General features: G+C 39.0%; 5 protein-coding genes across 21 annotated transcripts; 4 read left to right on the top strand and 1 right to left on the bottom strand.

Moving 5' to 3' along the window:
* The first annotated feature begins 31,673 nt into the window (after positions 1–31,673).
* On the top strand, positions 31,674–64,686 carry TUT7 (terminal uridylyl transferase 7). 4 transcript variants are annotated; one of them, XM_064735743.1, is made up of 29 exons: positions 31,674–31,735; positions 34,248–34,774; positions 38,843–39,018; positions 39,558–39,674; positions 40,402–40,579; positions 41,056–41,144; positions 42,067–42,118; positions 43,710–43,779; positions 44,632–44,758; positions 45,473–45,592; positions 47,545–47,676; positions 48,423–48,603; positions 48,950–50,094; positions 50,220–50,370; positions 51,058–51,144; positions 51,961–52,061; positions 52,574–52,631; positions 53,341–53,444; positions 54,463–54,552; positions 54,641–54,754; positions 54,863–54,940; positions 55,328–55,505; positions 56,039–56,086; positions 56,198–56,289; positions 56,764–56,879; positions 59,598–59,917; positions 61,672–61,748; positions 61,920–61,983; positions 63,679–64,686. In XM_064735743.1, the coding sequence occupies exons 2-29, from the start codon at positions 34,279–34,281 to the stop codon at positions 63,744–63,746; spliced, it is 4,629 nt and encodes a 1,542-aa protein (XP_064591813.1). In that variant the 5' UTR covers positions 31,674–31,735; positions 34,248–34,278; the 3' UTR covers positions 63,747–64,686. The 4 variants fall into 4 exon arrangements, with proteins under 4 accessions (XP_064591813.1, XP_064591811.1, XP_064591809.1 ...); XM_064735741.1 differs by having other exon boundaries at positions 59,580–59,917; XM_064735739.1 differs by lacking the exon at positions 63,679–64,686 and having other exon boundaries at positions 59,580–59,917; positions 61,920–63,597.
* Positions 64,687–68,152: 3,466 nt separating this feature from the next.
* Positions 68,153–75,128, top strand: ISCA1 (iron-sulfur cluster assembly 1). The gene is made up of 4 exons (XM_064736543.1): positions 68,153–68,304; positions 70,343–70,396; positions 72,109–72,214; positions 72,678–75,128. Exons 1-4 carry the CDS (start codon positions 68,224–68,226, stop codon positions 72,824–72,826), a joined length of 390 nt encoding a protein of 129 aa, XP_064592613.1. The 5' UTR covers positions 68,153–68,223; the 3' UTR covers positions 72,827–75,128.
* An 18,020-nt stretch (positions 75,129–93,148) lies between these two features.
* Positions 93,149–127,725, top strand: GOLM1 (golgi membrane protein 1). 5 transcript variants are annotated; one of them, XM_064735073.1, is made up of 11 exons: positions 93,159–93,270; positions 93,563–93,620; positions 99,585–99,758; positions 102,285–102,464; positions 111,797–111,851; positions 112,837–112,939; positions 117,892–118,018; positions 123,023–123,152; positions 124,339–124,626; positions 125,726–125,839; positions 126,166–127,725. In XM_064735073.1, the coding sequence occupies exons 3-11, from the start codon at positions 99,630–99,632 to the stop codon at positions 126,228–126,230; spliced, it is 1,191 nt and encodes a 396-aa protein (XP_064591143.1). In that variant the 5' UTR covers positions 93,159–93,270; positions 93,563–93,620; positions 99,585–99,629; the 3' UTR covers positions 126,231–127,725. The 5 variants fall into 5 exon arrangements, with proteins under 5 accessions (XP_064591142.1, XP_064591143.1, XP_064591144.1 ...); XM_064735072.1 differs by lacking the exon at positions 93,563–93,620 and having other exon boundaries at positions 93,149–93,270; XM_064735074.1 differs by lacking the exon at positions 93,563–93,620 and having other exon boundaries at positions 99,637–99,758.
* Positions 127,726–127,814: 89 nt separating this feature from the next.
* Positions 127,815–155,906, bottom strand: NAA35 (N-alpha-acetyltransferase 35, NatC auxiliary subunit). Of its 2 annotated transcripts, none has more exons than XM_064735070.1 (23): positions 155,787–155,906; positions 154,229–154,372; positions 150,895–150,928; positions 149,446–149,560; positions 148,267–148,341; positions 146,947–147,114; positions 146,046–146,112; positions 145,301–145,344; positions 144,669–144,719; positions 143,868–143,951; positions 142,933–143,047; positions 142,270–142,448; positions 141,144–141,203; positions 139,819–139,925; positions 139,519–139,585; positions 138,177–138,275; positions 136,753–136,931; positions 134,996–135,132; positions 133,940–134,007; positions 133,560–133,700; positions 131,870–131,992; positions 130,698–130,778; positions 127,815–130,207 (listed from the first exon to the last, which is right to left on the bottom strand). In XM_064735070.1, the coding sequence occupies exons 2-23, from the start codon at positions 154,350–154,352 to the stop codon at positions 130,148–130,150; spliced, it is 2,178 nt and encodes a 725-aa protein (XP_064591140.1). In that variant the 5' UTR covers positions 154,353–154,372; positions 155,787–155,906; the 3' UTR covers positions 127,815–130,147. The 2 variants fall into 2 exon arrangements, with proteins under 2 accessions (XP_064591140.1, XP_064591138.1); XM_064735068.1 differs by having other exon boundaries at positions 155,614–155,835.
* An 8,378-nt stretch (positions 155,907–164,284) lies between these two features.
* On the top strand, positions 164,285–229,364 carry AGTPBP1 (ATP/GTP binding carboxypeptidase 1). 9 transcript variants are annotated; one of them, XR_010443007.1, is made up of 28 exons: positions 164,285–164,405; positions 172,723–172,853; positions 173,891–173,961; positions 181,109–181,239; positions 181,765–181,832; positions 182,258–182,321; positions 182,681–182,827; positions 183,084–183,215; positions 185,066–185,159; positions 186,780–186,817; positions 188,337–188,545; positions 188,952–189,129; positions 190,547–190,644; positions 191,663–191,779; positions 192,380–193,092; positions 196,526–196,609; positions 196,864–196,950; positions 197,037–197,185; positions 198,639–198,726; positions 199,428–199,572; positions 202,284–202,437; positions 203,198–203,378; positions 204,745–204,874; positions 205,233–205,364; positions 207,030–207,206; positions 212,374–212,534; positions 223,640–223,741; positions 224,242–225,968. XR_010443007.1 is itself a non-coding variant. In XM_064735137.1 (27 exons), the coding sequence occupies exons 3-27, from the start codon at positions 173,930–173,932 to the stop codon at positions 225,998–226,000; spliced, it is 3,684 nt and encodes a 1,227-aa protein (XP_064591207.1). In that variant the 5' UTR covers positions 164,285–164,405; positions 172,723–172,853; positions 173,891–173,929; the 3' UTR covers positions 226,001–229,364. The 9 variants fall into 9 exon arrangements, 7 of the variants coding, with proteins under 7 accessions (XP_064591207.1, XP_064591211.1, XP_064591212.1 ...); XR_010443008.1 differs by lacking the exons at positions 223,640–223,741; positions 224,242–225,968 and adding an exon at positions 210,663–210,961 and having other exon boundaries at positions 212,374–212,510; XM_064735137.1 differs by lacking the exon at positions 223,640–223,741 and having other exon boundaries at positions 225,826–229,364.
* Positions 229,365–288,358: the final 58,994 nt, after the last annotated feature.

The following is a 288,358-nucleotide window of genomic DNA, read 5'->3' as shown; positions in this document are numbered from 1 at the left end:
AAAAAAACAATTCCTCCTTCCTTATAAATGATGCAGCAAGAGGTATGCTGGACATGATTCAAATTGAATGAGATCACAGAAAAACTTGAAATTAGAATAGTACTTCTTGTTCTTAAAAACAAAAATTCCCCATGTGGATGTTAACTATGGTCCCAAGAAATGAGCCAAAAATTAATCTCCAGATGTCACAGCAGTACATTGCATAACTTGGTCCACACCAAATATCCAGAGCCAGAGCCACAGCCCTTCTGAGGTCCCCTTCACTATGCTCCAGAGGAATTTAAGCTGATATTCAAGGGGACCTTTCCTGCACAAAAATAAAGCAGATAAAGCAGTGCATACTTTTCCATCACCTGCTTGTCTTAAAGGAGTTCTTGGGTTGAGACCAGATGCAGAGCAGCCAGGGATGAGACATATCCTGGGAAAGACACTCTTCTAGAGGACACAGAACAGAGAGGACAGGAAAAGACCCTGTGAGAGCAAAGGATTTGTGTAAACTCCTGTCCAGGTGATGGGTTAGTGGGGGTATAAGTGCAACCTTGCCTTCCCCTCTGGCCTTAGTAGAAGGCTGAACCAGATCATGCTGGTATATACTCAGTACAGTAACTTATGTACTTCAACATTCTCCAAACTAATGCTCAGGCTGTTTGAAGGACATATTCTGGTTTTTGTCAGTAACATGAACGGAGATAAGGAAAAATAAAGAATGCACAGCCAGGGGAAAGATCCAATAATAACTTATGACTTAAAAATCAAATCCACCCAAGCTCATACCAACATCGTTTTTAGCATGTCAGTGGAGCAGACACAGAGATTTCAGTGGTTATATGTGGTACTCATCATATTGCCTCACTTTATTGCTTCAAAGGCATGTGAACCTCTTCTTGCTACAGAGATAAGCAAACCCTGGATGGCATTACCCAGAGTGATGGGAAAGGAATGACTTAGTGGCTAACCTTACCACAAAACCAAAAGCCTGTGGTACAGAGCAAACAATTTCTGAAGTTAGGGCCAGTCAGTCTGATAGCTGGTGGACAAGCAACTCTTAAGATGCAATCCCAACCTCAGAATAACCCTCACCTACACCCTTTAAAGTTCATAAACTCCTGCAGCTAGAGAGCTGCAGTAAGCAATGCCTCAGTAGCAGGTGTGTGCTTCCTGCCACCTAGAGGAATCCCAGAAGGTTCCTGACGCTGGAAAATTCACGGTGCTGGAATTTCTTCCCCCCAAAGGGCACCTCAGCAGCTGGTAAAAAGAGCGGCCACTTCTGCCACTGCCAGCCTCAGACTCCCAGGGGACTGTGGACTGCTGAGCAGAAGCTTTCCAGGCACAAAAGAATTTCTGTGACCTCAACAGCAGTGCCAGGAAATAGACTCTAATCCCCGGCAATTAAGTTTACAAGAAATACACAACCCATGGGGAGATGTTTAAGTGCGGCCAGCAAGTTTTGTGTGCAGACTGGTTATTGCTCCACCCTGCCCCAGTTCCCCAGAGATTTACAATGCAAAAAGAGCTATATACCTTCTAAATCTGGACACCAGTTTGAATGTACCTGCCATTTTTTTGTGCCTCACAAGACTAAACTGGCTGTTCACAAAATATAAGAAAAGCAGAAATGTTTTCACAAGGAACCTAGGCAGGTTTCTGGGAAGAAACCCCAGCTCATGGTTCATGTTTAGCAGGAGTGATACAAAAAGCTAGGTAGAGGAGCTGGGGTGTAGATTTCCCATTAGTTAATAGGCCTATTAGCTTGAGGGCCTCTGCAGTATTTTTCTGACATGCATCCAGACCTGCATGTAAATCTGCCCTGGTGGAAGACATGTCAGGGCCTCCTCCCTCCTAGTTAGATGGTGATGACAAAAGGATTTAAAACCATCTATCACTGCTTGCAGAAAGCAGAACTTCCACAGAAAGGGTGTGCTCATCTGCAATTACAATGGCCAGCTGTAATTCATTGCTGCATGTAGTTAAAATGTCAGCTGAGACTTGGCATGTCAAGTTCAGGAGTGTTTCAAATGGGACAACCAGGTACACCTGGCAGTGATGCTGCAAGCCAGAGTGGGAAATGAGTGGTGTTCAGCTGTGTGGGTTGTGACAGGACACAACCACAGGCCTGAAACAGTGAGGGAACTCAGTAATGCAACGGGGGTCTGGAGCTAGAGCTATGCAGGCATGGAGACTGGGCACGAGGATTTAGGAAAGCCAGAGATCTAGTGGGGAGGGGGCTGGGCTAGGATTGAGATAAAACAGAGGGCAATGGAAGAAGACTCAGGAAAACTCAGCAAAAAATTAACTCATAGAGCCTTTGCTCATCTCACTGGCCACTCCAGCTCCAGAAGACTGGGGAATTGCAGCTCTGCTGCTGAACTTCCTTTGCTGGCAAACCTGCTGGAGAGAGGGTGAGCAGTGTGAAGCCAGGGGGAAACTCACAGCTGTGAGAGGGAGGGCATGCTTTCTTCAAACACCAAATTCCCCATATCTTCTTGTCCCGTCATTTCTCTTCTCTCTGCTAGATTCATCTTACTTCAGCATGGGCTCCACAAGGGAGAAAAATCTGCAACTGCCATCAGTTACTTAATTGAAAAAACTGGTAGTGGTTTTCAAGCACTTAGAGACATAAGCTTTTTACCTAGAAAAAGCTTTTCAGTTTCATTACTGAGTGCCATGTTATAACTGCCCCAAAAGTCTGCAAAGGAGAGCATCTGAGTTCTCAACACCCAAAGTACAATTCAAGTTCTGAAGCAGAAGGTGCAGCTAATTCTGAATTAGTCTTAAATAACATAGAGAAACTATTTCACCGAGATAAGGACTCAGGCCACACCAAGCAGCAGCTGTTACATTTAGGTTCTACACCCAGGAAAGGAATTGGAAAGAAGCAATATTTGATAATGAGGAGACTTCACTAAAACTCAAGGCTAGTTACAAAAGACTGATAACTTACAGGGAGTAAAACCCTGAAAAGTAGTTTAGATGTGAAAGATGACTACTGAGACTCAGAAAATGTATGTACAACCAGGAAAGGAAACCAGACAGGAAAAGGTCTTCCAGCATAATGAAAGCAGTAGGGCTCTTTGAAGAGAAGAGAAAGTCTTCATTATTTAAAAATTTGATACAGATGAAGTCAACAAACAAGAATATAAATTAGAGGAGGAACTATGAAAGAAAATGGCAAACAGCATAAAGCCTTAAAAGAAACACTAGCAGATCAATTAGGTGTACCGGACTCAGCAAACCCATGAAAGAAATGAGCGATGTCTGATACCTATTCATGAGATGTGCAACTTCTTGCAATAATCTTTACTGCTTCGATAATGTCAATAAAATATCTACTAAGTCGGAGGTGTCAGAATGAAAAATGGAATGAAATTTGCCATCTGAACAGTTCTAGATGACATACATCAGAGGTTTATAACAGCAATCAGGAATAAAAGTAATGAAAAAAGTAAGACAAGATAACAAAAACAACAGTTACAGTCCTGGAGGTTGAAGACTATATAATATATCTGTATTTAGGCCATAAATAATAAAATATGCTTATCCTAGCCTTAACCACTTGCATTATATCACTGCTAACACAGCTAGCAATAGTTTGCTTCTTTTTGTATGCATTTAGAAGTCTGAATCTAGATTCCTTCTCGATGTAAGGATGATCTTGATTTATGAGAATGATGTGATGACTTTACAGAGGTAAGAAGAACCTTCCTCAGGTTGAATTTTCCTAGAGCCCATCATCCTCTTTGGGACACTGATGGAGACCCAACTTTTGAGTTCCCTTTTCTTTCTACTGGAAAGAAATGCATTCCACCTTAAAATTGCCAGAGAGAGAAAACTTGTAAAAAAGTGTCTTCTATAGATTAGGATTCCATTACTTTTGTATTAAGTTTTTTTTCTCTCCTCTCACCATTCATTTTTTCTTTAACTCTTAGTCCTTTATTACTTACTTGGTGGTTTATTGTCAATTTTTTTACCATATTGTCTCCACTTCCCTCTTTTGCCTTTCTTTCTCTCCCCTGACAGCCTCTTTCCATAACTAAGAAATATCTTTCTTTGCAAAGTCTGGTACAGTACTGAATAGACAACTGATGAAACATCCCACTCTTACTGTTTGTCCCTGGACTGTTGAGGTGCTCCAGCATGACCATCACTTGGGTAGTAATCTGTGGCATCATACTCCACCCTTCCATTCTCTCTGCTGCACAATGCTTCCCAGGACAATATTCCAAGCAGAGTTCTCAGACTTCCAATCCCCACATCTTACCCAGATTGCCAACATGTTTTCTTGTCAGCTAAACTATTACATGTCCATCTAGCATTGCAATCTCCCTACTGACTCCATCTCTCAAGTCTTCCATGAAGCCACATGTGTAGCCTAATTCTGCTGTCAGTAGGGCTCATTCAAAACAAACCCCTTGGACTCCTAAGTGGTTTGGAGCCAACTTTTGTTTATGCTACAGCTCAGTGTAAGCCAGAAGCAGTATGATTTTGTGCAAACAGTAATGCAGTTGTGCAGATACAAGCTGTGCTAATGTGCTTATCTGTGTGGGCCTCGCACATCCCGTGGGAAACTCAGCTGGGCAGCAGCCAGCAATGGCAGCAGCAACTGGATGCAGGCAGGGACGCAGCAGTGGGAGGGGGCTGATGTGCTTCTCCCTCTGCCTTGACTTTCAATGCAACCAGTTAGGGGACCCTAGGCACAATTTAATCCTTCCAGTATACACGAGGGCTTGCTCTCTCTTTCCCTGCAGTCATGTTTCTGAGGAGTTATCCTTCTCTGGTAGCAGGCATTGAAACCCGCGACTTGGTTCTGCAGGCTTTAGGGGAATATGTCATCACACCCACATAAAATCCCAAAATGTCAGAGGAACAAAAGGACACAAACAGCAAGAGCATTCTCATGCCTCCATTCCAAGCATGCAGTTCTCATTCACAGCTTTGGATCTGAAAGCTCCCTGGCAAGCATCCTTTTTACATTTTACACCCACAGATTATGGGTGTGGGCGTGTGTGTCTTACTGCAAATACCCAGTGAGAGCCCATTTTTTTGTATGAGAGAAGCCTTCTGAACTAATATTTTGGAAGCCATCATGTGATGTTAGCCAAACGCTAACATTATTCTATTTTGCCCACATACTGCTGGAAGCCAGAAAATGAGGCAGTTGCCAGCTGCTGCTGTAAGTTTGCCAGGTTGGCACTACAGCACTTGCAGCCTGCCATCAGCTCCAACCAGCTCACAGGTAGCAACAGGCACATAATTCACATTTATGTCTCAAGAACAAATTGAGCTCAGCAGTTGTGAGGCTTTCAGCAAAATTTCCATACAGTCTTTTGTTTATTTGCTGAACTAGAAAAACACTTGAAGAAAGAGCATCAACTTAGGATGAAATGTGTACGCATTTCAGGATGAAAGGTTCTTATTAAAGCTGAAAAATCACTAAGTGGGATGACCTCCCTTTTTACCAAATAAAATTTATATATATGTTTCTCTTCTGCTTTTAGTCTAGCCAGGTGTTTTGGGCTGTCAAGATTACATGGGATTTAGTACCCTTGAGACAGCCATATTTCCAAATTGAGCAATTTACTTGGAGCACCTAGAGATTACAGCTTTTTTTTTTTATTCTTACCAAAAAAATGTTTGAATAACAAATAAACAAAGCCATTTCCCCACTATTGCTGATGCACGTGGCTCACCTGGTATTTGCATTTCTGACATGATTCTATTGTTGTGCCTCTTCTGGGCAGGATATTTTCAAAAATTAGACAACAGGAAGCAATCTAGCGAGGTTTCTCCCAAGAGCTCAAAGACTGGAACACAGCTTTTTAATGACTTTGAAACGAGAATTTCTAGATATCAATCATGCTGACAGTTCTTTCTGCCAGAGAGTTTTAATAGTCCATAAGGTTCCAATTTGTCTTTTTTTTTTTATCCTTCTTTAAAAAACAAACTTAGTCATTTTGGAAATAGTTGTGGGCAGTACTGAAAAACATTTCCAAGAGAACATCTTACCTAAGAAAACCAACCAAAAATGTGAACAGAAGGAGAAATCATTTCAGTCTTTAGTTCCTTAATAGCACATTTTGGAAAGCAAAAAAGCATAAGCCCCAAACTGCTGTCACTACCGAAAGGGGTAAGAAACAGCTGAACAGCATATTTTGAGAGAGAATTTTCTGCACACTTTTACAGCCATGGGCCAAGCTCTGAGCAGACACAGTCAACCAGAGCCTTCATTTCTATAAATCAGCCCAGCTGCAAGCAAATCACCAGAAGAGTCCCATGGCACACAAGAAGAGTTCTGGAGCCTCAGTATTTCATTAACATGTATTTCAAGTGTGAGATTATTGTGTGCTCTGAAATCTGAAGGACAGGGAGGAGTATTTGGGGAAATGACAGAAGGAAGGAGTGATTGTAAAATAGAATAGCAACATCTTCCAAATTCTCAGATTCAACTGTCTTTCATTCAGATTAGACTTCCACCTCTTGTGTCTGTCCCATGCAACTGCAGTGAAGGTTAACTCTTGATGCTCCTTCCTTAGAAACCTTCTGGGGCCACCTGACTGCCTCTGCTGACTGCCTCAGCTAGCTGTTCCCTACAGCACTGTCCTGTAGTAACAGCAACATAAATCTGCTGACTTTCAAAGAACCACTTCAGCTTTACACAGCCCTATGGTGGTAGGGAGGGAGAGATTCAATGAGTGGTTTATTTTATTTAAATTCACCCTTTTCTGCACTGAGACAGTGCTCCAGGATAAAGCATCTTCAAACATCAAGTTTTTCTTCATGCATCCCTTCTCTTCATGAAGAGATGCACAGGACATGCAGGTTAGAAGCAGGGAGGAAACAAAAGAAACGTCCTCCAAAAGGAAATAGCCCCAGACACATGCACACAGACCTAAACTTGAGGACTGTGCTTCTCTCCTGCACACTGCAGCCAGCAGCTGAAGAAGCACAGTGGCCTTCCAGATTTGCTCCCAGCAATTTAAAAATAAAGATGAAACCTAGCAACTTTATTTATTCTTTTAAGTGCCGAAAACTGTCTTCCTTTAGCAAAATCAGTTCTTAAGCCATTTTTACATTTTCATTTAGATATTGATCTATCCTATTCTCAAGACCTTGGAAAGATTTCTCTTGGCTTGACTAAGGGTTAGATCATGCCTTTAAAAATGCATCAGTGAGAAAAAATTCAGGGGAAAAGAAAGCAGAGACAGACAGGAAGTAATTTCACATTTTGTTGAGTTTTGAATTTAAGAAAAAAAATTATCTTCAAGAGCAGACAGCTTTCCAGCAGATTGCCTTTTCAAAGAGGGCTTGGCACAAGCTTGGAGAAGGGAGCACAGGGGGATGGCATCACAATACTGATGCCAAAGGCCCTACATAAGGTGGTGCTGCATTTCAAAATCCTTCTCCAGATGACAGGACACCAAAGAACACTCCTGTATTCCTTGTTTGGGCAGCTATTGGTAAAAACAGCATATATTGTGACTGGACAGTCATTCACAGAGTTATGGAATCACAGAACCATCTAGACTGGAAAATACCCTTAAGATCATTGAGTCCAACTGTAAATCTAACACTGCCAAGTGCGCACTAAACCATATCCCTAAGTGCCATATCTACAGGTTTTAAATACCTGCAGGGATGGCGAATCAATCACTTCCCTGTTCCAATGCTCAATCACCCTTTCAGTGAAGAACTTTTCCCTAATATCTGATATAAACCTCCACTGGCACAACTTGAAGCTATAATATAGATATATATAATTTCAATTCTCAGTGACAACTAAAAACTGGTAATGATAAAGGGCTGGAAGATGGTGTTCACCTGTTTACACTATTCCTACACCACTCATGCTTAGTAGGGCACATTCTCCATTGATAACAAATCAACAGAAGTTTGAGGAGGACTTGCTTTCTTTTCCACTGCAAGCAAAACATATGACTTTGTGTGCCTTTAATCCCACACCTTAGAGCAATGGGATACTCTGGAGCAAGTTAGCTGCTTGAGCTTCTCATTTTCTGGACAGTGGTGTAAAGGCAGCATGAGCTTTTAGATGGATGTGAATACCACATGCAGCCTTGACAAAAGAAACATGACAAGCAGTCATATGGACACCAGACTCAGAGAAGCTATAGTAATTCAGAGTTTACAAAACTATTTCCATTTACAGGATGAACAAAAGGCCTGAGTGTCTTTGTGTGATTTGCTGGTTAAATAATACCTGTTAAGTACCTGTTTGCTAGAGTAAGTAGCCAGTGTGATCCTCAAAAACCAGAAGTGCCCTAGTTCTAAAAATCTGAAAACTAACCACATTTACACTATTTTTAGTACAAGAAATGCCATTGTGTCTAAATCCACTTAACTACCTAAGTAATATTCTTGAACTTGAAAATCTAATTCATTTTACACTTAAATAGGTAGATGCAGTGAAAAATTCAGACATAGAAGCAGACATGGCATTTGTAGCTAATTAAGGAAAACTGGATTGAGCCCAGATGTGGATTATGCAAAGTGATTACTGGTGTTCTTTAGAAGCTGATAATTTTGAAAGCATTTCCTTGTGTTTGTTCACTTTTTCCAGTAAACCAAGATAAAAAAGATTCTGAAGGGAGGAAAATAGGTTTCTACAAAGTAAAACTGTCAGTGGCAATTATTTCCATCATTTCAAATTGACATGTATGGTAGTTAACAATTGGGTCACAGCCATTCTTTCAATCAAAACTTGTTGTTTAGCTGTAATCCAAAGAAAGAACTGCATATAGCTTTCAAAAACGGAGTGACATTAAATGTGGAAGTCCACACAATAATTACCACTGGAAATGTCTGTGAAATAGTAATATTTCTTTTGTGTTGGGAAAAAACAGGCAAGATAATAAGCACTAATTGTTAATGCTTAGAATGTACTATGTTTAATTCCAAAAGGTGTTGAGTGAAGACGTTTGTCAAGTAAGAAGCCAGTCAACCTGAGGAAAAGAGACAGAAACAGAATTCCTAAAAGAAAGAGTGCCAGTGCCAGGACCTTTGATACAGCATTAAGAAATAGAAAAAATGTGTTGCACAAATAAGCAGCAAAATACTTGTAAATCTCCTTTTGAAAGAGAATTTATTATAATATTTTCTCATGGCTCATCAAATTTCCATAAGAATATTGGGGTGGAAACTGCAAAAAAAAAATTTAAATAATTTGGAAATCAATTCATGCTGATTTTTCCCATGTGCTTCATTTTACAAAGCTGAGAAGTGGTTTGGCAGTATCCATAGTAGCTTCTGCTTTCTTTTTCTCCCTGTTTTTAAGGTCTACTGATCTTATTGTTAAATACTAGCAATTTGGCATAAATGAGCCTTAGAATTGAGTAAGAAAGTTTCCAAAGATAAAAACTGCCATTCTGCAATGCAATCATTACAAATTAACATGATTTTTAAAACCTTCTCGGTTTTTGCAATCATTGGTTGAATTACTATCCTCTATTTGTTGTAGTTATGTTGACAAATATTGCAGCATAAGTATGAAATATATTTTGATTACAAAATAAATGGAATTTTCCATTTCCATTCTGCCATGGTGAACTAAATTGGACTCTCTTATATTTTCTGCTTATGTTCCTAAAGACATGTAAGATGATTATTGTCCTATAAACAGAAGGGGTTTTAATGCTGCTCAATTTTCTCAGGCTACTGTCCCTAGTAGCAGAAAATAATTTGCAATTCTCATTCCCACCAGTCACCTCCATCCTGCTAAAGCCCCAGGACACCCGTGCAGCACTTTGCTCACATTGTATCTGAGACTCTGATAAAGGATGGCATACCCAGATGTGCACCTGGCTCATGCCATGTATAGAACCAACCCCATGGGCCTGGGCAGCGTGAAGACAAGCAAGACAAGGGAGCAGACTTCCATGAGCCAGTAGATGCTCCTTCACTTCCCACTGCAGTGGGAAAAGCAGCCTCTGAGTTTGCAGCCAAGCAAACAGGTTAGAAGCAGATGCAGACAGTCTGTGAGTGCAGTGCAGCAAAAACTCACTAGTCATCTCAATATCCCAAAGCTCAACTGCTGCCTTCTTCTTGGAGGAACTACAGAAAAAGATGGTTTTAAAGAAAACAAGTCTGTTTGGGGAGTGTTTCCCACAAGTTCTTTCTGAACAAGAGAAGAGCATCATGACAAAAACCACAAAGGCACTTGTTTGCCCCTTAGGGAAGTGATGAAAACCCAGTCATCTGGGGGATTTTCAGCTAGTTCTGGACAAGATGAATGTAAGGGCAACTGGGTCTTGGGGAAGCAGGTTGGTGGATGACAGTGCCTACTTCCTTTGGTATTCTTATTAAGAGGAACAACCACAGGCATGAATTATGAAAAATTGCACACTGTGGACATTTGTTAAGATTCAGAGAGGAACTATAGTGTATTAAAAGACTTGTTAGGGAAAGGGACTTTATCATGTTATATAAAGCCAAAACACAGACATCTGGGGAAAAAAAAAAGAAGTAGTGACAGAGTAATAAATAATTATCTCACACAGGATTGACCTGTGCTTAATGAAAGTGAGTGTGGATGGAAGAACTGGAGCTTTAACGAGCCATATTTCATTTGTGAGCATAACTATTGTCCTCACAGTGCTGGATCCACAGAACTGCACATATAAATTACCATTAGGGAAAACAGGAAAACTATACTCTATACTAATTAGTCTGATATAGAGCTCTTTCGTAATTCACAGACATATGCTGTTTTTCCATGTACTCATAAACCATCTGCTCTGTTCTTTGCTTACATTTTGGCCTCAGCACAAAACAGCTTTTATTTTCACAGTTAAATATTCCCATACAAAGCAATATATGTGGGAGAATGGTAGCTGTGTACAATATCTGTTTATGAGATCAAGAAATAAACTTGTCTGTATAGATAATATTGCATTTTAATCATATTATTAAAACATTGACTATAACTTTCCTAGCCTATTTTCACTTCTCGCAGGGACAGCAACTTAAAAGTGATAGCAGGAGAGAAAGCTAAAGGTAAGGTTTTAACATTATTTAACATGATTTTAAAGTCTTACAGTTTCAATAATTTACAGTAGTATTAGTATCAGATAAAGACATTTCTAGGAATGCACAAGAAAAAATTCTGCCCTGATATCTATCCTTGCAATACCAGAATTTAGCTCATAACTTTTACCTTGATAACATCTTAGAGACTGAGGCTGCAGCGTCAACTATTGATTCATTCCTACACAGAGCTCTTTAAAAAGTGCACAGTTTCATCATAAGTGCCAAGTATTTCTTCACAGTCTTTCATTTGCTTAGTCAGAGAGATTTCTGTAAGTAAAATAAAGACGTGGTTTTGATGTGGATGCAGTGATATCCACATAAATCCTACAAAATGCAGTGTAGTGATGAACACAGTCTCAAAGTATTTAGGGTCCCTTAATCTTTATTCTGGGAGTACATGAGAAGGCACAGCAAAGTGTCCTTTGAGGGGTCTGCACGATATCTCCAGGATCTCCTGCCCTGGATGTGAGCCACATGACTTTCTCACAACCATTCCTGACTACAGTTCACTACCTCAGAGACCCACCTATACTGTGTTTCCTTCCTCAGCCCCAAAGCCCCTGACAGTGCCCTTGCCCCACTCCCCCCACTGAGACCTCTTGTCCCCTCCACTTATGTCCCATCCACAGCAAGTCCCCCTTGAAGCATCAGTGAGATCAGGCCTCAAGACTTCTACCGAGAACTTGCCAAATGCCAAATTTCAGATGGTTTCAACTCAAAACCAGGAATCTGACCAGATTTTCTTGAAAACGGGCCCAGTTTCATTTAAAACGTGTTACAGACTTCAACAAACAGAGTCTGGGTTTTGACTTTCTTGTGAAACTTGAAACCACATGTGTTCTGCATGGTTTAAGTTTTTGTTGTGAATATCTTACACAGCTCTATGGGAATAGCCTTTTCTTGTGGGCTTTTAGCATTTCCTATCCCAGCCAGAACCATAAAAAGCAAAGGCTGGAAAATATGAAAACTTCAATTATGTGGAAAAAAAGGGGACTTAACTTTTTAAACCTCAGACAGTGTTTGTGTTCATTTAGAGTGGAGAGTGAAGTTTTGAATTAATTCATGTTTTATTTTAGCTGTTAGCCTTAATTAGGTACATTCAGGGGAAATCACTTCCCCTCTAATATAAAATCATGGAGCCTGTGACACATGGAAATTATAAACACTTTGAGTGACTTGGGAGATGGGTGTTGGTTTTGCAGCAGTCAAAGAGCAAATATTTACAGTACATTATGCTTCACTTCTAAATTATTATCTTCCCCTTTGGAATAATCAATTTGCCAAAGACAGATTTCTACTAATGTTAGTGCCTTCTTCATCTATTTTGTTGCAGACAATTATTTTTTCCACATTTATATATTAAAATTTCTTGCCCTAGTTCTCTGCAGAGTAAAATGAAAACTAAGGAAATTCTTAATTTGTCATCTCTTTTGTCCCTGATTCACACCATGGCTTCTGACAAGCTGTTCCACTTCTGTGAGTCTGTTTTTCTTTTTTCACAATAAAAACACAAATACTTAATTTCTCAACAGAGATAATAATTCATCTCCATAATAGGATCTTAAAATAAAAATTTATATGTAATGTTAATTAGTGGTATCATAATTACTTATTCCAAAAGCCCAAATAAGTGGTTACTTTACAGATTACTTAAATTAATGCTAAAATATCCCCATCTTTGGTCTCATAGGGTTCACTTATGGGAAGTTGTATACAAGAAAAGTAATACTATGACATAAAGGAGAAGAAATAATTACATATGCCATTTTTATTCCCCTGATATAACTTCTGCAGAGCATGATGTGCTATTAGGTTTTGCAATAAAAGTGCAGCAACCTGGCTTTGCGCTTACAATAGCTAAAACCATCTGCGTACGTGTAAAACCTTTGCTGGCAGGTTTCCATGTGCGGTTCATGCATTCCTTCGCCTATGCAATTTGAAGCTGTCAAAAACTAATTAAATAATTATGTGGTTGTTACTGCAGCTGTGTGTATTCTTCATTACGTTATAAGGCTGTGGTTTGAGGCACTCTCCTGCTCTAGGTTTCAAAATATTAGTAATGGAAGGTGTGTTGTCACTGCATGTTCAGCTGCTGCCAGAAAAAGCAGAGAGGGAAGGGAACAGCCTTTCATGTCAGTCTATCATTACACTTCATACTGTATGTTCCCTTCATACAGCACAGAGGCGAAAATAGAAATTGACTTCTTGCAGCCCCTTCTTGTTGGTCAGAATTTGGCATGGCCTGTCCTGAGTAGAAGACAGAGAAAAGCCATTGCAGTTCTTCCACAGGGGGGTGGGTGCATATCTGTAGCCTGTATGTTGTTCTGTAGTGCCCCTCCGCCTAGCAAGGTGATCTGGAGGCTGACAGCAGAAGGAGAAGAGAGAGGTTGTGGAGAAGAGGAGAAGAGCACTTCATCGCCTCCTTGGCCAAGAAGGACACTGCTGTCAGTCATGCTCTTGACTCACTCCCAGACCCCAAGGAAAACATTCCATTGGCCCAACTGCCCTAACAGTAAATCATGGATAACTTTGTATTACCTCCTCCAAGAACACAGCAGAGCTTGTTAATGACAGTGATTCAACTTGATCTGACTGAGGGTGCTACCTAGATGCAACATGGTATAACAATATTCTGCCATTGTCAATGATGCCAGATTACCATATCACCACTCAATAGCAGTAAATTTTTAGTTGAAGAATAAAGAGCTGTCACTGCAATAAAATAATCACCAGTCATTCCCGCACCTTCTGTCGGAAATTATTCTTGAACACATGGCTACTATTTACATTGAAAAGAACAGGGTACATGAGTACTGAGAGCCAGCCCTGCCTCATGTCTCCTGCCCACAGGGAGAAAGAGGAGGGTAGCAGTCCCAGTGAAGAAGGGATCAAATCTCTTCACAGAGGAAGACATTTCTCAAGACTGCTTGATGAGTCCACTGAGGCAGCTAAATCCAGGTAACACTGCTCTTTTCAGACCAAACCAGCCCATATCAAAGATGTTTTCCACTGCTACAAAAGATATGCCCTGTTTGCACATGCATTGTATCATTTACATTCATCTTTTGGAGCAACAGTGGGTTACTGCAGCAGCAAAGCTGCAGCAGTAAAATATGATAAATTGGAGACATTTTGCAGCAAAGCAGGATGCCTCAAAGTTATCATATTTTTGGAGCTACTTTACTTTTGCTAAGTTTTTCCTCTAATTTATGGAAAGGTCTCATCATCTGCAGTTGTTTGCTTGGCTGAATGTTCAAAATACTAATAAAGGGAAAATCCAGAGGCTAATTTTCTTAGTATTATACCTGCAGTATAATGCATGAGTGAAGATCCCTTCCTTCTAACGTCTTCAGACGATTTATCACTATCAATGCAGATGCTACACTGCCTTCCCCAGTGCACTTGGCAGCCATGACAAAGTGGCTTAAAATCATCTATCTCTAGCAGCCTTTTTTCTAGAGCCTTTCTCAGACTTTCCTTCAGAAAGCTTATAGGTGAGCCATAGTAAAATTCCTGAAAGCTAAAATTAAAAGAAAATAAGCTACTTTTTCTGAAAACCAAGCTTGAAGCTAGTGACCCTTCCAGTTTTCAAGGGATACCAAGCAGCAGTGCATGTCTTTGGGTCCCTCTTGTGGTCTGGCAGCAACTAGCTGCCATCATCAGCATACCTTTGCATGATCCCAAACACACAGACACACATGCTCCCAGAAACATGGCCAGATCCAGCACAGATAAAGAAAGGGAAAAGGTGCCAGTAACCTGTGGTCCATGTCTATTCGTTATCATTACCAAAACTATTGAAATTCCAGGGAAATATATGTACTACAGAGCTACTCCATTTTTTGTTGAAGCCTTCTTGATTAATAAATAATAATAATTATTATTTATGAACCTATTGTAGATTACAACACAACATGCATAAAGGGTATCAGGATATGACTGTGTTTCAGATAACTTCCAGATGTACATCCAAGATAGTATATTTGAGATTTTGAATAGATGTACACTCAAGATTTTGTGCATTCAAGATTTGTACATGGTATATTTCTATATTCAAGATTTTGTAGGCACTCTTCTTCTGAAGCATAGCCTTTGGATTTAGACAAAGAAAAGTCTGTTTGGGGCAAAATAAATTTAGTTTTGGGGACATCTTTTCAATTATTAAAATAAGAAAAATAAACTTACCCACCTTTTGGAGCTCCAGTATGTTGGTAGGATAACAACCTCAAAACCAGCTTCAACATCTAGGCTATAGCTTGAAATCACAAACTTGGGAAAGACAAGAGAAAGATGGAGTGAGAAAATTTTCTTTAAAATGCGTGGCCCTGGCCAAAGCAGCAACCCCTTTTTGGTACCTGGCTCTATCCAAGCACTAAGAGGCAACCAAGCACCAAGAAGGGCAAATAACATCAAGTCCTGGGGATAAGATGCTCCAAAGGAGCTTCAGTAGCGTTGGCTCCTCCCTTCACCTGCTCTTGCTACTACTGCAGTTACTCAGAAGGCATAAAAGGGTCACAGAGACATAAAGCAGCATCTGGGCAAAGAAACCAGTGCAACATCTGAAGTCATAAAGCACAGCAGCATGCAGGATCAAAGGAAAGTATGCTTATGAAGGAGGCTAATCCCAGACAAAAGGCTGCTTGTTGCACCCTTGTTTTCTTCATCATCCAGCTGCCTGCTCTGGCCATACCAGTGTTCAACCTTGCTAACTAATGGGAAATGTGACAACGTCACTTCCTTTTTACTGCCCAAATCCCCGTCACCTCAGGGCCTCAGAGGTCTCCCACACCCCCCAGATATAAGTGCGCAGTTTTGCCCACATTCCTAAAAAAAAATATATATATATATGATATGCCACTCTTCCGTCCTCGCCTCTGAACAGCTCCCCAGAACTGCCAGACACTCCTCTGAGCCTCCTTCTCCTAACTCCCACTGACCCCTCCCAAATTTCTTCACCTACCTGCACCATCATACCCACCATCAGGTCTAACACTACCACAAAACCACACTTGTCTGCCCACAAAGAGTTATCTTGCTTTCATCCCCAGGGAAGTAAAATTCAATTTTGCCTATGTCACACAGAAGCCTTTAACTACTCAGTGTTTATTTGTAATGTTGGCTCACTGTTACTTGCCGCAAAGGAAACTTTAAAGAAAAAAACTATTTTCTCCAGACTAAGGGCAAATGTACTAGTACATATATCAAACATCCATCAGTGTAGTGTGGAACAACTTGCATCTCCAATTTTGCCAACCAAACTCCCTACACACTTTCTTGGGAACTATAAACAGCAATATACATCAATATGTTCAGACAAAACCTCATTGTTTCTTTGCAAATAATCCTCTAATCCACATATCTAGTGACCCAACATTAGAAAGACAATCTTAAAGCTTTTGGCTTAAGACTGTCCACTTTCCTAGCTTCCCCATTTCAGAAATATTTACATCTTCTTACATTCCTCATGTACTCAAGGGACTTCTTAAACTTGCCTAAATACAAATAACCTGATGCATGTGAAAAGATAATAGAATATATTTCTAACACTGGGCAGTCTGTAACATTGGATAATGCATATTTTGAAAGGAATAAAAACAAAAAAGCAGAATTAGTCTTTTATGTATTATTGTTGTCCTGCTTCCTTTTAGAGCAAAGGCACACCTTTCTCACATAAAGATAATGTGCCTCCACTGATTGGAAAACCACACCATAATAATGCCAACAATTCCTTAAATGCCAGAATTATGTAGTCAAGGCTGACTGGAACTAAACCTGAACTTCCTTATGTCCACTGCCCTCTTAAGAATACATATGCTTGGAAGAGGAAACTAGTCCAAAAATGTTACCTTGTTTCTCTTTATTCCTTGACATAATGCTTGTCAAGAGAGTGGATCTCATAAGTGAAGTGAAGACTGGCAAACACCTTGGCCACAGACACCACAAAGTGATTGAGTTTAAAATCTCTGTTGACAGGACGAAGAGTGCCAGCAAACCCTCAGCTCTGGACATGAGGAGAACAGACTTCAGGCTGCTCAGGCAATTAGTCATCAGGTCCCAGGGGAAAATGTTTTTGAAGTGTTGACATCCATCAGTACTGGGCACTTAAACATTGCCTCTTTCAAGAGCCATTCCCAACAGTCACCGGTCAAGCTGGAGAGGCAGAAAACCAGCTTGGCTAAACAAGAACATTCTCTTGGAAATAAGGCAAAAAAGGAAGGTGTATGCCCAGTGGAAGCAAGGTCAAGTAACATAGGAAGAACAGAGAGGTGCTGCTTGCCACTGCAGGGAGAAAATTCATGCGGCCAAAACTCAGCTGGAGTTGCAGCTGCCAAAACTGTGGGGAACAGTAGAAAGACTTTTTTTCAAACATATTAGTGGCAATAGGCAGTATGAAATAGCATCATCCCATTGCAGGATGAGGATGGTCACCTCACAAACAGGGGCATGGACAATGCAGGGATATGTAATGCATTCTTTGCCTCCTGTCTTCAACACAGATGGACTGTTCTGGCTAAGGTTTCTCAGGGAATTTCTTCCCATTTGTTGCCAGAGAAATGGTGACACACTACTGAAATGGTTCTGTGGAGGGAAGGAATGGGGGTTTGGCAGTTCTCAGCTGGGGGTAGGCAGTCTTTGCCCAGCTTGGTGAGGAGACGGTTGTGGTTCTGGGTGCTCGACTGCTCCTGCTCAGGGGCTCGGTGCTGCTGCAGAATTCTCTTCGCTGCCTGTCCATGAGCCCGCTGCTTACAGGAGCTGCTGGCTGTCTGGGACCTGCCATTCCTAGGAGACGCTCACCATCTGTGTGAGTGTTTCAGGGGAAGATTGGGCCCTCCCTTTCCTCTCTCTGTCCAAAGAGAGGGTCCCTGCTGTTGGTTGACTGGAACGTCAGCAGCTGCCTTTGCTAGGATACTCACACTGTACACATGGAAATTACTGTTACTAATTTGTTGTTGTTGCTTGCTCTGTCTTCTTACATACATATATATTTTCTAGTAAAGAACTATTGTTCCTTTTCCCATATTTTTATCTCAAAGCTTCATAATTTTGAAATTATAATAATAATTTGGAGGGAGGGGATCATCTTTCCATTCCAAGAAGGTTCCTGCCATAGACCAAGGAGGGTCTCAGTGCTCTGAGATGGAGGACCATAACTGCAGGAATGATGAACTCCCAGTCAACTGTGAAATTGTGCATGATGTCCTGCTCCAGTTGTATCCCTACAAATCTATGGGGCCTGTTGAAATTCATTCAAGAGTCCTCAAAGAGCTGGCTCATGCAATTACAAAATCTCTCTGAATGATTTTTGAGTGGTCTTGGGAAACCAGAGAAGTCCCAAATGATCGCAAGCTGGAGAACACTGACCTGATTTTCAGGAAGGGCAAGGACGACCCAGGAAACAACGGGCCTGTCAGTCTCACTCCAGTGCCTGGTAAAGTTATGGAGAAGCTTATTCTGGGGCTACTGAAAAACACCTGAAAGACAACGCAGTTATCAGTCACAGCCAGCACAGCTCATGAGAAGGAAGTCCTGCTTATCAACCTGGTTTCCTTTCATGCCTAGGTAACCCACCCAGCTGACCAAGGGAAGCCAGTGAAGTTTTTGATACTGTCTCTCACAGGATGCTTCTGGACCTACTGTGCAGCCACAGCTGGATAAACACATCATGGGGTGGTTGAGCAGCTGGGTCACGGGTCAGGCACAAAGGGTGACAGTGAATGGGGTGACATCAGACTGGGGACCTGTCACTACTGGGGTTCCACAGGGTCCCATCCTCGGCCCTCTGCCCTTCAACATCTTCATAAATGGCCTGGACACGGAACTGGAAGGGATACTGAGCAAGTTTGCAGATGATACAAAACTGGGAGGAGCTGCTGACTCCCTCCAGGGCAGGGAGAGGCCCTGCAGAGAGACCCCCACAAACTGGGGGTCTGGACAATCACCAGCCATATGAAGCTCAACAGGGGAAAGTGCTGGATTCTGCATCTGGGATGGGGCAACCCTGGATGTATGGACAGACTGGGAATGAGGTGCTGTAAGCAGGGCCATGGAAAGGGACCTGGGGGTCCTGGCAAGTTGAACATGAGTCAGCAGTGCCCTGGCAGCCAGGAGGGCCAACCCTGTCCTGGGGGGCATCAGGCACAGCATCACAGCTGGGCAAGGGAGGGGATTGTCCTGCCCTGCTCTGAGCTGGGGCAGCCTCACCTCCAGTGTTGGGAAGAGTTCTGGGCAACAGCAAACTATTAGAGTATCCAAACATGGTGAAAGGCCTTGAAAGGTAGCCAAGGCCACTTGATCTGTTTGGCCTGGAGGAGACTGAGGACAGGCCTCACTGCAGTTACAATTCCTCAGGAAGGAAAGAGGAGGGGCAGGATCTAATCTCTCCTCTGTGTTGATCAGTGACAGGACCCATGAGAGTGGCCTGAAACTGTATCTGGGGAGGTTTAGGTTGGATATTAGAAAAAAAGTTCTTCACCCAGAATGAAGGGTGGTTGGGTGCTGGAACAGGATCCCCAGAGAAGTGGTCAGAGCACTAGCCTGATGGAGTTCAAGAAGCATTCAGAAAATGTAATCAGGCACATGGTGTGACTTGGGGATGGTGCTGTGCAGGGCCGGTAGCTGGACTTGATGATTCTTATGGGACTCTTCCAATTCAGCTTATTCTGTAATTCTGTGGACTTGTGACCTCCAAAACAGGCTTTCTTCAATTTTCTTAGCTATGTCCTCTTGCCCAATCTGAAATCTTTTTGGGGAAGAGTTGGGGGACTTTGCATATTTACATTAGATTTTCAGGCATCCAACAGCCTCAGCAGAAAGCAGTGCTGGTTCACACCAGACACTACTGAAAATCCTCCACATTCCACTCAGGCACAAGAACAGCATCCACCCTTCAAGAAATGTGCAGCAAAAATCCCATCTTTCCCTGTTTATCCAGATTGGCCAGAGACAGAAGCTACAGCTGCAGGGGCACAGGGAGTGTGCTGTCCCACCACAGAGGCTGAGTGCAATGGGACAAAGCACAAGTCCTTCTGTGATCCCACAGGCACCACTTCCAACACAGCTCTCTTCATATGTATCTGCACTGTGCAGCTACACGAAATGCTAAAGATACTGTCCAGAACCGAGTAATTTTCTAGGTCTTATCCTACTGTGCAACTGTTATTGTCAGTGCTTCAAAAGAGACTTTTGGAGGTAAAACATGGGAAACTTTTCCCCAGAAAGAACAATATTACAAAGTCATATTCTCTCTCATCTGCATGTAGCTTTTCACTTTTAACAACTCATATTACAAAATCACAACTATAACTAGTTTACCATAATACTTAAGCAAACATTTTCAGTTTAAATACATAAAGATAACACATGGGTCTAAAGATAACACATAGGCAGCCTGATTTTAGAGAAACTAAGGACCATCACTGAATCCCAGAAGTACTGAATTGAAGGAAGATCAATATTTCTGACTACACAGAGTGCACAACTTGGAGTTTTACTGCCCAGTTGTTACTGGCAAGCAACTTGAGAAAATCTTGGTGTAAAAGGGACTTTGGCCCATGCTGTTTGCTGAATTATGGCTGTTTTCTATTTTTAAAGTCAATAGAAACATATCTGTTCTAAAGAACTGAGTATCTGACTCCTCATGTTTACACATTCATATATATACACATATATGTAAGTACATGTACTTAGGCTATATTTACTGAAAGCATTTAATTCTTTTTACAAAGCAATGCTTCCTATAAACAGTAAATTAGAGAAACCAATACTATCTACACAACAAGAAATTTGCACAGTAAGCAATTTGTCATGTTCTGTACCTAAAATTTATTATAATATTCAAAAAATCCATCAACCTGGGAACTAAAAAACATGTGGGGGTCGTAAAACTATCCAATTAATAAAAGACTTACAATGTTTTTAGCTAACTGAGGAACTGGGATTTTGGTTGATGGAAAGGATTATTGCTTAATATTTTCCGTAACGTCAGCAACCTTGTCAAAATCCCCTGGTTGCTCTGAGAGTAGGAGACATCTGTTTTACAGGGTGAGCACATATCCTGGAATGTCTGCCATCAGGCAGCATCACAAAGAAGATACATTATACCTTCACATGTTGAGCATGGTTTACACTTCACAGTGGCATGGAAAAATCCCATAGTCAGCTTATTCCAGCAGAAGCTTTGCTGTAGACACAGTCTTACAAAGTCTCCATGCCAGCACCCTTTAACTTATTTGGTGAAAAATTGCAGGCTGTATCAGCATGCAAACCATTTTGCCTTTTCACTGCACCACAGGTTTGACATGTAACTTCTATCAGGATGATTTGCCTGTGTAGCTGTCTGTCCTGCTCCAGCTTGAAGGTTGTGATCAGTGGTGCAGTCCAGTTGAAGGTTATTTTCTGGTGGCGAGCCCCATGGTTTCATACTGGAGCCCCTACTGTTTGATATTGTCATGAATGGTACACAGTGTGCCCACACCAAGTCTGCAGACAGTACAAAACTGTGAGGAAAGGCCAATATGCGAGAATGTCCTGGACAGCCCTGGAGAAAGTGGGTCACAGGAACCTCATGAAGTTCAACAAACAAAATGCAAAGTCTTAACCCTGGGGAGAAACAACATCAGGGGCAGGTAAATGCTGGGTTCTGAACTGGCTGAAAACCAGCTCTGCAGAGAAGGACTGATGGTCTTATGCACACCAAATTTACTACGAACCAAACATTTGAAGAAAAACATGTCACCAGCTTCTGGAAAGAACATTACATGCAGGCTGAGGGATGTGATCCTTTCCCTCTACTCAGGCTTCATGAGTTAAATAGAGGTTTGGCCCAGTTCTGGGCTCCTCAAATCAAAAAGAAGCATGGTCAGATTGAAGCCAGTCCTACAGAGGGACATAGAGATGATGAAGGGACTTCGGCATCTTTCATACACAAAGAGGGTGAGAGAGCTGGCCTCTTCATCTGTGGAAGACTCAAGGGTATTTCATCAGTGTACATATGTACACAATGTGATAGTGCAGAGATGACAGAGCCAGGCTCTACTCAGTGATGTCCCCGAGAGGACAAGGACATGAGGACAAATCAAAATACTGATTTCCATCTGAAAGTATTTTTTACTGTGAAGACAGTTAAAGTCTGATAGAACTGCCCAGAGAGGCCACAGCATCTCAATCCTTTGAGATACTCAAAATCCAACTGGATGTGTTCCTCTGTAACTTGCTCCATGTTACTCTGCTTGACAGAGATTTATAGACTAGGGAATCTCAAGATGTCCCCTCCAAATTCAGCCCTTCTGCAATTCTGCAACAGTAGTATTGACAAACCTTTGGAACTACACTGAAGTTTACATATCCATGTTACTGGACAGACATGTATTCTAACTCTATCTATATGAACAGAAGGTATTACCCTTTCAATTTATGAGATTTTTCATCAGGACTTTTATTTCTCAAATTCTTAATTTTATAACAGATATAGGCATGTTTTTTTTCTGAGGGAAGTGACTCACTTCTGAGGAAAAGATCAGATATAGAGGTCTTCTAGAGCTTTTTAAGAACATGATAGTTAGCTAAATATGTTTCATCCGCCTCTCATACAGTCTCTGTACTTCAGAGTAAAGAAATTATTCAGGTTAAACATCATTAGAATAAGAAACTCTTTCACAGAATGGTAAACTATTCTAATATATTCTGACCTCTGACACAGAGGTCTTGGAAGTGGTACATGCTAGCTGTAATCTAGCGATCCAGAGGAATGGCAGAAATCTCAGCCTGGGAGGGCAGGCAAAGCAGAGATTGCACAGAAATTGCAGCAAAAGGCTCTACTTACTGGACCAGTCTGAAGCTTGTGCTCCCATTTCCCCCTGATCATGCATTGTCCTTATCCAGACCAGCTAAGTTTGTAACCATGTTTTATTATTTTAACCATGTTTTATTGTACTTTTATTTCACTGCAAAAGCATGTCTTTACATCACATATTCATGGATGGTTTGAGCTGTAATTTTTCAGCAATGTTTTTGAATCTGCTGCCATCTAGTGAGCAGATATCAATTTGAAATGTGTGGGCTTTGCAGACAGCAGTGGTTTTAACTTCAAGAACATGCAGGATTTTGTTCTGCTCTCCCTTCATATTAAGGTGTAGCTTGACCAACCTGATCTCCTTCTATGAAGAGGTGATGCACTTAGGATGAGGGAAGAGCTGTGGCTATCTATGCACCTTAATAAAGACTTTAACACCATTTCCCAAGGCATTCTGGCTGATGTCTTAGGTAAGTGTACTGTTCACTGCATTAAAAACTGGCTGGGCCCATAGGGTGTTTGTGAGAAGAGTCATATCCAGCTGTCATCCTGTCACTACTGGGCTCCGCAAAGCTCAGGGTCAGGGTCAGTCCTATTTAATGTCTTTGTCAATTATTTGGATGAGGAGATTAGATGCAGCCTCAGTCATTTCCCAGATGACACCAAGCTGGGTAGGACTGCTGACCTGCTGAAGGGCTGGAAGGCTCTACAGAAGAATGTGAACAGGCTGGATCATGGGCTCAGGTAAACTGTATGAGGTTCAAATAGTGTAAACTACCAGGTCCTTGCCCTTGGGTCACAACAACCCTTTTCACTGCTACAAGCTTGGGGCAGAAAGGCCGGAAAGCTGCCTCGTGGAAAAGAATCTGGGGCTCCTGGTCAACAGCTGGCTAAACACAGGCCAGCCGACACCCAGGTGGCCAAGAAGGCCAATGGCAACATGGCTTGCATCAGAAATGTTGTGGCCAACAAGGCCAAGGCAGTGATTGTCCCTCTGTACTGACACTGGTGGTGCTGCACCTCGAGTACTGTGTTCACTTCTGGGCCCCTCACTGCAAGAAAGATATTGAGGTGCTGGAACTTGTCCAGAGAAGGGCAAAGGAGCTGGTGAAGGGTCCTAGCACAAGTCCTATGAGGACTTGAGCAGCTGAGGGAACTGGAGGTCTTTAGCCTGGAGAAAAGGAGGGTCAGAGTAGATCTTATGGCTCTCTACAGCTGTCTGAAAGGAGTATGCAGCCAGATAAAGGTTGGTCTCCTTTCCCAGGTAATAATGGGATAAGACAAGAGGAAATGGACTCAAGTTGCACCAGGAGAGGTTTAGATTGGATAGCAGGAAAAATTGCTTCACTGAAAGGGCAGTCAAGCATTGGAATGGGCTGCCCAGGGAAGTGGCGGAGTGACCATCCCCAGAAGAATCTAAAACACATGTAGATGCAACATTATTTAGTCGTGAACACGGTGGTATGGGTTAACAATTAGACTTGATGATCTGAAAGGTCTTTTCCAAATACAAGGATTCTAAGATTCATTTCTTGTTAAAGGGAGAAGGTACCAGCCTACTCACACCACCACACACAGTGTGCAACCCTGTAGTTCTTCCTGCATGATAAAGAGAGACAACATGTAGAAGTGGGACACTAAACCTACTTGGAGACTAGGGGTACTGGAAGGAAAAGCAACAGACAGAATGCATTCACCCAGAACAATTACTGTATCTCTGTCTGTTGAGCCAAGTAGAAGGGTTGACTGTACTTTTGACCGTGATTAAGGGACTTCCATTTTGCAGTTCCAAAAATCAAGCAATAAAGACCCCAACCAGGAATAGAGGGGCCTTGTCTTCAGCCAGGCAGAGGACTGGTTTTACTGGACTGTATGCATTCGATGGCCTGTAACATCAGCCCCACAGGAGTCTAAAGATCTATTGGACACTGGTGCACAGTATACACCAAAACCACCAGTTACAAAGAGGCAGAATCTGTCTCTGCATTTGGAGTAATGCAAGTATCCTGAGAGCTGTCCATGTTGGAGGCTGAGGTAACCCTATCTTACAAGCACCAATAGCGACCAGCCCAGAGATCCATGCGTCCTTGCCATAGAATACCTCAGGAGAGAGTATTTCAAGGACCCAAAAAGGTACCAGTGACCTTTTGGTATAGCTGCCATGAGTACAGAGAGGATTAAACAGCTGTCTAGTTTGCCTGGTCATTCAGATGATCTTTCTGTTGTGGGGTTGCTGCAGGTAAGAGAACAGCAGGTGTTAGGACAATGCATCAGCTGCATACTGAACCAACAGAGACTCTGCAGTTCCCATACATAACCCAATCCAGTGACTGGAGAGTCAAGCAATCATCAGTAAGACTCATTCACCTTTTAACAAGTCCCTCTAAGTCAGAGCAAAAATGTAACAGAAAGTAGAGGCTAACAGTGGTCTGCCACGTCTTGAATGATGTCACACTGCCACTGTATCAGACATACTAGATTTCCAATGGGAACTGGGGGGCAAAGGCACCCAAATGGTATGTGAACACTGATATCACTAATCCCTTTTTCTTGATCCTTTTGACAGCAGAGTGCAGGCCATAGTTTGTTTTCACATGGAGGGTTATCCAATACATTTGGAATCAACTGCTCCAAGGGTAGATACACAGGCCTACCAGTTGACGCAGAGAGATCCAGCCTGGACTCAAACAAAGTGAGACTCCTGAAGACTTGCAATATATTAGTGACATTATTATGTGGCGCAACACAGACAAGGAAAAGTATGAGAAGGGGAGAACATTATTGCCAATTCTCTTGAAAGTGGGTTTTGCCATGAAACAAGGTACGGTCAATGTACTTGCACAGAAAATCCAGTTTGCAGGAATGAAATGGCAAGATAGGCATAATCATGTCTCAGTGGATGTGATCAATAAAATAACAGCTATGTTTTCACCAACTAACAAAAAAGAAACACAAGCTCATGGGTGTTGGAGGTTTCTGGAGAATGCATATTCTAGGTTACAGTCTGATTGCAGGCCCTCTCTATCATATGACCCATAAGAAAAACAACTTTGAATGGGGTCCTGAGCAGCAGTAAGCCTTTGAACAAATCCAGTAGGAGACAGTTCATGCATTAGCACTTAGGCCAGTCTCCAGGGATATAGAGGATGTGAAAGCCAACTCCAGCTGAAAAAGAAATACTAGCAGTCTGTAAAGCAATTTGAGCCACCAGTTAATAAGGAAGCACAGTTCCTTCTGGTGCAATTTTGATTGCCCATGCTCTTCTGAATGTTCAAAAGGAGACTTTCCTCTACATGCAATTGATGTGACATGACTAAGTGGATCACACTGATAATCCAATGAGTTCACATGGGAAGCCTTAACCAGCCAGGAATCCTGGAAGTGATCATGGAGTGCACAGAGGGACAAAATTTTGGAGAGTCACTAGAGGAGGTGGCCCATGCTTAAGAGACCCCATTGTGTAAGAAGTTATCAGAAAATTAACCAATATGCCTTGTTTACAGACAGATCCTGTCATGTTATAGGAAAATATTAAAGGTAGAAAGCTGCTGTGCTATATATTAAGTTGAAGGAACTGCTGATGGACAAGGTAAACTGAGTCAGTCTGCAGAAGAGAAAGCACTCCAGCTGCCTTTAGACACTGCTGAAAGAGAAAAATGACCAGTATTTTATCTCTGCTCTGACTCATGGATTGTGGCAAATGCCCCAGGGGTGGCTATAGCAATGAAAGCAGAGCAGGTGGCAGAGCAGAATTAAACCCATCTGGGCTGTTGAATTTCAGTGAGTTATTGCTGCTCATGTGGTGAACCTGGTTGTAAAAGCACATCACATAAGGGTTTACCTAGCAAAGAGTCTGCCACTGAAGAATATCAAAACAATGAGCAGGCGGACCAAGCTGCTAAAATGAAAGTGACTCAGATGTATCTGGACTGTGAATATAAGGGTGAACTATGACATATATCTGATATGATATATCAAAACATATACAAAGAGAAGAAACATACAAATGGGCCAGGATCAAGGCATGGATTTGATCACAAATGCCATTGCAGAGGCTACCCATGAATGCAAAGAATGTGCCACAATTAAACAAGCCAGGAGCTAAACCTGTTTGATATTGAAGATGATGGCTGAAATACCAATACAGGGACAACTATCAGACTACCATGAACTAGCCATGGAAAGCACCATCTGCTTACAGCGATGGAAGTGACTATTGAATGGTTAGAAACATACCCTGTGATCCATGCCACTGCCGGGATTATTTTTTTGGGCCTTAAAGAGCAACTTTGGTGGTAACTGAAATAATTCTATCAGAAAACAGGACTCATTCCAGAAGCAAACTTGTAGCCTGGTCAAGGGGCACGACATCAACCAGATGATCACACTCCCACTTATGCACCAGCCTCCAGGAAAACTGAATGGCTGTTAAAAACTACAGTGAGAGTAACAGGTGCTGGGACATTGGGCTGGTATGAAAGTAAACCAGTGGGAGAAATTAAGACCACCCAATTACCTTAACAGACATTTCAGGTCAAGGTTACAATTTCATAGAAAGATTACAATAATGCAATAATACACATTAGAACTGGCTTAGATCCATAAAGTCAGACTACAGCCCGGAATCCTGTTGGCCTGTGGTCGCAGTCCTATCAAGTGGTGACTGCAGTCCTGTTCAAGTGATGGTTGCAATCAAAAGTGGTGGTCCTCCTCTGGATCTACCCAGGGGTCGTGGGGGTCCCCAAACACCAGAATTATACATAGTCAGGTTCAGATGGGAATGCTCAGTACCTCCCCCAGGGCAGGCAGTTTCACAATGGAATGATGTAATACTTTGAGTCATTGCAGCTGCCTGTTCTGCTAGTGCCATTGAGTCCATTATGGGCCATTGGCAGATATGACCCCTTCAGGATCGGTTGGACTGAGCTGGTGTTTCCCCAGAAGGAGTTAGTGCTGCAGAGTCATTTGTGAAGAAAAAGCAACACTTCCCCTTCTCAGAGGGTTTGGCTCTTCTCCCTTATCTCATTTAACACCCAGCTTGTAGCCTGAGGTGTCAGCTGGGCAACTGCTGGGCATCTACTGGGCATCTACTACAAACCCATCATTAACAGTTTGTCAGAAATGGTGTAGAGGGCACACCCCAGTGCTAAACTGGAATTCTTCTCCAGTAATCAGGACATAGCATTGTGAAATACTTTTAGCAGAAGCCACTTGGCTAGTTAACATTAGAGCATCTGCCACTTGACCAGCTGAATCAAGGTCTCTGTGCACTGTAGAAGAAGAAAGATCCAACCAGTACGTATGAGAAACTGACTAAAAGAAACAGTTATTCCTTCTTCAGGAAAGGGTAAATCTATTCATGGGATGGTTTTGGTTGGACTTGGTAAACGCAGTAAGATGGGCAAGTGCAATGTGCACCTCAAGGTGATTTAATCCTTAATCCTGAGTGAAAATAATTCACTATTTGAGTTGTAAGATGGCAGTGTTACTCAACACTGTATATCACCACTGCTATGGCTGCAACCTATTGAAGGTATTATAGCAAAAACCTCTTGCTGCTAGCAAAGCTAGAGACAAGAGCAGGAATTCATTGTCTTGTTAAAATTTACAGCCTAGTCCAAAGGGACCAGGGCTGGAGAATGGATGGATGTACTTTTAAATAATTGTAAAATGTGACTTGAGCTGGTTGTTACAGAAAGCCCTACAGCAGAAACTACTCCAAGGATGATGAAAGAATGAATACAATGAAGGATGAACATCATAAGAAGCAGTTGACAGGAAAAGATGTGTGGTAATGTCTTTGCAAACAATTTGATGGCTGAGGATATGGTTGTTATGTCTTTGAAATAGGTCTCAATGTTTCTACCAACCTCAAGCAGCGGGTTTGTTTCATAACCTAGAGAGACTGACTCTTGAGTTTTAGGATAATAGATAAATGGGTCCACACTAAGTGTACTGCAGAACCTAGAAAACTTAAAATTTTGAATTTCGGAGGAAAATCACAGGTTCGAGGGGGGAATATGTGGTAAGTGGTTCAGGAAACCTGTACCTTTGTAGTTCTTCAGCCAATGGGGATAGGAAGAGGGCAACATGCAGCTGGGAATCTAGGACAAAAGGAGGCTTCATCCTCTAAAACCTCTAGAGAGAAACCTGATGGGGGTATGCCCCAGTGGGCCCTTTCCCTTTATAAAATAAAGTTGCAGGACTCTTCTCTCTCCTTTGCGGACACTGGCTTTCCATGGTGTGATTTTCCACACACAGTGTGAGTGCAGCAGTGACCTGACCAGAGCTGCCTTCAGTGCCAAATGACTCCAGGCAACACACTACTTCTCCCATCCCGAGTGACCACCATAACAGATGGAGCACAAAGTCAAACAACAAATAAACACAGTGAGCATTTTGCTCATAATTATGGACATTTCACAAACATTTTAAGGGGAAGCAGGTATTTGATAAGGTGGGATCTTAACATGACATAAATTATATGGAATAACTAGTGGAGAATGTTCTAGTTTGGCCTGGGGTAGAGCTAGATTTCTTCATGGTAGCTGGTATGGGAACAATGTTTTGGATGTATGTTGGGAAAAGTTTTGGTAATACAGAGTTTTAGTTACTTTTAGTTACTGCTGAGTAACACTTAGCATCAAGGCCTTTTCTGCTTCTCATACTACCCCACCAGCAAGTAATCTGGAGACGCACAAGAAAAAGGACACTGTATTTGGCCAAGTTCTTTTGCGGTGTAAATGGCTATATCCACTGTCTTCCAGAAAAATCTCATCATAAAGTATCAGACAGGTTTTCTGATTTATCTGCACGTGACACAGTCTATCACTGATGAAGACAAAAAACAACATTGTCGTCATCAGTCTATCACTGATGAAGACAAAGAGCAACACTTCCAACATTCCTTCTAGCAGCTTAGTAGCTTTTCAACATGGAGAGTGTTCCAACACCAAAATGCTGAGGTGACAAGGCAAGTATGGGGCGAGGCTCCAAGAGCTGTCTGAGTCACAGTCAAAACAGGAGTCTACCTCTGCTTCCTACCAACTCTGTGCCTGGGCAATCCCATCCACATTAGCACAAGTATGGCAAAAGTGTAATCCCAAACTGGCCCAGTTTGTCTCTCAAAGTCACATTAAAATGCAATCCTTTATTCCTTGGTGAACAAGCTTTCATAAAGGAAAACAGTATCTTTTCTATAACACCAAAATGAAACAAAACCTATTTAAAGGATATATAAAATATTTGCTTTCTCAAACTGTAGAACAAAATGTCTGCAGCAGATTCAAGACCAGTACTCAGAAAATTCCAGAGACTACATTTCTTAAAAAAAATAAAATTGTGATGCCCAATTCTGTGTTTGTTCTTTAAGCTCAGTCTTGTAATTTATATGCATCTGGCTGGTCTTACTTTATTTAGTGAGTTGTACTCTTTTACTATTCGTTTATTTCTCTCTCTAATTACTGATTAATTCAGAAAGAGCTGCTAGTTATCTTTCTTGTTTCAGTATATTTGTATTCCACATGCTAAGTTTACTTTTTTAAACAAAAACTGACTAATTGCATCTTCATGATACCTATTTAGGAAAAAAAATCTCAGTGGATCAAAATTTAGGCTTTCCAAAAAAGCAGCATATGTGTTTAGGACACATGACACTTTCAGCCCGTTACCTCTTATTTTTGTCTGACCATAGAAAATGCTAGTATTTGAGTATACAATAATCCATCTAATTGAAATTTAAACTTTAATCACTGACTTTTATAAAAATCATAGGAATTTTAGCTTCATAAAAATCACAGAAACTTTAGACAGTCTTGCATGGCTGCATTAGGCAGAAGCTTTCATCAGACCAAAGACTGTTTGACCCACCATAGCCACTATGACATTAAGCTGAGCCTGACATATGCTGAGCTATGAAATAGGCTGAGTCTGCAGCCACTCAACAATTTTATGGAAGAAGGAGGCAAGACAGGGTTCAGAAACATTTTCATGTTTGGTATCCTAGCCACACCTGCTTACAGCAATTGTTTTGGTAAGATATGCTATCTTTCCATGCCAGGCCCTTTCCAGAAATATGAATGCAAAAGCATGGTAGAAAAAGACCCTTCTCAACAAGCCAGTAAATTAGGCAGTAAATTAAACTTCTTTTCTGGGAGATAACTGCATTGTACATTATTCACCTCTTCAATGACCAAGAAGATCAATGGCTTCCTAGCCTCTATCAGCAATGGTGTGGCCAGCAGGACCAGGGCATTGATTGTCTCCCTGTACTCCACACTGGTGAGGCAGCTCCTCAAATCTTGTGCTCATATTTGAGCTCCTCACTGCAAGGGCATTGCGGTGCTGGAGCCTGTCCAGAGAAGGGCCATGCAGCTGTGCAGGCCTGAGGCAGCAGGGTCTGGGGTCCTGCACCACTCCAGGCTGAGAGAGCTGCGGGTGTTTAGCCTGGAGCAGGCTCAAGGGAGACCTCTTTGCAGTCTACAGCTGCCTGAAGGGAGGGTGCAGCCAGGTGGGGTCGGCCTCTTTTCACAACATCAAGTGCCAGGACAAGAGGGCAGAGCCTCGAGCTGAGGTAGGGGAGGCTCAAGTTGTACACCAGGAGTAATTTCTTCACAGAAAGGGTGATTACAGCGACAACGGCCTGCGCAGGGAGCTGGTGGAGTCACCTTGACAGAGGTTTAAGGAAAGGCCTGACGGAACACGTCGGCGCTGGGCCAGGCACGCCCTCCAGGCCCGCCAGGCCGCCTCCACAGCCGCGCGCGGCCCCGCCCCGCCCCGCCGGGCACGGAGGGCGGGCCCGCCCTGCCGGAAGCCTCGCGCGAATCGGGCGCGCCGGGGGAGCAGTGCCGCTTCCGTCGCGCCACAATGGCGAGCTCTGGGCGGCGGGCGGCTCGGCGGTAGCGGGCGGTGAGTGCCCTTCTCTTGGCGGCTGGCGGCGGGCCGAGGCCTTTCCCGGCGGCGGGCGGTGTCCACCGGCGGCCTGTGCCCCTCGCTCGCCCCTTTTCCTCCCTCTCTCCCTCCCTACATCTCTGGGTCCCCTCGTGCCTCGCCCTGCCGCGGCCCCTCTGCTCGCCGGCTGTGTCCGGCCGAGGCGGCAGGTTTGGGTTATGCTGCGCCGCAGAACCTCCACCGGCGTCGGGGCTCGACAGGAGGGGGCTGGGGACCCTCGTTAACCTGTGGGAGGCGGAGGAGGAGCGAGCCGGGAGCTGCAGCGTGGCGGCAAGGGAGCCCTGGCCCGTCTGCCGTAGTGGGTTCCCTGCGCCGGTATCCCAGCCCCTGCGCCCGGGTCCTGCCGGCAGCCTGGGCGGTGCTGCAAGCCCCGCTGGCAGCCGTGTCCTGCCCGTCTGCGACGCCGCTGGCCCCCAGGGCAGCCCCCTGCCCACGCCAGGCTCGCACCTCCAGTCGTGGTCAGGGAGCTGGAGGCGAACGTAAACTTTGACTTCTCCATTTCCTTCCCGTGCAGGGACCTGTCGCCATCCAGCCTGGCGGCAGGGTGTGGGCGTTGCTGCTGGGGATGACTCTAAAACAGGCTGGGTTTAGGTCACTCAGGTTTGAAATTCAGGTTTGACAGCGTTTCTTGCCTGAAATGGGAAGCAAGTGCACTTCGTGCATTTGAAACTTTTCTTTCCGCTTTTAGCTGGAACAGCTGCATTTCCAGAGATGGACATAACTGGATAAAATACTGTTCTTTAGTGTGGGATCTCAGCACCTCAGGACTGAGGTGCCGAGTCACCGAGACCACCACTGGGGGGCTCGGGAGTCCTGGAATGTTGCCAGAAGTGTCTGGTGGCTGGACTTTGATCCTACACAGGAGACGACACCTGTATGAGGATAGGAGGATTTCACTGGAGTGAATGGTGAAGGGATAAGTTAATTAGAGAGTGAAACACAGGGTTTAGGATTTCTGTACAGGGGGGTTTAGAAAAGTAAGATGGAGGAATTGGGGCGTGTCCTGTCCTTCTTCTTCTTCTTCTTCTCCTCCATCTTCTGTGGTGATGGTGGCACTTTGGGATTGGTCATTACTAAAAGTGCACTGGTTAATAAGGGTAAAAGGGATTGGGGAAAAATGATAAATATTGTGTACGTAACTTTGAGTATAAAGATAGGTGACCGCCCGGAGGGCGGGGGAGTGTGCTCATGGCTGGCTGCTGAGCAGACCTCTGTCGGGCCGAGAGAAAATCTTTTAGATAAACAATTAATAAACACCGAGACCGAGAAAAGAACTGAAGCCTCTTCTCGTCCTTTGAAACGCGGGCTGCCCCAAGGCCACCCCGGGCCTTTCCAGGCCATCCAAACAGCCGAAAATCGGACACTTTAGGACAGGAATCCTGTTCGTTTTGTTGCTTGTGTGGGACCAAAAAACTACCTTCATTTTAAGAGGGTCATAAACACTAAAAGCCTCAGATCTGTAAAATGCAGACACGGAGATTCTTAAAAGTGCCTTTGTGGCCTGTAGAACTTTAAAAAAATTAAAATGTGAAAAATCAGGTACCCTACTCCCATATTAATGGCAACAGAAGGACATTTTGTGATATTTAGGTTCTTGCAAATGCTCTTTACAGTTTTATCTGCATCCTTGAAAATATACGTGTGTTTTGAGAAAGAGAAAATCTGGTTTTTTTGGTTGTATTTGTCTATATTTAAATCATAAAATACTTAGTGTTGAGAAGACCACTGCCGCTTAACATGTTTTACATCGTCTCTTCCTGTAGTTCCCTTTTCACAGTCCACATGGTTTATTTGACAGCATTGGAGTTAGAGCTCTGGAGGAGTGTTTTGCATTAAGAAAATGGAGGTAACCAAAGCAAGGGGGATGGATGTGCAAGCAGTTCAGTGGTCTAGATGTTTTAGACAATGCTAAAATAATGTGAAATAGGAGTGCTTAATACTGAGTGATGGTCTGCCTAAAATGTGCAGGAGAGCACATTGTTTCTAAGTCACTGTATCGTCTTGCCTCATAGCTAGATTGCAACTTAACTTTGCATCTCTCTGTCCTCCGATGATCACGATTTTCATTCTTAACAAGGTGAACAGTGTCTACTGTAGGCAAAGAGGAATATTCTGATACATAGGATGGCCTTTGGGACATCCTTCCCTCCTTTTTTGCCTCCTTCAGCCGTTCGTCCAAAGCTTTCCTGTGTTAAGCTGGGGCTGATGTAGACTCTTAAAATTTTCTATCTGTCCTAAAGACCCTAGGTCCTGGAAAAGTCATAGGCCGTCTCTGCATTTTACAAGCCACCCAAAGGTGTTAAGACATACTGAGAGAAGAGACCTAGCTGAGTTTTCTTTTGTGTGGAGTGCCTTTTCTTGCCTTGGTTTAATCCAGGGCTTAGATTGTTGAGATTTCCATAGCAGTTAATACACAGTGTTCATTCATTGATTGATTTTAAAATACAGCTTTTAACTTTTTGATTTCTAGGTCGGAATCAATGAATTGAACAGCAATAACCATGGGAGATGCTGCAAAACCTTGCTTTGCCAAACAAAATAAGGAACAAGAAATTTTGCATCCAGAAGAATTAAAAGAAAGTCTCTTACAGATAGACTACCAAGTTATGGATGAATATGGAAGTGGCTGTAGCAATAAAATAGATAGCAGCCTGCAAAAGAAAAAGGGAACTCCAGGTCGTTATGGAAGCAGTCCCAGGCGAGGGCCACGAAGTCTTTTGAGTAGCCCAAATTCACTTAAAAACACAGCTTACTGTCAAGGGTCAAAGTTAAATGATATCCAAAGAGACCACATGAAGAAGTGGGTATCTGATGATCACCATGGTACTTCTGACACCTGGAGAGAGTACCGTTCTGCTGCCTGGATTCCTGGGCATGGCAGGACAAGAAAGGACTCTTTTCACGAGGTTGAAGGTTCTGGACACAGAAATGTAAGACGACAACTGCAGGAAGATTTAATGAGCAAAGACGTGCCAGACATGCAGAAAGGAAATTCTGGTAATCACATGTTTCTTTGTTTTGCATAGCTATCCAGTAACATAGCTTACTACATGTGTTACTGAAAAGTAAACTTTCAAGATTCACTATTAAAGCGAAAAAGTAGTTTTCTTCTGTCATGTATTGCAAACTATTGACTGCTTTGTACTTCTAGCACTTCAGACAAATTATTACAGCAAATAATATAGAACTTGTTTTATAGATTGTGTTGTCTTTATAGTTTAGCCTGTGAGTGATAGGAGTAAGTAGATTGAAGCATCTGTGTAATGTCCCTGTTTGTTGTTTTTCCCATACAATCTGATGGATCTGTCAAGGCTGGTGAGAGATCTTTCAAGTAAGCTGATAACAGGGTCAGATTTTTGGAGCCACCGATGAGGTCTTTAACAATGTGTTGAAGATTGAAAGCAATGCTGTGTCAGTATTGTGAGAACTCAGTACAGCAATAACATGAGTCTAGTTCTTCAATTATATTTAACTTCCCTGTGAGCAGTTGGTACTAATACTCAGAGTACAAACCCAAAGCATTGAAATGTCAGGAACGACAGCCTAAGGGAGGGTGAAGTGATTGAAACAATAGTATTTTCATTGAATGCAAGTAAAGCAGGAAAAGGAAATTTAAAAGAATATAGAGAATATAACTTGTGTGTGATGCTGCTAGCATGGAATGCCAGTTGACAAGAAAACTGTCTTATTTTATTTAAGAGTGGGAGCCAAAGACAATAGTGATCAGACCCTGTGCTGGAAAGAAGAGCTCTGGTTGGTTGACACTAGGAAGTCCAGCAATTAAATGTCCTTTCCTGTGATACTAGCTGTCACTAAAAAGAAACTGCAAACAGGTGTGCCCAGTGTCTCATTGTTAGAAGTAAGTTTCACACAGCTCAACCTCACTTCTCTCATGAGGAGAGAGCAGGATGTTTTCACAAATTTTTTCTTCAGTTAAAGTTTTCTTTAGTTTCTTCTTTTACTGGATGTAATGGACTTTTTTCTGTGAAACTTCAGGAACTCACTGAAATAGATTTTTGGAGCCACTGGCAATTATACTTGAAAACTTAAGAGAAGTGAGCTACTGATTACAGGAATGGGCATGTGTCTCTTAAAAGAGGAATTAAAATAATTGGTGTGCAGTTTAAATCTTGGGGGGTCAGTTTTGGAACAAATAATATACTGTAAGCATTTGAAAGGTAACAAAGATAAGAAGTAGTAAGTATGCATTTTTTACTAGAGGTATGTCAAGCCCTAATTTATTTATTTAAAATAGGCATCAGTCCCCTGTGGACATGGGAAAGGCAGTTGGTAGGTATTGCTTGTACTAGTACTGTACTACTTTGGATACTCTTATGTGACAATTCTGTAAGTAAACTAGTGGAAAATTATCTGGATTAAATTAATGTAAGAGACTTGCAGAGCTAATTAGGTAACTATACTCAGAAACTACTAAAGATTTTGTCTGTTAAAGAAAGTAGTGAATGAACATCTAGTGAGTGAGGATTCTATTCCATTCAATGTTTGTTATACTACTGCAATGATGAATGAAGACAGTAGACCTATTAATTGTGTGCTCTGAAAATTGAATATGCTGTGGAGCTGGTAGGAATGGAATGCAGGAAAGCAGGAAGGTCAATTAAAATAACTTTGCACAGTTGGAGAAATGACCTACATATAGGATGAAATACAAAGGATATGTAAATGCCATTGTTTAAGGAGGAATATTAGCTGTGCAAATAAAGGAGGAAAAGTTACCATAAAGTAATATTTTTTTTTGGAGAAGGATCTGAAATGATATGAATCAGAAGATAATAATGAGTAGTCATTATCATGGGGTTGTGAGGCATGAAAAAAGGCTCACAGTCTTAAGTACCCCTTTTTCTGAGTAGTCCTCCATCTAGTTTTGGCACCCCACTTGTATGAATAAAATGGAAGCTGTGTAAAGAAAAGCAAGAAGGTTATCAAGTTATGTAGGAAACAGAAGCTATTCAAACTGTAAAGAATGCCCAATATTTCTGCAAAATGAAGAGGGTAGGGAGGCATAGTAGCAATCGTCTGTGTAGGAAGCTGTATAAAGCTGATGTAGTAAACTATATTGTTTCTTTCCAGTAGATGGGACACAAAACAATGGGCCTAAAATTGAGCAAGAAAGATTCAGATAAGGAATAAAGGTCAAGTTTCTAAAGGTAAAGCTAGGGAGGTTCTGGAGAGGTTGTCTGGACAGCTCATGGAAAAGATACTTGAAGGCCTTTAAGAACAGATTAGCTGAGCATTGCTCAGATTTGACAGAGTTCATTTCATCCTGCTGTGAAGCACAGGCATAGCATAGCTCACCTCTTGAGGTCCCTTCAGAAGTTCTGTGTCAAGTAGCAAAATTACTAAAAATGTTTCTTCTAGCATTTACTTGAAATATTTTGTGCAGTTGTCCTTTTCATTGCCTTCATGTCTTTTTTTATTGTAGCTCATAAGGAAGTTTACCAAATCTCTGAGACACTGATCTTTAGTACTTTATTTAATCATTAGCCTGTAATTAGATTGTCACTGTTGTACCTACCAAATATTAGAAGTATTTATTTAGTTTGTAAATTTTTTAAAGTAATTTGTTGACTAGTGAAATAATTGATAAGTAGGTAGTTGTCACAGGCTTTTCTGTGAAAACATTGATATGCCTCCAGGTTCTATTCACACTGATTAGTTACAAATTGCAGTGAAACAGATGTGGCACATCTTAGGAATTTGAGCAGAAATGTTGATGCAGAAATGTAGGATGTGGGGAAGGTTCAGAAGTTCAGACTTCTATTTCTGCTCCCTGGAGATTGCTTCTACACCCTATTAGGCCTAAATTCTCTTTATTGCTACTTAAACTTGTGCTGCTGCTGAAAGAAAGAAATTATATTACCATCTTTGCCCTGATACTGTTTACACCACTAATACATGCATGCTGCATAGTGAACTGAATCAAATAACTGGTCACAAATACACAACTCTGTTGCTACCCTTTTGCCAATCAGAGACAAAAATTGTGATCATGAGAAAGAAATTTTTTAAGGTATTTGGAAGAGGAATTTATCTGGGTTTTTTGTGTTTTTTTTTTGCTTTTTTTAATTACTACAAATTAAACCCTCATGCTATGATAAAAGTTTGGGAAGAAGGGAACTTTAGAAATCCCAGGCATTGGGATGCCCTGTATAGCTGTACAGTTGAAAGGCAAGGTGTGAAAATCTGATGTGTATATTTATTCCCGAGATGATTTTTACAGGTGTTGGCTTTGGGCCAATAGCAGCTTCTACTTCAAAAATTTGCTTAAAAGTAGAAGTGGTATTTAGGTTAATTTGTTCCAGACCTTTTGCTGTAAACACAACAGGCTTTTAAGCCTTATTATTATGATAATGATGACAGTTTTACATCTTTATTAAAGCAATGTGCGCATACTTAGCAAGTCCATTCTTTAGTCTCTGTAGCCAGCAGTGGTGCTTACTTTTTTCCACTTGTTCATTTAATATTGTGAAGGTAGTACTGATCCATATACTGGTTTAGCTGAAAGGCAAATTACATTATCATTGGTAATAATTCTTTGTTAATAAATTGTCATACATGAGCTAAACCACAACAGTGCCATACTAGAGTGCTGCTAGGTCTTACAAATCATTCAGATTGGACTACACTTTTTAATTCTGTCATACTTGTAGTCTAGTTTATTTGTCTGCCAAAGCCTAGCCAGGAATCCCAAAATCTTTGGACATATTCTATATTTTCCGTGTAATGACATACAGGTGTATCTGTTGCATTTAGTCCTATCCTTTTTTTTTTGCCAGTTTTAGCAGATGTGTCTAAATAAGGGAAGTTTCTTCAGTGGAACAAATAAATCGATTTATTTGTCGTTTGGGACAAAGGTCCTATAGATTGTGATACTAATATACACTTATCATTATCCAACTTGTACAGGACAAATTGTGAAACCAAATGAGGTAGGTGAATTGTGCTTTATTTGACTCTCAAGTTAGGAATTAAGAAAAAAAAAATTAAATGCTGTGTGGCAGTTTGCAGTTATTTGACGTGTTTGCTCTCATAATTCTTTATAAGAAATGAAGAAGCTTAGAAAACCAAGAAGACTGAGAAGAACTAGAAAAAATGAGTGCGATCATGATGAAGTGGAAGATCAAGTCATAGATGAATCTGTGCTGTCAGCAAAAGAACTTCTGGGACTGCAGCAAGCTGAAGAACGCTTGAAACGAGACTACATTTATAGACTGAAGAAGGTGCTGCTCTCTTGGACAGATAGACCTCTCCTATTTTTTTGTACTTTTGTGTATTCTAGATGGTACACTTTGAGCAATATCTGTGGTTGTAGCTAGAAAGTTTAGCTACAGAATTTAAGTAACGATATTGCTGTTAATGAATGGTAGAAAGAGGAGGGTTTTTCTTTTGGGTTTTTTTGCTATAACATTGATAACAGTTCAAGCTCAAAAAAATGGCTGCTCCTTTAGTTCTTGAAATGACATCACATCTTAATTAAATTGCTGGAGTCGTTGTTTCTTGATTAATATATTCTTCCATGGGCATTGAGTATTTTCTCCTGTAAAAGATAAGATGTTGGATGTCATTGACATGATATCATTCTTCTGACATTATATTTGATGCGCAAACTTTCTGATGGCAAATAAGAAGTGAAGAAAGCTAAAGTGAGTGAGTATACATTTCAGAGTTAATCCATTGAACTTAGCAAGAGTACTTAATGAAGTGAAAATAATACTTTTATGTATATTTTAAGGGTGTTTTTTTACTGTCTTTATTTCAGCAACCTCGAAGCTACCCATCAGCAAAATATACCTGCAAGTTGTGTGATGTTCTGATTGAGTCAGTGGCTTTTGCTCATAAGCATATTAAAGAAAAAAGACACAAGAAAAGCTTGAAGGTGAGTTTAGCACAAGAAAAAAGTATAAACTGTAGTTTAATGAAACCTTCCTTGCATCATTAAAAATTGTGAAACTGCACTACTTTTAAAACCATTCCACATTCAGTTTTTACTTTGTTTCAATCTTTTTAAAATCTGTTGTATAGTGATACTAATGAAAACAATAAGCTTGGGACCTGGACTTTGCAATGAGCAGTAGGAATAAGCAAATACAGTTGGTATGGAAGAATTAGAAGTTATAACCTATATGTCAGAATTAATATTTCAGTTCACAAATGCTGCAAAAATGAAGCGCCTGTGGAATATTACAGATTTGTTTATATGTAAAGGAAATAGGTTTGTTTTGAGCATAAGCTTCAAAATAACTTTCAGCATAACATCAATTTTACCTTTTTTTTTTAAACATCTTCTCCTTTTTCTGCTTGAAGTGGACAAAAATATGTGTTATGCAGATTTTCTGTTTCTTCCTCTTTAGCTCCCACCTTTTCACACTTCATAGGTGATGAAAGAATTGGTGGGTTTTTTTTAAATGTGCCAAGTACATGTATATATATATCTCTGAACGTTACTGAAGTCTCCTGGAGTATCAGATTCTTTATTGCTTCCAATTATCACATTACCTGGAAAATTCGTGGTGGTAGTATTACATGGGATGAGTTGCTGGCAATCATTTTAGTATGTAAAACAACTCATGAAACTCATTAAAACATTGGTCTTATCTTGAAAGGAAAAGCAAGAAGAAGAACTGCTGACTGCTCTTCCTCCTCCGACACCTTCCCAGATACAAGCTATCGGTGTTGCTATTGAAAATGTTGTGCAGGAGTTTGGCTTAAGTAATGAAGATCTAAAAGAAAGGCTTAACATTAAAACAATGATGGAAAACTTGCTGCGTCAAAAATTGCCAGGTATTATTTGCAATATGCCAACTTATTAAAAACAAGATAACAACAAAAACTGAACAGGAAGGAAATCAACCAAAAAAAAATCCCCAACAGCTTATGAAATGAAAAGTGAATTAAAAACCTTGGCTCTGTAAATTCTAAAACAGCATGTTTAGTTACTAGTCAGTTGAACAACTTGATGTAGCAATAGAAATCTGTTCCAGAATTAAATTACAATGGTCTTCATGGCCCAAACAGGCCTGTAGTAAAAAGTGAAGACAAAAAGGATGTGGGAAGGATTTGACCTTCATGATAAGCCTTTACTAACAACAGCACTGGAGGCAGGATTTAGTAACAGTTCAGGGCTGCTGAAGACCTTTTTTCTTTTCCTGTGCTTACCAAAACCAGGTGTAGGTTTAAGATCTGTTAGCAGTGCTGTAAGTAGCTACAGACTTAGAGTTAGGCATAGTGTAAATGAAGTATAATTCTTTTTGTTGCAGAGTGTTCATTAAGATTGTATGGCTCCTCCTATAGCAGATTTGGCTTCAAAACTTCAGACTTAAACATAGATACCCAGTTTCCTGCCAATGTAAGTAAGGCCATTTTATTAAGTATGTGTTAGTGGTTTTGAATGTGGTTTTTTGGTGTTTTGCATCTTCATGTAGACTATATTGTAAATATATTTTTATAGTGTGGTAGTAACACTTTTTATAAAAGCCCCTTGGGTAAGATAGAGGCAGTCTGGTCTTAAAATAACATTCTTCATAGAGCAGTAGTCATCAGGCAGTGTTATACATCTTTGTGTTTTGTTGAAACTTCTTCTGAAAACACCTAAAACATCTGTACTCTAGCAGTCCTCTGAGACAGATATTCTCTAACAGCTGGAAAAAATAACACTTCTGTGATCTTGTTTCAGTACTGATCCTGGTTTTGTATTGATATATTCACATATGCACATTTTGACTGCTAGGTCATATCTGAGCCATGAAACCTCATGATTATTTGTATGTAGAGTAATTTAATGTTTTTATTTGTCATGTTAATTTTTTTATGTGTCTTTGTGCTTGAACATTGAAAAGGAATTAAGGACATGATTCCATACTTAAAACTTACTCCTTCTGTAGTTGATTTGGCAGTCACATTGTTAGAATTTAACATTTCCTTTAGGAAACCAAGAATGACCTAAGTTCATAAAGTGCATAGAATTCTAAAAAGCCATAATTCCAGTCTTTAACATGATGTAAGTCCACTGTGTCAGAATTCAGTCATATTTAAGCACACTGAAACAATAATTCTGTTGGTAGGGGTTTTCTTACCATAACCAAATCTCTGATAGAGGTAAAAATAACTTCAGGAACAACTTCCTTCAAAGCAAGCAGAGCTCCTGTTCCTTTTGATACAACTTAATAATAGTGAAGTACATGTAGAGGTGGTTTTAAATTTGAGCTGTAGAAAATCACTTTCTTGACAGGTGGTTGATACAAAACCAGCTTTATTCCTTTTATTGACAGATGACTCAACCAGATGTTCTCTTACTTGTGCAAGAAAGTCTCCAGAACAGTGGTAAGAAAAAATTGCTGCTTTCTCAATTTCATTAGGCTATTCCTGTTTAGTATTGTTGAATTTCACCTCTGCTGAACAGGTATATCACATGCTATTCGTTTTTTAGAAAGATATGAGACTGAATAATACTGCAGAAAAGAATACATTATGAAAACTACAAGGGCTGAAGTCATCTTATTTTTGGTGATGTGAGACATTTCTAGGGAGGCTTTCTTCTACATTATGAGTGAAGATGTCATTACACATGAGGTAGACTCTGGTGCCCACCTGCTCTATTAGCCATGCCTAGTACAGTAAGCAGCCAAAGTTCTTTAACATACGTAACAGAAACCCAGTAATGTACTTTCACATTGTGGTCTCTTTTCCTGTAATTACCTGCACGTGTCTGTCAGTGCACATGATGGCCTTGATGACATACCAGGCACATGGTTTTTTTTCAGATAGCTTTGTGCATTAATACAAGGAAGTAAAGTTTAAGATCCTTTAAGAAACTGCACTAACTCAAACCAATTCAAGCATATGCAGACAAGGAAAAAAAATAAAATATTGGGCAGGGGGGAAGAAAACTGTATTCTTTTTAAATGCAGATTGCAAAAAGTAGCTTCACTGTTTTCTTGCCTTGCTTTAGGCCCACATGATTCAAAATATGTCTCTTTACTGATCCAGATTTTCGCAGTGGCATCCCCACCATCATTGTATGTGCATTTTATTATCTGGACCATTAAGGTCTTTGACAATGGGGTTATTTTAAAATTTGATTAGAGGAAGAAGACCCAGATCTCATAAGAAATTAGGATCACCATTGTATCACAAAAGCAACTAATATTTGCATTAACATGTTGTGTAGAGTCTTCTCTCTGAATGAGAAGATACAAGAATAGGGTATTAAGTGTTTGACGTACCTCAGTTGCAAAAGCAAGATAATTTTCAGTGAAATTAGGTGTCCAATTGGCTAAGTAATACCACAAAAATATTGTCACTTCAGAATTTTTGAGTAAAGTATCTAAAATTGTTTGACAGTTTCCTCCCCTCCTGGCCCAGTGAAACCCTAGTTTATCAAAAAATAAGTCTAGTTTGGATCAAATCAGCATCACTAAGAGAAGGGACTAGGGGGGCTGACAGATGAATGATATAAAGAATAAGGAAAAAAAGAGAAAAAGCATAGCAAAAGGATATCATGTAGGAAAGCCCATCTATATTTATGTAAAAGATTGTCAGATAACCAGGGGAAAATGTTACTTTCCATATAGAAGAGATGTAACACTGGGGTTTTTTTCATTTTTCACACTAATATTGTTCCATAGTTGTTGTAGGTCTCTCTACATGCCTCAATTACTGAAGCCAGCTCTTAACCAAAATATACCTCTTTAATTTTACCTACTGTATATATATGAATTTTGAAAAGTATTTTCCTAACAGTCTTTCACGTATAGACCATATTCTTCTTATCCCATGTACTTTATTTTTCTCAATATTAGTCATTATATTAGAAGCTGAAATTCTGCCTGTACTCCTCTAGTTGCATCCAGTTCAACATATTTTTATCACATCATGCTTAATGTGGCTTCTTCTTTTTCTTTTTCCCATTTAGAATCTTTTACGGAAGTTGATGCAGATTTCCATGCTAGAGTACCAGTGGTGGTGTGCAGAGAAAAGCAAAGGTCTCGGTTGTCACTTTGTGTGTTCTAATAGTATATAGCAATGTAAATTATATTACCACCTGATAAATGACGTTTCTGTACTAAATTATTACAGTTCCATGGATCTTGAAACACAAACTAACACTCATGGGCAAGTCATTCCTAGCCTAGAATAAGAGGGTAAGGGTTGTTCTGTCCTCAGCTGTGTATTTCCCAACCCCTTCAACCATTATGGCTTCCAGCATGTACCCTTACCCTTCCATTTGGGATTATTGCTTAAGCAGAAACTTTCCTTTCTTATAGGTAGAGTAGATACCATATTCAATTATAGATTCCTGTAAGAATAGGAACAGTTTGCTTAGCTTCGCTTGTATTTTGAGAAAAGTGAAAAATATTTTATTTTGCCCATTTGATGAATGTCAATTAAGATTCATGAAACATTCTATAAACAGCTACTAATAAAAATATTACCAGTTATTTGGTACTACCTTGATTTTTCAGTGTTTAAAAATATTTTATGTTGTGTGAAAACAGCATAGAAACTGTTTGATGGTGGGTGTGGTGTGGGAAGACATTTTTGTTTCATGAAGGAAATGAGTACTGTAACTTTTTCAATTCCGTAAATTAATATTAGAAAAATACTTAAATTTGAGTTGTATCTTAAAACACTTGTACAGAAAATTATAATAATATATTCTCAACCTAATTATAAATCTAATTAGTATTGCATGCTGCTTTTCATGCAGAGATGCTGTCTTTGAGAGGCTGTCAAGTCTTTCCCTACAGCCTTCTGCTACACTGTTCTGTGAGGTGTTTTCTGTCCTATGGGTGTTACAAAACCTTAAAGATCTTTCATTTCTTTTTGGATTTTAGTGGCCTTATTTGTAAAGTGAGTGCAGGGAATGAGAATGCTTGTCTGACAACAAACCATTTGGCTACACTTGGAAAGTTGGAACCTACTATCATACCTTTAGTGATTGCCTTCAGGTACTGGGCAAAGGTGAGAGTCATTTGTACTCCCTTATCTGTGAATAAATATTGAATTAACTTTGATATTGTGCCTCTAGTTATGGTTTAGAAAATGGTTGTTGAAACAGCCCTTGGAAAACAGTTAAAATAAGGACATAAGTTTTTATAAATCAATAATAGTATAATTTATAAAATGTACATTTTTGTGTGATAATGTTCCACTAAATTTCAAAAATGGAATTTTAAGTTTCATTCAGTGGAATGCAGACTGTAAGTATCCTGCTCTGTTACCAAACTAGTCAGAGGAATGTATATGAGATGGAATTGCTAGTTTCTCATAAACTTAATCCATCATGAAAAAAATGAAAAACTGTTTGTCTCTATTGTAGATGAAAACAACCTTGGGAATTAACATAACTTTTGAAATTTATGTGTCTGCAATTAAAATATCAAAAATTGAAGTGCTACTGTATCTATGCAGAAGGAGCTGTCATTTTTTGCTAATGTGGTCTATGTTGTCTGTTTTGCCAATCTGTGTCCTATGGCTCTTAGACCGAAAATGTTATGGTAGCATGGTGTACCATAACTGCAGTAAATATGCAGTCCTTAAGAAAAAAATCCATTGGTAAGAGCTCAAAGATATCTGAGTTTCTGTAGTATTCAATGTGACTTCTGAACAGTAATTAAAACAATATTTTTCATAGTATCACTTGAAGCTTTAATGTCTGTACAATTTTTTTTACAGTTATGCTGTGTTGATCGTCCTGAAGAGGGAGGCTTGTCACCTTATGTGTTCGCTTTAATGGTTATTTTCTTTCTACAACAGAGGAAAGAGCCCTTTCTGCCAGTCTATTTGGGATCATGGGTATGTGTGTTAATACACTGAATAGTGTAAATGAGAGGATCAGTTGCCTATGGTGGTATATTATCTGTCAGTTCTGTGCTCCTCTGAGCAAGCCATAAGCAAGCCATTTCTGCAGGTTTTAAGAATGTGAATTCATGTGTGAATTCATCATCTTTCAATGACTACACTTAACTTTATTATGCCTGACTGTAAGTTTGCATTTCACAATCCTAGTCACTGGATTAAGTGCTCTGTTGCCCCTTCTGTGAATAAGGGGAGGTGGGCATTGAATAACGCATTTTACAACAATTTACTTCCTCATCTTTTTCAGCCTTTTCTCCAGACTGTTGAGAACCCAGTCCACATAGCTACATCCCAAAACAATATCTTGGAATTTGCCATCTAATTCTCCAAAAATTAGACCATGGTTGGGGAACACACTGGTGCACTGATATCATCAGAAGGGATCACATTACGAGTTTACAGCATGTATTTCTTTGGTTTAGAAATCAAAATACATCTTGATGTCAAGAGTTGTATTATGGATGCCAATAATGAATCCAATTCTGGATTCTGGATTGACATCCGTAATACAACTCCAATAAATAAATTCTAATAAGTGAATTCCAATTCAATTATATTCATTGCACCCATTTTTATACTTACAGTCTCTTGTTATGTTCAGCACACATGTTCCATTTCCTGTAACTAATTACAAGAACCTTTCAGTTGGCAATTATATCTACTACGTTCCTGACTCATTCAAAAGCACGTGCACTTTCTGAACTGGATGAACTGTTTTATATGGCCATATAATTATAAGATACATATTTATTCTTGTCTAATGTGCAAAGAAATGGTTACATGACAAAGAATTTTCTGGCCAATCAGTTCCAGTGTTTGGTCACCCACACAGTACATGGACACAAGTTCTTCCTCATACTCAGGTGGAACATCTTGCATCAGTTTCTGCCCTTGCCTCTTGTCCTCCTGCTCAGCACCACCTGGATCCATCCTCTTGACACCCTTCCTTCCCTCAGACATTGATGAGGTTCTCTCTCAGTTACCTCTTCTCAAGGCTGAACGAGCCCAGTTTCCTCAGCCTTTCCTAAGTGAGGGGCTCCATTCATTTAATTATCTTTGTAGCCCTTTGCTGGACCCACTCCAGGAGCTCCATGTCTCTCTTGTCCTGAGGAGCCCAGAACTGGACACAGCACTCCAGATGTGCCTCACCAGGGCTGGGTAGAGGGGCAGGATCACCCCCCTCACTCTCCTGGCACTGCTTTTCCCAATGCACCCCAGGGCACCATTGCCCTTCCTGGCCACCAGGACACACTGCTGGCTCATGGACAGCTTGCTGTCTACCTGGACCTTCAGGTCCTTCTCCACAGAGCTGCTTTCCAGTAATTCAGCTCCCAGCCTGTGCTGGTGCCTGGGGTTATTCCTCCCAAGGTGCAGGACCCTGCTTTTGCTTTGGTTGGATTTCAGACAGTTCTTCTTTGCCCATTTCTCCATCCTGTCAAGGCTGCACTCTGCGGTATTGGCTGCTGCTCCCAGCTTTGTGTGGTCATGACCTGCTGAGGATGCTTCTGTCTCTTTGTTTCAGTCACTGCTGAACAAATTAAACAACACTGAGCCCAGTGTTGACTTTTGTAGGACGCCCCTAATGACAAGCCCCTGTTTAGACCCCATACCACTAATTACAACCCTCTGGGATCTGCCATTCATCCAGATGCCATTCATCGCCTCACTGTCTGTATTTCCTGAGTTGTGGACACCAGCACACCCTTCCAAGAACACTGAGCTCTTGGGAGTTTTTTTGTAGAGAAGTATTAGGACAAGAGAGGAAGAGGTTGGGGCATATTCTAGATGTGGAGCAGCTGTTTTTAAACTTCGGTCTACTGCAGTGTGGGGACTAAAATTTAAAGTTCACATGATGTTTAGCTCTGTGTTTCCTTTTTTGTTTCCTCTAGATTGGAGGATTCTCACTAAACAAATTAACTAATTTTCATCTGAGAGAAGTCAAGAATGATGCTGTGGTTTGGGAGCATAACCCCACTGATGAATCTGATTTGCCACAAGAAACTTCCCCTAGAAGGGGCAAGGTCTGAACTTTTAAATTTGTTTCTGTAGTAGTCTAGCAGACACTGCTGTTCTCAGAAAAGAACAACCCTCTATTTCAGTTTTGTGCTTATGTTTCAAAACCATGAGCTGAATTAAGAGATTGAGCATCTGCTTGCTTCAAGGTCTGTTGTGCTGAGCTCTTGGTGCTAAGGAGCTGGCAGGAAAATAGATATAATTTCAAACTCTTTGATAGGACCTTGAATTTTAATCTATTCGGGAGAATCTAGTTTACAGAGTTGGAGCAGTTTTATCTTGGAATTAGATTAAGCATATGAAAAATATTTTGTCTTTGCTTTGAACTGTTTTTACAAATTATTCCTCTTATAATAACTTTGTAAGAAACAGTATCACGATGTGATTGCATGTTGTGAGAGTTAAAAATTCAGCCTAGACTTGGCTGAAAAATAGGCTGTATAATCCATTCTGTCCTGTGACATGAGATATGCTTCTTTCTTTGAAATCTATGAATTATGGCATAAACATTAAAGATGCAATTTTTATTAATCACTGATGCTACTCTTTACCATTGCTGCACTCTTCCATTTTGAAGCTTTATACTGTGTCTTCCAATTTTTTAATTGCAGTTTTTATTTCAATTGCAGGAGTCAAGAACCAATGATAAATTCTCTCACAGTAGATTGCAGATGACATAAAGGAAGCATAGCAGTGAAACAGTTAAACACCTGTGTACTAAATATTATTTAAAGTTTTCTTCTGTAATTGACAGGTTCCCTTAGTGTTTGATGTAGGTCAGCAGTGTTCAGCACCTGTTGGTCAGCTGTGGCTTGAACTGCTTCGTTTCTATGCTTTGGAGTTCAATATGGCTGATTTGGTTATTAGCATTCGACTCAAGGAACCAGTGTCTCGTGAATTAAAGGACTGGCCTAAAAAGCGCATTGCTGTGGAAGGTATGTAAATATCTCTCAACAAACTTCAAAGAACTGTAACTTTAATTTTTATAAGGTGCTGACTTGGCTGTTAATGTTGAGTGTTACAACTTAGAAATTTTTAATATTGGACTGGTTAGAATATTTTTTTAAAGCATCTATTTGATATTTTTATTGAGTATTATTTTAAACATTATCAGAAATAATTAAGTGAACTAAAAGATTGTTTTCAGCACAATTTGTAGGTCTTGTGTCTCTACACAATGTTTAAGAGTTACTAGCAATTCAGACTGTGTAAGGATGTAAGTGTATTCTTCTTTTAAGAAATTAACTCTTTCACTGGTGGCTCACTTCTTTTTTTTACTAGACCCATATTCAGTCAAAAGGAATGTGGCAAGAACTTTGAACAGCCAACTAGTGTATGCTTATGTTCTTCACTGTCTGAGAGCAACTTACAAGTATTTTGCCTTGCCTCACAAAAAAAGTGCAAAATGGAGCAAAATACCCTCTTCAAATGCAGATGAAGAGAAATCTCAAATGCTGGACTATGGAAAAGATGCTATAAAGCATGAAGATTCTGACTTGCAAAACTTGGTTGGTAGAACAAACACAGTCATAATAGAAGATAGCCTAACAGAGGATACACCTATTCCCAGGGAACATAAAATTGGTCCTTCAAAACTGTGTGATGGCTCAGAAAGTTTCACAGAAGAAGAATTGGCTGATGATATAAGTCATCTGGGAATTACCCATGAAGACTCAGACTGCATAATTGAGGAAGTTATTTCTGGAGATAATGAGGATTTTAAGCCTAGTTGTGAAGAGACAGAGAGTGAAAATGAAGATGAAGAGGAGGAAGAGGAAGAACATGAACAACAAAAAAGACAATGGCATACTATTTTGGCTGCTGAGCAGAGAATTGATGAAGACAGTGACAGTGGAGAACTCCCTGTTATGTTGAATGAGCATGAAGTAGAGACATGTAGGATTTCAGACTTACAAGGTTTTCAACACACTGCACTTACAGAGAGTGATGAATTTGGCTTGGAGTGCAGTGGTATAACAGATGATAAGATCGACATTGATGAGTATAGTAGCACTGAAGGTACTGATGAGTTGGATGAATCCCCACAAAAATTCCTATGTTCAGCACAGGGTCAGATATCCCAAATGATTAACTCAGATGATGCAGAGGAAGAAGAGGAAGCACAAACTCTTCTAAACCAGAGAGAATGCAGTGCTACCATTAGAGCTGGAGCTGAACTAGATAACACATATACTGGATCTGGAGATGATGATGCAGTGTCAGAGGAAGAAGATGATTTTTCCATCCCCAGTAACTATGAAAAAAAACAATTCAAAGAAAGTGTAGGTGCACATCTGAGGAACAATTTGAGTCAAGAATATCATACTGAGAAGGGAAGCCATTCTGAAGAGACCACAGCAGTAGAGCAGTGCTTAGAATCTGAACTTTTTTATGAATTCAGTAAACAAGCATTTACAAAGGGCAAGGTAAGCAAGCTGTATCAGAGCATAAACATATTGCTTGTGTTCTGTTAGAAGTTATATGAAAGTGTTGCTCCAATTTATTAAAGTACCATAGTTTTTAAAACTAATTTTGCTTCTTGTTCATGCAGTCTCCTACAGTAGTATGTAGCTTGTGCAAACGGGAAGGTCATTTAAAGAATGATTGTCCAGAAGACTTCAAGAAAATTGAGCTTGACCCACTGCCACCACTGCCACCCAAGTTTTCAGTTATTCTAAATCAAGTTTGTGTCCAGTGTTACCGTAAGTTTTTTCCTTTGAATATTGTGCCATAGAAAAAGAATAAAAAAAAACGTAATGCCCACAGACTAGTAGTGTTATAAGGTGACAGTGTATTTCCTACATTGCCTCCAACTCTTAGATACAATTCTACAATTTGGCTTAATGGTAATGGCTCCTAAAGAGCTGCTGAGTAGTTTTTACCTAGAGAACGAGAAAGTGTTTAGATTTTTCTTCCAACTGGTTGGTAGATTATTCATACAGGAAAATACATTTTCTGAGAATCTAATTTTGGGTGGAGTTTTTAACTGATGCTTTTGTATTTGTCTGATTTGAATTATGTTGACTGTTCCTTAACTTATAGTTTTCATAAAAAAAAGACTTCAGTATTCTAGAAAAAATTGTGAAAAAATATAGTTTTGTAACATTTCTCCACTTTTGTTCTTTTCAGAGTGACCCAACTTTCCTCCTTTCTCTCTCGCCATTTCTGACCAGACAAAATGCATTATTTGTCTAATTAATGTTTTTCTTTGAGCAGGTATTTCTCTTCTACTTCATCCTTGCTTTCTTTCCTTCACATGTGAATTTTCTCTTTCTCTTTCCCTTCCCCTGCCCCACTGTAAACCCCTCTCTATTTTCACTTGAATCTTTGCACTTCGTGAAAAGTAGTTGCCTAAATTGTTGTCTTTTTTTGTTCTTCTTTTTTTAAAGGTGATTTTGCTCCAAATATAGTAGAAGATCATGCTCGAGAGTATATAAGACAAAGCTTGGAAATGTTCATTAGACAACATTTCCCAGGTAATTAGGCCATTTTATCTTTGTATTTATATTTTTAAATGTTCATACTTGAGTGTTTTCCAAGAAAACATAATTTCAGTACAACAAACACTTTAGTTTTGAATATTTAACCCATATTGTTGCTTAGCATTGGAATGCTTCATTACATTAATTTTTGTTCTAAGTCTTTTCAGGCTTTTTTAAATTTGAATTTTTTTCATTTATTCATATATAGCACACATTACTAGGAAGGAACAACAGCAAGTTAAGGAAGAAACAATCAAAGCAGAAGTGGAATAGTTTTACATTTGTTATTTTAACTATTAATCAGACTTATTTTTGTGACTGCTCTTACAAATAATAAGGTTATTTTAGTACTTCCTACTGAAACTTACTGGCCTTGGAATATTTTAAAATATAGCCACAAGATCTGGCCTATTCACAGAACCGAGGCATTTGATTTGTTTTTCCTTTGTTTTTTTCTGGAGTTCTTACCTGTAACACCTGGACTTCAGTTCATGGTCCATTAAAATTCAAAATTTTTTTTTTTTGGCTGGAGCCAGGTATATTCCATTCCCTGAGAATCTCTGTACAAAACATTTTTCAGTCAGATGTCAGCTTGAACCTACATATTATTGAATCAATAATAGTAGAGATTCTTTTCTTATAAGCAAAGTTAATCAGAAAGTTTTCATGTACTACAGAAATACAATGTTTTCTCGCCTGTATTAGAATACACGCAGTGGTTTGCAGCTACGTACAATTTGAGATTCTGTGTTAGATATAATTTGATAATTTTTGTTGATATATGGCTGTGATACAACCCATGCCTTACAGGAACCAAGCTGGATTTGTTTGGCTCCTCAAAAAATGGCTTTGGCTTCAAACAAAGTGATCTTGATATCTGTATGACAATAGATGGTCTGGAAACTGCTGAGGTAGGTTCTGATTTTGGTTTGTGGTTAAATAAATGCAGAATTTTCTTATATTGTGTATTTAGCAAACAAATTCATTATTTTATAAAAGGTTTTAATATTAGAAGGAAATACTAAGGTACCACTGAGGCAGATTATTTTGGGGGTGTTTACTGTTGCCCTAAGGATGAGTGTAAGAATGAAGTAGCTAGTTTTCTCCCAAAATTCTGCATTTCTAGCTTTATTTGTGCAGATAAGTAACATTCTTGATTGCCTGAACTACTGGAATGGGAAACAACAGAAGAGCATATCAGTCTCCTTTCATGCTGAATATCAGCTTTTGAAAAGTTTCCATTATTACATTATCAGCTGTTGATTTTACATATGCCATTTTGAAATGATTTCTTGTATTCGCATAATTCTGTATAACATGAAACATTTGATTATACAGCTTTAAACTTAAGGGCTCATAATAAAAGGTTGCCTGAAATACTTGCAGCAGATGCAGCTTTCAGCTTTTTTTCTTAATGTCTTAGGGACTCGATTGCATCAGAATCATTGAAGATTTAGCAAAAGTTCTCAAGAAACAGTCAGGTAATTTTCTGGAAAATTAAAATAAGTTATTATGGTTTTGTTACTTCATTTGCTGTAGTGACAGGGTTCTGGGGCACTGTGGGTGAAAATCATTAAGATACAAATAACATAAAAGAGTTTGTTAGTAAGAGTGAGGTTGAATATTGTGAACATTTGGATTTACTTTTGTTTGTATATATAGGTATTCAAGGTTATTATGTATTGGACCACATCTGATCTGGACAGATAGTATGTTTATAACTTACATGCATAAAAATAATGATTTAAAACTTGAGGCTTCAGTTTAATAATTATGTACTTGTCTGTGAAGTTGATAGTAAAAGATATTCTGATACAAGTCTGCAGTGTGAATCTTGGTTTTTTTCTACAAGAAATCATGAATTTTATAGTGCTTGTTTTGGTGTATCTCCAATGAGTTGAAATGAACTATCATTTATGTCTTAAGCTTATTTCTCTATAAACAAATTAGACACTCTTATTTAGACTGCTATTTATTTTTTGAGGGGGCTAAACATAAATTTATATAAACTATGTTTATCAGATTGATGATATTTGATAAATTTCTGAAATCAGTGTTTAAATGTAACTGAAATACAAATTTGGTGTCAACTAAGATTTTATTTTGTAGCCTTTTGGCTACAGTTGGAAGTTAAGTGATACTGTGTAGGACTGCATTGTAGCCATTCAGTAATAACACATTTCATCCTAGGTTTAAGAAATGTCTTGCCTATAACAACTGCTAAAGTCCCAATTGTCAAATTTTTCCATGTCAGAAGTGGTCTTGAAGTAGACATCAGTTTATATAATACTCTGGTAAGGTTACCTCCTTTTTTATTTTATGTTGTGTAACAAAAAACTGAGAATCTGTTTCTTGAGACTGAAGTGATTGTTTGATTGAGTTTCAAAAAGCAGCTGTTTCCAATTACCTGTTGCAGTTTGATGTTTCAAAGAAACCTTTTTGGTTTTGTTTGTTTGACTATGAGTGAGTCATCTGCACAGTTGTCGTTTCAGAGTTGTCCTTCTTGAGAAAATCAATTAATTTTTCAGTAACAGTAAGAAACAGTGGTTTAAGTATTTTAAGTCTTTCTCAAATGAGAGTCAAAATAAACTAACTTAACATTTTTTAGACTCTTCTTGGCATCATGGCTCTTGGTTAGCCTTGAGAACTGAAAGAGTGATTTTGAATCCAGCTTGCCTCAACGGTAACATATTAGAAAGTAAAAAAAAAAAAAAACAAAACCAAACCACAAACAAAACCAATCCATGTGTTCTTGGCCAAACTTTTTAAAAACAGATTTAGTTTATTTCAATGTCTCTAATTTTCAAAACCCTGTTCCATGAAACAGCAAAAGAAAGGTAAGTCGTAGAGACAATTTGTAGGCTTTCTGATCGTTTTTTATGAGCTCAGAGGGAGTCTTGAGGAGGACAACCACTAAGTGTGAAAGTGTTCTCCTTGAAGTTATGCTTTCATATGTGTCCGTTGGTAGCTCTCACACATCTGGACTGAAATCTCTGGGTTCAAGTAGTTACCTTCTACCAAGTATTTTGAAACTGTAGTAGGAGATTAATGCTTCTTGTTTTGAAGTCTTATTCTGTGAATGCTACTTTGTACCACTTCCATACAGATCAAGGAAGTTGGTAGGCTTTTAAGAGAACGGGTGATAACCTCATTGTTGAGTGCTTCCTTTCTCAATATATATTCCTACACAGGGCTTCACATATGTATTAGTTGATGATGCACCTTAGAGTTTTTCTTTTCCATGTTTTCAGCTTATTTTCTTCATAACTTCAGAGCTTCTTTATTTTCTACATGACTTCCTTATTTTTGTAGGCCTTGCATAATACCAGACTTCTGTCATCATACGCAGCTATTGATCCTAGAGTAAAATACCTGTGTTACACAATGAAAGTCTTTACAAAGGTAAGTATGTTTCAGGCATTCTAGAAGCAGTAGTTCCTTCAGCAGGGATGATCACCATGAAAGATACAAATCCCAATTCTTTTTCTAGATATGTGACATTGGAGATGCATCTCGAGGTAGCCTGTCATCTTACGCATATACTCTTATGGTGCTTTATTTCCTTCAACAGAGAAATCCACCAGTCATCCCTGTTCTTCAAGAGGTACAGTATATTGTAAAGAAATTAGTAACTGGACATAGTATTGATCAGAAGAATGTCAGTGCTGAATGTGAAAGGCTCTTCTAATGAATTTTAATACTACTCTTTCAGATCTACAAAGAACCAAAAAAGCCTGAAATTTTGGTTGATGGCTGGAATGTATATTTCTTTGATAAGCTAGAGGAGTTGGTGAGTAAATCAGGCTAATTGGAAATGTTGTCTGTATCTTGGCAAATGAATAGAAATTCCTTTTAAAGACAGTCTTCCCTAGGATAGAGTTTGAATATTGTGGTTTAACCCAAGCTGGCAATTAAGCACCACACAGCCGCTCTCCCATTCCCCCAGACCCCTCCCTGGTGGGAAAGCTAATTAAAAGAGAAAAAAAGTAAAATTTGTGGGTTGGAATAAAAGCACATTATTAATTGAAACAAAATAAAATAATAGTCCTCATACTCTTAATTGTTACAATGATGTTAATAATAACAGTAGTAGTAGTAGTAATAGTGGTAGTAATTAAAAGAGAGGGAGTGGACTACTCAGTACTTACTGAATGTAACAATATTTTTGTCATTTTAGTCTGTTGTTTGGCCAGACTATGGGAAAAACACTGAATCTGCTGGGCAACTGTGGCTGGGACTTCTCCGATTCTACACAGAAGAATTTGATTTCAAAGAGCATGTCATCTGCATCAGGAGAAAAAATCTGCTTACAACTTTCAAGAAGCAGTGGACCTCCAAATATATTGTAATTGAAGGTAAAACCATATAAAATACAGGAATATACAGAACTTCTTTAACGTGAAAATTCTGCTTTTTTGACAAGGCTTATTTATTTTTCTATTACTAGATTATAAATTTTTTAATGCCCATGTTTTGAAAGCATCTCAAAATTGCCACTGAGTTTCAGTAGTGCTAAGCATTACTCTCAAGGGGTTTTTGGCTACTGAAAAGAAGTTGCAAACAAGCTTCACACTTTTCATTATTAAGTAAATGGTGGAAAAATAGATTCAACAAAATCTTTTGGCAAAGAAATTAGGTGTAATTCAATTGAGATGTTCTCAAAAATACTAGGTTTAGCTGAGCCCATATTTACTTAAATGATTCAACTCTGTATGATTACTGTTTATTATCGCTGCTTATTATCACTATGCTCTCTGACAGAGAAAATGCAGTTAGATATTTCAGAAATAATCTGTAACCTGTTTTGTGGCCCATTTCATTTTCATGCAAAGAATTTCTACTCCTTTGTCTGCACATTGAGGAATGCCTATCATGTTATTTTCTACAGATCCCTTTGATTTGAACCACAATCTTGGAGCTGGATTGTCAAGAAAAAGTAAGTCTTCTGTTAACAATTTCAAAGTGAAGATCTTGTCTTCAATATTATTTTTCATTCCAGTTTGATATTTAAATGATTATTTTGGTTTGGGTTTTTTTTCTTCCACAGTGACAAATTTTATAATGAAGGCTTTTATCAATGGCAGAAGGGTATTTGGTACCCCTATAAAAATATTTCCTAAAGAATACCCGTCAAAAATGGTGAGTTACTTCTACGAGGAGTATGTGTGAGCTCTTTGGCATATAACTTAGCGTTTGCAGGACTACGGCTACATCACTGTAAACTTTTTCTCTTAAATTTCCACACTACTCTAAATATCATGGGAGTTACCGCTGAGTACTGTTTTGATGTTACTTGCATGTAAAATATTTTGGTATGCAGAATACTAGTCAAGTCAGAGTTTCATTGTACAGATTTATGTATTTTAATCCAAATGAAAACCACCTTAGCATTTCTTAAAACTGTGGTTTTATAACAGTGTGCAGACCTGGTGGTGAGTAGGCTGCCTGTCAAAGAGATCAGTGGCCAGCTAATTCATTAGATCTTTCAGGGTTCAGCTACAGACCCCAAGAGTATTCCTTTCTGTAACTCTTACTGCTGTTTTAACACTTTTGTATCTGTCTTGGTTTCCTGGTGTTTGGATTTTCATTTTAAATATATGATTTCTTCCACAGGATTACTTTTTTGATCCTGAGGTTCTAACAGAAGGAGAATTGGCACCAAATGATAGATGCTGCAGAACTTGTGGTAAAATTGGCCATTTCATGAAAGATTGTCCCATGAGAAGCAAGTGAGTATAGTATTGGCATCTGTGTGTAACTTTTTTCCTTAGGTTTGTTTAGGAAAGATTAGGATAGTAATGCTAAAAAAACGTGTACCTGCTGCAGATTATTTCATAACCTGAATTAAGATGTATCAGTACCTTTTTTGGCAGTAGTGGATAATGTTGTTGCAGAACTGTTAAAGTATCAATACTGACTCTCCATTTTGTTATATAGGAAAGGAGCAGTCACAGAGAATCTAAATATTCCATAGAGCTGAGTAACTGTGTGCTGTGAAAAGTATTCTGTATTTTTATTTATTTAATATTTTTATTTATTTAATAGCTTCTACTACCTGAATTTTGCTGCTCCTAGCAAGGCATGATTTTGTCAAATTCACAGAGTCATGCAATTCCTATCAAAAGCAAGGCAAGAATGTCACAGCATTACTTTTCATAAGCACACATGTATAAGAACAATGTCCTGCTTTGCATCCAGGAGAATACTTCCTGTCCCTGAGTAGCCAAGTCCAATATTCAACTTCTCTCTTCTGGCAACAGATGAATGGCTACGTGGCCTTTGCAGTTCTTCCTCTTATGAAATGCCTAAACCTAAAACTCATCCTTTAATTTTTATTTTAGTTTATTTTATTTATTTATTTTAGTTTATTTTAGTTACTAGAAAGCTCTTTAAAGATTTCATGTCTAAAAAACAGTGAAATCTTAAAAACCTTTATGCTCACTTTTAAGGTGGATGGAAAAATCTAACCATTGTTTAGAATCTATGTATGTTTAAAGCTGTCATTAGAAATCATTTGCACTTTCCTGTAACTAAGTTTAAAAAAAAAGCTACTAACATCATGTTGGTTGAAGCAGCTGTTCCACCACACATTAAAGACTTGTGAATTACATTGTTGATGATGTTAATTTTGCAGTTTACTCAGCTTTAGCAATTGCAAGCATAGCAGCTGATGATAGTTTGAAATTAAAGAATGCTGAAGGTGGTGTGAAAGTCTTCTCAACATCCAGACTGCTGTCTTGGATCTGTGGATTTTTAATCTTGCATTCTGAAGTGAAACGCCAGTTCATTGCACATACTCAGCTACATTCTATACAACATTAGAGGAAAAGTAAATGGGATTGTGCATCTAAGAACAGAAATACCCTGTGAGGTAAAACCACTGATACATTTGAATCCTCAGTTCAGCCATTTATTGCAAAAGGGAGTGCTGTCTATGAAAGGAAAACTAGTTGTTTTCTGTAGTCTCTTCTGATGCATTCCCTCAGCATCTGGAGTTGCTGTATAAGAGATGTTAGAGTACATACCTGCCCTGCTCTGCTAATGCTCATTTGTGGATTGGACTTGTTTGTGATTTTGTCCTTTTAGTTTTGGTTGTTTTTTTTTTTTCTGAGCCTGATTCTCTTGGTGTCCTTAGCAGTCTTCTATGGCAACCAGTTCTCTAAGTGCTCTGACTGATCTGTAAAACAGTGCTTTCCTGTATCTGTTTAAAGCTAATCTTAATAATCCAAGAACTTGCTGAGTGTGCATTTAAATCCATTTGCCTGTGTCCCTAACAAAGATGTTAAATAATATTGGTCACAATACAGACCCCTGAAGAACACCAATCATCACTAGTGTTGACACAGACATCAAGAGATTGACCACAATGCTTGAAGTGAAACTATCCAGCCAATAACATATCCACTGAGTCGTCCACCTATCAAATCCATCTTTCCATTTTATAGACAAGGATTTTGTGTAAGACAGTGTCAAATGCTTTGCAGAAGTCCAGGTACATGTTATCAGTCACTTTCTTTACCCACCATTTCTGTAACCCTTATTTATATAAAGCTACCAGATTTGTGAGGCATAATTTGCTCTTAGCAAAGGCATGTTGACTGTCACCAATTGTGTCTCTGTTTTCCATGTACCCTAGCATAGTTTACTGGAGGATCTGCTCCATGATCCTACCAGGCAGAGATGAGAACGACCAACCTATAGCTCCCCAGGCCTTCCTTTTATGCCTTTTTTTAAGAAAAAAGATGCTCACCTTGAAGCTCGTGCCATTCTTTTGCCTTTCATTCAGTTTTGTGAAGTATTTTCCAAGTTTCTGGCCATTAGCAATACATCCAACTTGCCAAAGGAGCCTGGTATCACCCTGAGATTTGGAGATTTCACTCCTGTCTCCTTTTCTAGTCATGTATGACCTTGTTAGATGAAACAAGTCTGATAGTAGTAGTGTTTCCTCACTACTGGACCTTCAGGTCACATAGAATGTTAGAAGCTTCTCTCAACTGAAGAGACATTTAGAGTAAGTATGCAGTTTCAGAAGGAAAGAACTGAGTTCTGGTTGAGTCATACAAATAGAAAAACCCCAGAACTGTAGCCCTATATTTTTGTATTATTTTCTTTAGCATTTTGCTTGGTGTTTCTTCTCTTCCATTGCATGCAACTTGAGCAGACAGATTTTTCACTTGTTTTTATATTTTTTGAGTTACCATTATTAGTATTTAGGACTGTATTATCATCTAATTGTAAATTTAAATTATTAAATATATGTAACATCATGAGTGATGAAGAGCAGCACTGTTTGGTGGAAGAGTCAAAGTATGGCAATTCACTTTATTGGTCCCACTGAAGAATTATTTTGTCTAAGGACAGCATGTGCGTTTTCTGTTTGGTTTTTTTATTGAGTCTGTGTGTGAATGTAAGGAGTTTGAACTCTGCAGCACTTTCTGCTCCTGCAGACTAAGACGGTGTCGTGATTATGAAGGTACACAAAGGTATGGAGAAATCAAGGAGAAAAAAAGCAAAGAGGACAAAGAAATGCAGAATAAACCAACAGAAAAGGAGAACTTAATCAAGGAGGGAAAGTTGCACCTATGTACACCTCAGAAGAGAAAACTAGCAAGGGTAATAGTGGAAACTGGGAGAGAGAAGACTCCCAGGCAATCAGCAGAGAAATGGAAGCGCCCGGAAGACAGAGACATAAGAGAAAAACGTTGTTTTATCTGTGGAAGAGAGGGTCATATTAAAAAGGAATGCCCACAATATAAAGGAGTTGCAGGTATGAAACTGATAAAGCTGAGTAGTTTAAATAGTGCTAAAGGGGTCTTTTTGTATTTTTAACATGGGTGACTAACCGATAAGGTTTTTGCATCATGTAAATGTGGGGGGTTTTTTAATGTAGTCACATTTAGCTATTTTTCCTTCATCCTCACCTTCCTTTCAGAAATGTGCTGTATCCTGGGAAATTTGGCATGGTCTCTCTTAGCAGATAAGATAGTTGTAATAAAAATGGTACGAGTATCAAATATGTTGAAATTGCTTTCATTGTTATCACAATATATGAGTATGCCAACATTTCAAATTACTGGAAGCTTCTCTTCCAGTTCATCATAATTGCAACAGAAGCTAGTGTTATAGCTCTTCACATTACCTAAACCAGAATGATTCTATACAACCCTGAAGTCAATATGAAAAGTGTACAGATTTGCTCAGATTGAGTTTTGTGAATAAAATGAAATAATGTTTTTGATTCAGCAGTTGAAGGGATACAGAAGTTCATCTTATAGAGCCTGACTGACAGAACTGGATGAAACACTGCTAAGCAAAAGTATATAATCATCTAAGTCATCTTTCAAATATGATTGATCACTCATCATTTGTGTTGTGAAGGAATACCTTTCTAAGATAAAACTGAGACTTAAGACAGTAGGTGGTATTTGTGATTAGCTTCTAAAGAAGCAGAGTATCACTGTTTCCCTGTAGGTAAACCTGGGTGCACTTAAGTTCAGGCTGGAAAAAAATTGTTTTCTAAATTAGTCATAACTTGACCTCTTAAAGGAACAGATTGGAGTCTTTTATATAAACATATTTTTCAAACCAGCTTTTTTCTACTTCCAGAAATATCTTGTCTGCCTTAGATCAGGAAACTCTTCATAGTCAGATGCATTTAGTGGAAGAGAACATAGGATTGTGTTAAAATACTGGAAGGGTGAGGAAAATGGTGCAAGTATATTCAAAATTGTCAATATATTTAGAAGTATTCTTACTTTGATAGACTACTAGAAGTACTGGAGGGACAGAAGAGCTGATTAAAAATTGAAACCATGTTTCATTCAGCTTCTGACCTTTTGAAGGTTTATGTCAAGTCTAAATTTAACTTTTGAGTTTGTTCATCTTTGACCTTGTCTCACTAAACTTCTCTTCCAGCCATTCTGTTTGCTGTGATACTGAGTCTCTTAAGGTAGAGGGGAATATGCCTGACTGTTTCACAGTCAATCATATTTAGCATTCATCACAGGAGAAATATTATTAGGCTGTACAGTATATATGTCTAAAATAGTACATTCTGCAATAGGTGTTTTTATCTATGATTTGTATTTTGGGAATCAATATGTTTCAATTTGAAAGAATTGCTGTAGGTTGGGCTTTGTCTTTTATTGCTTGCTTAGTGCCTCAAGAGTTCTTCCTAGCTGAATAAAGTACTACAAACAAATAGATTCACTCTTTGCATTGCTGCATTTTGTGAGACTATGGACACTTCGCTTACCACCTTACCTTCATTCATTCTAAGTTCCCCGTCTTCTGCTGATTCAGGAGGAGGATACGAAGATTAATTTATTGTAGGTTCCTAGCTTAAATGTATGTCTCCACATCATGTGAGTTTTCCATGTTATAAAGTTGAAGAAAATAACAATGTCCCACGGTCTACATTTTCTGATTCTAGATAGAAAATATTTTGGTGGTTTTCTGTTTTATGATAAGTGTAATGGAAACTAGTTTCCAATTAGCAACTCCTTCTTATGATTTTTTCAGATGGCTCAAAGTCAGAAGTGTTGTGCGGGTCCCCTTCTTTCCCCACTGCTGTCAAACATGCTGGTAGATTAAATCAGGTAAACAACACCAAGTGCCACTTTGGTTTCATCTTTTACTTTTTATATGTTTTAAAGCCTATATAAAGTAATTAAGAGAAGCTTTACCTAAGCTTTCAAGGAGAAACTTCTATGTTGTGAAATCAAATACTTCAGTTTTGTTGGTTTATTGATACATGTATGTTTTTATAGGGAGTGCTTATGCATGAAGAAAAAAAGAAACAAAAAGGAAAAGTATTTTTGAGTCCCCAGTCAGGTTTGTATATCTTCATTTCAATTCAGAACCTATGTGTAAAGGCCTGGCCAGCAGGGTTGGGAGGGGATTCTGCCGCTCTGCTCTGCTGAGAGCCCACCTGGAACCTGCATCCAGCTCTGGGCTCCCAGCACAGGAAGGACATGGAACTGTTGGAGCCAGTTCAGAAGAGAGTCACCAAGATGATTAGAGGGATGGAGCACTTCTGTGAAGAGGCTGAGAGGGTTGGGGTTGTTCAGCCTAGGGAAAAGAAGGCTTCAAGGAAAGGCTATTGTGGCCTTTCAGTTATAAAAAGGGGCCTTTAAGAAAGGTGGGAAGAAACTTTTTAGCGGGGGATAGTAAGGGGTAATGTTTTAAAACAGAAAGAGGGTCAATTTACATTAGTCTAAAGACAAAAGTTTTTTACAACAAGGATGGTGAAACACAGGCACAGATTGCTCAGAGAGGTGGTGAATGCTTCACCCCTGAAAACATCCAAGGTCAGGTTGCATGGGGCTCTGAGCAACTTGATGTAGTTGAAGACAGCCCTGCCCACAGTGGGAGAGTTGGACTAAATGACCTTGAACCCAAATCATTCTGTAATTGTATGGTTCTTCATCAGTCGTCATAGAAACTCGAGCTAATTTGCTGAACACAGTGACAGCTTGAACAGGCTGAAGCCACCTAATTTTTTAATCTGGAGAAGTGTACAAATTTTGAGTTTTGTATTTGAAGCAAAACTTGGGCATAACAATTCTGTGCCTTTATATCACTGACTCTGGTGGATTTAGTTTGCAGCAGAGTATGGTGGAGTTGTATCAATCTCTCCTGTTTCAGCTTACATGGGGTAGATTTTCTGATTTTTCAGAGACAAAACTTGGAATGCTTTCCTGTGAGGATTTCTTGCAGTAATTGTCTAGAATTATACATGATAAACTAACTTAGAGATTATCAAACCACATCCTTGGTTGCTAAAATGCAAACAAGTTAAAAATTACATTTAGAAGTAGCAGTGAGATTGTATTATAAAGGTCTTTATGTACTCCTTCTGAATCAGAAATGTTTTGCTTTAAATGCGTGATTAACAATGTAGCTTCCTCACTGCAATTTCACATACTTATTAGCAAGTACAATGAAGATTTTAAGAACGGCTGCTTTTGTTTTAATTACAATTTCTAGTACAACTCTGCAAACCTTCAGCACCATGCATATGTATTATATACACTAATCTCTCTGCAGCTGGAGGGGGACCTAATTAGTTTTCTGAAGTTTGTGAAGACTTGACTGCAATTAAGTATCTCAAATTAAATTATCAGTTTTGTTGGGAAGACACATTTTTTTGTCTTTGCTGGAAGGTGTTTTCAAATTTAGTTTGGGGATTTTGTAACCCAAAGTGGTTTGTCATTAGGTGTTTAGTTCAAGAAAATGCTAGTTATCAATTTTGTATCTGATTGTTTCCTACTGCCCTTTATCAGGTAAGAATCTTAAGATGAACTGTGTTTCCTTTCATTGTAGTTTGACTTGACAGTAATTTTCTCCGGTCTTTTTGTTTCAGTTCATTTATGTCTTTCTGGGTTTTTTGTGGGGTTTTTTGTTTGGTTGGTTGGTTGGTTGGTTGGTTTTTTGTTTGTTTGTTTGTTTTGGTTTTGTTTGGCTTTGTTTTTTAAAAACCAACAAATAATACCTTTAAAGCATTGTGGTTTTTTTCTCCCAATTTAGGCAGCCTTTCCAATAAATACATGACTCAGGGAAAAGCCTCACAGAAGAGGACCCAGCAAGAATCATGAGGGATATTAAGCACTGATAAATTGCAACACAGGCCCATCATTCACTTAAAAGAAATGTCTTTAGCTAAAGCCTCTGAATTCACAGGACAGCAGCATAGACAACCTTCAGCTTAAGTTCAATGAAATATGGGTGTTTTCTTTTAGATTGCTAGTACAAGCAACTGTGGACAGACCCCTACTCTTTATAATAGATTGTTTTACCATTTTAATAGAAAGCCATGATGTTTTGTATTTGTTTACTAGGTAATGCATTTAGAAAAGGACAAGTACTAAAAATGAACTGTTTTCAGGGTTTTGTTGTTCCACCTGACCATTTAAACTGCACTAAAACTATGTGCTAGCCAAATAAATTATATTTTCTTCAAAAATGAATCTTTTGAAGGAGCAAATGATATTTATTAATGTTGATTGTTTACTGAATCCTTGTGTAAGTGTTTGAGATGTTTGTAGACTGCTATATTCTTGTTTATTTCTCCAGAGAACTAAAAAGATAGACACTAGTCATCATATGTTAAACAATCTCTGGACAAGCAGTGCCACTGAGATTTTTGTGGGGTTGTTTTCTGTTCTGTGATTTATGGGAGTTTATTTGCTGCTGTGCTTGTGTTCAAGAAAGAAAGAAAGATTAGGTAACAGGTCAGTCCTGTTTTGTTGCTGCTAAGAATCTTTTTCAAGGCCTTGGGGATACAGACAAAAATGCTTTAAGAAATAGAGGTATTATATTTGGCAACTGGGGAAAAATACATGTCCATTTTCATAGAATATGAAGAGGATCCTTGTACCAGTCAAGAATTTACATTCATTAGTAGTACGAACTTGAGTTTTACTTGAAATCCTTCCAGAGGTGGTAACGCACCATTTTACCTTGTTCAAAAGAGAGAAATAGTTATGTGTTAAAATTGAAACCACTGTTAATTTATGAATCTGAAATAAATTTTAAACAAAAGTGAAAATCAGACTTAAGTTTCTCTTTTTTTTCCTGAGTTTGTAGTTTTCAATATTCCTGACATGCAGAAATGTAGAATTAATGTTAATTTACTATAATTATCTGGATTTAGAACCATCATGTTCAATTTTTTTTCCCTACCTATTTTTATGGAAGCTGAAAGCTAGAATTGCCAAAGGGCTCTTAGGGAAATACTATCCTGTGTCTTGTTCTGGTTTTCACCCATCTGAAGCCAGCTATCCATGAACTACCAGATGTGTTGCTTTCATAAATAATTTCTTCTGTGTTCTTTCCTAAACACATTTTCAAGCCTATTACCTTTGTGCTTTATTTAGTTTTAACAGAGTTACATCCAATTTTGCTAGTGGAATTGAAGTGTATAAACTTTTCTGAACCAGGTGCATACTCTGTCATTCTTAATGATATGGAGGGACAGGCAGTTGTTTATTTATGCTGCCTTTTTTATTGGAAAAAAGTGCTGTCATCATATTTCACAGGAATTTCAAATGCTTTCGGTGAAAAAAAAAGCTTTTTTTTCAAAAGCTGGGATACGTTTTATGCTGTGAACAGTAGGTTATCAGTGCTGAGAAATTTAGAAATATGAAGGCTTTTCAGGTTTGCAACACAGTTAAATGTCTTAAACAGGTAACTCAATGTCATTTAGCTGTTTAACTACGAGATCACACACATACATTTTCCCTAATGTAATTGTTCTGATGAGGTTTGTTTCGTAGCCATATTTAAAACTGCTTCCCCATCTGTTAAAATTTTACTTAAAGCTTCCGGGGCTTGAAATAGCTGCTTAGAATGGGAGTTTTCTAGCATGGAAAGTTGTTGACTTTTTCTTCCATACTGATAACTTAACAATATTTCTTGAAATCTAACTTGAAATAGTTAGATTTTAAAACTGATTTTTGCATTTATCCTGTCTCGAAGAAGGCAATTTTTCTAGCCCTTGTTCAGTGTTCCATGTGGACATATATTCAGCAGGCAGGGGACTAAGAATTGATGATTGGAGGCATCCTGAGGAAAGTTGTGCCTGCATGGTCGAGTGCAAATGATGAAGGAGGTATTAACTGCATTTGTACATGAGCTTCCCCCCCTCAAGTGTACTGACTTCAGCTTTCAGCCCAGTAGAGCATTAAACCCCCCTTGCTGCTAAGTAGGAGTAGTTTAGTTGAGATGCATTCTCAAGGTGCATGAATTACGTGTGAAAAGACACACTCTTTGTAACTAAAGAAAATACAACTTTTTTATACACCTGCTATCTTTATATTTGAAGTAGTACTACTGTGCCTCAGTAAAGAGCATAATTATGTATGTAAAAAACACCTAACACATCTGACTTACTACCAAGCTCTTCAGAACTACTAAGGCCAGAATCAGGGAAGTAAGTGAGGTGGTGAAACTCAAATGTGTTTCTTATGCTTGGACTTCATTAAGAGGGATTTAAAGTATCATCTAGCATATTTAAGGATGCTGGAATGTGGAAATGAAAAATGTGTACTTGTTTACCTTCTGGCATAGCCATCATTCAACTTAAAGTAATGGCATGAGTCTCCGTGTACCAAGGCTGTTGGGGTTTCTTCAGCGTGAAGTTGCTGTAGCCACCGGGAGTTGGGGAATGGCAGCTCAGTTCATCCAGCAGCTTTCACGCTCTCCTCCCACACTGCCTTTGCACCAGGCAGGGATCAAGAAGGGCCCTTAGCACTGCATGGCTATCCCCTTCACTTGGCCCCAGACTGGCATGAACCCAGAGGAAAGGGCAGGATCCTGCTCAGCAGGAGGGCAAACACAATGCATTGTCTGTGAAGGTTCCAGGTCCTCTGCACTTCGCTCAGGGATTTGTCCAAACTGAATTACTCTACACATGCATTTTGCCCTCTGAGCCAAAGCTTCCTATTGAATAGCCATATGCATTATTTTAAAATGCTTGCCAGTGTGGCAGTCAATAAATATTCACATTCTGTGCCTGTATTTTGTAGGTGGGAAACTATGCACTCATGGGCCTCCATTGTTCTCTGGTGTGGGAAAATGTCTGGGGGTAAAACGGTATGGAAATTGTAGAGGGAAATAGGATTGCTGCTCCCTGGGTGGAATGTTGCCAGCACACCTGACTTCCCACTCACTGTACATGCTAAAGGTGGGTGGAGTAGAGTACACTCTAGCCAGGCTCTTGCAGAGGCTTGAACTTAGTGGTCCTTTCTGGCTGATAAGCTGCACAGCAGCTGAAAACCAAGGGAGATAAAGGAAGGTGTCCTGATGATGAATCAGCAGCTGTGGTGGAATCACTCTCCTTGGGCTGACACATTATGTATTCTGAGATAGCCACCCCCAACATACAACCACTCCTCACAGGGTAAGCTATATGACTACAGCCATTCAAGCTCCATCTAAACATAAGCAAATAGTACAAAAGTGAATTCAGAAGGGTGAGAACTTAGGAAGGACTCCATTGTAACTTCTGAAGTCGTTTGACAGGCTCAACCTGTCTTTGCCCCTGTGGGGACAACTATGGGGTACGAACAGTGTTCTGTGAACGGTAAATTATTGTCTTGAGCTGACTTTTGTTAGGGATTAGAGGTTTTTAGTACAGTGCTTTGAATTAAAATATTGCACTGAATATATTTTTGCGGTCAGCTACCGTCACCAGCAATCCTTGAACCTTAAAATGTCAGAATTCAAGGTTACATCCAAAGCAGCAGGACCAGGGAGGGGATTCTGTCTCTCCTGCTTGCCTCTTGTGCGTGCATCCAGCTCTGGGGCCTCCAACTTAAGAAGGATATGAAATTGTTCAAGTGTGTGGCCTTCACTGATAAGAGGACTGCAGCCACCTCCCTTATGAAGACGGGCTCAGAAGGTCGGGGCTGTTCAGCTTGAAGAAGAGAAAGTTAAGTGAAGACCTCATGGCAACCTTCTCTTATCTGCAGGGGGCCTACAGGGAAACTGGAGACTTCGTCAGGAACTGTAGTGACAAGACAAGAGGGTGATTTAAAGGAGGTATTAGAAGACATTTGTCACTGTGAGGCAGGTGAGGCACTGGTTATGGATTGCCTAGGGAAGTTCTGCATAAGGCCTTGACCAGCCTAGTCTAGTGGACAGGGTCGCTGCCCACGGCAAAAGGGTTGGGACTAGATGATCTTTAAGCTCTATTCCAACCCCCTAGCACTCCAAATTAATAAAGATTGTTATTCCGTAACCTGTTAACTTGGACTTTCAACGGCGCTGACAGACTAATCAATCATTAAAGGCTTTCAGGAAAAACCTCCCCTTTCCACGTGACATTGGCCGGCTGTTTTGCCGCGGCCTCCGCCAGGGCGGCTGAAGGGCAGGGCGTCCCGGCTGTCTTTGCCGCTTATCTGGGCGCGCAGCCCCGCCGCCTGCTCTGCCCCGCCCTCGCGGAGCCGCGGCCGCGGCGGGACCGGGCGCCTCTCCGGAGGCGGAGCCGCCGCCGCCCGTCCCCGCCCGCGGCCCGTGCGCGGTGGCGTCACAGCGTGCGGGCGGCGCTGCCCTGGCCGAGGGCGCCGGGCCATGGCCTCGTCCGTGGTGCGCGCCACGGTGCGCGCCGTCAGCAAGCGCAGGATCCAGGCGACCCGCGCCGCCCTCACGCTGGTCAGTGCCGCGGGCGGGCAGCGGGCGGGACGCGGGCACCGCGGCACCTCGCGGGTGCGGGAGCTGCGCCACGGGCAGTGAGGCGGCCCCTGGCAACTGCGGGGCGGGCGCAAGGACGGGGACGGGCCGGCGTCGGTAGTCCCAGCAGGGCGGCTGCGACACGGGCGGGCTGCAGCGGGCTCCTCTTCCCCCTGGCGAACTGAGAGGCGGGCGGTGGCTCCTGCTCCGCGGCGGTCCCGCTGAGAGCAGGCCCCACGCTCCGCCGCTCCGTCTGCGGAACCGCGGGGCCTGGTCGCATAGACACTCCAAAAAAAGTATTTGATGAAATTTTTTGGAAAAGGGTAATGCGTTGGTTACCGAGGCTGACGCGTAGGATCTTTCCAAGAAGGTTGTACATCCTGTTGTTAATAGTAAAGTGCGTGCATTCCGTACTAGCGGCCGTGCTGGAGAGGCCAAACTTGAAAACATGGTGTTTGGTCGTAGGTTGGACTCGGTGATCTCAGAGATCTTTAACAACCTCTGATTCTGAGAGCACTGCAGAGGAAAGTACAGCCATGTCTCCGCAGGAACAGGGGCAGATCGAGTGCACAGAGCTCAGTCGTTTGTCAGAGCGCGTAATTCCTGTTCAGTAGTGGGTCTCTAACAACAAGAGTGGTAGTGGTAATTAGAAAGGATTTTCTGCTGCAAGTCTACTTGAAGTTTGCTTTATGTGTTTAATTCGGCTCGTGGTAAGACCTTCACATTACTAATGCTTTTCTTAGTGTCTTAGAAACTTGTGGGAATGTAATGGAAATTTCGACGTTTGCATTTAGTTCTTGCATTTCTGCATCAACTAGATCTGCATGAATGATGAATTTTATCTGCTGATAAGTCAGAGGTCGCCTTAAGGTTAATGGGGAGAGAGATGTAGGCTATAAGCCCTCTATATCTAACTGATTTTTATCTGTAATGGATATGTGACAAAAGTTTTACAAGAAAGAGTTACTTGAATGAATTATGATAGTGATCTTGGAGGAAAAAGTTGCAAAGAAACAACATGGATATTGACAGGCTTGAGAGGTGGACAAACTTCATAAAGTTCAGCGAAGTGAAATGCAAGGCAATCCCAGGCGCACCAACAGGTTGGGTGGAGAATGGATTGAGAGCAGCCATATCAAGAAGGACCTGGGTGTGATGGTTGATAAGAGGCTGGACATGACCCAGCAATGAGCACTTGTAATCCAGAGAGCCAAACATGTCCTGGGCTGCATCCAGAGCAGCGTGGGCAGCAGGGCAGGGAGGGGATTCTGCCCCTCTGCTCTGCTCTGGGAGAGCCCACCTGGAACCTGCATCCAGCTCTGGGCTCCCAGCACAAGGAGGACATGGAGCAAGTCCACAGGAGGCCACAAAGGTGGTAAGAGGACTGCAGCCACCTCGTTTATGAAGACAGGTTGAGAAGGTTGGGGCTGTTCTCCTTGAAGAAGAGAGGGTTGTCTGGAGACCTCACAGCAACCTTCCAGTATCTGCGGGAGGCCTACAGAGAAGCTGCAGAGGGACTTCTCATCCGGAACTGCAGTGATAGGACAAGAGGGAGATTTAAATGAGGTATTAGGAATAGCGAGGTGTGACACTGGAATGGGTTGCCCAGGGAAGTTCTGGATGTGTTCAAGCCCAGTTTGGGCTTGAACTAACCTGGCCTATGTCCAAGGCTTGACCAACCTGGCATACTGTCCCTGCTATGGCAGGGGTGTTGGAACTAGATTATCTTTAAGGTTCTCTTCCAACCCAAGCCACTCTGATATTCTAACAACCAAAACGCCCACTGTTTATTCTAACAACCAAAACCCCCACTGTTAAGGATTAAGGATTGAATTTTTGAGGTATCTGTTTGCTGGCAGTGCGGGTGAGAAGAGGTTGTGTGCATTAGGTTGAGGAGACATCTGTTTTGCAGCAGTGTGTGTCTTACAGGCATCAGCTTTAATACATGCAAGCACTCATTGCAAATATACAAATAAGCAACCAAAAAAATCAAATTTATATGTATTCTTTTGTGTTTCAGACCCCTTCTGCTGTCCAGAAGATAAAAGAGCTTCTGAAAGATAAACCTGACCATGTAAGTGTAGATAGAGTCAGTTTGTAGAGTATGCTAAGGTATTAGTACAGCTCGTGATTGCAAAGCATTTCTGGCTAACTTAGAAGTTTGAACTGAACACTGAGGTATTTGTTAGAGATGTTGACATATTTTTTTGGTTAGGAATGCATAAGCTTATTTGTATATCCAGCTTTGTTTTGTTATAAAATGAAATGCAGGAAACAACTGACTGTAAAAACTGTACTTCACTGTATGGTTACTGTTGAGATTAATGAAGTTGGAAAAACTTTAAGCTTCAGATGTTTTTGAGCTACATTTTAATGAAACCCTTTAGTATGACATAGTAATGATTTCTGATAGGGAGAGAGCTCTTCAGCTGTTATTATTTAAGTTCTTGTAGGAATTCTCATTGTGAAATATGCAGTAATAAAGTAATATTCATATGCATTGGAGAATATCGAATTCTTAGGAAACTTGCCAGACAATGTGTTTTTTTAAGTAACCAGTGTTTCACCAAGTGATGAGTTTGTCATCTTTTCTTCTTGAGGGAAAGACACACATAGGCTTCTTTTATAATCATTGTAAAAACAAGCATTAGGGTTTTTTTACAGTAAGTATTGTTCCAAGAAGAATATTTCTTTTATTAACCAAGGCCATTGTTTGTTTTGCTTCCTGCATATCTGTAACTAGACTTATTTGTTCTAATGTTTTAAACCATCCTAAGGAAGCCCTGGGCCTACACTTTATATGGTCATTCGTTTCCTGGCTTTAAGTGGTGTCTGTGTTTTCCAACCCATTCTTTGTAGCAGTTCCTGTAGAGAAAGGTATTTCGTCTGACAGGATCGGATGCAGTTTGTCTTGAGAGCCCATTTAATGAAAAGTGTTACATTTTGATACATTTTTATCACAACATATGACATAGAGAGTGAAGTTTGGCTCTTCAGTTAGGAAGCGCTGGTGCGTAGGTGATGTGGATACTTCTTAAAGATTCTTGCACACAAATAGTTTTCTACTTTGTTAAAACTTCTTGATTTTCTCTTTACATGAATGCTCTTCTTGTCTGCCTTGTTGAATGCTGTGAATGTTAGAAACATTGGCTAAGATGGCTTTTAAGGCCAGTTTAACCAATACACATATACATACGTTGATTTAGGGAGGGGTTTGCTTCTTGGCAATAGAGGTAATAAAAAACCAATGCATGTTTTTCAGAACTTTGGTTTAAAGTAAGTTTTCTGACAGTGTCAAAATAAGGGCAGTTACTAGATTATCACAGAGCAAGAGTTCTGTGATAATCTAGTAACTGCCCTTATTTTGGCCTCACAGCTTCATAATTATGTTACTGTCATACGACCTGAATTACCATCTCAGTAAACTGTAATTTGAAGTCACAAAATACGTGTCTTTGAAATTTGACTGCCTTTTTGGGACTGTCTTTTTGGTTCCTATATGACTGCCTATGGTTCATTACTTCAAAACTTGAGCATGCTGGAGGGCATGATCCACTCCAGCAAGGATCAGATGGGTTTTTTACCTTGGCAGTCAAATTTATAAAAGAAAAAAGAAAAAGTTGCCTCTTAGCTGTTTACAGTAATTCACTTTTGCATTTAGGCAGTAGAGAAAAATAAATGTCAGCACTTCATTGTTCTGCATACTTTTTACCTTGATGTTCTGAATAGGTTTTAAAAAGGAAGTCATGTATGTGGTGGTGTTTTTTGTTGTTTCTTTTTATTTAGGTAGGTGTGAAAGTAGGTGTTCGTACAAGGGGATGCAATGGACTTTCTTACACATTAGAATATACAAAATCAAAAGGAGACTCTGATGAAGAAGTAGTTCAAGATGGTGAGTTTCTGGTGCAGCAGCACAAGATTCTGTTGGGGAGGGCATAAAATCTGGTGATTTTGAGAGAAGAAATCTATATTGTCAAAGTTTTGTATCTTCCTGGATTTACAGACTTTAAGAAGGGTATGGAATGGGTTACTGTCTGCTATGCATGGGAATTGTGTACTCAGGCTGAGATTTGTTGCCATGTTCTACAGCTTATTTCCCTCAGCATCATTTTTTATCCCCTGTCAAAAAGCAGATATTCGTGTGCACACATAAGTAACAGTTCCAGACTTCTGCCAGATTTCTATTGGTAGAAAGAAAATAGTGATTGAAGTGCCCCACATTAGGCCAGGGAGACCAAGTTGTACTAGTAGTCTTTATACTTAGCTTCCTCTTTTTTTATTACTGGTCAAAAGTGAATTTCAAAGTGAATGATGGTTTTGCTGTATGTAATTTCTGGTTTTCTGTTCTTTTCAAGGGGTTAGAGTGTTTATTGAAAAGAAGGCACAGCTGACACTTCTAGGAACTGAAATGGACTATGTAGAAGACAAACTGTCCAGTGAATTTGTCTTCAATAACCCAAACATCAAAGGAACATGTGGCTGTGGAGAAAGCTTTAACATCTGAAATCTCAGGATTACTTCTTTGACTTTCAGCAGCCCAAAACACTTACTATTATGACTTTCAGATGCAAATGCATTTACTTCAGGTTTGTAGGCTGCGTAAAGTGGGGATACTATTAAGAAAAATAAAGTTACATATTCAAAAATATAAGCTGTGTGTTAAATTCCACCCTGATGTAGTTACACTGTAATTTCTGATGAATTGGGATCTAAAAGGTAAGAATAGTGAGTGCTGCAGTAACATCTCTGTACTTCCACTTGCCAAGGAAATAAAATTTCACTGTTCTTTTCCTCTGTCATTTTCTTTGCTAATCCTACTCGTACTTCCCCATTCAAAACCCATTTGAAAGAATACATTGTGTTCTGCTTTGATTTGGGGAAAACAAACAAACCAATGGACAAAAAATCATCACCATTTCTGTGTGAGTATTTATAAAGATTTATATATACAAGCACACAGTCCTTGCTTATCTTGTACTTTTCCAATGCTTTCGTCTTTTTACAAGTGCATTTTCTGGTGGTTTGTTTTCCCTTAAATTCAGGGAAATAAAAATGTTGTTCATGTATTAATATAGTGAATAAGCTATGGTAGCTCCTGTTGTAGAAATGCTTGGAAGAGGGCTAGCCTAATTTTAATTATTTTCCTTTCTTTTCTGAAGGCATAGTCCTGCTGTACTTGGTCATTTTCAAAGCATGAAGTATCTGGGTACTGGAGGGCTAAAAAGCGATACGCAGGCCTTGTTCTTCACATTTCAGTTTTTTATCTTGCTTCAATTAATTTGCAAAGGTGGTAAAACTGCTTCCACATTCTTATTCCCCATGTTCGCAGAATGTGCTGTGTTTGCACCAAAATCTATGAAAACTTATTGAGAGACAAATCTCAGATTTCTCATTACTTTTTTTTTCTGTAATCATGCATGCTACTAATTTAGAGTTTGAACTCTTTTTCATAACTCTTAAGTAGTAGATTTTATTCACCAAAGTTTGTGGTCCCCTGTGTTTAACTCCTGTCTTGGATTAAACTCGATAACAGGAGAAAAATCATTTTTAATGATAAAAACCCCTTGGTATTTCATATTACTTTTAAATTAATCTAGGCAGTAATTAAAATACTGTAAGAGGCCATTTTTTCTTTGGAATTTACTTAATCATAATTTTGGTTTTGTAAACAAGTGTCTTTCAAGCTCATACAATCTGCAGCAGTTCTTCACTGGTGCTGATACAGAAGTGTATAAGTCTCTCCAGACCTTCCCAACCTGGTATGAGAGAGAAACTGTTCCACCCTTTTATCTCCTCATTGTCCAGAGATGACATTGTGCAGCTCAGGTGCTCACTTGTGCAGAATAGAAGGTAACATGTCTGCTTGAGCAACAGATTTGAACAGCTGGTGAAAATAAAAAAGAGGGGACAGCAGGAGTCTTGTAGGTGTTGAGATGGGAATGATCTGAGAGCATTAAGGCTGTGTGTTGAAAATCCAGAGATCATCTTGATGTGGACAGTTGTACACCACATATCTGCACCAACTGCTGTAGATGTAGCATTGCACCTACGTTTTGGTTCTTCCCTCTACACCTTTTCCCAGAGCAAGGGAAGAATAAAAATGAAAAAATGAAAAATTACGCTTCATCTGCTTTATGTAGTGCACAGGAACAGAAGATCAGAATTACTTACAGTCTAATAGTAAATACTTGAATTTTAGTTGAATATCACCTTTTGATGTAAAGACACTATTTCCTTCAACAGTCAACTGTTGCACACAGTTACTCCATATAGTGATTCAGGAATTAGTGGTCATACACTGGTGAAGTGCTTCTGTAGTGATGTAACTCTTTCACTCTTGCCAAACAAAAACATGGAGTTCATGTGACATAGTTGCATTACATCTAAAACTCCAAGCTAAGGGCATTTCTTCAGATTGCATTTCTCTGCTTCTTGCTAGAGATAAGACTTTGAATGTGGTAACACTGATGGTTGCTAAGAGTGCTGGTACTTACTCATTTAACTTGTTTTGGGGTGGAGAGCATTGGTTTGAGGTTTATTTTAGACCTGTGGCATGTATAGTAATCCTTTTTGTGTATTTGTGTATGCCTTGAATGAAAGTTTGCACTTTTGTACTCCCGTGAAGCAATCATCTTAAGTTGTCACCTCACTAAGACAACTAATGCACAATATGTTAAACTGCTAAAGTGCTATTTACAGTTGCATACAAACTGTATGGTTTTGTTGATTGGTCCATTATAATTTTGTGCAACAATGTATGTGGAGTCCTCAATTACAATAAATATAGCCTGTTGGTAACCATGAAATATTCCTATCTTGAATGATTTTTTAAAGGAATAAAGCACTGGGGGAGAGAACATGCTTGTATGCTGGGGTTACAAAGTAGACACAATGCTACTGTTACCTGACTTAGTATTTCCCCAAAATATTAAACATTTCCAGATATTAACAGCATTGAAATGACATAGAAATATATGGCAAAAAAATTAGTTAACTGTGTACACAAGATATTTATGCATCTGGGAGAGTGCACTGTTAATGCACAGCCTTCTATTAAAATTCATTACACACTATTCTCATGGTAAAAATTCTAGCAGACAAGATGAATATATCTTGAAGGCTTTCACATAGCAAAAATGTTTATGGTATGATTCAGTGTAGGATAATGATTTTGATTGAAGTAACTGCTGACATAAAAGGTTTTTGGAACTGACTAGGCGTTTCCAGGATAAGAGTCAAAGGGTATTCTTCACTGTTGCACTTCAGTGCTGTATCATGGCACTCATATTCTATAGCGTACTATGTCCGTGACACGTTTGGGGCTTTCTCTTAGATACAGTCTTTGCAGCCCTAAAGGTTCCTTTTGCTGTTAGATGAAGATTCTGAACAATAGAAGGTGAAGTAATTAATTCTGGAAAAATGTCAGAGGTCATTGATACAATTGCATATTCATGATTCTAGAGAGAGTGAGAGAGGAAATCCTTCATAAAGTCAGGAGCCTTTCTGTTGGGAGTTCTCTAAGAACTTGTGAAAAACCACTTGCTTGCTCAACCAGGTTGATATCCCTGTTCAACCAAGTTTTATACCTCTTTTTGAAAGGCTCAGGAAGAATTTGTTTAGGAAAAAAATTAGTAGCTCAATATGCAAGTCAACTGGACATGAGGTGATGGAACAAAATTAAAAGGACCTACAAAATAAAGATTCAGGGACTTACTTTTGCATGCAAAAGAAACTTTTTTTTAAACGTAATTCCTATATGCTCTATGTTGCTTCTATTGTTTTTGTTTATTTTTTTTATAATTGTAATTATTATTAGCCCTGTTTCTTTAAATCAGCACCTTCATTGGTGGAAAAAATCTCCACCTATACCACTTTGTGCTTAACACTGGCTGCCTGGCTGTTCATGACACAATTTTTTTATGATGCTAAAATTTTTCAGTTTCTTCTTGCAGAAGAATTCCATAATTGTCTGATATGTCAGAATGTGCACCTCAGTCTTCAACCCAAAATAACCCTCAAAAGAGTGCTTAAATTTTAAAATAAAATCATACTTTGAAATTACTTTTTCTGATGACCCATACAACTTTTTGTCTGTGAAGTAATCTGCCAGCCACTGAGCAGTTTGGGCTGCTGTGCACATTACTGCCACTTTTAACACCTAAGAGATGTCCTGCTTCAACATGGGGAGGAAAATGTACATACTTAGTGCAATTCCGCATGCATTTGGGCTTGAACAGCATTTGAATAGCAAAATTTGTATGCAATATCTGGCGTTTTTCTTAGAGAGAGGTACAGCAAGGGAAGGTTAACCACTCAGTTTTACCAGGGTCTTTATTCTCCCCTTTTATGCTCCCTTTCAGTGGGCTGTGCCTCAGCCTGCCCGTGCCTTAGCCAGCAGCTGTGCACCCCGAGCTTCTCGCACGAGAACCCAGGAGCCCCAGACCCTATCTGTTTAGGGACAGGGTGGAATTCCAAGGGCCAGTTCATGGGAATAGATATCTACTGACACTGGGTGGCAGCAAGTTTCCAGTCCACATGTTTCAAAAGGCAAATCGCCTCTTTCCTCATGTCCATGTTCCAAGTTTCCTATTAGATTTCCCAAATACCAGAGTACTTCTGCCTATACAGGTGGAAAGCATTGCTCAGCTCAGCTGTTTGTCTTTCTTGCATTTTGTTCTGTGTGTTATGTCTGTTCCTGACACCTGGTAAATGACCATAGAAATCCAAATTGTCAAACCATTTCCAAGATGGAAAGAAAGCAGAGCAGCTTTCTGACCAACTTTAAGCTTTTGAAGCATTGGGTTTTTTCACCATTCATGCTCATTTTCACAACTTCCTACTAAGAGATAGGTTGGCATTTGGCTGACTTAGGTTCTGGACATAAACTCAGCAGAGATATACACACTGTTAAAGCTTCCTAAAGCTCACTTTCTTCTTCTTAGTGATCTGTTTTACACATGTACACAGTGTTCCGGCAAACTACATTTTTTAATTACTTTTGGGCCATTTTATTAACCAAGGCATAATGCAGATTTTTTTTTCACTGAGAAGTTGACATCTGCAGTCTACTACAAATATTTTAGGATATGCGTATTACATATGTGTTCAAAGGAAATGTACTCATCATTATTGTGGACTGTTTGGGAACATGGTTGTCTCTCTCTTCTGTGATTTACTTTCATACTCAGCCTGTGATTATTTTTTGTTTAGATTTTACAGGTTTTTTTGCAAAGATGATTTGTTTGTGTTGTATGATGATCAATTGCTACCGAACTGCAAATTTATCAAAACTGCTGGTCTTCAAAAAATTAAAGCAACAGAAAAATTGTTGGAGTTATCCAAGTTATATATTTTTACAGTCCTGCACCATCAATGTGAAGATTTTCCAATATGCTTTTCAAGAATTGTCATCATCCCTCACAAATACTAAAAATCAGCAGCAAGGTACCCATGTTTTCTGGAGCAAGCACACATCTTTTCTTTATGCTACGTTGTTAGCAGTAAGATCTAAGAACTGCAGTGCTACAGCATGTAACAAACACAGCTTGCTTTCTAATGAGCCTGTTATTAGCAACTGCTCACAAATAGATGCTGAAGAGCAAAATGCTGAATCAATAAGAGCAGGAATAAGAATCCCACACAGTTCCATATCTGAAGATGTCAGTCAGTTCTCTTAAAGTAAAAAGTACCTGTTGCTGGAGGACACAGAGAGGTTGGTCTGTGAGCCATTGAAAAAACTTACACTTCCTTAGGTGTTACTGCCAGTTTATTTGATCCAAGACAAGTATTTCAGGGTGAGAGAGGGGAAGAAAATGTTGTGCAAAATAAAACACTTTAGGAAAGAGAAAAGGCTCCAGTCAACATTCAAGATTTCATTCATGTCTGCATTACACAATCCTGATGGTGAGCAGTCTGTACTGATAATTATTTATGGATGTTTCAGAGTACTACAAATCAAATTATTCAGGAAGCACAGAAGGAAAATTCTGAAGGAAAAGAAGGAAAAGTCTGAATTTGAAAAGTCAGCTAGGATATAGGAATTCAGACATTAGACTCTGAAGCAATTTGTCAGTAATAGAAGCATGAATTTCTGGGATATGAAAAGATATTTGTCAAAGCAGAGGTAGGCAAACAATCTGCTACATTTTTTTACACAAAACAAGATTTTTTTCTACAAAATCATGACAAATATTAAAAACATATGCAACCCCTATAGGCATTTGGGAGCACTTTCAGATACGCATGCATACAGGTAATTGATTCCTACAAAAAGAGCTTGTGAGTTGCTCCTATTGTTGAATTCAGTGGGAAACTTGTAGTGGATTTTGGTGGAACCTGGGTTAACCTACACAATTTTCTCCTCTTAAAATCATGACGTAGTACACCTATTGTGAAATGTATTAACAGGCTGGTTTTTATTAATCTGCTATAGCTAATGGCTTGCATATACTGTGACCATTTTGTGCAAAGAGGTTACCATACCAGTGCATCTTTAGTTCTACTTGGACAACAAAGGGAGCCAAAGCAATACTTTCCATATATCTTCCCTCCTCTCCACCTTCAGTACAAAGTACTTCAGGGTTGCATATGAATTTTTCATCTATTACCCTCTCTCTGTGTGTGTATGCCTGTGTGCATGCATGTCTAAGCAAAACACCGTAGCTCTGAGTGGCCTTCCTGCATAGCTTGGGAAAAACTAACTAATTGTTTTAGCTCTTGGCTTCTCAAATATAGTATCAAATCCTCAAGGAATGATTTGATGGAGGCTGTTGCAATACGTTTGGGTAGGAGAGCCATCACTTGAAGAGTGCCATAGCATCCACTTCCTTACATCTCCCAGGGAGCTGACAACTGTTCATGCAGCTGGTTTTGGTTGGTTCTCACACTGTCTCGGCCTAGATGTTCCTTAGAGGCCAACAGCAACAAAATCAGTATCTAGATGAAAAAGTAGGCTTTAATATGGACTGAAGTAAGATCTGCTTTTTGCTTCAAATAACAGATGCAACATAGGCAGCATCACTTCAAATCTGTCTTGGACCTGCTAGCAACACACTCTTGTAGCTAGCAACACACTCTTGTAGAAGCGTGCAGTTGTCAAGCGCTGACATCTAGCCATTGGCTTTGTGGCTGAGGCTGGAAAGATGAGTGCCAGGCAGTGATCATGTATTAATTATTTTACATCATGGCTTTATAATCAGTAAAAATCACTCCATTCACCCCAGTGAAAGCAGAAGTAGGATTGCTTTTTCTTTTGTTCTGCTTTGGTTTCTTTTTCTTTGTTTTTTTTCCTTCTAAGAAATAACAATAACAAACAAGGTAGGTACTTATCAAGTGTAGGTATCTCACTGAAAGTGTTGGGTCCTGAGCACTGGTTTAAATTTCAACATACAGAGGTCAATGTTCTGCCTTCTTACAATGTACTCCCACTTATAATTGGGAAAATGTTGTATTATATGTATGTGTTAAAATAATACTTTTTTTGCCCATGTCACAAATACCTATGTGATTTTCCACAGTCTGAGAAGATTCAATAATTTTTTCTGTTTATCCTTTATATCCTTTTCTGCATCATGAATTTAAATGGAAAATACTGCACTTCAGCAGAGAAAGCAAATAAAGCTGAAGTGCTATAGGCAATTTATAAAGTTACCATTATTTTAAATTATGCTTCAGACTGTAGTAGTAGCTGGAAATTGAGTGGGAAGCATGACCTTCTCATGCTGTACAAACACAGCAGAATAATATGACTCTCTCAAGTGTTTTAGTGTTCCTCAATGCGGAGCAGCTGGAAGGAAACATAAGCCTTCAGAAAAACAATATGCTTATATTTCTTTGTCTCTGCTGGAACATAGTATAAATAAACTGTCGTATGCATTTTTCTGTTCAATGTAATTCCTAGTCTAGAGAGAGTATCTCAGTTCACTGCTGTCTGAGACATCCCTGGGTCAGATGTGGTCCTGAGAGTAGGCGTGTTCTACAGAAAACATCCCACTTAACAGGTTGTGCCCTGCCCAGACTAAGGAATTCAAGTCTGCCCTTCCTCTTCTCTCATCCTTTCATTTCTCTCTTTTTACTTTTTTTCTATTCAGCTCTCTCCACATATTTATTGTCTTCTACCCTCTTTACAGACAATATCTTAGTATTTTTTTGATCACTTTTCCTCTCAGTCTGCTCTTATTGGTCATGAAGAAGAAGGCCTAGCATTCAATGCCCAGGGAACAGTCCTTTTCTCTTTTTTCAGGAAATACATATCCCAGTTGTATTCCTCCTTCTCTTCAATTCTCCTTTAACTCATCAGACTCTCCTGTTTTATGACATAATTCTCTCAGTCCTGATTACAAAGGAGGTCTCTCTGCCTGATCCACAATATATCTCCAAATGTTAGCAACATCTTTGGATTTCCTGGTTGCCACGGCTAACCAATTTGTACAGAAGTGTTGCCTCAGCAGAGCCTCTCTTCTTGCTACAGACCCAGAAACAACTTCAGGCTACTGGGAAGTTGATCCATTGCTGGGAGCTTCCTGGTAAAGAGCTTCCTGTGCTCTTTAACTCTCTACACCATTCAAATTATTCCCTGGAGACACATATGGAGACTGTTCAGCACAGTGATGAAAACAGTTATTTCAGCAAGCATGGTCCTGGCTGGTGTTTATGGAGATACCTGAGAAAAAAATGCTGAGCTGCCTTAGCTGCCGTCACTAGCTGTTCACGCAGAAATCCCACTGGGTAGAGCTGTGTAGGAACTTCTCCAGAGAATCACTATAAAAGTATAAAGCATTCTCCTCAGATGCATAAGTGGTGTGGTGCAAAGCAGAGTGAAAACCTCACCTGGTTCTACTTTGCTCAACTTTAACATTGTCCCCACACAGAGGCTGGCAGCTAGGTGGTGAAGTGTTGCTTTGTAATATTTTTAGTTTAGGTTTTTTCTTTTTAATGATCAGACCTTTCATTCAAAGATAATGAAAGCCCCCAGGCTTCAGTGAACTTTTGGATTACAACCATGAAGTGTGGAATGGATTCCTTCTGACCTAGGAAAGACAATTATTCAGTGAGTATTCTGGCTATTTTCTGATAATGTCTGTTCCTGCTTTAGAATTATAGTTTGTAAGGACACACAGCTTGATTTCCCAGATATGTGTCCTCCCCAGACATGAGAAGGAGCTTCCTGCAAAAAAATACATGTACAAAAGAGGTCTAGCTCCAAGACAATTATATACATTTGCTGTAGAAAATACTTATTTTAAAGAAGGAGGTGTTTTATTCCTGCCCAAAGGAAAGGCTGTGCCTTAGCTTCTGCAGACTCATGTCTCTCCCTGATATTGGTGTAATACTGGAGAGTACTTCCCTTGCAAAGTGATCTAGTGAATCATAAAGCAAAAAACCTCTGATTCCTTCTGTACATAAAGCCACACTCAAAACATGAATCTTACATCTCTTTGTATGGGTCCATACTGCTGGACTAAAATATGTAACACAAATGACAGCTTTTGTAGATCCTTGAGCAAGTGTTTAATTCTGAAGTGCTTTATTCTACACAGGGTGCTGGAGCTGGCTGAATGCACTCTGCCTCCTCACTGCAGAGGAAACCTTTCTGTCTATTGTGAGGCTGAATTCTGCTGTGCAGCAAGATGATTAAAGATGGTATCTTAAACCTCTCTTCTCTGCTCCCTCTCCTCCCCCAACTAGCTCCAGTTGGGTTTTCTTTAGCTGTCTGATATTTCAGACTCACAAGGGTGGATTCTCGTGAAACAAATAGAATCTATAAAAAAAAGGTGTGTGGGGGAAGTGGCTTCTGTCCTTTTATGGCTGCCACTATCTGTAATCCAACAATGCAGTTGCACCAGTATTATCTGCTTTGTGATCAGTACTGTAACAGCTTGAGTTGCTAGAAATGGCTGGGTTTCAGCGGGTTGTTTTTTCTCTCATCTGAAGCACAGCTTCACTGTGCAATTACCATGGAGTGAACAGACCAGTCTCTTGTGTGAATTATTTATAAAACATAAAGAAACAGGGGCATTTCTTACATTGGAAAGAAATGGTCCATCCCCATCAGGGGTTTATAATCCTCACTGATGTCTTTCTTTATCGTTATGTTTTAAGAGTAAGGTGCAGCAATGGTGTGATGCAGCTGGAGTTTCACTCTGCACAGAGCAGAGCAATGGAGCCAGTGAAGGGTCTGGAGCAAAAGTCTGATGAGGAGCAGGTGAGGAAACTGTGCTTGTTTAGCCTGGAAAAAAATTCTCAGGGATGACTTTATGACTTTGTACAGCCACCTCTAAGGAGGATGTAGCCAAGTGGGGATTGGCCTCTTCTTCCAAGCAGCAAGTGGCAGGACATGAGGAAATAGCCTCAAACTGCACTAGGCAAGGTTCAGGCTGAACATCAGGAGGAATTTATTCATAAATGAGATTGCTATGCATTGGAATTGCCTGCTCAGAGAGTTGGTGGGGTCACTGTCCCTGGAGATGTACAAGAAATGCCTGGACATGGCACTTAGTGCCATGGTCTAGTTGACAAGGTGCTGATCAGTCAAAAGTTGGGTGTGATGATCTCAGAGGCTTTTTGCAGCTTAAAAGATTCTGTGATTCTGTGATTCTGTGATTTTTATGCAGTAGAATAATTATTTGCCTAGTACAGATTTGCTGCAATGTCTATCAGTTACTGTATTCAACAATTTATCCTAACATATAACACATTTCTACTGTTTGTTAGTTTGTGTGCCTGGTTCTAAGGTAAGGTTTGGCTGTGGCAGTGCCTGACAGTGTTCCCATACATTCATGCATGGATTTAGAAATCTGAGTGGATGGTTCACTGGCAATCCCCAAGCTCTTGAAAACAGACACTTGGTGACTGAAGCTGTGATCGTGAAAAGGGCAGAGTAAGAGAAAGTTTCAAAAATTTTTACAAGGTAATATAATTTTGTTGTTGTTGTTACTGGTTTTGTTGTTGTTATTTTTATTTTCCCACTGTGCAAGTCAACATTTCTGTCCATTTCTTTTAAGCTTGTAAATTTGGATTTTCTATGATGTGGTTTGATGTTTCTGTTGTGTCATATGTTTGGTGCACATACACACACTGGACAACTACCAGTTTAAAAGGATTAGAGCCATTTTAAGGAACAAATACATGCATGGAAGTTCAAATATAGACACTGCTATCCCAAAGTCACATAGATGAAGTAACACAGCTGGGAATAACATTCAAGAGCTATTAACTTTAGTCTCTTTATTTGTGCCTTGTAAATAAATCATGCATAGTCTCAAAGAAAATACAAATTTTCCTTCTCTTGTATTTTTGATTCTGAAGTCCCTGTGCACTGCCAAAGTAGTACGAGCAGAACTATATGTCGAATTCACAGTTGTAAATTCTATGTAATGCAGTTGCAAGACCTTGACTGTGGTTTCCCAAGGCACTGTAGATAACAGACTGGGAGGGTGCAGCCTGTGGAAAAAAACGTGAAGAAAAAGTCAAGAGTTGGAGATGTGGCATAAACCACAGCAGATACACTGAGATGTGACAAAGAACAACTGCTTGGCAAGTGCTTCAAATTGCATCATGGGGTTTATTTAGAGGGGACTGACTAAATTTGAATCAAGACATCTCAAGACAGTCTGGATTTTCCTTCCCATGACAAATGGCAACCTCTCAGAGAGCAGACACAGAAAAATGTTACAGATCATTCTTGGAAATCCCTGTTTTCTCTTAAGTTTTGGAGATTTTTTTTCCTGACAAGATGGACTTTTTATAACAGAAGATTGTGAAAATTTCCTTCTTTCTGTGATAGCAGTGTAATATCGGCAGAATGAATAGCACACAGATCATTCTCAGTAGAAAGGCTGCAGGCTTGGAGTACTGCTGAGCAGCCATTGTGGAGAGAGGACGGGAAAGTGAGAACCTGTTCATGCTCTCCCTTTTTCCCAGAGTATATTGGAACAGGCAAAGTTCTGTTGGCAGCAACAACTTGGGAAATGGTTCTCAAGTCTGTAATTGCTTGTACATGCAGCTGATACCAGGGTATTAAAAATCAAATTCACACAATTTGGGAAGAGAAACAATCAAGGCAATTAGTTCCTGCTTACTGTTCCTCAGGCAGCAAAAGAAACAGTCTGTACTGAGCTATGCTCCAGTGGGTTGTCACAGTCTTAGCTGAAGTATATTATTCCAAACACATTATTTTTAGACCCTTCAAGTCTATAAAGGCCTATGGATGTTGTCTCAGAGCCAAGTCTGACTGCACTTCTAAAAGTGGTATCCACAAAGAGCTATTCAGGGTAGCGCAGTGGGTGACGTGCGGATCTGATGCAGCTCTAGTCTATTTTGGGCCAGCTGTGCTTTTCTGTGCTGCAGAGCTGCTAGCTCATGAAAGGTGCTTGTTTATTGCTGGACCTAAGGCAGTCCACGGCAGTGCAGAGGACTGTGAATTTACTTCAGGAATTATCCTTGGCATGCCATAAACAGGCAAAAGGTTACAGATTCTGTACACATAGTTATGTTTCAAAAGTTGCACAGACTACTTTTCCAAGATACAGTAGCAGGATTGCATCACTGTGCCAAGGGTGATAAATTTATCACTGCTGTTCCAAATAGCCTTTTGCTGTCTGTTTCCTATACAAATTCAATAGTGGGATTAGCACTGCTAGCATTACACTTTCCACTACTTCTACTGTCTCTATAATTAGTCCCCATGAAATAATTTAATTTTCTAGAAACATGATGGAACATAATACTAAACAGTACCTCTTCTCAAGGAAAACTGCAGCCACTGGTGAAGAAGACAGGTGCAGATACCTGTTAATTTCTGTCATCACAAGGAAGGTAGTAGAAGCAGGAGCAAGGGATTATCTATAATAAGTTTACATCTTCCCAGCTGTCAGAAAACAACAAAGCAATCCAGACAGAACATTATTTAATGTAGAGTCTTTGATGAGGTCTTGTCATGGTGGATGCATACTTGCCCAACAGCTCTACTGGCTGCCTCTGGAGTATCAAGGGAGGAGGTACAAAAAAGGCATCCAAAAAAGCATAAGGACCAAAAAAGAACTCGAAGACAGTAATTTTGCAACAATTTCTCTTTATATATAGAACCCCAAATGGTTGTTTTCACATGTTTTAAAAAGCAAAGGATCCAAAACCATATCCCATGGTTCTGACACAAAGTATTTTAGAGGCCTGAGACACTTGGAAAATGAAGTAGCATTAACATCCTTTGTGTAGAGATGACAGTGATGTTGCGAGCTCTCCAAAAGCTATCATCCACTTTCCTATCAATATCTCAATTTTTGAATCAGAGGGTACTACAAACAAAATAGCAGTAATTTTGTGGTGTTGATGGCATAGACTGGAGTGGGGTTGTCTTGTTTGTTTTGGTTTTTGCTTATTGGTTTGGTTTTAATGCTTTGGTTTGCTGTGTGGTTTTTTTGTTCACATCTGGTGGTGATAACCCCTGCAGATGTAAGTTTTGGCACTTCACTCAGAAACAAAGGGCAAAGGAAGCTCCCAAAAGGCCTCATGCAGTCTGCCTTATACATACACTCAGCTTTGGAAAGACTTGTTTCCTAAACGTTAGGTTGTCTTCATGTCTAGGGGGATTAGAACCACAGATGTACCATGCAGTCCCTGTAACTGTGTAAATCAAACTACCCTTTTTGATTAGGAGGTCAGTATTTATTTTTCTATGAGAAAGGGTAAATTCTTATATTTGTCTAGAACAGTCTAGAGCCTAGGGTCTCACTGCTGCTTTGCTGAACAGATGGTATTAGCATAGAGTTATGTTTGAAGATCCTGAAGAGATTTTTTTCGCTGCACATTATTCACTTCTACAATCTCTATGCAGAAGCGGTTAGGCAGTTAGTAAGCACTGGAGTTCTTCTTGACTTTAGACTGAGGACAAAATTTGACAATTCAACAACCAGTTGTCTGAAGACTACTGTCAATCATTCTGCTGAATTTTGCAATCATTTTTGTCTCACTTGTCAGAAAGAACATTAAGGGTGTGTTCTGTTAACAGTAGCAAATTAACCATGAAGGATATGACTAAATGGTGGGTTTTATGTAAAAAATTTTCAGTGGTTGCTCAAAATTTTATTCGTATTTTTATAGATCAGCTTGTTGAGCTCAAATGTTTAAACATGTACATGAGTTTTCTCTTTCAAGAAATCCAATATAATTGAGAACATCTGACAGACATCTACACTACGTGTTTGCTACCATCTGGTGGCCATCTCCACACTCTGTATTTTTATTTGCTAATTATTTTTGTCTCTTCAGGTAACAGTAGTGCAAAATTTGTTTTTAATGTGCCTGTTGTACAGTAATATTTGTAGGTTTGCAGAAGGAAATGACTGTCACAGAGGCTGTGTCTAAGCTGAAACTTCAGGATTTCTTGTGGTACCGTATTTTTGGGTGCAAAAGGTGCAAATGCTGTTGATGTGATGTATTTCAAAGGTGATGTATTCTTATTCCTGCTGTTACGTTGGAAGTATAGAAACATTTGTTCAACTTCAGTGGCATCCTGTACATACCATCTTTGAACTGCTGACAAAAGGATATTTGACACAGGTAGCCAGGGAGTTAATGTTGGGAGCAGTCTCAGCCCAAGAGCGAACAATTAGCTAGCAGCCCTAGTGGAAATACTTTTCTTTGTCGTGGTACTAAGTCACTGGTAAGGCTGTCACTCTCTACTACCTCCCTGTTGTGATCCGTAAGGTGACAGATCTGTTTCACACACAGACTCTTGCGCCTCTCAGGCACCAGTCCCAGAAATACAGCATTACCTTCACATAAACAAATACCACTGTATGAAACCTATGTTTGAGCCTCTGTAAATTAAACAGAATATACTTCTCCTTTTGTCTTACTGTGCTGAATTTATAGGTAGATTGCCTTGCTGGATACTTCTCAATTTCCCGCCTACATTTCCCAAGTAGTTCTAGCAATTCCCCCATAACCTTTATAATTGTTTTCCTTTTTGTCCTGTACCTGCATATGTAGCAGGTGTTGTGTACAATGTAATGCAGAATTCATGTAAAGAGGTGCAAATCAGCCTGTGCTTTATAGACACCTGCAATGCTGCATTCCCCCTCTCCCCTATTCCAGGCTGTACTGCAGTCTAAGAAATGTGCAGTAGGCCTCAGCCTTAGAAACAGCACCTGGGCTTAGCTCTTCCTGAGCTTACCAGAAACATGGTCTGCTCCCAGGAACTGTTGTCTAAGGAGCTCCTTTTTTCCTTGTGAATAACCTTGGAAAGTATTTTTTTTTGCCTCAATGGCACAACGTTCCTGTTTTCACACATTCAAAGAAAGAGCTGATCCAAACTGTGGCCAGGATAAAACATTATGACTAAAGCCTACTGTCTTGAGAACCTATAAACAGCAGTCCAAACGAAACCGTTTGAGCTCTTCTGGATCTCAGTGGGCTGTGACCAGCAGCCTTCCTCTGAGGGGGAAGCCTTTCTAAAACAGCGAACTCTCAAGTTTGCTATACTTGGAGGATTGCCAAACAGCAACAAGTCTTGGTCTGATGTCCCCACTCCTTGAGGCCTGATCCTTCATCTGTAAGGAAATGCAAAAGCATCTGAAGTGAGTTTTTCACTGATCTCCAAGGGGAATTTTTCACAGGTACCTTGCTTGCACTGACTCTTTGTTGCTTGCATGTGCGCATGCGCAACATCTGAGAGAAATGCTGCTTTCTTAGATGTTTAAGTACCCTGTAAGTTAGGCCTGTAAGTAAGCTTGTGACTTAAGACTTAACTTTACTTAAACGCTGCTAAGTGTTGCTCTTTTGCTAAATTGCTAAGTACAACTTTGAAGTTATAAATTAGGTTAAATGCCACTAAGACCTATTCTTCTGTTAGATTATTAAAGTTACATTATAAATTAAGTTTAAAGTATCATTTAAGTTAGGTATAATTTAAGTTGTGGTTCCAACAACCTTAAATTATTAAGTTTAAGGTATAAGTTAAGTTAAATTACTATTAAGTTTGAGTGCTGTTAAGGTTTTTGGTTGTGTTCCTTTTTATCCTTGCCCTCACTGTCCTTTGTCACACATATCTTTTCTAAACATATCCACACACCCACCCCCACACACACCCACACAACCACCTCCTGGCCATATACATATCCTTAGAGAATTCTCCATCATGTCTCTTTTGATTTTGGATTTTGTATGGTTTTGTTGTTCTTTGCTGTGCCCTAACTGTCCTGTAAGTAGTTGAGTGAATCTTGCCAATGAGCTTTGTAGTGATGTCATTTAATATTAAATCTGGCTTTTGATGATACCCTCACCAATGATTTTTTAAGTGATCTCAAACATTTGTTCGTAACAACATCAGAGCCCTGTATCAAGGAGCTAGAATACTGTGCGCCACTGGAGCTAGAATACAGTCACACACAGTCTATCATTACATTACTATATCCTCTTATGTAACGTGAACTCTGGCACTAAGAAGTGGAAAAAATGATCCTTATATGTTTTATCTTCCTATAAGCTAAGTGAGGCAAGTTAGCCAAAACTGCATTCAGTTACCATGTCAATTAACACTGCCCTTTGCTGCAAAATTGCGGTTTTGTATCACTGACAGTTTTTCTAGAAAATACCACTGTTTCCTGGGTAGACATTCAAGACTCAGAGAGAATGTTTTCAACTTGAAACTCTGTTTTATGTATTGGACTAGCCATGTGCTATCCCTAATAAGTTAAGCCTTTCAGTGCTCTCATTAGGTAAAAACAGCATTATTGTTCTGATTCACTGAAGAACAGAGAAGACTGATTTGCTCTGTAATTGCACAGCGGAGGTCAGGCTACATCCTTCACTTTATGAATTCCAGTCAAATAGTCCTAAATTTTACAAATACCCACCCATGCTATAGGAAAACCAGGTTCAGCCTGTAACCCATGCATGGGACTGTACTCATATACACAAGGCTATATAGCAAATGCTTGCAAAACTGGCATCCTTCATTGCATATGCAACCGATATCATAGAAGGCTGTCCATCAATATAGCAACTAGAGAAAATAATGTGCTCCATTCCTCTTACTGGCTTACACATATGGAATTATGCGTAAGCCAGTAAGAGGAATTATTTACAATTTTGAAAGAGAAAAGGTTGACTTAATTCTGACTCCACAGACATCCAAGGTGAACCACCAAGAGTGAATACAGCCATTGCTTGCAGGTAATACTTTTCCCAAGAAAATGGCATCAACCAATACGGAAGATTAACATCAACCAATAAACCTCCTAAAGCAACATTTAGAGGCATCTCATGAATGAAAAGCCTGTTTCCCAGGATAGGAAAAGTTAGCTGCCAAAATACCAAAGACACAGAGAAGAAAAAGAAGGAAAAGAAGCCAAGCAGTGAAGCTGACAGGTCATCTGGTAAAGATCCAGCTTTCCAAGTCAACATGTTCTTTTCTAAGGTGGCATTTTATTGCTCTTACAGTAGATGTTGATTTTGTCCTGGCAAGACTAGCCTGCCTAACTGTAATTCCTACAGCTTGTCAGGATTTTTCATTAAGCTCTTTGTTTGCATATCAGAGCACATTGGGCATTTTCTCTGAATGAGGCAGTGTAATTAAGCAAGAGAACTGACACTGAGGCAACTTGTGCAGACCTGAAGAAGCCAGAAAAGTGTTGCCATTTGCACAAGTTAAGCCCAGGGGCACCATTCAGAATTGCTCAGAGAAAGCACACAGAATCTGTGACAAGAAAAGAAAACCCCTTATCATTGTCTGGGCTTCAGTAAAGCATGACTGCAGTAAGATTCCATTTGATAGCTTTTTATTCAGTGTTTCAGCCTGCACTCATTTTACTTCAAGATTTTTTTGATATATATTTTCAAGGCCAAATGACATCACTAAAGTGCACATCCTGAAAAATGTAGGCCATAATTTGACAATCAGTATGTGGGTGGCCTATAAGGTTTTTTTGATAATAGGTCAGACCTTGGATGTGCCCAGAAGTCACCACACACTAAAAATGGACATGCACCCATGTTGTGCAGAGGAAGAGAAATCCCGTATATTACTTTTTGTCTGCTATTGAGAAAGTTGTGGCAGATGTGATCTTTCAGATCCTGTAATATGCTCAGTACCTCTGGAGAATGTAACATGGATTTCAGATGTCCACCTTTGAAAACAGAAGACAGCAGTAGAGGACATCATCCATCTTTCAGCTGCTGTCTTCAGCATCCCAGCCCTCTTTGGTTTTGGCGTTTAGCTCTGACTTAGTGAAATTTGAAAAATAAACAAAACAAAAAATCTCCACTGTCATTCTTTTATGATAATTCAAAGGCGGGATCCTCAAACTCTACAATGCATGACATTGCATGGATAAAGTAGGTCAACAGTAGACAAAGATGTCTGGCAATTTAAGTTAGTGCTATGTAGAAAAAAGAGAATGTGTTAAACATTGAACTCCATTTTCACTATAGGAAGTTAGACTCCTGTTTCTTGGGATCTTTAGAAGTAATAGTATAGTAAAACACTTGATTTTACTCTCACCAACACATGACTAATGTCTTTCTTGAATAGTTTGAATTTTAGTTTGTCTGCTATCTGAAAATGATTTTCTGAAATTAATTTTTACATGGGTGTCCAGAGGGTAATCTCACAACTGAAGAAGGCAGAAGTAGAGGCATAGTGCAGATCAATGTCTGGCTTCATCTCTGGTGCCATCAATAAGGCTTTGGCTTTTTTAGCAATGGATTGAACATTAATGACTGTAGCCTGTTAGGGAGAGATGGGATCCACTTGTCTAAAAAGAGAAAGAAAATCTTTGGCAGCAGACTGGTCAGTTTGGTGAGATAAGCTTTACCCTGAATGGCTTGTGGGGTCCAAAGTGGCAATGCTTATGGCTTTACTTCTTCCTGGAGAGTGGGCCATGCCAACCAGTGCTACCTTGGCCTCCTCTCAAATGAGAATCATAAGGCTATTCAGATCAAGGGTGTGTATTGTTATGGGGAATCCTGTTACACCTCTCCTAGGGACCCTAGGTGCTAGATTACCTCCCTGATGTGCCTGTACACAAATGCAGAGAGTGTGGGGAATATGCAAGAACTAGAAATCTCTGGGCATGTGTGGCAGCAGCTCTCTGGACACAGTTTGGGTTGAACTGGATGATATCCAGAGCTCTCACAATTCCGTGGTTCTGTGAACTGTTTTAACAATTATATTCTACCAGAACGATGTCAGTAGTTATGAGGGAAAAGAAGTAGTATTGGATTTTCTAGTTAGATATGCTTTTCAGTGAAAGAGTAAGAAAAATTTGATTTGTTTATCTTATCATTTGGCAAAAGAAAAAAAAAAAAAGGCAGCATGTTATTAAATAAAATATAGTTCAAGGTAATCTATTTTTTCCACAAACTTTTGAGAGTTGCCCCTTCTCTTTCAGATATAAACAACTCAGGAGATACACCTCCAGAAGACTTCGGCTAATTGCTTTACTTCTAGACTTTTCAGGGGCAGCAGTACATCGCTTCTAGTACTGGTCCCAAGAGACCACGCTAAGACCCTTAATTTTTCTTCAGGGTAACATATGTAGATGTGCCCTTGTGTTATTGTTAGTTCTTTGTTAAAATGCATGGCTACTTATTTTTTAAGATAATGATGCCTTTTTTATTAATATTTCAGATCGCACTTGGAAATCAATTAATTCCCTAACTAGTGGGATGTGATCCATTGTGTACTTGTAAGAAAATTTTCCAGTTTTGGTCTAGACAAAGCTATTGTATGAGTTGTTTTAAAAAATAAATATATAATATACATTGAGCAACTTTTAAACAGTCTTCAAAGACGGGAAGAAAACCTCATATTTGGCATTATGTTTTGATACGTAGAAGGTTGCTTTTGTTAAGTTTGTGGTCTTTCTTCAAGTAGAAATTGACATATATACATATATATATATATATATATATATATATATATATATATATATAAAATTTTGCTTTTTCCAGCACCTACAATTGCTGCTTCACTAGATTTTTTATACTGCTTAGATTCTGCTTTTTAAACTTCCACTTGCAAAAGCTAAAATGCAGAAGCAACATGCAGATTGGGTTGAAAAAGTTGTGGCTGCAAAAAAGAAGATTGTGTGGATGTCATAGCAGCCTTCCAGTACCTGAAAGAGGCCTACAGGGAAGCTGGAGAGGGTCTCCTCATTAGAAACTGCATTGATGTGACAAGGGGAATGGCTTCAAACCGAAAGAATGGAAATTTAGAAAGGAAATCCTCACAAATCATCAAATTATGAAAGAAATTATTTACTGTGAGAGTGGTGAGTAACTGGAACAGGTTGCCCAAAGAAGTTGTGGATGCGTCACTCCTGTCAGTGTTCAAGGCTAGTTTGGAACATGGCTTTGTGCATCCTGATCTAGTGGAAGAGGTTCTAGGCCCATGGTCTAGAACTAGATAGTCTTTAAGGCTCCTTCCAAGCTAAACAATTCTATGATTCTACCTAGATGGTGGAAACTCCAGCTGAGTTAATGGCAACCATGTAATAAACAGACTGAATAACTTTTCTTCTTTTAAAATGAATAAAATACTAGCATCATCCATTTGGCTGTCAAAAATAGATATTGAAACAGCCTTCCTGAGTTTTCTGCCGCTCCACCTCTGATTTCGGACACTCAGCTTCGCCTACGTGCCGCTTTCCAGAACTGAAGCTCCTGTGGTCAAGAGAGGAAATCTGTAACTCAGCAGAAGCGCTGGTGAAGGAATGAGCGGCTCGGGCGGAGGGCGCAGGGTGGCACAGGCCGGGACAGACATTCAGCTCAGGGCAGTTCTCGGCCGAAGACGCCAGCGGGACTGCGAGGGGCGGGATTGGCCCTGCGCCCCGCCCTGCCGGCCTCCTGCCGCCGCTCTTCTTTGCCGCGGGCGGCGGGGGTAACGAGAGGCGACGGAGTGGCTTTCGCTGTTCTGCTTGGCGGGGCCGCAGCTGGCGGCACAGCGAGGTGAGGCCGCCGGGCGGGGTGCGAGGCGCCGGGCCGTGGCTGTGCCGGCTGTGCCCCGCCGGGCTCGGCTCGGCTCGTCTCGGCCGGCGGCGGTGGGGGACCAGCGGTGGCCCCCGCGCGGGGCGTGTTTCGCGGGCGGCCGTGAGGGCGGTGAGGGGCGGCTCTGCGCGGGCTCCGTGCCGCGGGCACTCGCCGTTCGCCGCCGGCAGTGCTCACAGAGGTACCGGGCCGGCGTGGCAGGGCTTAACTGGCGTGCTTGCCGGACACTGATAGCGTTTCCTTGTTTCTTCAGCCAGCCTTCCCTCTGAAGGGTCTTGAGCCGGAAACATCTTTGAATATTCGCCGCGGAGGTAGAAATAATAGTATTCGAAATCAACGCAGGTGTGAGATACCTCCTCCGGGCTACCTTGCCCGGAAAGGGTCGGATTAGTTTTGTCCCCTGGTATGTCGCAGCCGGGCTGGTGACCTGAGATTGCTGACCATCCTCCTGTTCCTTCCGAGCTAGCCCTGCTCTCCCTCCCCGCTGGCAGGGCTGCGGAGGCCTTACCGCTGCTCAGGGACTTGGAAAAGTTCGTGCCTCCAGAGGCCTTCCCGCCTCTGCTTGGAAAAGTGTTACCCCTACCTCTTCAGAAATTTTGGTTCGGATATTGGGTACACAGTGGGCGCTGTGTTTATCCCCTACACGCAGGAGGTTTGAGTTGTTTTACTTCATAGGACTCCCTTATCAGCATGAAGATAGGAGTTGATCAGGTTTTTAGAAAATCTTGCTCTTGAATTGACTTTTTTTTGAATGGCCTTTCATCTTACATCTTGACAGCACTTTGCTTCTGAAGAACCATTTATATAGTTGATTTTTTTTTTTTTCACTCCTAGTGGGAGGTCTCTATGTTTTGCAGTTAAACCATATGTGTAGTTTTGTAGTGGTGGGGAAATGGTAGCAATTTACTGAGTTTTCAATCAAAAATCTAAACTTACTGTAACTCTGTTTCATAATCTCCATTTAAGATATGTGAGTGTCCTGTTAATTGTGATGTTAAAAAGCTGGTTCATGTTGTATGGGAAATATACCAGCAACAAAATATATACATAAAAATAAGTGGGTGGTCTGACTAACTCTTGAGATAGTTCAGGTATATAAGTTTGCTTGTTTAATTTTGTTTTCATACACATTATTTTCAGTGGTAATACTGCTATCAAAAACTTCACCTGGCCAACATGTCCAGGTATTCTAGAACATTTTATCAAGTTGTTTTTAGTTAGCCAACTTCTGTCATTGGGATAGATACCTACTTTAAACCTCTAGCTTCTGTTTTGCCGCATACCTGTTTGGGAATTCTCTTTTATCAGATAAAGGGCATTGAGGGTATTTGGCTGTTAGCTTCTTGTAAAGCAGTCATTTGAATGAGGAGAGATTTCTTGAGCTGAAATATGATTAGTGAACAAGTGGTAACAATGACCCTATCCTTGGACAGATAGTGTATTTTTAGGGTTTTCATAGTTTTCTAATCTGTTACTTCTATTTTAGAATGCTTTAGAAAAGGAAGACCTGACACCTGAATTGACTATCAAATAAATGGTTATTCCTGAGCAGGATGAGAGTGAGTTGCTGAATGTGTTGTGGTGAAAATGCCATTCCCTTCTTGTAAAGAGTGTAGCTTGATAATTTTGGTGAACAGTGACTCTGTGACATTCATCCAAGGTGTAGAAGTTTGAGTAGCGGCTGTCGCTGAATGACTCAGTGTTTTTTTCTTTTCTTTTTTTCCTGCAGTTTGTAAATCCCTGTGAAAGGCATATAGGAAGTTTGTGGTCAGCCGGCTTGAGTTCAGTGCCCAAACTTTAAATCTCCAATGGAAAAATATTTGTTTGATTTTTTTTTTAACTTGCAAATTTGAAAGGAAGAACGTCTCAGACAGTGTTGCTGCGGAGGATGATAAGAAATCTGCATGCTCTGTTTTGTGACCGTGTACAGTTCCTTGAGTCCTGTGTACAGGGTGTCTGTGCAACTTTGAAAGCATAAAGGTTGCTGCTGGCTATAGCTGGTTCTCACCATGGGGCTGTGAATAGTGGTACTTGTAAGTAAGATCCTGCTGTGAGTAAGAACAAGCTGGATTTATCTTTCAAAGATAATCACTACTGTGTATTAACCATTTATAAGATGAAAACTGAAAGGTTTTGACTCACTTTTTTCTGCACTCCATTTCTGCCCACTCAAAAAAATGGTCACCTTTATTTTTGGAAGACCCGGCACACAAATGTTTGCTCTCTGATTCACTCTTTTAAGAATTACTTATTTTTCCAGTTTCATTTATTTATTTTTAAAATAAAATTCAAGTTCTAATACCTTTTAGTCTGATTTAGTTGTATCTGGGTATACCTAACTAACTTGTCAATGGAAGATGTTTTGATTAAATTGTTTGGTTAATACACTGTGCTTTAATTCAGGCAGTCAGACATAGGAATTTCATGATAATAGTGGAAAAAAACCACAGTGATTTCTTCAGAAGCTCACTGGGAAGTTGGAAAAGAGTTTGCAATAGGTGGGGAAAGCAGCACTGTCTGAGGGGCTCCCTTGGTATGGAAGAAGTTTCCCCATTCTGGTCCAGTCTGGTTGGGATGGGATTGTGTGACCTCTATGCTGTGCATTAGCCCTTAGGTCCTTGTTGGGACTTTTTCTTTTTTTCTCTTTTTTTGTCTCTTGTCTCTGGTTTTTGCAGGGGCTTCAGTAAGGCTGTGTCCTTACTCAGAGTTGCAAGTACTCAGACCTCCAAGAAGCTGTGCCTTCAATTTTCGGTGGCTGCTTTGGCTGTGGTCTGTCCTTAGATGCTGCTCTGGCTTATACTGGCTTTGTACCACGCAGTGGCTGGATGGTGGAGGAGGTGGTTGGTAGGCAGGTGTGCTGGTGGTGGGTAAGGGAACATTTTTCCTACACTGTCTGCTGTGTTTCTATTGAATTTTTCACCTGTTCTGGTTGTTTCTGCTTGGTGGGTCTTAAGGAAGTACCCAGAGCTGAACCCTGGTGAGTAGAGAGACTTGGCTTTCCTTCTGGGAGTCTGAAATGCACCATTTTGTTTTGTCTTTAGAACTAGTGTATTCGTCTTGAGGCTTGGTTGGCAATGTTGCTGCTTATCTATAGTAAAAGATTGCTGGATACCAGATATCCTACTTCAGCTGAGTACCATAAAAAGAAAGAATTGCTTACTGTGGGAAGTAAAAGTATGCTGTGTGTTAATTTGCTTGAATATCTCAGTCTAAAACATCTCCTCAATGAAGTACCACTAGATTGGAAAAGCAGAAGGATGGAATCTTCTGTTCAGAAGTCAGGAATTTTACGAATATGCTTGTTTTTACATCTGCCACGGACATTGTTGGATTTCGTCTTCAGTAAAATTGCTTTCTTACCCATAAGATCAGAAACTTATTTGAAATCCAACTCAAATAACTGTGCCAGACCAGATGTTTCCTGGAAAACAGCATGTGCAAACAGGTTTTCATGTAGATGTGCTTATTGAGCTGATTTGCTTATCTCTCTTCCAAAATATGTGAGTATGTGTACCCATGGCAGAAAGTTAAACAATTTTTATTTTTTAAACTAACAAGAGAGGGGGAATATTGATATTGCAACTGAGGTAAAGTTTTGGGTCTCCAGTATGTGAACAGAAGAGCCTTCTGTGTCTTTCATGCCTTTCTTCTTTGTTTTGCTTTTCCTTCTGTTCAGTATAAAAATATATTCCTAATTAATTTAAATTATTTATGGGTAAACAACACTGCTGTTTTCTAGAAAGAGCAATGTACTGAAGTCAAACATGCTTTAGTGAAACCAGCACTTATTTGCCTGTTTGTTTTTAACGGGTGGAAGCAGCAGAAAAACAGATGCTGCCAGATTTGTCTACTGTTTAGGTGTATTGGCATTTTTTAGCATGGTTTTGTGCCTGTGCTTTAAGCTGCATGGAGAACTCATCATTCTTTCCTTGAATAATATGGTTGCTTTACCTCTGAAAATTTTTGAACTAAACAGCTAGTCCCATATATTTATCTAGTAGATAACTACAGTGCAAGCTGTTACTGCTGATAATGTGAACTGTTTTCTCTATTTCTGACAGCTATGAGGAAAATACCAGTTATTTTATTCAAGTCACACTTAGAATGAATCACTGCATCTTGGCAGTGCTCTTTGTAGTTTTTCCATGTGTCAGGTGTACCTACTATTACAGCAGACAACAAGATACAGATGACTTCATAATGGGTTCTGACAGACCTTTTTTGAAATACAGTATTGTATTCTGGTATGCAAAAGTAAATAGATTCTCTTGTTCTTTGCTGAGATGGCAGTGCTAACTCCATCGTGCCCTTTGTGCTCTCGTTTTTGCTGCTCTGGAGATTGGGGGTTCTTGGTTTTCAGGGGTCATGTGTATGACATGGTGGCTCTGTACTTCTCAGGTGCTTCTTTTAGGATGACACGGTAGGATAATAGTCTGTGCAAGATGTGTGTGTTTCTGCAATTCATAGCTTTCTACTGGAAATTTGTGCATGTCTCTGTGTGTGTTTTAATCTACTGCGTGTTAATTTTTTGCATTACAAGAAAAAAAAATCCAAACAACATGGTTCCTTTCCTTGCCTTTGCTTCTTAGTGTTGACCCTGCTTATCTGTATGTGGCCCTGTGGGTGTCCTCTGGAGCTGTGCTGCATGTGTCCCTTTGTGCCTTAGCTGAGTTTTCCTTTAGGCAAGAAACTCAAGTCTCAGGTGTTAGACTTCTTTGGACTGTTTTGTGGTGTGCGTGGGTGTTTATGAAGAGGCAACATTTTAATGAAGCTGCATTTTACTCTTATGTGCTCTGTATGTTCCACCCTCAAATTCAAATTAGGAAACTTTTCAAATGAACACACAGATTGGAAACCTTTGTGAATCTGACAGTATTATGCACTGTCTGCTGAGAAATGAGAAGTTATAATCTATCTTGACTGCAGAGAGGGAATTTTGCAGAGAATGCATGTGGACACTGAGGTATAGGTGAGCTGCTGAAGGACTTAAGTGCTGGATGTACAATAGAATTTGCATTTCTGGGACCTGTGAAATGCTGGCATCATATTCTTCCCCTGTACTTAGAGTGTATGTTCACATGTAAATCCTTTGAGAGTTGCTACCATTTATTAATTTCTAAAACATTGCCACTTGTGTGTTGCAGTAGTAGGGAAGAGGTTGCTTTGCTTAAAAATATGTACCTTGAGAGCTTGTACTATATATTACTAGTAAATGTATACTAGTAATTTTGGATTTAACTAGTGTCTTATGATGCATATATATTTGCTGACTGCCTGGTCTTCTGTGCTTATTTTTTCTGTCTTTTCACTGCTGGAGTGCAGAAAGAAAAAAAGTTAATCTCAGTTTACAAGGAAGCAATCTTCTACAAACTGCAGCCAAGATTCCTTGGAGTTTAAGGATTAATGAAGCTAGGTGCCATTAGGCTTATTAAGACCAGATATCACCACACCATAAAATCAATGTGGCTTATTTCAAAGAGAATTGCAGCTACCCTTTGCCCCTGCCTATCTTTTAAGATGGTCTGTTTCACAGAAATAACACAAATCTCAATAACAACCAGTAGTATCCCTGGTACTGCTAATTCATGATTTATTTTCTGTAGGAGCAGAGGAAGCAGCTGGGCATCAAAATGGAGAACACTTAATGCCATGTAACATTGAAATCAGTGGAGTGTCTGCTCATATTTATAATAATTGTTATTTTTAGGTTCTCCTTTAAATAATTTGGTTCAGTCTTATTTACGTATTTATTTACAGGCTCAGGAATAAGAAGTTAGAATAGTAGTGCCAGATGGAATAAGTTGAAATAGTCCAATTTTAGAAAGCAAATTACTCTTCAAAGCGAATTACTCTTCAAACAGCAAGACTAAATTAATTTTCTGAGTAAATTAGGTAAAAAGCAATCTGTTGTCGACCCCAGTGTTGTCTGCATGGATTTTTGGGTAGATGTATGATAAAAAAATGGCTGGTTCTGTTTATTGCAGATTTGCATTATATTGTTAGGAGCATTCAAGACATCTCCCTCAAGAGCGTGTGAGGCTTTGTGTACAAGCTAATAGTGTATATGCTAAGATGACCTTTCTTTGTCTTTCAGATGCAAATATCTAGACAGGTCAACACTAGTACATTTACCTTCCTTGCTGGGTGTAAGCCTATCAGCTGACAGCTGTTGCATTACTGTTTGCAGTCAGCTGATGGGCTGTATTATACATTATTGTATGTATAAAATAGCTGTAGTTTGGGATGCAGTACAATATGCCCTTTTTAATTTGCAGGTTTCCCTACTGACTGTGATTCTTCAGATTTGTTCATTTCTTCAAATGGTAGGACTAGGAAACAGCTGTCGTGGGATGAAGTCTCCACCACTCCTCGTGGCTGCGCTCGTGGCGTGCATAATTGTTTTGGGTTTCAATTACTGGGTTGCAAGTTCTCGCAGCATGGATCTGCAGGTAATGTTCCTTTTGATCCGCATGTCACTTTGTACTTCTGCAAGTAGTAAACATAGTTCACGAGAAGGATGATTCTCCTTCATGTGGCAAGCCAGGATCTTCAGCTTGTTGTAGGAACTTCCACAAATTTTATAGTCATTGCTTATCAGTAGTGGGGAAGTGGGACGAATGCCTATTTGTACCTGAGAGGAACCCAAAACTTGAACACACCTGCATGTGTGATACTTGTTACTTCTGCTCTCACAAAATGTTCAGCTGTCTTGTGCTGTTTCACATTAAAGATGTGATAAATGCCATCCTCTTTTGTTCCCTCCCAAGCACCCTCAACTTCCGTGCCATCGTGGCAGTACACAAAGCAGAAAAGACCTTGGCTTTTGCAAGCCCTGCTCAGCAGTAACAAAAACATCTTTATGTTATCAACCCTGTGTTCATCACAAATCTAAAACAGAGCCCTATACCAGTCACTGTGAAGAAAATTAACTCTATCCCAGTCAAAACTAGCACACTGATATTCCTAGATTTGTCTTTGTACATGACCAATAGCATTGTATGCATACTGTACAAGGAAATCTGGCTTGTTCAGAAACGAAGTCTGAATTTGTGTTTCTTGGTGACCTTTCTGAAGAAGAACATACAAGTCACATGTAATAATTACCTTGCCTGATGATAACTATATTTTTCTGATGATAACTGTATTTTTTGTGGCTGTTGAGCTTAGGTTTTAATCCTTTCTGGACCATTTGTTCTGGACCATTTGATATAGGATATGTGAGTCAAATTTCTGATTTGTGACAGTCTCTGCAGGACAGTTACATTTTTCCCCCCTTTTTTTTCTTTTTTTTTCCTTTTCTGTTGTTACTGTTTTTAACAAGCTGACCTAAAAACTAGCAACATGTTGATTAAACGTGGCTCATGAAAGCTCCTTCCCAGTTTATCCAGTGAATTTGCATGGTCTTTGTAACTGAGCCAAATGTTAGTACTGAGTGGAAAGCTGAGTACTGTCAACAGAAGGAGTTGAACTCCTGTTTCTTTCACCTCAGAACTGGCAGTATTCAAACAAGGGCACTTGTGTCTGGCCATGTGGTTAAGGGTGTGTCTTATGACTTCTGAGACCCTGGTCATCCCTTGCTTTCCCCTCAGTCAGTGGCCTCAGGATGGTGGCTACCAGTGGGTAGTAACTGTGTCAGTACTACTGAAGTGTTGCTGCACAGCCATGAAGCAGCTGATAGAGAGAAAAATATGCCACAGATTCATCTTGGTCTTCATAACCTAGAGACACAAGGTCCTCAGATACTACTACAGGTACACTGTACCATCTTACACATTTCTGCTAAAGTTAGCCTGAAAATTACTTCAATTTGGCATGGTCACACAGTCTGAATGGAATAAAAGCATAGCTGAACATGGATGGAGCTTCTGAAGCTCTCTCTAGATCCATTTGTTTGTTGGCAGGATTTTGCAGGTGTTATGACTGAAATGGAAGGAGTGTTTTTCCTTGCTATTCCAGCTAAACTGCAAGTAATTTTCCTTTTTTTTTTTCCTCTGACTCCTCTCTCTTTTCTTTATTTCTGTGGCAGAGAGGCAGGGTAGATGGGACATGACATACTGCATACGTGGTGTAAGGAGATTTGGAACATTTTCTTGGAGTCTTGGAACATGTGCAGTTTTTATTATATTTAATTTTTAGTCCACCTGGAATCACCAGGTCTTTTTTCATTCTGTTGATATCCCCAGCCCCCGGCATGTTTTTGTATTCCTAGTTGCTGTGAAGAACAGTTTCAACCCAAAATGTTTAGAAACAACGTCCTGCAAGACTAAATTGGTACTTAAAAACAAGAGGGGCGGAGGGAGGAGGAAAGAATGTGAAAACATGAGGCTTAATTCCTTAGCTTATGTCTCTTACAGGATGTGATGGTGTTGAATTTTATTCTGACTGTAGATGTTCTTTAAGCAGTCAAGAGGAATGATGATTTTCTGTTTATGAATGAATGGATTTTTCTCATATATGTCTTTGTATAATAGCTATATGTGAATTGTTCATGTAAAAGTTGGGCAGTGTTGTCCTCCCTCTACTCAGTTCTAGCTCTTCCAGGGAATCAGATTGGTTTGAGAGCTGAGTTTCCACACTGAGTTAGTTTGGGGTCAACGCTGAGAAGTGTAAAGCTGTCACAATTGTATGGGCTAAATTTAAAAAATTGTTTGACCTTGACTTCAGAAAGACTGTAGTTTCTAATCTTTCTTATGTTTATGTTTTGGGGTTTTTTTTATGCTCAAGTACTGAGCTTTTAATTTTTCTCATCTTTAACAGAAATTTTAGAGTCTTTACAAAATATGCACTCCTGTTAATTTATGTAAAACTACGGAAGAGTGTGTGTGTGTATGACTAGTATCCCTGGCTGACACAGGACTTTTGTGATATCTGCATTGTTAGCGCTGTAAAATTTGCTATTCCTTGAATATATTGGACAAGATTCCGGCAAGGGAGAAGCATTTTTTGATTGCTTTGGCTAATCTGCTCTTCCTCAGGGTCGCGTCATGGATCTGGAAGGCAAAGTCCGCAGGGCAGCAGCAGAAAGGGGTGCTGTGGAACAAAAAAAGAATGAATTCCAAGGGGAGCTAGAGAAGCAGCGACAGCAGATTGACAAAATCCAGTCCTTGCACAGCTTTCAGATGGAAAATGCGAACAGAGCACATCAGGAAGAGAAGGTAGGGCTTTTCCTAGCCATGGTTTTCTGTGAGACTGTAGTTTACCAAGACACACACTGCAGTGGGAAGTGGTGCTCACGTGTTGCAGTTTACAGACAATGCTGGTGTGGCAAAACATTTTATATTGTACGATATTGAGAAAATGACCTTGAATGGACATTTTAGCATTTGTTGTATAATTTTGAAATACTAAAAAGTGCAAGTAACAGCAGTTCTGAATAAAACTCTTATCCTCTCTATAAATTGTTACCGTACGTGGATTGTCCCTTCACTTTCTTTCCTGTACAGTAATGTTTTAAAAATTAGGAAAAAGAGGGAGATGGACTAAGAGATATATTCCCAAATATATTTGTAAGCATAAATGGTTGACATTTATTTCTAAATGCTTTACAAATTTTGTGTCATCTTGGCTTTCTGCCTCAAAAACTTAATGGTATTGGGAAGATATGAGAAGGTGAGACTTTCACGGCAGTGCTCCTGACAGTTCAGCTTCACCAGGGGAATGGTGTTCTTTTGTGAAGAATGTGAACAAATCCATTTAAATAGCAGTGTGTGTGATTCCTGCTGTGTAGTATTTTGCAAACTGGTTTGCTGCATATTTTGCTTGTGTTGCAGATACCACTTTGATTGCAGTTGCTAGTCAGCAATATCCATTTTCTCCCTATTCACAGAAGCATTTAGTTGAGAGTATTCAATTGCTTCTCTCATAGAGTCTAGTGGCTGAAGTTTATAGATCAGCTTTCCAGGACTATTACCTTCAGAAGGCTGAACAGTCACATCTTGTGATGATGATAGGTACTCTTCAGGTAGCAGGTTCACTGTAAGGGAATGGTTTGTTCCTCAAAATGTGTTGCCTGAGAAAAATATAACCAGATTAATCTTTGAAGAACTTAGAGGAACAAAAATTGATTAAAAATGGAAGGTAAAATGGGTGCATCAGTGTCATACATCATTAGTTTATTTTGAAATAATCTTTACTCCAAGTCTTCCAGGAAATAATAAACCAGTTCTTTTTACCTATTTTGAGACAAACCTGTATCCTTGATAATTTCTCTCTTCTCCCTATGTTCAGTCCTTGCATATACTTTTAAAAAGATGAGGTATAGTTTGTCTATTTATTTTTTTCAATGTGTGCATTTTTCAAAAAGATGTCTCAGAATATTCGGACAGTATTCAAGTAAGTAATCAAATCTTGTCACTTCTGCCTCCTGTTATTGGGTGTTGCTCCTGAATGCTGTGGCATTTTCTTGCTTTCTGCTTCAGTCCTACAGGGAGTGAAAACACATGCACGAGTGGAAAAAATAAAATTCAAAGGTAAGAAAAGGGCAAATGTAATGGAGTATTATGCTTCCTTTCTATAGGCAGGTATTGCCAGAGCTGCTAAAAGACACTGAAAGGGCTGGCCAGAGAATTTTCAGCACTGGCTAGCAAAGAGGGGCAGGTGCTGAGAGATGGTGACAGGACCTCATCTAGGAGTTTTAAGAAAGTTTAGTGAATGAAATGTTGCTTCTGCCAAACATGATGTGCCATCTTTTTGCTTCAGATTTCTGGCATCAGATGAGTGTTAGGTGACAGCACGCAATCCACTTTCCTTTGGTGTTTTTGAGCCTAGTGGGCCTACTGGAACTGTTCATAAAATGTGGCCTCCATGCCAAGAGAAGTAGTAGCAGGTGTTTTGCAGAACTAGAACTGCTGTTGGACATGGGGTGGAATGTGGTGTCTGGGGAAGAGTCAATGTGGCTTCTGGAAAAGAAAGTCTTTCTTCTGAGTTATCTTGGAGTTTTCTCTTGAAAGAGCTGGTGATAAAGGCGAGGAAGAGAAGTGAACACGTTCACACCTGGAGTTGAAGTGGCTTGTAGAGATATTATGCAGCCGTGTGGTCAGACAGCGGTATTGCAAGGGTGAATGACAAGGCAAAAGTTACAAAGCAGCTTAGAATTACACTGGCTTGATTGTTGTACTGTGGAGTTTTGAAGTGCTGTGAACTGCATAGAGAGGGGAGCAAAGGTCACCAAATCTGTGCAGTAGTTTCTCTACAGGAATCCAGAGTGTGATTTACAGGCTGGACAAGGGTCAGCAGAGGAGAATCATCACAGTCATCTTCAGGATTCGAAATGGTACAGAAAATATTTGTGGCTGGAGAGGAAAGGCAGGGTTGTCCTGCATTCACTGATGTGCCTCAAATGCCATGATCAAGTTGTAGTTCAGACTGAGCAGAAGGTAGTGCTCTTCATGCAATAGGTGGTGAAGCTGCAAGTGTGTGGCATCCATAATACCCAGTTACAGTGGGTCTGTGTAGGTTAATGAGCAACTGGATGGCCTTGGACAAACACCTAACCCACTTCCAAGGTGTTTGCTCTATCTCCATGTGTTCCTCAGACAGGCAGCTGCTGCTTGGAAAATACTGTGCTTTATGGCTGCCTTGGAACTCATTTGGCTTTTCAATGTTAGAGGCGGGATGCTGAAAAAGGTAGATTTTGGGGCCAATGTAGTTGAAATTCCTGTGTCCTAAATTCTTTTCCCTCTATCTCCCTAAAATACAGTTGTTCAGTCTATAAAGCTTGCTTAGAAACCCCAGGAAGTTATACCCTAGGGAAGTGGTCCATTGGACTAATTTCCTGACTTCTGCATTCTGTGACTGGAGAATTCTGTCTCACTCAGGAGCCTCAAGTGGTAGGGTGAGCAGGTATGTGCCTGTGCACCATTTTGTATCAAATTCAAAATTTGCTTTTCTTGTCACACACAGCAAATATCCTGTGGATATGCTGTTTGTTTTCCAACTCTAGTTTAAGAGTAGGGAGAGCTGTTTTGCTGGAAAGCTGTGCATTTGTCAAAAGAAGACATCAGCCAGGTTGCTATGGATTCATCCTCTGTAATTCAGGAATGCCTCAGATAGGGTGGCAGGGAAGATAGGGAAACCTTAATTCTGCTCACTAATAACCTTTATTGGAAGAAGCTGTCTAGGATCAGAGGTTATTTTTACAGAGGGATATGGAATATAAGAAAAGTCAGCATCTGAGTGATTTTTTGTTTGTGTGTATCTCTGTCCATGTATATATGTATTTTGTATGCTCATATCTTGAGTGTATAAGATAGGAAGGTATATACAGGATATAAGCATATATCCTTGTATTTTGGCTCCATAGATTCCAGTGGAATCTAGGATTCCTGGGAGGCAAGTAATGAATTCACCCTTTCTGATTGTGGGAAGCTTTCTCCTTGAACTGAACATTTACTCTGTGAGGATTAGTGGCCAGTATTTACCTAGTCAGGAAGAATGAATGCAAATCTAAATCCTGAGACTCTCAACCCACTTTACAAGCATTTTACAGACTATAGCTAACTAGAGATCTTCGAGTCGTAAATAAGAGTTTGCATAGTTCTTGCTGTTCTTAAAGAAAAATAAAATGCTTTCAGCAGTTCTGTAGGAATGACTGGTCCCTCTCAAACCTTCTACTTTTTGAGGAAGAAATTACATTTTTTGTCTATAGAGGAAACTCACATATGAGAGACACTAACACAATTTGGACTTCTAACCAAGTGCAAGCCACAAGTAACATTTGAGACACATCATAACTGCAGTTCATCTCTGCTCATTGTGATAAAACACAGAATAATTACAGTACTGATTTACTTTCATACCAAACCAAAACACCAGTAAGATGTTTTGCTCAGTTAAAGTCATTGTCACTAGCAGTGCAGTAATCACTTTGAGTTAAATCTGCCTTCTTTTGTAGTAGAACTGTCTCTGTGCTGCTTGAAGGATGAGGGCATAGAAGGTTGGTAGTCTGAGCCTGTTACACTGTAATATGGAGTATTATGCTTGTGTGGGCTCACCATTCACTGGGGCAGTGTAGTTCTGGCAAATTACTGTTGTAGTTATTTTCTTAGGTGTGAGTGTGTATGAAACACTACTGCCCCCAGTCTATTTTTAAAAACCCTGCTTGAATTTTTAAGGATTAGTGTAGATTTAGGAAATGGCTTCTGCTATTCCATGCAGAAGTAGAGTGATGAGACCAGGTAGTCTTACTTGAACACTCAATAACAACAGTTCAGGAGTGCAAAAAGGCTGTTTCTAATCTGTATATTCTATGTGGTTGTTATTCAGGACTTGCAGCTTCTGGGATTTACAGAGCCACAGAAGTCTCTTTGAGGAGCATAACAGGGCAACAATGTGTTTAATATCTGTGAAGTGCATGAGTATGATTTTGCAGTTGGTAGTTTTCTTTGGATTTACATAAATCTTCTCCTACCCAAATCTTGTTTTACTAAGAAGGGCCAAGATTTGTATGTTCTATGTAAAGCATGTCACTGTCCTCTTGCTCAGTATCTTTTAACACTGGCCACAGCTGCTCTCTGGTCCCCTCCCTCTGGGAAAATTTCAATTCCTAGCAGTCTTCTGACAAAAAGTACCTATTGGTATGCACGGAGTCGATTCCACTCAGAAGGAATTACAGTAGTCTGTAGGAGAGAGTAGAAAGGTACCTTTTCCTTTTCACTGAAGCCTATATATATTTTGGGTGTTGATTTTTTTTTTTTTCCAACCCAAACAGTGCTGCATGTTCTAGTTTTGGAAAAGTTTTGAGGTAGGAAAGCACTGCCTCATGTCCCATATTTGCTGCAGCACAATATTACTAAATTTTCAAGGGAAGTCAGTATGCTTCCTCATAACTGGTACGCAGAAGTCTAGAAGATCACCTCTGTTCAAAATATATCTTCACGTGATGGAAGGAAAAAAAAAGGGTGGTCTGAGGCTAGCTAAACCAGAGAGGGGGAATTTAGTGCATATGTAGTTTGAAGTTAACTATTGGAATGTTGCTACCTCTTCACAGCTAAATAATTGGACAAAAGTCAGAAGGTGCATTAGATATACCTGTGGAAGTTTCATGTTAATATTCTCATATCATATGATTTTGTTTTGCTTACATTGCCTACTATTTGGGTTTTTGTTAAATGTAAAATGAGGGGAAGTGAATAAAGTGAAGTGAAAGTCCTGTAGTTTCATAAGGCTTTTTTTTCTCCAATCTACTTGCTGTTGCCCACTACCTGTAATAGTAATTTTGTATTCGTGTGTGTCAAATACCCACCCTCTTGTGCTTAAACATTAGGAAACTAACTTTGCAATTTTGGTGGTTTTGAAGGCAGAACTGCAACATGTCATGGTGTGCATGTCCTTGTGTCCTCTGCGACTAAACAGAACCTAGATTGTTTTTATCACAGGCTGTGATGCAAGGTTGAGTCTCAGATTTTTGGCAGAACTACTGTGTAGAAACAGAGGTGGTTTTTTGGGTTTGGGTTTTGCTGGGTGCGTGGGTTGTTCATTTGTTTGGGGTTCTTTTGTTGATTGGGTGGGGTTTTTTATGTTTATTGAGGAAAAGTGGAATTTCTGAATGGAATTCTGTTTATTGGGACATAGGTTCCAATGAACAATATCTCCTCCATTTTGAGCTTGAAGTTTGTTCTAAGGCTTACTTAATTGATGTGCCTCCACTGAAGTATAAGTGAGTGTACAACACAATGATGAACTTTAAAGAGAAATGTTTCCTTAAAACCATATTTATCAACTTTTTCCCCATACATTAATACATAGTTTGGCTGTTAGTCTCTTGGCCTGGAACCAAAAAGACTTTTTGTGGTAAATTCTCATGTTTTAACACCAGCTGGCAAGTAAATATCATGCAGACTTCCTCACTCTCCACATCTCCCTCTAGATTTTTGAAGAAAACTTTGTTGAGATAAGAACAGTTTGATAACTGAGAGGAGTAAAACCCAGCAGAAGCAAGATATACCCAATCCAGTTGCTCAGTGCATGCTGTCCACTGGTGCTGCCCAACTTGTCCCCCAGCAGCTATCAATGCCTCCTGGCCAGCTCCCGCACTCTGTCCCTATATTCTGTGGTAAGTAATGTCCCTTTGGCCAGTTTGGGACGCCTGACAGAGCTTCCTCCTGGTTTCTTGTACACCTGCTGGCTGGCAGGGCATGGGAAACAGGCAAATCCTTGCCTGAGTGCAAGCACTACTGAACAGTAACTAAAACGTGATTGTGTTGCCAGCATTATTCTCATGTTAATGCCAGGGTAGTGTGGGGAGTTGTGGGAGCATGCAAGACAGAGCCGCTCTTTCTCTGTGCTGGAAGGACTTAAATCAGTTTGAGTTAATCATGTAATAAGTGCTCTCCTTTTCCCTGGTTAATTATAAATGTCTGTTTCTGCGTGTATAAATTTTACCTTCCCATCCTGCTTTATTCACAGTTGGTTTTGTTCCTACCAGTTGAGTTACTGATTCTGTGGCTTATCTTTTTCTCCTTTGTGCTATATTTGTGTATGCAGAGCCCCTTTTTTCTTAAGTTTTAGTATTTATGCTTATCAAACTATTTCCTTTCTTTTTTCTGTTGCAATTATGCTTTTATATACATGCTAATTATGCTTTTACATCCACCACATACAGTCAGTGTTAGAAAGGACACATGTCAGTTCAATGTGCTTGGGTAAGCTTGGTTCTTGATAGTAGCAAATGCTGGAGGAGTTACTGTAGTAATACCTCCAATGAATATGTGTATGGAGAATACTGTTCCGCATTATTCAGATCAAATGCATTTGCATAGTCCAAAGTATGTGCTCAAAAAAACCCCTTCAAATAATTTATCTCAAAGCTTCCTCATGCATATTTCTGCATTATGCTCGATTATTTTTAAACAGTAGCTTTAGCTTTGTGTCTCTTAACTGGAATAATACTTATGTAGGCATGATCTGTGGTGAATAATAAACAATTCAGCTGCTATTATTAAAAAATTTGCTGTACAGCTGGAGCAGTTTGTTTCCCACACTACTGGTGGAAGTGTGACTTTTGAGTTTTGATGTTTGAAGCGCTGCTGTCCACAGCATTGTCTTCAATCAAAAGATTTGGTTTTTTCCTCTTTGGTAGTCATAAAGACTTCTGTGCAAACATGTTTATGAGTAGAATAAGCTGGAGCTATATTATAGGTTTACTGTATCACAGAATATCAGATTTTGGTGTGGTAATAGGGGAATTTTTCCAAAGCTGGGTTTTTTGCTCTTGGAGATTATAGCTATTGTTTTCTGGGCTAAATGAAGTTTAAAATGTGATTTTCTTTCTAGAACTGAGTATTGGTATGTGTCTGCTGAGTACTTCCCAGCAGTTTTCATTCTTGACCAGCATAAAACCCCAAAAGTAAATAATGTTTGCTTAATTTACAGCCACAAAGTGAAAATTAGTTAACACTTGAATGATAGGAAGAAGAATGGAAAACCTGATGTTATTGACTTAGTGTGATTGGAAGGTGGCAGTTGCAGTGCTGTGCTGTAAATTATTAAACAGTGTTTCCTGCTCAAGTTAAACAGCTAACTAGGATTTAACAGGTTTTTGCCTGGACTGTTGCCCACATTTTCAAGGAGATAGATGTGGCATTGCCAAAAGGAAGTTTTATATGCAATCCATAGAGACCAAGGCAGACGTGTTTTTTTCCCTGCTGTGATTCAAAGAGACTTTTTTTTAATGTGGAAAGTAATTCTTCTTACTTCAGCTAATCACAGTTATTATTGTCCTAATGTTCAAAACATGTTACACTTGTATGTTTACTGTCACATAAGTGATCCTGGCATTTAGGAGTTTGATTTTTAAGGACCCCCCCATTCGGTCCCACTCGTCCCTCCCCTTTCCCCCCAATAAATAGAACCAAAACCAACAAAGCCCCACAAAAAACTCTTAAGAATATACAATTACAAGTTGCTCTATCATGCTGATTTTTCTAGTCCACTGATAGTTTCTGATAGTGGACAATGCTGTATTATCCTGAAGGTAGCAATCCTGGAACAACCTGACTACATTGTCCACACAATAGCAAAACTAGGAATTTCCAGTGAAACATTAATTTCCTTTTCCTAATAAACCAGTGAAAAAGAGTGAATTTCTTATTTACCTATCCTATGAGAAAGGAGAGGGAGAGATAAACGATCCTACATACAAGTTGTTACTGTTTTTTGAATTTCTTTTTGCTACAGCATGACCTTTTTTTCTTGAGGTTTCATGGTGGTGTTCACAAAACAGCTGTACCTGTTGTAATGGTGTAGAATACTTAGCAACTAATACTAATGGTGTAGAAATACTTAGCAACAGCTGAATGACCACCTCTGTGAAGTGTGACTCTTTAAAGGGTCATTCGAAGACAAATCTACTGCCCTGCTGGGTCCTGTTCCACTCAGATTTATTGAACGCTGCACTCATGCAATCAGCTGGCTCTTATTACTGTAGCCTTGGGAAGAAAGGCACCAACAATGCTGTCAGTGTTTCAGGGTGACTTGGGCAGACAGAGTGGATGCTGCAACTTCTTTTTGGGTGTGGACATACACACACAGCAATACTAGAGCAGAAACTTTGGGAAACAGAGGAGTTGATTTTCTGGGACCATTGAAGAACCCTGAGGGTTTCCCAGGACAAGGATAGTAGGGAAACTGACAATGAAGCCTGAGAAATGCCTTCCTAAGGCTGTACTGGATTGTTTCTGAAGAGTCAGTGGTTCTCTTTTTTGTATTCTTAAGCACTCTTGTGCACCAGACTTGCTAAATTATGCATATGAATCTGAGTTATCCTGGCATCTGCCTCACAGGAATAATTTCACTTAGCTGTGACTTGATTCAGTTTTCATGTGTTTTGGGGAATGTGTGTATATGAAATGGTAGATGGAGATTGATGAAAGAATAGACAAAACATGTTCCTATGTTGACTGCCTCTTCAGAATGAAAGGGCGAACGAAGTGAAGGAGTGGAGGAAGGCCACTCCAACATGAAAGCAGTTGAGAAGAAAGGTAGAAAAGGAATACAATGCAAGGGTTTCGCATTGTTTTCATGGAGTTGTTTTATGCTGAATGATGAATGCTTTCATAGCTTATCTTTGCATGCCTGAATACATATGTATTGATTCCTGAGTGAGAGGGTAATTGATTGTGAGCTGTGATGTTGTGTTCTTCCTTCAAGAGGTAAATAAAGTCTGACTGTGACTCCAGTAATGAGATGAAATTAGAATAAAGTGACAAGCAATTTTAGTATCTATAAATTCCTTTAAATTTTTCCTCTTTTCATTTGTGTGGTGATATCTTCCCTCACTCCCCTATACTGGAAAATCTGGGTTAAAGTGAATGTTGTTTGCAGTAGGAGATCTCTAAAGCAGCTAAAAGGTTTTGTTCAACTGTGACACTGTCAAAACTGTTGCGCACAAAAAGAAGATCTTGTTACAAGTGCTTTGATAGGTGTTGTTTATAATGGTAATACAGGTCCTTTGCAATTAAAACACTGGAGATTTTTCTGCTTCTTTCAGGCAGTGCTGATGAGTAACATCACAGTAAATGATCGGCTGATTCAGAGTCTACGAGGTATGTTGTGGTACCCCTGTGACTCTCTCATACTGATTTTTAGGCTCCCTGTTTTTAAGACTTGGATTTTTCTGTGGTCTTATGAGAATGGTGCCTTTCTTCAAGTCATGGGGGTGGTACAGAAGCTGCTATGACTTAGATATTTCATCTGCAAGGTTCCAGTTAAGTGTCAGTCTAATCTGCCACAGTAGTAGGAGGATTTGTCTATGTAGTGCTTGATGTAGTACTCCTGACTCTTATGATAGAACATAAATAGAACTAAGTTACATCATTTTTTTCTTCATTTTACCTGGCAACATATTCTTGCATTCTTCCCTGAGATGTGGGGTTATGCATTTTAGCACCAGAGGAATTCACAAATCCTATGTTAAATTTAAAAAGTCAGTCTAATTAATTTCTAATCATGGTAGTGTTTCAAAATTGTTGTTAGCAATGTATTCTGGGGGTACTTGGGAATGAATCCTATGAAGTATGTATGTTGTGGTGTTGTCTTCTGATGCTGTCTCACAGAGGTTTCTATCAGGAAGAAAACACTAAATCATAGATGCCTCTGTTGCTATGGAACATGGGTATACATTATATATTATTTAGGGAAGCATTGCAAGCTTGATAAATGTGAATGCTGTTTTATATTGTGCTGTGATTATGATTTCACAAATGTAAAGGTTTTCCAGACTGCAACTTAGCAGGGTTTGCATATCTGCAAATACATAGTTCTGTGTATTCCTTAAGAGGAAAAGTAGGTAAAAATATGTATTATACTGTTTTGCCAATATATTATGCTGAAAGGTTATTCTTACCAGATCCCATGCACCCTTGCTGAATAAATTCAACAATTATCTATGCATTTGTTTATGAAAAGCAGTTTGCATGACAGATGAATAAATTTAGCATTGTTATTGCAAATTTGTTTCTTGATGTTTCTGGTTTAGAATCTATATGTATATGTGTATCTTAATGTGTATTTTAATCCTGCTTTGACCAGAACACTTGAAAGAGTTGCAGACGGAATATGGAAAGCTACAGCTGGATGTTTACTGGTTTCAGAAGAACCAAACTAACCTTCAGAGGAAGTTCTCATATGATCTGTATGTATGTTCTTTAGGAAATTTTGGCTTCCCAAATTGTAGGTGACTTGGTTATAACCCAGAGTATTCCTGTGTTAGCTATAGCTCTGTTAGTAAATACATGTTTTTAAAGAGACAAGTAACATCTGACTCATCTAAAATTGCTCACTGTTGATCTTGGAGAATAGCATTAACTTTCCACAGTTTTTCTTCTCTATGCCCAGAAACTTCTTTATATTCCTTCTATTGCATGAGGATAAAGGTAGCAATATTATCACTTAAGAATTGTGTGGGAAAATTGAAACAGCAAGAAGTTAAACTGTGAAGAAGTTTGAATTGAGGTAGGGGAATACCTGATGAGAAGCTGTACCTTATTGAACTGACAGAGGTCTTGGGAATTTCTGGTACCATCAAACTCATGTATTCTGCTTTACATGACTTACCTAGTCATGGCTTTTTCTTAATATTTCGCACTGAATTTTAAAGCATGGATAACTGAAAGTTACTTATACTTATACTAAACACACATTTCTGGTATTTCTAGGAATTTCTCCTCAGTTCTTTCTGCTCAGTAATATTCTTGTTTCTTCTACCTGCCTTCACAATCTGTAATATCTTCCCCCTTGTGCATAGATATAAAAAAGCATTAGAATTTACTGTTTGTATGTTCTCATAATGATGTTCCATCAAGAATGTAATTGTTGTAGTGATAGGTATTTTTTCAGCAGCCATTATTTAGCCAGGTTTGTAGGAATTATAACTGAAAGTGGAACATGACACTCAAATAACTTGAATTCTGCAGGCTACACTTGAAGTAAATATTTTCTTATTTTTATTTTTCCCTCCACCTTAGAATTGCAGATTAATGCTAGTGCTTCTGTGATACTTACTGATTACCAGTTGGTTGTCACCTTTTTTTGGATTATTACTCATGCAATAAAGATTACCTGGATGGATTACATTAGGGGAGAATTTAAGACTTCTAACAGAAAAGGAGAAGGAAGTCAGAAACTTCAGTTTGTACCTGCCTTTCAATAAGCTGTGTGTTAAGGGGCCTCTCCCCTGTTTGTTGTGTACCCTGGTTGTTAAGCACTGTCTGTTGGCTGTTTAGCTAAATGACAGACCTGAGACCCATGGGCCTCTGTTAATTGTTCTGTGCTAGTCACTGAGTCTGTTTTCCAGTGTTGTCTTCTAAGTCTGAGATCAGCAGGAGCTAATAGATCTGTATATAGCACAAATATCTCTATCTGCTGGACAGTCATGCTCCACGTGAGAGGTGCACCTGTTAAGCACTGGATTGATATACACGTACAGGGAAGTGCTGCGCAGCAAATGTCTGGGTTAGGAAAACTTGGAGGTTTATTACCCATATCTGGTGAAGTGTTTACAAGCACGGCTGTGTTGAGGAAATCACTGACAGAGCACCCCTTGCTTGTGGTAGTGTACCATAAAGAATCCCTCTTTGTTTAACAGAGGAAGTTTGTATTCAGACAGCATGGCTCCAAGGTGTGGTCTGGCTCAAGGTGAAGAGCTAAGCATGATACAGTGGTAAAAATGGGTTTGCTTTTATGAGGGTAAGTATAGAGACAAGTGTGATAAATCAGCCATGTGATAGTTGAACAAAGACTCAGCTAGCTGGTCTGCTTCTGGTTGGTCTTGAGGCAGGTGCACCATTCCCTGCAGAGCCTCCATGGGAGTCTGTAAAGGCAGTTATCTCAGCCAAGGAGCAATGCTGTCTTCACTAGCTTTGCTGCAAAATACTTAAATGTTCATTTTCTGTTTCTAGACTTTTTTCCTAAGAGTACAAGTGAGGAAAACAAACTTTGGACTCAAACTTTCATAAAATAATTTATAGCTTCAGTATGTGCAGTATTCACACGATTCTAGGAGGAGCATGTAATTTTAAAACATTGCTTGTTGTTTACCTTTAGGGAGGATGTTGCAGTGTTAATATTTCTCCGCTAAACTAATTTACACAACTAACTTTACATTGTTTAGGTAATTGCAGAAATGGATACGTGGTGGTGCTTGGCTACATATGTTCCTCTTTGCTACATGCTCGCTTAATACTGTCACTTTAAAACAAACAGCCTTTTCCCAAAGTGATTGTGGGCTTAGAAAAATAAGAATTATTGGAATGACTCCAAATGTTATTTTTAATCTGTCTTCCTTCCTCCCCTCCCAATTAGGAATAAACTGCTGTGTTGCCTCTCTGTTCATCTGCCTTGCCAGGAAGGGGCATTAGACCTGATTATGTGCTTCTTTGTTTTACCTGGATTTGCATGGATGAAGGTTTTGCACCTTAGCAGGTAGCAAGTACAAGCAAGTACCGTAGCAAGTACACTGTGCCCAGTGCAAAAATAGAGGGACCATATTATTTGTATAAAAATAATGAAAATGTTATAAAAAGATGACAGAAGCCAAATGTCTTTTTCAAGTGGCACATTGTAAATTACTCTTCTTAAACATTCAGTTACTGTTCTGTAGAAGACAGTGGTAAAAGCAGTTGTGCATATGGAATGCATAAAAACAAAAATCTATGAACTTAGAAGGGAAAAAAAAACCTTTTGTCTTTTTGTACTGGAGTATTGAAGTTTCATCTTAGCGTTTTTGGAACAAGCTTAGTGTTTTCCATGCAGAAGTCAGCAGGAGCTATCTTGCCTTAGTGGTGTTGTGTGCAAAAGGAGTGTGCATTCCTCAGCAGTCAGCTTAACAATGTACCCTTGGTGTGCACTGTGCCCAATGCTGTCTGGTCATGGTTAGAGCTTCTACAGCAAAGGCTCACTGGTGCACTGACCCTTCTCTCCTGCAGCAGCCAGAGTGAAACAAAAGCCTCTGGACTCATTTTTCGAAATTGTTATTGAATACATTCCAGTATTCAAATGCATTTTTGTTCCTAAAGAGCTTTGTTTGTTGCATAACTGCATGGATGAACTAAGGCTATCCCTGTACACTAGAAGCTGTTGTAAGCATGAGTAGAGTATTCAAGTCTCATTTAAAAGAAGAGAATTCTGTTACAGATAATAAGCTTAAAATGGTGAGGGTTTGTCACAGATGTTAACTGAGCTTTATTTTCATGTGCATTGTGGGATCAAAGTGCAAGCTTTCTCAAATACTCTGACATCAGGTTGTCTATGTACTGCATCTTTTTCAAACTTGCAAATTGTTACACAATTAATATGTTCTTTTATTTCTTAGAAAATAGTGAATGTGAGTATAACTCAAGCCTACTCTGTTTTACTGTCTTTGATGTTCACCAGTTTAAAGCATGGCTTATTTGGTGACTCTTCCATGTATTAGCACTGTCAAATCAGACGTTAGAATAATGTCTGGTCTACAGGAAGTCATAATAAAGGTAGTAAGTCAGTTAGCATATCTGTCTGCTACTGTTCTTCCTTTCTAGGTGTGAACTACAGAAGGGATTTTTTGCCTTTGAAAGGCAGGGCTGGAGAAGGGTGAAAGTGCAATAAAAATGAGTAATTTGTTGTGATAAAGTGCACGTAGCCTGGAAACTCCTTTGGATTACACAGTAGTTTATTTTCAGCTTGAGAAACTGCAGCATGCCTCTCTGAAGCAGCTGCTGTTGTGCGGAGGATATTGAGAATATTAGACCAGTGTTAGAATAACACTAGTCAGAGCCAGAATAAGGAGAAATTCACCCCCCTTCTTAGTCTTAGTGATGGGGATAAGAAACTTGCAGTATGTTGACCATGCTGTTGTGTAAAGGTTGCTGGAAAAGATTTCAAATGCAGAAAGATATGTTTGCAAGGTCTGTAGCTGATTGTATATATAAAAACTGGAAGTTATGTTTGAGTGGAAAAACAGAGGAGAGAGAGAAAGGAGAAAAGGTTTAAAAATCCCATAAAACTTCTTTGTTGCTCGATTAGCATGGAAAAGAAAACGTGGTCCCCAGCCAAGAGCCTGCTCTTCCTTGGGCAGGCTCTCCAGGGCAGTGGATACTGAAGTTGATGTATTTTCCCCTTGTGTGACACATTTGTTATTGGGATCCACTCAACTGCTGTTCCTGTTCACAGTGGGGTCAGAGCATACTTGGGTTCACATGATTACTAGTTTCTAAGGCTTCTGTGTGTGTTATGGGATAATGCTTGTCTTGGTTTGTTATTCACTAGGTCTTTGTCTACCTTTGATATAAACTGAAAGCTATAAAATGGCTAATGAAAAGAGTGGGAGAAAAAGGATGATCTTGCCCTGACTGCAGCCTCTTGCCCTGACTGCAGCCACTTGCCTTGAGAAACAGATTGACAAAACTCCTGAGCTTTGCACAGAATCCCCAGCACATACACAGAAGGGGAGAGCACTGCCCTGGCATTTTAGGAAAAGCACTGCTGCAAGCAGCAGACCTTAGCTAGGAGTTAGGGAGCTGTGAGGGAAAGGCAGGCTGCATGGATGCAGATAGAAGACTGCTGTCACAAAGGTTGAGATCCTGATGGTGCTTTGTAACTATTAAAAGTTTGTTAAAAGATACACAGCGCTTGCATCTTTAGAATATATTCCTTCTGGAATTTACAGTAGCTGCTAGTGAACTCCATGTCTGTAACATATGTTTTGTTACAACTTGCAGTGCTGCACTTTGCTGAAATACTGAGGAGGTGTGTTCAGTTTGCTAACACTTGATTACATCTGTTTTCTATTTCAGCTGGTACTTTTCTGTTTTGTCTTTCTGGCTAAAATCAAAATATGAATTTCTGTAATCATACTAGAAATGCTTCAAGGATCAAAATTGATTTTAACTTACCTGGACTTGACTGGTTAGCAAACACACAATGGAAAAATCATGTAGCTTGTTGAGCTGGTCAGACAAAATAGTTTAAATTTTGTAGTAGAATTAAGGCAATAATAAACGTAAAGAAAAACATAAATATATGAAGGAAAAAAAAATTAGTTAATTTTACAAAATTACCCTATAGAAGAGTCTGGATGAAACTTAATCATCTTGTTCATGGTTTTTTCAGCTCACAGTGCATCAACCAGATGAAAGAATTAAAAGAACAATGTGAAGAAAGGATAGATGAACTTAGAAAAAAGAATAGTGATGTACCACAAATCAAAGAAAACAAAGACGTCGCAGAAGATAGCCAGGTATGGTTTGGATAATTTCTTGAAAATACTTTTTTTAAAATTCTTAACTGATTATTCACCTTTCTGCTATCTCCTATTAGCATTTCTCCATCTCATTAAATTTTTCACTTCTTCAGCATTTGTTGAATGTTTCTGATCTGTGGGAAATGGGGTGATTTCAAATTCAGAACAAAGAGATGTCCTGCAGGAGATTCCAAATCACCGTGTCTCTGAGATGGGCAGAATTTGAGAGGTGATGCCAGAAGTGGTGTGGGTTCCATTAAGGAATATTTACACAATTGAACTTTAGTTAATAATACCTTTTGACTTTGTTGAAGTACTTAGTTGCTTTGTGTGTTAAGGATGAGGATAAGCTGTGAATCACTTCAGAGAAGCAGCAAACCCTGAATATTGTAGTCCAAAGATCATGAGCTATGAATCTTCACAGAAGTCCTTTATGTCAGCATTTTACTATAGGAATAAAGGGATAATCAAATATCTTAGCTGTTTGATGTCAGATATTCTGAGCCAAAGAATCACAAATTCATTGCTGAACTTATTGAAAGCTCACTACTGTGGGGCAGGCTTGGCAATTAGGTTGGCTGCGTGTTAGCTGGCTTTTTCTCCTGGGGTGCAGAGGGTGGCAGAAAATCCTGAGAAAAGGTAATTTCAGTTCATTCTGTTGTCATGACATATGATTTATTCATGCTTCTTCATTGATATGGGATTTGGTCAGGGATAGGATTGATTAAGCTTGATACGGATGGCCCTGGAAAGAGGCAGTCAAGCTCTTGGGTGGGAAAGCACCCAGTTTATTTCTGTACCAAAATAGCCCTTTCTTCAGGATTACTGAAGAAACAGAGGTTTTAGAAGTTAGACTTTTCACACGTGACTGCAGTAGGGCCTTTCACTCTGCCTGAGTAGCCTACTCTCATTACAAAGGCAGTGGAGGTTTAGTGGAATATACCCTTTTTTCTTTGGCTAGGAGAAGGCTAAATTTGATGGCTTCAGAAGTGAAAAGGGTAAGGCAGTGAGGAATGAATCTTGGTTTTACAAAGAGGTGAAAAAGCATGTGAGAAGACAGTTAAAACATCTGCCCAGAGATTCCCATAGGTAATGGTTTCCGTATGTGTCCAGTCCTTTATGTAAAATGGGGGAGACAGAACTACTGAAGTGTTGTACTGAAGTGACCTTTTATTCTGGGAACCTGCGCTATGTGAAAGCTGCAACATGAAAGAAGCATTACAAACAGGAAGTGCTATCCAGTTTTACCTTCAAATAAAAGTTACACAGCTCTTGGAAATAGTTTTTATAAACAGTATCAAATAAGTAGATAAAAAATAAATAATAAATACATCTTTGTAAGTAAATAGAACTTGCATAATTTGGAGATGATATAGTTAGTTTGTCAAATATATCTTGTTTAAGAAAGTTTACCTAGGGAAGACCCTAATAAAGAGGTGGTCAACGTAATTTTTAGTGTGGCTTTGCAATAGGTTTTAATTACAATTACCTGCACTAGATTCCTTTGCTTTGTTTGTTTCTGTATATGTGTTTGCATTTTTGGGATTTTTTTACCATTTCCAGTTTGCATGATAAATTATCTGAGAAGGAACTTGAGGAATTTTACTGAAGCCCCTCTGCAGGACAATTTCAGTCTCCTGCACAAAAGTGGATAGTTGGAGGCAATTTTTACTCAAAGCAGATTATGTGTGAGGCAGAGCAGGTTATCTCTTATCCTTTTTATATATAAAATGGGTTGGTCTCAAAAGAGCTAATGCCTAAATAATTTCTGTCTGTTTGTGTTCCCTAGTATGTGGCTGTGTTTCTTTGGCCAAGCTGTAACTTTCTCAGTTTTTTGCTTGCCCAAGAATATCAACCTTTTGCTTTCATAAAAGCATACTTATAGTTTGTGCAAGATGACCCTGACAAATCTATGTATGTTTCTGCCCAGTGTTTTAAGCTGGAGTAATTCCTATTTTTAAGGTGTATGTGCTTATGTAATAGAAGGTCTGTCTTAAGACAGAAAAAAAATGGAGTGTTGGTTGGTTAATAACTCAACAGCTTTACTTAGAGCTCTGTAATTTGAAGAATGATGTATATTTCTTGGCTGAAGAAAATACAACATCTTCAATTACTATCTTTTTATCCAACTACTTAAAAAATCAGCATATGCCTTTTGAATCTATTTGACATTAAGAATTACTTAGCTAGAAATTTAAGGTAAGTAAAGGGATTTTGCATGTGTAATTAAGAGGTAACTTCTTGCTATTAAGTCCAGGCTCAGTATTTTTGCAGAATAATTCATGCCCAACAAAAAGCGAAAGATAGTCTTATGCTCATTTTCTGATGACTTCCACTACAGAGAGTGATCTTAAGGAGCTGAATTATTTATAGAATAGAACCATGTTTAAATACAGCATTTTTATTTTACTGATTCAAGGAAGATGGAGTTCTTCTGAATGTCTTTATTGCAGTAACCAAATATTCTGCAGTACCATTTGCTTATCACACATCGGTAAGTGTTAATGCTAGATTAGTTGCTGATACTGGGCTTCATGGTGTTGACACAAAAAGATCTTGTTCTGCCTGGCTTTGATGGAAATTAAATGCTTTTCAAAACAACCAAGTAGTCATGCTGCAACTCTGGCTTCTTGGTGACTTAGCTACTTCTTTCTGTGTTCATTTTTCCAAGTGACTGAATGAACATTTGACAACATAGTGTTTTATTGCCCTTGTTTTACTGCCCTCCTTGGATAAATGGGAAGCTATGCTCTTGACAGTACCAATGACAATTGGTAACAGAAAACAATTCTGTCAGCTGTGAGACTTCCTATACCATAAGACTGCCCATTCATTTGTATGGTACCTGACATGAAGGTTTGTGTCTCTGAATGTGCATATGCTTGTTCTTTCTCTGCATGTTTGGCTTTTTTTTTAAATGAAACAAAACCAAAAGTGCAACAAAAAAAGCCCCACAGAACAAATGAATTTGTAACACTCTGGGTTTTTTTCACCAAACTGGTATAAGGTATAGAGCAAAATGGGCTCCATGTATATTTCATGTTCAATGTCCAATGTTTGCATGAATTGAATTGACATAGTCCTCTGCCAGTTATAGAATCATAACATGATTAAGGTCAGAACAGACCTGTAAGATACTCTAAGTCCAACCATTAACCAAGCAATGCTGTGTTCACCACTCAGCTATGTTTCCAAGTGCCAAACTTTTGTGGCACACCTTCGGAAAACTTCCAGGAATGGCAATTCCTCTGCTTGGACAACCTGTTCCAAAACCTGACCACACTTTTAATGAAGAAAATTTTCCTAATATCCAATCTAAAACTCTTCTGTTGCAACCTGGGGCCATTTCCCACTGTCCTTCTCTTGTTACCTGGAAGAAGCTGATCCCTACCTTGATACAACTACCTCCTTTGGGGTGGTTCTGGAGAGCAGTGATGGTAATGCAGTGAGTTGATGATGACTGGGAAAGCATTCTGGTTTCCAATGACAGTGGAAGCAGACCTTTATTTGGAGTTAATAACTGTAGCTTCTTTGTCCCATAGAAGTCCCTGATGCAGGGCTGCCAGGCAGGCAACCCCATATCTGAGCTTATGTTTTTGTTTTCTTTTTCTGTCTTTTTCCTTTCAAGTCTTTCTCTTTGCTTGTTCTCATAAAGTCATCTACAAACAGCTCAGCTCAGCTCCTTCCCCACTGGCCCTGGCTTTATACCCTCATTTAGTGTTTTTGAGATGACAGTGGGGAAAGATTAACACCAGATATCAGGGCAAGCAGGGTCTTGACTGCTTTAGCAAAGACCATGAAGACAGGAGCCTGAGTGCTACAAGGGGTACCGTATGAACCATGGGACTACGTTAGGGGAATTGTAGCCATCCCATCTTTTTAAATCTCTTCTACCTCCATTCAGCTCCAGAAACATGCTGTAGCTGGAGAATCACCATTCTCTACAGGCAGCTTTAGATTCCTGTCCTAGAGTATGGGTGTTCTTAATTTCACCTGTGTGAAAGCCCCTGGGTACATCCCTCAGTTCACTGACCATCTTTCATTTTCACCTGAAATTAATCGTGAATCGTAAGTTGAGTCCTGTGTCTCTCAAGAGGTATAGTACAAACCTACATCCCCAAATGTTTAATTAATGTAGTCTAGGAGTAATTTATTAATTTATGGTGGCATGGCATTCCTGAGCTCCCTGTTCCCCCTGCTATAGATGAGGGAAAGGGCTAGCACCAAATGCAGGACTGCCAGCCATTAGATCCAGAGATGGGGAGGAGATGGAAAGGGGTCTCAGGCAGGCAAACCTGCCAGCTCTGTCATGCAGGACCATGTGAGGGAGCCAGTGCTAGTGTAAGTAAAAATCATACATAAAATTTTAATTGCCCAGTGGGAGGATCTTCAAGATGGTGTACATCTTAGGCTGGATATCTGAGTGGGTCAGATGTTTACAGCAGTCTAGCACCAGAATTTAGTACATTCTTAAGCAAGCTCCATCATGTTAAACAGGTATTATTTTCTAGTTGGTTAATTTACACTTTTCTTAATCCTGCATTTAATATAGTTACAGACCGGTTCTATACAAGCATTACTCAGCTGAAGTTTAATGATGACCAAATTCAGTTTTCTTGCCCTGTAGACTGTTAATAGTAAATTGCATCTGTTTATTTGCTCTGCTGACCCTGACACAGTAGCAGAACAACAGTGGATAAATAACGTGGTGTTACTGTTCAGCAACACTCTGAGAATAATGAAGGGCAGTAATCTCATCATTAGCTGCAGTTAAATAAGGTATGTTAAAACTCTCCTGATGTGCTATGCTGTTACATAGAAACGCTACTGCATAGACAGAGTTGTACACTACATCTATTACCAATAAAAATTTCAGTCCAAATATTTCCAAGTGTGTTGGGATTTTTTTCCCATGCAAAATTCTTACCTAAATTCTACTTCCCTTTCAAATCCATGTGCAGTTATATAGACCAGTGCTTATCTGCTGTATTCACTTTACAGGCTGATACTCAACTGCCAGCCTTGAAGCAAGCAGGGTTCAAGCAAGATGACTTGGAACAGCAGAAAACCAATGGGAATATTCCTAAAGCAGTACCTACAGTAAGAAAGACAGACCTGATGCAGGTTAAAGGTGAGATGGAAAGCCTTGTCTCACTAACAACTGTTGTTGAGAACAGTTCTTTTTCAACTGAACATTTAGGAATGTTTTTGTATACCAGGTAAGGGTGAAAAAAGTGACACCAACAGTCTGAACATCAGGTTTCCAGCTGATGGAAAACCTGCTTGGATTTGTTGGTTCCGTTTTGTTGTAGTATGGCATGTTGCACATAACAGAAAATAGAAATATTTACAATTCTGGAGTCATCTTCCTAATTTAATATGGAGAAAATACCCAACTTTTGGAAGGAAAAATTTTAAAACATACTTAAAATTTGCTTTCTTAGTAAGTTTGACATATTCAACCTGGTACCCCTCCTCCCTGTGGAATAGTTGAAGGTTAGGCTTACAAAAAACACACATCCATACTTCCCTGTGTTGTCATTGAGCAAAATGCAAGTGAGAGAAATGATACACATGGGTTTAGGTTAGTTAGCCTAATGGTTCCTTTTGGCCTAAACTTCTGATAATATTTATATGAATGGATGCATCCCTGTGCATCTGTTTTGCATTGTAGTGTGTGTGATAGAAATTAAATTCTTAAATTTAATTACTTTTACATGCTATCTTAAATTACAATCTTGTGAGCATGCAACTCTCGTTTTAGAGGGCTAGCAGCTGAAGACAGTGTCTACATATAGCTTAGTTGAGAAATCTAATTGTTTTTTTAAATTAAAAATGCAGATACATGAGAAAAGATATATGTTAGTGTCAACTATAAATTATAGCATTCCTGCACTTAAACAAGAACAGGCTTGGATACTTGCAAATCTGCCTGTGATGCATTGTCTTGAGCTACTTTTGAACACCAAATCAATTTTATTGTTGGTAATAAGATGTAACACAGAGAAACGTAATGCTTATATACCACAATTTCTATTTAAACTGCTCTGTTTCACTTGCCCAATTTATTAACCACACATACCAAAATTTTAAGGATACAGAAGCATTAATCTGTTGACAGTAAATGAAATTGCCTTATTTAGCTGTTCCCAGTTAGGAACTGGGAACAATAAGTTGTCTTTCTCTTATCTGGTACTGGTGTGATTGGAAGATACTCTTTCACAGGAAAACCAATAATTTAGTGAGAAATACAAAGCATTCTTGCCACTCTGGAAGGCATTAGTTTTTAAACTCAGAATCATTTTTGTTGTTTTCAGAAAGAACAGACAGCCTAACTGACATGAGAAAACAGGAGCCTAAGGCAGAAGAGGAGCAGCTTTCTAATCAGTTGGAAAAACCTCAAGAGTTGCTCAAGGCTGCTGCGGGTCACAAGGAGATGCTTCCTGTGTCAGAGAAGGAACCAAAAGCACCTGAGAACGAGAAACATGTAGCTGGGCAAGATATGTCAGAGCCAGCTGCAGAGCAGACTGCCAGTGAGGAAGTTGAGCGGGAACAGTTCCTAAGTTATGATGATAAGCAGGATGACTTGCTCCCTGGAAAGGCTGGTTTGTAGCATGTCATGTATTGTTAAAAACAGTAACAAAATGAAAAATAAAGAAATTAAAGTGTGGAGTAGGACATAATTTCTACAACAGTGGTGGAAGCTGGCCAGACTTAGTACAAGTTTTCTTAAAGGTCAGTGTGGTGTGGAAGGTGTCAATACCAAGCAGTCACCTACAGTCCATGCATTAAGGATGCAGGCTTCTGATTGTGCAAAACAAAGCTGCCAGGCTGAGTTCCTCTGCATCACCATAACAGCCCTACTGTCTCTCCAGGGGCTCTACAAAGTGTTTAGGGAAATTCACCCCAAAACTTTTTGGTATTGGGGCTTTAAAAGAATATGATGCATCTGAAAAGAATAAGATATTAATCATCCAAAGCACTGATGAGTAGAGCACTTACACGTGGATGTTTTGCAGTTAGTCTTTTTACAATGTCAGTGTGTGAATACTAGCTATTCCTATTTCAAAATAAGCTACCATGAGTAAAACTGGTAACTCAGACTTCAGGTATCTGAAATTGACTGTTGTGAGTCTTCAAAAACATGGATGTTTCAGTTTATATCTGAGTCCTCTATCTAAAGAAATCTGATGGTCAGTAAATGTTGCTTGAGAGGAGTTAATGACTGGGTGAAGAAAATCTTCTGGGAGAAAAAAGTACTTTTGTGACAATTTGCCACATCATATAACACGTTACGCTTTAGTTATAGCATTCCGCTTGCTGGACAAGCACAAACAAGATTTGTTTGCCTTTCAGCAATTACTTCAGGTTTTGCCCTTCCTTAGGCTTTCATTTAATACATTCTTAAATTGTGTAATTTTTCTTTATATAAAATGATATAAAATAATCTTTATGTTCATCAGAGGACTAGCTGATTTTGCTATGCTTTGCAAATCCCAAAAGATTGTCTTTAATCAGCTTCTTTTGACAGGATTTACAGCCAAAGTTGCTCTGAAAATTAACACTTCAAAGAAAAAATAATATAAAAACCTACTCAGAACAGCAATTCCTTCAGCAGCAATGTAATTCTGTGGAAGATGTTTACAGTCACTCTTCTTGTGTGCAGATGGTATAGCGTAAAATGACTTAATTTTAATCTTCCAGACAAACAGGAACGTGAAGAAGTGAACCAGGACAAGGATGTCGATTACAATTTAGATGTAAATGAAGCTGAATCAGAAACTGACAAGCAAGCAGCACTTGCTGGGATTGAAAATGGTAAAAAAGAAAAAAAAACAGTTTTAATATAAGTATCACATGCTTAAAATCTTAAGATCATATTTTGCATGGTATCCTGCAGCAAGCTATATCTGGCTAACTTGTTTTTTGAACTTTCCCTCATGTTTATAGTGTCACCTGTTTTCTGTTTAGCACCACTAAACCTGCTCATTAATGGGGGTGTGGTATCTGTAACTTTACCGTACTACATAGTATTTAGCAGTCCTTACAAAATTTCTTGTTGTTTTCTAGATAGAACTTTCTATATGAAGAACTTCTGCCTGTAAAAGAGATTTCTGTACCTTTTCTTTTTTTTTCCCCATTAGTTCAAAACCATGAAGATATGAAGAACCACTTACCTGACAATGGTGAAGGGCTGCAGAAGTTGTGAACAAAGGAAGTTCATGATACAACTGAGTCACCTCTTCACCTAAATGCAGCCATGATCCAAGCAAAGTGATCTTAGAAGGTTTTGATTATCTTCTAAAGACTTGACTAAGGGCCCAAACAAAGTAGTATTTTCTTGTGAAGTTTTAGTCTTGTTGCAGTGAGGAAAAGAGGTATATCTCTGGAGGCTTGTTTCAAAGGAGTTTGGCCTCTGCAATGACTTTCTCCTTCCTATCAATTATAAAATTGCAATCAGGTAGCAATAAAGTTTGTAACTTTGAAGTTGGCTACCTTATATGGTCCTACTGCGGTAAGCGTATGTGTGGATTAGTGGTAGATGATGAGCAGTCCTCTGCCAAGGATGGATCTCTCTGCTGATAAAGCACAACTGTAGTCCTCAGATACTATGCAGAATCATATATGTACCTAGGCCTCTAAATAAAATTCCTAGAGTACAGTGTCGAGATGTGTTCTTAGCTTCAAAGTTAAAAAAAACCCAAAAAGGATTCTGACAATAGAAGCTTCTTGCAAAGAGATTAGCCAGGAAGATTTTTCTGAAAGCTTTGTTTGATTCCACACAGTCAGTACTACAATTTAGTTTGGTTACCACTACTGGGCACAAGTTTAGCGTAAAAATTCAAACTCACAATCTTCATGACAGAAGCCCTCTGAATTGTGTACTGCAACTACCCTTTATTCCACCCGGCCGCTTTCTTTTGTGAAAATAGAGGAATGCAAATGCTTGCCTTGTACAACAACAGCAATCTCATCTGTTCAACATGACTAATCTTCTCTGCTGGACTTCTGACAGAGGTAACCAGACTATGCCTTCAGAAGACAAGGCAGCCTTCCAGAGGTGAGGCTTTAGTTGTTATGAAGTTGTACATTAATTACAATGTATCATCTTGTTAATGTTCCGCAGTCTTTTCTGTTAAATGTAAACTAAAATGTAAACTAAAAACTATTTTACTATTTTACATCCTTAACTGCAGTCCAACAACCATGTATAGGCAGCTGGTTTGAAGAAATTTTTATATTTGTGTCTGCTCCCAAGACTGACACCTGTGTTTGGAGCATTGCTTTTGAGTATTAACCAACCTCTATCAAGACAGCACAGCTGCCAGACAGCTGTGACTAACTTGCCAACCAGCATTCCATTTAAGAAAACATAAATTTGTCTTTGCCGTCCGTTAAAGCACTTCACTTTGTAACTCCCTTTTGTGGTGTGTCGTTCTTCAGTGTACTAGTATATCCTGTACCTTAAGATAAGGCTGGCTCTTTTGTGTATGAAGAGAGTATTAGTTGTCATCAAGTGAAGGTCAGAGTTAAGTCAAAAGATGCCTGTTAAGCCTAAACACAGAAACAGTTTAACAGTTTTTCACAATTTAAGTAAGACCTAACTGGTCTGGGCTACAATCAACACAGCAGGGAAAACATGCTTGTAAATGGGAGAAGAGGAATGAGCATCTGTTCTGACAAGTATTGGGAAGCTCTGGTTACTGGGATATTTTTTGCAAATAACGACATGTTTGAACATCAAAGTGTTTACCAATTTTCCTAGGATTTAATCTGTAAACAATTATGCAGCTGAGATTTAAGTTGATCAGGAATTTAATATTGACTGTTAAAAAGCATATATTCTAACAGTAAAAAATAGACAGTGAAACACTAAAATCAAGTTGTATAAATAGCTTTACCAGTACCAAGTTAAAAATTCCAAAGAATCAAACACTTAAGGGTAATTAATATATTGCCAGAGGATTATTTTAAAACTAATTGTTTTGTCTATGCTTCTGTACATTTTTGAGCTTCTCCTGTCCTCCATATTTATGGAAGACAACAACTGGATGTTGTCCTTCATAAATATGACCACCTCTGTACAAAGCACACTTGTAAACCTCTGAGGGCAAAGGGTCCGACAACATGCATAAGAGCAGCATTCAAAATCAAGGACTACAGTTTTTTTACAATGACTTCAAGTGCTTCAATCTAACTTGGGTGGTAGATTTCTAGTAGGCAAGAGGCCTGTATGTCTACTGTACAGAACTTTAGAATTAAAAGACCTGCAGCTGAACAAGAGATTAATTTTGAACTGTGGTGTACATAGTGTTGTCTCTTACTGAAGTTTTTAGTTCTACTTTTCTCTAAGCATCTTGGTGTTTTATTAGCACTTTGGTTTGGTTTTCTTTACTTTACAATTACACTTGATCCATTTAGGTAAGCATTTAAAAGTAATCTTTTCTGGTGTACTGGTGTTATTTTGTACAATTCATCTAGTTCTAATTGTAATTAGAAGGGGAAATATTATTATTGCTATTTTCTTGGTTCCACAAATCACATGTAATTTGCTTTCTCTTTTACTCTGGAGAAATAACAAAGGCTGTCCTTGAGCTACTGTCATGTAGTTCAGAATCTTTAAGATGGGGAAGATTTTGTGACTGTTTACAAGAAGCCAGATGAATGTTCTGTGCCATTTTACCTCTGCATATTCCAGGTTTTTTATTCCTTTGGCAGCTATATGGAAGCATTCAAGTGTATTAATCACGACGATAAGTAAACATGTAATGTGATATGCCATCTCTTTAGCAGAGAATTTGGAAAAAAACATGTCTTCAGGACAGTACTTCTACTTATTTCAGGAAGCTGCAAATTGCTGGAAGACAAGTGGATGTTCCACTTCAGAGGTTACTCACTGTTTTCAAGCTCTAGTTCTGCAGTGCTGCTGCTCAGGGGATGAAGCTGAAGTGATATTAATCCACAGTAAAATCAAGTTATAGGATTAACACCAAAAAATGTTTTGTATGGTCAATGTGGAGTTACGAGCTCATCCCTACAGTGGATGTCACTGTACACCAAAATGAAGATATGTCGTGTCCAACAGAGGATTTGCTTGTATGGCCTAAGTATGACTTGGCCAGGGCCTGGTCCGCTTTTTGAACATTTTTTCCTTGCCTGTAGCAAAGGAAAAACATATTTTCCTTGGTTGCATTTTTGCTACAACACAACAGCTTACCTCTGTTATTTCACATCTGAAAGCTTGGAAGGCATAACTATTCCAGGAAGGCAGGGATAGGTTTGGGGCTTCTCCTGTTTTGGAAATCTACCTGAAAATTACTACAGAAGACAATAGGATGGAGCAGCCCCATTGCAGTCAAAATGGCGAATAAAGATCATGCAAATGTAGCAATCCCTTGTTTGCACCAGCAAATACTAGGATTGTAACAAAGTTGCAGAGTTGGTAAAATAGAGTCTTCAGTGTCTGGTGCTATTGCTAGTGACTACTGGAGTATCTGCTGTGCAGATTCTTCAGCACTTGGAGAACAAAGACGAAAAATTCCAGCTGGGAATCACTCACTCAATTACTCAATGACTAATTTTCCTCTGCTCTTGTTCTCTATAAAGATCATTTTAGCTTGGAGAACATGGTGAAAAAAAAACTCCAACATTTCTCTACTTTCAAAGTGAGCAATTCTGATACAATTACACAAAAATACAGGAACTCAAAATTTCTCCAAGTGACTGCAAATGCAGAATTGCAGTAGCTTAGCTGTGCGCACCAGACAAGAGGCTCTATTGCATGATTTTTATTCAGTTCCTAATACACCACTTTGTCAGAACTCAGTAATCAAAAATATTTATGATCAAAATCTGTAATAATATCAACTAAGATACAATGTTCTTTAATACTACACTTGATTAAAGTCAGCTTCACGCATACAATCCAATAAAATTTATACAAACCACTTTAAAACAGCAGTTGTCATTCAAATCACAAAAAGGCAGCGGTACAGTATTCCACATGACATATTTTTATCCTGGACGTCCCTCGTAGTCCGAGTGCAGCACTAGTTATCCCCCCTCCTAGAGCTGGTATCTGCTACGCAGGTATTCTTCAGGTATTCTAAAAAAATGCCTTTTACTTCAAACAAGCTTCACAACTGGAAAGTATTTGTGAGGAGAGAAGTCGAATTCTGGAGGAACCTATAAAGAAAAGATTTAAGATTAGACATTAGAACAGCAGTACTACTGCACTTATTATGAGAACAACCTACAGACAGAAAAAAAAATTTAAGAGCAACAGATTGAAAAAACATAGTCTTTGTGGCAGCCCACATTCCCATCACTTTGTTCATACAAGCTGCTGTTATGCTTGTTTGTTCCCACTATGGAAGAATACTCATAGTCTGTGTTGGCCAACATGTTTTTCCCTTTTTTTTTTCTGAAAACATTTACAGGTTAGAATTTTCCATACTTGCTTAACTACAACGAACTATTTCCAGGGGAAAAATAAATTACTTTCCCTGTTCTTAGAGTAAATACAGCTTGAATGTGCTCATTTGGCTCTTGAAAGATCTGTGCTGGCTTTACATAGAATTAGATGAACCGTGCATGTTGGGAAATCTTCAGATCATTGAATCCAACCTTAATGTATGTGAACATTTTATGTTCAATTGAGCTGGAATTTCCTTACCTTAGAGTCTTTCTTGTGGCCTCCTGCCAGCAGCTTCATGACCACAATATTTGGTTTTGCGACTTTTAGAATTCGATTGACCTAAACATAAAACAGAAAGAAGTCTTCAAGGCAAAACATTTGACCTCACAATTATTTCAAAGATAATACTGTAATGCTGATATTCTATTACCAATACAGGAGTTCTCCTACAGGATCAGTTTAACAGAGATCAGACTGTTTTGGATTTGTTTTTAAATACAACAGCTGAATTAATTAAATTTAATGAAGGGTGCATCTATTTTAATACTCACTTTTTAAAAAATTCAACAGGCCACAGAAACCACAGCTTTAACAAGTCTTGAACAAAAACATGGGAACTATGGCAAGTTCTGTGGCGTTCACACAAATAAAGGTATAGATAGACTCTAGGCATCTTATCCTCAACATTGCAACACAATGGAAAAAGGAACTCATGTTATAAAACTGGTGGCTTTTTGCATGGAAGTGCTCTGAGTGTGCTCAAAGCTGCCTTTGAACTATCTTGGCCTCAGTTAGCTGATGTGTGAGTACCACCATGATCCAGAGAGGAGACAGTCCTAAATTCTAAGGAGGACCCAATCCTGTAAGTATTCTTAAATCTGCTTAGATTTGACAGAAAAAGCATCCTCCTTGCTCCAAAATACAGTCACAGACACTTAAGGTTTTAGGCTATGGACAAAAAGGGAGAAATTCCTACACATGTTTACAGCTCAGTGCTGAGAAAAATGCTCCAAGGAACAAGTGCCAAAACAAAGACCAATACTCTTTTCATCCTAATGGCATCCAAACCTGTCTTCCCCACCTCTCAGGAGTCCACCTGAATTACTAGATGCCAACTAAGTGGGACAGGCATGATATCACTGTCTGATTATAAGTGCTGTGCTTTTAGAAGGGGGCTAGAAGGCAGCATGCAAGGAAATAAGCTGCTATCCAGCATCTCAGGTCCTCAGCAGAGAGAGCTTTTTTTACCACAAGCAAACTTTCTGCTAACTGCTGTACTGACACAGACCACGGTCTACCCCTTAATCAAAGCACTCAACTTTGCTCACCATTTCGATGAAGTACATTTTGGATCTCAAGGAGATCCAGCTGAAAAAAACCACTTTCTCTATTTTGAGCAAATACTTGTTTTCCTAGTATTGCAGTCTTACCTCATTGTCTGGATTTGGAATATTCTCAAGAATCATTTTAGCTTGCTGGTAGTGCTTGCTAGCTGCCATGTAGAGATCTGATGACTGAGGAGGTGGGCTATACTTATTTAAATCAGACATTTCCTAGTGTGTTACAGAAATACATAAATACATGTTAAAATATATAAAATTCAAATTTAAAATTGCCAGGAGATTGCTTCTATCACATTACTGTATTCAAGAGAAGAGTTATGTCAACTAAATACTATTTTAAAAATCAAAACTGAAAATGGCAAAATCCAAGAAACAACACAGTGGTCAACTATTACAGTGCCACAAAACATAATGAATTTCTCACAATCTTTATAAAACAGTCTCTCTTGAACAAGTTGACATTCATTTGCTTTAATAGTGGCACACAACAGGGTATGATATTACAGGAAAAAAGTAGATTAAAAAAGTATATTGTTTACTCAAAGCTATAGCAAGTCAGATGCTGAAACTGTACAAAACTTCATTTTATATAATTTTGATTCTTCAATTTTTTTTTGTTCTTGATTACAGATTTAAAAAAACCTTTAATGACAAGACCACGATAACCGCTTAATTTCCACTACAACAGTTCGTAACCTTAAACTGGGGAGAGTAACTGGAATAGAAAATAGCACTGTTTCAGTACAGACTAACCTCAAAAATGAGACTAATAACCAGCTGGGTGAGCAGCAAACACCTAGTTCAATATAAGCCGACAAGGTGGTCTTACTACAAATCAGACAAGCCTCATATGGGATTATACAAGCAGGAGTATGGTCAGCATATCAAAGAACGTTATCATCCTGAACTCAGTATTTGTGTTCTGTTATCTGAAATACTGCATCCAGGGCTGGATCAACTCAGTTCAAGAAAGATGTTGAGATGTGGAGATAGTTGGGGGCCTAGAGCATATAAGCCACAAGGAGACGTCAGTGGACCTGGACTTTTTCAGTTTAATAGGAAGGATGCTAATGGGTAATTTTAATAGCAGCCAACGACTACTTGAAAGACAGTTATAAAGCTGTCAGAAGATAAAGATTCCTTGTTCATAATGGTAAACAGCATAACATGAGAGGCCACAGATTGTGGCTTGGTAATTCACGTTGGGCATTACGCAAAAAAAAGGACTAGTGGAGCCCTCAATCAGTTATCCTGTGACTTAAAGGACCAGAAAAAAGTAACTGGATCAGGTTTAACCAAAGAGGTTGGAAAATCTCCAACCTTGACTTTTTTCAGATTTGGCTAGACAAAGACACAGGTAATGTGATTTATAATGCTACTGCAAGAAGGAGACTGGACAAGACAAGTCTCCACTGGTCCCTTCTATTCAAGATTAACTTACTTATTTTTCCATTTGCTTGCTGCACTAATAAAAACATGCTGCTATTATTAACTGCAGCCGAAAAGTCTTTCAATAGACTTCCAAGAGATTTGGTTTTCATGCAACTCAACAGAACCATCTAAAACTGCCATATCAGACCGATGCTAAATGTCTAAGTTTATAAAGACTTCAATGCAATACATCTTTCACAAAACTAAAGCTAGGAAGTCCTTGCCATTGTGACATAGCTTCAATGTGAACTCTGAGGTTCTTTTTATCATGACAGTGATATTTAAAGCAGGTGAGTAAATTACTTCTATAAAAGCATGGGCAGCATCATGTTTGAAGATTACTCACTTTAAATTGCAAGTAGTGCACTGGAGGTGGTGTTATAACACTGTTGAATGGAGCAAATCTGTGCTCATATCGAACTTGCTCACTATCCAGTTCAAACTTAGGTTTTCTTACTTTGCCATCCATGTCAAAGGCAATCATTGTCTAAACGAAAAAGATAAATATAGTGAAAATATTAGCTTTATGTCATACTTTGCTGTGAGAAAGATCAAAATTATGATGTAGGTATAACTGGAAGGATAGAAAAACTGTAGAGAATTCAGAATAGAAAATTATAAATTTGAACTTAATTTCCATTACCGCTACAAAAAAAGAAGGCATGCAGTGGATGCAGGATCCCTATTACAAAAAAATTTGAAACAAATAGAACACAAATGAGTTACCTTGTACATCCCAGCACACATATTTTGGTATGCTTGACTCATGGTTATCTCTCTGCTGAGAGGGCGAACTGCAAATTTTACATAAAAATACATTTTCTTACTTCAGTGTAAGTACATATATTAATTTCAGATAGAGGAGTTCTTCCAAATTTCTACAAAGTCATTTAACTCTTAAATATATTTTAAAATAACTGAAGTACACAAAGCCTAGACATGCATTTCTGCTTCCCTGACTCCTGCTTACATAAAAAACCTCAGGACACCCCTACCAGTCACATGAACACAATTCTACTCTCAATGGAATAAAAACTGATCAGTGGTATTCCCATGACATTATAAAACACTGAACAGCAGCCTCAAACTTACAGTCTGTATGCAAGAGGCCTAGTTCAGGGATCTTTTTGACTTCTATAAGGATAAAAAGTGCTTAACTTCTAAGTAGTTAAAGCACTTTTTATCCTTATAATCCTGAGAGCATTCTTTTAAGTTTCCCTTTAGTTTCCAGTGTTTAATTAGTGCCAAACTGCCCAACACTTGGCATCTCAAGTACATTAGTAATTTTCTGAACTTTGAGAGACAAGGGAAATTAATTGATATGATCCTGAGCAATATCCAATTAATTGTTTGTTCCCCTTGAAAAGGTGGCAAGGAAAAACAGAAACTCACCATTGTATAATTAAGAAACGTGCTTTAAGACCTTTAAAGCCAAATAAAAATTACAGAAATATGCTGAAAGTCTAGTGTTTGAACCTAGTTACAGTCACTAAAAGCATAATTCTGCAGGAATTATAAACTCTGAGAAGGTCCAACAGATAACACAACTGATGAAACTATATACAGTGAATATAAATGAGTTTGTGTTTTTCTGAAAGATCTATCTGAAAGTAAAAAACAAACTAAATAAATAGGAAACGTTTTAAAAGTTTTACATTCAGCCTTCATAAACATGAGGATATTTTTCCTACTCATTTCAGTGTTCCCTGTTTAAATTTTGAATTTTAATTCTACATAGCTGCATGAAAGGGAAAGAGGTATTAGCACTCTACACCTAGGTACCTTTCTTCTTTTTCTTTGTTTTCTTACTACTGCGGCCTTTCTGTTGTTCCTCCATTATCCTCTCCTCTGCCATCTGAGAGCTGTCGGCGCGGCTCAGCGTTGACATCAGCCAGGCATAGAGGAACTCGGAGAGGTACCTGCACAGAGGCCACACACAGGAGCGGTTACGGCTGCAGCGCACTGCACACTCGAGCCGCGCGCGTCCCGCCAACTACCAAGGGGCTTGCTCCAAGAGGTGAAGGACATGTCCTAGCAAAGGACAGTTCCTATGGGCCATGAAAACTCTTTGTTTTGCACGGCTGGAATCAATATATTGGTCTACGTTCATGTTTTGGTTCAGATTCAACCACTAACAGCTCAAGGTATGCAAGCTTCTTACACATTTACTAAGTGAAGTCTAAGCTTCTTACATCAAAACTCCTGTAAGACCAACTTTTTCTAGAACTCTTCCCCCACCAAATCAAGTGGGTTTTTTAAAAGATACTATGTTAATACTTTTCCTACCTTTTTTCTGACTTGTTATTCTGAGAAACAATGTAACTACTGACTTTTTCAAGTATTAAAAAGTTATGGATTATTACATAAAGGGGCCAAGCCCACAGACCCACAACATCTATATGCAGTTCTTTCAGAGTTAGAGACAACTTTAGGAACATTTTTTTAGAAAGTGGAAGCAAGTCCAATAAATATCTTACTTGATTTCAAATCAAAAGGAATAGTAGTAGTATGTAGTAATATGTAGTAGTATGTAATAAAATGTAGTAATAGTTATTAAAATGTTGTAATCAGAAAAAAATTACTGAGAAATTTGAGTTTCATTTGCACATTACCTCTCAGAAACTGCTTCTCTTTTTTTCTCCTCAAATAAGAAAGCAGTTGACATGACAATTCGAACTAAGAGTGGTTTTATTAAATTTGTAGAGGGAAATAAGGGCAGACAGAAAATACTGTCTCACACAAAAGTTATTACTTATTGAGTTACTAATTGAAAAAGATTGCCATCTTCTGGTGACTTCTGAAATATTATTTTTTTCACTTAATAGTTAATCCACTGTTGAAACAACATAGAAAGGCAATACATTGAAGTTTGTGTCATTTGCACTCTTTTAATCTTTCAGTAAGAAGGCTATGGCTTACATAGGAATCTCTTGGTAGGTTAAAAAAAATTAAAATTCTCTTTTAAGACAAGCCATTAACTATAAAAATAATTAATGTGAATGGAAGTGGAAAAATAAAAGTATTCTGTTTCCAGATTATGTGATCATTTTCACTAAAGGTGGAGGATATCTCTTCAAATATACCTCAGATAAGAAGTTAATTTTACCTAGTCAACTTTCAGATAACAGTTATGACTTAAAACTTCACAGAACTTTTCCAGAATACCAGAGATCAATAAGACTAGTGATCCTGGTACTACAAAGTTAGAAAATAATAAAGGAAATTGCTTTTCTCCTGCATACCTCTTGTCTACCAAAATTAGCACACATTTCATTCATTGTCAATAAAAGACCCTCTGCCAAAAAGCTAAACAGAGAATTACAATTTCAGGAAAAAAGGTACGCTATTTAGTAAGTTTAAAAAGCTAGAGATCAAAAGATTTTTTTCTTTCCTTGTAATATTATAAATAGGTAAACCAAACACAGTGTTGATCAAACTTGAGATCATAAAATCATATTGGAAGTCCCTCCTTCAAATATTATAGCTCTCTGGAAGCATCCCTCCCTCTTCAAAGAGCTGTCAATAAAGCATCTTCTTACCAATAGATGTAGTAATATTCATGCATACTGTAAAGTTCTAACTCAAAGCCACTGAGAAGATACTGTATCATAATACGAAGGTTGTGGTATAGGACCCAGGTGCCCAAGCAAGCCAGATGTTGCCTTTGTGGTTCCTGCTTCAGTAACATACTATGAAGCGCTGCATCTACTTTCTCGGCCTGTTGAAAAGAAACCAAAGGACCTCAAAGTAATAGAGGAGGAAAAATATTTGACTGAAACAGCAGAAATAAAAAAAGCCAGAAAGCAAATCTTAACAAATTGGGTTGGTAAATTTATGCTCCAGATTAAAAGATGGAAACAAGTCTAGAACTGTCAGAAAACTGTAAAGATACTCACCTAAGTAAATTCTGCTGCACAGAACAAAAATATTCTACACAGTATTATAGGAAGAACATTAGATACATAAAATTTGTACTTTTTAAATGTATTTGTATGTAGATCATTAGCAGTCACATGACCACAAACTCAGAACCCATTACATGCTAGTGTTCATTGTTCTATATTGGCAAGAATTACTTTATTTTAAAAAAAAACCTAGCTGTACTGAAAAAATAAATTTATAAGCTTTATATGCAAGAAACACACTATGTTCCACCAGAGTAACTAAAATATTGCCAAGACCAATTTTGTCTTAAGAAGCAAGTTGTATGGAAGACAAAGTCTCTCACTGTTGGAATATTGTCATTAAGCCTAAACAGAACAATCCATATAACCTGCTACAAAATGAAAAAAACAGTGCCTCAGCTACAATACTGCAACAAACTCAAACCATCTTGAAGAAAGCTGGAGCACACAAAATCTCCCTCCAAGTTCCTCAATTGTTCTCCTTGCCATATTGGGAAATATTATTACATGGCTCTCACTGCTGAGGAAACCCAACTTCCAGCAAGCAAGAATGTATTTTTTCTTCTCATCTCTCCCCATTCTTGAGAGATGTCCAAAAATCAGTCAGAACACATATTTTTAAGAGTTATTTTTTAAGTGTATTTTTATTAATTATAAAATTTTGCAGTTTCCATCTTACGTAGGTACAGGGCTGAGTTTTCAAAGGTGTCTAGTAAGCACACCTTGTGTATCTCCCCCTGGTTACATCTTGCAGACTGATAATCACAAGCAGGATAGAGACTAAAAGCTGTGCAGTTACCATTAAATTACATCGCAACAGGTCATTCTGAAGTCTACTTATTGGACAAAGTTAATCTTAAAAAATGTATGTTTTTGTTCAACACATCTAGCATAAAGTTTTTGGATGCATCCTAAAAATTTCTTGTTAAATGTGCTAAATTTTAGGAGTCCTTGTCTTAAGGATTTTCCATCATTCATTTAGAAGTTAGTACCATGCTTCACTCTGGCATTAATATACCTGGACAGAAACTTTGCTGGCCTGCTGCCTAGGACATTACCTCATCTTGTAGTGTGGCAAATTCCTCAAGGATGTGACCTAGTTTATCTCTCTGACGAGCTCTGTTGTGTCCATGGATTTGAATCAGACTACAGAATGGCTGAAAGAAGCAAAGTGTAATTTTAAATTACCAATACAACTTTGAAACTACAGGAGAAGTACTATGATGTCTATTTAGGCACCTGGTTTATACATCTATATTAGGAAGTGGGTCCCTTACTACTCCCTACAAAGTGCAAGTTAGCAGGAAAGCAAACTCTATGGAGTGATGCAAGAGCCAAATTCTCTGCACACAAGCTGATGTGAAATTAAGTCAGCATCCTTTAGGAAGTCACCAGAGTAAAATGCTTAGGGCTAAAGCAGTATTTCTTATACCTAAATCCATGTGCCCAGGTGGCTAAGGTGGCCAATGGCATCCTGGCCTGTATCAGAAACACTGTATCCAGCAGGACCAGGGCAGTGGTTGTCCCTCTGAACTCAGTACTGGTGGGTGAGGCCTTGTCTCAAACCTCATTTATTTCCGGGGCTCTCACAACAAGAGAGACCTTAAGGGAGCATGTCCACAGAAGAGCAATGGAGGTGTGAAGGGTCTGTGTCAAAAGTCATGTGAGGAGTGGCTGAGGGAGCTAGGGGTGTTTTTATTTTACCCTGCAGAAAAGGTGGCTCAGGGGAGGCCTTATCACTCTCTACAACCACCTGGAAGGAGGGTGCAGCCAAGTGAGGCTAATCTCTTCTGTCAAGCAACAGGACAAGAGGAAATGGCCTCAAGTTGTGCCAGGGGAGGTTTTACTGAATATTAAGAAAAATTTCTTCACAATGAAATTTGTCAAGCATTGGAACCAGCTTCTCAGGAAAGTGGTTGAGTCACCATCTCTGGAAATATTTAAAGGATGTGTAGTCGTGGCACTTAGGGGTATGGTTTAGTGATGGACTTAGCAGTGCTGGTTTTGGACTCAATGAGCTTGGAGATATTTTCCAACCTAAATAATTCTGATTTTGTTAAGATTTTCATCATGCCACATTCAACGACAGAATCCTAAAAAACTGAAAAGAATATTAAAATAATTTTGTTTTTATTGATACGCATTTGTGACATGAAACTACTCTATAAAGATGTAGTAGATGCAGATTTCTTATAAATGCTAAATAAAAATCTGGAAGCAGAAGAAAACCAGCAATAATTACACCAGATTTTTAAAAGGCATTACCAATTTAAGATGGCCAACTTCTTCAATTTTGCCTTCATGTCAGGTGTGTAAAATAATTTGTCTCGTTTTCAAATTTATGTACATCTGCCAAGTTCTCACATACAGATACATGTTATAATTAGAAAGAACACTTACCCGAACACAATGTGTGACAAAGGAATCAATGTAGTCTTTTGCCTGGTGGTTATTATAAAGACAACACCTAAAAAGGAAATACCCATGTACATACATATTTTTTATAAATGCCACAATTTATAAAAATCTATGTAGCACAAAACAAAAAAAAAACGAGTGCAGCAACAGCAACTGAGTCCTTCATACATAATCACTATGTACAAAATGTATGGTTTTTGTACAACTGTCATTGCTCTTGTAACAGAAATACTTTTTCATCTGACATGTAAACACATACAAGTACACTCAAGATCCACTTACTTTGGAGAAAGTACTGGAGGACTGACGAAAGATCTTAAGGCATCCTTTACCATGTCTTGCATGAGATGAGTGCCAAACACCTTCTTGTTATCTACTAGGAAAGTTGTCTAAAAGTAAAGATGTGTTTTTAGAAACATGTTTTAACATAAAAGTAATGCTCTAGAATTACTAATAGAAAGCTCTGGCAGTACCTTTTTTATATAGTAAAATTGTAAGATTACCTAAAGAATTAAAATGGCTCAACTAGGTCCAAGGTTAAAGACTCAGAAATATTGAGACCTGACACTTCTTTGGTATTCCCAGGACACCAAATGCAGCTCTATTACTTGCACAATAGAGCGCTTGCAAAATCGTTCAATTTCTTGGATGATACAGCAGACATTTCTGAAAATTAGCATAAAATATGTGCCTTCTCTGGACAAAGATAAGGATATATTTCCAGAGTACTGTTGATGTTTTTCAATCCCTCTGGATGCTACTATTTACATCAGTCATGTCTGATACTCATTTAACTTCCCTCCATGAGTGCTATGTCCCCTTCTTACATGGTTCTTCAGCAGCTGAAGAAAAAACTCTGCTGTCAGGCACCCACAGGGATTACACAAACACATGTAGTGGAAGGCGAGAACACACGTGCTAGGAACACATTTCACTTGCCCACATTTATAGTCCATTGGCTCTACACATGGTTTAACAGGGATCAAATGTATAGAAATTCTGGCATCTAGGGGCATCCTATTATTCTGCATCAACCATCAGTTTTACTGTTGTAGCAACAGAAGCAGTCTGTACATTAAGTTCTGTCCAAACAGGGATATGAATACAAATACCAGCCCCAAAATGAAAAAGCACATGAAGAGCAGCATAAAAATATGTGTACAGGCACAGCTTTATGGTGGAGAAAAAAAATATTAAATGCTTTCTGTTTTAATTAGCATGCACTAAAATGATCAAAGCAACAGTGTTTAAAAATTATTTTAGAAATTAGATCAAAACATGAACCTATATATATAGAATCACAGAGTGGTTGGCAGTGGAATGGACACTAAAGATGATCTAGTTCAAACTCCCAGCCATAGGCAGGGACAGCTTCCTGGCCTTGAATGCTTGTGGAGCATCCACAACTTCTCTGGGCAGCCTCTTCCAATGCCTCATCATCCTCATAGCAAAGCATTTCTTCCATAATACTTAATACTTAAATATCACCAGAACATTATTTACCACTTAACTATTATTAACTTACATGCAAATTATTGAAATATTAAAGAAAATGAATCTATAATGAATACAGAAGTATTTTAATAGTAGACATAATTAGGACTTGCCTGTAACAGGGATCTTGAAAGAACACACGGTGATTGCTCACTAAACTCACAGAAAAAGTCCTAACATATATGTAGGAAAAGAAAAAAACACAAATCAGGTTAACATGCCAATTTATATATGTATAAATATACACCAAATCATTTTTACACACACACACACACACACGCACGCGCGCATCTTTCCTAAACAAATATATACAGCTGGGTAAATACACCTACATTTTGTCTAAAGGCATACACAAACAGCATAGCTTACACAGCTTGTAAGAAACAGACCATGAATAGCTTGAACAGAACAATATATATTATGAAGATTTTCTGCAATTACTCGTTTCCTAACAAAAAGTGTTCTGAATTTTCAAATGCTACAACTAGAAAGACGATAGTACAGCAAAAAAAAAGTACTGTGTGATTAAGATAATGATGTAACTATACTAGGTATTGAACAAAACTGAGAATTTATTTTAAAAAATTGATTGAAATCCAGGCAAGGTTTAACTGGTACCAGGCACTTCATGCAAACACTCCTTTCATTAATTAGCAGGAAATAAGAAGATGAGAGGTTTGCTGTAACTGTATCTCTTTTATCAGTCAGTGAATGAATGGATACCAAAAAATATTTCAAGCATTTAAGTGTCTTCCAATACATGTAGGCAGTAACTAAGAGTAACATCAGTTATTAAAGAAAGAATATAAGCAGGTGCTTAACTTTATGCCTATTTAGTGCTCTCTTGTGTTATAGGCACATGTGCAGAATACTGATTAATGAATTTGAAAAAAAAAATCAGACATATAGCAAAGAATTATATTCTGTTGCTGTAGACACAGCTCTTCACCAAAGAAACTTGCCTGACCTTGGCCAGTAAGACACAACTATTTAATAAATTACAGGAAAATTGAGATGTTTGAGAGAAGAAAAGGTCCTTATCAAAAGAAGAAAAGTAGTAACTATCAGGAAGGATAGTAAATTTTGAAATTGAGCCTAACAGTTAAAAACACCAAATATATACATAGTGCTCAGTTTTCTCTCCAGTGAGCAAGAGCAGGCATATATGGAATGATTTTTTTTGCAAGTCACATTTTCAAATCTTATTTCTGGTAATAAATAAGAAATATTCATGCTTACCAGTATACAGTGCAAGTTACTTAAGTTGACTACTTCACATACAGTTTTTATTCGGTCTATTAGTTTGGAAAAATAGTTGACCATTTCTTCCCTTTTAATAATTTTTGCGTATCGAGGGAAAGTTGGTGGCAGCAATCTCTGATTAACAAGTGGCTCAAACCCCATCATAATAGGATGATCTAAAGAAGGAGGAGGACAGAGAGAGAAAAGCTGCATATGAGTTGTGTTTTCAGAACCCCCTTCAATAATACAAATTATTCAATTAGCCAAAATGAATTCTTAAAGTGACAGTTAACTTCCTGAGACTCCAACAAGCCAACTACTACAATGTTTACTCTTTAAGAAACCCGAGTCCTCGTGTACAAGCAATGAAGTACTGTTCCCTATTTTAAAATGGCATATACACTGATTCCAAGTGCGATGCACTTAATCAAAAGTTCACATTATCTCTGGCTTTGAAATGACAGTGTTGCTCTCAGGAGAGCCACCACCTGGTAAAATAAAATTAAAATCAAACAATGCAAATCTGTAACAACTTGCATAGCAAGTGTTTTAGTTCAAAGTAAATAGCGATTTCAACTTTTTTAAAAAGACATAAAGGTATTTATGTTTATGAAGGGATCATATCCAGGAAAGGAAAAAATGGTGTAATTCAATACATACCTCCTTTAGTGGTATCATTCTGTGCCTGCATACCATGATGCAGTGAATTGTGTATGGCAGAGAGCAAGTCAGCTGCCTGAGTCATTAGTTTCTGAGCTTCTGCAACTGCACTCGTCTGAAAGCCAGGAAAAAATTATTTTCATTACAAACCAATATATTTGACTATCTAAATAATGTTAGTATAAAAAAAAAAGGAAGGGCATTAAAATTCTGATATTCTTATATAACCCAGGTTCTGAAAAAAACCCACGCAACACAAGATTTTCGTGTGGTAGCACATTTTACATATCTGTACATAAATTCAATGCTGTATATTCTGCTGTGTAAGACTTTACAATAGTTACAACTGAAAATCTTGTAAACAATGCATGAGAGTCTGCTTGAGGGAGCATGTAGTTCTAGCCCTTTGCCTTAAAACATGAAGTTCCTTCCCCTCTCAGCAATTAGGAAATCTTATATCAATCCTCAAAAAACGGACACATTGTATGGAATGCTATTGAATTTCTCTTCTCAGACCAAAGATATCTAGACATAAATTCCCTATCACATGAAAGGAAAAGCATACAGTTCTTCTAATATGGACAAAATAGTGCCCAGCATCAGGTAACTCCACAGGAGGGAACTGAACTTAAACAAGAAGTTTTGCTCATATGTGAAAAGAGTAATTAGAAATCCATAAATATTTTTAAACCTTTTGTAATGAAGAGTCTGTCCTTCTGCAAGGCCATAATAATGTCAGCTACTAGCCTTCCCTGTGTTTCCCACTTGGAACAAAAACTGAGTATTTGCCACTGTAAGGCTTTATTCAAAGCTTTACCTCCATCCACATCAATTCAAATCTCATGAATCTACGCAGTAATTTCCGGATCTAAAGAATGAAAAATGGGTATTTCACAGCATCCCCATGCAAACACAGAAACGCCAAATGAACGTACCTCTTTTTTCGTAAAAGCTATCAGGACGGTGAGTAAGACGCGGGTAAACTTGACTCTGCTGAAGACAGCTAAACACTGTTGATGCTGTAATAAAGTAATACTGCTAATTACTTAGCAGTAGGTATTAGATAATAGAATCATAGAATATCCTGTGTTGGAAGGGACCCAGAAGGATCATCCAGCCCAACTCTTGGCCCACCCCAACTGCTTGTGTGTGGTCCAAATTTTCCTGGACTCAAGAGTTTTGGTGCTGTGACCACCTCCCTGGGGAGCCTGTTCCAGTGCCCAACCACCTGCTGGGTGAAAACGCTGTTTCTAATATCCAACCTAAACCTCACCTGACACAACTTCAGGCCTTTCCCTCAAGTCCTTTCACTGGTCATCATTAAAGAAGAGATAGTGCCTGTCCCTCCTCCTCCTCACAAGGAAGTTTTAACTGCAAAAGGTCTCCCCTCAGTCTCCTCATCTCCAGGCTGAACAGAGCAAGTGATCTCAGCTGCTCCTCATACAGCTTCCCCTAAAGGCCATTCATCCTCCCTATGGCCCTTCTTTGGACACTCTCTAATACCTTAATGGCTTTCTTGTATTGTGGTGTGCAGAACTCCCATAGGACTCCTGCCCTCCCTGCACAAACTGATGCACAAAAAGCCTTGGCATGCCCTGCTGTTTTCCAGCTCTTCCCCATGCTCCTGGGTGGTCACACTTCCTGGCTGCTTCTTATATGCATGGGTGTGGTTATGCCATATTTAAATCTCCCATTTACATCCATGAAATCCAGGAAAAAAGCAAACAATTCATTACTTCAAGTTCAACTTCTGGATCTCTCTCTTCTCCTTGTCGACTTCGGGTGCTCTGCAAGGTAAAGAAATGTCAAATAATTTACTAAAAATTGTAAAGGGAAGCTACTGATAAAATCCCTTTGCCTTCTCTAAAACATCCACCTGTTAAATAACCCGAAAAATCAGTTTTCAAATTCAAAATTTCTTAAAATATAATCCAGATACTTGAATGACTGTCCTATAGTAGTAACAACTATCTCAGTAAATTCTGCAAATAAGCAAGAAAACTGCATGAACGCTTTGCATTTTAAGCTGTAGTAAAGGAAAATTAAGTAACTTCTTTAACCTTACATGTTATATCTGCCTAAAACCTGAAAGTTAAATACCTACTTTCTGTGTCCTCGCCCAGTGTTGTCTTCTGCATCATGACTCCAGCTTCTACTACTACTGAAACAACTACTAAGGAGTTTACAAATAAAGTGAAGACTTAGCTAGAAGGCAAACTAAAAGCATGTTACAGAAACCATTATGGCAATCCTTCAAATACCCCATTACAATGACAAAACCCTCCTTCATTCCTCATAATCCAACTCCCACCCCAAACCTATGTTAAGTACACCTGAAATATAATTGACAAGACAAAAATGAAAATACCTTCACTCGTCTTTGCAAGTCATCTTCTACATCTTTCAGCATACCTGGAAAAAAATCACAGCATGATTAAAAGCTGAGAAGCATTTCTAGGCACACCAATACCACTCAGGGGAAAAGAAATTTTATGGGGATAATCAAACTTAAAAGTGCTTTACATATCCATTAGCCAAAGACTAAACAAAAAAGAATCTTGTGAGGAATGGTGGGGATGTCTTGGAACAACCAAAAATCAGAATACAGACCAACTGATGCAAAGCTAAAGCGTGCATAAGCTTTTCAAAAATGTATCAATTAAAAGCTCAAATACACATAAAAAAATACTGCATCATTAACGTACATACTTATGTATGTACTTAAAAACATATGTATTCATAGCTGTAAAACTACTAGATTGCTTTTTTTCCTAAAGCAGCCTATTTAGAGGACAACAAATTATGAGGCAAAAAAGCAGAATTCAAGCAACGTACTTTCTATTGGTCTGTATCTTTACCATGTTGAGCTCCTGCCTAGCCACTTCATTGGTGCATTTAAAAGCACTTCTGTTTCTCAGGGACATAACAAGACAACTGAACCTTTTTTCCAAGGAAAAATTATTTTGTCTCTTTTTTACCAAGTCAGCAATTTCCACAATAAAAATAAAAACTTAACAGCTGAAACTCCTATCAATTAATCAGATGTATCTGAAAGCAATCACATGCTCAAAAGAGAAAGAGGCTGCTGGATATAAAGCAAGCACAGACTGTACCTGTAACTCTAAGATCTGTCACACTATTGGCCATTTTAAATCCGTAAGTCATTGACTGAAAATCTTCCTAAAAAGAAAAATCAAAGAAGCAATATGTAGTGAAATATAAAAGTTGTAGTTACATTTTCAGATTGGGGTTTGAGATCTTCTTTTTGGTTTGGGTTTTTTAGGAGTTGTTTTCTTAAAAGGTTTTGAGTCTTTTTGCTGGTTTTTTCTCTTTTGGAGGAGTGACTGGGGGTATGCTTTTGTTTAATTCTATCATGTACAGAGGTCCGGATTTATTCTACACAGCTGAATGCACCCAGAATGAATACAGTGAATGACTTTCCCACCCAAATCCAGTTTCAGGTAATCATTTTCTGCATAAATCCTTAATATGCCCTTCATATTTTCATCATGTGACACCTTACCAAAAGGTTACATGAACTATAGCTGCAAAGTAGTATTTGATCCATTTTAGATATAGTCAGGAAGAGTGACTTGTCCAAGCTCAGAGGAAAACAGATTGCTCTGAGTGTAGAAAACAGGACTTTGATCCCACTGCCAGATGGACATTTTAGGCAAAATGCAATCATTACTATCTAACAGAAAAATTAAAAAATGAAACAGTTTCACAACTGAGACACATTTCAAATGGTTAACCACAAGACTTGCACAGCTTCTTGATTAAAATATTTATGTGGCTCCAGTATTCAAGGAAAATACAGAAGAGAGCATGAAACACCTTCACTAGGGAAAACTGCATTTTAAAGGTATCCAGTCTAATACTTTTAGGATGGTGAAGTGCTATTTCTACAGTATCCTCAAATCAAACACTAACAAATGTCACTAACACACTGTTTTACTTGCATTATGGTATAATATTGCATATTTAACCCCACAGGAGATGGGAAACACATACCTCCTCAAAAACAGCTGCTTTGTTAACCTTTTCTCTGGCAATATCACAGATTTTTAGGATTCCAAGAGCAAAAGCCTTCATAGCAGGATCTTCTATGAAGTCTGGATTATGAATATAAAGGCAAGTGAATACTGTCTGTGCCAAGGAATGTCCTTCTAACCATGTTATCTAGGGAAAAGGAAATTAAATATTTAACTCATGACAGCCAAGTCCTCATTTTCATAGATCCATTCTTTTTCCATTTTACTGTGCTTCAAAGACTCATTAAGGAACTAAAATTAAAATTAAAGTTGCCTTATCAAGGCAACCTTCCAAGTACCAAAAAAGAGGAAATGAAGGTGCTTCAAGCCTAGAATTCTGGCATTGGATAAATCTCTTCTATAAAGTTCAGGTCTAACCCCTATGATTTAGACATGGCACAGAGAACTCAACATTTAATAAATGTTCTCTGCATAAACAGTGAAATGGAAAATGCAAATGACTATGAGACAAGTCACAAATGTTCTTCATGTTCTCTCTCTTTACAACATAAAAGCTTCTTATCACAATCCTCTCTCTCTACCACTTCCATGTTTCTTTAAGCTACAGGGAAAGTTTCACTAAGTTAGTTTTTTACCATTTCAAGATAGAAATTTAAGTAGAACCATATTTTTAATATGGTCCCCTTTTGGAGACCAGGAGTAGAAAACAAATGATGTTATACTGAATCAGATATACTATGATCTCTACATGTCATTCTGACTAAACTGATTAGAAATGTTTTTTAAAACAATATTTTTGATGTAATTTTGAAGAATAACTGAAAATAATGAGTATCAGTCACTGAGAAAATTAAAGCATATACACAGAAAAAAATTTGCAATTAATAAGTAACTGATATTCAACTTATTTTTACTAAATAGATTTATTTTCTTTGTTCAAAATGCTTCTGTAAGCTCAGTCAATTCTGGCTGTACATAAAGGAGCAACAGAGTGCTACCACTTACTGCACACTCAGCTTCCAACACAGTCAAACATCAATACACAGCAGGCAATCAGATAACATAAAACCAGAAAGTATAAAACCTTTTAAAGTTTTTAAGGCACTACCAGATATCTTCTATATTTCTTATAGAAAAAAATTAAAAATCAAAATTAAGCCTTTCATTATAGATAATAAAAATAACTACATGGAAATTAAAATATAAGTATGTATTCTCTGCTTGGTAAATATTTTTTTGAGTTCTGCTGGTTTTTTTTCTTTTTTTTTTTTTTTAATGGATTAATGGATTATATTTTGAAAGCACAACCATCTAACCTAAAGAAAAGAAAAATGCTTACCAAACAACAAAAACACGTGTCCATTATTCCTACCAGCTCAGGTGAAGTGAGATCCTTTATTTTAATGGTGCCATCCTTTGAAAACAAACAAACAAACAAAAACAACAAAAGTCCTAAATACTATGAAAGCATACAGACAAAATACAACTTATTTGTACCAAAGCCAAAAAAGAAATTAATATTTATTTAAAACTTCAGAATAATTGTATGCCACTAGCTTTACCAACCAGCTTTACAACATGTCTCAAATTCTTAAAAACTTTTCATTCCCATCAGTTAACACTGATCCAACATAAAACTACCCAAAGAGAAGACTGAAGTAAGAATTCTTATTTATTACTAGCCAAGAAAAGTTTAAAACCCGTTAACTGCTAACAGTAAATCATAATAATAAAGTATGTATCATCATAATAAAGACTGAACAAGAAGTAATATGCAGGATCAACTCTTTGAAGACTGCTTTTTAAACTTGTAGTATTTTACTGCCTTAAAGGTCAACACCAAAAAGGCTGCAAGTTTGATCATTTAATTTGCCCAATGTATGCAATCCTGGATACATTCTACACGACTTAGCTAGTGTTTAACAGAGTTCTCTGTTTCCATTCCAAATGTTTACCATAAAAAAATACTTTTGCCTCTGAGTGCATTACTTTTTCTGAAAAAACAGCAAGTCTTTCAACCTCTGTCCTCCAATTTATCTTGATCATAAATCAAAAGTTAATCATTACTGTCGATGTTGATAAATTATCTGGCTTCTGTTCAATGCTGATAAACTCAAAGAATGATAAAGTGTTAATTTCCAGCTTTTTTAAGGAAGCTGGTTTCCATCCAGGTTAAACAGAAGCCAACCAATACATCTTCATATAAAAGACACATTTTGGGGAAGCATAGAGTTATTTGCAAAACAATGTTGGAGATATATTTACTTGAGGTATCAATAACTAATAATTTCATATTGCTTTTCACTGGAAGAGTTAGCATCATTGTGATAATGCAGGTAACAAGAAAGGTAAACATTACAAGCTATTTTTTATTTAATTTTCCAACAGAAAAAAGAAAAACATAGATTTCAAGAGAAGACTGAAAACACTACTTATGCTGTATTGTGCTTAGCTGTAATTTGACAAAAATGTGTATTTCTACAGACAGTGTAGGTAAACCCAGGAAATTCATACAAACCTTAATAGCTTGCTCAAAGTTAAGAACCTTTCTGTTAACTTGGTTTCCAATCATACCAGCATCCATCTTGGGATCCATCATTTCAATGGCAGACATGGCTTCAAAAAGACCAAAACTAGGAACACAAATAAAATAAAAGTGCTCAATGTATTTTTTTAATATAAAATAGTCTTTGCAAACTAACCAAAAAGAACACAGGATGACGAACCAATTACACTATATTCTGACCACAGACAATAAGGTATATGAACATTAGTATTGATCTTCAGAGATCATAGTTTTCAGGAAGTTAAGAATCTCTCAACAAATTCATAGGAAAAGAGATGGCTAAAAGTAAAAGAAAGTGATTAAACTTTCTATAAGGATGAAGAACACTCCTGAGTGAAATATCCCTCTACTATATCTTTGCACACTTGTTTCTATAAACTTCATAGCATCTACTTAAACATCATGCAAAATCATAAACTGATATTAACTGAAGAAGCTGTTCCTTAGTACACCACATCCAAAAAAACCAAGTAAGATATGTCCCCCAAACACTAATGACAATATACATAACATAGACTAATATATATTGAAATAACAGGTTTATTTAAAATAAGCATGTTAACAAAACTGATGCAAAAAAACCCAAAAAAACGCAGCATGTGATAACATATCACTTGTAGTCAGGGCAGAAGAAAAAAAGCTTGCAGAAGAGCCACACTAAAAGACTTTCCCACATATGAAGAGATACAGTGCTTCACTTTATCACGACATTTGTCAGAACTTCAGGCTTTATAATACAAAAAGTTTACTGAATGTGGCACAACTAAATTCTGAGAATGTAAATTCTGTATTTGCTGTATTTGCTCTGAAATGCTCTTATGTATAAAACTACACCTGAAAACGTGCTTTGATTCAACTGACATCCGTGCCCACATTTTTAAGCAAGTTTTCATTTAATAGCATGCTTCTGTTTCCTGAGCTATTAGTTTCAAATTCAGCAAGTCTTTACCAGATGCTTTTCTTTGAAATATACTTTCAATGTGCAGAGTTCTCACTTTCTGCTTTAGCATGATATTTATGTTGCATTAAGGCATACAATTGTTTATCAAATATTTTATAGTGACACTTGGGGTAACCAGGTTTAAAGTCTTTCTGGCCTTTTTTCACAAAAGCAAGTCCCATAAGATAGTGCAGTAATGTAATCACCACAGATCGTAAGATATGCTATGGACTTCTGAAACAGAATTTCAATCACACTGAAAAATGTAATTTTATACTTAGAGCATCAGGTATGTTCAGCATTTGTACAAGTGTAGCATATACACACTGCTAAGAATGCATGATATTCTATATATTTCAAATACTTTATTTAAAGTCTAAAAAAACTTAATTGTTAGGTGACATGAACATGTTTGCAGTAATCTTTTCTAAAAGCCAGAACCATCCCACACACATACTTACAGCTTGTCATGAAGCAGTTCTCCTAACTTCAGTTCTATAAAGGAAAGGGACAAAACAAACAATTACAATCATCCTACTAGCACAACTTTTCCAGGGTAGTCTTGTCACGCACCAAACTGCCTTATGCCAAGATATAACAAGCTGCAGGAAGCAGATCAGGCATTTCTACTTGTGCTGCATTTGCATGGCCTGGGTTTTGTAGCTTGTGGGGGGATGACTACAGGGATGGCTTTTGTGAGAAGGTGCCAGAAGCTTCTTCCATGTCCAGCAGAGCCAATCCCTGGTGGCTCCAGAGACGGATGTGCCACTGGGCCAATTAGAAACAATAATACCTTGTGGTAAGAGATTTAAAAAGAAAACCAAAAAACCCAAACTGCAGAGTTTCAACTGCAGATGGAAAGGAGCCGAGTGAGAACATGGGAGAAGAAGGGCACTGCAGACACCAAGTTCAGTGAAGAAGGAGGAGGAGGAGGTGCTCCAGGTGCTGGATCTGAGATTCCCCTGCACACCATGGTGAGGCAGCTGTGCCCTGCAGCCCATGGAGGTCCATGGGCATGCAGAGATCCACCTGCAGCCCGTGGAGGAGACCCACACTGGAGCAGGTGATGCACAAAGGAGTCTGTGAACCCAAGGGAGGCCCCATGCTGGAGCAGCTTGTGTTTGAAGGACTGCACCCTGTAAAAGAGTGCCCCAGGCTGCAGCAGTTTTGGGAGGACTGTGTGTCCATGGGAGGGACTCACACTGCAGCAGGTCACTGACAGCTGCTGCTCATGAGACAGAGCCATGTTGGAGAAGCTCATGGAGAACTGTCTCCTGTGGGAGGGACTCCATGGTGCAGCAGGGGAATGACTCTTGTTCCTGAGCAGTGGGAGAAGCCTGGGGTGATGAACTGGCCATAACCCCCATTCCCTGTCTCCCTGTGCTGCTGGGGTAGGAGCAGAGCTGGAAGGAAGAAGGGGTGGCAAGAAGATGTTTCTAAGGGTTATTTTACTTTCTCATTGTCCTGCTCTGATTTTGTCAATAATAAATTCCCTTCATATGTCTAAGTTGAGCCTCTTTTGCCCCTGATGATATTTGGTGAGTGATCCCTCTCAGTCCTTATCTCAACCCATGACCCTTCATTAAATTTTCTCTCCTTTGTCCAGCTGCAGAGGGGAGTGAGCGGTTTTGGTGTGTGCCTGGCATCTGGCCCAGGTCAACCCATGACGCTACTGCTTTTCCTTACAGAGCCCTTTCAAGACTGAAAAAAAACCACCCCAGTGGTTAACAGCATGTCCCCATCCCTCTGTTATTCTAGGAATTAAAACAGTTTTAGAATTACTAAGTACACAGTGCACTCATAGCACAAAAAGCTGATATACTGGGCAGCAGGTCAAGGGAAGGGAGTCTGCTCTAATGGGACTCCAGCTGGAACACTGAGTCTGTCTGGGGTTCCAGCAGAGGAAGGACATGGATCTGTTGGTGCAAGTTCAGAAGAGGCTAACAAAAATGAATGGAAGGCTTAAGCACCCTTCCTGTGAAGACAGGCTGAAAGAGTTGGGGCTGTTCAGCCTGGAGAAGAAAAAGGTCTATGGGGACCAGCTAGCATCCTTCCAGTTCATAAAGGAAGGCCAGAAAACACCTGGCGATTGACTTTTTACAAGGACGTGTACTGACAGACAAGGGGAAATACTGTTAAACTAAAAGAGAGATTTAGATTAGATACTGGGAAAAATTCTTTACTATGAGGGTGGTGAGTCACTGGAACAGGTTGCCCAGAGAAGCTGTGGATCCTCCATCCCTGGCACTGTTCAAGGCCAGGCTGAATGGGGCTTTGAGCAACACAGTCTGGTGAGAGGTGTCCCCTGTCCATGCCAGGGGAGTTGGAACGAGAGGATCTCTATGGTCCCTTCCAACACAAATCATTCTGTGATGATTATTCTGTGAAATATTAGCATCTGAATAGCCTGGAATACAGCTGTTTCCTCTGCTCCTTTATTCAGGTGTCTTAGTCTTTTCCAGGGGAGACTACTGAAAGGCTTGCTTTCCCTCATAACTTTTAAAGGAGTCTCTAGATATATTTGATGGGTACAGATGTAAGTAATCTATTATAGATACAAGTAATATAGAGAAATAATTATTGATAAGTAATTTAGAGTAATATAGAGAAATAATATGCAGAAATTGTGTTTATCATTATGTAATATTCTGTGTGGTAAGATGCAATTTTTATACTTATCCTTCCTTAGTGTCATCATAAAATCAGTTGAAAAAACTGTAAACTAGCAGTAGCACCTGACAGTAATAAAGGTACTGTTTAAATGTAAGCAACTGCTTCCCCATTACTGAGATGCACTGCATCAATTGAAAACTCAGACTTGTTTCAAAATGAAAAATGATGCACTGATGAATTAAATAAATTACTGGACAATGGAGATCCAAAAATATGCAAGAAAGAAAGAGTGTGTCCTGGGGTGACGTTATGATTCTTGTATCCCCATTCACCTGTTCTGTGCCTTTAAGACCGGCTCAGAAGAGTGGAAGTTTTGTTTGGGTTTCTCTTATCAGGGACACAGAGACAAGCAGTACATAGGGCTGTTTTTTCACTTCTGGCTTGCTTTTTCTGCTCTTGCTTCTGCTCTGCTTTCGCCTCTGCTTATTAGCTAAACAGTCCACATTGCTTCCTGGACTGTTTCTCCTCTCCTGTTCCTGTGACCATCTCGAACCTGCTCCGGACTGGGACCCGGGAACACCGAAGGTTCGGCTGCAGCGGCTGGCCCAGTGCCGGAGGGACTGAGAACAGAGCAACCACCCCCAAAAGAGACTTTCTGATTTTGCCATCTTTCTCAAAGTGGTGTCACTGGGTATTGTTCATTTTGTGTGCTGGGCCAGTCAAATAAACAGGTTCTTTCCACCTCTCTCCGAGGAATTTTTTCCCGAACCGGTTGGGGGGAGGGGCCGTGTGGGTTTTGCTTTCTGGAGGGAGGGGCCCTCCTTTGCAGATTCTTTAACAAATTTGCCCTAAACCAGGACAGAGTGTTGACTCTGCATGCAGGAATGACATTTCCACTTGGCAAAAGAGAGAGTAAGAAATCTTCACAAAGGAAAAAAAGCAGATGTGAAAATGTATAAGATGAAAAAACTTTAATTAAAGAGGTATTTACGTAATCTGGAAGAGAAAACAAAGTGAGGTGGTTCATGACAATTCCAACCTCAGAGTTAAGAAGGAATCAATGCTTGTTCATCTGAAGCTTGAACCTAGGTCAAACTATTGCTCAAAACAGCTCAAAGAACTACACTCAGGCCTCCAAAGGATTCCAAGTTTTCTCAGAATGAAAGGAATACAACAACTCACCTCTACAAGCTTCTTCAAAATCCTGGGTTATATCTATCCAGCTGGTATTACTCTTTTCCATCTTGTCAGGCATACCGAGTTCCCATCCGGAATCATCATCTTCTAGTGTAGCTTTCATAACCATGATGCTGCACCTTTAAATTCCTGTCAGAGACACCATATATTTGCACAAAACAGAGAAGGTGCTTTGTTGGAATAATTTTTTTCTTTTCAATAATCAGGTGAGAATGGGAAAGGAACTAACATGTTATTTAAACAACTACTGTTATACAAAATCAACAGAAAAACCCTTATTAAAAACAACTCTTTAAGAAAAAGCTTTTCTTATGCATAATTTCTTTACAAGTAGCTTGTACACTGTGAAACCTCAAAAACTAGGGACATCAGAACATCAGCTGTTCAGACCCATACTAAGGTGTCTATTGTCAATTGGAAATAAAATCAGAAGCATAACAACAGATGCAGACATCATAATTTTCTATTTGTTCTTTTACACTGTTAGACTATACGGACTTCTACTGCTCTGCAACAAAAATTTAAAAGATGGTACTGTAAAACTGAAAAAAGACTTATTTCCTACGATTTCCTCAGCAGAAAGCAGTATCAAGATTGCAGCACTTAAGTTAAGCAAGTTCAGACTGGATTATAAATTTTAAACTCCACCGACGAGCTACTTCGAACTGGTTTTGTTCTTTCGCAACCTCCCGACACGCGGGCAGCCCTGAGGACTCCACGCTTCCACAGTCAGCCTGCTCGTGAGGTTACAGCAACGCTGAACTCCCCTCTGCTGACGGGGCTCCCGCAAGAGACAGCAGCGAGCCCGGCAAGCCCTGAGCAGCTTAACCACAGCCGCCACGGAAGCTTCAAACAAAGGCCCCAGCGGCAGAGGACCTCCAGGGCATCGGCAATTAACAAAAACAAAGGGGAGAATAAAATGGCTTTTGAGCAGCAGCCCGGGGGTCTCCCCTCGGCCGAGCCAGGTTTACTCCCCATCGGGGGCCGTCAGGCTGTCACCAGTTCTCTAGCGACCGCAGGGACTGCCAGGCTCAGTGGGCTGTGATGAGGAAGTACGTGAGAAATCTGTTGAAATAAATTAAATTCTCCCTTGCATCCCGGGACAACCAGGCCCTTCGGGCTCTCCTCTTCCCACAGGTCACCCCAACTCCGGCGCTGCTCAGAGGGCCCCGCGCAGCCTCCCGGGGACGCCGGGCACCGCCGCCGGCCCGCACGGCTCCTCCGCCCCGCCGCAGAGGAGGAGCCAGCACGCCGCCTGCCCCGCAGCGGGGCAGCAGCGCCGCCGCGGGCTCCCCCTTCCTCCGTCCCTCCCTCGGTGCCCCTGCGGGCTCTGCCTGCGCCCTTCGCCCCGCACCCTCCCCGGGCCTCACCGCTACGTCCCACGCCGCCGCCCGCCGCTCCTGGCTGGGCCGCCACCGCACACGCGCAGACCCGCTGCTGCTGCTGCCGCCGCCGCCACCAGCCCGCGGCCCCGGCCTGAGCGCCCGGCGCAGTCGCACACAAGAAGCTCCGCCGCCCCACCTCGTCCGCGACCGCTGCTTACCGTGAGCGGCGAGGCGGGGCGAGAGAGGCCGGGGCGGCGGCGCTCGGCGCCCGCTGCGCCCGCGAGGAACGCGGGGCGGGGCGGGCGGGCCTGCGGCGGCTCCGCCCAGCGCGGTGCAGGCTCGGGCGCCATGAGGCTCCCGTGAGGGGGTGGGGACAGGGCGAGCAGGGGCTGGGCGGAAGGTGCGGGGGCCGCGGGGCGGTGCCGCGGAGTAGGAGTTGAGGCTGTCTCCAGATCTGTTGCGAACGCTCTTTCAATATCTAAAAAGCGCGCGTCTCGACAGGACGGAGACAGGTTTTTCTCAGTGGCGCCCAGCAATAGGACAAAAGGCAGTGGGCACAAACTCATGCACAGGAAGTTCCACCTGAAGAACTTCCACGAGGAAGAACTTTACCGTGCAGGTGACCGAGCCCTGGAACAGATTGCCCAGAGAGGTTGTGGAGTCTCCCTCGCGGGAGATACTCAAGAACTGTATAGACACAAGCCTGTGCCACATGCTCCTGGATGATTCTGCTTGAGCGGACAGGTTGGACAAATGGCCTTGTCTGTTGTAGCCTGACCCTTTCTGTGACTCTCAATCGCTGCCGGCGCGGCCCCTGCGTTCCCGGCCGAGCCCGCAGGCCGGCGCTGCCGCTGCCCGCCCGGGCCCCGGTGCGGCGCTGGCGCCGTGCGCTGAGCGGGCGGCGGCTGAACTGAAAGCACACTCGAAGCAGGTTTCTTTTGTCCTCTGTCAGACGTTCTCTCCCCTTCCTTTCGCACTGCGTTTTAATGAACGTCATGTGCTAGAGAGTACGTAACTCTGTGTTCTGTACAGGGTCTACGGAGATGTGCTGATTATCTCTCTTGAGAGGGAAGCCAGGTGACGTGAGATGATGTCCTAGGGAGCTACGGTTTTAGTATGACTGAGTGCTTGCGGTTTCAGGCCAAGATCACCAACGTAAAAGACAGTGACTAATATGCTTTAAAGACCTAGTAGAGGGTATCTTAAATAAATTTTATGTCCAAGGTTTTGGGAAAAAAGTTCGAGATTAAAATAAAAGCACTAACTTTATCTATCATCCGTTCTATTCAACATGCAAAATACAGAGCATTTGTGCTTGGTGGGAAGCAAGAAGAGAAATTTCAGTCAGAGCTCCTGCTAAACCAATGACAGCAACCTACTTTATCTGAAAGAATAAATTATCTTTAGTTTAATGGCTGTTGAAATGTCTGATGGCTCACAGCTGCGCTGTACTTATATGGAATTCCAGGGGTGATATACAACAATATAGCAGACATCTTCTAATGATCCCAATGTTATGGTAGAAAGAACAGATCATTATTATTGAACCTGATGTTGGTTAAAACATCTGTCTGTGAAAACTACCTGTCTTTAATACAGAATATAGTGATAGCTTGACCACCACTCTCTTCTGTAGTTGATTTTCAGGGGAATTCTATTTTTAGTTTCAGGACAGAAGGGCTGTAGTCCCTAATAATAATTTCACTATGAAAGTATATTTTTTAAAACCACAATGTTTAACAAAAATTACTTTGTGAAGAGGTTTGAAGTTTGTCAGAGTATTCCATTAGCAAATACCTGTTTGTGTTTCTGTGCAGACTTTATGGTTGAAATGATAAGCTGACTTTTGTGAAGTAATATGGCAATGGATTCAGCCTAAATAAATATAAGCAATTATCACTTCCCTTGACAAAAATACCAAGCATCAAAAATGAAAAGCAGGTTGGTTATGTGTTTGTGAAATGACCATAGCAGTTAAAAAAGGTAATACATGTTCACTGCAATAACCTCCAAGGTGAGATCAAAGCACTTCAACCTGAAATTATGCAATAAAGTGCCTTGACAAAATGCTGTGAAGGGCTGATCTAAGTTCTGGTACATGTGATAAGCACATGGGAAAATCCAGAGAAGTAAAATCAGTTTTTATTTATTTTATTTATTTTTAGATTACGCACACAATTATTATTTTTTATGGGGATAGTTTACCAAAATCCCTAGTATTTAAAATGCCCTGAAGTTTATTTCAAAAGTATTCCTTGTTTCCTACACCACAAAGTAGTCCACAATGTTAAGCAAGACAGAAGAAAAAAGCAACCTTCATATAATACTTGCTGGTTATGTGCAATGCATGTTTTGTGCTTCTGTCTTGGGGAAGTGGGAGTAGATCAAGTATTGTGAGGAACTTGCTTCAGTATTAATTATGGAGTACCTTTGTTCCTGTAATACAGTTAGAACATGTCATCATATGCTTGACTTAAATAGGCTGCTTTGTTTAAGAAAACTTCAGCTAACCATGTGACAGTTTAGCGTGCAGTCATTTGGCTGACTGCTATTTTTGTCTTTCCGAAATGATGTTACATTAATTTTGAAAGTACTGATGTATTTTGTATGAGTTTGTAACTCAGGGTGTCTATTTTTACACTGCAAAAACTCATACTAAAGCGTTATGAATTTTTTAGGGATACTTAAGAGAAGAAGCGAGCAAACTTGTCCTCTACTATTTGGCTTGAAAACAAAGTCCTGTAAAAGAAATTTTGACTGGCATAAGCAAAAAGGCATTTCCAGTCTTTCAAGTACTCTGTGAAACAAAAATCAGATTTAAGAGATAAATCTCTTTTGTTTACTCTAAATAATTTGAAGTGTGTAGAATTACTTATTGACCTGTTTGTACAAAATTACAATTGTTTATAATTTTCTAAATAGCAGAGATCTGTCCTCTCCCTCAACAGGTGTCTTTAGTCTATTGTGGAAATGGTCATCTGCTGCAGGATATCTTTATAGCCTTGTCCCAAGAAGGAGGTATCTCATACTTGTTTTTGAAGATTATTCTTTACCTTTTACCTTGCTTAAAGTACTGCTGATTTTTCGGGAACTTACCATTGCTCTAGATGTCCTTCTTAATGGAAGCAATTGGTGTAGGGAGAAAAGGGAAAGTGAGAAATCTCAAAGTATGCAAATACCTTCATAAATAGAAAGAAGGTGACCTTCAGGTAGCTGAAAATTATACACATTTAATTTTTTTTTTACATTGTGAGTATGGAGGTTCTTGATATACTGAAACAGATGAGATTCACTCTTGGTGTTGGTTGAGTCATGGAGGGGGGATTATGTTAACATTCTTCATGTATAAATTAAATGTGATTGCCAGTAGGCATATGGAAAAAAGTGACTGACTTGGTATGAACCTGTGAAACAGTGCATCACTTTAGAAACTTGTCCTGTTCATGCTCTGAAAAAGTGCCCACTCCTTCCCAACCCCCAGTCCCCAGAAACTTAGATGAAAATATCCACTAAATCTATACATTATGAATTCTCTGTGAAGAATATTGATGTGCTATTGCATTTGTAGTATTACAAAGGCTAAAGAAGCTGAATGAAACACAGATGTGAAGTTGAACTAAAATGCTTTTTTATGTTCTGAAAACATGCATAACAGAGCACAAAAGATCATCTCAAAAAAAGCATTCTAACTGATATGATACATTAGAGATAAAGAGTCAAAACCAAATTCTGCAGTGCGCATGGAGGCAAGTGTTTGCTTCCAAATGAAGGAGTGATTGTTTTTAAGAGTGATGGAGAGTTGATAGCTTCATTATCTGGAACTGACTGCATCTGTTCAGTAAAAGACACATAGCAACAGGCAAGGCAGATTTAACTAGTAGAGGTTAAGTTTTAATAGCAAATAATAATTATCTAGTTGATAATTACAGGAAGCAGGATGCGATCCAGAGATGCTTATATGTTGCTACCTGCTAAGTTATTTTGAAGAGCTTTTTCTTATTCTCCTTGCTCTTCTCATCGAATCAGAGAATTTTTAAGGTTGGAAAAGTCCTTTGAGTCCAGCCACCAACTCAGCACCACCACCGTGTTCACCATTACACCACCTCCTCAAGTGCCATATCCACACATTTTTTGAACACTTCCAGAGGGGGAGACTCCACCACTTTCTTGGGCAGTTTGTTTAATGCTTTACAACCCTTTCCTGCTTCCAGAGGGGCTAAGCATTATATTTTAAATTTTTTTGTGATTATTTAATTGTATGGTCCGATCCTGGAAGTCATGCTGTACAATGTAGTTAGTAGTAGATACTTTTTTAGTAGCCTGTAAAAATGCAGGACTGAGGAGCCTATCTTTGTCTGAAAACCTGTGTCTCCACATAAATGTTAGTAATCTGTGACTCAGTTTGTTGCTTGTATTGCCTTGCCAACAATACTTAATAAACACAACATGGTTTATGTAAACTTATAAACTTACTTTTTAAGCTTACGACACTTCTGATGTCCTTCCCTTTCCACATGGTGTGTAGGTTGGTATATATTTGTTATCTTCTCTAAGTCCATGGATTGCCCCATTAAAAGGTATATTCCTCAGACTGAATTTCCTACAAATAATAAAATTATTAAAATTGAAAAAGACCTTTAAGTCCAACCTCTGACTAATCACCACCATGTCAACTAAACCATAGTCCCAGATTGCATGACTACTCTTTTATTGAGCATTTCCTGGGATGGTGACACCACCACCTCCCTGGTTAGCTTGTTTCAATGCTTAACCAGTCTCTCAGTGACAAAATTCTTTCTCATGTCTAACCTGCACCTTCCCTAGCCCATCTTGAGGCTATGTTCTCCAGTTGTTCTCCAGTTGCTCATTGCCTGGGAGAAAAGGCTGACCTGCTATACTCTCAGGTAGTTTAAAGAGAGGGATAAGGTCACTCCTGAACAGCCTTTTCTCCTTTTTCTCCAGGCTAAACACTTCCAGCTCCTTCAGCTGTCCTCACAGGACCTGTTCTCCAGACCCTTCATCAGCTCCATTGCCCTTCTCCACACCCCTCAATGTCCCAGGTCAGGATCTGCTGTTGACTCCTAGGTCTTTTTTGGCTGAGTAGCTTTCCAGTCTTTCTGCCCCAAGCCTGTAGCAGGGAATGGGGTTGTTGTGACCCAAGGCCAGGACTCAGTGCCTGACCTTATTGAACCTCATACCACTGGCCTCAGCTCATCGATCCAGCCTGTCCAGGTCCCTCTGCAGAACCTTGCTGCCCTCCAGCAGATCAACTCTCCCACCCAACTTAGTGTCGTCTGCAAATTGAGGTGGTACTCAAAATAATTTATTAATTAACATTAATAATTTATATAATTAATTAACATTAATAATTGATTAATTGTCATTAAACAGGACCAGCCCCAGCAGTGAGCCCTAGCATACTGCAGTGGTGACTGACTGTCAGCCAGATAACTCCATTCACCAACAACCTCAGCCCAGCCATCCATCCAGTTTTTAACCCAGCAAACTGCACCTGTCTAAGTCACAAGCAGCCAATTTTTCCAGGAAGAAGCTGTGGGAGAGAGAGTATCAAAGGATTTACTGAAGTTTAGGTAGACAACATCCACAGCCTTTCTCTCATCTGCTAGGTGGGTCACTTTGTCAAACCTAGAGACTTAATTTTGGTGGAATCCATTCTACTCCACAATCTAGTATTACTGTTGCTGCAATTTTCAGAGTTGCATGCCTGGCTTCCCATCAAGCTTTTACTTGATGGCTCTATAATTTGCCATAACCTTATTTTCAAATTTATTATTTGCTCTGGTTAAATTAAATGTAGATCGTTTGGAATAGTTTTGCATGTTTGTTAAAGATTCTACTTGAAGTGTTAAAAATTTTGTGAAACCAAAAGAAGAATCATTATATTAACTTTCTATAAAAAATTCAATGGATAAACAATTCACTTTTGCACACAGTATTGTGTTTGAAAACAAATAAAGCTAGGGTATATTTCTGCTGTCTCATATAAGTAAAATGCATCTGAATTGATGAGACTTGTTATGTAAATAAGATCAGCAATGGCCTGCTACTCCATTTGTACACCAGAGTCAGGTTTTCTAAAAGTAAAGTTGTTGTCCTTAGAAATAAATTCTAAACTTGGAACCAGTTTACCTGCCAAAAAAACCAATTTTAGATTCAATTGTTCAGTGACCTTTAATTTCCATAAACAAATGTTTAGCTAGTAAAAATAGGAGTTCTGCATAGAACAGTCTTTTGGGGGAAATAAGATAAATGTAGCACTTACATTCCATTATGTTCTACATTTTTTGTTTACATTGAGTGAAAAAAGTTAATAGATTTCAGTAACTGATTGGAGTATCTTAATTAGGCCCATTACTATCTTTTATTTTTTCTTAAACGAGATCACACTTTTTGCCAGCCTTAAATTAATGGAGCTACTGCTGGGTCCTCTCTTTTCAGTAGAAAATTCTCATATTTTTAACTGATTTATTTTTGTCATGTGCCAGGACACATACAGAGCTGTTTTAAAACATTATTTTCATAACTAACTTAAATAAGCTGACTCTGACTTCAAAACATTTGAGAGGTTTTTATCTACACCCCCTTTATTTGTTCTTTACTTGCCAGAGCCTGTCCGATACTATTTTTGTCTTTGCCTGAGTCATACTCAAGTACTTCCATGTCTTCTGCTTTGCTTTAGACAGAGCTATGCATTTAAAATTATTCCATTAATAGAATTCACAGACAACTTGTAGCTGTACTGAATTCTGCATTACGTATTCTCTTACCCATTTTCCACTGCGACCAGTGTTAGGGAAAAAGTGACACTGTTCCTACCCCTTGCCAGTGCACTGGCAAAGTTCTGCATTCTGATAACCTCCTCTCTTCGTTCATGGTAGATACCTGGAGAAGCTTGTAAGAGAAGGAGAAAGGTCCTTTCCAATACATGTATGTTTTGTGATTATAGCCCACGGGTTTACAAGTCCTAGAAGCGTAATTTATGTTGAATTATTTGCTGGAGAAAGACCATGTGAATAACTGAATAAATGGACATCTGATATCCATTTTTGTTAATATGCTGGGATGAGGACTTAAAATGTATATAAGCAGCCATGCATAAATAGGAGGTAGGAGGCCCAGGATCTCCCATCTGTCATACTTCAACAAAATTAGTTCATTCCTCCTCACTTGAATTGGTGTCTGCTGCCTTGCCAGTAAAGCAGCTTTGTTCTGTGTCCATAAGGTATTGATGTGTATGTGTGCTGTGCAGATCATCTGTGTACCAATGCATGGATAATGAGCAGAATTCACTTTTCTAACTCTGTAACCCAAGTTAAAGGACTAACAAATAGTAACTATTAACCACTCTTCAGGTTAATCAGCCCTATGGAAGAGTTGCAAACTGTCACACAAATGCACAGCTACCTCCTAGACAGCAGAAAAGTCGTGGCTATCTTTACTTTTGCCTTTTTGAATAGATTGAATGATGTGTGTAGGGCGGGAGTTGCAAGAGCTGTAACCAGGTATCTGTACTTTGAAATGGAAGATGAATAAAAGTATAGATTTAAAGGACCCAGAACCTGCTTTTTACTGAACAAGAATTAGTAATGGGTAACTCCATGGTTACACAGTGTTATTGGGAAATTAACTTTGCATCATTCTAGTAGGGATTGTGCCTTTATAATGGGTGTAAGTGGGATTTGAACTTGATTTCAGTTTGCTAGCCTTTTATTAAAGGGTTTCTTTTCCCATGTCAGATCTGTAAACACAGTATAAAGGATTTGGCCACAGATTCTTAGTGAACAGATCCTCAGTTAATTTGAGGAACTTAATGAGAAAGAAATACCTGGTTGTTCCAGTTTAACAAGTGTCAGAGAGATTAAATTACCCCCTTCTAGAAGTCATCAGCGATACTAATGCACGGTTCAAAACCAGGTGCTAGGCACATGGAGGTTAATTTGCCATAAAATGTTTTGTGAAGCTTATGAGGTATTACTTTTACAAAGACTTTCAGGGGAAAGGGGAGGGGGGGCGCGTGTGAAGTGGCATACAAAGTCTTTGACTAATGAATCACTATAAATTTTCTTACTTGCTTCTGTGGTACCTCAGTGCCCTGGGCAGTAGCATTCTTTGGGTTCAGATACTTACCTGCCACAACAAACTGTGTATAAAGGTTGGGCTGGGCGGAACGTCCCACGAAGGTACTGCAGGATCTCAGAATCGGTCAGGTTGGACCAGATAACAGTGGGTTATCTGGTCCAACCTCCCTGCTCGAGCAGGGTCATCCTAGACCACACGGCACAGGATGGTGGGATGGTGTCCAGAGGGTTCTTAAGTACCTCCAGTGAGGGAGACTCCACAACCTCTCTGGACAATCTGTGCTACTGCTTCGTCACCCGCACAGCAAAGAAGTTCTTCCTCGTGTTCAAGGTGGAACTTCCTGCGCATCAGTTTGTGCCCATTGTCTCTTTTCGTACTGCTCCCGAACCACCGAGAAAAGCCTGCTTCTATGCTCTAGCTACCCCCGCCTCCATTAGATGCTCGTGTATCTCACAGAAGTACGGACAGTTCAGGCGCGGGTGGCTGGTGCGGGGGCGGCCAGCCAGGGAGATTCACACGGCACACCCGAGCGGTGCCGCTCCACCCGTGCGGTCGGGCCGGGCCGGGCACGGCGCTGCCCGGGCGGCGGCGGCGCTTGCGCGCGGGCGGGGCGCGGCGGGGCCGGTGACGCGCTGCGGTGCGGGCAGGTCCTGCCGCCGCCGCCGCCGCATGAGCACGGCGGGGGCGCAGCGCGGAGCCGCCACCATCGCCCGGCGCCCCCGCCTGAGCGCCGCGGGGTGAGTGGCCGCCGGCGCGAAGGTGAAGCCCGGCGAGCGAGCATCGCCTTGGGCAGGGCGGAGCGGGCCGCGGCGGGGGCAGGGCCGCAGCCGAGACCGGGACTGGGATCGGGACTGGGGCGGGGCGAGGCGGGGCTCCTCTGTGCCGCGCTCTGCGGGGCGGCCGGGCGCGTCCCTGCGGGCACCGGTGGATGCGTGCGGGGCCGCTCGGGCACGGCGGGTCTCTGCGGGAGCCGCGCCCTGCGCGCTCTCGCCCGCGGAGATGGTCGCAGGCCCTACGGTAGGAGCGGTGCTGGTTTCCGGGCCTGGCGGTCGGGTCTGCCCGCGGCACGGGGTGGAGCCGCCGGTGGCACGGAGCCCCGCGCCGGGCGCGGGACGCTCTTGTCCCCGCGCTCCGTGCGGTGCACAGCCGTCCGTGTGCGCCTCCCGCTCCGCCGGGCGGCCCTGCAGCAGCCGGGGCTGCCGTGAGCCCGGCCCTGCCGGCCCCCGAGCGCTGCGGCTGTCCCCCGCTGCCCCGCCAGAGGAGCAACGCAGCATGGGCAGGGGGTGGAAAATACGGCGGTTGGGATAACAACATTTGCCTCATGTGCCGTGCGACTTGGCCTGCCCAACGTCTGTCTGACTTAACGCTCCGTGGGTAGGAGTTTGTTAACCTTTGGGGTTTGGTTTTTCCTTTTCTTTCTTCTTCTTTTTTTCGTTTTCCTGCCTTTTTTTTTCTTTTTTTCTTTTTTTTTTTTTTGTTTTCTTTTTGCAGTGGTGGACATCTAGCGCAGCAAGTGTTTCTTTGTAGGTACCGGTTCAAATGCTCGACAGAGGTTTGAGAAATAGGTTGCACATCAGGGTGGGGTGGTGTTTTTCTTCAGTGTAAACTGCTTTCAGGCCCCAAGCTTTGTGTGAGATGTTTAGAAATCCTCAGCTGGACGAACTGTTATGGTTATTTAGAGCAATAATCTGTCAATAGTGTGTATAGTGGAAAGTGGATTTCTTTGTACCTGTATGGTATAAAATCGCTGTGAAACTTCTGTATAGCCTTGTGGTGTGAATGTTGTTTTTTGTGTATTAATTTTTCCAGCGTTAGGAAATTAGTTCTCCAATGAGTGTATTCCCATGAATGAAGTTTCTTTAAAAAAATATGTGTCTGCACTGCTTTTATAGGTTACATTTCATGAAAAGGCTTCTCTGTTTTGCAGGTAGCTTTCAGTGTGTATTTTGTGTAACCCTGAGTGACTGGATGTTGCTGATGGAATAGCCCCACCTTTTGGTTAATCCTTCATTGAAATTATACTTTTGACCAAAGAGTTTTTCTGGAAATTATAGCTCATGCTGTGTATTGTGAGTGCAAGTCTGTGTTGGAATATCTTTTAATGTCTTGGACTGGGGAGTGAAAAAATTATCTCCCTTCCTGAAGATTAATGTCAAGATAATTTTAACAGGTAGTTTCTGATGTTTCAGTTCATTACTGTGATTTTTTTTTATGCTAGTATAAATTAAGCAAAATACCTTTTTTTTTTAATAAGTTTCATTTAAAAAAAGGATTCTGTCCTTATTTTTTTTCAAAAAGGGTGGAAATGATCTTAAACCAAGGTGTAGTCGTGGTGTGCGAAGTGACACCTGATATATGTTTGTGTGAAGCGATACTTGATCTCAGGCTTAACTTTCAGTTCAGGTGTTGGAGGTGGCAGCGCTCATATTTTGGTTTTCATGTTGAAGAACTTCACAGATTATTTTCCAAAATTAAGGATTTGAGCTTGAAAAATATTCAGTTGTCTTGGCAGAAGATTTGTGTTAGCTATCTTGCTGCTGCTAGGAGCAACTTCCCTGAAATTACATGTAAGAAGCTACATGTAAAGAGAAAAAGATGAAGGACTCTCTAAAGTCCTTTTAGCTTACAGAAGGGGTTTGCTATTTCACCTTGCATTTAGGTTTTAGTTTAGGAAAGACATTCAGCTTTTCACTCAACAGCTTGTCAGCTATGTGTCACATGATTAGAAACTTTGCAGTCTTTAAAATTCATGGTGATACTCTGCTAGCTAGGCACTGTTGGGGATCACCTGTTTTTTGGCTCCGGGTATGTTATGTGAAACCTCTCCTTGAATTCCAGTATCTGTGAGCTGCTTGCTCTTAGGAGATTGCTCCCATGATATTAATTGCGAATGTTCAAAAGCACTGAGTGCTAATCAAGTTGCCCTGGCTCTGGAGTGTAACTTCGGTATTTGAAGTGTTGAAACTCCTTAAAGAACTTAGAGGGGAAGGTTTCTTGGAGTGAGTGTGAGAGTGCTGAACAAGGCAGCTGCTTGTGTGAGTGCTTAGCAGAGATTTATAACAGCAGTGTATCTCTGGATGTGTTTTCAGGCCCTGCCACTATCCACAGCTTAGCTGCCCAATATCCTGTGCTAAGCATCAAGATTATGAACTATCCAGTGTGTGTCCTGGATACGTGGATGATTCAGCATGGTTTCCATTTGGAAATGCAGTAACCATAGAAAGACTGGAAGTAGCAGAGTGGAGGGAGCACCCAAACATCCTTCCTTTCTTTTGCAACAGCTGCAGAGGCAACAGTCCTGCAAGTGTCACCCTAAAACATTCAGTATATTACAAGGCACATAAAAACTTCCACTACATCCTTTATAAAACTTAAAATTACTGAGAAACAGCGTGCCCAGGGGTTGCACACTGGAGATAGGTAATACTGTTTTAATTGTTCCAAATTTCATAATTCATAAGCTAAATGGTACAAATCAATATTTTGAAAGGGAGAACAGTTGCTGGGAGTATTATGGGTTGTTATGATTGTGTTTCTGTTTACCAGTGAGGTTTGAAGGGTTTGAGGTAGATAAATCAAAAGTGTCTGAATAGATAAATCTGCAACAGGGAGCCATGGATTTTTTTTAATATGGATTAAAACCATGATTGCAGGTTTGCTTTATTAAGTAGTGAACTAGGAAGTTTAGAACTTTGAACTGATTTTTTTACAGACTGACCCTAACCATCAAGGCAGTATAACCCAAAGGAGCAATCATTGGGTTAGGTGCTAGAAAACACCTCTGACATTTACCACTGTGTTAAGCTTTTCCAAGAGCTGGCAAAAGTTCCTAGGTTTCCAGTTCTAGTTCAGTTCTCGGTGTAGGTAAATACCTAGTTTCTGCTTTGGTTGTCCTTTTCCTTCTGGCTATTTTTATTGCTTCCTCCTCCCTCCCTGTGCCATTCACCTTCTACCTGATGAAAGGGTTATGCCAGCTGGGCAAGAAGTAGCTGACTTTTGCAGTATTTCTGTCAGCTTAAATCACGTAAGCTTTGAATGTGATACTATGTGACTCTGATGACAGCAAGTTTGTCATATCTTGAAGTAACCCTATGCCTGCAGTGCTAGTAACTTTCTAGGAGCTTCTTTCCAGGCAAGAAATAAAGTACTGGTGTTTTATTCTTCCCCTTTTCCAGCAAATGCTTTTCTTGCTTGCTTGCTTAGCTTTTTTGGCTACTTTTGTCAGACTTTGTTTTTGCAGTCAAGTGGACTGGTGCTAATGGCTGCATGACATAGTTGGCAGCTTGCTGTAAAGGACTTTGGTGCTTTGGTCGTCTGTGAAGTTTTATGTATGTCATTTTGAATGTCTGATTATGTGCTGCAGTTTATCTATCACGTCAAAAAGTCAGCACTTTGCTATAATGCAGCAGTGGGTAAGCTAATCAGCTGATTTTTTTTGTTCCCTCCTATAAATATTTATTGTAAGTGGCATAAAGGAAAGACAGTAACTGATTTTCAGAAGTATTTTTTTCTTTGATGAGTAAAGGTTGTTAGCCTTTTTATTTTGTTTTAGATTTGCAAGTTAGGCTCTCTTCTGCCAAAAACTTCTTTTCTTCTTCTGCTTAGAGGACTTGGGTAAACATTAGGTAAAGGTTTATTTTCTGCCATTTCCACATAAAGTCTTAAAATTATATCTGGAGGAAACAGATTTTCTACTATCTTGAACAAACCTTTTCTCATGGAAGAAACACTTCTAAGGTACTTTTAGGTATATTATAATAAGACTTTTGTACTGCTATATGTTAAATCTTAGGAAGAGATAGCTGTTCAGTGTGTTCTCAGTGCCATTCCATCCTATTTTACAGTTCAATTAAAAAAGCAGTTGGTCCTGATAATTCACTCTCTCTGAGCTATTGACTAGGACTTCAGTTCCTATGAAACATAGAAACACAGTGTAAGGTTCGGCATGCAGGGGTTTTTGTGTTCCAGTGCTTGTAAAGGTTCAGGAACTGGGCTAGGAATAGTCAACTTCAGGAAACAGATTCTCATTACCACATTAGTTATCATTCTTTGTGTACATGATTCTGTTTACTGGATTGTGATTGAGTGCAATGTAGTGTTTGCCAACATGAAACTTTATTGTGAAGCTTGAAGGATTTCCCCAGATTTTTAGTATGGTTTATAGGTAACCACAGCTTTTATGGATTGTTCTGTGCATTGAGCTTTTAGAATATAAAGCAATTTGTACAAATAACTCTGCCATCTCCGAATTGCTTGTCAGATTTTTTACCTAACATTAAGTATTACATTTTTATTAAGGAAATGGTTCACATGCAGCACCTTTGCTAGCTTGTATGATGTTAAAAGAGAACTGCATTCTTGGGAAAAAAAACCCCAAAAACAGCCCACAACTAACCATTTTTTCAAAAAGATAGTTGTGTAAGTTGTCATTTGAGACACTGAACTTGAAAACAATGTGCTAGGTATGAAAGAGTAAAGGATTAAATAGAGGAAGGAGCTACTTAAGGTAAAATTGCTGGGACTTTTGCAAATGCTCAGTCCTTCTTATGGTGCAAGAGGATGAGATGGGGGAGACAGCACCACTGTGTTAATAGCACTGCTGTCCTAGTGAATAATTCTTTAGTGTAATGCTAAGTAACATACTGCTCATTTCTCTATGGTGTGATATTTGTGTGGTTTTGCCATATATAGAATGCTGGTTATCATGGTGTTTACCTGCTCTCTACAAGCTTTTTGGGTAGGTTGCTGTTGCTACAGAGACCATGACTCTTGCTGCCATGTATCGCTGGTTATCCTAAATTTTTAACTCAGAGTATATTCCTACAAGTGTGAGTGAATTCACTTAGGTAAATAGTCTGTTCTTGCAAACAATTTACTTCAGTGTTTAAAAATGTAAACACAAGTGGTGTTTTGGAATTAAGATTGCCTAGATCACAAAGAATGCAGAAATCTTTTTATATGGTTCTGTTTAAACTGACTTATAAGTACTTTGAAAAAGAATATTTCGACCCATGAATAGCTTCTGAGACTTTGGCATACATGAAATGAAATAATATGAAAAGTGCATTTGCTTGTCATTTAATCTGCATTGGACTGGGGGAACTCACATGTACTTCTAAGAGAGGTAGAAGTGCTTTTGGAACCCCAGAATATAACCAGCTTCAGGGTTTCAATATAGGTTCTCTTCTGCCTAGCATTTGTGACCTTTTAAATAACTACATGTTTTCTCAGTTCATACCTATAGTTTTTCTATTTAATTTTTAATGCATTGCATTTTGACACTATTCTGTCACCTGAGATTTTGTACTCCTTCCTTTTTTGTGTACTAGTTTTCCGTTTTTTTTTGTACTGTAGCATTTACCAAAGATTTTGTTCATCTACTTACTTGCACTGTATGATAAGTAAGTACATATCAAAGTAATGACTTAGTTGCTGGAGACTTGTTACTTTTTTTCACCTTTCAAATCAAAAGCTCCATGATGATCAAAAGTGAAGTCTGAGCTTTAGCTTTGAAAATATTTTGGGTTGCACCAAGCTTTGGATAGAAAGAAAAACATGGAAATATATATATGTATAGATGAACAGTCTTGCAGGTTTTGCAGAGCTATTGTGGTAGACAGATATAAAAAACTTAAATTTTGGATTTTCTCTTGAAAAGTGTAATTTGATAGGTGGTTTTAGCAACTCCTGGGTTTATGATAATAAGATATCATGTTTTAGTATATGCTTAACAGACTCAAAAATATACGTTTCTCTATAATATTTATTAAGACAGACGTTTCTGGAAAATAAAAACTTAATGGACTATAGTGCAAGTAGAACTGATTCAGTAGTATTGATAAACTTTGTATATCCATACTTGGTGTTGATTTTTCAGGTTTTCCTTGAGAAGAGAACTGTGTTTTTTGGAATGTCATTACAAAGCACTTTACAGGAAGATTCTAGTATTAGGCATGGAAAATTTCAGACATCTCTGGCTCTTTGAAGTAGTCTATTTTCTGGTTGTGGAGTTTTTTATTGTTGTTCTTGGGATTTTGTAGTTGGGGTTTTTTTTTAATTATTTGGGTTTTGACGTTATTAAAATAAAATCAATGATATTAAAATATGATGTTATTAAAATAACAGATATGCTTGGCACTAAACTGCTGTAATGGTGACTGTGTGTTTTTTCTTCCTAGTGTCTAACCTAGACCTTCCTCCTTTCAGTTAAAAGCAATTGTATTGCCTCTTGGCATATCACTCCATGCCCTTGAAAAAAGTCCCTGTCCAGCTTCCTGATAGGCTCTTTCTTGGTGCTGGAAGGCTGCTCTAAGGTCTCCCCAGAGCTCTCTCATCTCCAGGGTGAAGAGTCCCAACACTTTCAGCCTTTCTTTGTGTAGGAGAATTGTACCATCACTCCAGTCATTTTTATTGCTCCCTTCTGGACTCGCTTCAGCAAGTCCACATCCTTGCTACATTGGGACCCCCAGCACTTGTGTCAGTGAAATCTCCTCTGAATCCTGTTATGACATCTGACCAGAATCATTGCTGCCTTAGAGTGGCTGAGCATCTTGCTGTTATTCTCATACATATATATATATATATATATATATATATATATATATATATATAAACTTGGTATTCAGGAGGATGGAGTTCATACAAGACCTCTGTAGGCACTCCCAGTAATGCCTAATAGACACATCTGAGCATGAGGTCTGAATGATCAGTGCAAGTTCATTTCTTTAGCCATGGTTTTGAGAAAAAGAAAACTGCTTTGTAATGGTCCTTGCCATTTAGTTTTGTGGTTAGAGTATTGATCCAAGAATTAGGAGTTTCATGGATTCTATGTTATTCTCAATTTTAGATTTTGGCAAATGTCAGAATTTCATATGAAAGGTAAATAATGGAGGGGGTATCCTCTTTGCTTTTGCAGGAACTTTGTCAGTGAGTATCAAATATTCAGGGTATTGAAAATCTGGATTAGCAGAGAAGGTGACTCAGTGACAAGGAATTCACCTAGGAGTGAGGCACATATGTGCTTTTCTGAGGAGAAAGGAAAGTGTGAAAATTACATGAGACTTCATGCAGGCCGTTTAATTTTTTGTGCTGTTGATAGCATTATTATAGCAATTATTACAGTGCAGCTTTTTGATCTTGTGAAGACTGCCTGTTTCCCCTGTCTAGATAGGAGGATGAATGAGATAACATTTCACAGGCAAGGTGGAAAGGGAGTGCAGAGAATCCAACATTTATCGGATTGGAGTTCTACTTAGTCATCACTTCTTGCTCTCCCCTGCTTCCCTCCAAATTGAAGTGCTTTCATTCAGTTGTTGTTGGTCCTTTGTAAGCAGAACTAATGCTAATTTTTCGTCTGCTTGGCTACCACTGAAAGGCAAGTGGCATTGTTAAAAATATGTTAAATTCATTCACCTTCTGCCTTTAGCTTTCTATTAAGTGTTTATTTAAAATAAGGAGAGTATTAAAAGTTTTAAATTAATTTGGAAGGGTTTTTTTTGCATTACCTAGTCAAATGTTAAAGAGAATTCTTTTTTTCTTTAGCATAGATGTCCCACCACATCTCTCTGGATTGCTGCTGTGTGCATTTCTCTCTTGATTTTTTTCTTGCTTCTTCTCAGCTGTTAGTTTTGTTGTGTTTTTTGTTTTTTCCTTGTGCTTTTTCTTTTTTACTTGACTTCTCCCCTTGACCTGGAGCATCAGTAAGCACTTTAATGCTTACTGGCATGCTTTGTGGTGAATTTAGACAAACAAACTAAGACCTTGCAGTTCAAGATGGTTGAGCTCAGTAGCTGGCTCCACTTGTACAGCAGTTCAGTACACAATAATATATAGACACTCTTGGCACTCACTGGCAGACTGTTCATCATCTGTATGACAGCACGTCCTACTTTTGCTGGAAGCAAAACAGCTCTTGGTTACTTGAATCCAAGGGTCTGATTTCCACCTAGTAAGACCTGCAACCTGGTTGGAATAATCCGGACTTTGTAATTCATTAAATTGTCAGTAATGGGGTGGACACAGCGCTTCTCTTGTAACTTTTTGTTTTGTTTAAAGGATTTCAAGATAGTGTACCCCTGAAGAGTGCTTGGAAAAAGCTAAGACACCTGTTAACTTGAGTCAAGCTGGAATTCTTGTGAAAAGTTAAGCATTTTCTTCCTGGCTGCTGGGAGAAGATTCTGCTTTCAGTAAGTCTGGAAATAAGCCTGTTTCATACTTCATCTGCTTTAGGCTTTTAGCAGTGGAGTGGAATTTACCAGTAATAAAAGCCTGTTTATTTTTATGTGCTGAACAATTAGGATTTTTGAGAGGTTTTACAAATTTATTTGTGGAGAAGGGGATGGGGGGGAGAGGGTGGTGGGCAGCTGTAGTGTGTAGTTGGCTGAATTTCTTGCATTTTCCAAGACAAGAGTGCTTTATCTCACTCATTCGCACCACCCATATCTTGGAACATCCATTTTCCCCCTTTCTGTCTTCTACCTTCAGATTAACCACTGAGCTCTTGGAGAACAATTTTTTTTTTCACAGGGGGAGTATTTGTCTGTCATTCATGTTATGTCTCAGATGGAAGTGCTGGCGCTCAGCTGATGGTCCTGTAGGCTGCAACCTTAATTGCTTGGAGGCACCATTTGAGGAAGCCGTGTGCCCCGAGGACACTATGTCCTTAGATGGATAGGAAAATTGAGTCCTTGGCATGATATGGTTTCTGTCCAAGGAATGTATTGAGGTCTTGCTTAAATAAGAACACCAAATACTCCATGTTTCTCACTGTGCCTCTAGCCTTAGTTATTCTATAGATACATAAAATCTGAGTTAGAAATCAGCATGTTGTGGCATCTCATAATAATGTCAAGTAAGTTTGAGAAATGTATTTACTGGCTTCAGCAAAAATTTTACGTGATAAAATTCTGTCATTGGTAGGAAAATAATGTCTAGTAAATGACTGATACTGAAAAGTCTCTCTATTTTATTGTCATCAGACTTTCTGAACCTTGGTAGGCCTGAACTATAATGCAGAATCATACTCCATGCTTAAAAAGCAATAGTTTATTTTAAAAAGCTGGATCAAATAGTGTGAAGGGAGAAGAGCTCGTGACTGTGGAGAAATGCCATCACTGTGAATTAATTTAGCATTTCTAGTCAAGGGACATCCAGTATGGTGTCAGCATTTCTTCTCTAAAGAGCAAAAGATGTCAATAATATGTAGTTTTTTAATATCTTACAGATTGTCAGAGATGGTGATTTGAAGAATCATACTTCCAATATGAACAAAGCAAAAGCATCATCTGAAAAAAGGTAAATTTAAAACTACAGTCACTTCTTAACATCAAGCATTTGAGATTTGTGAAAAAACAATCTTTATCTTAGTAAGAATATCTTTTGTCTTCTTAAAAAGAAGATAAATAAAATACACATTGTGGGTCTCTAGCTGGGAAATGCACATTGGTGTCCTGAAACACTGAGGGAGTCAATACTGATTAACACAAAGTATCTTCACATTTAAGAAATAACTTCTTAAATATAAATTTTCAGTTAACGGTACATACTAAATTTAATTGAAAATTTAATTAATTTCATAATTTTATGCACATATTGGTAAAACAAAGTTTTTTCTACTGAAGGAATTAAAGAAGGTTATAATACTGTATAAGAAGGCCTGAATTTGTCATAAGATGTAAGTCATCCTGCCACAATCTTGCAATCCAACACACAGCTAGGATGAACCAAAGTGGGATGCAGAAGATGCCAGGTTGGAAAGTTGTGTTTGTTATTTTCATGTGAACTTGTCTTAGCTAGCATTTGAGAAATGTGTGAGATTCTCTGGAAGGCTGTTAAGCATCAGGAAACTATTTAGAGGCTTTCTGTGCTTAAGGTAGCACAGATTGAGCCACCTTGTTAAATGAAATCATCTAATCAGATTGGAAAAAAAAAAAAGTGAAGTCGGCAAAATTGGAAATTCGGCTTCAGTTTTAGTTTTTTGAAGTACTAGTTATTTTCTGTGTGAGGAGGTGAATTTTCATGAAGAACATGCTCTACTGTGAATTATGTTTGTATGTTGGGATCTATTTAAAAATTGACTTCAAATTATTGTATGTAGAATCATCCTTACTTTTGCTGACTTTGGGTGGAACAGGGTTAGGGTTTATGTCAGGCTGGTTTTTCCTGTTTTTGTGAGGGGTAGATCAAAAGAAATGGTAGAAAAACTCTTATGTTTTGTTCTTGTGGTAGACTAGCCCCTTAGGCATTATGATAAGCAAAGCAAGCTCTCTGTCAGCAGTGAGTATTCTTGAAAATTATAATGCATAAAATATATTATCACAAAGAATATTAGGTATTTGCAGGGTTGCTACTTAAGTGTCGTTTATTCTTCTTTACTTAGAGACAAAAAGAAAGTTTCCATCCCTGCAGTTCAAAACAGTGGTTCCCTAAGTCAAGAATAAGTTATGGTGCCTCTGTGTACAGAGATAGCTATGAACTCTAATCAGAAGTATCAGCTCTCTAACCATTACTTGATAACTGTGGAAGTGGTTGAGAAAAAAAACCCAAAACCATAGTTTGAAATTATTTGTGTTAGAACAAAATCTGAACAAACTCATGAGAAGCCTGCCTGTTTTAAAGGCTCATGGTAACTTGCTAAAATGCAGATCTGTTTACTGTGGGGGAAGAATGAACTCCCTTATACATCTGTGTGCTGGCTGACTGCAAACAGTAGTTTCAGGGGAAGTAGGTGTAATTGGGAAACCTGTGACATCCCTCATTTGACTATTACATTTTGTAAGGCTTCTTGCAAGGTCAATAGCTAAAAACCATTCTAAGACAATTGAATTTTTATGAGCAGCTATGGCTTAGTTATCTTTCTCATTGTGGGTACACGTGTAGAAAACTGCAATGATGTGTTTTAGCATTTGCATAGTGGAAGTGACATACATTGAGTAATGGAGGATTGTGAATCGTATCACTTTTTCATTGTCAGATTTCAAATGCTTAAATCTTTTGGGAGTGAAAGAAGTATCCCTGTAACGAGGAATCTCTCTTTGAGAAGATGTTTTCTTCTTGAGGAAGTTCTCTTTCAAATGTGAGCCCCTTGTTGATGTTGCTCTCTTTCAAGTGTGAAGCCCTGAAGTCCTTGGTTCTGGGCATGCTTCCTTATTATCTTCTTGTGGCTTTCCTGACCAGAGAAAGGGGAAGTCCGCAAAGCTCCCTGGTTAGCTAGAGTCATGTCATGTTCTAAGTTTTGGTGACAGTTGACATAAGGACAGGGGTGCTTCCTTCCAGGCAAAGTGATGGTGTGAGGGGCATTTTGAACTGTAACATTTGAATGTGGAATGAAGAAAGAGTTTCCTGCCTGTGGAGATATGAGCTGTACGAGATCAACTAAGCCTGGTAAACTTCACCTCAAGATGCTTAAAGAAAGTGTAAATCTATCAGAGAATAATAATTATTGATTGTCTTTGGACAGGGTAGAGCATTGACTGAATACAACATCAGTCGTAGTTGATGACTGTCAGAAGGAAATGGTGCGCTATTTAATTCTGGATGTGCTCTCTCTCTGGTTACAGCTAATGGTGGCAAATATTCTGTTTTTTTTACTAATGATCTGTAAGAGAGGGAAGTTGTTGAAATTATGGACAACTTGAAGCTCGAAAGATCTGCAAAACTACTGGAGGACCAAATTATTTCAAAATACTCTTGTAAAATGCAGAAATGGTTAAGAATATTTGGAAATGGAAATATGTGCAAGATACTATGCTTAGAGAGGTATGTCACTGGAACAGATAAAGGACAGTTGCGTTTATAGTAAGAAGTGCCTAAAGTGACAATATTAAACTTCAGGGAGAAAGCCTTTCAAATGAAGGGATACAAAGAATGAGATTGTCTTTGGTTATTGAATCATTTTTGCAGGTCATCAGGGACTGATCTGGCATATATGTGTCATGAAGAGCTGCTGTGGTGTTTATCCAGATCTGAAGAGAATAGTTTTTATGGTGCTATGAAGTTTCTTTTAGTGCTCTTTAGTCATGCTTTTTAGGAATTAAAGATAACAGAGACTCTATGTAACCCTCAGTGATGTAGTGCTCTTATGAGCAGGCTTTAGAATGGACAGGGTGAAAAATGTCACACCTAATAACAAGAAGGGTTCTTCACCTTGTGGGAAAACCAGTCTCATATTGTTTCTGTGCCCCTCCAGCATCAGTGAGAAGCTCAGGTGCTGAGCTCTGGAGAGGTGCATGTTGGTGTGTCAGGTCAGTCTGAGTCATCCCATTCTTTCTGACAATGGCTTTTGACTGAGTAGAAACCATAATTAGTCTTCTAGTTTGATGGGTGATGATGCAAATTCATGTTGAATACTACAGTCAGAATTCTTGAGACTGGTCTGCATTGCATTTGTACCAGTTTGACCACAGATTTCCCTTAGCAATGTCTCATTCTGCAAACCAATATATATACTCATGGTGCAGTAACATAACTGGTGTCTCCTAGGAGCAACCACCAAGAAAGGAAGCCCTGGGCTTTTATGCCTTCACAGTCCAAGAACAGGAAAGTCTCAGCTCTTCTCCCTGAATCTTTAGCTCCTGCTGTGTCTCTGTCTGGTCACTACAAGTCTGGGCACAGTTTTCAGGGTATTCATTTGAGGTTCTGCAATGTTGGCAGCTTGAGAGGAAACATACATCGTACAGGACAGAGTCCATTCTGAATGTTTCTTCTTGTGGGATTGAAAATACTGAATTCCATGGTGCCTCACCATTTTGGAGAACTGTCTTCTAGATTTGGCTGCTGAAGGGTTTACTGGTCAAAACATATGTGTTTGCATTACAAATAGAGAGTCTCATTATAGCTTGTGCTTTCATTTTGTTCTGAGGTCAAATGGGTGGTCCCAGCAATATTACCAACTCTGCTGTTACATGTCTGTCTGGCTGCTGTAGTTCCTGTCCTGTGGTCTTTTTGATGTACTGTGCAGGCATTGAAAACTGTCAGATAGTTTTATAACCACTATGTAGATTAGTGTAGAATACTGGTAAATAAGACTATAATTCTTGTTTTAAGAAGAAAACTCAGCCATAACTAAGAGGAAATCAAGACTTTATTTGCATTTCAGTGTTGGCTGGTGTTAACTTTTAGAGATGCTTTATTGTGTATGCTGAAGACATGAAATGCAGATAGCTGTATTTATGTTGGCAGACTTTATACAAGATGAATAGCCTAAAACCATTTTAAAGATATCTCTGCTGTAATAAGCAGTTATTGCTGTTGGTAGAAACTCTGTCCCCAGGAGGAGATTATAACTCTAAATCTTAGAACTTAAGTTGTTATACTGCCCAATGCTGAGAATTATTTACCCTACCTAAGCCTTTTAAAGTTTTTATTAACTATGGAGGAATTGTGTTAGATGGCAGCTTCTTGTACATGGTAAATTGCTTCCATATGTCAGTGTTGCTTGAATTTTGCAGGCTGTAGCAGTCAAAAATCAGGTTTTCTCTGACATTTTAATACCTATAGGTGAATTCTATCTTTGCAAATACTTTTTTGAAAAATTTTTGTTGTTATTATTATTAATTATTCCTGAGCATCAGCTTTGCTTTCTTGGACTTTTTTAATCTTTCAAACAACATTAATTTCGTTGTGGGACCAATGATGTACCACAATGGAAGTGATGTGCACACACACCAATTGAAGCAGCAATTCTCTTACATATCAGCTTACATGTGGATTGGCTGGACTCTTACTTCTTTTGCTTGTAGAGCTGGTGAAGATAACATCCTATATAATTTGACCAGTTTGTGTATTGGAGCAACAGAGATTGTGGATTGCATTACACTCTTGTGTCAGTTTTGGAGCATTTCAAGTTCAGCAGATAAACAGAGAAGCAGAGATAAGGAAAACAAAGTTTATGCAAATAATAATGGCTTTATGCTATTCAGCACGGTGTTAGATGGTGAGAAAGGATTGAAGTGATTATGCTTCACTTACACAAGGGAATTAATGTTTCAGCACCCAAGACAGATTTAATTTAGATTAAAAAATAATTAAATTTTGATAATTAAATTTTTTAATAGTTGAATTAAAAAAGTCTATCAAATACCTGAGAAGTTGATAGGCTTACTTCACAATATAAAATGACTCCAATTTAAGAGCTATAATTAATATAACCATTTCTTATTCTTGTTCTTAGTAGCTTGCAAGTATCATCTGTAATCTGAAATTGATTTTTGGCTATGCCTCTCATTTAGATGTCTGTGTGGAAAAGTGAGAGTGGTGGAAGCAGTTTCCTGTGCAGCTCTCACACCAGTTTGCCTTCATGGCAGTATAACTTTTGCTCTCAATTAACTTTTTCCCATAATTTTAACATTTTAGTAGAGTGAACTGTAAGCATGAAACCTTTACACAGATGTAAGATATAAATCAAGAATTAATAATTCCTCACTGTATAAACAAAACTGACTGGCTATTCATAAAGCTAGTATCGTAGACTTTAATTTTATTGTAGATAAAGCTATGTGTGTGTAAAATGAATGATTGCTCATTATTTGGGGACTAATGTTGTGAATGAAAAGCCAAGTTAATTAATGCAAGGAAGTCATAGTTTCCTGTAGTTAATTGCATGATTGCAATTGAAATGTTAAACATCTGTTTTAAAAATTACTGTTGTGTAGGAATGTGAATCTCAAAACTATTCTGAATAATTTTTATGATCTAAAAGTATAGAAAAAATAAAACATTTTCTATAAAACTGATTCTGTTTAGAATAAACACTTGGAGCAATTCTTTCTTTCTACTTACCTATATAAATGCCTAGACTGAAGTGGTGTCTTATACTACATTTTCAAGGAAATTTTTTGTTGGCAGGACTGTTGGGTTTGCTGGTTTTGATAGCAGGGGGGAGGCTACAGGGCTGGTTTCTGTGAGAAGCTGCTGGAAGTTTCCTCCATGTCCAGCAGAGCCAATCCCTGGTGGCTCCAATACAGATGTGTCACTGGCCTAGGCTGGGCCGGTCAGAAACAGTGATAACACTGCTGTGAGAACAGATTTCAGATGAAAGGAAAAAAGAAATTGCACAAATGTAGTTGCAGTCAGAGAAGAGTAGGGTGAGAACACGTGAGAGGAACAACTCTGCAGACACCAGGGTCAGAGGAGGAGGAGGAGGAGTTGCTCCAGGCACCAGCACTGAGGTTCTGCTGCAGCCCCTGGTGCAGACCATGGTGAGGCAGCTGTGCCCTGCAGCCCATGGAGGTCCATGGGCATGCAGAGATCCACCTGCAGCCCGTGGAGGAGACCCACACTGGAGCAGGTGATGCACAAAGGAGTCTGTGAACCCAAGGGAGGCCCCATGCTGGAGCAGCTTGTGTTTGAAGGAGACTGCACCCTGTAAAAGAGTGCCCCAGGCTGCAGCAGTTTTGGGAGGACTGTGTGTCCATGGGAGGGACTCACACTGCAGCAGGTCACTGACAGCTGCTGCTCATGAGACGGAGCCATGTTGGAGAAGCTCATGGAGAACTGTCTCCTGTGGGAGGGACTCCATGGTGCAGCAGGGGAATGACTCTTGTTCCTGAGCAGTGGGAGAAGCCTGGGGTGATGAACTGGCCATAACCCCCATTCCCTGTCTCCCTGTGCTGCTGGGGTAGGAGCAGAGCTGGAAGGAAGGAGGGGTGGCAAGAAGATGTTTCTAAGGGTTATTTTACTTTCTCATTGTCCTGCTCTGATTTTGTCAATAATAAATTCCCTTCATATGTCTAAGTTGAGCCTCTTTTGCCCCTGATGATATTTGGTGAGTGATCCCTCTCAGTCCTTATTTCAACCCATGACCCTTCATTAAATTTTCTCTCTGTCCAGCTGCAGAGGGGAGTGAGTGGCTTTGGTAGATGCCTGGCTTGTGGCCAGCATAAACCCATTACATCTGGCCAAAATGCCCTTATAGTCAAAATCAATCCAAACTTGGATAATACTTTTAGAAACCTTCCTAAGTTTTTTTCTTCAAAATGGTGTTCTTGTTATTCAGCTAGTGTATGCTAGTTTGCTCACTTCACAAATTAGATTATTTTCTTCCTGTTCTGTAATGCCATCTTGTGAGACAAGCTGTCTTTTGGTCTGTTTGTAGCCAGTTTTTCCTTGAATGGCAGGTTTGATAGGGTATCCTGTCACTTAACATAAGTTATTAAATATAAGTCACTCTAGATGGCATAGATGAAGAACATTTGTACCTATAGCTGCATTTTACTTGCTGCAATTGATTTCCCTGTTCACAGTTGCTCTCGGAGATGCTGTTACATACAATTAGTCTGTTACAGTGCAGGCTTTGCAAAATCTGTAAATTTGCCAGAATTGAGAATCAAGACTGTTTTCCAATCCAGATAAAATCAGCCACAACCTTTACTCTGGCATCAAATTTCTGTTCTTAGGAGCTTTTTTCTCTGATTTAGATGGAAATGTCATATCTTTTTTGTAGTATTTCTGCCAGTTCTCGGACTATATCCCTGCTGTCACAGCTGGAGAAGATAAATTTGGACCCTGTGTTAGGAGAATCAGACAGTGCTAGACATGTTACCTCAAAGATCCTTCATCTGGTCCAGAGTCAAGGTAATTATCTAAACTTTGTGGTTTTAATAGTTTCTCTTTTGATCGTTGCTTCTTGTATCTCTCTTGTTAGACTTATGTTTTCACTTAGTGAACTTGATGATACATCTGCTTTTGTCTCTGATTGTTGAAAACATCTGTTTAAGAGCATTTAAAAAATATCTCCTATAGTATTGGTAGTGCTGAGTCCATTTTGTGTTGTCAAAAAGCTGTAATTTGAGTAATAATTTGCTTCATATGTATATATGTCTTTGAGTGATATATTTGTAAAGAGTAGAAGTATCTGGAAGGCAGCTTTCTTACTAATATTTTTCTTCACTTTTTTGTCTAGGCCATCACAAGATTGTTGAACAATTGAAAACAAAAATTAGTTTTAAAATTGATTAAGTCTTTTACTTAGTTCTTAGTATATACATATATGCATTTTTTAATAAGTTTTATTATTTGCAGTGTAAATTTTCTTGTCAATTTGTGGATGATAACATATATTTTTTACTACAAGCCAGTATTGATCTTTTTCTCTGACAGAAAAAACCAGGAAGGAGATGACTTCTAAGGGCTCCACTGGAATAGAAATTATCCTGTCAACCCTAGAGGTAAAATGTTTTAATTTTTTTGGTTACGGATTCATAGCAGTTTGGCATTTTATCATAATGAAATTTATATATTTCTTATTGTATTTGTGTTATGAAATATGTTGTTATCCTATGGAATCTTCAAAACTTGTGTTGGTTCATTAGGAATAGATACTACCTTTAAGTAACCTACTTGTGAGTTTCTCTCCCTTATATTTAGATATTTTAAGAAATTGCTTGTCACCTATCAGTTCTAATTGATGTATCATACTACAAAGTGTGTTTTAATTGGTTTTGTGGTTAATTTGGGTTGCATAGTGGGATGATTGCTATGTGGGTATATCCAAAGCTCTATTTAATTTTGTGCTGGTAATTCCTCCTGTCTTTAAGTATCCAAACCATTATTAGACTGCATGCTAAACACAGATCTTTTTTTTTTATTGCAGAATACAAGAGATCCTCAAACTATTCTAAATATATTGAATATTCTCATTGAGATAGTCTCAGTTGGTAAGTTTTCATTAAGGAGTAATATATGATTATGTTTGCTTTTTCTGATATCTTTTGTTTGTTTTCTCTGGTTACTTTTTATTGTTGTTATTGTTGTTGAGTTTTTTCACAAAGTATCATTGTTTTGGTTTTTGTTGTTGATTGATGAAGCATATACAGAATTAAAAGAATGTAAAGACTGAAGTTACTTTTCTAATAATCCTACACAATAGTTTACTGTAAGTCTAGCATGTTCTTGCATAGTGCAGTCATATATAAAGAAAATACTGATGTTCTAAAGACTAACGTCATTATATCTATATCTTAGATATTTAATTGTTCTTTTGCTTTAGATGTATCAGTTCAGTTTTAATTTCTAGGTGGTGGTCGGAGAGCAAGTGTCTTAGTCACCAAAGGAGGGACACAGACCTTGTTACAGCTGCTTTTGAGTGCCAGCAAAGACTCTCCACCGAATGAAGAACTAATGGTGCTTCTTCATACTCTCCTTGCAAAAATTGGTCCAAAAGGTGATATTATGGCTTAATAATTACAGGCTTATAATTGAAACTTAATAATTTTTTTCTGTAATTGTGTAAGCATCTACATACTCAGAACTGGTAGAGAAGTAAAAAATTAAAGTGAAGTAAATTAGAAGGGAGGAAAGAGTGGTGGAAAGTAGATAAGCAGAGTTGACATTGGTAGAAAGAGTTCAGTAATTTAACTTCTATTTTTTTTAACAATTTCAAAATCAGTGTGATTGGTTTTGTATTTCTCTGATGTCAGACAGGAAGATTGGCGTGAAAGCAAGAATAAATGGGGTCCTAAACATATCATTGAATTTAGTGAAGCATAATTTGCAGAACCACAGACTAGTATTGCCATGTCTTCAAGTATTAAGAGTTTATTCAGCCAACTGTAAGTATTGCAGAAAGTTATTTTCTTTCCTATGTAAATAAAGCTTTTTATCTAGATAAGGTTAAAATATCAACTTGGAGTGCTTGTTTAATGTTTGTTATTTAAACTATTTTTTCTGAGAATTTTCTCCTTATATCCTCAAAATGCTTAAATTCTGGAAAGAAATATTTTTTTGATCAGTGCTATTGGGTGTGTGGAATTTTGAGCCATCTAATTTGCATAAATGCTGATGTTTAAAGCTCTAATGCTAGCGATTTGCTGGCAGAAGCACTTAGAGATACAAAATAACTATTATTCATTCTCATGTTTTTTATTTCTGATGTTATATTTATTTCTTTATTACCAATTTAAAACTTGGTTAACACAGAAAATATTTCAATTTAACCTAATTATTTCTTAATTTAACCTTTTCCTTACTCCTTTTGTTCAAGAGCTCCACTCTCCACTATTGGACTAATATTCTTTCACAAAAGCCTGGTTGTTTTGGCAGGCAGTAGGAAATTGATGAAAATAGTGAGGTTCTTTCTGTATCTCTGCTGTCAGTTAGATGCTCCTAATTTTTTCGTTTAAGCTTGAAATGGTTGTTAATCTTCTTATTTATGTGCAAGAAATTTAAAACATGGCCTTGTTCCCCCGCAGAGAACTGATTTGGTAATCTGTAAGATTATCAAATCAGGTCATTCACATGAGCAGCAATAATTCATAAAGCCTTAATATTTTCAAAACATGGAAGCTTTATTTCTGTTGAGCTGTCTGATTATGAGGTGAAACACTCCTAAAATGAAAAATCTAATGCAGATAGTTATGTTAGTTACATTACTTACCTGAAAACTTGCTTCATCCTGAAAATGGGACTGAGTCTCTAATTTGAATTCTAAGATCAGTTCTGTTTTTCTGTATTTCTCACCCTTTATGAAAAGAAAAACTACTGTAATTTTTTGTAATTTGTAGTTTTCTGATGAGTAGTAATTCTTCAAGTTTCTGTACAGTTACTTTAAGAGTAAGTCCTAACTTGACTTAGGTTCTGGTATGATGTTGCTGCTTATAATGATAAAATTGCCACTTGGGTTCACGTAGTAAGTTCAGCAGTGATAACAGTGTTTATTATATTGAAGTAAATTCTTAGCTGCTCTCTTCCTAGTTTGTTAGGAGAACATATTGCTAAACTCAGTCAAGAATGGAATTTCTGTGTCTGTGTCAGCAGTTTGTATTTTCAGTTGGCTGTTGTACTTCAGACATATACTTTAAGCACATATTCATCTAACATGGGTCTTAACATTATTTCTTTTCATTTGCTCCCATTCAAATAGATTACTTTTTTTTTTTTTTTTTTTTTTTTCCTGAGAACATGTATTCAGAGCCTGTAATTCAGGAAAGCTATACCAATTGGCATTTTAAAATTTTGTAGCAGACTCTTGGATTTCAAATCCTGGTGAATATACCTGTTTGTCCAAATACTGAAGGGTCAGGTTTTATGACAAATCATAGAACCTGAAATTTTGGAATACCTGCTGTTTCAGTAAACTCTGAATTTCTATAAAGAAAATTGCTTTTGTGTTGTATCTTAGTAACAGAGAAAGCAGAAGCCTGCATTGGAAGTAGTATGTGGTTTTATTTGTGAAGTAATAATTAAGTTTTCTTCTTTTCCAAGTTTTATCAGGACTGGGTCATCATGCTAATTATGTGTAGAGTACCATCTGCTTGTCACTGTATGTCTTAAAGAACTGAAATGTGTAGCATGTTTTGTACTTCAAAATTAACGTGTGTGAATTTTAGCTTTGAGTATATGGATCTTTTTCTTTTGCCCTTCTTACTCCATTATGTTAAAATGGATTACTTTTAACTTCCAGCTGTAAATGCAGTATCTCTGGGAAAGAATGGAGTAGTAGAACTGATGTTTAAGATTATTGGCCCTTTTAGTAAAAGGAACACTAGCCTTATGAAGTAAGTAAGATTTCTTTAATATACTATATGATAAAACATTGTATGTTTTTTCAAAACTTACTTGTAAATGAAAAACAATATTGGAGAAATCAAATACAATTAATATTTGAAGATTAAAGTGAAGGATGATGAGGAGTATCACAAATATGAGAAATTCTAATTTTTCCCAGTAGAGTAACACAAAATACTTGAATGTCTAGTTGCCGTACTGGTAAAATAATATACATTATTTTTTATCTTTAATATTCCTGCATGGAAACTGTACAGTGGTTAACCCTAAATCATAACAAGTAGATCAAGACAATCCCATCATTTTTCAGTTTGTTTCTACATCACTAAACCTGACGGAGTTCAAGAGCATTTTGATAATGCTCTCAGGCACAGGATGTGACTCTTGGGAGTGGTGCTGTGCAGGGCCAGGAGCTGGACTTGATGATCCTTGTGTCCCTCTTCCAATACAGCTGATTCTATCACCTGCTTTGTGATTTTAGTGTGTCACTGTCCCTTTTGTTTGGTAGTAGAATTTTTTGCCATTTTTCTGCAAAGCAAATAGACATCTGGAGCAAGAACATAAAACATAGATTAGGAAGCCCCAGCATTTACTGTCTTGTGGGCTATTGTGTTAAAAAATTGAAATTCACTGCATAGGTGAAAGTGGTGACTTTAGATTCTCACTCAGGTGGTGGTTGTAGATTTTGGGCTTTTTTGCTTTGTTGAGTTTTTTAAATTTGGATTGGGTTTTTTGGGTGAACTAAGGGTTAAAAAGTAGCAAAGTGCATGTAACTGAAGATAATCCTTTCTTTATATACCTCCACCTTTTCAAAGTACATACCAGTAGAAAATTAAATTTTTCATCTGATTAGCAAAATATTAATCTCATATCGTGCATATTCTAATTTTGTTACAAAAAGAAATAGTGTTATGTGATCAAAATCTGTGTTGGTGATCACAGGAGTAGGGTTCAAAAAACAAGTCCTGTTCCTTTAAGGCTCAGCTAAAATTCTATGTATGAACGTACTGTTTTATGATGTGACTAATCATGATATCCTTGTTTGTGGTCTAAGATCAGATGCATCAAATCTATCTTCTTCTCAAAAAGATGAAAAATAAGTATATACGTTTTGTTGTTCCATGGTTGAATTGGAGGAACATCTTTGGGTACAAGAAAAATCTCATGCTGACCGTCTTGTGTTGTAGTACAGATTGATGGGTGTTGCTTCTCAGTATATTCATATACTGCCTGTGGGTATTGACCTACGCTTTTCCAAAATAATGTCCAGTACTTTGTGGAAGCACTTGTTCTGCTGCTAACAAAGACATGAATTTCAGAGTGTCACAGCCAGTGCGTGTTGGTCATAAACATTACGTTTTCAGTGTTTTTGCAAAAGCTGGAAGCTTGTATAGCTGTTGCATTGATAGTTTTAAGTTTTGTCATCAGACTTCAAATACATGATCTTGTAGTAATATAAAAGTGAAGTGTGTGCTACAGTGCAACCAGGAAAACATGAAGTTAGACTCTTTATAAGTCTGTAAGCAGTAAATATTTTATATAGTTTTACAGTATTATAGATTAAGCTTACTGGTTGGTTGCTGTTTTGACTTTTCTTGTTATGTTGACAGGGTTGCTTTAGACACACTTGCTGCATTGCTAAAATCAAGTAAGTGTTTGATTACAAGAAAATGTCTACTTGAGCTATAATGTGTGTGTGTGTATATATGGACACAGTAAAACTAAGCATTAAGTTGATAGCCAAAACGAAAATAAGGCCAGGAAACCTATAAATAAGTTTCATCTGCAGTTTCTGATGCTTTATTTATGTTGTATATACATGAATGTTTAATACTTGGTTAGTGTTTTGTCGGTTATGCAGCAGAAAGGTTGCACTGCTTCTGCAGAACTGATCTAGGTCCAAGGTGGACAGATATCTTTTTATAGTCACTCAGCTCAGCCATTCAGTGATAGATGTCTGTAGCTTAAATCCTGTGCCTCTTTTTTACACATACATCTGGAAATATCTGTTGGATGCCTAGGGAAAATACAGGTATTCTTTAGTACCTTCCTGAATGATTAGGACTTGGGTCCCAATAACAAATCTGTCAGTGACAGATGAAGTAGAATTAAAGGTAACAAAACCAGTGGTGTGTTTCCAGACATGGACTGTCTCAACCAGCAGCAATCGATCCTCACAATGTCATCTCTGCAGATTTTGAACCAGCCTTGTAACTAGCAAGGAGTTAAAAACTCATTTTCTCCAAATAGTTGTGTTAAAGTTACAGCATTCGTAGTAGTTTTAGTGGAGTTGAATAAGAATTGAGACGTGATGAGATTTGCAGAAAACCATTTCACACAAATGGTGAAAAATTTCTGTACTGACTGTCACAGAGTTTATCAATGTTTATTCAATGTGATACCTTTATCTTACACTTTGTGTATTTATGAATTTTGCAATTTCTCCTTGGGTAGCTAAGAAAAATAAATATTTCCAAGTTGTTGTCAGTATTCCATTCTGTAAATTGGCAATTAAACTTTAGTATTGAGGAGGAAAATGAGGCGTTCAAAAGGCTTGTTTTAAAGCAGGAGGTCTTGTTAATTTACTTAGGGATATCTTCTCCTTAGTGGTTGTAACTTGTAACTTCATATACTTTGTATGATTAAATATTTTCGTAGCAACATTAGTCTACTAAATGTATATATTCCAGCTGTCATACTGATTACCCAGTATTTGGGGTAGAATTATTTTCAGCTTATGAAATTTGAGTGATAGATGTAAAACTATATGGATTGCAAACGAAAAAAGTTTGTTTCAGGTCTTATATCTGGACAGTGTGTGTAGATAGTGATAGGTATGCTTGGTAGAAATATTTTTGATTTTTAATTTACTGGGTTACGGCATCTTAAAATTGTCTTTTAATTGTAATGCATGCCGTTCTTCTAGTGAACCATGAAACTTATGTGAAATGTTCCAAGAATGAGTTTTAGGCTACTGGTCTTAATTTTCCAGTCATTTCTGTTTAGGTTGGTGTAAAACTCTGCTAAGGGTGGCTAAAATACTACTCAAACTGAAACATTCAGTTACTTGGATAAAAAGAATAATTTAAACATTGAAAGTAAAATTTGAAAGTAATATCAAAGTCACTGGGCAATTTTAATTTTCTTTCTTAACTTTTTTTGCAAAGAAACAAATGCCAGGAGAGCAGTAGACAGAGGATATGTGCAGGTACTTCTAACCATTTATGTTGATTGGCACCGTCACGACAGTCGACACAGATACATGCTGATACGTAAAGGAGTGTTACAGTGCATTAAAAGTATTACAAACATCAAACTGGGAAGAAAAGCATTTATTGATGCCAATGGGATGAAAATTCTTTACAACACTTCACAGGTAAGTTTATCCTGATAGGGGTTTTTTGTTGTTGTTTTTGCCTTTTTGGCTATGACCTCAAGTTTGTCATATCTCTTTTATGAGATTGATGGTCATTCCTGATTATGGGAATAAGGACTGTATTCTGTACCCCACTGAAACATTGAAAGAGTAAAGAATTAAATTTGTGTTTGCTGTCATTTTGCTGTGGCTATCTCTGGGAGGGGTGGTAGAACTTAGTTTTAAAAAAGCGCGGGTAAAAATGCCTTTCTGTGGCAAAGTTTGGATTTTTAAAGAAGGTGAATTTGAGTTGGTAGAAGTTTTTCTGTCCTTTGAAGAAGACATGAACCAATTTTTTTGTAAATAATATAAAATGCAGTTTGACTTTCAATTTGAGAAATACTTTTCTTTATTTTCCTGTTAACAGGAGTGCCTTGCTGTAAGAACTCTTGATCCTCTCGTCAATACATCCAGCCTAATAATGAGAAAATGTTTTCCCAAAAATCGTCTTCCGTTACCAACTATTAAAAGTACTTTCCATTTCCAACTCCCAGTTATTCCTGCCAGTGGTCCTGTGGCTCAGCTATACAATTTGCCTCCTGATGGTATGGTGATTTTGTAGTACTTTGTCTTTCAGTATGTCTAATTTGCTTTATGGAAAGTGGAATCAAATGCACTTGTTTGTGTTCTCTGCTAAAAGGACTCTGAGACACTTCTCAACGAGCAAAGGGTCTGTGACTGTTGGTGTGGAGTTCCAATTTCTAATGTTAAGTTTAAAGTGATAGAAATTTTGTCCAGACTTATGTGGTTATAAAATAAAAGAGGAAACAAGGACTAAAAGGTGTTCACCAAACTCTGAAGTGTAAAGAACAGGCTGTATTCAAACTTAAATGGTCTTTTCTTTCAACTCATGCAGCATATACATTCTCCTATGTGGAATGTATTGTAGCCTACATCCTGTCTTACAGGAGCTTTTATGCCTTCCTTTCTTTTTGTTACTTTGATAAGTTAGCATGTGACGAATTTAGATTAACTTTCGCCATTTGAAGCACTGCCTTTTTTATGTTATTGTGGTTATTCCTTCAATTGCATAAGAAAGTAGAGCTGCTTTCTTGGACTGTTGCAGTCTCTTGGAAAACACTGTACTGCAAAGCATTTATATGGTTCTTTGTAGAAAATTGATTCATCCCATCGTGAACACCTTTCATTATTTTCAGGTAATTAATACATATTTCAATAAGGTATAGTATCCGACCCAGTAAGCAACAAATGAAGTTGTTGTCAGAAAGTTAATCTGAAATGAACGGTCAAAGTCAGCTTATTAATATCTTTTATTCATGATATCTCCCGAAACAAAATGTAGTCATAGTCTGAAAGTAAGCTGTCCTATTGGGGTTCATGTGGGTCAGACTCCAGAAGTTCAAAGATTGTTTATGTTTTGTCTTCAAAGTAGAAAATAGATTTAGAAGTGTGTTTCAAAACCCACATAAATAAAATCTCTGCTCAATACAGTAGATTGTTTAGAAATGTCCTAGTTTACTATAAAGTGAGGTAATGATATGATTTTTAATAGGTTTTTTACCTGTTATAAAAAGAAGCGAAAAGCCTAAAGGAAATAGGATACATAGTGCTTTAAAAGGAAGAAGTTCTATATTAAAAGGCATGTGGAATGTTGCGGAGTGGGTAGAGGTCTGGGTTTGTTAAAAGTATAATCTTCTGTAGTCAGCATTGTAAAAGAATTGTAAAAGAAGTGCATGTAGTCATTCTGAGTACACTAAAAAATCAGCATAATTTGTAAACCTCTGAATGAGCCTTTTAATGACAACCAGCAAATTTTCTGCATGGAAAACGCTATGTGAAAACTTTGCTGCCCCAGCACTAGTTTACTAGTTGGTTTTCACACTTTTTTCAAGGAGTACATAAAAAAGAAAGTAAACCCGGAACATCAAAAATCTCCTTTGAGCATGTATAGTTGGATTAAATGTATAATCTGCCTTTCAAAACCTTTTTTTATTATTGTAGTGGATGATGTAGTAGATGAAAGTGATGATAACGATGATGCTGAAACAGAATCAGAAGTTGAAACTGAAATTGATGATGACAAGGACCAACATTTTAAGGTTGGTAGAGACAAAATTAATGGGCAAAAGTCAGGTATAGCGATTTTTTATTTAAGTTGCTTGAATCTGATGAATAAGTGCATTTTAAATGTTAGAAACAGTTTGAGGAGGTTTTCAGGGCAATTTCTAAAATTAAAAATGCTTCAGAAACTTAAAGAAGGTGGGTGCTGCTTAAAAATATCAACCATTCTTGTTCAGGTTGCTTCAGGATTTCTGTCAATTTTGTCTGCTTCACACTTGATGTATCTGGAGTGCAGTGGAACAGAACCACAGACTCCTTTAGCAGTGTTGTCTTCCCAACTTAAACTTCTCTCAGCCTGCTTTTGTCACATAAGCTGGTGGTCCACATGTAGGAGCTGCTCTAACCTTTTCCAGAATTCTGGACTGGGATTGACTTGGATCAGTGTTTCAGCAAGGTAGCTGAAGTTCAGCCAGCTGTAGAGGTAGACATCATACATCTAACTGTTGTACCACTTAGGGAGGATATTCTTGTGTTCTCTAGCTGCCATCTGGGACTTGGATGAGTATTTGGTCAGAACTGCCTTATTCTGTATTTTTATGTTATGGTAGTTAGGAGTTAATAGAATTGTCAGTCCATGAACTGGAAAAACATATTATATTCAAGGATCTCATGAACCCTGATGGAGGGAGTGTCTTCCATAGAAGCAGTATTGCTTTGTCACTGCAATCGGATGAAATCTTCACATTCCAAGTTCTGTACTGGGAATATACAGGAGATTTCATGTAAAATTTGATATCTGTGTATAATAAGTTTGGATGAAGGCAAGAAAATTGAGATGTTTGCAGTATTGCTGTTGAAATGGAGGCTTAGGCATACTAATAATACTGAGCAGTCTAAATCTTCATGGTGAAGGCTGCAGTTCAGCTGCTTTTAAAATAGTGGTATTTTTATCTTTTAAAGCGTGGCTGTCAAGAGTAAAGGTGAATGTTTCAGATTAATGTTGTAGAACATCATTAATTTTGGATGCAAGATTAATTTGTTCTGGTGATCTTTCAGAATGATGATATTGAGACTGATATTAATAAACTGAAACCTAGACAGGAACTGGGAAGATCTATAGAAGAACTGAAAATGTATGAGCAATTTTTCCCAGAACTTTCAGAAAACTTTCAGGTAAAGTATATTTTTCCCAGGACATTTCTGGCCATGTCAGGTTGACTCTGGAATACACTTTGATGTTCTTTTTTGGGTGGATAGTTCTTCTAGGCAAGAATCAGGGGTCTGCAGTTCTGGACCTACATATGGGTGGGAGTACTTTATTGTAGGTTATTTAGTTACGTGTTATGGTTGCTTCAGTCTTACTGAGAAGGGGGAACTTTGAGTAGCCGTAAAGAAAACTATTTTCTTTCTGATGACTGATTATTGTATACAGCAGAAAGGAAAATAGAGAAGAAGGATGTGAGATTTCTGAGAGTGCTTAATTGTATTAGACATCTCCTCAAATGCTGTACACCTACTTAAAATAAGTAGTTAAAATATCCAGGCAATTCCATTGACTTTATACTTTGTTTTTAATGAGCTGCATGTTATTGCTTTAAAGCCTTTTTGTAAAAGACAAACTTCATTGCTCCTATGCCTTATAACAGCTGTCACCTTTTAATTACATTTAAAACTAGGAAAGACAAGTGTTCCTAATATACATGAAACTTTAGAACTATTTACTTTTTTTTGTTAATAATTTTTTAAATTTTTTTTTCACCTTTGTTTTTTAAGGAATGGGACTTAGTTTCCAAGGAACCAAAGCCTTCTGTACCTGATGCAAATTTGAGTGGACCTATTGTTGTTCCTACAGCCAGTGAAGAGCACTCTGCTGTAGAAAACCCATCAACAAAAGGAGTTGCTTTAAAGGAGTGCAGTCCTTTATTGACAGAGGAATGCAATAGAAGGCCAGTGTTTCTGGAACTACCAAAGAAAGATAACACAAAAGGCAGTAGTTTACATCAGCAAAATGATCAAAGAAACATGCTTCCATCATCCCAATGTCTAAGCCAAGAAATTGTGAAAGGCTTGGACAGAATCAGTCTCCAGAACAGTACAAAAAATGATCAATATTCTGGTACAGGGTGTGTAATAGAGAAGGAAAACAAAGCTGGCATTACCACACTTGCTTCTAGTAAACCTTGTGAGCACGTTTCACCCTGTGGAGGTAGTCTCTTTGAAGGATCATCTGTCCAGCTGGGAAAACTCTGCTGCACCGGAGTGGATTCAGAGGAGGAGGAGGATTCCAGATCTAGTTCATCAGGAGAACATGGCACGCTTCAAGTTTCTGATGTATCACCAGTTCATGACTGTGATCTTTATCTTGAAATGGTGAAGAACACAAAATCTATTCCGGAATACTCAGAAGTGGCCTATCCAGATTATTTTGGACATATTCCACCCCCATTTAAGGAACCTATTCTGGAAAGGCGATATGGAGTGCAGAGGTGAGTTACTAGAGTTGCCAAACACTTAGAAACAGTGTTTAGGATGAGATTAACCGGATGATCTCCAGAGCTCCCACCCAGCCCTAGCTATGGCTGTGATTAACAGTGTTGCACTGTTTACTTGGGCATCTAAAACTGTTTCCAGTGAAAAGCAGTTTGAAGGTAGGTGAGTATGCGTTGATCAGCGCAGAGCCATAAAGAGGAACACAGTCTGGTTCTGTAATTGCTAATTCTGGAATTCAATTTCTAAATATGAAATTCAGTCTATATTTTCCCTTTCTGCCTTCCCCTCATTTCCCTTGTGAATCTTGCAGTTTGCAAAATAGGAAGCCAACTTACAAAACCCACCAGAAACCAAACTAAAAAATCCTCACCTGACTGCTCCTTTCAGGTCTTAGCAAAGATAAGGCAGTTAATAACTAAAAAGATTCTTCACCTCTTTTCTCTGCTGAACTAAAAATCTGTCTTTCAGGTAAACATAGTGGAAATAGTTAAAAAATTAATACATTAAAGTATTCTGCTTTAGTGTTCTTAGTGTAAGGGAATTTAGACTTAACAAATGCAGAAGATCCACTTTGAGTTAGGTCCTGCAGAATGACATACAAAAAAATCATGTCAACACACCCTTTTATTTCTTCACTGAGAGATAATAGAAGATGATGAAGAGTGATGATATTTTTCAGAATGATTTACAAAAGTGCTATGAAAAGCTAGGTAATATTACATAGTGAGTTACTGTAAAGACATGTGAGTACACTAGCAGAACATGTAGAGCTATGAGACCTTGCCACTTGCCTAAAAAATTATGGGACTGAGTGCCTTCACCTTTATACTCATAACTATAACCAACTTAATGAGTTTCTTTGTATTTATATTTAGATATTAAAATGATTAAGAGATTAAGTGTCTTTAGCTGGTTGAATGAAAATCCTGGAGCTGTTTCACACAAGTAACAAAAAAGTGATCTTTGTAATGAAATGACAAGTTCTGGAACACTAATGGCAAAATGAACATATTATTCAGTGTTGAAGGAGGAGAATCTTCCCTAGCAGATTATTTATTGGCTAGATTCAGCTGATTTAGAAGGGAGATAGTCTTGAGTCAGGAATCAACTAAGAACTGCATTTAAGCAAATCTTGCAAATCCTTATGTATGTTTTTGTAGTAATTAATAATTCTGAATTTCCCTGAATAAAAAAATTGAGTGAAGTCAGATACAATTTGTCTCATTGTTAGATATATAACACTGGAAAAATAAACCTTGTACGATTGTACACAAGGGTGATTTCTAGATCATGAAGATAATTTTAAGGTATATTTTGACTTGAAATGTTCAATTTTGTTGTATTTTTTATGTTGAAAGTAACTTTTTGAGTTCTTGTGGGAAAAAGAATGAAATACCAGGTAATATGGCTAAATATGAATCAAAAATCATGCAACACATTTTTAAGGAAAACTGTTTTAAGAATTCCATTTTCTACAAACAACTCAATCTTGTTACTGCAACATAAAAATCTTCTGATAACTTGTTAAAAAAGGGCATAATCTTTTCATGCTTTCATAGTTAATAGCAGATTGTAAAAATTGTTTGGTAAGGGATATGGAAAAGCTTTTAAGTCTTACAGAGCTGTGTCCTAACTCTTGATAGTCAGTGTGATTTATGTTCTCTGTCCTGTAAACACTTAGTCACTGCTCATTGGGTACATCTTACTTAGAAAATAAATAGTTGTTTTAATCCATCCAAGTAATTTGAGAAAATGTTGTGTGGGGTCTAAGGTGTGACCTAATGGATTTTCTTCTTATTTTTATTAGAACAATGTAAGATTTAGGGCTTTTTTTACTCTTGCGATGTGCCAGGAGATTAAATGTTTTTGAATTTGTGCTTTGGAGTGCTTTTTCTTTCTCTTTTAAATTTAGTAGCATGTAATTATCACCAAATATCTCACCAGTGTATTACTGTTAGGATAAATTCTATTGATTATAGTTGAAGTGTTTTATACTACTCTGTCTTTTTAGGAAGAAAATTATTATATAGTAAAATACCCTATAAATTTGGGCATTTCTATTCCTTAAAAATTTAGTTGGGTTGGGGTTTTTTTTCCATACATTTTAGTGTTTTCTAATCAGCAGGATCCTCAAAGGAGTAGTCTCTAAGCACAGGGCTCACATCAACAGTGTTGGTTCTAGATTTCTTTTTCCTTGAATTTTCTTTAAATAGTTTATCTTCATTTTTTGGAACGTGAAAATGTCTGCTACTGCTTCTCATTCTCATGAGCATCTTGAATACATTCTCATTAGCATCTTCTTTGCTTTCATCTACACTGGTAATTATAATGGTATTTAAATGATGTTATTATTTATAAAATACTTACAATGGATTTTCATTGATGGATTTTATCTTGGCAAAACTCCTGTGATTTTAGGAAGTGTTAGGGCATTTTAGAGCTGAGGCATGCCAAGATCAAATGAGTTTTCTAAGATCAAGTGTAAGGTCAAAAATCTGTGAATCTGTCCTGAGCTGAACCTATTCAGGTGGATTCTGGTGAGTCAGCCTTGTCACAATATTGTCAGTTGAACTTGAACTTGAGACTTCTTTTCTTTTTCAGTTAATTTCAATTTAACACAATGTGCTAGAGTTGTGCATTTACCTTCTGTTTCTCATTTGTTAAGAGAATTTATTTTAATTCAATTGAGAATTTCCAGCCTGAATGTACTTTACCATTCTGTTTCTGTATTCTTCATTGTTAATCTACCTCCTTTTCTTCTTATTGCAGGTGCTGTGCAAGCTTTTCCACACAGCTCTGCCACTATTTTTCATGCTTGAACTGCAGCACATTCTTACTTTTCCAAGCCAGGACCTAGATACTGCCAGTCGTGCAATGGTTTTATGATCTGGATAAGCACACACCTCATATTTGGCTGACATCACCAAATTCTTTCTTGTTTGTTACGTAGTCGATAAATGAACTTAGATCTCCAGAGGTGAAAAGCTAGTTCACTAACACACTCACTGTACAAGCTACTCCCTAAAACTCTTTAATTTTGGTTATGGTAGGATTCATTTAAGTTACTAATGTTATCAAGTGTTGTCATGTGTTAAAGCATTAACATAAGTAATGTGTGAGTAATTTCTGCTTCTATTATAAAGTATGAAACTGCAATTTTTTCCTTCAGATAAAACCTAGTGAGTTGTGTAAATGAAAACTCGGGTCCCTCAGATACAAATACTGGATTCAGGCAGCTCTGAATGCAGGTGCTTAAACTTAAGTACACCTTGACTATGCGCATATAAGTGGCAGTGAAGCTGAGGTCTGTCTGAACTGTACCCTGTCTTCATGTCAATTCCATTAGTTTTCCTGTATGAGGCAATTCCTCTTTTGTGATTGGAAATGGTAAATGACACTTTAAGTGAGAACTCTTCTTTTCTTTTTTAGGACAAAAATCTGTCAAGATATTGAAAGGCTGATTCATCAAAATGACATTATAGATAAAGTTGTGTATGACCTTGATAATTCGAGGTACGTTTCTACCTTTCTGTAAACAGTATTCAAGTAATACTCTAATACTCCAGTTCTACTTTCTCTGTGATGTGACTCATAATATTTACAGCAGATTTCATACAAAGTTTGGTCTGACATAACAGTGCTTTTGCTATCTGGGCTGTATTTGGAGGAAGGATCAAAACAGTTTCTGAATTGACAAGTGAGGACTAAAATAAAGCTATTTGCTTTAGCTAAGTTTTATTCATTTTGGTCCCTTTTTCTACTCACAGTTTTTCTGTACCAGAGGAGGCAGATGTTCTGAAGTTTAATTCCAAGTTTGAATCTGGAAACCTGCGCAAAGTTATTCAGATCAGAAAGTAAGATCTTTCAACTCTACTTTTCATGGTTTAGGCCTTTTATTTCTGCTTTTTATGGTCATTGATCTTTTTTTGCTAATTTTCAGAAATGAATATGATCTAATTCTGAACTCAGATATAAACAGCAATCATTATCATCAGTGGTTCTACTTTGAAGTCAGTGGAATGAAAACTGGCATTGGTTACCGGTTTAACATAATCAACTGTGAAAAGTCAAACAGTCAGTTCAACTATGGTAAGATATGTTTCCCATTCTTTGAGAAGAAATATAAAAAAAAATACCTATGGCTGAGTTACCCCAGCTGTTTCCTTCCCTCCTCCACAGGATTAGCAGTATTCATGTTGTCAGTTTAAATTCTTTATTTTAATAGTATTGCTAGAAAATGTTTTGATAGCTGTGGTTAAAAAGAAGAAATGCATCTTAAACTGAGGGCTGTCAGTTTTTTAAATGAAGTTTTGTTGTAAGTGAGGCAGAAGCAGAAGAAATTTACTGGGAGCTGCAACTACAATTGTCTTAGGACCATTGGGCAGGGGAGGACAGCAGCAAAGCTTGTTGATTCACTCACATCAAGAAGAACAACAGTAGTCATCCTTAATCCATTTCTGCATAGGGGTAGATGTGAACATAAGTGGAGTTTCCAAAACAGTCTTTTTGATGGTAAGGAAAAGTAAATCTACTTTGAAGTACTGGGGTTCTTAAATGAGCATCACTGTCTCTATTAAGTAGTGTTTTCAGTGTGTGCCTCATTCAAACGTTTACAAATGGCTGAAAATACCTTTCTTCCTCTTGTCTGGGAGTGTGTATGTCACTCATCTTAAAACTGTTTTTTCCTCATATATATTCTGAAATTTGTCCTTTAAGAAGGAAGAAATTCCTCCTCCCACCTCGAGCTTCAAAATTTTGTTACCAAATAATATTGTATTCTCCTTTGTTGTACACTTTCCTCTACACTGATAAAGTCACAGAACACTAGGTAGTTTGACCAGTAATAAGATAGTTTTAAGTTACTTACTAATTCTTATCAGTTATGTTAGATTTTTTTTTAATGTTGTGCATACTTAATAATTTCTTTTGATTTTTTAATACACTGATTGAATCAGTCAGTGCGGTTGACTAATAATTAGATTATAAATAAATTATACTCAATTAGTATGTATTTTTTCTCCTCTAACTTCATATTAAGTATTCATTGTAAGTATACTATCAAAAAATAGACTTTAAAGAATTACTTGTTAAAAAAATTGTCCTGAAATATCAGTTATTTTTCAGTTATTTACATGAATAATTTGATAGCATCAATTTTTTGTGTACTCTGTGATGCCTTTTCATAGTGTGAGTTGGATGGAGTGGAACTGAACACTGCTTGCAATCTACCTCTCATGCAAACCTCAGCTTTCATTTAAACATTCCATTTTGGTCTTCCACAAGTCTTGCTCTTTTCTTTAGTTGTTGTTTTCTAAAAATCGGCAATCTTTTGTCATCTGGTTTAAAAAGCACACAGTACAATACCCAGACATTAAAGACAATATACTCAGATAGTATAGTGTAGTGAGTGAATAAGTAGAGGTAATTTGTAGACTTGTGTGTAAGTGGTGATGTTAATAAGTTTCTGTTTAATGGTAAGGATTAAAGTGAGATGATACCTTTCTTAAGGTAAAAGTGAAGAAAGATACCTTTCTTCTTTCAGGTATGCAGCCCCTCATGTATTCTGTTCAGGAAGCACTGCGTTGTCGACCGTGTTGGACTCGTGTTGGGACAGATATTTGTTACTACAAGTAAGTACATACACAGACTAAACATACAGCAAATCTTCCACTGACAATTAACATGAGGTACAGTTTTTGAGCAGAAGTTCTTTTTCCTGCATTTAATAGTTCTGTTACTCAGTTGTGAAAAGGGTTTTTTTTCTGAGTCACTACAGATAGTAATATGTGTGATAGAAATATACAAGGTCTCATTTTGTAAGCATACCACTTATATTGAAGCTGTTAATATTTTATACTTTTCTTAGAAATTGGACACTGTTTCTGGGAAGCTTTTAAGGAAATATTGTAGATGTATGGTTACTTGAAATCCTATTAGTAACTTCCAGTAATGCTGGTCTCATAGTCCTTGTGATGAGCCTTCTGTAATCTGTGATGGAATTATTGTAGAGGAGTTCTAAAACACAGGATTAGATGGTGCAGCATATCAATATGTAATGCTTCTTGGTTGGTAGCTCTTTGCTTGCTTACTTTTTCTGATTTTTGTGTTTTATTTTGTTGCTTGTTTTTGTTTGCTCACCTTTTATCAATGTAAATGAATGTGTGTATCACTGTTATAATAAAGTATGTTTAAAGCTGGTGTGAACCTGTATGTACATAGGAGAGAAATACAGTCCCTGAAAGTCCTTCTGACTCTTGGAATGTGTGTTCAGAAGAATAAATAGTATGAAGAATTACTCTAATGTGTGTATTACCTTCATTTTTTGATTTAGGAATCACTTTTCAAGAAGTTCAATTGCTGCTGGGGGCCAGAAAGGAAAATCCTATTACACAATTACATTCACTGTGACTTTCCAACACAAAGAAGATGTGTGCTACTTTGCTTACCATTATCCATATACATACTCAACTTTAAAGGTGAGAAGCTGTATCTATTGCATAAATGAATACTTATAGTATTAGTATAATATATCGCATTAGTGACTGAATTAATTTAGTTTCTTTTTTTTTGAAGTTCAAAATGCTCCTTTCAAGGGAGAATTTTCATAATATTAGTATTTAGATTGACAAAATGTATAGGTTGTTCTAATGAACAGTCCCAGGAAAAATAAAATCGATGCTTACGGCTTAATGGGTTTCCTGGGTATCAAAAGATGATTATGTGACTGGAGCATCTCTCTTATGAAGAAAGACCTTGAGCAGAGAGGACTGAGAGGGGACCTCTGGAAGTATCTGAAGCAGGGTTGTCAAGAGGATGCAGCCAGGCTCTCCTTGGTGGTGCTCAGAACTGGGACCAGAGGGAGCTGGCACACACTGATGCACAGGAAGTTCCACCTGAACATGGGAAGGAATTTCACTACTGTGCGCAGGTGACCAAGCCCTGAAACAGATTGCAAGGAGAGTTTGGGGAATCTCCATCCATGGGGAATTCAAGGGATTGTCTGGACGCAGTCATGTGCAATGTGCTATAAGATGGCCCTGGCCCTGCTTGAAACAGGGAGGTTGGACCAGATGGCCCACTCTCATCCCTTTCAACCTTATGCTTTCTTTGATTCAGTAATAATTGACTGGAAACCATGCTAATTTGATGGAATATTTGTGTTAAATGACTTATATCCTGCTGTTCTACGTATACTTTTTGATAACTAAAGCTGCTGTAACTAAGATAATTAGAGATCTTTTTAGATGTATGAATTGCCTAAATAAGTCTTCTGAGCCTTTTAATACTAAGCAAAATTCATTTGGATAGAATGTCTCTTGTTTTCCTCTGTCACAGCAATAAAAGCAGAGCAGAGGATTCAGTGGACAGTCTTTAAATGCAGCTTTAAATGCAGCTTTTCACTTTTCACTTTTAAACTATGCCAGCTTTTGAAGGAGGTACTTGTTAAGAGCTGTCATAAGCAACTGCTGCTTCCAGCAGCTCCTGGTCCTGGAGGTTCCTCCTGCCCAACTGGTGGAGGCCAACCAAGGTACCTGGGGTCTCTGTCCCAGGCTGATGGACATGGCTCCTGCTTTTCTGTTTGCTTATATATTCACTAGCAAGTCTGAGTATGTATCCCAGGGAGAGAAAGAGACTTATACACAGATACTTGTGCATGCCTACTCCTGCTGGGCAGGGCTGGCTGCACGGACTTGCACAGACAAGGCACACCCCTGTGTAACACTACAGTGATTTGCACAGCAGCTACAGAACCCCATCCTCCTCTGCAGTTGGTGTGGATTGCTGTTCACTAGAAAAAGTACAAGCTGGCCTACTGTCTAGAATTAGAAATGTATTTGTGGAGCACTGGCATGGCCCGTCTGTGCTATAGCTCTGCCTCAGTCCCAGGTGTCTTTACCTGCTGTGCAGGCCTCCAGTTTGCAGTCTAGTCCAGCCTGATGCTCACTAGCAAACAGATGCTTGCACTTGCACACTCATCTCAGAGACATTCTGCACTCGTGGCCCTGCCCAGATGCCAGCGTGGACTGTCTGCCTGCTAGATGGCCCTCCCTTGACTGGGGCCCATACTGTCTGGGTAGTTTACCTTGAAGTTTACTAGCAAGTTTCACGTGTGCCGCCACATACACTGGCTCCAGGGAAAATGTGTGTGCTTCCCCCGCACCCAGTCCCTAGCAGCTGTTACCAGGCTCATGGTCGTGCAACCCATTTTCCTGCTTCAGGTGTTGTCACTGAGAAACTCAACACTTACTGTCCCACCAGATGCGTTTTGGTGGACACACTGTCCTTGCCTCAGTGGTTGGATACCAGCACCTTTACCCATTACAGTTACTGGCAGTGAGACATCCCCTTGCTTCTTTGCTGACACCACTGAGTGAAGAGTGCTTACAGCTCCAGCTGCTGGAGTCTGCTTTGAGTCCAGCAGTAGCTGAGACCTGGGACACATAGCCTGTGGTACCCACAGAAATGCTCCCAAGAGGTTGGCTTCTCCAGCTACTGCTGCTGAGACCCTTGTGCATTCCAGCTGTTGACCCCAGATTGACTTACACCTGTCCTTTTAGTTGCACTAGTCCACATAGCGCTTGGATGCACAGGGTAGAGAGTAAGGCTGCGCAGAGATGGCTAAGGGCACGCTGTAGGAATCAGGTGCTTGAGTTTTGTATGGTACCACACCCCCCTCTTGAATGCCCCAAATTACCCCGTTCTGCTTGTTTATCAGGCAACTCTCTCCAAGTTTTTGTCTGTAGATTCTTAATGACCTGTTCAAAGAGAGACCGGTGACTTTGGTCTTTGCTATGGTTTCCATTACATCTCAGCTGTCTGTTCCCATGTGTTGATTCTTTCTTTATTTATTACCTCTTTTTGCAGCAAAAAGGTCCCTGATCAGATAACCTTAATGAAGCAGAGGTTCTTACCTTCCATATACCTTTATAGTACCATCTGTGTACAATAATTTACCCTCTTTTCCTTCCTCTTTCTCAAAGCAGTTGGAAAACCAGACTCTGTAAAGAGAAGTGTTCAATCAGTCAGAGATGTAGAAAATGGTATTTCATGGTCAAAATTATCCTGGAAACTTGTATATTGTTTAGAACATCTAAAAGAAAGATCTGTTATATAGTACCTTTGAAATACGCTGTCATATGTGACTGCAAAGAATTTGAAGTATTTTTTCATTATTTTTGGTATGAAGATGCATCTTAGGAAGCTGGAATCTATGCACAACCCTCAACAGATATATTTTCGTCATGATGTTCTCTGTAAGACCCTGGCTGGCAACAGCTGTCCATTAGTCACTATTACAGCCATGCCAGAGTCCAATTACTATGAACATATCTATCAGTTCAGTAAGTATAACTCTTCTTTCTTATCAACTGAAAATAATGTAAAACTAGGTATTTGTAGAAAAAAAATTAGTCTTAACTACTCTGCAGTGTAAAAATAGCAATGTAAAATAAGGTTAATAAATTTCGTGAAGCTGAGAGGCATCAGCATTCAGGATTTGTTTTGTGTTTAATAATACTTAATTGTGGTAGTGAAATCAAGATAAAAATATCTGTAAGAGTAAGAGTATATATAGTGTATATATATGTAAGAGTATATATTAATGTATTTTAAATTTTTGCTGCTAGGTTTGTACATTCCATTTTGCAGACAGCACTTCTTGGAAAACAATACTGGACAAGTAACTTTTTTCTTAAAATGATGAGGTTTTGAGGTTGTCAAAAAAGTCTTTCATAAAGCTAATATCTAGCTATTGTGATTTGAATTGAGCTTTTGCCATTTCCTGATTTGTTTGTCCACCTCAGTATTTTTCTTGGCTATTGGGAGAAAAGTAATGAAAGTTGAATCATAACTGCCACCTCAAATTGGTTGTGTAATTGTCGGATCAAATTTAAAGCTCCATTGCAATAGTTTTGTAATTAGCAGTCCTTTCAAAAATGTTGTGGCAAGCTCTATCAATAATACCCATACTCAGTAACACTCAACTTACAAATGTTTTTTGTGTTGTTATAAATGCAGTGGGCTGTTGGCTCTTTTTCTAATCAACGAACTGTTTACTTAGCTTAAATCATATTTTGCAATTTCTGTGGATATTTCTTTTAGGGAATCGTCCTTATATATTCCTATCTGCTCGTGTGCATCCTGGAGAGACTAATGCAAGCTGGGTTATGAAGGGAACACTGGAATACCTTATGAGCAATAGTCCAAATGCACAGTCTTTACGGGAATCTTATATTTTCAAAATTATTCCTATGCTCAATCCAGATGGTGTCATCAATGGAAAGTAAGCATATATTTAATCACAAATATTTAACCTGTACTCTAATTCTTTACATCAATATTTAAAAAGAAATAATCTAAACTGATCCTGCAAAAGTGCAAATGCAATATGTAACGTGATAAAAAAGAAACACTTGCAATATTGCTAGGATTTTTGGCTTCTTAAAAGGCAGTTACATTCCTTGGCAAATTTCAGTTTTACAAAAATATTTCCAGTTGTTCATGGATGATAATCATTCCTATGCAATTTGACATGAAATTTTAATTGTCTCTCTGTCTTGGATTTCTGTAGGAGTTTTATGAGATCAGACCTGCATTTGGAAAAAGCTAAACAAGTTCATGGTGTACATAAAAAAAGGAAGTGCCTTATATTTAAGGAAGTCTTTTACATAATTTTTTTTTAAAAGCTGGGAAGTTAATAGGTGTACAAGAGAGAGGGTAATAGAGTATCCTGGTTTGCTTGAAGTTATTAATAGTAGTTATTTCAACACTTTTCTCAATAAATATAAGGGATATTTCAGAACTTGTTGAAACTGCTATGAGTAAACATTGAGCAGTTTACATTTACTTGGTTGCAGGAAATTTTGCTATGGTGAAATTACAGTTTCCATTCATCTACTGTAGGTACTATTTTAAAAGGTTTTGTGAACAAAATAATGAAAGTATAACTAATAATAGATTTCCGTAGAACCTTGTCTTTATATATGTGAAAGAATGTATATATTAGAATACTTGTAATTAAATAATTCAGGATACAGGGACGTTAAAGGCTGGACAATTGGACAATTAAGAAGGCTGCCCCAGCAGACACAGTCTAAAGGCAAATGTAGTGAAGATGACTGCATGATCATGAAATCCTCCAAGTTTAAAAGTTCTTGCTGATAGCTGACTGAATACAGAGATGGTCTTTTTGTTTCCTGGGTTGTTTCAGGTTTTTTTTGTCCTTGTTTTTCTCACAGCTCCTTATCTCCTAACAACTTCACATTTCAAGTATTAGATTTCTAGTTGACATTAGTCTTTAAATTACTGAAGACACCAAATTGTAAAGCTACCATATGTATGAAATTACTGATTTTGAACTAGAATTTGGGTAGAATTGTAAGCCTTCAGTTTCAACAGCAAATAAGTAATATTACATTTGGCTTCACCTAAGAGGCTGCTTCTAATTTATTTTTAGAGTTTCTGTAACATAGCTTAAAGCACCCCAAACATTTCTATTATTTGGCATGTTAGAAAATTGAAGTTTATTTCTTGCCAGACTCCTTCCAAAGAAGCAGTGTTGATGAGGAAAACTTGAGGTGGGGGGGAGGCTTATTTAAAAGTATGATAATACGGACTACATCATGCGTTTTTCCACCCCCCCACAATAGCCACCGTTGCTCTTTAAGTGGAGAAGATTTAAACAGACAGTGGCAAAATCCAAATCCAGATCTGCATCCCACTATTTACCATGCTAAAGGGTTACTGCAATATCTGGCTGCTATAAAACGTTTGCCTTTGGTAAGTATGTATGTGTAAGCAATTCTGAATTTTTTTAACTTTGTCTATGTAGCTAGTCTATAAATAAAATATTTTGAAATGGTCTTGTAAACCATGTCACGCTTAAATTTGACTTGGAGAACTGGTCTTCTGCAAACCTGTAGATGTAAATCTGTTACATTGGCTAGGCTAGAAGGTTAAACCTTCCTTAGATGAATCACACACTTTTTGTCTTAATGAGAGTTAATTATACAAGGGATTGTGTTGCCTAATTCTTTGGAACGTTCAACAGTACTAATAAAAAATTGTCTTTCTGTTACTTTCTTAAAATTTTGATTCCATATGCCTTGAGTTTATTTTGCCAAATTATTTATTATAGGTCTACTGTGATTATCATGGTCATTCTCGTAAAAAGAATGTATTTATGTATGGCTGCAGCATCAAAGAGACAATGTGGCATACAAGTGTTAATGCTGCCTCTTGTGACCTGATGGAAGACCCTGCTTACAGGGTGAGTTTGACCTTTTTTGTATCTTTTATTTGGCATGGGTGTGGAACATCCTCTTCAAATAGTATCCTGATCCTATCCTGTGCAAATAATGACTGTAGCATAAGCAGACTTATTTAAAATCACCTCTGTTTAGTTTGTGAGTGTACTTCAAAGTACACTTCATGAAGCTTTAAACATTATACATAGAGTGCTTTATTTTTTTCTGTTTCTTTACACCAATATTTACTTTTTGTTGTGTTTAATATTACTTTTATAGAAAATAGATGGAAAATTTGCTTCTGTGCATTTATAATTGCTAGATTGAAAAACAAGTCATTGAGGCATGGCAAACAATATTCTAGCAACAAGGCAAAAAACTGGATTGTTCTGAGATACTTATTTTTGTATATGGAAATATGCAAGATACCTTTTTATTTATTCCTTTATATATAGATGTATAGTTAAGACATGTGCCCCTAATTAGGTATATATAATAAACTTGCACAAACACATCCTCTGCATTGTATAAACTTTCAAAAAGGCAAAAAATTTAGAGAATTATGTGGTTCTTGGAGTGTTATCTATTTCTTCTATGTGTCTCCCTCCATTGCTGCCTCATGGGAACTGCAGACCTGTGTTACCTATAGGTGTGCAGGCTCTGTTTTTATTTTTAAGATTCAGAGTTAAACTTCAAAAGCATGTGAATGCATGTTGAAACACTTGTTATGCATCCTTGAGTATAGATGCTTTCTGGTTATTTTTTTCTCTTTAAATCTCCCTCACTAAAAAAAAAACAAAACAAAACCTATGGCTTCTTGATTTTCCTGTGTGATTTCCTGGATATTGAGCCAGATGCAAATCATGTCTGCTACTCTAACACAAGTATGCAGGGTTTTGTCACTTCACTGTGCACTACTGTAGTGCACAAAAGGCAGTAGTCAATAAGGGCTGTTGGACAAAGCATTTCATTTTCAAAAAGGTGGACCAAAATATTTGGGAAAGCCTGCACTATAGGGTTATGTATTACTACTGAAATAATAAATTTGAAGCAGTCATATGTTTTGTCTTAACTGACACAAATAAAAACTGGAAAGAACAGTCAAATATGTAATAGTCAATAGTCAAATATGTATTATTTGTGTGACCTTTTCACTGAAACTGTCATGTAAACAGAACTGAACTTTGATTCACATGCTTGAAGTGAAATATGGACCTAGTGCTTTGTTAATACAAATGAATTTTATGTGTTAATAAAATATTGCTTTTGTTAGGTCTGTAAATGGGATTTCTGAAACAATCTGCAGTTGAATTAAATACTTATGTGGAGTATGTGGTACACTTAATTTGAGCAAACTTAGCTTGGTGAGTTCGGAGGGATGGTGATTAGCTGGAGAATTCTGTATTCAATGTATTCTGTATCCTGATCCTTATCCACATGACTAACAATTTTAGCGACTGAACCTGAAAAAAGGGATTTTAAAAACTAGGAAAAGGCCTGAAGACACTATTACTTGAACACACTGAGTTTTGAAAATTCAAGATGGAGAATTGTTTCTTTCTTATTTTTTTAATGCAAACTGCACCAAATTTTCTGGTAAAGGTTTGTGATTACATGGTCCCTTTTCACCTCCATCCATATGGCAAATAAAAGAATGACTGTTTTTTTTTCAAATTGCTGTCCTGCAGGCACTCCCCAAGATCTTGAGTCACACTGCCCCTGCGTTCTGCATGGGTAGCTGCAGCTTTGTAGTGGAAAAGTCCAAGGAATCTACAGCACGAGTTGTTGTCTGGAGAGAGATAGGAGTACAAAGGAGCTACACAATGGAAAGCACATTATGTGGATGTGACCAGGGCAAGTATAAAGTAAGAGGATACATCAGATAATATTTCTTACTTTTTAATTTCTTCCCTTTGCATTGGTATCTTCTTCTGTAACCCTGCTTGCTCAATTCTTGCTTGCTTTAGGCTTTTGAAACCTTTCAAGGTCTGAGCAGGCTAATGTTAGGATTAAATGATACAATTTTCAGCTTTGTAGGTTGCATAGCAATTATGCTTATGGCTGTTTTAACAAGATTAATATTAATCATTGCTTGTAGCACATGTGTATGCATGCAGTTAAAAAAAAAAACAGAACTATTCTGCCCAACAGATTATTAGGATTGAGTGGTAGTGTATGCCAATACTATAATAAAAATTTTCTTTACATACGGCAATTTCAGACTTCACCAAGGCAGATCATGGTTCTTCAACAGATATTTAGCAGTGTCCCGTACAGAATTTTCCTATATAGCTGGGGAAACAGGCTTACAAATTAAAACACTTTCATACAGGCTTACTAGCACTACAAATTACACATCATCTCTGAACTCACATAGATGTGGCTTCTTGATGTAAAATTTGTTTTAATTTTCTCTCCTTGGAAAGTGTTACCAGGGCTGCATACCTGAAAACAAAAGGTGACTGACTCTGTTGGTAGTGTCTCACTACAAGACACCATGCATGAAAGGAATGGATTTCCTCTGTTTGAAAGTTGAGTTTAGGCATGCTAATCAAGAAAATGACCACAAGCCTCAAATAAGGTGCTTGACAGAAAGAGGATCAGAAGGCTGAGTGGGACAGAAACAAAAAAAAAGAGTTGAACAAGACATATTTAGTATGTTAATGTATGCTCCAACATCGGTGCTTATATCCCTATAGAGTAGGAAGACAGATGTTTTTTGGAGAATTTCAGTAGGCCTGTAAGCACGACATTTTGTCAATTAACAACAGATGCATGCCTGCTGTTGTCAGAATATTCCTCAGATGATAAAGCTCGTTATAGAGCTTTAAAAAAAGATAGCTCATCCAATTTGCTTATTTTGAAATTTTGAAAATATTCTTAGACATGGACCCGCACAGCTTTAGCAGTGTTGCTGCAGGAAGTACTTCAGAAAAGTGAATTGAAAATGCTTTGTGGACAAACTTTAAAGATGCTTAAACCTCCAAAGCTATTCTTCAGTAAGCAAAGAAAAAATGGCTGAATTTTGTGGAAGAATCATTTACTCAAGGGAAGAGCATTCTTTTATGTCATATAAACTAACTGATGAGACTAAATTAGTCTTCTGCCATTCATTTTATGGAGTAAAGCAATTTGTGAGCACTTAGTCATCCTCTGAATATACAGGAAGATTCTTAATTTTTTTCTCACTATGATAATGCTCAGACTTATTAAGAAAATATATCTAAAAAGTCAAGGTGACTGTACTTATCAAAGAGCTGCATTTCTCCAGTGAGAAGATTAAAAAGACGAAAAGGCTTAAGCCCACGGTTTTTGTGGGGGCTTTTGTTTTGTTGTTTGGTTTTTTTTAGATTTATTTGGTTTATTTGAGATTTATTTTGTGGAAGGAGTAGGGCCAGTAAGTTTGTCAATACACTTACAGTATAAATTAGATTACATATGTCAAAATATGTTATTTCCAAACAGAGAGAAGTTATACTATAGAAATTCCCTTCCCTCCTACTTCCCATCCTAAAGGACATGAGAGTTCAGATCTGAGGGATTGAAACATAAAGGTCTGAAATGCTTTGCTGGTCTTATTGTGGTTGGGCATCCTTGCTGCATTTTATTCAAAGCATGAAAAGGATTACTTTACAATTTGGTTCTTTGTGGAAGAAATACTGAGTCTTTGCCAAGATGAACATAATTTTTCTTTTTATTCTAATTTATTTTATTTGGACGATGATGAATCTAGACTGTTGCCATCCAGGAAGCTGTTGTGTGGAAGTTAGCGAGTCTTACCTCTGTTTAGGATCTCTGCTCTGGAAGCAAATGTTTTTGAGCTGATCTTACGGAATCTTTGTAGTCTGCTGACAGTAAGCGCTGCAAATATAGGTCAGTCATCTGTGATTCAGAATATGGAAAAACAAACTTTCAGGTGAAAGAATTCTCCAGGATCTACTATGGAGCATAATTTAGATGCCAGACAAAAGAACAATGTCTTCAATGATTCAAACCACTTTGCTGATTGAAGATTAATACATTAGAAAGTATTGCTTGACTTTTAAGTTAAATGAAAAGGTTTTGTTATCTGGCAGTCCTACAACGCTCATAAAGAGAAGACTTCAGGAAATAAGGATTTGGTTGACGAGTTTCTCAGTAACTAAGATTTTTCAGTCTTTAGAATTTGAGTTCTCAGAAATGATTATGTCTTTCTAACCTCTGCTGAATAAGCAGTCAGAAGATCTACATGATATTTTACTGACCAATTGACTTTGACAAATCTTTATATGTCTGTTTTCCTTTTACTAAGTAGGTATTATAGGAATATTCTTCTCCATTGAGGTCACAGTCTGCTGTGCCTTTGTTTTTTTGTCTTTTCTTTCAAGTGGCAAAATTTAATCACTGAGATACTCTATTGATATGAAGACACCTTCATGACATGCTTAGTAAGGAAGACTTCAACCCTCCATCTAAAATTTTACTGTCTAGAAGAAAGATAGTTGTATAAGATGTAGAGAAAAAAAATTAAATTTAGTTTACAAAAAAGAAGCTACGATGAGGTGGCTTGAGCTTAAAAGCAATGCCTGTAGCACATAAGTAGCTTAGCCTCAGTTAAAGGTACCAGAACAACAGTTGAAGATCATTAGAAGATAAAACAGTGCAATCAAGGCTTCAGTGAAAATGAAGCTGACCTCAGGTCCCTTAGTAAGGGCAACTGATGATGGTGATGGTGACTTCTGGAACCAGACTTTGGATCTTGTTTCAGGGAAGTGAAGAGGTTTGGCTGATGGAAGAATCAATTAGGAAATTTGATATTTGGCATTTGTGTAATATTACATTCTCTCTTATGATTAAAAGAAATGATGGAAGCAAAGCAAGATTTGGCATCAGGCTTTTAGCACAATTATGTAGACCCTTCAGTGTAGTAAGTGCAAAATTTATCCTTCAGGTGTTTCCCAGTTATCCACCTCCAATCTGCTCCATTTAGGTTTCTCTTTAGCTACATCCTGTTTCTGCTGTGCTAAAAATAGCAGCCACACAACATGCACACGCTATTTATCTTTATAACAACTGTCTTTGCACTTTTCTTCATGCTGTACTCTTGTCCTTTTTCAACTTAGAGACACTCTGTTAGACATACCTTGTCTATAAGGAACCTGCCAACTAACGATAAATTCTTCAGCAACAAATGCAGATGATAACTGGAAAAGTTTCTGAACCATCAAGTTGTGCGCATTAGTAACCTGTGTAACAGTGAGATTACTGTTACCTTTCCCCTTCCTCTTCTACATACTTTGTTGCCTCTTGACCTTAATGTTATTTTAATCTCTTTGGGGCAGGGACTGTGTCTTCCTGTGATTAGCGTAGTGGAGCCCCAGCTATGATTGGGGTCTTCGAAAGTTAATGATGTGCAAACAAATACAAAACAAAGCCACAAAATTGGTCTCTGTGGATAAGGTACTGCACTGAGTGAGGAGAACTGATTTCTGTTCCCAGCGGGGTCAGTGACATGCTGTGAGACACTGTGCAAATCGCTTCAACCCTCTCTGCCTCCATTTCTCCATCAGTACAGTGAGGATAATTCTTCCTTTATTAATAAGTGCTTTGAAACCTACAGCACAAAAGCATTATAAAAGAGGTAAGTAGTATTACTATTAAGAATAATACTCAAGTATTCAACTCTTGTTCACTGCTAACAGGTTTCAGTACCATTTGGCTGGAGGATGGCACTGTTCAGAATCATGGATATAGATTTATCTTTCTTGTTACTAAAAAGCACCTTGTTTATGAGTACTATCAAGGCAAAAAAAGAACTCAGAAGAAAAATCAAACTTTTCTTCTATTAAGTATGTTCAAATCAGCACATGGAGAATGTGTGGGCTGTACCGTATCTGGAGCAACATACTTTCTTTTAAAATGCAGTGTCAGTGTGGCAACACATACAAAGCTTATGTGTTTTTTCCCTGGCTTTTGGTAAAATTATTCCTGCTTCATTCTTTTTTGCTTCTTTCATACCTGATGACTTAGCTTACCACCAATTCCTGGCTCCTCTCTTTCCATGTTTGTATTGTCAAAGCTTCTTTTTAACTATTCTGTATGTTAAGGGGTTGAGAAGATCCAAGCTAAAGTCTTTTTAGATTCTCCAGAGATACAGAAATTGCAAAGAGGGAAATTGGGTGGAGTTGTGCCACTGAATTTGCTAGTGTCTATACAGTTAGTACTAGCCAATTACATAACTCTTGAGGCTTGGTCTAGGTTACACTCCTTTTATAAAGTAGTTGAGGTCAGATGTTATGTCCCTATATACTGCACTTCTGGCTAAATTAAAAATGTAGAATTACCTGATGGGAGGATTTATTAGATATGTAAACTTGGAGAGCATTGCATAAGTTCTACCTTCTAAATAGTCTTTGCAGAGGAAAATGCCTGGCTATGTAATTCAAGTTAGAAAAGAGCTATCGCTTTTGAGAATTTGTTTGTTAGTTTTAATTACTAAATACGTGAATAAATGCTTTCAGAATTAACACATGCAGCCTCTAACTTATAGGCAGGGAAGACACATCTGTCTCATAGAGTAACTGCTGCCTTAGGTAGTCTTACCTGTGTGTCAAAACATAGCAATGAATTTGATCAGAGCTATGATATTAATTCTCTCCTTTTTAAAATTCTGTTTGATGAAATTTATATTGAGGAATCTTGTATTTCAAATTCTTATTTTAAAATAATTTATACTTATGAACCTGGACATTATCTCTGCCTCTTTTCCAATACTATTAGGAAAAGATTTGTTAATTTTGGGGTGCTGGAAGTGTAGACTAGGAAGCTCCCAAAAATGTGTCTGTTCAGCCATGAAGAAATCATGTAGGTATTCCTGAGTCTTCTCTGATACTCTAAGCGTTTATTCTACAAATTTGATTTGTTCTGTCTTTAAAAGCAAGAGAATATATTAAATAAAGTAAGAAAATATTAACCTAAAGAGCTATTCTACAGTATGTGTGTGTCAATCTGCCTGTACCTATTTTGTATTTTTAAATCTTATTTTCAAATTAGGGATTGCAGATAGGTACAAGAGAACTGGAGGAGATGGGAGCAAAGTTCTGTGTTGGCTTGCTGCGTTTAAAAAGAATGTCCTCACCTTTGGAATACAACCTGCCTTCTAATCTGTTGGATATTGAAAATGAGCTAATTGAGTCAAGCTGTAAAGTGACAAGGTAGTACACTTTTATTATATTCTCTTTTCTTTCGGGAAAAAAATGCTGTTCCTCAAGTGGTGTAAAAATGTTATTCCACTTATCAAAAACAATGCTGATGTGTTGTGACATTACTGTAACAATAATCTGAATGTGTTGGAGATCTCTTGGGTTAATTCAGTTGCTTCAGTGTTTGAAAGAAAACAATACAGATGGAGTTAGACTATATTCCACATTTGGAGATGGGATAAACACTAGCAATTTTAATGTAATTTGGTAGTTACTGTGGGCCATAAAATCCAGGAGTAGGTCTTAAGTCTCAATTGTCTCTTTCAAAGTGGGGTTTTTTGTCGGTTTTTTTTTCTTTTTCTTTTATTTGCAGTGGTATTAAAAATGTTTTTAAACAGACCTAAGGTATGTGAGGTAAAGCAGTAAGAACTGTAAGTATTTCTTCCTAACTTTATTTTTCTTATTTCTCTTCTGGTGGAGACATATAATAAGACTTGAAGAATTTAAAATACATGAAATAGTTTGGGTCAGTAAAGAAATTTGTATGCTCGGTAACCAGGTTACTAAGTTGCCAGTTCTTAAAGCTGTAGATAGGCTTGCTGGGTTAAAGCTGAGTTGGTGATTCCTGGAAAAGATAGTGTCAGTGGGTTTGGGGTAATCAAAGAACTTCTGTAAGTGTGTAAGTAGTAAACGAAATTTTAGGGGAAATATGGGCCTACAGTTAAATGGGACAGGAGCCCTGGTGACGCAGCTCATGTGAAAGGCTGAGGTACTGACTTCATCTTGGCGTTTACTAGAAAGATCAGCTCTTGGTGTGCTAGGGACCCAGACACTGGGGAAGGATTGGAGTAAGGAAGGCCTGCCTGTGTGGGAGAGGAAGGGGTTGGAGAATACTTAAGCAAGCTATTCTTACCTAGGTCCAGAGGTACTCATAAGATGCACCCACAAGTACTAAGGGAGCTCACTGATGTCACTGTGAAGCCACTCAATAATTTTTGAAGGATCATAGTGATTGGGGCAGGTATATTCGAAGGAAATCAGATATCCTGCCTGTCTTCAAGAAGAACAAGGAGGAGGATCCAGGGAATTACAAGCTGGTCAGTCTCACTGTGATCCCTGATAAGGTGATCAAGCAACTAATCCTGGAAAGTATTTGCGGCTATTTGAAGAGGGAATGTTCATGAGTAGTCAGCATGGGATCCTTCCCCTCTCCTCAGCACTGGCAAGGCCTGCACACCTGGGGGACCGTGTTGTTCAGTACAGGAGTGTCGTGGACCTTCCAGAGAGAGTCCAGTGAGGAGCTCCTAAGATGTTGAAGGGTCTGATGTTCCTCTCACAGGAGGTAATGATGGGAGAGCAAGGACTGCGAGTCTGGAGTAGAGGAGGCGCAAAAGGCCTGCATTATCAATGTATACAAATACCTGAAGGGAGGTTGTGAAGAGGGTAGAGCCAGGCTCTTTCCAGTGGTATCTGCTGACAGGCTAAGAGAACAAACCATAGAGGAAATTGCATTAACCATTTAATACATAGAAAGGTGCCCTAGTTTTGGCCAGAACAGGGTTAATTTTTTACCATACACAGAAGGGGGCCTGGCCAGACCCTACTGTTACTTGATACCATCTCATCATCACTTGTCAGGGGCTGGAGTAAGAGACTCTCTCATTTCTGGTCAGGCTAGGGGGAGAAAAACTGTGGCAGGTGAAGAGTCTGGTATTGCACTTTCTATGTAAATTACTCCATTGTGTTTTACCTTTTGTTATTAATGTCATTGTTGCTTCCTTCCTTCTCTCATTGATGCTTCCAGTAAATTGTTGTTACCTCATCTTTTAATTTTTACATTTGCTCCTCCAGTTCTTGATGCCATTATATATATATATATGGTCATTGTGAGGATGCTCAAATAGTGGAACAAGCTTCCTGTGTAGGATAGTCTTATCCCAGGCAATACTTGAAAGCTGTCTTGATGTGATTCTCAGCAAACTGGGTGGCCCACTAGAGCAAGGACGTTGCACAAAATGGCCTCCTGAGTTTTCTTCCAAAAAAGAAAATCTTTTCACCCTGCTTTGTGAAAAGGGGGAAAAGTCTACAAGTCTTTTCTCAAAAGGTACTGAATGCTGGTGATTTGGGAACTTCAAATTTAAGTGCTAGTGCAGGTAGTTAGAATACAGGGTTCTAAAAATCACAGATTAGTTGCATTTGTCTCTCTCAGAACTTAAGCAGCCAAGATCCTATTCCCTTGGCATTTCTGTCATCTATGCCATCCTGGTTCCATCCAGGACAAGTTTAATTTTTGCAGTACCTAGGAGGGATGTTATTCTGTACCACCACACATCATTGGCAGGCACAGGGGGAAGGAACTCTCTTCAGGGAATAAGGGGTTCCTCACAGTGGAGAAAACATGGCAGATGGAGCAGTCTGGTATTCTGTGGATCATTTATTTTCTTATGTCTTTTGTTATTAATATTGTTGCTGTTACCCTTCACTTTCTTGTCCCATTGCTGTTTCCAGTAAATTGTTCTGATCTCAACCTTTTGTGATCTCTGTATTTTGTCCCTCCAGCTGGCAGGGAGCGGAAGTGGCACATGGTTTTGCGGAAGTACTGAATTGGAGAATACTGTTCTTAGACCACAACATATGCTTTAATAATTTTTTAAATAGTAATTCTTCCATAAATACAGGCTGGCTGTTAAGCAGTTTCACTTGACAGCTATTGTGGATGGCATCTAAATGATAGCCTTTCAGCCAGTACATGTGTTTCTTGAGCTCCTCATGTGCAGCATGTTTAACTTGGAAATTGTGCCTACATGTTACACCTATTTATCATACTTTTTTTTTCATTTGCAGCTACAATTATATGTTAATAAGACTGTGATATTTTTCCCATTCGTGTTATGTCACTGTCAATTTTATTGGAACTAAAGCTGCACCATAAATAGGTCTCTGAAATACTAAATTTCAGTTACAGCATTTTGGATCAAGATGTGGTTGTGAGCAATTAATCCATGAGAGTGGCATTGAAAAACAGCTCCAGATTCCCATGTAACTTTATATTATTGGCTGCCTCAGGCATGGGTAATTTTCTATTGCATCTTGGGTTTAAGTGAGCATCCTAGTTCACAGATACTGTTCCAGATATTGTCTGGAAAAAAGTTTTCTGGAAAAACTAGCCATTATCTGTGAACTAGCCATTATCTGCTGTGTACTAGCCATTACCTGTGAACTAACCATTATCTGCTGGATTTCTGTTTGTTAATGTAACTTACCGTGGATTTTCCATATGAGAGCATCTGTTGAATTGAGTAAAGTCATATGATACACAAGTCACCCCCCCTTAGAATCTGCTAGGAAGTTAAAGACACATCAAAGCCACTTTAGTATCAGAATGGAATAAAAAAGGGTGAGATGGCGTGTTTGCTTTCTCTTTGATAGCAAACTTCAGTAATGCTAGATGACAAGAGGAACAAATGTAAATGCATAGCTTGTTTTAATGTTACGAAATACAGCAAGTCATGGTATTTTAATAGATGCACATAGTCTGAACTTCCTTTACCAGCTAAAATACTTCATTGATCCAGCTATCTCTAAAAAATTATTCTGTGTGAAAACTAATTGCATGTGAAGTACTGTGATGCTGGGGACAGGGGAAAGCTGCCTCTGACTTGGTTTACATTTCATTGCTGGGAAATGAGTGGCACAGGGACTGTTCTAGCCTGGATATTCAGAAAGCACTGTTAAAAGACTTAGTTCTGCATAATGTTGTGGGCTACATATGAGCACAGGTAAAATGTAACATTAGGCTCATAATAAGCTTACTATTACTGAGACTCTATGTGGAAATGTTTATAATCCTGATCTGTGAAAAAAGTAACCAGTACTCTGGAACTTAAAAAAACCCAGCAGGTTCAGTTCCATCCAAAAGACTAGATCATGAAACTCACAAAAATAATTGTACTGCAAGATGAAATTTTAAATTGGAGAGAGATGGTTAAATAACTTCATTCAGTGTATCAAAAGTGAATTTATACCTAGAATTTTTTTTTAAAATGGTTTCCCCTAACGTGTCATTTGGGTGTTACACAGCTAACGATGGTGAAAGGTGATAACCAAGTGCTTCTGCACTAAAGAAATTAGGAGAGTGGGGAAAAATCAGATTCTGTGCAAGTAAGAGTTAATCTATATGGAACACTGACATAAGAAATGTTGGGGTTTATTGGAGGAATCTGTTAACAACTGTTTAAGTCCTGATGGCTTTATTTCTTAAAGTCATTAAATGTAAATCTGAGAACACTAAAACATAAACCAGAAAAATGCGCAGCATGAAGTGAGAAAATAGGTACAACTGCTCTTAGTGTTCACCTAGCAATACTGTATAACTCGGTCAGAATCTATGATGGAAAAACTGAATGTGTGGCTTCAAACTATTTAATTTAAAATATGGCATTAAGACTGAAATGTGTTGTGTATTTGTACCTGGGTTTCTGAGCAATTGATGTCCCTGACCACAGCAAGGGAGTTGGAACTAGATGATTGTTAAGGTCCATTCCAATCCAAGCCATTCTATGATAAATAAGAAACTACAATTTTGTTCACAGAACCTCCAATATTAGCAATAAAAGTGCCATATATTATTCAAGTTTGCACATTATCTTCTTTTATTCTTTGCCAAAGGGATCAATACTGGCATAGGTGAAGTTAGGAGGTGGTCTCATTCTTTTATTGCCAGAGGCTGAGAAGCAGAGTTCTGCTGTATACCTTAGGCCATATTTTAAAAAATCTTTTCAGCCAAGGTGTGCATTTGTTGTTCAGTTCAGTGGTAGAAATATACAAAGAACCTCTGCCAAGCAAAGTTTATAAAGCTTTTTTCTTTTCGTCTTCAGAGGCAGTCATGGGTCAAAATACAGTCAGACTGCTTCTTGTTTTATATGTCCAAACTTCAATTCTCACTTTTCTAGTACAACAAAGAACTGCTTATGCTTTCTTTGTGATTTGCTGCTTTTTACTTGTGATTAGAGACAAATTAGAAGCTACTTACAGGAAAAGCAGGTTAAAAGTTCATCCATAGGAAGTATAAAACAGAATATTTTTACACAGCTGTAGCATTCCTGTAGGGTTACAGTAGAGCAATTACTAAGATTATAGTTACTTCCTTTATTTTTGGATATTATTAGTATTACTTCTTACCAAAGCACAGTTTTAATGCTTTCAAGACTAAGCAGGCAAGTTTAAACACAGAAGCCCTGATTTTATTTTTTGCAAATGGTTTTGAGGGTTTGTCAAATTCTTTTTGGTTTTTCCAGGTTGCAATTATAATGACCAAGTACATGTTAATATTTTAGACATATTGCTAGTATTTCATTACACATAGGCTGAATTTGCATGAGTTCATTTTGAACCGTGTCTGAAACAAGAAAAATAAAGCAATAAGTAGATTTATTTCCCTCTAGCAGTGAACTTTAACCTTTTATGTGATGAATAAAACACTTAGTTTTTCTTTAATTATTTCCAACCCATTTGACAGTGTTTTCATCCCAGTTCCAAATGGAAAAGATTAGACTAAATGTAATACTGTCTTGTATTGAGAATTGTAGTTGTTGTGCTGACAGTTTTGATAGGGTCTATATGCAATGAAAAAAAAAACATATGACCACATTCATAACTGTTATGACTTACTAGACTTATGCTCTGCTCAAAACTTTTTGGAAATTCTAGTTCACTTCAATGATTCTTTTGAGGCTTATTGGTGTGTTCTAGAACATGGTGTAGTTGTGTTTGTTAATTTTGATTTAATTATAGCAGCGAAGCAGACTGAGCTTTGGGACCCAGCATGTCTAGAAAATGTTAGAAAAAGCAGACAGCCAAAAGGAGCTGTGGGAAGGGAGAAACTTGATGAAAAATCCATTTCCTGCATTTAGTTTTACACTTGAGAAAAAATATCAGACTGGTTAGGCAATGAGTGAGTGGTATATGCAGTGGGAGTGTTGACAAAGTCTTACAAGGGATTTCTGTATAGGCTGTCAGATAAAATCTGGTTTTGCCCTATTTTTCCCCCGCTCCTAATAAGTCTTAAACTTTTCCCAGACATTTGGATATTCCTAATCTTCTTCACCTGGGACTAAAGGTCTTTTCCTTCTTACTCTCCTGCAGCGTTGAAGCTTTTCTTGGCCTTTCTTCCAGTACCTTGGGAGTACGGCTGTGTTGAAAAGAAGGCATCTTATACTGCAGCTTTTGTCCAGTCTGTCCCATTCTGAATGTTGGAAGAAAAAGCTTTTAAAAGTCAGATTTAGAATTCCACTTGTGGGCTTGGTACCAGTGCCATGCACCAGGCCCCTGCTCTGGCCTCAGTGAAAGTGATTGCTTTTAATTCTGTGTAGACTGTAGTATTCAGAGCACTGTTTGTCTTCTCTAGGGCAAAATGAGGAAACTAGTAATCAAGGAAAAAAACCCTGAAGAAACAAAAAACCAGTAAGTGTGCTGAACTGCTTATATGTTCTTCATACCATTTTTTAAAGTTTTCTTCTACTCTTGATGGTATGACCCAAATACTAGTATGGCCCACAGTAAATGACTGATGAATCCCAGCTGATTTGATTCGGTTTTGAACTTCATAAAATATATTTCAGGGTGAGAACACATAGAACATGTTGATGTTACTTGTAATTAAACTGTGGAGTAAAATTTTGTAACTCTAAATGTGAAGATACCTAAAAAAAATAATTAAAGAGGATTTGGATGTCCAGCTTCTTATGGCTTGGAAAAGCATTGGATGCATCCTGTTGAACCTTGGAAATTCCCTTGAGAAAATTTCCTTATTGCTTACAAAAACTACATAACATAGGTTAAGAGCAATTGAACTGGACCGCACTTGTTTGTGTGATGTTGCCTCCTGCAGCAGGATTGCTGATCTCCAGAAGAGAATATAGACACTAAAGAGGAATTAGAAGGGAAAGTATGGAGAAACAATTCCTTTGTGGTACTTTATAACTTGTCTTTCTCATTGAAGATATTTTTTTCCTCCCATGACAAAGCAGTTTTATGAGAGATCATTAGTACTTCAGAATTCCCTCTCCTTCCTTTCCCAACTCCCCAGGTAGCTGCAACTCTCTGTACTTTGACAGGGAATATTTCTTAATTTTTTGTTCCAAAGTTGTAAAATGTATACACATCCCCTGGAGTGTCAAAAAACTGCTGATCTCCATGGGGTTCAAATTGGTAATGGTTACGTCTACGTTGTGGATTAATTTTTCCGTAATTGAGTATTGTGGATAATGAAAAATCCCAAGTATCTCTTTTATGGGACAATAAAAATATTGTTTTGAAAAAAATATACTATGTTTGTGAAAAGGTTTATTAGATTTTAATATGTTTTGAGCATTAATGTAAATGAAAAACACATGGTGAGGTAATATAGTTCTAAAAAATAATAGAATCATAACATGGCTTGGATGGGAAGGGACATCAGAGATCATCTAGTTCCAACCTCTCCAGCATGGAACAAGGATGCAACCAACTAGATTAGATTTCTTGCAGCCCCATCCAACCTGGCCTTGAACACTTCCTGGGATGGGGCATCCACAGGTTCTTTGGTCATCTGTTCCAGTGCCTCACCACCCTCACAGTAAATAATTTCTTCCTAGTATTTAATCTAAATCTCTTCTCTTTTAGTTTAATAACATTACTTCTTGTTTTATCCCTTTCTGACTGTGTAAAAAGTCATCCTTCCTCTGTCGTGTAAGTCCTGTTCAGGCAGTGGAAAACCACAGTGAGGTATCACTGGAGCCTCCTGTTCTTGAGGCTGAAGAACTCTAGCTCTCTCAGCCTGTCTTCTTAGGAGAGATGCTCCAGCCCTCTGAGCAGCTTAGTGACCTCAAAACTCACTCCAAGAGGTCCATATCTTTCTTGTGCTGGGGACCTCAGAGCTGGATGCAGCATTCCAGTTGGGGTCTCCCCAGAGCAGAGCAGAGGGGCAGAATCCCCTGGCTCACCTTGCTGACCATGCTGCTTTGGATACAGCTCAGGACATGGTTGGCTTTCTGGGCTGCAAGCTCACACCAGTGGCTCATGTCCAGCTTTTCATCCACGAGGCTTTGCAGGGCTGCTCTCAATGACTTCTTTTCCCAGTCTGTGCTTTATCTGGGATTGCCCTGATCCAGTTACAGAACCGTGCACTTGAACTTGCTGGACTTCGTGAGGTTCTCTTGGGCCCAGTTCTTAAGCTTGTTCATTTGGATGGCATCCTGTCCTTCTGTTGTGTCAACTGCACTGCTCACCTTTGTGTCATCTGCGAACTTGCTGCAGGAGCACTTGATTTCACTGTCAGTGTCCTTGCAGAAGGTCTTACAGGCACCGGTCCTATGACAGAGCCCTGAGGAACCCCACTTGTAACCAGCCCCCGTGTGGGCATGGAGCCTTTGACCAAAACTCTCTGGCTGCATCCATTCAGGCAATTCCTTGCCTATCAGACAGTCCACTCGTCAAATCCATGTCTCTCAAATTTGGAGATAAGCACGTCACATGGGACACTGAAGACCCTAGAGAAGTCTAGGTTGGTGGTGTACGCTGACCTGCCTGTGCTGGCTGTTGTAGTCATTCCACCATAGAAGGCCATCGGATGGGTAAGGCATGATTTGCTCTTAGTCTCCAGGTGTGGAGAGAGCGCTGTGTTCCTGATCCCTTCAATGTCTTTCCAAGAGACATGAAATCCCTTTTGATATTTCACAATCTCATAGCTGCTGCCTTATTCAACCCTGCATGAAAGCATAGGAGTGGTTGATAATCCTCTGGTTTTACCAGTCTTGGTAACCTCTTTGTGACATGGTGAAAGAGGCCCTGATAGGCAGGAAATCTTGCTAGAGAGGCTGGAGGGTAAATGGCTGCTTCCCTGTGTCTCAGTGAGAATTCTCCAGTAGTTGCCATCTTCATGCACTTTTGGTGACACTCATTCTTGTATGAATGGTTGATTGTACCAGTTTTGTAGCATTCTCCTTTTCTTGTTTTTGACTACATATTGTGGAGTTTTCTCCTCCGAACCTCATACTGTCATATTTGTTATGTAGGGGTGCTTTGGTAGCAAGGGGGAGACTCTTTCTTTTGCTCCAAGCAGAGATGAGGTCCAGTCTCCCTTGCCTTACAAATCAATCAAGCCTGTCTCAGGGCTGGATGCTTATGTACCTTCTGTTTCCAAGGTCTTCTGAGGCAGCAGCTGCCTCTCTGCCTGTGTCAGTGCATAATCTCATAACTCTGTCTCCTGCTTGGATTCCCAGATCATATGCTGCCTGATGAGCTTCTCACACAGCATGGCAACCTGCAGAAGGCAGGTTATCTCTTGCACCCATGGCAACTACCTCTGCCTTCAGGGCCCAGGGGGACTCTCAGATTATGGAGTTTCCTGCAGCTGAGGGTCCAGGTTCTTTTAGTCTTCAGCAAGTCTGTTTGGGTCTAGACATATACCCAAGGGGGCTCTGGTCTCTTGGTTTTAGCCTGACAGCTGTGATGTGTGGATGCCACTTTTGTTACAGAAGGAGACTGCTTCCTTTTCCTCCCAGGTAGAATTAAGTGGCCTTTTCTGGGTGCCCTTGCTGGAGAACTGCTGTGCCACGTCCTGGCCATGGCACCACGCCCTGGTCACTCGCACTTTCCGGGGCCATTTAAATCTGCTGGCAGCACTCGCGCCGTGTCAGCCTCACTCATCAGAGCTGATGGCTCCTGGTGGGTCTCTCAGCTCTTACTCATGTTTCTCTGACTGTGGAGGCCCTGCCCAGCTTGTTCTAGTGATCAGCCCCCAGAACTTGCCCTGGCTGCCACTGCTGTTGCTGATATCACTGCTGTGTGCGCCTGGCTGACCTTAATAATTAAAGTAGGCTTTAATTAATAATTAAAATACATTTTAGAAAAATATTGTATTAATTCCTAAATTCAGTGTATTCAGTAGCAGATGATGAAGAAAATACTCTTTTAAATGAAAGAGATATTCTTAAAGTTCTTCATAAACTTGAAGACCATAGTATTATATCAGGTGTATTAATCAGGCATTTAGGAATTCATCTTTTTACCCATAAAAGATATGCAGAACTTCAGAATTTCATATAGTATTCTCTTTCAACAGCCATGACTTCAAAGAAAATACACAAATCGTGGCGTCCTTTGCATTACAGTACTGTAGATGTGGGATATACAACCTCTGCTAACCTGAGCAAAATAATAGTTTCCTTTAAAAGAAGAAGCAGGAGGTGTAGAAGTAGAGGAAGAAGGATTATTGAGCAAGTTAATTAGAAAGAGCCCAAGGGAAAAGTTAGGAAATTAAAACCCATAGAATCAGCATGACAACAGCTAAAAATATATCGCTACAAGATACGCTGAGGGTGGGGAGCAGCAGGGAGGCAAATAAAGAATTTGATTAAACAGTAAGACATTTTTTCAGGTATTTGATTTCTATATATCTTCTGATCCAGCCTCAGTAAAACAGTGGAATAATAATTACACTTCTCAGATTCATGCAAACCTTTAGAACAGAGATTACTGAAATGTTAAATATTCAAGGCTAACATTTTCTACATCAAAAGACAATATCTCATGGGAAAGCAAATATACAAGCAGTATGTGACACAGTTTGAATACAGTTTTATGAGGAATGAAAACTTAGAAAGGAAAGTGGAAAAAATAACCTTAGTAAATATTATAGTATTATTTGAGTAGTACAGAATTGAGAAGTCGTGGTGTTGTGCTGCTCTGGATGGTATTAGAAAGCAAAGACTATTGTGCAGTAGGTTTCCAAGACAGTTTTTATTTTAAAGTTTTATATAGCTTTCTAAGTAATATCTGTTTTAATCTTTGATGTATTCTAATGGTACTTCTCTTGAATAGAGAAAATAACATATAATGTTGATTTTTGCTTTATTAAATGTGAGACGTATCCCTCAGTTTTGGATGTACATGTGCTGGAGCAAATGTCTAAAATGTGTTAGAGCAGACAGATTGGCTTTTAATGACTGCTCACAGCCCCTGAATTTTCGCAAGTTAGGGGCATGCCTAACATGTTTACACATACATGAGTAGGTAAAATAAATCGATACAACTATTAAAAAAGTATATTGAATAAGTATACTTGTGTATTTTTCAAGACGATATAACACAGGACATATTATGTGAAATGAGAAGACACTTTGAAGAGCTGAACTGTGTGATTTCCTTGTGTGCCCGGTTCTGTGGGTTTTTTCCATAAGGTGGGCTTTATTGGTTACTTTCTCTTAATCAACTATGTTAGTTTAGTATCCAAATAATGACATTAACTAAAAAAAGTGGATAGATTTTTTTCAGAGCTTTACTGTTCTACGTACCTCACTAAGATGAATTTTTATAAGTGATTACTCTAATGCTTTAAACATCCCACTGTCACTGGTTGAATATTTCTCCTTGACATAGCTCATTGTAGTTTTCTGTCAGTGTTCAGAATTTTGACATAATATTGGGTCAATATTCAGATTTAATGGCTCCATTTGCTGTGAATTACACAGTCTATTCTGTGTGGATTTAACTGAAGTGTGGGTTCCTTGCATATGAAAATTAATTAATCGGTACCTGTGTTAAGTGATGAGAAGCACAGATTGAAAAAAATCTGTGGACTTGTCAGAATGCGATACATCTGAAGTCCCTTTGATTTGTTTCTTTAAATAAATGAAACATTTAAACTTTTTTTTTTCCCCAACTTCTTCTTTCCTTAAAGGAATTGTTGGTGTGTGGTGACTTCCTAGGGCAGAAAGCATCACAAGATGAAAGAACAAAAAATTTGTATTCCTTTGCTGCTTCTCCCACAGAGGCTTCATGCAAAACATGTATCCTTATTGTATGTTGGATTCACCGTATGTGAAATTAAAGAGACTTCTTAGCAAACATCCTGGTTATTTTCTTCACTCTTTGTCTCTCCTAAAATGGAAACAGTTATAAACACCCAGTTCTTTAACCATCAGTGGGTTATTGCCCTAATTACAGCTTAAATAACTCTTAAAGTGTTTTGATTTGTGGAGCTTTCTGTTTTGTATAGCTAATAGACAGGCTTCTTTAGTGAACAATGATACAGATAGTTTTGAATGCAAATATTCCCCCCCCCCAAGCTAGGGAACAGTTTTTCTCCCAGTATTTGAATTAACTGTCAGCAGTACAAAATGCTACAGTGTGGCATGTCATTGAGGTTACAGGTAGAGGAAGAATATAGTGAAATTGATTTATATTGAATAGAGATAACATTTTAGATTTGAAGTGGTGCAGCTGAGCTCCTAAAAGGTTTTCAAAAAGAAGCAGTGATTAGTCCTTTTAATTATAAAGCCACAGACAAGCTAGGTTTCATGTATCTTCAGAGAAAATTAATTAAAATTAATATGCAAATATTTTTGCAAGTTCTTTGTAAGAAGTTTCTCAATAAGAACATTCTCACTGTTTTGTATGATTTGATTATTAGGTAAAATGCATTACAAAAATCTTTTTCAGGCTTAAAATTAATGTAAAAATACTTATGAAATATTTAGGAGTACGTAGTGCTTATAAGCAGATAGCTTTTTATCTCCCAAGTAAAAGTGGATCTGGAAAACACTTTTCTGCCTCCCCCATCATTCCTTTCTCTGTTCTAGGGAGGTGAGAGGATCAGAAAGTTGTATTTTAACCTTTTTCCAATTAACACTGAAGTTCTTCGATGCTGTTAGTTAAGGGCATAGACTGTTCTGTAGGCAGAGCATCAGTTCACTAAGTGCATTGCCTCAGAGTTGCAATGCTTGACAAATCTTAAGTTTTACCAGGATACAAATGTGTGAGAATCCGATGAGAGTTAAGTGATTTGTGTGGGAACTTAAATGTAGGTGTAACCACGATCCCTTGTTCTGTCATCTCTAATATGTATAAAGTAATTGGTTACAGTGCTTTTCAGTAAAGTGTGTGTTTCAATAAAATACAGGGGTTTGTTTATACCCTACCACAATGGCTGTGTCCTTAGGTAGTTGGATTCTTCAGCAATTTCTGATACTGCTGTATTTACATTAAATTCTTATGGGCCATTAGTGGAGCGGATTTGTCATGGCACATTTGGATAATGAGTTGTATATGACTAAGTAATTAGTTCAAGGCATTACAAGCATGGGTTTGTCTCTCAGTTCTTTTACACTCATCTAAAAAGCCAGTCCCATTTCAGGTGATCTGCCCCTTTACTGAGGTAATTTTTGGATTACTGTATGTTGGGAAAGGGACAGGGCACATAGTCTGAATGTGTTAATCCAAATAATACTTTTAACATGGTTCATGGAGCTTCTTGTTGTTATAGCCCCACTACATATGTTTTGGATGAAGATGAGCCTCGCTTCCTTGAAGAAGTTGATTACAGCGCAGAGAGCAATGATGAAGATGTTGAATTAGCTGATAATGTGGGTGATTATGAGGCAGCTAATCAAGATGATGGACTTTCAGACCCAGATTCAACAAGGATACACCTTTCTTGAACCAGCTTTGCTGCCAGTAACAGAAAATAAAGTATCCTGAATTTCCAGTCATATACTTCCTTTATGTTTTCTACAAAGGGGATAAGCTTCAGTTAACACAAATAACTGAGGCCTGCATAGCTCAAGGACAGTAAATATTTCTGATAAATTTGCATTTGTTTTATTTAAGGAGTTCTGTGTATTCTTTAAGCCCTAAATAGATAAATTTATTTACCAGTTCATTTTCTACTAAATAGTACTGCATGGCATTTTGTGTCCTTAAACTCTATCTTCCAGGGAAGATTGGGTTATAATCCAGAGAAATGGATTATAATTTTTAGTGCATCAGAGTACAGAAAATAATTTTTTGTGGTACAGTTCATTGAGTTGCTTCCTGAAAAATACATATGTACAGATTTTCTAAATTAATTTGTGTATGTCTGTGTATATGCGTGTGTGTATACTGAGGTGAAGAGGTTATTTTTTGACATTATTTCAATGATACTTGATTGTGTTTGAAGCAATGCAGTGCCTGCTCTGAAACAATTCAGTAACTACTAAATTAAAAATGACAACATGATGTATGAATTTTTGCACTTGTTTGTTGCTTCTTATGATTATGTGGTTTTGCCGCAGTATTAGGTGAAAATTCTTACTAATGTCTGTTCAGAGTTCAGGAATTTTGCACAGTGACCAATGCAGCCTGTGCTTAGAAGAACTAGACTCTTGTATAAAACTCACCCATAAGATAGGCATGGTTTAATTTGAAGAAGTTTTCTTGTTAAGTGTACTTGTCTCCAGGAAGAGGTCGGGTTTGTACACTCTGTGAATATTCAGCTACACGGCTGCTCCATTTTTCTTGTTGAATATGCACGTAGTTAAAAACTGTTCACTTTACCGGAGGCACATTAACTCTATACCTAATCCAACTGCTCTAAGGGGGATAGTGCATTTCGGTATAAACCTTTTTGCCTGATTGCAACCTAGTGCTAAGTCTGCTCTGATAGGAAGATTGGACTGTAACTTCCTGAGGTCTGTTCCAGGCTGAGTAATTATTCTGTGGTTCTGTATTCTTCATGTTTAAAGTCAAGCTGTCAGGTATGGGATTTACACTTCTTCATCTTCTACTGTCGTCTTCTAATTCCTGTTGCCTCTTGCCTCTGCTTAAAATAAGATCTAATAGAGAAATGAGGAGAGTTGTAGTCTGTGGTTTACAGAATTGACATGTTTTGCAATGAAAAAGACTTTTCAAAAATTATTTTTACTTGATGTGACCCAGTTGTGGCATTCATTTTCTTCTCTATGCGCAAGGGCTTTAAGAACATGAAGAATATAATTTCTAACTTATACTAGGTTTTTAACTGAAGAGGATTTCCTCTGTTTGTTGTTCCAAATAAAACTGTATTTCAGAGGGGAAGGGCATCTTCAGTAGAGGGATTTAAAAAGAATAAAATTTATGAGAATTAACTGTTTCAGTGTTTTTCAGCCAGGGGTTGGATTTGCACCAGGATCTGTTCTTTCAAATTCAGCATTGTTTGGTAATGCCTGTCCATACTATCCTGATTCTGAAACTGGGGAAGGGGTTTTGATTCCTTGTTATATGCGACTGTATTTTTGTTTAATGACTTAAATTTATATTAATAAAGATATGGAGAGAGGTGGGGATGGAGAACATGGAAAAGTTGGAAACATTTAGAGTCTTGTTTTTTTGTAAGTTTTTCTCTGTGGAAGTTATCTTTCCTTGTGTTCTGTGAACTACATACTGTAAATAAGAAAATTTATTTATTACCCTGTTGAAGAGGAGTCCTCTGCATTGAAATTAGAGGAATTTGGGAACCTGTCAGATGGAGGAATTAACCTTGCCACAGAATTTGAATTATTTTTCTGTCCAATGACAGCAGTTCAAAATGCTCATATTGCCCTGTCAGTCTTATACTAGTTATCTGCGTAAATAGATTTTCATCCTTAAGGGCTCCTACTTCGGTGGGAGTAGTTTTCATAAATAAAATTATTCATAAACAATTTCACTTAAATTTCAGAGAATGCAGGATGCCACATGTTTGTTAACTGCATTGTGCATGTCTTCTTAGGTTTCATTTGAATTTGTATTAATCTTGGAAAACTATTTTTATACTACTGGCAAGACTAGAAATATACTTCATCCATTTAGAAAGAATTGTGGCTTAGTAGTACAAAATTGTCCTTTTCTCCTGAGTATGTATGTATATTTGTTCTTCTCATGACTCCTACCACTTTTAATCTGTGCAAAAAAAGAGTTATCAACTATATAATGTCTCAGGAGAACATGTTTATACATTAGATTGTAATGCAGTTATGCATTAGATGTCACTTAGGTGTTAGATGCCACTCTGGCAGCTGTTGGTCTGAGCTTCTGCCAGTGTAATTCTAATGCAAGAGATGAAACTTTGTCCCTATCTTACACATTGTTGAAAATGCAAAAAACGAGGATAGTTACCTCAAACATTTTCCAGTACTTGCCTTTTGAAAAGTAAAGTCTCCATTTGTGCTCATGGGGATGCCAGTTCATGGGAAGAACTGCTGCAGTGAGAACTGCTCCATACTGTTTATTCCTTCTTGAGTACCTGTTGCCATTGCTGCAGTGGTGTTGACAGACATGCTGGTGCCCCATTTATGTTTTGTTGGGAAGTCTGGTGTTTGGCTGAAAAAGGAACAGCTAACACTTTGAGCACAAATTCCATTCTGTTACTGTGGCATTTGCCCTGAAGAAATGGGCAGAATGAGAGCAAAGAATGGCAGCATCTTGGACTGTCACAAATCATGCAGATCGAGAGTGGTCTGTTCCACACAATTGACTGTCTTTATTCTATGCAATGGCATTTCTCTGTGGCTTTGGTTTTAAATGATGTTGTGTGCTATAAGCATGACTGGTTCTGAATAGGCAAAGAAGGTATCCCTAGATCTTCCTCCAGTAATAACAACAAATAAGACTATAAAAAATAATTACACCTGGGTTATTTACTGTCTTGCTTCTAAGTAATTGCTGGACGATGAATCACTCCATTCCCTTTCCAGAAATAATTCAAGTTGCATCACAAATTTTGGTACTTTGTCTTCACTGGTGACATCCCCTGGTGTAATATAACTTAAAGCAATTTGTGCCAAAATCTTGCCTGGTCATTTTTTGAGGTGGATATCTTTATCAGCCTGACTTACCAGGGAGTTTGGTTTGAATCTCAAATAAGACTGCAGAAGCAGTAAACACTGTTCACAAAATGCAAAAATACAAGGTTTCACATTATTTCTGTTGTAATGCTGTGATAGATATAATTGTTGCAGTGTTAGTGTGCATGCCCCAAATACCAATACTTACGAATAAAAATGCGTAATAAAGGATTACTTACAATCTTTTGCTTTCCTATTATTGGTTAGTGATAATTAGGGATTCCTCATCCTAGCACTTGCAGGAATGTTCTTACCTGCAAGGACAGCAGTGTGCATAACATTTTAAAAAACATATTTTGTTTTCTGTGAAATTAAACTCAGTGTGCTACAGGCTTAGAGTAACATTTGCATATTAATTAACTTTATAACTATCTAGAAATTTTTGACAATTTAGTAATGTTTGTAAAATTCATGAAGACTGGATGAAATACAATGAAGATCTTTGCAGAGCACACAGAGGAGCCTTCTGGAGAGACTCTTTCCCTCCCACACAGAATATTAATCTGATCTAGGAAAGGCATAAGATTATTCCTCAATAAGTCATCCCTTTACAATTCAAGTCAGACTGCAGTAGAGTTTTTTTTACTATATATGTTTTTGTAGCAGCGATTTTGAGATTTCAGCAATTTTTTGAGGGAAAGCTCAAGATAAATGCGATAATTAGTTTCATGCAGCTGTCTGAAAAGAGCAAGTGATTACTAGGAGTCATCAATGTAACTTTTGTAAATACATTTGCAGTTTATTCAACTACACCTGTCATGTTACTTTAAGTTGAACAGCTTCACAAATTTTGTTGTCTAAATAATTTTAAGGATCTACAATAGTCACAGTGTCAAATTAGTCTTAGGATATTTCTCTTTTATCAGTATTTGTAAGGGCATCAGGGTGCAGGTCACATGAGATGTGAGCTCACATCTTGTTTGCATAAGTAAACTAAATCTGGGTTGCTTTTAAAGATGGGCTTTAAATACAAAATGCTAAACAGCTGTGACACCTAGTAAAGAATACATTGTCTTGGCTGTTTTTAACAATATCATATAAAGAACTAATCTAGTCCCCAAACAATACTTCATAACTATGAAAGACCTTCCCTCATTTCTTGTTATTAGAAAAAGCTAAGTGCTGTATTTCTTTTTGCCTTTTTAAAAAACAAACAAACAAACAAACAAATCCTGAAAAACAAAGAAACAAAAAACCCCCACCAAAATACAGTAGTGTTAGTGCACTCAGTACAGCTCTTATTAGAGCTCTTGTACAGCTTTTGAAGCAGTTTGGAAAGAGTCATTTGCACAAAATATGGGTTTATCATCAAAGGAAATGATGGATTATAGGATTGCCTGATCCAAATTATGTGGTTATGAAATATCAACCAGATTCTGCTTCTTTTTGTCCTTGCAACATTCTTACCACAAGATGTTTGTGCTTAGAGCATGCGCTTCTTTCTGGCATGGGGTTATTTCTCATGCAGCGTTTTCCATGGTAGATTGGAAGAATATATACTAGCAGCACCTCATTATTGCGTAACTACTGTCAATTTTCACTCGGCTGAATGCTAACAAATAAAAGAATCTAACTAACAAAATTCCACAATAGTACTTCCATACATTAAATGCTGCTGTTAACATTGAGAGGGGATATTCACTTTAAATGACCTGAAATAGGACTTTTCTTTACACTGTCCCTCTGGACATATAAAAATAATGAATTACTGTGATAGCATAAAATGCTCTTAGCTGATAGCATTGCATTCATGCTCATTTTGTTCCCAAAAGAAAATGGACATGAAAAGATTTCAGTACAAACAAGACATGAAGCACAGATTAAGGAAGACAAATGATCCTTAATACTTTGTATAGTATTTGCTTTATGGTACTGTATTTATATAAACCTTAACAATAGTTCAGCTGACATCTCAGATTAAAATTGTTTGGTTGTACATTTTATGAAATCAAACTGAGATGTGCTGCACAAACCTTCAGCCAACAGGCTGCCTTACTACTTGGCCTTGATCATCATCCCACACAATATACTGCTTTATAGTGCCAAATGAAAAGTCCTAAACTGGGTCAGACAGTATTCCAAAATAATAAATTATTTGGGTTTTTGTCCTGTGAAGATTGTTGCAAAATGTTCAGATTCTCTGCAACAATCATCCTCCTGTTCTGGCTTTGTGTAATTACAAAAGACACAAGTCCAATTTAAAAGTACATTGTGCTTGTGTACACTTTTACACCCTCTCAGTTTAATCATGTCTGCTCTAGGTTACTTTCCTCTTCCAAAGCACCCAGTCTAGTCAAGTCAGTCCTTTAGCTTAAGTGATGAGCCAGTGATGTCGTCCTCTTCTTTTGCATCTGATCTCACTGTTGACAAAAGCTTTCTGTTAGGAATCCCATCAGTCAGTATTGCTTGAAAATGCTACTGTTATCAAATGTACACCTGATTGTGTTCCAGAATGAAAGGAGACTCCCCAAATCATCTGTTTAAGTACAGTAGCTTATTTGTCAGTATGTTAGGTACTTGTTCCTTTTGTCCAAAGACAAAATGTTTAGAACATAAGTAGACGGTATTTCGGAAGAATAATTTTTCAGATCTATGAGTGAATTCAGAGGCATATTAACTAAAAATCCCTTCATGCTAAGCACCAAAATCTAATAGGGAGATGGATCAAATCTGATGTACTTATGCAGGGGGCCTCATGGTCAGCTAATTCTACCAGGAATCCAAGTCACTTGGTGTTCCTTCTCACACAGCTTCCTGTATTGAGGAGAAAATGCTGTCAGTCACAGCAGAGGAAGAGGTCTTCATTGTTCACCTTGCTGTGTCTGCCTCACAAGCTCTAGGGATTGGTTGACACATTTTCATTTGCCTTTAAGCTGTGCTCTGTGGTGGAGTGAGAGGGACAGAAAGATAAACTACAATTAGTGATTGTTAAGGGTCACATCAACAAGTACTTAAGAAGATGCACACTCCTCCATGACTTGTCCACCAGGGCAAGGTGGCTATGGGGCGAAGTACCCGTGTCAATGGAAGAAAATGTAATCAGCTAAACACAGTACCTTTTGGTTTGTAGATGTGAATAGCAAAGGCAAATGGGTCCTGAGTAATGACTTGGCCACCTGTGAAACTCCCTTTCCACAATCTTTGGATGAGCTTCCCACCATGCCATAGCAGGATGGGACACTGCTTGCTGACCTGGGGCCTGGCTGCTGGCACAGCTGTGGGAACATCCCCAAAGTGGTATGAAAGGTAATGCTGGAGGTGTGAGTAGGGTTGTCAAAAATGGGATCATTCACCAAGCAAGGATTCAAGAAAAAAATACCAGCATAGAAATCTTAGGGAAGGCCAGGGAGCAGCTGGATAGGAGTCACTGGCTGAGCCATTGGTGCCAGTGTGTGCCAGTGGGTGGGAGGTGTCGCTCTGTCAGGCTGAACATTGCATGGAAGCCCACCCTGCATGTAGGACCAATGCCCACCAGAGCCTCCGTGGAGTGATCAGCAGACTTGGACTTTGAATAGCAGATCACAACATCCCAGGTGCCTTTTGTCCATGATAGGCAGTGAGTAAAAATGCAGAATCATAGAATTGTTTCACTGGTAAAAGATATCTAAGATCTTTGAGTCTAGCCATTAACTGAGCAGAGCCAAGTCCACCACTAGACCATGTCCTCCACCACATCTGAACACTTTTTAAATTGCTCCAAGGACAGTGACTCAAGCACCTTCCTGGGCAGACCGTTCCAATACTCGATAATCCTCTCAGTGAAAAAATCTTTCTGAGTATCCTATCTAAAAACTCCCTGGTGCAATTTGAGGTCATCTCATCTTGTCTTGTCACTTGTTACTTATGAAAAGACATTGACCCCCACCTGGCTGCAACCTCCCTTCAGGTATTGGAAACCAGGATCTAACTACAACATCATCCTTGTGAAATGTAGCGATTCATGTCCCAAGGTTTAATGTTCACCCTTAGCAGGTGTTCATACAAATGGAATAATATAATTGGAGTCCAACAACAAAATTTTAGAAGTATTTTCCAGTTTGAGCATGGAAAGCATGTGTCTGAGATCCCAGCTTTATGTGTGGGAAGCCGTATGTGTTGATGGAACTCTGGGGTTTGCAGGAAGAGACATTTAAGCCAAACGTGTCTGCTGGAGACTGATTAACTTTCAGGTAATTTGAGAAGACGTTTTCTCACTCCCAGCTGAAAGGTTTGAAATGTCTCTAAATTCTAAGGATTTAAATTATTCCAAAGGAGGAAGAGAAGAGGTTATGGTATGGCAAAGTAAAGATATGGAAATGGGGTTTCAGAAGATTATATGTACTTATTTTTAATGCCTAAAAACAAGAGGGAGATGGGGACATGACACAGTTCAGGTAAAACAAACTCAGTATAATTTCTGCGATCACTAAAACTCTGTTTCTAAAATTCAGTTACTCAGAATTTTTAAGCTAATTAAATTTTGGTATTGTCTTGATTGGAACAAAGAAATTTCCTGATATGCAGGGAGAAGAAGCAGTACAATACTGTTTCCTGCAAAAGACCATTTAGCGCTTCAAGGCTACAGCCATGTACAGCATGAAACCTAGCTTGTTCTGTTTTCTTTTCAGTGGCATCCTTGAAATCTTCTTTCACAATGTAGGTCAATGCACTTTCCAGACCGAGGTTTGTAAGATGGGATGAGCATTTATATTACATCCTTTAAGGATACAAAGTATTGATTGCTATAATAAAAGCTATGATGACTCGCAGTACACTTAGAATGCGTTGCCTGATAGCATTATATATGTAAAATAATCACATGCCTACATGATGCCAGTTATTAAAACAATCCCCTCCATGTCTTATTTTTATACAGAGTTCCTGCTTATGCATCTGAAATATCATTATTTTCGCCATATCCCTGGCTGTCAGTAAATATGTTATAATAAAATAAACAGCAGAAAGATGCACCCCAGTGCTGTGGAAGTGCTGGAGGAGAAAGCCATTTTTGTGGACAGTAGACTTTCCAAGCAGCACTGAGTGGCAACTAAAGATCGTATTTATGTTGTGTTTCCCTGGCGGCTCTCCTTTTGAAAGGGTGTCTGTAATGATGAGGCAAGCCTTGGCCTAATGGAGTGGAGAAGGATCTGTCTTTCAACAAGTATTGACTATGAAATGCCAGCAGGAATCATTAAATAATACTTAACCTTCTTTCTCTGGTTTGTTTTAATTTACTCTGTTGTATTGAACAGTCAGCAATTAACCCATAAATGAGGTGATACCAGAGGTATCTATATGATAGCAAAAAATATCTAGTGGGTTTCTTTATACTGACACAATTTCCATGTGAAGATATCTCTATTCTCACAGCTTGGAAAAGGTATAGGACCTGTGCTATTGAACCAGGGAAAGAGTTTGTAACTTCACTCAGCAATTGTCGACAGATCTAGGAAAGATATGAGGAGCTACTTAATCTAGCCACAACATTATTGCCCCTAGCAGAAACAGAGTGTTTAAAACCCTGCAGCAAAAGAAGCTTGTTTTGTTTCTCTTCATTAATTGACATATTTACTCTGTGTATGCAGATGTTCCTGTTTTCAGTATTGTTTAATACCTTCAGTTAAATGAAGTGCTGTGGCAGTTTTATCTCAGTGAAAATCCTGTGCTACAGTCTTTCTGTCCTATTAAATATTCTCTTTTTGCTGTGTCTGAGATTATAGAGGGCCACAATCCTCTTGTATTTTTAGGCAGAAAGAGTTACAGACACAAGCCAGTGAAAATCCACGATGCCTGTTAGGACTGCCAATGACACTGTTATTGTGAGGTCGACATTAACAGGTACAGGTACATTTAACAATCTAAACAAAGGAAAGGCAGGACAGAAACCCTCCATCACTTTGACCTTGTTAATTAAAAATACAGTGGTAAATGTCACTGCATTAAAAAAAAGAAAAAAAAAAAAAAAAAAAAAAAAAAAAAAAAAAAAAAAAAAAAAAAAAAAAAAAAAAAAAAAAGAAGTTCCTAGACTCCTGGAGGATTCTGGTTTCAGAATAACTTGAATAGTGTGAAGTTAAGAAGGCAGGAGATCCTGCACTGAACAATAGGTACAAAACAGCATAGAAAATACACTCATTCAGTGTACAGAGTCTCTTTCATGCAGTGAACAAGGCACAGATTAAAGGGAACAAAAGTTTATTCCTCAAGATTGTATCACACTTTATAAGAATATGAGGCCTGAAGAGAGTCTGTACAGGCAACTTTTAAGCTGTTAAATGCAGCTTAATACTAATGTAATTTTTTATGGAGCACACAGTTAGGTCTTCCAAAGCACTCCAGGTACCAGTAAATACTGCTTGACTCTCACTATCTTCAAATGATTTCATCAAGTTATATGTGTTGAAAAAAGAAGAAAAAATCTGACAAGAGCTTTTTCATTGCTGTACTAACATATGTAGAGCACACACAGACATTTTGACAGGGTAACTCTCATACTATTAATTTATTTACATAATAAGAAAGCTCAAAATTCCATAAGATATCCTCATATAAGAATTCAAACTTCTTTTTTAAATCTTATTTATCTATTTTATCTATTTTATCTTATCTTCATTTTTTTTCATCTTGATAGGAAAGAATGCAAAGAAATCATGTTTCTAGCAGAATGAGAAATAGTAACTTGAAAAAAACAGACTTAGTTCCATTGTTAAACCCTCCATTTCTTCAGAATAAAAATTTCTTTTATTTTAAGTTTTTTAAAAGGTCTGTTATTCATGCTTTTGTTTGCTCTTTATGTTAAGGCAAAAAGGGATAATTGCTCTTCTGTTCTACAGACCTTGGGAGAAAAAAAGTTCCAAAAAGCAGAAGGAGGATTGCAAATTTGAAGTCTGTGATGTTTGGGATCATAATTGAAATTATGAAAGTAACTCTCCTTAATGTCAAAAAGAGATTAAAAAAGATATCATTCATGTCCTCCTCATTAGCCTGGCAATGGACCAAAGAAAGAATTAATTTTGAGATGTTTTTAATGGAAACATGCAAAAGAAAATTCCTGTCTGCCATTTAGTTTTTCCTTATAGTAATTGCTAAAGATTGCCAGAGAATTACAGAATATATACGATTATGAAATGCAGAATTTTGGCGATTCAGCAAAAAAAAAAGCTTAAAAAAAAAGACTGGATTCATTAGTAGCTTTATAAGAAAAAGTCACAATAATTGCTGTCTTCAACTTCCCTCAGTTTTGCATGGGGTTCAACATCCTGTTAAATGTGTTCTGAGTGGAAACAGAATAAACTGTTTGCCTTACGTTTAGGTCCTGGCCAGACATTAAAAATTCTGTTTTTAAAAGTTGCTCTTGCTTTACTTATGCTGTCTTCCAAGACCTAATGGATTTTAATATGGGCATTAAACTAAAAGAGGAAGATTTAGAATAGATGATAGGAAGAAAATCTTTACTGTTGTGGTGGTGAGGCACTGGAACAGGATGCTCAGAGAGCATCCCCATCCTTTGAATTGTTCAAGGCTAGGCTGGATGCAGCTTTGTGCAAGCTGGTCTAGCGGGAGGTGAATCTCCCCATGGCAGGGGGTTTGGAATTACATCATCTTTAAGGCCTTTTCCTACTCAAAACATGCAGTGATAATACCATCAACCTAATATACAATGTGAGAATCGAAATAATGGAATTTGTGAAACTACCAACCTGTGTTTCAGAGAGTAGATGTTTACTTGATCAAGTTCCCTCCTTTAAGATATTTCATTAAGCTTTCCTTTCATTAAAAAAAAAAAAAACACAAACCAAACAAAAATAGAAAGAAAGAATGGAGACTGCCTTGGTTGAAAGATGGCAGTCTCACTCTGAGCCTTTCTCTCCTCTGCAGACCTTGAAGACACACTCTGTACCACGCTATCCCTCCTGGGAGAGGACACACCAGCTGTGGCTGTGATGTGCAGGGGCACAGCACAGCAGGCAAATGCTGTCTGCCCACAGACAGGTCCAATGCACAGCAAATGGATGTGTGGAGAGAGAGAGAAGTGTTGGGGAAACATATTCTGGGGGCTGGGACAGAATAGAAACTTTGGAGATAGCAAGATTCCCATGCCAAGGCCAGAGATGGTCTCAGATGGCCCCAGGTGTGCAGCTGGAATGGGTGGGAGAGCAGAATGGGGCGAGTCTCTGTGGGCAGGCAGAAAGCTGCCAGGGCAGGCCAGGCACTGCCACCCTGGGGCTGCACAGAGGAGCTGGAGGAGAGCTCACCAGGCACAGGATCTTGCTGGAGACTTCACAATGCATGAGAACAGCCTCACTTTGGGATCTCATAAGTTTGTACCATGCTCCTCAGGCTCAGGAAGAATTCATATTCACTCTCATGCAACCTGCTTCAGCATTCTGAGATAAAAATTACCTGTCTGGGGCGATTGGTGTGCCTTCTCTTTCCGTTATGCTTGTGTAATATGAGAAGACAATATTCCCCGACACATGCACACCTTTACAAAAGTACTGAGCTTTGAGACCTTATTGTAGAGAAGTATGGGGAGAAGAGAAAAGCAGATTGAGGCATATTCTAGGCCTGGAACAACTATTTTTAAACTTTATTCTCTCTTTGTTTGCTCTGTTCTCATTTAGCTTAGTACCATAGGGGAAGAGGGATAAGATTTAAAGTTCACATGATGTTTAGCTCTATGTTTCTTTTTCTGTTTCTTTGAGATTGAAGGATTCTCATTAAACAAATTAACTGAACTTCATCTGAGAGAAGTCAAGAATGATGCTGTGGTTTGGGAGCATAACCCCACTGTTGAATCTGATTTTCCACAAGAAATTTCCCCTAGAAGGGGCAAGGTCTGAACTTTTAAATTTGTTTCTGTAGTAGTCTAGCAGACACTGCTGTTCTCAGAAAAGAACAACCCTCTATTTCAGTTTTGTGCTTATGTTTCAAAACCATGAGCTGAATTAAGAGATTGAGCATCTGCTTGCTTCAAGGTCTGTTGTGCTGAGCTCTTGGTGCTAAGGAGCTGGCAGGAAAATAGATATAATTTCAAACTCTTTGATAGGACCTTGAATTTTAACTATTCGGGAGAATCTAGTTTACAGAGTTGGAGCAGTTTTATCTTGGAATTAGATTAAGCATATGAAAAATATTTTGTCTTTGCTTTGAACTGTTCTTACAAATTATTCCTCTTATAATAACTTTGTAAGAAACAGTATCATAATGTGATTTCATGTTGTGAGAGTTAAAAATTCAGCCTAGACTTGGCTGAAAAATAGGCTGTATAATCCATTCTGTCCTGTGACATGAGACATGCTTCTTTCTTTGAAATCTATAAATTATGGCATAACCACTTAAAGATGCAATTTTTAATAATTATTGATTCTATTTTTTATCATTGCTGTAGTCCTTAATTTTGAACTTTTCCAATTTTTTAACTGCAGATTTTATTGCAATTGCAGGAGAAGAGAAGCATGACAGTATTCTGTCATACTACACTACAGATGAAATACAAGGAAATGTATAGCTAACCTGTTAAATATTACTGTGTGTTATATATTACTTACTAAATAGCTACCTGTGTATTAAATATTACTTAAGTGCTTTTTTTTTTTAATATACAGGTTCCTTTAGTACTTGATTCAGGACAACACTGCCCAACATCTGCTGGAATTAGCATTGTAATGGGGAGAAAAGCACAGTGAAACCTGTGCTGAGCTAATGCCTGAACAATGCCATGATCAGTAACAAAGGCAGATTATAAAAATTTCAGTGTCTCTAATTGACCAGAAAGGACACTGTTGAAAGATTTTGGTTAATGTAGTAAACTGCCAGGTCTACTAACTGAGAAATAAGCCCTATTTCAAAAGCTTGATAATAGAGCATATGCAGAAAATTCAGGGGTTTGAATATGATCATATTGCTTAGCAGAAGATGCCCTGGGCCTTAGCAATATCCTGCAATCCTACTGTGTTACATTAGGTTTTGTCATGGAAGCAAAACTTATTTTAATATGAATTAATAGGCATTGTACCACCTCAGTAACAATTCATGAAACAACTTCTTACAGCAAGGAAACCAGCATCAGTTACTTCCAATGTACTTCAAATAGAGAATTGCTTCATTTTGCTTCAGTCACTAAAAAAATGGTTTTTTCAGCACTTGCTGAAAGTATTTTTCATTTGAAAAAGATTATCAAGGTTCCCACAGCTTTTGTAGGTCTGTGGAATCTTATTTCCTCTATTTCACAAACATCCATAAGCAGTACATATAGTTTGGAACACTGAGGTCATGTATCTTTTTATTAACTTCTCTGTCTTCGCTTTCTTATAATTCTGGCAGCATGTGTTTAATAGTCTCTTTAATAATGTTTCTCCTTCTGACTGACTGGTGCCTAAATATAGGAAAGTCACAGATGCAGGTTGAGACATTGCAGCTGTAATGCATTTTGATGAAAAATGAAAAAGAGAAAAATCTTATTCATTTGCAAACTACATTGTAATTGTCTGCAATATAATGTGAATGGATGAAAAGGCTCTGTCCCTCACTTAGCAACTGCTTGAATATGGCCTTGGGATAAGGAATTCCAGAACAAACTACATCTGATGCCAGGAAGGAGACACTCATAAAGTAGTTTTGAAGCAGAGACTGGCTTTTGTACCCAACCACTTGCAGGATGTAAGTACATAGGTGCAGTACATATCAATAAAGAATCCATTCTGTCTAAAACTGGCTGTGCAATTACAGTGTTGATTACCATCTGACATTCAGGCAAATCACTATCCCTTTTTGATGTTTCTCTGTCAGCTCGTTAACTGAACCCAATGATTCACTCTTCTTAGCTATGCAAATCCAACTGAAAAACCTGCAAGACTGAGGGGCAGGTTAAAATTTGTGTGATGATAGGTATAGCCTGTGAGTCAAAATTTATCTCTTGAACTACTTTGTTTATTTTACAGTAAATAAAAGCTACACATTCTCTCAAATGCTTGGGAAAAAAGTGCCTATGGCTCACATATATGTGATGATTAACCACCTCTTCAGAGACCAACAGAAGCTGTTCCTTCTCCCCATGTTCACAAAGGCAAGTCAGGAGTCTGCAGCCTTGATCTTTTGCTGTGGATATGATTCTGACGCTGTTCCCCAAACCAAAGAATCAGTAGTGTTTATAATTCTTGGGTTCAAATGCTGATATTAACCTTGCTATGCCTCAGGACTCTTGACCTTGGCAACCAAGAAAACTTGAAAAATGTCTGCAGCATCTTTTGTGTAGGTGAGTTTGGACATGCACAGGTGTGAGGAAAGACAATAAAAAGAGCATCTGGTCAATAAACAAATTTGAAAGTTTGATATCCCAGGTGCAGCTAGCTATCAATCTACCTGACACACTCACCAGCACAAAATCAAGAGCTCTTGTCATATAACCATTTCTGTTAAACATCCCTCCATTTTTCTGTCTTTTTAGTAAATATCATACATTCATCAGTGCCTATTTTAAATAAATAGAAGCAAGTAGGGGAGCATGTATTTACTTAGGAAAGCAAATACATCTAGTTTTAAGACTTACAACTGTATATACAAGAGAAAGTAGAAAGAAAATTAGGTCATAACTGCAAAGAGAAGCTGACATCCCTTTAACTGCAGCTGTGTGACCTTCTTCACCATATTCTTTAGAGATTATTTTGTCTGTTTTACCAAATCAATGAACAAAAACCATCCTTCTGTGCAAGTACTCTGTTATAAAAAGTAGCTGAGAAGTATCTTAAGATATGTCAAGCAGTACATATTTTTGACTTCACAAGTTTTATAGATATCCAGTTTCTCTGCAGGCTCCTATTATTGAGTTCTTCAAGTATATTCACATGAAGCAGCATTTTAACTCAGTGGGATGGCTCACAGGCCTAGACTATCATACTAACATACTAATTTGATTTGATAAGATACAGCCACAAATAACATCTTTGCAGAACTTTATAAATTAAGTAGAAAAAAATTAAAATCATAGGTGTTTGCATCTCACATAAAAGCAGTCATGTTATCATATTAACACAGTGTTTGTAGGATACTTATCCTCCTTTATCTATGTGTTTCCAGCCATGCATTGAAATGCAGTTCACTCCTTCACAGCAGAAAATGGACTTGGTGACAGTGTACAGGAACCAGATTTTCTAATTGGCAGCAAATGCTACAAATTTAACAGTAAATGCTGAAAATAACTCTCATGAAAAAAGAGATAATTTTTTGGTATAATCAAAATGAGATGCCAAAAATATGGAAAAAAAAATTTAAAGTAAGGCTAAAATTAAATGATCCTATCATTGACTTGTTCAACAGGTAAATGGAAATTCTTTCCCTTTCTTCATGAGAACTGACTGTGGTGTTCATACTGTAAAATGTTGTTGTTTTAACAATTGATATCTTCAGGGTGGAGAAACACAGTTGGTAAATGTCTGATCTTCTCTGAATAGTTGGATTTGCACATGAGGAGTAGCAGCTTGTGGGATACAATGTAAATCTACATCAGCTAAAATAAGAATTTTGGTTCAGGTGTGGTTTGAAGAGAAGATTTGGTCCAGCTTTTATTTTAGTAATTATTGTACTTAATTGCTAATTAATTCACATTGATTATCTACTCGGTCTTCTCCACTGTAATACAGAGCAGCTTTTTAGGCTGAGGAAAGTTTTGTTTGCCAATGCTGTAGAACATTACAGTTTTTCCTATGCAAGTGAGCTGAATGCAGGGAAGTATTACAACATCCTTCATTATAAATCAACAATGTCACATTGCTGTGTGAGCTGTGTCACCTTTCCACAAGCTCTGTCACACCAGAAGAAGCTGTATGGGTAGTTCAAGGATTTGTTAATGGACTAAACCCTTTTTACATAGTTCATTGATTTGGACAGCTGGCTCTTTCCAGGAATTATATATAATAAGCTAATATGACACATTGGCTTGTTCATAATCCCCTTCTGGGAAGCAAACTGGTGGTCTCAAGTCAAAGGCCAGTTGGAAGGGCTGCAGTAACAAAATCCACCAGACAAACAGCAAACCCTGGCAGCATTGCCATAACAGGGCTGTCTGCAGGAAAGGAGAGCAAAGTCCATGAGTCTTCCAAGAAGGTGCTGTGACCCCCAGGAGACAGTGTGGGAATCCATAAAGTCAGAGGGGTTTTAGGAAATGGTTAAAAAAGAGTATTTAGGCCTCAGGATGTGGCCCGAAGTTCTGTTACAGCAGAAAAGTTTCCCAAGCAAGCAGAAAATTTTCCCAAGCAGTAGACATGACAAATAACAATAGGACTTTGAAGATTTGGCTTTAGGATGGCAACAAGTTTATTTAATGTATATCTTTAGAAGGTTACTGTGAATAGAGCTCTGTTCTTTGTTTCTTATGAAGTATTCTTTGTTCTAACTATCATTACGTATGTTTTATAAGGTTGGATGGAAAGCTTGTCAGTATGTCTTGTTTTGGTGTGATTGGCTGAAATCTAAACTGAGATGATTTTATGTCATTCCGTCTTACCCCACCTTCGGGGGCATTTCCCATTAGGCCAGCATGCTGTTAACATCTAACAATGTTCTGAGGCTGATGTGTTAATAATAAGAATAAAAAAGAGCTGGTCTGGATTTGTCCAATGTTGTCCATATTTGGACTTTTTGCCGCGGCAAGTGGGTTCCTCTCTTGAGACGTGGGTTCCTGACACCATTGGATCTATAGCTACCCTGGTGCCCCGACAACTGGTGCCCCGTGTGAGGAAGCCCCGTTTGAGGACGTAGATTAGAAGAAAAAAGAAAAATTGTGGATTTCCCGGCTGCTGGAGACCCAAGTGTTAACCAGGAGGACTGTATCATCTCTCCTGCCAAAGCCAAGAAATTTGTAAGTAACTTTTCTCGGGAGAGCGCTTGGGTAATGGTTTTTTGTGTTAAAAGAAAACAAAAATGGGAACGAACTTATCAAAAGTTGAATGGGATGTTTTTTATCAATTAGAGACATTGTTACAAGAGAAAGGGCACTCTGAAGTTTCAAAAACTGAACTTAAAAACTTACTTATATGGGTTAAAACAAATATGCAAGATTTAAATTTACAGTCTGCCTTTACTTTTCATTTTTGGGATCAGATAAACTGGAGGATTTATAATCTAGTCACTCTCAAAAAATATGAAAGTCTAAAAGAATTGATGCCCATTTCCCGAGCCCTGATGGAATGTTTTAAACAAACTGACAATAATAAGGTGAACTCCAACTCAGAAAACCAAGCTTCTGGCTCTGTCTCTTTAAATTCCAGTAAACCGGAGACTGTGTGTGTTTCGGAGAATGTAACAAATGTTGTTTCAAATGCTGATTTGAACTCCACTGAGAAAAATCTTTCTTCTCTCTCTCTGGGAAAAAATGAGACTTTTTCGGACTCTTCTTCACGTTGTTCTGTTAATGTAAAAATATGTGACTCTTGTAAGGGGGAAGGGACAAAATGTATAGAAAATGTTAATGAAAAAGTGAATGTATTTCCTAAAATTGTTTGTGCAGGGACACTGAAAACTGAGTTAGGTTCTAATAGGCCTGAGGTGGAAGCTGAGGGTGTTGCTTCCACTCGGGAAATTTTGGTTCCTGAGGATTCTGGGAATTCTTTTTCAGTTAAGCAAAAACCTGGTTTTTGTGGTAATTGTCAATCCATAGGCACAGAGAAAGAAAAATTGGCTTTAATTCAAAGGGTGGAGTCCTTTGAAAGGATGGATAACTCTCAAAAACCTGAAAAAACACAGGTTGAGTTTTTTCCTCATTCTTGTGATCCTAATTCTTGTATTTTAAAACAAAACCATGTAAGTTTAAAACCTGGATTTGTGGATTCTTCAGCTGAGTTTTTCTTGGCAGGGAGACAATGTGAAACTTGTGGTAAAGTAGCGAATTCAAGGTTAAAATGTGGCAATGTTCCCAGAACAGGGGAACACGCCTCTGTCTGGGCCCCTTTGGGCCGGGCTTTGGAGGAGGCGTGTTGTTTGTTGGCGTCCACCCCTGCCTTTCATGGCAGGGTCCCAAGGAGGGCGTGTTGCTTGGAGGTTTCTGAAAAAAATTTAGAGGCGTGTTCTCATGATCAGGTTGGCCGGCCTCCTGGAGCTGGCCGAGCTCCTGGAATTGGCAGAATTCCCGGACAAGAGCACAGTGTTCCTCCTGTCAGGGGCAGAGTGACTGGAAGGTTTGGATTTAATGATTCAGGATCAGAAAATGTATTGATTAGAAGCAAAGGAAATGTTCATACTGTCATTGATCAAAGTGACAATTTTGATTCTCCATTAAAATTACCGGATTGGCCATACATTAATCAGAAACTAGAAAAAGATTCGGATTTAAAGAAAAAATATCTTGCCTTACCAGTAAAATATGGAAGAAATGATAGAAATCCAAAATATGAAAGACTCAATCACCATGATATAAAGGAATTACGACAAGCTTTGAAAGAAAGTGGATTTTCTTCTCCCTATTTTAATAGTGTGTTGAAAAATATTTTTGACTCTTATGATTTAGTTCCTGCTGATTGCAGGAATGTGGCAACTTTGATCTTAACCAATTCACAGTACCTACTATGGGAGTTACGATGGAAAAAGTTACTTAACAAGTTGGTTGAAGGATATGCAGATACTGATTATGCCGATTTAGATGTTGCTCAGTTGGCTGGTGATTCACCTTACAATAGGCCTGAAAATCAAGCAGCTGAACTGCCTCAGCCTGTTTTAGCAGACATCAAAGATGCTGCTAGAAAGGCCTTGCTTTCACTTGAACCTGTGGGTTCACATCTGAGCTCTTATCCACTGATCAAACAAGATGAAACTGAATCTTGCGGTTCTTTTTTGGATAGATTAACTCAAGCTGTTGAAAGGCAATGTCCAGATGAACAAGCCTGCTCTTATATCATTCAAAATCTTGCTTATGTAAATGCTAATAATGAATGTAGAAAAATTATTTTAGCTTTGCCTGATCAACCTCCAACAGTTACACAGATGCTAACAGCTTGCAGTCGACTTATGAGTTCACAAAATGCTGCAAATTCACAGGTCAATGCTTTGGAAAAAACGCTGGAACACAATTTGACACAACGAATGGATAAAATTGAAGAGCTTTTAGAAAAACAAGAAAAACGTTGGGAAAACTCTGTTAATGCTGTACAAGTAGATTCTAATAAAAAGCCTGTCTGTTTTGCTTGTGGTAAACTAGGCCACCTCAAAAAGAATTGTCGTGGAACAGCAAATCAAATTTCTATTTGCCCTCGATGCCGAAAAGGAAGGCATCTTGCTAAATATTGTCACTCACTATTTGACATTAATGGTAACCCACTGTTGTTAAACTTCAAAAACAGCGCGTTCCACCATTCTCAGACACAAATTGTGGTACCCACGGCAATGGGTGAATATTCCCACTGGGCTAGTCATGTTACAAAAGGATTGTCATGTGTAAAAATTCCAATCAAAGTGACTTTCTACCTGTCATAAAATGTGATTGTTATGATATATATGATCTGCTAATATCTTGTTGTACAAGTTTTGTCCTCAGTTCACAGAATTTTCCAGGATTCAAGATTCTACTACTACATGGATGATCTGCTCATCACAGCCTCAACGCAGACAGAGATGCAGCAAACCTATGCTGGTGTTGGGACTGACATCCAAAAGGCTGGACTTGACATTTCTACAACTAAACTCCAAGGATGCAACAAAGACCCAAGGCTGAGACATCAGCTCTTCAAAGAAGATCATCAACTCTTCAAAGAAGACAACCTCGATACTGGACTCTGGACACTGGACTCTGACTGTGGTTTGAGTTTTTCAGCTTTTCCCTCAATCTTTTAATTTAATTTAATGAATAGAAGGTTCAATTTTAAAGGATGTTAGCAATGACACTTTACATCGTTGGCTTTCCTGTCTTTTTACAACTTTGCAATATAGAACTAATCCATGTTTTTTTTCTCACATTAGGACATTCATGTCTCTGTGGACACGTTTTCTGGTGCAGCTTTTGCTTCCCTTCACGCAGGTGATACCGGCAGCCATGCCTGCCAGCATTTCCTGCAAGCTTTTGCTTCATTGGGTGTACCCCAAGAAGTGAAGACTGACAACAGTCCTGCATACATATCTCAAAAATTGGCCACATTCTTAAATGAGTGGGGTGTTTGGCACATTTTTGGTATTCCCCACTCTCCCACAAGCTAAGCAATCATTGAAAGAACACATCAAACCCTAAAACGCATATTAGATCAACAGAGAGGGGGAATGGGAGATCACCCCACAGATGAGACTGAACAAGGCTTTGATTAGTTATTGGGGATTTTGATTAATAATTTGGGGAAAGGGTATGCTTTTGTCTCCACAGGTGCTGGAATTAAATGGGTTCCTGCCAGAAACGTCAAACCATATCGTACTTCAGAACCTGCAGTCGAGCCCAGAAGCGAGGAAGCAAGTAGGCAGATGTGAACCGAATCGAAGGATCCCGGGTCTTGCCTGACGCCTCTTGTGCCTGACGTTCTTTGTGCATCGGTGGAACCCATGAACTCTGATTTTGTGTCAATGTTATTTATGAATATACTAATTGAATGCTGAATGTTTGTTTAACAGAGCTAATTTTTGGCAAAGGTTTAGGTTGCTGCTTTTGTGTAGAAAGAATTCTGCCAAGACTTAGTTCATGAAAGAGATAGGGCAAATTCAAATGGTATACTTGTTTTGCTTGATTTTAATTGCTTTTTGTCGTGCAGATTTGCCTGTGGATCAACCGAAAAAGAATGTTTGGGTGACCTTAGCCAAGGCTGCCGGATTGGATACTATATGTCTGTCTAATTTGGAACCAGAAAAGCCTTTTTCAACCTTTTTGGTTGGTGTGCCAGTGAAAGAGTTGCCTTTGGTCAAAAAACAATCCAATGGTAGGCCAAGTGGAATTGACAATGGAAACAATCCCTCTTTCAATTGGAACATTTGGTCCAAAAAACTTCTCAGGGCAGCATCTGAACCTCAAAAATTAGAAATCCTTGGTTCTTTGACCATAGATTTTTGTTTTACTTTCATAGCTCGTGCCTGGCGAAAAGGTGATCCCCCAAAGTTTAGTGTTACTCCTCATTATTTTGCGTATAAAAATTTGAGGTTTTGGTGTAATGTTTCAAACAGTTGGGATGTGTTTCCGGAGACGGATCAATATCCACAGCAATTGCCGAAAGGGTATTGGTTCATTTGCAGAGACAGGGCTTGGCAAGGCATTCCAGCTCACCTTGAAGGTGGCCCTTGTAGTATTGGTATGCTCACCATAATTGCCCCCACTGCCAAAGCAGTGATGAGAAAGAAACAAAGGAAAATGAGAGCTGTTCCTCATTATGATGAGAACTGTCAGAGTGATTTTATGCCTTGGAATGCCGCCAGAAAGGTTTCAGCAGGTATATTTTTACCCCAATTGGCTTCAGCAGTGGCATTGAGAAAATTAGAGTTGGATGCTGGCTGAGCAAACAAGCTAATGCCACATCCTCTGCAATCAGTGATATGTTGACCGATGTTGATAGTATTAGACATGCTACTCTTCAAAACAGAGCAGCCATTGATTTTCTTTTACTGGCACAAGGGCATGGTTGTGAGGAATTTGAAGGATTGTGTTGTATGAATTTGTCTGACCATTCTAAATCCATTCACAAAAGCATTCAAAAATTGAAGGATCTGACAGCCCAAATTAAAGAAGATGGAGGTTCCTGCTTGGATGATTTGTTTCAAAAATGGAGTTTTGCACCTTGGCTAAGGCAACTTTGCAAGATAGGTCTTTATGTACTAGGTGTTCTAATAGTGATATGTATAGTGGTACCTTGTGTACTTTGTTTTGTTCTGTGAATGATGAACAAAACAGTCCGAGAAGTTTTTGTCATACAAGCAGGAGAGTTAGGAGGTAGAAGTACAGAGAGTGTTTGAAATCTCACGAAAGCAGTAGATGAAGGTATAGACATGAACGAAGGTTTTGAATTAAGACCTTGGAATCGACCAGAGTTTTTTGAACAATGATTTGCAAACATAATTCATATCTCTTTCAAGGATGGGGTCATCACAGCATTAAGTTGCTGTGCTGTAATATAGCAATGCTTTAGTGCAAATAGGTCTCCAACAGATAATAAGCAGAAATTTTGCAGTAGAGCTATGAAACACAAGTAGTAAGCGACAAGAAAAGAAAGATTCTGGGTCAAACAGAGAGGGGGAAATGTGGGAATCCATAAAGTCAGAGGGGTTTTAGGAAATGGTTAAAAAAGAGTATTTAGGCCTCAGGATGTGGCCCGAAGTTCTGTTACAGCAGAAAAGTTTCCCAAGCAAGCAGAAAATTTTCCCAAGCAGTAGACATGACAAATAACAATAGGACTTTGAAGATTTGGCTTTAGGATGGCAACAAGTTTATTTAATGTATATCTTTAGAAGGTTACTGTGAATAGAGCTCTGTTCTTTGTTTCTTATGAAGTATTCTTTGTTCTAACTATCATTACGTATGTTTTATAAGGTTGGATGGAAAGCTTGTCAGTATGTCTTGTTTTGGTGTGATTGGCTGAAATCTAAACTGAGATGATTTTATGTCATTCCGTCTTACCCCACCTTCGGGGGCATTTCCCATTAGGCCAGCATGCTGTTAACATCTAACAATGTTCTGAGGCTGATGTGTTAATAATAAGAATAAAAAAGAGCTGGTCTGGATTTGTCCAATGTTGTCCATATTTGGACTTTTTGCCGCGGCAAGTGGGTTCCTCTCTTGAGACGTGGGTTCCTGACACCATTGGATCTATAGCTACCTTGGTGCCCCGACAAGGGAGAGCTAGTGAAGTACTCCTGGGGTCAGCTTGGAAGGTGTAGGAAGCTGAAAGGTTTGGGAGCTGCTCTGCCTTGCTCTCACAAAAAATTGATAGCAGAAGCAGAGAAACATCTCATGTCTGAAATATGGGGCTGCAGTGGAAGTCTGAGGGTTTGTTTTTTCCATAAACTAAACTAATGTTCACCCAGAATTGGTGCAATTTATTTAACTTCCTCCCTGCTAAATATTGACTTTTTGCCCATTTAAACTATTTTGGTTTTAGGTTTTCTTTTAACCTTCTCAGTCAGAAGTGCCGTAAAATGAATCTATGACTATTGCATTGAGGAAAATGCATAGCTTTCTACTTCCCTTATGTTTTAAAGCATGTAGGAGGATTTTTTGAATTCATGTCCTCCAACAAATATCTAAGTATGTAGTACTACTCCAAAAGGCTAGCTTGGAAAATTTCTGACTGAAAGGTAAAAACTGTAGAATGCCTTGTATAACTGAAAGCAAGGGTTTATTACAAAAACAGTTCAATAAACTTAATTCTTTATGTTGTGGTCCTTGGAGGTTCAGCAGTAATGCAGTCCTCTTCTAGTACTCCATCCCACTCCTGAGCAATTTGGAGAAGAAATCATCAATACAGTGTTATAGTTGTCTGTGTATCTCTCATAAAACAGCCACAAATTAATCCCTAGGATTATGACTGGAAATTAAACAAGGTAAATAGTTCTCATCTCCATCTCTGCTGGAAGTCGCGTGTTCTTAACCACTTAGTTTATCCTCCTGTTTATCATCCACTGCACTCTGAGTGGATGATCTGTGTTATCTTCACACGGCAGAAGAAGAATGGGATCCTTGTGTCTGCCACAGAAACCTGTGCATGATCCCTCTAGGTGTTTAGAAGGCAAGTTGCAGCCTGGTTTCAGATGCCTTAAGGGAAAAGCCTGGGATCTGGATCTAAAACAGACATTCAAGAAAAAATGCATTTTAAGGATCTTGTTGCCAGGCAAAATTATTTTATTCAGAAATTGGAGCTTTAATGAGGCTTGCAGCATTGAGTGTACTCAATGAACTAACCTTCACAAAACAGGCAATAAACTTCTTGGACTGCTTAACTGTAATATATCTGAACCTATAGCTGAAACACTTACTCCACCCTTTATTAACCTAGAGGTGAGTGAGAAGATTTTAGTGGATTCTGTGAATGCTTTTCCCCACAATGGAGATAAAATTACTTTTGCTTTTGTCCTGAACAAGATGCACTATAGTTTTCCAAATGTTTGACTCTTCTCTTCTGTAAAAAAACATTATTTAGGTCGTTCCAGCCATGAATAGAAACACTGACAATAAACCACTTTTCACTGAAAACTGTCAAAGTGAATCCTACATCCTTATCCATATATCCTGTAGTTTGTATTAATTAATGGGGTATAATTGGACCCAAATTCCCTAATGCAATCTGTATATTTTTAGGTTTTTTGAAAAAGTTGTTATTTGCAAACTAATACCTCAAGCTATATTTCTCTAGTGCTATGCATGAGAATGTCCTATTTAATTTTCTATGCTAATTGTGTGGCTAATTTTCTAGGAGAAATATGACAGTAATGGATTGGTTTTTGTATTCCTGCTAGGGATACTGGAGTAAAAATCCCTGTGTACCTGTGGGAAGAAGGAATGTGAGGAAGCTGTGCTTGCTTTTTAGCCTGTTGATTTGCCATCTTGATGCTTCTACAAGGCCAGATGAATAATCTGGACCTGTTTTAGGAGAAATTGACGTTTTCTTTGTTTACTTGCACCACAAATTCAAAACGGCATGGAAAATAGTACCTGGAAAAAATATACTTTTGTGTTTCTTGCCAAATGATTCCTTGAAGAAAGGGTTTCTTAGGCCACTGTAATCTCAAAACCACGCACAGACAGAAATAGAACCGTGCATCAGTGCTGAGTTAAAGAGAAAGGCCCTAAAAAGAAAAGATAATTTAAAAACTTACTGCAAAATGCCGCTAGTTCATTTGCCTTCAAATGAAAATATCTTGCAAAATCAAGATGTTTTCTTTGCTTTCTGCTTATAGAAAACTACTTAAAAGGCAAAGAAAAACAAAAGAAGCTAAATTAGCAAATCACACAAAAGGGAATCCAAGACATGGAGAACAAAGTTTCATCCCTTTTTTATAGACTGATTGATTTAGCTTCTGATGATTTGTATGAAAAGCAATTGGAAACATGACTTTCATTACTGCCTTGTGCCTTTGATTTCTCTTCTCAACTGTTACGTGCTTATTTGTTTAAACTATTATGACTCTGAGTCACTTATGTGTGGAGCAACACAGCTGAGCTGACTGGAAATAGTTCCTAAGAGATTTCCCCTAGATGAAATCAGAATATGTTTCTCCTGACCATAGTGTTCCTTGCATGGGATCAGCAGAAAACCTGCATTTTAGGGGAGATGGTTTTTGTACAATGTTGATTCCCACAGAGAGACAGCTGAACAGACAGATCAGATTACACCCCAGAAAATACTAGTTTCTATTGGTTTGGCCTTCTGGGATTTTCTGCCGAGCAAGGATTGTGATTTCCCTCCTTCCCTCCTTCTTGTGTATCATCATCTATCTTTCACTTTCTCCTTTTCCTACCATAGCTTCTCCTGGTATAGTACTCGGCCCTTCTCTGCAAGTAGGATACTTGTCCTCTGCATGCCTCACTTTGAAAATTGCACCATGGCAAGCTGAGTGTCTTTTTCCTAATGTCTTTGCTACTCTGTGTTGTGGCTAAGGGGTGTCTATCACTGAACTTTTTAATAACTAGTTAATAAAACAACTGATTATGCATGCTTAATACAGAAAGGACACCAAATATTACAGTATCAGGCAACATTTCTGGAAAAAATGTTTAGGAAAAAAAAATTATAGCTGGCAACCCCTCAGATTATTTCTTCCAGCACGTAGGAGGATGATGGTTCATATGGTACCAGGTCTGTATTTCCCTCTGACTGCAGAGAACTGAAGTAGTCCTTCCTATCTGATGTTTACTGATCCCTCCAAGGCTGTCTGCTGGCAGCCAAGTTGTGGTGGTTACTACCAGCAATCCTGCCCTTGGACATGGTAACACAGAAGCAGAAGATAAACAGCAATCACAGAAGGAGAAGATAGGGCAATTTCAGATTCTAAATTTGTAAATTAGCAAAATATTTAAAGTTATGGTGGTAGTTAAAAACTAAGGGGAGTGAGGCAAACTGGGAACTACTGGAAAGGGAAAGTAGGTTTCTGGTTGCAGTGTGTGTAGAGTGTAAGAAATTTCCTTCTCTGCTCCTTCCTTTTTCTTTTGGAGGTGATTTCTAGATTGGAAAATACCTAGATATCTAGAAAGGTATCTAGATTGGAAAGACTGGAGATGAGGGAAAAAAGGTGATCCTCTGGGAGCTCTGGAAATAGCAGAGGTCTGACATCTGCTGGTAAGAGAGTTCTGTATCTACTTCTGGCTTTCTGCTCTGAATTTTGCTATTTTAAAGACGTTTTTGACCCTTTTGGTTGTTTAAAGTCTGAATTTCATTTTGGTTTTGCAAATTCTACAGAATAAGTGGTGGGCGGTTTCTCACTTAGTAAAAGTTATGAATACCTGGTAGCTGAAGAAGTGTCTTTCTCATTCCCTTGTAGAAGATACCCCATATTTTTCCATCTAAAGCTGTCATCTTTCTGACTGAGAAGGAGCTAGAGGTATTGCTCCTGACACCCTCTCTCACATGTTCTTTGGGAGAAAGAGATAGTGCATGTCCTTGATAACTGCTTCATAAGAGCCACATGGAAGGGAAATTCTGCTTGGCTACATGTGGCTTGACTAGAGTGGAGGAAAAGTCTCCCTTCTCTCTTTCACTTGAAGTCTGAGGGACAGTCATGTCCCAGGAAAATGAAAAGCATGTTCTTATGGGGATAGCAGAGCTGACCCCTTTCACTGGATGTGAATCCTCTGAAATCCATCCAATCCACTGGATGAGGATCATCCAGTGTGATCCTCACAATGATGTCTTAAAACAGATGTGAGCATTTAATAGCAAGGGTTAGTAATGCATACCTAGCTCATGTACGACTTGTCATTAGAGACGGTCTAAAAAATTTCTTCATATTTATGGGCGCCCCTATATGCAAAGGAATAGAAAACATCTGCTCCAAACAAGAAAATATGGATACTGTGTTTGCTACAGGATTCCTGAGCACCGACAAGGCTGAAATTATGCAGCCAGACCCCTTCATAATTTAACTTAAATTGATATCTCTTTGAATGATGACAGATACAAGTTTCTTCTGTAATACTTTATGATAGTATTGTTAGTGGCAAGTTAGAGACATACCATTTTCCCAAAGATTTTAAACAATTTCCTGCTTTTTGGGGCAAGCGCCTCATTACTGCATACATTAAAACATCAGAGGGCCTAGCATCTGAGAACAGATGTCAATAGAAACAAAATCAACACTGTGATAATATCATCTTTTCACTCTCTGAAAATCAGTGACAGACAAATAGAGATAAAAAATTTAAATTATGATACCTGTTTTATGCATTTGGAAACATGGGCTTCAACACATTGCTGAATGTCTGTGAGTAATGACATAAATTGGAATACAACCTCCCTATCTAAAAGGAAAAGTTGACAATGAGAATAAGGTAAAAATAAGTCAGATTATTCTCTTTTCAAAATTGCTTTAACAGTAAGATTAGTTTTTGTAATAAATGCATGATCAATCACTTCTTTGCTTAAGAAGATAAAACTGGTTCTGAAAATTTTAACTGTGATTTTATCTTTTGGCTTGTAGAGCAAAACAATTATCTCAAAATTATTAAATTTAAAATTAAAATTTTAATTTAATTAATTTTAATTTAAATTAAATTTAAATTTAAAAAGTTAAATTTAAAAATTGTTGAAATCAGTTGGAAGCTTTCTTGATTTTAATTGTGTACCAACTTATTTAATGTGATCCTCTTGGGTTTTTTTGTTCCTTTTCCTTCATTCTATTTTCAATATACATGTAGGAATAGAAGGAGAAATAGGAGGAAGTTTTAGGTGGTATGGCATCACTACCACATGTTTTCCCATGCTCTACCTTCCTTCTGAAATATGAATTTTTGTTCAGATACTTCATATAAAAAATAACATTAAGTTAAAATACTTCTGACTTTGCATCCAAACAATAGAATACAGATATTTATGTCTTTCAGATCACAATATATTTTTCTCTAACAACAAAGAGGGATAGGTGATGGCATTTCAAAAACCAGTATTCATGGCTCTGTACACAAAAAAGTCTATCTTATGTCTCACAGCAATTTAAAAATAGCTGATTCTCTGTATACAGCGACAGGGAAGCAGAAACACAGGAGAACTGAAGGATTTGTCAGAGGGATTTCTATCCACAGCAGATCGGAAAACAAAATACTTCCTGACTAAGTACTCTGTTATAACCAAAATGTATAACTTCTCCCATTTTTCAATGCTGATGTTTCTGAACTGACATGTCAAAATCACCATCAGAGAGCACTGCAACAGATCAGGGTCAGTGGTGAAGGCCATGACCTTTTGAAAAAAAGATTCACCGAATAAAAGTAACTGGAATGAATTTTGGCTTCTAATGCAGAATTTAGGAATGCATCTGAGCAGTTCTTTTTATGTATTTCTCACAAAATAACCTGCTTGTAGTCTCCTTCACACCCAAACAATAACTTCTCAGATCAATGGGAGCCATATTCCACATTTAAGTATACATATATCAGCTTTAGTTATTAGTAAAATAAATGCAGAGATGATCTCTCTTGGTAGGATGTGCTGTCTGCTTACTGTTTTTTCTGATGGCTGGGTTTTTTCTTTTATTGTGTCTGTTTCCTCAACTTTTATTTTTCATAATCATAAGAATAGCTGCTCTGTTTTCTCAGCTGAGAAGCAGACTTGCTTGTCTCAACTGCAAAACAGCCAACTGGGGGTAGGACGTTTTTTGCAGACTTAACATGGTCACTGCATTGAATGTGATTTCCTGTTGGCTTATCTTCTCCCCAGGCATGGGAATGTCTCCGGGCTGGCTGCAAAGACAGAATGCTGATGAGTGGCAGGGGTCTGAGTGCTGGGTCAGTGGTAGGGAACAACAGGCCTTCACAACCAGCCCCGCAACACCAGCAGTCACAAACAGGAAGGAGGCCCATTTTGGGAAGACACCTGCAGTAACAGAAAGTCCATCTATTTGGAAAGCCTTTATACAGAAAGTTTTCCACAAAAGACAGAAGGGACAAAGAGAACTGCTGATCCTTTCCCAGGCAGTGACTGGCAAGACACAAAACACATCCCAGCATTCCTTATCCCCCCTTTCACATCCTTGACTGCAGGTATGAGTGTATGTCTGTGCCTGTGGAGTGAGATGAGGCGCCAATGCACATGCACCTGCCTCACGTGCATGCAGACAGTGCAACATAAGTGTTGCTTATAAATCCAGATTTTCTTGTACCATGGCAAGAGCAAAACAAAAATATAAGATGTAAGGCAGAAGTGGCAGGCCACTGGAAGGCAAGAAAATGACCCCCTGTGACCTGGTTTTGCAGATGGACTGTGAGATGCCCAAACACAGGTGGGCTGTCTGCCTGGGTGCCTAGTTTTTGTGCTTTGCATGCAGGTAGTGGTGCTTATAACAATGTGTAAAACAAGCCTTACTTCTTACTAATTTTTGTTTTTTACTTAGAATATTGGCGTTTTTATCATTAGTATTCTTCTTTAAGTATTCAAAATAAATCAGTTAAATATTAGACAGAAAGATGTTTATTTTCCTTTTTGTCAGTACATGCACATCCCTGCTCTCTTGTGCTCTCTCTTCCTCTCTCTCGCTTGTGTTTACATCCTCTCACACAGTTCTTGTGCTCACAGCTTTCTTTAACAGGACTGTTTTGTTCTTTGTAAAATTGAGACTTATAAAAGAAATAAATCTTGCTGTTGTTCTCTTGGGGTGCAGCTGTGCTAAACTGCAATCATGGGAGTTGAAACAGGTTTCCTCTCACAATAACACTTACCCGTTTCCTGACACTCTTTCTTAATAACATGAGTGTCTTCAGCTGACCAAGGGGAACAAGAGCTCTCTGCTCAGCACTTCTGAAGCTAAAATAACACTTGTGTAGCACAGAACAGTTACTCTTATATTACAGTATTTAAATTTTTTTTTGCATTGAATAAAGATCCACTAGATCTCTAATTTCTGAGTTAATACTTCCATTTCCCCCTGTTCCTTCTCTGTCTGAAGTTCTCCTACTACTGAGACATATTTATGCACAGAGAACTAACTAATCTAGGCCTCACCTCACCCTCTTTGCCTTTTTCCTCAAAGATGAACACAAAAAAGTAGATCAAAACATCTGAGAAAGACGCAAAATACAGCTTGTCAAGTCTCATGAGGATAGAAAAACATGACACTTCCAGCATATTGAGGCACTTCCTCTGACTTCGGCAAGGAAGAGTGAAATGGGTATCCTTGCATTTCAGATTTTTCTCTTGTAAAAGTTACTGGAATAGTAGAATGGTGTTAACCTCTCTATGTCCAAACCTTTAGATAAAACATGTGGCTAGATATGTCTGATTTTTATCAGTGATATATACATGAATGTGATACTCTCACTTTGATTGATACCTTAGTGGCTGCCAAAAAGATATATTTTCCTCTTTTTCTTTTCCTGACATGAATAAATGATGTTTACAAAGCAACAATATTGCAATATTGTTGAAAACAGGAAGGAGTGAGTTCTTCTCACTTTTATTTCAGAAGATGTTGCTACGGAAAGTAGTATCTGCTTTAGATAAGTGTGAAAAGCTGTACAGGAAATGAATCTTTTTTATGTTAATAGTTTTAACCAATAAATTTTCCTTCTTTGTATATAACAAGGACTTTCAAGCCCTTCAGGAAAACCTGCTTTATAAACACAAAACTGCTTCATGTTTTGTTTGCATCTTCCATGTCTGCCCTGCAAGACCTTATTATTATAACTTTTCCTTTAACACAGGGGAGAGCCTGGACCCAGTACTAAGAAAGAAAACATGAAAAGACACTTTTTCTTTTTTTTTTTTTTCCTTTTTTCAGGGTAACAAGGTCATGAAAATGACAATCTGCAGGATGCAATGCCTGGGTAAACTGCTGGTGTGGAAGGAGCTGCCAATAGGAAGAACACCTGTAAAGGGCTCTGTACTATCTCATCCTCACTGTGTCTCTCTTACTATACACAAAGAGCACTTTTTGTGGAGTGCTGTCACAGACCTTGGCTGCATGTAATTCTTAGGGGCAACAAAACAGATCCAGGCAGAGAGAGAGGGAAGACTGTTCCACTGATGTCCGTGGCGACATTTGCCTGCTCTAGAGTATTCACAAATGTTGCTATTTATTTAAGCATGGCATTACATGGATTTTCGAGCCTGATTTCAGGAGAATTGGAAGTCTCGGTCCTTGATACACAAAATTTATCCTGCTCAAAAACAATAACCAACAGTGTTTTGAAGGGCTATGACATACTGGAGAAAAATGCCTGGCACTGGAAATCACAGGGCCTGACTTCAACCCTTTGTAAAGCTTACTATGAGGTCTTGGGAAAGACATCTAATGTACATTTGATGTGTGTCAAGTTCTTCAGCATGAATAATTGTTTTTAACATCTGTGAACTTCTATGAGATCTACAGTGGAAAAGCACTAGGGAAGCTTGATCTATAACCCTATTCAGAGCCCTCCCACCAGTCATCCACATGTTTCTGGCATGACTCACTCTAGCTTTGTCCTTCTTCTACCAGCCTTAAGCAAAGCTGCGTGCATGGGTTTTGCCTGAGGTTGAATTGTTTGTGAAACGGTTGAGGAGAAAAAAATACAACTACCCTGTGCTGAAATGTGAGATGAGAGGAAGGAGGAAGATCCCTAAACAAACAAAAATGAGGGAATGAGTCCTGAGGTTTTTATGTGAACATCTGGTAGTACCAAAGCCACAGGAGACCAAAGGCTGAATTTCTAAGTCTAAGAAAGGACTTAATGAATATAATAAGCAGTACTGATAGTTTCAATGAAAGATTGTTGAGATTTAGCAAAAATGAACATTTGAAAGCCATCATTTTAGTACTTCTGACTGTAGCAATGTCTTTAATCATGTTTTGTCAACTTTTCAGCAGAAGTTCATATGCTTTGTTCTCATCTGGAAGGCTGATTAGTGTCCTTATTAAAAATACACAAAGCTAAAACTTATGCCAGTGGTTCCACAAAGTCTCTTGCTGCTATTTTAACTTTGTCCCTGACCTTTACCAAAACATAAGGACAAGGTCACTTATATTACAATTACCTGAATAAGGGTAAGAAGGTGTTTGTAGGTTTACTGGAAGGTTAAGATCTTCAGTTGTTTATTCAATTACTAGCTAATTCCTGATTACTTAATGACAGATAGTTCACTCGCTGCCTATGATTAACAACAGAAATGTCTCATTTTAGCATAAAGGTGATGTAGTACTTTCTCTCCCTTCAAACCACATAACCTAATTTGGACTTAAAATGAAAACAAAAAAATGTCTAAAAGTCAAAACCTGCCTTTGCACGCAAACACAACTCCTGAAGTCATATGGACAAGTATGCCTGTATCTAAAATAGAATATAGCCCCCAGTTTGGGTTAAAATTCAGCATTGCTATGCTGCATATTAAGGTGCTCTCATAGGTTAAACCAGTGGTAATCATCTTCCTCAGCACTGATTTAAAAGGCTGAAACCAGCCCCACCCCCTGCATCCTAAATTTATATGGAAAACTGTGTATTCTGAGCAGTACAGTAGATTTGGACTTAGTAAATCAAACTTGAAAGAAGGTACTTCTTGTGCAAATTCAACATATTTCAACATATTTAATAGGAAATGCTTCTCTGATTAGAGAAGTACAGAGAAAATTATTACATTAGTACTAATACAAACAGATTGCCTGGACACTCTAAAAGCTGTGTCTTTGTGGTTTTTCCCTGTCTATGCAATCATCCTGCAATATGTCAACATAAATTATGCCTCCTTAATTTGAACCTATCTATCTGGATTGATACCTGCCATCAGTTCTTTTGATGATTATCCATTTTGTGTCAGACATTTTTCTTTTTTTTTTTTTTTTTGCAAATGTGCACTGGCAACTTTGTTGAAAGGCAATATATATTGTTGCGGTGTGTTGCAATGTCCTGTTTTAAACTTCCAGGTCCCTTCCCAGGTGTGCCTATACCTTCTCCCTTCCCCCTCGCCCCTCGCTTAATGTGCCCTGTCAATCAGGCTAACATACCAGCAAGGCGTCGTGTGATTGGTCCCTCAGGCCTGGGGGACATTGGCCCGTATAGGTGTCCCTAGTCCCTTGAGACCCTGCCCCTTTCACCTGGTTGGTGGCTCACCTGTCCCCTCCCCTTCCCCTGTCCCGGAGCTTAAAAGGTTAATGAGACCATGCGGCCTGCATTCTGTTAGCAGCAGTTGCCCCGGTGCAGACATCTCTGTAACCATGGAATAAACATCTGGCAACCCTCCAGCAGAATCCACTCCTATTTTCTCTTCACCATAGCCAGAAGCTCTCTCTCCTGAGGTAAACGGAGTCCCTGACAAGCCTGGACTTGCGTCTGTGCCCCGCTGCAATCTCCAGCAGCCAAGGTATCTCTGGGGTAAAGCACCACAGTGCTGCCTTTGGCCCAGCAGCGAGGGTCAGAACTGGCCCAGGCACCATCTAACTGGTTATATTGGGATCTTATTCCAATAATATATAAAATATATAGTGGTAGAAGAAAGGTTCATTTTTCAAAATTTTTCTTTTAGCTTTGTAATAATACAGTTAAAAACACTTATGGGATATATATACTAACAATGGTTAGCATATGGATAATCTAATATATGAGTAAGATGAGTAAGTAAGTAGCTTCACTGATTGAATTCTTCAGTGGATTTATACTGGTTTAACAAAAGGTGAAAGTTTCTTAAGTATTGAATGTGTATTTGAGTCATGTTTATTTGACAGAGTGTGGTAAATATTTTTGTCTTGGAAACAATTTGGACAGAATTACAGGGTTTCTTAGTAAATGGTGTCAGAAGGCCATATTTTGGTTCAGCATGCATCACTCATGGGGAAAGTTCTGGAATAGAAAACTTCACTTTTGCCAATGTGCTTGTCCAGTAGATACCCTACCTCCCAAGTATTTATATGGCATAATTTTATGTGATCTATTGAATTTATTTCATATTCAGCAACTTAGGATCAAGATGATACACAGGGAAAAAAACCCCGCAAAAGCCACCAAACCCAAAAAAAACCCAATCAAACCCAAAATATCAAAAAAAACAAGGCCCAAAAAAGTCAACACACAAATGTTCTTTCAACTAGTTTTCAGAAGTTTTGTTAGTGGCAAAAACTCACCATACAGCAAAAGTTTTCCACTGCCTGCAATAATGCTTCTAATAATACTAATTCTAGGCATTATGGGCATATAAACTGATTAAATTATTGGCATTCAACATGACACTTGTGTTTTTTGCAGCTGTTCAGTGGCACATACACAGAGAAAAAGATACAGATACTTAGATGTTATTGACAGCTGGAGAGGGGCTGTCCACAGCAAGTTAACCCCACACTAGCTAAATGAATGCAATCTTTAAATTTATATCAGGTTTTCTTCCCACTACACAAAAAATAGAGATTGAAGAATATTTATTTGTCCATTGATTCTTTTTGTTGAAGCAAAACATAGAACACAAAAAAGATCACAAGAAGGAGTAGCCAGCATGGATTCACTAAAGATAAAATATTCTAGAACAACCTGATTGTCTTATATAATGAAACCAGTATGGCTGAAGAGAGAGCAGTAGATATTATTTACTTTCACTTCAGCACTGCTTTAGATGGTGTCTCTCACAACATTCTCATAGACAAACTCATGAAGTATGAGTTAAACACTGGACAAAGAGATGGACTGAGAATTGGCTGAGCAGCAGATCCCAGAAGGTTGTGATGAGTGACACAGAGTCTGGTTGGAGGCCTGTCACTAGCAATGTCCCCAAGCGTCAGTACTGGGCTCCAGGTTGTTTAACTTTTTCATCAGTGATTTGGACAAAGAGACAGATGCTTCCCCAGCAGGTCACTCATATGCAAATCTGGGAGCAGTGGCTAATACCCCAGAGTGCCATGCAGCCCTTCAGAAGGGCCTCGACAGGGTGGAGAGATGGGCAGTGAGGAACCTTCTAAAATGTGGTAAAGGCAAATGCAGGGTCCTGAACTGGGGAGGAATAACCCCAGGCACCAGCACAGGCTGAGGCTGGAAAGCAGCTCTGAGGAGAAGGACCTAGGGGTATTGGTGGACAGCAAGCTGTCCATGAGCCAGCAGTGTGTCCCGGTGACCAAGAAAGCCAATGGTGTCCTGGGGTGCATTGGGAAGAGCAGTGCCAGCAGGTTGAGGAGGGTGATCCTGCCCCTCTACCCAGCCCTGGTGAGGCACATCTGGAGTGCTGTGTCCAGTTCTGGGCTCCTCAGAACAAGAGAGACGAAGCTCCTGGAAAGAGTCCAGTGGACAAAGATGATTGAGAGACTGGAATAACTCTCTTGTAAGGAAAGGCTGAGAGAGCTGGACCTGTTCAGCCTTGAGCAGAGATGGCTGAGAGAAGACTTCATCAATATCTGGAAGTATCTGAAGGGAGGGTCAAGAGGATGAAGCCAGGCTCTTCTTTGTGGCGCTGAGCAATAGGACATGAGGCAATAGGCAGAAACTGATGCACAGGAAGTTCCACTTGAATACAAGGAAGAACTTTACTTATGTGAGGGATGGAGCACTGCAATAGATTGTCCAGAGAGTTTGGGAAGTTTCCTTTGCTGGAGAAATTCACAATTTTGTGCCATGTCTCATATGACCCTGGCTTTAGTAGGGAGGTTGGACCAGATGACACGCTCCGGTCCCTTCCCTTCCCTTACCCATTCTCCAAAACTAAAAGTCAGCTTTAGGAAAGCTTTGCTCTTTGTGAACAGTTTAATGCAAAAACTCTCTTTGAATTAGAAAGAAAAGACTGCAGCCAAAACTATTACTGAAAGCTACCACCTGAACTGTGATGCAAACCTAGCTCCATGTTTGGATTGCAAGCTGCAATCCAAATAGATAACTGTGTGAAGGAAGCAAGCTTAGAAAGGAGAAGTGACTTTTCCACTGATGATTGGAGCAAAGCCCTAGCTGCTAGACTTCCAACAGAAGAGTTATATTCCTGCTGACCTCAGCCTGGCCAAAAACCACCATGATTTTCTGCCAGATTTGAAGATAGAATAGATATGTCTGAGACAACACATAATCTGTATGTTTTACAGCAGTAAAACTTAGTATGTGCCATCTCATATCAGTAACATATATGTTTTCTTGCACAGTGTTAGAATAGTGTTTCTCAAGCCCTTCTTCATTAGGTATGCACCAAACCCTCCATCCTACTACTGACCAGCTGTTGAAGAGCAACTGAAGTGGTTCAAATACTGTTAAGTAGATAAACACAATAAATCCTCCTATGTGACAATAAAATTACATGCATAATCTTATACTGATGTTACTTGTTTCTAGATCCCAAACACTGCCATGACTGCAAACACAATAAGTACTCTTGTTATTTATTTTAGGTAGCCATCACTTGTCCACCAGACAAGGATATAGCTCTTTTTGGTAGGCAATGTATAAATCTTCTATAAGCTTACTTAGGAAGCTTAAAAAACATTCCTAAAATTTGGATATACACTGACTGCTCACTGTAATAGGTCTCCCAGAAACGTGGTAGAATCTTCCTCCTTGGAGACCTTCAGAAGCTCTCTGGATATGGACCTGGAAACCTGCTGCAGGTAGCCCTGTTTGAGTATCAAGGCTGGACCTCCAGTGGTTCTTTCCAACTTTAACCATCTTGTGATTCTCTGAAACTTTCTGAGAAAGGGAATTAGATTAGTCCTTCCTAAGAAGCATATGACACACAGAAGCAAGACAGAGAAGAAGGTAAGGCAGAAAAAACAAGAAGAAAGCAATTTAATTTCTCTTGTGTTTACAGAATAATGACTCATTTAAGGTCATTAATACACAACATGCAAGAAATTCTAAGATGTTGAACTTGGATTTCTTGAAATGTCATGACAGACATCAGTCTGATTATGATTTCCTGAGCTGGAGATTTTATCTTCTGTGAAAGCAGAAGTTTTACCATACAACTTGCAGTTTTGGTTTCCTACCCAAATTCCTTTCTGCCTATGTGACCAAGAAAATATTTGACCTCACAAGATGCTGAACTCTTTACCAGCCACTGAAACTGAAACTGAATTCAGCAGTGGTGTGAACATTAATGAATGGGGAAAGGTTCTTAACTGTCTCACAGAATCAGACTCAATGACTAAAACAAAATAACTAATTAATAATAAAATCAAATAACTTTGAGATCTCCATTTTTCATTCCTTCTGTTGCAATTGTTTTAGCTGAATTTGGGCATTAAATAAGTGATTCATATGAAGTGGCAATTTCTTTTACAGTAGATGAAGAATAACCAGGAAACCAACAGTAGCTGAAGGAATAAGAACTGGAATCTGGATACCATAAAATGTGGTGTTTGTATAAATCTGATGGGAAGAGATCCTTTAATCAGAAGTAGAGCATGAAGAATTCTGTTGGAAGATGATACAAGGAAGCTACGTTTAAAACTATGTTTGAATGCTCCTGAAAAATTTTCCCTGAAACAGATTTGAAAAGGAAGAGCAGGGAATGACAAGTGATTCCATATGACTTTCTTTTGGAAATTACTTTTTTTTTCCAAGATCATCTCTGCTGAAATCAATTTCCCTTAATGGAGCTAACCCAACTACTGTTCTATATTAAGGAGCCAGGTGTTCTGCTTGGTCTGTTTTTAATAAATGGCACAGTGTATCTGAAAGACAATTTTTCATTTCTATTTTGTCATATTTATTTGTCTTGTTCCTGTTTTAAATTGATGACTTGGCTAATCTAGAATAAAAAGGCCTACGCTAAGCACACTCAGCTCTTGTTTGCTTTAATTAGAATTTTAACGTGATGTTATCTTTCCAGTAAAAGTTGATGTTTATAGCATTTGAAATATAGTCAAGAGCAAGAAAAGGACAGATTCTTCTTGGCCAAAAAAAGCTAGTCTGGATTTTTAAATGGTTTTACAATATGAAGTGTAGTTTCTAAAAAATTACATTGCATCACAAAGTTTGCCATTTGTCTCAGATATGACACATTAATACTTCACATAAGGTTAGCCCAATTGGCTTTGAAGTTTTGTTCAAACAACCCCAAATACTTCTGGTCCTATTAAGTAAATTAGGATGAATCCCCCTACTGTGGCAAGCTGCTGCTAGGGAATATTGCTCTGTTCAGCTATCCTGATGCAGTGTTGTCCTTCCCTCAGCTAACAGCCCACTGCTGTCTGACTGCAGACTTCATGAGAAATGCAATCTGGCCCATAAGGACCTCTGGGAGAATCTAGCAAGCCACAACTCATGTGGTCAATGATACAACACATCTACCCCATAAGCATCTGCACAAGTGTCTGAGTGTGTGAGTAAGTGTCCAAATAAAAACAGGATGAGGTAAATATTCTTGGCATTAGCAGGACTTCTGCATTTCTACAGCAACATGTACATTGAATACACTGTAGGCTTGCAGAATACACTGGAAACAGAGGGCTAGTGTCTGAACTAATTGTGTCACACTGCCTGATGCTGATTACGTAGTGCTGTATCCTTACTGAGACAACTGCTGTAGTAATTTCAGTGCAGCTTTCTTTAAAAAATTGAATATAAACTGCTCCCACTAAGGACACTTTCTAATGCTTTTAGAAAAAAAAGGCCTATTTTCTCTAAAATCAAATTTATGCTGACCACTTAAGTGGTCTATCTTAATGTTATTCAGATGAGCAGTAGGAAAACAGAAGCATTTGACATTCATGACTGTATAACATAAAATCTACGTTCTTTCAATGTAATATGGTCCTGGATTCCTGCTATGACAAAAGAAGTAGGAAACTAATCTAGGTTAGAAATTACTCTACATAGGAAAAAGTAGGAAATTATTTTAGATGGTTCTTTGTAAAAAAAAAATCTAGAGGCTAGTACAAGACATTTTAGGTTTAGCCAGGTTAGAATCTTTCCGAGCTGCCACTTATACAAGATATTTCTCAAAGACTGTTGGAAGACGTCCGAGGACATCCCTGAAAAAAGAAAACAGGTGTTTTACCTGCCCTGTATCTAAACAACAACAGTATTTTTCTGATGGTTCAGACAAAGAGTAAATATTTGCTCTGATGAGTTGCTATCTGCTTCTCCATGGTCTTGACCCTGCTCCACCATCTGGACCACTTCCTCCCTCTCCTTCTGCACTGACCTTGGTGTCTGCTGGGCTGTTGCTGTCACATATTTATCACTCTCCTCTCTCAAAACTAGTATGAGATGCTTTTCACCCCTTCTTACATATATTTTTCCAAAGGCACTACTAGTTGACAGATGGACTGCTCAACTCTGGCCAGTGAGGGTGCCATTTGAGCATTGACTGGAACAATCCATGTTGGGCATGCGACAGTCCCTGAGCTCTCCTCATGGAAACCACCCCTGAATTCCCTGCTGCCAGCCCTGGCAGCACTTTAGCATAGCTCATTTTGTAAAGAGGCTCTTCCTTTGTTTGTGGTGGTTGTAGCAGTGAAGAGCGATAATCCTCATTGAGTATAAAATTTCTTAAGTTGATGAGAATTTCTCTTCATATCCAAAGCATGCTAGTCTCCTACATCTCAGCTTGTATCTTTGCTCCTCACGTGAAACTGCCAGAGCACTTGCTGGGACTCCCTGGTTCTCCATGTCATGACCCATGATGAGTGTCTAAGCCCTATAGCTGTAACTAGCACTGTGCATTGTTTTGTTCCAGGTGGCAGCAGTGACAAGGTACATGAGCTGTGTTTTACATGGCATGCACAGATTAGATGGCATGGTTTTGAGGTACTATAAGGATGAAGGAATTTAGTGAGTGCTAACCTTTTTGAGGTAGAGAAGGCAGATGCAGAAACAGTGCGAGAGAAGGTATTTCCCAGGGCATTGCAACAATCCGACAATGAGCTCTCCCATCCTGAAATAAGGACATTTTCTACTGTTCCTGTGATTCACACATTTAGAAAACTATCCTTTTCTGAGCAAGTTTTTTGTAAGAAAGAGGACCTCGTGCAGTGGGATAACATGGATAAATGGCTCACTTGCTACTTGCCCATTCTCACAGCACTAGAAATCTAACACTTCTGCATTGGGCTGCAGTGCACTGGCTGTGGGCAACTGAAAGGGAAATTTCCTTGCGGAGAACAAACCTATCATGGAGTGACTACGTCAGTGGGCAAGGGAAAAGCCAAGAACATCATCCATCTGGATTTCTGTATGGCCTTTGACATGGTTTTCATAATACCCTTCTCCCTAAATTGAGGAGGTATGGATTTGATGGGTAGCCTATTCAGTGAATGAAGAATTGGTTGGATGGTTGCATCTAGAGGTCAGTGACTCAATGGATGGAGATCAGTGATAAAGTGGGGTCCCTCAGGGGTTTGTACTGGGAATAGTGTTGTTTAAAATCTTCATCAATGACATAGGCAAAGGGATCAAGTGCACTCTTAGCAAATTTGCAGATGAAATCAAGCAGAGTGGTGCAGTTGACATTCCTGGGGACAGGATGCCATCCGGAGGGACTTGGCCAACCTCAAAAGGTGAGCCCACAAGACTCTCTTGAGATTTATCAGGGCCAAGTGTGAGGTGCAACACCTGGGTTGGAGCAACGTCAGACATAAATACAGACTGGGAGAAGAAGTCCTTGAGAGCAGCTCTGCAAAAAAGGACATGGCCGTACTGGTGAGTGAAAAGATGGACATGACCCGATAATGTGCACCTTCAGCCTAGAAATCCAAGCATATCCTGGGCTGCATCAAAAGAGGAGTGGCCAGCAAGTTGAGTTATTCAGCCTTCTGATCCACTGTGATGAGACCCATCCTGAGTGCTTTTCCAGCTCTGGGGTCCTCAGTACAGGAAAGACATGAACCTATTGGAACTGGTCCATAGCAGAGCTACCAAGACAATTGAGGGCTGGAGCACCTCTCCTGTGAAGACAAACTGAGAGAGCTTAGGTTGTTCAGCCAGGGGAAGAGGCAACTCCAGGGAGACCTCGTTGCAGCCTGTCAATAACTGAAAGAGGGCTACAAGTAATATGGGGATGAAACTTTTAGCAGAATCTGTTGTGATAGGACAAGGGGTGATAGTTTTAAACTGAAAGTGGGTCAATTTACATTATGTTATTGATGAGTAATGAGATGGTTGACTCTCACAATTAAGGGGTGAACCTTATTGTATGTTAAGAGAAGTTTTATAAATGTATAGTTATGTTATTGCAATGTGTTCCCCCCCAGTATTGTCATCACGGGCTGGTCTTGGTAATCCAGGCATTTGGGAAGGTTGGCTTCTTACTATGGTAACACCTGATCTCCAATCAGAATGTAAGAAAGTGACTTCCACCACTGGACAGCAAGGAAGGAGTTGACTGACAAAGCTCTAGGAGGGGCTACAGATATAAAAAGTGAAGCATCCATCTTGAAGAGGACCCATGTGGCTGACAGCCATGGGGCAGTGGGGGGCTCCCAGCGCTGTAATTTTTCCTTATTTAGTACTTTTGTTGTATTTTTTGTTAAGGTGTAATAAACCTTAAAATTTTTAAAAGTGAGTGGTCATTTCTCACAGTTAGATATAAGTTTTTACAATGAGGATGATAAAACACTGGCACAGGTTATCCAGAGAGCTGGTAGATACTCCATGCCTGGCAATATTCAAGGTCAGACTCCTGACCAACCTGATCTAGTTGAAAATGTCCCTGCTGGCTGTAGAAGTGTTGGATTTGTTTTTCTCTGGAGGTCCATGCCAACATAAACAACACTATGATTCTGTGATTTATCTGTCTACCTATAGATACATGCAGATAGTGCATTGGTAAAATCAAGGGTATATTAAATCAGGTTATTTTCAGGTAATGTGCTTTCTTGACATTATGCCATAGTAAATTAAAGTGCCTAGATTTGTTGAGATCACATCCATCAATGCCAGCATGCATTAAAAAAGACTGGGGATCCCTGGATTATATCCCCAAATCCTGTTTAACATTTCTAAAAGATGGGAGGATGTTGTGGTTTAGGATTTTTCCTTTTGTTTCTTTCTGTCATGGAATTTTACCCCGTCTGTGACTAAGAAATATAACGACTGGTATTTAGGAGAGACAAAAGAAGCTGCCAAGAACAGGAGGGCACCTGGCTGCACTTCTGTCATCTGAGGGGTTTCCCTTGGAGCAGCTGAGATACCTGGAGGTTTGGGCTGGAGAACGGGGTTGGGTGCAGCTCCTAGCTCTCTTCCCTGTCAGCTTCAGAAGGGCAGACAGGCTGCATTTGCTCTGGGGACAATTCAGCACCACTGTGGGGTTCCATCTCCTGCTTTCTTCTACCATGAGTGGAGCTCTTCTTGTAAGAGCCTCCATTACACTGGGACCTTATTAATACACCACCTCACTAAAAAAAGAACTTTCATCATCTGCTCAGGTGCCTCAGGGAAAGCCCCGGGACCCTGAGCCCCTTCCCCCTCCAAGGGAGCCTCTCCTGGCTGTGTCTGGGAGCCGGGCTGCCACTGCCCAGCCACGCCATTCCTCTGCCACAGCTCCGGCTTTTTACCACACCGTAGCTTTGCATCTCCTGCCTGCCGGGACACCCACGGTTCCAGCTACAGCTGCAGAGTGTCTGCTGCCTGTTGCTCACTGCCCCAGGTGAGCCCACGCTGGCGTTCCAGCCTCTGCTTTGAGGTTCCTGCTGGGCCCCGTTTTTGCCAGCCCGGCTGCCATGACGGCGCGGGGAGCCTCGGCCGGGCCGCGCACAGCGCCCCCTGCAGGCGCGGGGGAATCACCGCACCCACCCGCCCGCCGGGAGCCAGTGGCGCCCCCTGCCGGCCGCCACCGGAACCCCACCAAAGCGCTCAAAGAGCGGGAAGAGACTTCCCTGGGATTTCTGCTCTCGCTGGTTGTGCCAGCAGTGCCGCTGTTCGCTTGCCTGGTTATACAGACACACACTGCTGCACACACTAGTGCACACACACTAGCAAAGAACCGGTATTTCCTTTCCATATCTTTGCCTGAAAGCCCTTTAATTTCAAAGCTATAATAATTTGGAGGAAAGTGGGTAAAATTTTCCATTCCAAGGGAGGCTCCTGCTTTCCTTAAATGGCATCTTTCTTTCAGACCAAGACAGAGGCATCAACACTCTTAATAAGGAAAACACTGGGCAGTGAGAGGTGATTTCTTAATCTTGGCTTACTCAGTTGATATCTCTGGTGAATTTAGGTCATGCCATTTATTTTATTGTGTTTATCACTTCCCTGTTTTCCCATCTGTTTCTGTTCTTTTATAACACTTATTTCAGTAATTGTTTGTGCTATGCTGAAGACTGAACTTCAAAACAGAAAAATATTTGTAAGGAATGGGCAAGTGCTACATTTGTAAAAATGTGTATTTAATAATTCTTAATATTTATCAGTTCACAGCTGTTCACTTTCACATACTGTCTTAGAAGCTAGTTGCCATGAATTAGCTATCACAAAGCAGAAATCCATTTTGGACTGCCATTATATAAAACTGTGGGTTACCATTTATTAAGAGGAAATAAATTCAAAACAATATGGGTGAAACCCATCTCAATAGCCTTTGGACCGCTGTAACAGAAACACAGGACACACACAGAGCTTTCATGTCTCCATTACCAGAAGTCAAATAATGACCATTTAGTGGGATTCTATCATATTACAGGAAAACACCCCACGGTAACTTGAACCCCCACAGTCATTAAAACAAAATTCCTTGAAATATTAGTCCATTTTTATTGTTGATATGTTGACTTAACTCAGATTAGAAGGTCAGACTGCCCAGATCGCTTTTCACTTCTGTCTTAGTGAAAGATAAATAGTTTCGTTTTCTCACTAATATTTTCAGTTGCATGACCTGATGAAATAGCAGCAGGCTGTCCAACTCTCCCCTTAGCACTGCCTCTTTGTTATATTAATTTCCTGGTCATTTCCTGGTGACCATTTACTATGTCACTTAACTCTCTTGTCTTTCCAGTTTCTCATGCATGGTCTTTTTTAAATGCAGGAAGGTCATAACTTTTTTGGTTAAATGGTGGGTGATAGTGGATCTTTCCCATCCCCCAATTACAGCAGTGATATCAGGAATGCTAGACTGTGTTCAGGGACTGTCATTTCAGCTGTAAATACCTTCTTCAAGTCAGGCAGTTCAAAGACTTCTGGAATAAATAAAAAGAGCTAGGATTTCTAGTTCACTATAGCAAAAAAGCTTTGGATTTTTTTGTATCTATCTGAGGCATTTCTGCAGTGCTTCTTTCTGCTATGTACAAGATACATGTCACAGAGAAACTGCATGTATTAATATCACAGAAGCAGGGCTTTTAGTTATACACAGCCATAAAATACAGGCATGGTTGCAGGGATTTAATTTCTGATATAAATAACACACATTAGAGATTCTGGCTTAAGACATGTTAATTTCTCAGCAATAACAATCCCCTTGAAAATATGATCATGGCAGAAAATATAAAGGTAAAAAGCCTGTCATATGTATTTTCACTTACCAGAATATAACAAAGCCTTTTCTTTTTTTTCATCTTTTGTATGCAGTGGTTTTCTTCACGGTTTGCTAGGTTCTTTGGACAGATACCAGTTTTACTAGCACATACTACTTTAACTGCACACCAGTGTTTTGTGGGGCTACCTACAGTGACCACACTGAATGTTTGGGGTCAACAAGGTTTTTTGTGTGTGTAAAATTGCATTGCATATTTCAAGGTATCTCTTCTCCTTCTCTTAGATGGCAAAGGATGAGTAAAAAAAAAAGAATAGCTGAAAAGTGAAAGAATCAAATACAAAACCATCTTTTCTTACCTAGAAAAATATTTGCAAGAAAAAAGATATTTATTTCTAGGCTGAAATGGTGTTCACACCATGTTTACTTGGAAACATCTCGCTCTTTCAATGGCATGCTTTGGTTGGTAAACAACCATTAAAATTCTGAGCAGATCTGCATAGCTTGCAGGAAAACCTCTCAAAACAGCTGCAGCCTCCTTTCAACAGATGGGAATTAATAATAGCTTTTGTTCTCCAGGCTCTTCCAGTTTTACCCATAAAATGGGGTGAAAGTTGTTTTTCCTAGACTGCTAGTGGCCACCAGAGTGTGACCACTCCTAGAGAGTGGGAGCTGCTGGTTGTGGATGAGCATGGGAGGGTGTGCATGGCACCAACCTCTCTTCCCCTTTCCCCTTGCTGGCCCCTGCAGATAACAATGCTGAATCCAGCTGATACAGTGAGATATAGATCTGGTCTCACACCTCACCTCCTCAGTCTCTTCTTTTGGTGTGGGTGAACCCATTAAGGATGCTTTTGGTGCTTGCTGTGTCTCCAGGAGATGTGTGTTAAGGACTGAAAATACAGCTTGATGTGGCAGAAGTGCCACAACAGGCTTGGGATTTCCAGCAATGATGATGGCGCATCACTAGGATGGATGAAAGGCTTATGTCTGCTGGCAGAAAGAAGCTGACAAATAGTGTGAAGCATTCCTGAGCCCTGGCTGGCCATGGAGGCAACCTCTGGCCTCTGTAGGTGCCTGCACTGGTAAGAGGTGTTGGCTTGTGCCAGTCAGTGAGGGTCATTTAGTTTCTCTTTATTGACCCAGAATGTATTGTTTTGACTGCCAGAGTTACAAATTTCTCCTAAAACATCTGGCCAGGCCTTCTACCCTATGCTTGATAATTCTGCACTGAAACTTTTGCCTCTTATTGTGGAGGAATTGCCAAGTATGTCTCTTAAGTCTCTTTCACAAGGCCTAGAGGCTGACCTGGGCCAAAGTCTTGAACATTGGGAGTCACCCTTATCCATCCCTGCTGCCTGTACCCTCATGCCCTAGAGTTTTGTCCTTACACTCGCTATGGGTTGTGACCCAAGCTCTGTAGAAGATGCCAGCCCCTCTGAGATGTCTCCAGGCAGCACTGCCCACTGAGACCGCACAGCATTGAAGGCAAGAGACAAGTATGTGAGATGCAGAGACAAAATGTTCTTGGCTCCCTGAGGAAATGAGAACCTGCCAAAAATCCCTGGGAGACCACAGCATGCTGCAAAATCTTCCCGTTCAGTGGCACTTTCCCACCCTCCCTGCCTGTACAAGAGGATAAACAAGCACGGCTTTGAGAAGGCTGGGGCAGGAACAGGCCTCGAGGGGTCTCCTGCCGGCAGGGAGAGGGACAGAGAGGAGCAGGGCAGTGTCCCTCAGCACACGGGAGTGTCTCTCAGCAGAGAGGAGTGTCTCTCAGCACAGAGGAGTGTCCCTCAGCACACGGGAGTGTCCCTCAGCACAGGGGAGTGTCCCTCAGCACACGGGAGTGTCCCTCAGCACAGGGGAGTGTCTCTCAGCACACGGGAGTGTCTCTCGGCACAGAGGAGTGTCTCTCAGCACAGAGGAGTGTCTCTCAGCACACGGGAGTGTCCCTCAGCACAGTGGAGTGTCTCTCAGCACACGGGAGTGTCTCTCAGCACAGGGGGGGTGTCTCTCAGCACAGAGGAGTGTCCCTCAGCACACGGGAGTGTCCCTCAGCACAGAGGAGTGTCCCTCAGCACAGAGGAGTGTCGTCAGAACAGAGGAGTGTCCCTCAGCACACGGGAGTGTCTCTCAGCACAGGGCAGTGTTTCTCAGCACACGGGAGTGTCCCTCAGCACACGGGAGTGTCTCTCAGCACAGCGGAGTGTCCCTCGGCAGCAGGGCCCGCAGCCCGTGCCGCAGCCCCGCCGCAGCCCCCGCCGCGCCGCCGCTCGCCGTTAGAGGGCGCTCCGCCGCCGCCTGTGGCGGGGCGCGGCCCCCGGGCTCCGTCGCCCCCGGCCGCCGGTCCCGCTCCCGGGCAGCCCCGCCACAGCGGCGGTGCCGGCTGCGCCCGGCCGGTAACGGGCTCAGCCAATTGCTCTGCTACGACTTGTTAGGTGCCTTAAATATTGTTAATTTGCCTCTACTGCTGTGTTTAATTTCCGTTTGGGAATCTGAAAGTGGTGCTTCAGTACTGTGATTGCCCCGTCTCTCTGCTTTAATACAGAACAAACAAATCTTTATTGCTGACTAGCGGAATCTGCAAAACGCATCTGTGAATGACAATTTCTCTGTAGTGTAAGCTGTAGAGGTCTGCTGAATTTCTTTTGCACTGACATTTGATTCAAGAAGGAGAACATGTTTCTCAGTCCTTTTTAATTTCAGTAATTTTCTTGCATTTTTTTGGATTGTTTAGGCCCTGTAATTTTTTATGTACATGTTGATGATGTGTGTGAAGTCTTTTTACTTCAGCTATTGTCAAATGTCCAACTGCACAAGGATGTGAGGTTCTAACTCAGATGGCAGTATTAGAAATTTTGCAGAGAAACAAGACATTTTCTGTATAGTAAAATCTGAAATAGACTGAATTTTCTCTTCTTGTTCTCTTTGCCTACTGCTGCTCTGATAGTATGCTATTCTTCATAAAAAAAAGCCATGGGATGTAATAATTACTGCCACATATATGTGTTATTTTTTCCCTTTCATAGTGAGATGAAAGCAGAAAGGCTACTTTTACTGTTTGATGGCAAGTGGATTGAATGATCAATTTAAGGACAATAGGAAACATTTTTATGTGGCAGCATGACATCTCTTGACATTTTGCGAAATTAGGTGTACTCTGGACTAGCTAGGACTGTATCCTCTATTTTACTTAGAAGGCAGCCATCTCCACTTTTCGTTACTAGCGTTTGATGTTTTGCAGTCAGCTAAGGAGAGTCTGCAGCACTAGACTTGCAATGTTTTGGGAATGCAAACCTAGTTCTCAAGTAAAACTGATTTTGCTTATGATCTTATGAGCAGCAAGGCACCAAGTTATCCAAAAAAGTAAATCCCAGTTATCCTCCAAATGCCAAAGTTTCCAGGAGACTGGCAGGGGGGCAGTATGCAATTCAAACTGATCACCATCAACAACCATGTACGACTGCTGCTGCTCTTTTCTGATGACTCACATAATAGCATTGTTTGGTTCCATTTTTTAGAGAGAACAAACATTGCCTCAGTGAAAGAAAAAAGGAAACAGAAGCAAGCTGATAATGATTGTACTTTCTAAAGGAAAAAAGTCAAGATGTCTTTCAAGGATGACTCCTCTTTGGGTACATTGGTTGAAATGCAATCAGTGCATCTGAAGTGCACTCAAGATAAATTTAATATAAGTTCATGTCAGACCTCAATTTTTTTCCAAATTTGTAAGCATTTACTCAGAGTTTAGACACATCATGTCACACCCGAGTCAGACATAAATTAGGCAGAAATCAAAGAAATAAAACTAAAATATTTGCAAATTCTATCACAAATTCACATCACTGTAAGTATGTATATGATTTCCTTGAAATCAGTTTACCGAGGGGAGAAAGATACATGTGAAAATACAAAGAGAAGTTAATTTTTTCCAAACAGGAAGAAGATTAGTTTACTGGGGTACATATTCATATTAATTTTATTACGACACGTTATATGTAAAGATACTCATGTGATGGTTGCTGCACAGGACATATCTATGACATATAGCTTGTCAGGGACTTACTTACAGTTGTGAAAATTGTTGCAAAACATCTGCTTTGTTTTACTGGAAGAGCCTGCTCACATTTTTTCAGGGAAAAGTCCCCGAAGAAATGGTGAAAGAAGGAAAATGTGTATTTTTTTTGTGTGTTTTCCATTCTGTCTTAAAACTAAAGAGAACAGTAAAACATATCCAAAAAGTTACACTAGAAATAATTTTCGTCATAAAATGGAAAGTCTTGAGTCTTGTGTTTCAGGATCAAGAATAATAAAATCAAATACTCTGAAGCAGTGAATGTGGGGCAGTACGGAAATCCATGTGTATAGGGTAATTCTGCAACTGATGTTTCAGAGAAAAGACAACAGTTAGGGCAAAGTGGATTGTCTCTCTCAGATACATGAGAACAAATAGAAAGACTTTTATCAGTGTGCTGGGAAAAGACAACTATTGGTAGGGAGTCCATCTGTTAATAAATCAGGAGGGAGATTACATTAAAAAGGACTTAGCATGGTTGAAACACTGAACTTCCTTTGTTTTCATTTGAAAAAAAATATACAAAGTGGATGGAAAAAATTTATCTGGACATATAAAGGTCACCTGGATTACACACATCCTTAGGTGTAAAAGATACTGTTTCCTGAATAATTGTCTTCCACTTACATCTATTTGAAAACAGTGGACAACTGTGCAAGTGCTGAAATATGGATGAAAAGGAAATATCACGTTTCTTTTCTCAAACAAGAAGCAGACCAATTCCAGAGTTCTGCCCAGATATACAAGTCCCAGCTCTCCCCGAAAGTTAGACCCTATAGGAACACCCCCTCCCTTCTTTATCCTATTATATCTCTCAGCTCAAGGGTGCACCTCAGCTCCTCAAGCCCTAATGTATCTTAAATTATACATAAGCTTAGGTGTAAATGCTTACTTGGATCTGCACCACTGAGAAGCAAATTTCTGAATATTTCTGAGTATTCAGGCTGTTGGCAATGGAAAATGAACATGCAGATACACAGGAGATGCTGGAGAAAGAGATGAATGGGATATAAATACTATTTTCCTTGATATTAAACATCCGGGATTAGCACAGCAAAATGCAGATGATCTGAAAACTCAAAGAGTGAAAATAAATTCGTGCAACACATCACAGTTTCAAGAGTAAAGCCAAAAATCTGCAGCAGTATTAAAAAAATACAAAAATAACCCTATTCCTCAGGCAGGATGCTATTGATTTTGTCTTTTGTATGCTGAATAAACTGGGGAGGTACAAAAGAAATAATGAGATTCATTTGCTATTTTTAATATGCAGCAATCAATTTTAGTCCCTAAAGTGCCCCAGAGGGTGTAGATGTGATTGTGGAATAAAGACATGCATGGAAATTCAAAATGATGAACAGCTCAACAAAAACTTGCAATCTACTGGCATTATGAAGAATATCAGTATATTATTAATTGTGGTAATTTTTTTCGTTTTGAGAGAGAGCTCTTCTCTTTTGGGAATGTAAATATACTCACTGCAGCTTTATTAAAGGGTTTTCATAAACTAAGTTTCATTAAAGGGAAGATCTGCAGCATTTCATCATGCCTCTAATGTCTGATTTGGACAGATCAGCTCCTTGATCTAAGCTTCTGATACTTGTGTAGCCCTGATTCAGGGAAGCATTTATATTCAGGAGCAGCCCTGAGTATCAAACACAGACACAAGCGATTTTCTAAATGGGAAAGGCCTCAAAGATGTATTTAAATTCTTGCTTGGCTCAGGGGTTGCTTGCTGTCTTTTATGATGCTGTGAAACAGAAACAAATGTGACGATTACTGAAGTATGAGCTGGGAACGACAGCAGTTCCAGCTGGAGAGCCCTCCTCTCTGACTCCAGGATTCTGACTGCCCTTGCATAGCCTGATCCTAAAGTAACTGGGACCACGATTTTACTAGGTTAATTTCTTTTTCTTCCTTCAGGATCTAGCTGTACATAAAAAAAACAAGACCAAACCAAAACCAAACAGAAAGCTCACAACCAAAACCAAGGCCATATATACATACAAATTTTGAGTTCTTGAGTAGAAAGGAGTGTCTGACCTGGGAGAAATTATGTCTTGTGTGTCCGGTTTATCTCGGCTGTTTGAGGGGCCTGGAAAGGCCCTGGGTGGCCTTGGGGCAGCCCGCGTATCGAAAGACGAGAAGAGGCTTCAGTTCTTCTTTCTGGTTTTATGTTTATTAATTGTTTATCTAAAAGATGTTCTTTCAGCCACCAGAGATCTGCTCAGCAGTCAGCCATGGGCACACTGTCTGCCCTCCTGGGCAGCCACGTATCTTTATACCCTTTGTTACGTATACAATATTTATCATTTTTCCCCAATACCATCTATTCTTATAACTCGGTGTACTCTCAGTATTAACCAATCCAAATGTGCCACCGTGGCCAAAGAAGATGGAGGAGAAGAGGAAGAAGAAGGAGGACAGGACACACCCCAATTCCTCCATCTTACTTCTCTAAACCCCCCTGTACATAAATCTTAAACCTTGTGTCTCACCCTCTAATTAACTAATCCCTTCACCATTCACCCTGTGAAGCCCTCATCCTTGTCGTCTCCTGTGTAGGGTTAAAGTCCAGCTACCAGACACTTCTGGCAACATTCCAGGAGTCCCGAGCCCCCCCAGGGTCTCGGTGGCTCAGCATCTCAGGACTGAGATCTTGAGATCCGACATTGTGGGAATGTTTTGTGTGAGGAGGCTTTTATTTGTCAGTGCTTTACTCCCATGAAATAACTCAGAGGATGTTTGCAGAGCAAGATTTTCTTGCCTGGAAATTCAAAACTCCCTTCCTTCACAGCAGGATGAGACAAACAGGGCCCTTTGTGGTGAGTTAGGCTGGTGTCTGCCAAGGAGCACCCCAAAGCAGGGAGGTTTGACTAGTTTTAGGACATGGAGACATCCATGTGTGATGCACGGAGCTGCCCCACTGCTGAAGGCCCTCAGGGGAGGGGTGCAGGGAAGGGAAGCACTTCTGCTTTTTCCCTCTCCATTTTCCCTTATCTTGTCATCTTCTTTTCTCCTAGAAGTGTTTCTCCCTCAGCCCCCACAGCGCCACAGGAAACCTCACCCACTCTACTTATTTTTGCCTGTTGTCATGTGGGCAGGTATACCTGCCCTGTGTGCTTTAGCTCAGCGCTGCATCACGGAGCAAGCACTTTTGTTCAGAGCTCTTTTTAAAGCTATTAAAATAAAAAAAAAAAAAAAGAAAAAGAAAAGAAAAAAAAAAAGAAAAAAAAAGAAACATGTACCCTGAAGCCTGAATAGCAGCATTTCTATCATCTGTTGTCATGACACACAGCTGACGTGGGAACACGGCAATAAGGCTGACTGCTATATGGGTTTAATTTTGGTGCAGAAATTTGCTAGAAGAAGCTTTCAAAAATATCTCTGGGTGGGAGGAAAACAGGTGGGTGCTGGTTATGTGTATGAAGCAGGAGGAAATAGTTGTCAATCTTACCTAAGCATTACTCCACATCCATGAGCCCTTTGATACCCTCACTACTCAACAGGGGAAATAAATGATACTGTCTTTCTCTGGTCCTCTCTCCTGTTACTTCTGGAGAAGGTGCTGGTGAGCCACAGAGTGCAGAGAAACTGAACATGGGATGACTGAATAAAACCCTGGTTGTCTTGGTCATGCAGTTATGGTAAAGATATCTATGCAGGAAGGGGATCACTTATCAACCATTGGAGGGAAGAAACAGTGAGATCTACTCAGGGCAGACTTCTGGGCCAGTATCATCTAAAATGACGACTGACATTGGAGATGGGTGGTGAGTAGTGTGTGGTCTGTAGGGGCTCCCAAGCTAAACCCATTTTCTGTGGTTGTCCATGTAGGTGAGGGAGGATTCAGTTCAGCCTGTTGTTCAAGAGGTATGTTCAGCATTGTGCTCCTGTGCCACATACACACTTTTGTTTCAAAAGTGTCTCTTCTGTCCGTGTCAATGTACCTAGGTAAATCAGTCCTAGTCTGGTTTTTAGACACCTCTGAGCTATCACAGCTTCTGCTGGATTTGAAAGAGTGTAGGTGTTCAGAACTATTCTCTAAAAATCGCTCTTCTAACCTGTTTCTAACTAATTTTCTTTTACCGCAATTACTCTTTATTAGTACATTTCTCATCTGTTAGTCATCTTGACTAATGACTTTACTCATAGTTTACTCACTCCTTTCAATACTTTCCTAGATCACAGGAACATTTTGTGATTTAATTAAATAATCAATTAGAAGCTCAGAGGTCTTTGAATGAAAAGCATTATATTTTATAAGAGCAAATACTATGATTGGATGACTGAAAACCATAATTCAATGTAGGGACTTTTCTTCTCCACATTTGGTGTTTGGACATCCATTATAACTATGGTGGAAAAACTGGAACACTCAGCACTGAGAAGCCTGAAAGAGGACACTGACACTGTCGTGAGTTGGTGGTCTTTACTGAGATTGAAGCAGAGGAAAAAAAGGAACAGAGAAGGTGCACTGGAGTGGAAGGACATTTAAGCCTGTATGAGCAGAGTAATTCAGAGTACCTTTTGTGAAGAAAGGCTTGCACCTATTGTAGTCATAAAGCCAAGGAAACCATAGGCTTTTATTTTATCCTCTTTTCATTGTATTTCAACGCAGTTTGAAAATCTGGCTTTTCCCATACCAGTGCCTCTGTTTACCCAATGTGTGAAATTCTCCCTCCTGCAGTCCCAAAGGAGAAGCCTTGTTGAGTTGAAAATTTGATAGAAAAGTATCCTTTCCATCTTTACTTAGCTTTTTGGGTTTGATCCTGTCTCTTTTTACTCCTCTGATTCTCCTGCAGCTTTTAGAATTTCCAGCCTCTGCACTGAATATCTCATAATGTGCTCAATAAAAATTGAATAGTTTTCACTTAGAATTCTAAAAATGGTTTGCCATTTCCAGAAAGTGACAGTATCAATATTATTGTCAGTCTCTGATGCAAATTGCCACCCTGTTGCTACTCACCAAAGTATCTCATATATCTGTAAAACTAGGCTCTATGTTAATCCACTCAGATTCTCTGGAACTCCTGATCCTTCTTCTGGAGATGCCAAAACCATTGACTGTCAACTTGGTGCTGGCTAAAGTAGATCTTAATAATTTAAATTATATTGAACAGTCATCAGCTGGGAAACTGTTCTTGATACTGTCCCTTTGCACATGAAGAGAAACAAAGAGAATCTAGGTGGCTTGTCTGAATTCTTATATTCTCCCTTTCCCTTTCCCTTTTCCTAAATTCTAGAGGACTGGAAAAAAAATCAATTCTGAGTTTGCCTGTGGGGAAACAAAACCATCTGGGAAAAATATAAGCTCTTGCTGTAGGATTGATCTAGCCTCCCATGCTAAACAAAGACATTGATTTTTCCCTTCTTTTTAGTTATTGCACTTCACATTATTTTTTCAAGCCACCTTGAAAAGACAGTCTGGAATAGTATTCTTCCTATATAAACAACTCTTTTTTGTAGAAATATTGCTTTCCTTTACATGAGTAGCAGCCATGTGCTCTCAGTCAGAATACCCTAAGTGAGAGAGGACTCAATTACATTTTTAGGGAGCACATTTTCTTTGTAGACTCTCCACTGCCTGCTCCAGTCTGAAGACAAAATGACTGCCTGTCTGAAGACAGCAGATGTCTCAGAGATGCAAACGTTCACCAACCCTGAATCAAAGCCCCAGCATAGCTGAATATCACACTGTATAGGGACAATATTGACTGTCTTTGTGTTTGTTTGCTTTTTGTGTAGGGGGTTGAAAATGCTAGTGATGTTTAAACACCTCTTTAGAGTCATTACAAGATATTGTGCAAATACAGTTATTTTTCTCTGTTAAGCAGGCATGAAATGCACATTTGCTTATCAGAACAAAACAGTTCCTGGGGAGGCCCTGATGTCTGTCAGGTGAATCATCTAATCTCCAGATTTAGTGTATTGAACAGGGTAAATAAGTCAGTTTTTGGAGATGTCTAAATATACATTTCCCTCAGAGCTTTTTGAGTCTCTAGGGTAAAAAAGTCATTCTTATATAAAGGCTGAGGTATTGTTTAGAAGGTGATTACCTGAAAAAAATTGTGATATAACCATGTAGTGCACACACTAAACAGACTTATTTCCAGCATTCATCCCCGTAAAAGGGCTTATTGCCAAGCTGCATCAGCCACTTAGGATTTAATAATCTGTCACAAGATATTTCCCCCTCCTACTAAGGAGAAAAGGAAAAGCAAAAATAAAACAGATACAAATTTTGCAGTCAACAAAATTGCCGTACCTCTTAGGAATGTTTAAGTTATAATATAACCTGACAAAAATAATGAAATTAAAATGCAAAACCAACCCTCTGTCCTTAATTCACCCCTTTATGCTTTTCCTTATTATCATGCAGAAGAACTGTGCAGTTTCTGCTGTGAATCTTTGCGGCACTAAGCTTCCTCGCTGCATTTTCAAGATGACTTATTCTGGCTGTTAGCTACCTCCAGAACTGTTACAGTAAGTCATCTAGTCCATCTCTGCCATAGTGCAATTAATCCCTACTGCACATTTGCAAGGACTTTTCCCACCTAATGTAAATGTCCTGTATGACCTGGCTTTCTCTTTATCTTTGCTTTACTACTGCATTATTTTTCATCCTCAGAATATGTTAAAAATATATTTAATCGGGATCTTTTCCCTGTCTTAATTAATTTTGTACTTTAAAAATACTCCCTGCAGCTGCACAATGTTCTTCACTGTATTTTCCATCCCAAAAGCTGATGTCTGGAAGTATTGTCCTGGAAGGACTGCCCAGCATTTGATCTCACATTTGGGAGGGGTCCTTTACCCCCACTTTCCCATTGCATTGTTGTGTTTTTGCCACCTGCCTGTCTTCATTTGTCTGCCTGGGTGGGCTGCTTCACTTCACAGCACTGAAAGGCTTAGTGTCAAAATCCAGCCAAGGTTATTCTGAAAGTGATTTTAGGTCAGTCACTGTCCATCTCTTCCTGTTCTTATTTGCAGCTTGAAGATCCTGGCTGGATTTGAAAGCCCTTTGGATGACTTGACCTGAAAGCATGTGCCTTGGGTGTATGTGTTTTGCTCTGAAAAGAACATGTAGGCTATTTACCTTTCCAGTCTCTCCCCAGGATAGGGCAACTAAAGACTCAAACCAACTTTCTCCACCATGCCTCCTCAGCCCCAGCAGCATTGCTCCTGCCTGGCCTTGCTTCTTCCCATGAACACACAAGACAGAACTTGGTCATGATTAATGCTAGCAGGGTCTCCACAACAGGCTGGTGCCAGGGTTTACATGCTCTGAGTGAGGCACAGATGCTCAGCAAAGCTCAAGCATGGCACTAACGTGCGGCCATGTCAGAGCAAGACTGTGAGAAACTTCCTGCCTTGCCCGTTTTGATGTGTTACCACTTGTCCAGGTCACTTGTTTCTCAATAAGCAAGGGATTTGTCAGATGGCTCTCAGTGTTCTCAGTGTTTTTTCCAGCCTACATTTAATTTTCCCCAAGGCTGGGCAGGAAAATAGAAGGAAGAAGCAGGGAAAGATTTTTCAGAACATTTATTTTCATTGATGTATGATATGTAAATGATGAAGAATGCTAGTGGGAATGTAGTTATTAAAAGTAAGTAGTAGTATGACAGCCAATCATCAAGGAAGAGATGATAGGGCATCAATAGTAGAGTCCACTGTACTGTTATGAAGCTGGGAATAAAATACGATATTTAGTAACAGCCTTTTACATTTCCTGAATTTTATTTCTTGTCCTAGGGTGACGTTATGATGCTTGTTTCCCCAGTTGTGTGTTCTGTTTAAACTGGATATTATATTCTGTACCTTCGAGACTGGCTGAAAGCGAAGGCAGGGAGAAGAAGCAGCACAGAGTTTGTTATCAGGGACTGGACTCACTCCCCCACAGTCTGCTGGCACACTGTTGTTGTCTGGGCACAGACGGGGCAGAACACCGCTCTCCTTTTGCTTTTTAGTTTGTTAGTTTAGCTACCTGAGGCAGTCCAACCTTTCCCTGGACTGTTTTTCTTTCCCTTTTCTTGGAACCTTTCGAACGTGCTCCAGACTGGGACCCGGGGAAACACCGAGCTTGCGCTTTGCAGCGTGCTGGGGCCCACTCTGCAGCCTTTCCCAGCACTGGAGGGACTGATAACAGAGCGACCACTCACCGGAGAGACTTTCTGAATTTGTAGTCTCTTCAGAGCAGTGAAAGAGTTTTGTCATCTGGTATTGTTCATTTTGTGTGCTGGGGAGTGCTTTGCCTGTTAAATAAACAGGTTCTTTCCACTCCTCTCTGAGGAATACTACTTGAACTACTTGGAGGGAGGGGCTGTGTGGGTTTGCTTTCTGGAGGGGCCCCTTTTGGAGGTTTTCTCCCAAATTTGCCCTAAACCAGGACATTTCCTTAACTTTTAACTGTGACGTGAGACTGAGCCAGGAAGGAGCTGCTTATTAGCCTTGCTAAATGTACTGTTCATGGCAATTGTGAACAATTTTACCAGAGGATGGAACAAGGCACAGGGTGGTTTTGAAGACTGTGATGGAGCAGAGTTGAGCTGAAGTTCCTAAATATTGACTGATTCTGAAAACAAGTTTCTGAAGCTCAAATTTTCAATTGCTTCTATTTATAGGGAATTTTGCTAAATTTCATTGGTAGTACAAGTATTTAAATACTAAGCACAAACATTTATATTGTAATTAATTGTATAATGAGGAAAGTAAAAGAACTGGCCCATCTGTCCTTACTTAGACAATTGAGCATGCTTTTTTTTTCTGTTTATTCTTGTATATTTTAGTGCCAAACAGACAAGAGTATTTCACAAAAGTTTTCTTCATAATTTACCCTTTCTAAAGAAAAGTAGCCTCCCCATTCTGCAGGTGGCTGAACCAGAGACAGAATCATTGCATATTTGCCTTGCATTCAGACAGTGGAAACAGGAGCCAGGCTGCTTTCTCTGACACTGATGGGGAGCAGAATGAAATTCATTTCAGAAAACCAGTGCCAGAGAGCATGACAGGAGGGAATATAACAATTTTCCAGCTACTTCTGTTTACACTTGCATTGTGATCTGGGGCTAGTCTGTGCCTGGACAGGACTTGCAGGAAAGTTAATAAAATGTTATTTTAAATGTGTTGGTAAAATTGCATTACCTCACTCAGGTGACTTAAAAAAATTATAATAGGCCTTAATTCTGTTTCTTTTAATTCTCTTTGCAATATAATGCGGTTTGCCTGATCCAATTTAAATCTACACCTTAAATTAGCTCAGCTTACCTTTCCTCAGCAACCCCACATTGCCAGGACCTAATTTTGTTTTCTAAGTCTTGAAGCTGTATTCCCCATGTAGGAAAGACCTAATCTTGTCTTCTAAGTCTTGAAGCCAAGTTCTACCATCTCTTCTCAGTGCAGCTGGGAGATTTCTTTTTTCTGTGCTTCCCAGATTGCTCCCAGCCCTGCCATCACACAGTTAATATAATGAGGTCTTTAAAAGGTCAATGATATTAACAGTTTTTTTGATACACAGTTACTTAAAAAAACTGATGATTAAAAAGAAGGTGTGAAAGAACAGGCTAAGATAATAGTTCACAGACTAAAAATGATGAAATGATGGACTAATTACAGCCTGCAAAATAAAAAAAAAACATGACCAGCTGCGGGACTTGTGACAGTTTTATTAAGGTGAAGGGCTGAAGAGAGGGTGTGAACAGGGGCTTTTAAAAAATATTTTCCTGGCAGGAGGATGTGGAGGACCCGGATTTGCACTTGGTGGCAGTGCTCTCCTGCCCTGTCAGCAGCCCTGATGCCCATGCTGTGCTGCTGCCTGCAGAAGACATGGAGAGAGAGTGATGTCTCGCCGCAACCCAGGGCTCATAACCTGCCTAATATTGTTTTCTTAATTAATTTTAAATACTATTCCTTTACTCTGATAGAGCTCTCCTGCTTTAGAGCTTTCTTTGCTGTCCAAAGGACTCCCTAAAGAGAAAGGGAGGAAAGAAGTTTCTGGAAATGGGTGAAAATGTTTGTAAATATTGTAGGAATAGTTATCTCTGTTATCAAGAGTCCCTTAAGAGTAAGGATAGGGCAGAAGGAAAACAGTTGTTAGGTCTTAGGGACATACTTGGTATTTAATTTTTGCCTGGGAAAGCACTGACCTTCATGGACCGGCCCTATTTTTTGCTCTCTTCCTCCCCTTTCTTTCTCTTTTGTTTTCCTTCTTCCTTTTCCTTTCTCCTTCCTTCTTCCCAAGCAGGCTGCAAGGGAAATGCTGTACCTTCCCCACTCTCAGCTGGCACATGCTGAAAGTAAGGAAACAGACTAGCCTACGGCAAACACCCATGGTCAAGGCATTTGGACACCCACTGTCCTTCAGCTCTCCAAGCGGACAGCAGAACTGGTGCTTAAAGTCAGGTTAATTGCAAGGCTAGCTGTCAGTGACACTACCAGAAACCACAGATTGCTCAAATGAAGGTCTGGTCCTTCTGGGATTCACAAAATTATGAGGATTGTACTAGACATGATCTGTTGCCTCTCCATCAACAAGATATCCATAGCACCACAGGTGTTGAAGGGGAAATAAAATGTCTTTTAAATGTCCTGTGCCTGTATAATGGGAATTTATTTAGTGTCCTGACTGACTCTGCTGGTAATAGATGAGAGTCCTCTAGAGCCTCTTTAGGATGGGCTCACTGATGATCTTGCAGCACATGATGACACAGACCTACTGACCACTCTGATCAAATAAAGTGGAATTAATGTGGTGTGGTCAAGTCTTACAATTTTATTCTGAATTTCATAGGATTAGATGTGCTTCTCAGTGCTTCATTCTTCATTCACATGACATGCAGAGAAGCTCATTTCTCTTCTTTTTAAGGGAATGTGTGGTTTTCCTCTTTGTGTGGAACAGATCAAAAATGTGAAGACTGGAGGCTTTGATTATAGGAAGCAAACTCCCTCCATTTGCCCAGGAAAATGCAAGGCACTTTAGTGTCATGATTTTTGCAAGCCTTAGATGACCAGTAGTCAAGATTAGCGGAGTGGTCTGTGCTTCAGCTTTACAGACCTGTTTTTGCATAACAAAATGAAATGTCTGAGACTCAGAAGCTGTTCCCTCAAGGTACATTGGTTGGTAATGCACTGTGGTGGAAAGAACTGCATAATCAGAAAGTAATATTGCTGGCATCAAAAAAAGAAAAGGTGAACCAAATCTGACCATACAGGATGAAATACGAAGCTTTGAACAAATTACAGAGAATCTGGAGATGTCCTTATCAAAACAGCAGGAGAGGGAAATCATATGAATTTTTAAATGAACTTGTCCCTGAGAAGAAGGTGAAGTTCACCAGACCAGACACAGTGACCTCTGTACAGCAGACCTCTGTATTTACTCCAGTTCAGAGGTTGGTTATGCACCATGTGAGTTCATAGACCATTATAGGTGCAAAGGTTAAATACTCGGTGCTCAAATGGGCCCAAAGCACAGGAATCATCTCCACCATGACACACAGTGAAAGGTGAGGCTCATGTGGTTTCTGTGGCTGCCTGGAGCAGTTTGTTCAGCATCAAACATTGTTCATGGATTTATCTATCAGCAGAGATGAGCCTCTTTGCTTTTATAGTTCAGTAGGCCTCCCGATCGGCCCAGTCTTGGTAATGAACAAAGGCTGTGAAATAATTTGTATCCTCTATTAGGGACAAACAAGCAAGAACACCACTTAAGGAACCAATATAAATAATGAATGAGTAGAGAAATATGGCCCTTTCTGACAGAAATGATGCTGGTTTTAATTTGTGTTTATGGCACCTAAAGTAATGGGCACATGAAATATGCATGGAGAGAAAGAACCAGGAAAAAATCCCTGCAGAACCTCACCGCAATCCCCTGGACTCTGACCAAAACTTGCAATGGGGAAAATGTAATGAGGCAAAAAGAAAGCTCCTGTAGGAAGAGAAAATAATAAACACAGGAAAAATACAGTGCATATCTTTTTCTGGTGCCTGCTACACTACTAGAAAATCAAAACACTTTTTAGGAAATGAGCTCAAAGTGTAAGATTGCCTAGTGAGACAGTCTTTAGCATTTGGTATAATGAAGTCAAATCTTTATGGAGGTAAAGATAGTGTTTCAGTGTTGCTTGTGTATAGCAAGTCTGTTTGAAATATATCAATCTCTCTTTCAGGGGTCATTCAGAGTGATTCTCCTCTAAATTTAAGAATAGTATGCCATGACAGAGAATAAAATGAGAATGTAGCCCATCATTGTGAATGTTCCTCTGGAAAAAAAGGTTTAGTTTAGTTTTTTCTTTGAAGAACATTTTAGAAATTTGTAAATAAGGACTAAAATGATTTTAGCTTTCATAATTGAAATTACTTTTTCCTGAGCTTTTTAAAACTTAAAGAGTTTTCAGAGATGTTAATATGTCTGAATATAATGAGAAGGGCCCTGTGTTTTTCTGATTGAGGTGCTTAACAATAATGTCCCAAACCTGCAGTGATCAGAGAGATTACAGGATACTGGGTTGTGTCCTAAAACAAGAGTACAAACATTTTGTTTGAGCTTGACTGTAAAATCTGGTTTCCCAAAGTAGCACATATGATTTTCATCTCAGAAAACAACAGGTCAGCTCTTTCAGCAGTGCTTAGAATGGAATGGGATACAGGTGTTATATAATTGAATTTTAAATTTGCATTTTTCTAAATTAATTTTTCCACAAAAGTGAAATGTTATCATATATTTCATAACAGGGCTTCTGCATATTGTAAAAAGGCTTTCTCTTCACAATTGCCTAAAGCCATGTGGCTAGAAGTCTCCTGTACATATGTAACCTACGTATCAAAATCACATTTCCGAAGACGGTGTCTTATCATCAAAATGTTTGAACTGGGTATGCATGGCCTGGTTTTGGTAGTAGAGGGACTACAGGGCTTCTGTGAGAAGCTCCATGTCCAATGGAGCAGAGCCAATCCCTGTTAGCTCCAAAGATATGTTCTGCTGACCAAGGCTGGGCCAATTAGAAACAGTGCCTCTGTGATAACAGATTTAAGAAGAAAGAAAAAAAAAGTTATTGTGCAGATGTAATTGTGGCCAAAGAAGGATGGGGTGAGAACATGTGAGAGAAACAACCTTGCAGACACCAGGATCAGTGGAGAAGGAGGGGCAGGAGGTGTGCCAAGTGCCAGAGCTGAGGTTCCCCTGCAGCCCCTGGTGCAGCCCATGGTGAAGCAGCCCTGAACACTGCAGCCCATGGAAATCCATGGGAATGCAGAGATCCACCTGCATGCTGCAGCAGATGGATACCTAGAGAAAGTTGTGAGCCTGTGAAAGACCTGTGGAGAAAGGGGCCCAGTTCCCATGCTGGAGCAGCTTGTCCTTGGAGGACTGCGCCCTCTAAAACAGGCTGCAGCAGTTTGGGAGGACTGTGTGTCCATGGGAGGGACTCACACTGCAGCAGGTCACTGACAGCTGTTGCTCATGAGATGGACCCATGTTGGAGAAGCTCATGGAGAACTGTCTCCTGTGGGAGGGACTCCATGGTGCAGCAGGGGAATGACTCTTGTTCCTGAGCAGTGGGAGAAGCCTGGGGTGATGAACTGGCCATAACCCCCATTCCCTGTCTCCCTGTGCTGCTGGGGTAGGAGATACAGCTGGGAAGGAGGCCAGGGGGTGTGGGGATGTGGAGGAGGAAGGTGGTTTTAGGA

This window comes from Zonotrichia leucophrys, chromosome Z, assembly GCF_028769735.1.
Source record: "Zonotrichia leucophrys gambelii isolate GWCS_2022_RI chromosome Z, RI_Zleu_2.0, whole genome shotgun sequence".
NCBI lineage: Eukaryota > Metazoa > Chordata > Aves > Passeriformes > Passerellidae > Zonotrichia > Zonotrichia leucophrys.
This window is presented reverse-complemented; position numbering and strand designations above follow the sequence as displayed.

Excerpts from the sequence above, each read along its gene's own strand:
- TUT7 (XM_064735739.1), top strand. The coding sequence starts at position 34,279 with ATGGGAGATGCTGCAAAACCTTGCTTTGCCAAACAAAATAAGGAACAA. Across the intron at positions 50,371-51,057 it reads AGTTTGTGTCCAGTGTTACC|GTGATTTTGCTCCAAATATA; the intron begins GTAAGTTTTTTC and ends CTTTTTTTAAAG. Across the intron at positions 56,880-59,579 it reads GATTGTCCCATGAGAAGCAA|CACTTTCTGCTCCTGCAGAC; the intron begins GTGAGTATAGTA and ends TGAACTCTGCAG.
- ISCA1 (XM_064736543.1), top strand. The coding sequence starts at position 68,224 with ATGGCCTCGTCCGTGGTGCGCGCCACGGTGCGCGCCGTCAGCAAGCGC. Across the intron at positions 70,397-72,108 it reads TGAAAGATAAACCTGACCAT|GTAGGTGTGAAAGTAGGTGT; the intron begins GTAAGTGTAGAT and ends CTTTTTATTTAG. Across the intron at positions 72,215-72,677 it reads TGAAGAAGTAGTTCAAGATG|GGGTTAGAGTGTTTATTGAA; the intron begins GTGAGTTTCTGG and ends GTTCTTTTCAAG.
- GOLM1 (XM_064735071.1), top strand. The coding sequence starts at position 96,135 with ATGGTGGAGGAGGTGGTTGGTAGGCAGGTGTGCTGGTGGTGG. Across the intron at positions 99,759-102,284 it reads CTCGCAGCATGGATCTGCAG|GGTCGCGTCATGGATCTGGA; the intron begins GTAATGTTCCTT and ends GCTCTTCCTCAG. Across the intron at positions 124,627-125,725 it reads CTTGCTCCCTGGAAAGGCTG|ACAAACAGGAACGTGAAGAA; the intron begins GTTTGTAGCATG and ends TTAATCTTCCAG.
- NAA35 (XM_064735070.1), bottom strand. The coding sequence starts at position 154,352 with ATGGTTATGAAAGCTACACTAGAAGATGATGATTCCGGATGGGAACTC. Across the intron at positions 144,720-145,300 it reads ACTTGCAAAGACGAGTGAAG|AGCACCCGAAGTCGACAAGG; the intron begins GTATTTTCATTT and ends TTTACCTTGCAG. Across the intron at positions 138,276-139,518 it reads TTGTCACACATTGTGTTCGG|CCATTCTGTAGTCTGATTCA; the intron begins GTAAGTGTTCTT and ends TGCTTCTTTCAG.
- AGTPBP1 (XM_064735137.1), top strand. The coding sequence starts at position 173,930 with ATGAACAAAGCAAAAGCATCATCTGAAAAAAG. Across the intron at positions 189,130-190,546 it reads ATACAATTTGCCTCCTGATG|TGGATGATGTAGTAGATGAA; the intron begins GTATGGTGATTT and ends TTATTATTGTAG. Across the intron at positions 204,875-205,232 it reads CTATAAAACGTTTGCCTTTG|GTCTACTGTGATTATCATGG; the intron begins GTAAGTATGTAT and ends TATTTATTATAG.